At 39.7% G+C, this 288,358-nt stretch overlaps 3 protein-coding genes, 1 long non-coding RNA gene and 1 pseudogene across 11 annotated transcripts in view; 3 read left to right on the top strand and 2 right to left on the bottom strand.

The window, feature by feature from the left end:
• Positions 1-104,952, top strand: part of MAGI2 (membrane associated guanylate kinase, WW and PDZ domain containing 2) — a 1,343,119-nt gene extending 1,238,167 nt beyond the window's left edge. For 4 of the 5 annotated variants that reach the window (XM_045089715.1, XM_045089714.1, XM_045089718.1 and 1 more), the window contains 2 exons: positions 32,991-33,129; positions 103,901-104,952. In XM_045089715.1, coding sequence (XP_044945650.1) covers positions 32,991-33,129; positions 103,901-104,571 — 810 coding nt within the window. In that variant the 3' untranslated portion in view covers positions 104,572-104,952. Of the gene's footprint in view, positions 1-32,990; positions 33,130-42,387; positions 42,477-103,900 lie in introns of all 5 variants that reach the window. The other variant, XM_045089716.1, reaches the window with a different exon arrangement.
• A 1,214-nt stretch (positions 104,953-106,166) lies between these two features.
• Positions 106,167-111,594, bottom strand: LOC123394879. Its single transcript, XR_006609609.1, has 5 exons — positions 111,496-111,594; positions 109,531-109,569; positions 109,059-109,323; positions 108,177-108,323; positions 106,167-106,303 (listed from the first exon to the last, which is right to left on the bottom strand). It is a non-coding gene; the product is annotated as an uncharacterized LOC123394879 (long non-coding RNA).
• Positions 111,595-162,809: 51,215 nt separating this feature from the next.
• On the bottom strand, positions 162,810-281,590 carry PHTF2 (putative homeodomain transcription factor 2). 4 transcript variants are annotated; one of them, XM_004739606.3, is made up of 18 exons: positions 281,460-281,590; positions 252,120-252,199; positions 217,532-217,588; positions 211,349-211,418; positions 210,605-210,763; positions 204,253-204,418; positions 203,169-203,333; positions 192,804-192,990; positions 190,786-190,941; positions 185,869-186,087; positions 178,918-179,046; positions 177,239-177,511; positions 176,898-177,029; positions 173,504-173,590; positions 170,738-170,893; positions 169,453-169,548; positions 165,878-166,003; positions 162,810-165,245 (listed from the first exon to the last, which is right to left on the bottom strand). In XM_004739606.3, the coding sequence occupies exons 2-18, from the start codon at positions 252,162-252,164 to the stop codon at positions 165,225-165,227; spliced, it is 2,244 nt and encodes a 747-aa protein (XP_004739663.1). In that variant the 5' UTR covers positions 252,165-252,199; positions 281,460-281,590; the 3' UTR covers positions 162,810-165,224. The 4 variants fall into 4 exon arrangements, with proteins under 4 accessions (XP_004739663.1, XP_012916034.1, XP_004739664.1 ...); XM_013060580.2 differs by lacking the exon at positions 281,460-281,590 and adding an exon at positions 253,881-253,982; XM_004739607.3 differs by lacking the exon at positions 185,869-186,087.
• On the top strand, positions 276,287-276,444 carry LOC123387069 (annotated as a pseudogene).
• Positions 281,591-281,979: 389 nt separating the features above from the next.
• On the top strand, positions 281,980-286,233 carry TMEM60 (transmembrane protein 60). Its single transcript, XM_004739600.3, has 2 exons — positions 281,980-282,193; positions 285,538-286,233. Exon 2 carries the CDS (start codon positions 285,588-285,590, stop codon positions 285,987-285,989), a length of 402 nt encoding a protein of 133 aa, XP_004739657.1. The 5' UTR covers positions 281,980-282,193; positions 285,538-285,587; the 3' UTR covers positions 285,990-286,233.
• Positions 286,234-288,358: the final 2,125 nt, after the last annotated feature.

The following is a 288,358-nucleotide window of genomic DNA, read 5'->3' as shown; positions in this document are numbered from 1 at the left end:
TTTCCATTTCTTTGTGTCTTCCTCAATTTCTTTCATGAGTATTCTACAGTTTTCTGAGTACAGATTCTTTGCCTCTTTGGTTAGATTTCTTCTTAGGCATCTTATGGTTTTGAGTGCAATTGTAAATGGGATTGACTCCTTAATTTCTCTTTCTTCTGTCTTGCTATTGGTATATAGAAATGCAACTTATTTCTGTGCATTGATTTTATATTCTGACACTTTGCTGAATTCCTGTAGGAGTTCTAGCAGTTTTGAAGTCTTTTGGGTTTTCCACATAAAGTATCATATCTTCTGCAAAAAGTGAGAGTTTGACTACTTCTTTGCCGATTCGGATACCTTTTATTTCTTTTTGTTGTCTGATTGCTGAGACTAGGACTTCTAGTATTCTGTTGAATAGCAGTGGTAATAGTGGACAGCCCTGTTGTGTTCCTGACCTTAGAGGAAAACGTCTCAGTCTGTCCCCACTGAGATTGATATTTGTTGTGGGTTTTTCATAGATGGCTTTGATGATATCAAGGTATGTACCCTCAATCCCTACACTGTGAAGAGTTTTGATCAAGAAAGGATCCTGTACTTTATCAAGTGCTTTTTCTGTATCTATCGTATGGTAATATCATATGGTTCTTGTTCTTTCTTTTATTAATGTACTACATCACAGTGATTGATTTGTGGATGTTGAACCAACCTAGCAGCCCAGAAATAAATCCCATTTGGTCATGGTGAATAATCCTTTTAATGTACTGTTGGATCCTATTGGCTAGTGTTTTGGTGAGAATTTTTGTATCCATGTTCATCAGGGATATTGGTCTGTAATTCTCCCTTTTGATGGGGTCTTTGTCTGGTATTGGGATCAAGGTCATGCTGGCCTCATAAAATGAGTTTGGAAGTTTTCCTTCCATTTCTATTTTTTGGAGCAGTTCCAGGAGAATAAGTATTCATTCTTCTTTAAATGTTGTGTAGAATTTCCCTGGAAGCCGTCTGGTCCTGGGCTCTTGTTGTTGGGAGATTTTTGATGACTGCTTTAATCTTCTTACTGGTTATGGGTCTGTTCAGGTTTTCTATTTCTTCCTGGTTCAGTTTTGGTAGTTTATATGTCTCTAGAAATTCATCCATTTCTTCCAAATTGTCTAACTTGCTGGTGCATAGTTGCTCATAATATGTTCTTATAATTGTTTGTATTTCTTTGGTGTTGGGTGTGATTTCTCCTCTTTCATTCATGATTTTATTAATTTGGGTCCTTTCTCTTTTCTTTTGGATAAGTCTGGCCAGGGGTTTATCCATCTTATTCTTTCAAAGAATAAGATGTTGATTTTGTTGATTTGTTCTACTGTTCTTTTGGGTTCTATTTCATTGATTTCTGCTCTGATCTTTATTATTTCTCTTCTCCTGCTGGGTATAGGCTTTCTTTGTTGTTCTTTCTCCAGCTCCTTTAGTTGTAGGGTTAGGTTGTGTACTTGAGACCTTTCTTGTTTCTTGAGAAAGGCTTGTATTGCTATATACTTTCCTCTCAGGACTGCCTTTGCTGTATCTCAAAGATTTTGAAAAGTTGTGTTTCCATTTTCATTTGTTTTCATGCACTTTTTAAATTCTTCTTTGATTTCCTGGTTTACCCATTTCTTTAGGAGGATGCTCTTTAGCCTCCACGTATTGGAGTTCTCTCCAACTTTCCTCTTGTGGTTGAGTTCTAGTTTCAAAGAATTGTGGTCTGAAAATATGCAGAGAATGATCCTAATCTTTTGGTACCCAGTTGAGACTTCATTTGTGACCCAGGATGTGATCTATTCTGGAGAATGGCTGTTCCGTGTACACTAGATAAGAATGTGTATTCTGTTGCTTTGGGATGGAATGTTCTGAATATATCTGTGATGTCCATCTGGTCCAGTGTGACATTTAAAGCCTTTATTTCTTTGTTGATCTTTTGCTTAGATGATCTGTCCATTTCAGTGAGGGGAATGTCATATTCCCCTACTATTATTGTATTATTGTCAATGTGTTTCTTTGATTTTGTTATTAATTGGTTTATATGATAGGCTGCTCCCATCTTAGGGGAACAGATATTTAAAATTGTGAGATCTTCTTGTTGGACAGAACCTTTAAGAATGGTATAGTGTCGGGCGCCTGGGTGGCTCAGTGGGTTAAGCCGCTGCCTTCAGCTCAGGTCATGATCTCAGGGTCCTGGGATCGAGTCCCGCATCGGGCTCTCTGCTCAGCAGGGAGCCTGCTTCCTCCTCTCTCTCTCTCTCTGCCTGCCTCTCTGCCTACTTGTGATCGCTCTCTCTGTCAAATAAATAAATAAAAAATCTTAAAAAAAAAAAAAAGAATGGTATAGTGTCCTTCCTTATCTCTTAGTGTAGTCTTTGGCTTAAAATCTAATTTGTCTCATATAAGGATTGCCACCCCAGCTTTCTTTTGATGTCCATTAGCATGGTAAATTGTTTTCCATCCCCTCACTTTTAATCTGGAAGTGTCTTTGGGTCTAAAATGAGTCTCTTGCAGATAGCATATCAATGGGTCTTCTCTTTTTAATCCATTTTGATACCCTGTGTCTTTTTATTGGGGCAATTAGCCCATTTACATTCAGGGTAACTATAAGATATGAATTTAGTGCTATTGTATTACCTGTAAGGTGACTGTTACTGTATATTGTCTTTGTTCCATTCTAGTCTGTTACTTTTAGGCTCTCTCTTTGCTTAGAGGACCCCTTTCAATATTTCCTGTGGGGCTGGATTGGTGTTTGCAAATTCCTTTAGTTTTTGTTTGTCCTGGGAGCTTTTTAATCTCTCCTTCTATTTTCAGTGACAGCCTAGCTGGATATAATATTCTTGCCTGCATATTTTTCTTATTTAGTGCTCTGAATATAACATGCCAGTACTTTCTGGCCTTCCAGTTCTCTGTGGATAAGTCTGCTGACAATCTATTATTTTTACCGTTGTAGGCTACAGACCTCTTGCCCTATGCTGCTTTCAAGATTTTCTCTTTGTCTCTGAGACTTGTAAGTTTTACTATTAGATGACAGGGTGTAGACCTATTTTTATTGATTTTGAGGGGGGTTCTATGGGCCTCCTGGATTTTGTTGCCTGTTTCCTTCCCCAAATTAAGGAAGTTTTCTGCTATAATGTGCTCCAATGTATCTTCTGCCCCTCTATCTCTTTCTTCTCCTGGGATCCAATTATTCTAATGTTGTTTCATCTTATGATATCACTTATCTCAAATTCTCCCCTCATGATCCAATAGTTGTTTATCTCTCTTTTTCTCAGATTCTTCATTCTCCATCGTTTGGTCTTCTGTGTCACTAACTCTCTCTTCTGCCTCATTTATCCTAGCAATAAGCACCTCCATTTTTTATTGCACCTTTTTAAGAACTTTTTTTTTTTATTTCAACTTGGTTAGGTTTTGGTTCTTTTATTTCTCCAGAAAGGGATTCTCTAGTATCTTCTATGCTTTTTTCAAGCCCAGCTAGTATCTTTATAATCATCATTGTGAACTCTAGTTCTGACATCTTACTAATGTCTATATTGATTAGGTCCCTAGCAATCAGTCAGTTGGTACTGCCTCTTGTTCTTTTCAAAGAAGAAGAAAAACTCTTGAGGTGAGTTTTTCTGCCTTGTTATTATGTCCAGAGATAAATAGATAAATGAGAGAACAAAATGCTATAAGGGTAACAACAACCCCAGAAATGTATACACTAAACAAATCAGAGGAGACCCGAAACTGGAGGGAAAAGAAAGGAAAAAAATACACATACACACACACACACACACACACACACACATATATGTACATATATATACATACATACATATGGCTGGTGAATGGAACAGAGTCACACACTTGATTTTGGGGGTAATTTGGTCTGTTAGAAGAAATTGCCTCCCAAAATTTTAAAGAAAGAAAATCTCATACAGAAAAATAAGGGTAAATATGATGAAGGGATGGAATATGACTGTAATTTTCTAAAGAAAATTAGATAAGATTTTTAAAAAGGAATTGATAAGAAGTTTGTTAAAAAAAGAAAGAAAGAAAGAAAGAAACTAAAAAATAAAAGCGGGGGGTAGTGTGACCAGGTGGGAGAACTAGAACAAGGCCATACACTAGATTTAGGGTATATTTTGGTCTGTTAAAAGGAAATGTATCCCAAAGTTTTAAAGAAAGAAAAACCTATATGTTACAAAAAATAAGGTTAAATACAATGACAGGATAGAATATGACTATGAAAATGAAAATTTTAAAAATTTTTTAAAAAGGTATTGATATTAAAATAGGAAAGAAGAAATTTTTTTTAATTTTTTTTTATAAACATATAATATATTTTTATCCCCAGGGGTACAGGTCTGTGAATCGCCAAGTTTACACACTTCACAGCACTCACCATAGCACATACCCTCCCCAATGTCCATAACCCCACCCCCCTTCTCCCAAGGAAGAAATATTTTTTAAAAATGGAAATAAGTTAAAATAGGAAAGAAGAAAAAATTTTTTAAAATAGAAAAAGAAAAAATAAAGTACATTTTAAATACTTAACTTTGAAAGCCTAAAGAATCATGGGGGGGAAAACCATGAATTCTATATGCTGTGTTCCCCTGGCTCTGGAATTTTGCAGTTCTCATTGGTCAGTAAACTTGGTCTTGGCTAGATGTTCTTGCTGACTTTATGGGGGAGGGTCCTGTGCAGTGATTTTCCAATGCCTTTGCCAGAGGCAGAATTTCACTGTCCCTGCCAGGGGCCATGCTATGTAAGCTGCTCAGGTTTGCTCTAGGTAGCTTTGTTCCCTGAAGGCTTTCCATACAGCTTTGGAAGATGGGAATGAAAATGGTAGCCTCCGAGTCTCCATCTCAAAAGAGTCGAGAGCTCAAGGCCCCACTCCTTAGTTCACCCTTAGAGAAAAGCAGTCAATCACTCCTATCTCCCTGGTCTCTGGCCACACTCCATGCTCACCCAGCCTGTGACCAAACATTTCTGTGCCTGGCACATGACCCCATTTGGAGTCTCCAAACCCAGCAGATTCCTACAGCACGCTCCTGTGCCACTCCTCCCGGAAGAGGAAGGTGAGTCAGTGAGTCTCCCTGGATCTGCTGCTTTTGGGGTACCTGCTCTAAGAGTAGTGGTCCGACTGTACTTCAGATCATGGTTTAAGACAACCCTGAGCTGGCAGCACTCTCCTCAGCTCTGTCTCTGCAGCCAGCTTCCCTGCTCCGATACCTGGGAGCTCTGCCACACTCAGACACCCCTGGTCTTTTTGTGTCCCCACGGGTCCTAAGACCACACTGTCCCTGAGAGGTTTCCACCCTCCACTTAGCCACTAGAGTGATGTCCCTCAGTGGAGCAGACTTCTAAAAGTTCTGATTTTGTGCTCCTCAGCTCTATCTCTTGCCAGGAGCCAGCCCCTCCCCCCTCCCCCATGGTCTATCTTCCCGTATATTGCCTCAGGCTCACTTCTCCACACATCCTACCTTCCAGAAAGCAATCTCTTTTCTGTTCATAGAATTGCTGCTATTCCTTTCTCTGATCTCCTGTTGCGATTGTAGGTATTTGGAATAGTCTGATAACTCTCTAGCTGAATTCCTGGGACCAGATGAAATTGGGCCTCTTACTCCTCCACCATCTTGCTCCCCCCGACCCCCTCAGCTGTCTTATATTTGTCACTGTTGTAAAGAGATACTAGGGCAAGGAGAAGGTGGAGCAGTTGTGGCCAGGGAGGCTGAGGCTGTTCCTACACCAGTAGCTGCAGGTCCCAACGCAGCCAGTCAAAAGTATTGCAGGATGGCCCATGTGCTGTTAGAAGAACCAATAGCAAAAAATGTGTGAAATGCCCTAGAAATGGGCATTCTGGGAAAAGTCTGTGTAATCTGCTACTCTTGTGCCTCATCTTTGTGTTTGAAATTATAAAGCTTTCATTCCCACAAAACGTATTTTGGTGGCTCAGATAGATTTCTCCACATTTGTCATCTCCAGCCATATGTAAGAGGGGTCTCTCTGGGAGAGGACACAGTATGCAGATTCCTGGTGACCTTTCAGAAGAATCCTACCTTATCTTCTCCGAGACCAGAGGTGCTTGTCTGGGCCATAAATGAGGGGGCCTGCTCAGCTGGAGCTTCTATCTCAGTCTGGGGAGGAGCCCCCTTCACATCCTGCTCATATTCTGCCATTGAGCTGAATGGCACGACACAGTGTCTTGAATTAATATGCCCTTGGATCCAGAGAAACAAAGCAGTGAGGCTGTCTCCCTTAGCAACAAGAGACTCTCTCACACACACAATTTCCCAGAGGAAAGAGTTGGGTAAAAATAGCGATATACGCCCATCAGTGTCTCTATCTCAGTCTGAAACCTCTGGTCACCATCAAATGCTGAACAACCGCGTGCACTTTTCTTGTTTCCAGTCGGCTTGTCCGAGGTATTTTCATTGTCTCCAGTCTACTCTGTTGCTTCCTTACCCTGATGACCCTTCGAGGGAAGTGTCTACCTGTCTTACTGACTTCCTAGTCCACTTGCTATCTTGTTCCCTTTCTTCTTCCACAGCCTGTTTCTTCCTTGTAAGGAAATATGGTACAGTAAAGGGGAGCAGGAGCCTAGTGGACCTGATATTCTTATACTGACTCACCACCTCCCTGGCTCTCCAGCTCTGACCTTGGACAGGTTACCCCATCAAGAGCTTACAGCTGGGACGCCATGGTGGCTCAGTTGGTTAAGCAGCTGCCTTTGGCTCAGGTCATGATCCCAGCGTCCTGAGATGGAGTCCCACATCGGGCTCCTTGCTCAGCAGGGAGCCTGCTTCTCCCTCTGACTCTGCCTGCTCTCTCTGTCTGCCTGTGCTCACTGTCTGCCTGTGCTCTCTCTCTCTCTCTCTCTCTCTCGCTCTCTCTCGCTCTCTCGCTCTCTGAGAAATAAATAAATAAATAAAATCTTTAAAAAAAAAAAAAAAAGAGCTTACAGCTGCCCAGGAGCCTCAATCCCCAGCCTCCTCTGGGCAGCTTCCAGGACATGCACACTGGGTGGGCGGGCGGGAGAGAGAGTGTTCTCCTGGCCAGCAGGACCAGGTGAGTCAGCCATAGGAACTCAAAGAATGACAGTGTGTCCTCATATCATACAAGTTATTTAACAGCAACCATTTTACTTTTCTGGAAAATGGGAATAGTCTTTTCTAGGAAGGACAAAGTGCCTACTTCATTATTCCTCAGTTTCCTCCTATTCTTCTTCCCCTCCTTCCCACCGAGATCTCTATTTCTATTAAATTGTGCAATACAAATGTGATCCCAGAGGTATAGAAGGCTTGTTTAAGTGTATGTGTCAAGAGGTTACGAAAGCTTTGAAGTACAAATCACCTTGTATTTGCCTCCCCCTAGTCTGTCAGATAAGAAGGGGTCCTTCTCAAAACACAAACCTGATCTACCTGCCCATTACTTAAAAACCCTGCAGGGGCACCCCATTTCTTGCAGGGTAAAGACCAGAACCCTAACAGGCCCTGCATGCTCCCTCCTGCCCACAGGGCTTGTGCCCACATCGCCCTCTCTTCTGGAAAACCTCCTCCCTCCTCTCTTCACCTGGTTAATTCCTCCTCCTCTTTCTCCTGTCAACGCAAGCATCTCATCTTCAGAGAAAGCTTCTCTTCACTCTCCAATCAGGTCACGTCCGCCTGTCATTGGCTGCCACGTCTCCTTTGTAGCTCTTGTCACGATGCTAATTTCACATTCACTTGTATGATTATGTTATGAAATCTGACTCTCCAGAGTATAAACTCTTTAAGAACAGGAGCTCTCTGTTCCCCACTGTACCCCAGTGCTCCGCGCTGTGCCTGGCCCATGGCATACATTCTGTCGGCATTGTTTGCTGAATGAATATGTGAACAGAAGCCTTTGGAGTTCAGAACACTGCAGGCCTGTTTTCTGGGTCTGGAAGTTAACTGGCTCTGCTCACTAAGTACCTGGCCACAAAGGCACCCGAGGAACCAGATTTCACAGATAACAGAGTATATGAATCTATACGGGACATTCAGTCTAACCCACAGTTAGCTTTTTATGCCCTAGCACCTCGCTGTAAATTCACCATCCTTTTCGGAGTACCTTTAATTGTTACAGATCTCACAGAATCGGTGAGGAAGTGTAGTTATTGTGCCTAACATTTTTTAAATGTCTTTAATCTTAAACTCTGTGACATTTCACATCTTGTTTTCCCTGTATGTAAACTCCCAATCACCAAATGTGAATGACACAGTAGGAATGGAAATAGGATAGAAATAAAGTGAAAAATAAGGTCAAGCAGGAAATAATGAAGAACTTCAAAAGCATCAGGTATGCAAAACATGACAGAATGAAGGGTTACAAGACAGGTGCACCAGAGCCTTGTAGAGAAAGTACACAGGAGAGCAGGGCCATCGGTTGGGTGATAGGGAAGCTAGAGCTTAGCAGAATGTTCGATCTCTGCGAGCTGAGCCGTCAGTTCCATGCGGATAGATGAGCTAAGGAGGCTGATGAAATCGAACTCATGAGAGAAGAGAGGTAACAAGTGCTTAAGAGAGGAAAGAGCAGTCCAGCTGGAGAAATAAAACAATCATCTGGCCTTGGGTAGATCGTTGCTAGGGCCCCGCATTGCCAAAGATCACCCACCCTTTCATTACCTCTGGGTGCTGATACTCAGTAAACAGAAAGCTCATCCCTCCATAACTGTTAGCCTTTCCATGTCCCCACAGCCTGTGTCACTGAGCCACCCCGTCATCTGTCAGCCATCAGTGTGACTCACCCTTCAGATCATCTGTAAATGCAAGGTTTTCCTTTATTGTTTAGCTCTGCTCCGTGCCTTTTATGAAGGGAAAGAAAAACCTCCCGAAAAGATCAAAACCATTACCTTCTCCTTTCCAGAGCCTGACCTGTGAACACTGCATTAAATAAGTGACACAAGTCCCTTTTAGGAAGGAGGGAGAGCGTTGTCTTGATTAGAGAAGGAAGCCACAGGGAGCAGAGCCGGCTCGCCCGGCATTAGACTCCCTTGTCAATTATTCAGGGTTCATTATGCCACGTGGGGAGGGCTCCATTTCTCTGACCCATTTCTTCTTCCATTGGATGCCCAACTTTGAACCATTTCAAAAGCAGCTTCCCATGAGGGCTAGTTGAAGGTTTGGTAAGGAATCAAAGGGTTAGTGTTAGGATATCATGTTGGTGGGAAAAGACAGAGAAGAAATTGAATAAATTACAAGTGAGGAGAATCTTTGCATTTTAATTATTCATGGTTTTTGTTTTGTTTGGGAGTTTGGGTTTTGCTTGTGGAAAAGAATGAGAAATTTTACAAACCACCACTGAAAAACACATTTTACTTGCCTCTTCAATGAGGGGAGGATTTGTGAAGATAGTTTCGTCTTTGTATTAAGCCATCATTTCTCTGTCTTTCTCTGAGAATAAATCAAAATCTTCTTCCCTCTTCATTTTTACAAAAATGTCTTCCCAGCATTTATGCAAATGAGCCATCTGCTTGAGATCTTTTGTCACCGCACCGCTCCCCCAGACCTCCAGCTCTTCTGGTGGGTGGGCCAGGAGTCACTCAGCCTGCCCAGGCTACCATTCACTTCTCTGTCTTCGCCGGAACAGTGGGCATGAAACACATCTTGATCCTGACTCACCCAGGGTTTGGTTGGCACAGCAGAGTGATTCAGAAGATGTTGAGAGCTGCATACTCTATTCTTCAAATGTGATTCCCGGGCCATTCATGTGTCTTCTTCTGGGTGCCCCCTGGAGGTGCAGCTTCCTTGGCAACACACCACCATCAGACCCCGGTCCCTTCTTTCCCTGCCATGGCTTCCTAGCATCTGCGCTGTTGAACAAAGAAATGACCTCTGTTCTTACCTGTGGAACATGGCTGCCGCCCTCGCCAGGATTAAAAAGTACATTACTGTTTCTGACTCCTGGGTGCTACAACTTGACAAGATACTTGTTTCTCAATAAGTACTTCTTCTCTGTATTGGGATTCATCACCTCTTCTTGATCCTGTATAAAACAGCGTAAACCTCAAGGCAGGCTTGTCTCATTATTTGGTCAACTTTGAAATATATGGGCTGACACCCCTTCTAAATGCCTAAACTGAATTTCCAGCTGCCTGTTGGATGTCCAAAACACCCATTTCCCGTTTCAAACCAGCCAGCAGTTCTTGGCATTGTGCCATTTCAGTGTCTCACGCCTTTGTGTAATTATCTGCCAAAAGAATGATATACCACTAGTCTTTAGGACAGTGTCAGCAATATTAGTCTTCTTGCGGGAAGAGAAGGAGACTCCTAAACCTATTAGCATTACTGGGCTTTGTATGAGACCTTGAGAGAGTGACTGAGCCCAGAAAGGGAAGTTAAGGTCAAATGTAAGTAAGCAAAGGGAAGGATTAATGAATATTGAATATTGGGTCATTTTCAGAATTGCCCTCCTAGCTCCAGAGAGAAAACCAGGAGGTATATCAAAGGGAATTGGGGAGTAAGTGGCTGAGTCGATGCTTGCAATTAGCTACCTAACTTGGGAGTGTGCTCAGTCCCGAGCAGGGCTGGCCTGAAGGAAGCCAGTACACACTGCTTCCGTCTGTGTCTTTCTGGAATTGAATGTGAAGGAAACTTAAGTCAGATTCCAAATTAGGCATTTCCTCATTTCTTTCCATCTTGACTGCTACAATACAGACCTACCTCTTTTTTATCCTAAGCTATTCTAGTACCCAGATGAGTCCCACCAGTGTCTCATTTCTCCCATTCATGTTTCATACTACCTTCAAAATTATATTCTTAAAGCACTGGTATAATCAAAAATTTTTTTATTTTTTTCAACACCCCGCCTTTGCTTGCAGGATACGATCTAAATGTGTCAAGGTTTCTGGCTTTGGTCTTGGTTTTGGTTTGTGGTGGTTGTTTTTTGTTGGTTTTGTATTTTTTTTTAAAAAGCCCTCTACACTCTGGCCCCAAACAGCTTTCTATCCTTCTATGGCAGTCTGATCTCATGGTTTATATCCCAGCCGTTCCTGCTCCCGGGACACCCGAGGCCATCTCACACTTGCCGGCCTTTCCTCAACCTTTTCTTTCCAGGTGGAATTTCCTCTCTGCCCATCTCTGTCCTTCAAACGCTACTCATCTCTCAAGGACCAGCTCTGACGTCCCCATGAAGCTGTGCTAATTCCCACCTCACCTTGCACTCCTACTCACCTTCAGCACCCCCATAGCACACTTTTGAATACATTTTTACTATGAAATACACTAAAAGAGAGATTATAGAATATATATATGCAGTTTCAGTAACAATAATAAAGTAAGTACCCACACAACCACTATAGAACAACGCCAATATATTTGAAGGCTTCCTCACCTCCTCTCACTGCTGTCCCTCCATCTGCCAGAGGTAACTCCTCTCCTGAATTCTGTTTATCATCCCTTTGCTTTTTGTCATACTTTACCATGTATAGATATATTGCTCAACAAGATATTGTTCAGTGTCACATGTCGTCGAACTTCATAGACACAGAATTGTATTTTCTTGATTACTTTAGCTCAACGTGGAGACGAAAGTCACTGATTTAATATGAACTACCAATATTTATTTATTTTCACTACTGCATAGTTCTTTGGTATATAAATGTAAATTTATTTATCCATGTTGATGGGCCTTGACATGGTTTCCATGTTCTTACCATTAGAAATATCCCTATCACAGACATTCTTGTAAAATCCTTCTGGTAAACATGTACAAGATTTTCTCTTGGCAACAATTCCTGAGTCTATTCCTAGGAGGATTTGCTGGGTCCTGGGAACAACTTCAAGTTGACTAAATAGTACCAGATAATTTTCCAAAGTGTTTATAATGATATATATACTCTTCCATGCCAGATACGGGTCCCCACTGCTTTATGTCCTTGTCAATGTCTGATATGAAATCGAAGTTAAATTTCTGTTAGTCTAGTGCATGTAAAATGCTATATCCTTATCGTTTTGATGTTCTTCCTGACTATTAACAAACATCTTTTTATATGCTCGAGTTCTTCATTCTCCTCTTCTTTGATGCTTAAGTTAGTATCTCTTGCCCCATTGCCATTGTTACCACTGTCTTTTCCTGGTTAATTTTTAGACATGATAGATATTGTATTTTGGTTGGTTATATGTGCTGCATATATCTGTTCCCAGTTTGTGGCAGTTCCCTTTTCTTTATAATCTCTTCTGATGAAATCACCTTCTTAACTTTTTATACTCAAAAATACCAGTATTTTGAATTACTTGCATTTTTGTGCTTTAAGCCATCCTTTGCTATCTTAAAGTCATATTTTTAAAAATATTTTTATTTATTTATTTATTTGACAGAGAGAAAGAGAGACAAGTAGGCAGAGAGGCAGGCAGAGTGAGAGGGAGAAACAGGCTCCCCACTGAGTAGGGAACCCAACGCGGGGCTCGATCCCAGGGCCCCAAGATCATCACCTTAGACTAAGGCAGACGTTCAACCGTCTGAGCCAACCAGGTGCCCCTTAAAGTCATATTTTTAATAACTTTTAAGGTTGGACCTTTCACATATAAATCCACAGTCCATCAGCAATTGGTTTTTGCATATGGTATGAGGAAGAGATTCATCTTAAAATATTAACCATGACTTTAGTTTGTAGTAAAACTCAATGCATTATATTGTAAAGCCTTTGATACATGTTAGTGTATCATAATAATCTCCAAATCCTCCACTGTCTTAGCACAACACTTCCCACCTTGTGGGTGTTCAGGAGGTTTAGAATAATATGGCTGGTAGAAACTTCTATTTAATGCCTGTGTCTACCCCAGGCTTCCAACAATACTGGCAAGGAGTACAAGAGCTTCCTTCTTCATCTTGTTGGGTACCTCCCCTCCTCTATCCCATCCTCTACAGATGCTCTCAGAAGCTGCCCCCTGCATCATTCTTCACAAGTACTAAGTCAGGGAGCAGAACTCCTAGATCTCAGGGAATATGAGACACGCCAGCCAGTTTGTTTTCTTTTGTCCTCTAGTAGCTGAATAGTACACCCCCTGGGAGTGTTGTAGGTAGCCACAGACAGACCTCAGCGGTGTGGGAACTGACCCCAGCCTACACTCAGATAAGCCAGCAGGGCTCGGACATTGCCAGTCACAGAGAAGTAGCCACTGTGTTTCTTGGGTGCTGGTTTCCTTAACCACAGACTGCCAGGAAATTAAAAATCCCAATGGATTCGCTTGGCTTTTCAACCAGGAGAGAGAGTTCAGATGGCACTGAAGACTAGTATAACATTCCTTTCTGAATCATGCAAGCATGAAAAGGAAATATTTCAATTCACAGCCTAGATGTGGTCATGTGTGCTTCCAATTCTGAGCAACTGAGCACATATATATTCAGTATTTTCTAGAGTAAATGTTTCTAGAGTATACAGAGAAACAGTGAAGTACTTTGGGCAGCAGAGTAGCATAAAGGAAAGAGGTTGGATTTGGGCAGACTTCAGCTTACTTATCAGCTGGGTAACGTGAGCTTTCCCATCCCAGAATAGAGATCAAGACATTAGACTTTGTCTACCGTGCAAAGACAATCCCTACTCTTTAGAAATATATCCTTTATGATATCTACATCGATTGATCACTCAGGAATAAGGCTGACTACAACAAGAGCTATAATTGCCATAGCCATGTATATTTTTAAAGATTTATTTTATTTATCTATTTGGGAGAGAGAGCTATATATCCCACAAGCCAGGGAGGGGGAGCAGAGGGAGAGGATCTCAAGCAGACTCTACACTGAGTGCAGAGTCCAACACAGGGCTCAGCCTTCCTGTGCTGAAACCAAGAGTCAGATGTTCAACTGACTGAGCCACCCAGGCACCCCATCATAACCATATTTTTAAAACAAAAATTGAAATGTGGTCTGACAAAAAAAAAAAAAAAAATGAGTCCAAGAGAGTACCTTAGTACTCTAATACTAGAAATTGAGATTATCCTAGCATATCTAAGACATGCAACCCTTCTAGTTATAATAAAACACACTGACCATTTGCCATGGGGAAGATCAATTTTATCTCAGAGAAAATCCTTAGAGGAAATAACAGTTGAGTGAGGTCCTAATGGGCCTTCAACAGATAGATATGAGAAAAGACTAGAATTCCAGATAGCCCCAGGAGTATCACAGAACAGGTCAGAAACATGTAAGACATGACCCTTTTCCCCACATGCCTTTCTCATCATATAGAAAAGATAAACCCCAGGACTCCAAAGATACTCCTGAGGTTGGAAAAGAAGCCAGGAAATAAGAAGGGGGTAAAGTTAGCAGGAGCCTCAGTACTACCCCATACCCACAACCCTGTTTCAATCAAAGCAGCTCTGCATTTACATATCATTTATTGCCCTTCTGAAGTTTAATTTGTAAATGACTTTCCACTACTTAGTCCTTAATGAAAGGTTGGGGGGGAATATATATATAACTTAGGGTGTGTGTTTAGTCCTTGTGTTGTTTTCTGTAACTAATCCATGTGGCCCTTTTGGTGACCCTGGGATGATGATTTGTGTTCTTGTTACCTGCCCTGCAAAATTGTGTGGGTCCTACCCAGGACAGAGAGCAACAGCTCTCTGAGATGTCACACAGGTTTGGGGGTCTGTTTTCAAGAGAGTGGCCCAAGGAGGAGAGGAAGCAAGCACCACCTAGACCTGAAAGCAGATTGATAGAGTTGCATGATCCAGATTAAGGTTCAAACTCTTCTGCAGGGAAAAGGAAGCAAGTCAACTAGGAGTTGAGACAGTGACTTTGAACAGTAGATGTTGGATACCCTAAAAGGAGCTCTGAGGGGAAGCCAGCAAAGTGCAATATGGTAGCCTCCCAGTCTGGGCCCTACAGGAATGTATTGAATAGGCAGCCTCCTTTGAGCTAGATATGTTGCATGCCCAAGCTCCTTGAACTTCTGAAGGTTAATTAGAGAGGTCTCTCGAGGAAAAAATGGCTCCAATGTGTCGTGTGGGAGATGACACCGAATGTCCTCACCCATTGTAAGGAGAGTATAGGAATCAGTGAATTGCAGAATTTTTAAGTGGTTGGTTGTTTGTAGCCCCACTCATTTGTGCTGGCCTTTTTAAACTGGCCACACTGTTTTCATTGGCACATCAACATGTCTTGGCATGAAATGAATATATCCAGCATTTCCATGTAGCTCCCAGGGATCCACTAAAGCTTATATTTAGAAAAGGAAAACTAGAGAATAGAAATACACTGGAAATGACTGAGAGAACATGGCAGAAACAAGGGGGCAAAGAGGCATGTCACAACTATGTCTGTTAACCAAGATACCGTTTCTTGATACAACGAGGCCACTTATGGAATAGAAGTTTGGGGAAGCTCATATTTGACAGCTTTATACAGTCATAATAATAGATGGCATCAGTGTTCTTCTAGTAGGGAGGCAAAAGCCCTGCCTTTAAAGTGGTGTATTATTGCTTTTAAAACTTCGTTGAGAGTATCGAAATTTGAAAAGAGACTAAATGGTTCTTAAAATTTCCCTAGGTAATTCTGCTACGTACTCCTGTGGAAAACCTACTTTTGAATGGTCTGGAATAGGCAGTTGGGCATTAAATGGTCTACCATAATAAAATATACCATATGAGGCAAGAAAAAATAGTTTATCCTTTATAACTCTGTCATTCCCTAAATACATCACCAAGAAAATAACAGGATGGTTAAAATAATTCCACTTTTACTTATATGATTAATTTAATTCTTTGGGAAAAACACTTCTCATTTTCTAAAGATCTCTTAAACAGCTAATGGATGAACTTCTAATAAAACCTTTGTCCGCAAATTACAATTAAAATATTTGAGTTAGCAATGGGCACTTCCTGATACTTTGCAAGTGAAGTAAAGAGATAAAGTGTAGGTATTTTTCTTACACCTGCAATTCAGATGATTGTTCACTATATGGAACCTAGAGATTTTAGAAATTATTTGTATTTGAAAATGAGAATAAATGTGAGACTGTAAAAACATGAGACTATAAAAGACCTACAAGATTTATGTATAGGGCGACAGGACTCAAGCTGATAGGAATGCTGGCACTGGGCTGGCCATTATTGACCAAAGGACACTGTGGGAAGCCCAGGAAAAGACCGATTGGTATGGAGACCCAACGTGTGGTTGAGGCAGCCTCACAAGTCAGTGTTGGGGAACAGATTCCCCATAACTGGTGCCGGGACAAGTGGCTATCCATACAGATAAAAATGAATCTCTACTTCACACCACACACAGAAATCAGTTCCAGGTGGATTAAAACTGAGTGTGAAAAACAAACTACTAAAACCTTTAGAAGAATATGTAATAATAAACACCTTTATGCACATTATAGTCAGGAACCCCCTTTTTTCAAAAAACTTGGTCGTTAAGGAACTTGAAGGAGAAATGAAAACGAGGTCACTTTTCAATTATCCAGAGTAAGAATAATGAGCAAAACTAACAGTAATCTCCATGCTTTATTCAACTCCCTGTTTTTATTCTGCTCTTCCTCTCCATGAGATATGATGGTGTAAGGGCTCAGCCTGACTTAGGGAATCAACCATGGCAAGGGCAGCCATGTCCTTGGGTGGCTGGCTGGGAGCTGCTGTTTCACAGAACTAGTCCTTCTGATTTGTCCTTTCTTATACTCTCCCAATGCAGAGTAGAAGTAAAAGTTTCTCTTTGGGAGAAAACAGAGTTTGGGAAGCATGAATCTTCCCTCCTCCCTTCCTCATCCCCCATGGGGGAAAGAGATACTAGACTTTGCCCTGTTCCCCTCCCTCGAGATTGAGAATATTTGACCTCCTCGCCTTCTATCTCAAAGGAGGCTGATGATTGTTTCTTATCTAGAGGGGACTGAGCTGGTGAATCCACAAGAGACCTTGATGAGCAGGGGAAGGGAGAGAAAGAGGAAAGAAAGAAAGCAAGAAGAGGAGTTCTAGGGCAGTCTGGATTCCCACCATTTCCCCATGGGTTGAGTCAGCACTATAGAAGGTGCTTTAGGGCTTAAAACACCTTTCTGGTGGGATATTTTCTGGCCAAAGGGACCCCTGCTGAAAGAGGCTGTAGGTTATATTACCCATTGTGCCAAATAGCAAAAGAAGAGGCCAACCTCACCAGTGTGTCCCAACATAGAAATGCCACATCAGGTCTTCCAAAGAAGTGACCCAAGGCATCCTTAGGAGAGAGGCAGCGTTTGGATGTCCACTGAGTTTAAATTCCCTGAAGTTAGAAATTTTATCTTCATTCCCATAATACTCCAGCACCTAAGACAGTCCCTGGCACAAAATGAACATGTGATTGAGAACCGCCACCTAGAACAGCAACAAAAAGAGGAAGGCAGGCTATCCACCAGTAACTCTTCACTAACCTCTTCACTACCTGGCCATCAGAGCTTCTCTAGCAGACGGTGAGGAGAAAGAAGGAGGTGTTGGGAGAGAGAGAACAAGACTCTTTCCCCATGTAAGTGGTTCAAGCCTTCAGCCCAGTCTGTGGTGGGAAGGGGAACTTTTAATTGGAAGTAAGATTGCAGTGCTAACTGCACTAGGCTTTTTTAATAGCTGCAAGTGTTGAAAGATAATGGAATTGGAGTACTACCCAGAGGGTAAGCAGTGGAGGGAGGTCAACAGAGCACAGCTGGTAGCAGTTATTGGAAAAATAAATCAATCATGCATTTATACCTCTGTGCCTAGAAACACTTCAGTCAAACAAGTGACAGTAGCCATGTGGTATCCTTAGAAAACAAAGGTGATTAGAAACCAAAGATTCTCCAGCAGGATAAGCCTGTGGAATTGTTTTTCCTAGAAATGTTGATGAATTTGAAACTTTCCACTCACTCATTTATACTCAGTCTTTTTGGTGACACGTGGCCCATATTTGTAAAATGACAAGACAGCATCACACCAAAAACAATACAAGATTATACAGAGACCATATAGGAGGGGTCAGCCTTTAAAAGTAGTAAACCCAGGCAGGTTTGAAGGACCACACTAGAGATAGCCAAAGATGACCTGGAAGTATAAGAAACTGAAGGGAAGAGATGATGAGGGCCATCATCCAAGGCAAGGACCAAGGACAGAAAACACACTGAAGGAAGTGGAAGGATCAGGGAAGCATGATTAAGTGGATCCAAGTCATTCTTGGTGTCTATCCACACCAAGTGTTAAAAGTACCTGCTAGCCCAAATTAAGGGGTACAGTCAGTGGTGTGGAACAGCTCAAAGTAACTAACCATGCGAAGACTAACCTGGTCTCTTGGTGCCCATGGCACCCACTCTGCATCATTCATAAGTTAATTGGCTGGCTGCCAGTAAATTAGAGATCTATAGCTATAGAGAGAGATACAGATATCTAACTCAGATATAGATATCTATATATATCTATATCTATGAGTTAGAATTCTGCTTCCCCAACTTAATTCGAATTTTGCTTTGTTGTCTCTAGAGTATGTTTGCTCTTTTTTTTTTTTTTTTTTTGAGAATTAAATGAGCTAATGCTTCTAACTTACTAACTTACCTGGAAAATATTTGGCTTACAACTATGCTCAGTAAATGCTAATTACTGTGAGGGGGTCAACTTTTTCATCCAGGTGGTGCATGACCGCATCATAAGCTCCTGGGTAATTGAGAGGTTAGTAAAGGGAGAGAAATCTAAATGTTTGCCTATAGTCGACCAAGTGTGAATGTTCACACAGAGAACTGAAGATGATTTGAGTCTAGTTAGGATACCTGGTAGAGCAATGTCACCTTAGCTATCTTTGTCAAAATCATTAATTATGAAACTCACTAAATTGAGGCAAGGAGTTCTCCCGTCTCTGAACATGGAGGGTATCTCATATGCCAGAGCCATGACTCAAGTCACATGTCATGACCTCACATCAAACTGCATGTCTTATCTCCGTCCAACATTCCATGCATTTCCCTGGATGCAGGAGTCGTTTCTCAAGTCATTTGGGAAAGGAGTGGAGGGAACAAAAATGACTGTGAATCAAGATTTAAGTGGGAAAGTCTCCTTTTAAAAGTGGCTGATTTGCCATGGGATGTATGTGGAACTCTGAGACTAGCCACAGTTACATTAATCAGACAGTTATTAACCTAAACTGCCAAGTGGGGAGAGTTCAAAAAGTGCATTTTGAAGCTATGATAAACCAGAGGCTTTTTATTCTAGTGATTTAAGAAAGCTTTACATTTTTATTTCCAATTAACCTATCAATAGTGATGTCACTTAAATACTCCTAAGGAATATTATCTCCTCATTATTGCCAGAAAACATGCTGCCCAATTTCATAGCTCAGCTGTTCTCATGCATGGATGGACAATCTGAATTAACTTGAACAGAAACAAGAGTTTTAGACACTCGGCTACATTCCTACTTGTAAAATTTAAGTAATTAAAATGTAACTTTAAATAGTAAAAGAAAATAAAGTAGATAATGTTTATTTTGTGCATCAAAATGATAGTGATACAATGCTTCTCTAACTTTCTATGTATTCAGTGTTAGTATATCAATAGAAAAATTATTGTAATCCTCACATTCCGTTCCAGTACAATTGAAGATTGTGGCAATTAGTAAAGACCCTCTGGAGAGTTGTCTTAAAATTAAGCTGTTAAGAAAGAGTGGTTTTTGTTTTCTTTGTGAACAAACAAAGATAGCCCACTGGAAGATGGGAATTTTTTCTGCCCTGTAGACATACTCCTTGTGCATTTAAAAATCAGACACGAGAACACCCGTTATTCTGTTGATCTGAAACTTTGACACTATAGAAACAACATGTAGTCAAGGAGAGAGTTGTTGAAATGATGAGGGAAGTTCAGACCCACAAAGCCCTACCTAGATTTATTCACCGTTGTAGGGATTCTCTTTCCACCTTTCATCAGACCTTCTCATTCTGCTCATGCTTGCATGAACCTGGACCTCAAAGCTATTTGTGACATCTGATTATGTGTGTATTCTTAAACAATATACCAAAGGTTAATGATAAATCACAAATATCTTACACATCTTCATGTAGAAGGAACTTTTAATTCTGAACTAAGTAAAAACCTACTCTTGTATCTTTCTCCATGGCTCAACAATCCAAAAGCAATCTCAGAAAGAATGAGGATTCCGGGTTTGGGCATTAAAGGTCCTGTGTCTTGTCATCTCCTCCTGTGTGCTACGTGGCCTTTCACAAATCTCTTTTCCTCCCCGAAGTGCAGTCTTCATCTTAAAGTAAGATAATAGGAACCAGAGATCAAAGATTAGTAAGACGGGCTCCTTGCCCTCAATGCCCCAAGTGTGCTTTGGTGGGTGTATTATCAAGAACTGCTTCTTTTCTTTACTTTACCCCCCAATCAATCAATCAACCCACCATTTTCTCTATTGTTCTCTCTCTCTCTCTCTCTCTCACACACACGCACGCACGCACTCACACTCACACAGTATTTTGCTAGCTGCCTCTATAAAGTATATTCTAGCAATGTAAAATGTGATTTTTGCCCTCAAACTGTATACTGGAAGGGAAATTTTAGTACTATATGAATGTATTTTCCAGCACTTCTCACAGGACTCAGGAAATACAAAAAATAATGTCTGTTGTCACCCATTTATGCCAACAAAGGTATGGTTACACCAAAAAGAAAAGAGATGCCTCTACCTTGTGACTGGGTCTTCTTCTTCTTCTAAGCTTATTTCTTATTGCAAGTTAGAAGATGGTATTGTTTTTACTTTCAGACATTTCTTCACCTTCATTTTGTAAGAAGGACTTCTGTGAAGTCCTTCTCATGGAATTCAAGGTCAGCCTTGGCCAAAATGAAGTAGCTAACATTTATTTATCCATTTAAGACGTGTTTATGAAACTACCCTGTGCCAAGCACCTTAGCCAACAGTAGAAAAACAATAGTGAGCAAGGCACAGATGTTTGCAAAGCAGTCTGTCCTCAGAGCACTCTCTCCCTCAACCCCCACACTCTCTCAACTCCCTCTGCAGACTCATTCTCTCCCATTAATTATTTTCTATTTTATGCAGTAACAATTTTTGTCCCCACTACCAATAAGTTTTCATTATCTATTATTTTTAAGGCAATGTGCTACCTATTACTAGAAGGCACAAAGATAAAATCCCTCTTTCCAGGAGTTTATGATTCAGTAAGTACGGAAGTGAGAAATGGTAGTGGGGCTAATAGACACACAATAACTAGAATGAAAGGCAGGGTTGCAGTAAGTAGTATAAGAGAGGTTGTAGCTAAAGTGCAGAAGAGCCCAAGAGAAAGGAGGAGAGCTTCCTCCTGGAGCGACCAGAGACAGCTTCTTGGAGGATTTGAGAGGAAACTTCGAGAATGGGCATGATTGCAAAATGAGATGGGAGGGGGCAGGAGAATGGTAAGAATGACGAGCAGGGGTAAGGGCAAGAGCAAAAATGCCCACATGAGAGAACCCAATGAAGAAAGGAGGAATGAGAAGCCAGCCAGATGAAACACAGGAAAACCGTAGGGGATAAGCTAGACGGATGAGGTGACAAGGTCCTGTGTGATCTTCACACTGGGTCAAGGAGCTTGGATTCTGCTCAAGAAGAAGGGGGTAAGGTGGGGAGGTATCCGAAGGGGAGAGAGACCAACACAGACATGAGCTTTAAAAGATGCTTGTGGCAACTATATGGACCAAAGGAAGAAGGAGAAGAGAGAAATGAGGAATGGAAAAACACGGAAGAGAAAGAGGAAATGACCAGCTGCTGCTGGGATCAGAATGGAAGTCAGTTTTGAAAAGCACATTCAACTCCATAACCTTTGTCTTTCTATAATGCTCTCTTAAGAGACTGTTTCTATAAAAATGAAATCTTTAAACTGGGGCCCTGTTAAGCATCTGACTTGATTTCAGCTCAGGTCATCATCTCAGGGTTGTGAGACTGAGCCCTACTTCGGGCTCTGTGCTCAGTGAGGAGTCTGCTTGAGATTGTTTCTCTGTCTCCCTCTGCCCCTCCCCCAGTTCATGCTCTCTGTCTCTCTCTAAAATAAATAAATCCTTTAAAAAGTATATTAAAAGAGTTTCCAAAACTAGCTTCTCCAATATGGGCATGGTTGCCACCACCCAATTTTTATGTCTTGTTCTTAAATTATTTCTTAAAGCCTTTGTCTTAGTCTCTTCAGGATACTATACCAAAGATACCACAGACTAGGTAACTTATTAACAGCAGAAATCTAGTGCTCGTCATTGTGGAAGCTGGAAGTCCTCACATGTTGGAAGGGGTGAGGGAGCTCTCTGGGTTCTCTTTTATGAGGATCCTAATCCCATTCATGAGGGCTCTATCCTCATGATCTAATCACCTCCCACAGGCCCCCACCTTCTAATACCATCACCTTGGGGGTTAGGATCTCAACATATGAATTTTGAGGGGATATAAACAATCAGACCATAGCAGCCTTCATATGTCATATTCATTCATTGTTTTTAAATCTGTTCTTTTGTTCTGCCTCCTCCTGGATCCATTGTCTTTCCTTCTTTCCCTATTCTGTGTCCTGGGGAACTGATCCTTGCCTTCATCACACAAACTCTCTTGCTCTCCGGTTTCCTGTTGGATTTTGCTGCTGAGAAGTATAGCAGATCAGAGGGCCTGTAGAGAGAGAATAGAAAGTGTAATAGTTTTTTAACAAATAACAACAAATTTAGTGGCTTGAAACAACACCAGTCTTATGGTTCTGGAGGTCAGAATTCTAAAGTGGTTTCAGTGGGTTAAAATCAAGTTATCTTACCAGCAAGGCTGGTTCCTTCTGTGGGCTCTAGGGGAGAATCCATTTCCTTGCCTCTCCCAGCTACTGAAGCCACCTACACTCCTTGGCTTTTAGCCCCTTCCTCCATCTTTAGTACCAGCAGCGGGGTACCTTTTCTCATCTCTCACCTCTGCTTCTGCCCTTCCATCTTCTCTTTCTCAGATTTTGACCTTTGTGATTACACTGGGGCCACCCAGACAACGTGGGATGATGATCTTTCCATCTCAAGGTTCTTAACTTCCCATCTCAAGGTCACATTTGCAAAGCCCCTTTGCCATGTAAGGTAACATATTCACAGATTCCAGAGACTAGATCTTTTGAGGGGGACATCATTCTGTCTGCCACAGAGAGGTATTTGTTCCCCCTGTTGCTCCTGGCCTCCACGCACTGAGCCTGGCAGCACCCACCCCTCTAGAATGACAGCTCTCATCAGACCCTTGAAATTTGCCTTCCTCTCCCAGGCTCTTGCAGCCAGAGATGGTAACGGTCCCCACCTGCAAGCCTCAAGAGCCCTCTGATTCCTGAACCCTGCCCACACCACTGAAATAGTCCCATCATTAAATTATATGCAAAATCCCAGCTGACTGAACCACCATCTTGGTACACCTTTTCACATTCTTTTTTTTTTTTTTTAAAGATTTTATTTATTTATTTGACAGAGAGAGATCACAAGTAGGCAGAGAGGCAGGCAGAGAGAGAGAGAGGAGAAAGCAGGCTCCCTGCTGAGCAGAGAGCCCAATGCGGGACTCGATCCCAGGACCCTGAGATCATGACCTGAGCTGAAGGCAGCGGCTTAACCCACTGAGCCACCCAGGTGCCCACCTTTTCACATTCTGACACCATGAAAGTGTCAGGTCTGGAATTGGCACCTACACAGAAAGTGGACGTAGATGCAATATTCAAGTGGGTTGGCGTCAGGAAAACCACGGTCACCCTTTGCCAACATCACACTCATCAAACAAAGCATAATGCTTGCATCTGATTAGGAATAATAATCCCTCATTTTCTCTTGATTACATCCAGGAAAGAGAAATGACAGCTGACACCAGGTCCACAATAGAAAGTTTCCTCTTTGATTTCCTTTTGGTTGTTTTTCAATCAAATTGGAAAACTGACTTCATGACCTAACACAAGTGATTTCTGGGCAAATGGGTGAGACACTAGCTGAACTGCCAATGAGGGCCTTCTCTTCCTGCTCAGGTGGATCATTTCAAGATGCTTCCCTAGCTGCTGCTTCTTGCCTGAGCCGTCAAACAGACATATGAAAGTAGAAAGTGTCGTGCTTATTTTTTCCCTCAAAGAAGATATTTTGCTTTAACCAGCTTGTCTTGAAAATCTTCGTTTGCGTTCATGTCTGTCACCACAATGGAAGTTATCCCTCTGTCTTAGCTTAGGGTTTGGATGAGCTGTCCAGCATTCAATGAGATTCTTTTTCTAAGAACTATCTATCTAAAATCATAGAATAAAAATAGAAAAACAACATCAACATCCTATAGGAATTCCTAAAATGCAGAACTTACCAAATCAACAGAAGATTTCTTTTTTTAGTTTTTCACTTCTAAGGGATGTTTTAAGACAAACATTTACCTCATTTCCACCATGAAATATCCCCAGTAGTTCAATTGCTTCTCTCCTAATTTCATTATAAACTGTTTACAACTGCGTTCATTTTTTTCTCCACTCTGCCATGTGATGACAATGATAGTAGTAATTATGAGAATTAATAATACAGCATTATATTTGTGTAGTTTGGAGTTTACAAAGCACTTACATATAGTTTATATTAATTGATCATGCTTCCACCTGGTTGACATAGATCATGAAACCAAACTTGAACTTTTTATAGACCGCCTCTAAATTTGGTTTACACAATAAGGAGGAAAAAGTCAAGAAACAGCTTCTGAAAAATGTTTTCTTTCAATCATACATCCATCTATTGAACAAATATGTATGGGAATATCCCACGTGGCTAAGCCTCTGCCCTTAGAGAGTTTACAACATAGTAGTAGACGAAGCTCAACACTTTTAAAGAAACACTGAGCAAAGGCACCCAGCCCAGACTGGTGGGATCATGGAAGGCTTCCTGGCTGTGGTCATACCTGAGGCAGGTCTAAGGGATGAGTAGAATTCAGCTATTTGCGGAGTGGAGGGCAAATTCTAGACAAAGGGCACAAGAAGAGAACTACTCTAGACAGGTAGGAAGAGATCCTCAGGGAGCCTGAGGACGTGAAGAATGGCACATCAGCTCCCATGAGAAGCCCTAGAAGAGCAAGGAGATTTAGGAAGACGTAGTCTAATAAAATTATCTGTATAAGATTAGTATTGCTAAATATCTGACAAGGAAAAAAAGAAAGATTTGCTGGGAAAGTTGCCAAATTGTACTTTAGACTTGACCCCCACAAACTTGGCACTGCATCATCCTTCAATTTTACATCGATTTTCATGTTTTAATTAGAGGATTTTAAAGTAATAATGAGAAAATAGGGGCTTCTGAATGGAGTGGTCCCCTTGAATCTCCACCAGAGTGGGCCCCCTGTTTAGAATGACCCGCCTAAGCATCACCCCAGCTAGCAGGCAGTATGCCCAAGCCAAAGACTGAGCTTTGGGGCGTCTGGGTGGCTCAGTGGGTTAAAGCCTCTGCCTTCAGCTCAGGTCATGATCCCAGGGTCCTGGGATCGAGCCCTGCATCGGGCTCTCTGGTCAGCAGGGAGCCTACTTCCCTTCCTTCCCCTCTCTCTCTCTGCCTGCCTCTCTGCCTACTTGTGATCTCTGTCTGTCAAATAAATAAATAAAATCTTTAAAAAAAAAAAAAAAAGACTGAGCTTTGTTTGAGCTGTGACTAAGTCTCTTCTGAAGGGGGATATGAAATAGGGTCCATCACCCGCCTCGAGAGATAACCCCTCAGAATTCTGCAGCAGCCCCTAACTTCTTGTTCTCCACTTGTTCCCCTCACCATCGTGGCCTTTCTCAGCAGATGTGTGCTCAGGCAGGACGTTGATGAGGGACCCTTCTGTAAATCCAGAAGGGCTGTTTCACACTTATGTTTGGGTGAAGTCTCTTGAGAGAAGTTGGAATGTTTTAAGTGATTACTTTCTAGAACGTAGTCTAAAGAGAGTTTCAGACAGTTCTCCATGTATATATTAATTGAGGCAAATAAAAGTTGCAGAGTTTTGGTGCTCTCAGACACGTGCTTCTGTTTCCAACTGGGTTGGGAACTTTCCCTCTGGAAAAGCTGCTGACTTGCTGGGCTCCTGCGCCTTGTTGAAGCAGTAGTGCGCAACGTTTGGAACAAGAAGAGCCAGGTCCTAAAGAGAGGCTTGGATCTCATCTATCTCAGGCACCAGCCTCGTGGAAGACATGGGAAGTTAGCCAAAACAGTATAACCTCCTAGAAAACATTTTTACTGTAAGAGTTATTAAATAATACCTAACAAAAGTTAATTGTGAAAGCAGCCATTACCTATTCAAGTTGAAAATCAGCCTGTCCCTTTGCTTCAGCAGGACCATCAAGGCCCAGGGGTCCTGTTGTCAGAGCACCTGGTGATGGTGCCCGTGGCGGGCAGCGGCCCACAGTCTGATTCAAATTTTTTTTTCCTGGCACTTTATGATTTCTTTCACACTCAGCCTCCATTCTGCTTTCTTTCAATCCTTTAGCATTTGTTTCCCATTGCTTTAACTGTCTCTACCAATTTTTGTAGGTCACCATTACTGAAACCTCACTGGCCTCCTCTAAGTACTATTGAAATTGCTGTGGTGTAGTTAGAAGGGCTTGAGGCAGCATTTCAAGAAAGCGTTAAGATCTGCAGAGATGCTCAAAAGCTGAACTCACTGTATCGTGAGAAGACAGACAGCCACTCTAACTGAAAAGCAAACTTCAGCCACGTAGTCAACTGTGATTAACCACAGGCCTACTTGTCAGGAACTGTGTAGATGACAGTAGGTATGGTCCCTGCCCACGAGGAGTCTGGAGTCGGCAAGAGAAGCCAGCCTGTAAGTGAAAAATTTGGTGGTGCTACCCTGTGATCTCAGATCATTAGCCACAAAAATGGTCCAAAGCTAAATCTTCCATGAAATGAGGAAGAGAGATATCTATTGTTTGTTTGTATAAAATTCGGAGAGAACACAAACCCTTACATTATAACCTAGGATTTTAGTCATGTATAATCATGCAGAATAGATGCTTGTGGGGCAGTAGTAGAAGTGAGGGCAGTCAAGTTAGTACCCCACGAAGCACGTTCATGAGATGTCGGAGCAAGACTTGAGCGGGAACGACTGTGACTTAGGGTTAAAGGAAATCCAAGATTAATTGAGTTCTTATAAATATGTCATTGAGCCAAGCCAAATACTTTCTCTACAACTTCGCTACAAAAATGCACACAGGTCGGAGTTTACATTTCTCTCCCTACGACTTGATCTATTAACCACTTAAGAAATATTGAAACTTTTACCTTTCCCTGTCTTGGTTTTCCAATAAGAAGAGAAAAGGTTTTACCTGCAGACCCCCCTGGCAAGTTCTAGGATTTGGTAACAGCTTAGTTAAAGAAAAATCCGCCATGATGTATTGAACGGAAATGTGGGAGTAGAAATGCAGAAGTTACTAGACTGTGCCAACAGAGGGCAGTCTTGTCTTGTCTTTTTCCTTTTTTTTTTTTTTCTATTGAAGTACAGTTGACACACAATATTACATTAGCCTCTGGTGTACAACATAGTGACTCAACAAATCTGTGCGTTATGCTGTGCTCATAAGTGTAGCTACTTGAGTCACCATACACACTATTACAATACCATAGACTTCCCGAAGCTGTACTTTTCATCCCTGTGACTTACTTATTCCATAACGGGAAGCCTGTACATCCCTCCCCCCTTCACCCATTTTGCCAGTCACCCCGCTGCCATCCCCTCAGCCAACCATCAGTTTGTGAGAGAGCTGTCTTATCTCATTCCTTGCCCCAAGATATAGCTGTAGGGCTGTTAATTGCTCCAAGGCAACCACAGATATAAGTATTTCATCTTTGGGGGGGGGTGGGAAGGAATGCCTAGAATTTTAGCTTAAGTCCTTTGGTTAGTTTCCTAAATTTGACATCTCCTTGACACACCCAAATTAGCACACACGTGTTCGTGAACTTTGGGCCTCCCTCTCTCCCCACCTCCCTTTCTCTCTCTCCCTGTACCCCTCTCTCTCTCTCAATTCTAACAAGAACTTGATATTTTAAAAATTCTCTAAGAACAGGTCAATGGTTGGTTGGTGGGTTTGGGGTTTTCTGGGGTTTTTTTGTTTGTTTGTTTGTTTTTGTTTTTTCTTAAGTAGGCTTCACACCCAGCATGGAGCCCAAAGGAGGGCTTGAACTCACAATCCTGAGATCAAGACCTGAGCTGATGTCAAGAGTCGGACGTTTAATTGATTGAGCCACCCAGGTGCCCCAATAAATGGAAGAGTTGTGTAAAGTTCCATTTTAGTAACAGAGCTTTGTTGAAGATAGTTCTTGTCTTTCTTCTTCATCCCTGAAAGGACTGCAAATTTCCCAATGGTTTTATCAAATTAATTCCCCCAGTTGGTTCACACGTAAGGGAGGAAAGTGATGCTTTTCAACTGGCCACATCCTGACAGCTGCAGTGAAGTCAGACGACATAGGAAGGTAATCAGGGAACCTCTTCTGCCCTGACAGACTCCTTATATATCCATGTAATAAGGATGAAAGCAAAAGGAATCAAATACAGAATTTATTTAGGGAGTCCCATTTAAGATGACTATGCATACCACTACGAGTGAGGTAAAAGTAAAAACTAAGTCTTTTGTACAATTTCCATCATTTCACAAAAAAGGAACAGGGGTCTTGAGTCTGGGCTCCCACTGAGTTTATTATCAATGATACTAGGTGCAAATGAGTTGGCCCACTTTTATAATCTGCTCAGCACACTTTGTAAGATTCAGAGTCCATGACAGGGATAGCATTTCCATCTTATTACCTGACTGGCATCCATCCACACCAGTTTTTCTTTTTTTCTGAATTTGGTAAGATCTAGGACTGTACCCAAAATTCCATTGCTTTCAATGAGGCAGGAAATCAGCAGACTCCATCCTCCCATGTCCTGTCATGGGGAGGGGACTTTGGAAGGGACTGGAAGTCTTAGACAAAGGCCAAGGATCCTTTCTCCAACCAGCATCAAAGATGTTCTCTTCTCCCTCTGAGGAGACACTATATCAAAAGCTAAAAGTATGGAAATCTGCCACGCCAAGAGGTCAGGCCATGCTCCTGGGTGCTCAGTAAAAATAACAGCCCTGACCCTTTCCAGAGCCCCAGCCCTGAAACTCCCGCATAGGAATACCAGTGTGGCCCCCATAGAGCCCTTGAACCCCTCTGTCTCTCAACCAGTCCTGCAGTCTTCCAATCCGCCACCTCTCTCTCCCATGCTAATGTCTCTTCCCTCAGTTCTCATGAACTCTTAGTAGGAGAAAGGAAACGTAAGAAATGCGCAAGAGAATGAAAAACATCAGATTTCTAAGTCTTACTATATTCAAGTATGTGATCAGAATGCAGACGACATGTGACCACTTCTGTAACACCATGAGATTTCTTTGCCCTCCACATGACTCTATTACAGTGTCAGTCTCAAGATAGAAGTTTCCTCAGGCAATGGTGACTAGCAAGTGTTGATTTGGGCGTCAAGAGTGTTTATAACCCCTTTTCCCATGATTCTCAAGATAAGCCATGTATAAATGCTTCATTCATTCACAAATATGTACCATGTGTACCATATAAGATATATCATTAAAAAGAACTCCCCCTCCCAAGTCCCATGGGCTACCTGGGTGGCTCTGTTAGTTGAGTATCCAGCTCACGGTTTCAGATCAGGTCAGCATCTCAAGGTCCTGGGATCGAGCCCCACGTCAGGCTCTGCACTCAGCAAGGAATCTGTTTGAAGATCTCTCCCTCTGCCTCTGCTCCTCCCCTCTGCTCAAATAAATAAGAAAATAAGATATTTAAAAAAAAAATAGGGGCACCTGGGTGACTCGGTTAATTAAGGGGTCTGTCTTCGACTCAGGTCATGATCCCAGGGTCTTGGGATCGAGCCCTGCATTGGGCTTCTTGCTCAGCAGGGAACCTGATTCTCCCTCTGTCTCCCTAACTGTTCATTCTTTCTCTCAAGTGAATAATTTTCTTTTTAATTAAAAATTAAAAAAAATAAAAATAAATAAAGCTTGAACTCCCGAATAGCAGAATAAACTACCTGACAGTTCCCCAAATATACCATGCTCTCAAGTCTCAGGGTCTTTGCACACGCTGCTTTCTCTACCTAGAGTGCTTTTCTTCCTCCTTCACCCAGGGAATTCTTACTGAGAACTTCAAAACTCAGTTGAGATGTCACCACTTCCAGAAAGCTCTCCCTAACTACTAGTTCACTCATTCTGAGTTAGATGACCCTCTATTCCCTTAGCACTTTGTTACTGTCTCAGTCATAGCAAAGATATATTGAAAAATAATCTTATTTACCCACTTTATCTCCAGTTAGACTGAGAATTTGTTATAGATAGAAACTATAACATTTGTTTCTGTCTTTATCTTATCTCCCTAGTAGACTCTCTAGCACATGATAAGTGCTCAGAAATCATTTGATGAGTGAAGAAGCTACAAGTCTAGGAGGAAAGACAGAAAAGTATAACTGTAGCAAAGTGTGATAATACTGGAGTAAGATGCAGTGACGAATGAATACAGAAATTAGAAATGTCTTCTTGAGAAGAAGACAGGGTCTAGGAAGAAGAAGATGCCTAGGCTGGCCTTGAGGAAGACCAGGAGATCACCAGGCTTAGAGGGAGGAGAAGACAAAGAGAGCAGTAGCATGTGGAAAATGCTGGAGGCTTCAATAGGCATGAAGCATTTGGGGAGATATCTCTTAGAAGAATGACTCTATTGGGGCACCTGGGTGGCTCAGTTGGTTAAGCAGCTGCCTTCGACTCAGGTCATGATTCCAGGGTCCTGGGATCCAGGCCTGCATCAGGCTTCTTGCTCAGCAGAGAGACTGCTTCTCTCTCTCCCTCTCCCTGCCACTCTGCCTTCTTGTACTCTCTCTATCAAATAAATAAAATATTTTAAAAAAAGAAGAAGAAGAAGAATGACTCTAGTGACAGAAGAAGATATTGATGGGAGGGTGACAGGAGAATATTAGAAAACCAGGTAAAGGTGCGATTTGTGCTAGTTAGCAATGGGATACAAATGAAGGCAAAAACGGATGTTGAGACATTCAGGGCATGACCCTCAGGTTTCTGGCTTGAGTGAGTGGTGGTATCATAAACCAGAATGAGGCGTTAAGAGGAAAAATGACTTTGGGAGAAATATGGTAATCCCAGTCTACTGGTGTTGAGTTGGATGTGTCCATTGGACCTCCAGGTGAAGACGTGTAGTAATCAAGTAGATATGCCAGTGTGAAGCTCAGAGGAGGGTCTAACTAAACATGAAGAGTCTATTCTAACTTCATTGGACCTTTTGTTTCACTTCTACAACTTACTGTAGAAGTAAATACTGTGCCATGACGTTTCAGGCATGGTTGGGAACTGCTGGGAAAGCAGTAATTGGTCCCCTCTCTGCCACTGGCTTGGGTGAAGTGACCTCCAGTAAGGTGATGGACTTCAGGCTGTGCCCATTGCCTTATGGAAAGGAGACCATTAAGGAGACCTGAAGAAAAATGTGGCAAACATTGCTCTAAAACAAATCATTTAGTCCTGTCGTTCATGATTCTTCTGTGAAATTTAGAAGTTATACTAGTGAGGCCAACTTCTTCCACTGCCCAAAAACCATACTTTCAAAGACCACTGTACACAAAGAGAGGGGAAGTCTTTGCTTTCATTACACTGAAGTCCTTATCCCTAGCAAACTCTTTATAAAAGGAGACAGGGACACCTGGGTGGCTCAGTCGGTTGAACATCCAGCTCTGAGTTTCAGCTCAGGTCCTGATCTCATGGGTCAGGAATCGAGCTCCATGTCAGACTCTGTGTTCAGAGTGGAGTCTGCTAGGGATTCTCTCCCTCCTCTCCCTCTGCCCCCTCCCTTGCTCATTCTCTCTCTCTCTCTCTCTCAAATAAATCTTTAAAAAAGAAGGGAGGGAGAGAAAGGAAAGAAGGAAGGAGGGAGGAAGGGGAGGAAAGAAAGAAGGAAGATAGATGTTGCTCCCTAGCTATAACAAACGTGTTTGTTCTTTCCCCCCATTTTGGGGGTAGGGAGTGGTCTTATTTTAGTGCCATCCCGCAGTTGTGATGGCCACTTTTTGTTCCTGTTCTTGCCCTGTCTCCATCGTGATAATGCACTGCGCTAGAGAGTTTATTTGCAATTCTGTCTGTGTTACAGAGTTTAGGTTGAGATCTGCTTTAAGGGACCCAACTAAAATAGCATTTTTGCAAAGCAACTCATTGTGTTTTCCTGGCTAATTTATCTTAAGTGACTTGCACTGAAATGAAACATATTTTAATTCAAAAGTTCCTGACAGTAATGGTACTGTGGGAGTTACATGATGTGTTCGTGGTTGAACCTCTTTTATTCCAGATATCTATTCACGAAGGCTAAATGGGAATTGCTTATGGAGCCCAGGCATTTCTAACAATTCAAGAGGGATTGGTATTTAACCAAACAGTTCTGGCAATCAGGTGTGAGCATGGCAAAGATTTAGCAAGGGCATTAGTCGTGTGTGGAGAATGGAGGATCTCAATTTTAATTCAAAGGACTGTGATAGAAAACTCATCATCAAACTTGAATATCAACCAGCCATGTTTACAAAGAAGGCAAAATCACAATAGCACCCAGGGAAATTTAAATGATGCATGATAAAAATTCTCAGAGAAGCCCAAAAACCAATCATCCCATCCAGCATGCTGAATGAAATGCTGCACTAAGCCCAGCGCTGGTACTGTGTTCAATGAAAAGGCCTTAAAATATTTACTTCTTGTTTCAAAGTGAAGGTACCAGGTTTATTGGGAATTGTGGTATCAAACACAGTCCCTAATTAAAAAAAAAAATGCCAAAAGTTTAAGTAAAGCTTCTGTCACACTGACTAAAAATAAGTAACATACCACCCCAACGTGTGGTCCGAGGTTTTCACTCATGTCAAGGTAAATCAAGTTTGTTGGTCAGATTCAGGATGCAGCGAAGAATTAGCCACTTCAATGAAGCAACAGGGTACAACCAAAGTGTTCAGATGCCCTCTGGAGACTGGTCCTCTAAAAGATGCTTTTCTGAACTGTTGGAAATGCAGTTTGAGTGGATCCATCCTTGGTTCAATTAATGTTTCCTTAATTAACAGGTAGGAGATCAAATCATCGAAATCAATGGGGAGAGCACAAGGGACATGACACACTCCAGAGCGATAGAACTCATCAAGTCGGGAGGAAGAAGGGTCCGTCTCCTGCTGAAACGTGGGACAGGACAGGTCCCGGAGTATGGTACGTTTCACGTTTTGATTCACCTTTTTTCTCTTTCTTCTGTGTACTGTAAATGGCTCTGCTTATTTGTACAAGTATATCAGTCCTCCAAGTCTACCTAAATATATTTAGCTTTCAAGAGATGTATAGAGACACAGGTATATATGCATATGTACATTGAAGCACAAGATTGATATGTGTGTGAGCTCTTTCTTTTGCTCCCTTGGTTAAGTGATGTTTAAAATAGCAAATAGAGGACCTTCCAGGGCATCTCTGAGTGTGCAGGGAGAGCCAGCCACCACTTATACATTAGAACTTTTGCAGTTTGATGAAAAGTCTTCTGTTCATTTGAGTCCACAGTAATTTCTCAGTTGTTTCCTAAAATCGCTCATGTGTCACACTGCCCCATAGGCTGTGCGACCGGGGCCAGGGGACAAGTAAGAGCAAATCTTCTGGTGGGAAAATGAGAATGTAAACTTCAGTTCACACAGTGGTTGCATTTTCTTGGTACTTTGGGACTGTCCAAGAATTCACTCTTAACACTGTGCATCTCTGTGCTCTTCCAGAAGGCATGGAAGTACATTAGCTCTGCCTTCAGGAGTCTCTAATGGTGTTACTTCTCAGCAGTCCATTGAAGGCACCACTGACAGGTTGACTAAGAAACTGTTGGGTGGTCATTAGGTGAGAGGCATCAGCCCCTTAGCTGGGCTGTAGTTAATGTCAAGGAGTGTCAGAAAGACAGACAGACATCAGTGAAGAACAGTGCTGAGAACACCTGTCCAAATTAGGACAATGGGACCTAAATAAATAATAAGCTCAAATTGTTGATCTAGATGCTAGCTTTCATCCCTATCCCCCCACACCACACACACACACACACACACACACACACACACACACTTTCTCTCTCTCTCTAAATAACACTTTTCCCTCTCTAATTATGCTTACCTTAATCATGGGAAACTTGCCTAACTACCAAATAATTGAACACTTCCTTAGTTAATGGTGCAGGATAGTCTTGAGTTCAGTTGAAATAAATGAATTCAAATGCCCTCAAAAACTTTGTTTTCGGGATCTTGGAAAACCCCAAAAGCACTGGCAAGTACTCAACTAAGGAAAGCACTGAGAAGTTTTTGTAGGCTTGGCTCAATGCCCCAAGAAAGACTTCATCCCAGGTTCCCATCCTTAATATCTGGATCTAATAATATATGTTTAAATATTAATATTAGCAATAAGGACAGGCCTGATCCTGTTAAGTAGCACTGGTGCTAATCCCTTTGTAAAGAATCCTACTCTTGGAATAGAGTGACTTTTTGCACCCCAGAGAACTAAACAATCCAGTAATATGAAACTGACCTATGACAGTTTGTCACTTCTAAAAAATACCTTACTTTAGGGGCACCTGAGTGGCTCAGTCCTTGGGCATCTGCCTTCAGCTCAAGTCATGATCTCAGGGTCCTGGAATCGAGCCCTATGTCAGGCTACCTGCTCAGTGGGGGCCCTGCTTCTCCCTCTTCCTCTGCCCCTGCTTGTGTTCCCTCTCTCGCTGTCTTTCTCTCTCTCTCTCTGTCAGATAAATAAATGATATCCTAAAAAAAAAAAAAAAAGATGGGTAAAGCTCTTTTAAAAAATACCTTATTTTAAAGGTATCCTTCATTCCACAGCAAGACCTGTTATCTGAGCCACGGAATGTCCGTTCAGTATTACTCTTAGGTCCTAACAAGTTAATCTTTGAAAAGTTAATCTGAACCACATGGCTACCCAGAGCTGTCTGTTCTGTTCTAGAATCCCTGTTGGGTACATCTTTTCAGCAGCTCGTCTACAGTGAGCAGTTAGAACATTATTGTTGACCAACTGGCAGCATCACTCAAACTGTGATGCCCACATATGAGGCTGCCTTAAAGCATCTTAAAAGAAAAAACTAAAAATGTGTTTTGGGGACAAGACGAAAATTCAACATCATGTCAGCATGATCCCTTTAATTCTTAACATCACCTGAGAATACCTGGTTAAGATTGAATTTAACAAACATAGAGTTTGTTAAACATCTGAACACAGTTTTGAGGGCCCAGTCATCAATACAGTTAATTCCTGTCATTTTGCAGAATTTCTTCTAAATCTGTTCTTCTAAAATGTAACATTAAATCATGATTGCCAATGGTTAGAGTTTGTCGGCTACTGTTGAAGTTAGACTGATATAGATTTTGACTGTAAATTAATTTTAAAGATTATGTCACAAAATATCCAATTTAATAGAACAGAGCGATCTCCTTTAGGGAAGTAAAAGAATAATCACAAACTAAGTAAACATTAGCATCTAAGCTGAAAGATGCCTGGATTTGCATGAGCAACCAAGAAGGTTAGGGATCAGACCAGCATCTCTGGGGATAATGCCATCAAGTGATATTTCTGGAATCTCATAGCAACTAATGGGGTCCCCAAGACCACCCCACATTCAGAGATCTACTAGAAAGACTCCCAGGGCACAGAATAGAGTTGTACTCACAGCTAAGATTTATCAGGCAAAATTTGAGGAATCCAGGTGCAAGATTCCTTATTCTCTCTCTCCCTCCCCCTCTCCGTTTTTCTCATGAGGGGTCACCCAGAGAGCCCTCTTCCCCAGCAACAAAAACACAGTAATAAACGTGTGATACTGTCGCCCAGAGAAGCTCATTAGAACCTGGCACCAGGATTTATACTATGCTACTCAAGCAGGCACACTTCACGAGCACATACCAAAATTCTGGACTCCCAGAAGAAAGGCAGGTCATCAGCATATACTGTGTTGTCTGCACAGTTGCACAGGAGATACCCTTATCCTTTAGGGAAGGGTGTATATTAGTGTAGGAGACAGTTTATGGTCAAAGTCCTGGAGGCCAACCTTGCAAGCAGATCTTTCTGAAGACAGGGCAGCCATCTCACGGCTGCCACGCCAACTCTTTCCTGTCCCAGGAAGCAAGCCAAAGAAGCAGCCACCGTCATGGAGCTTACAAATGACCCCAGCTTAAAAGGGGTGCCCACAGCTGAAGAGCAACCTAATTCCTCCAGCACCAGTTAGACTATATCATGAAGCCGAATCTTTTGTCCACAATAAAAGAGTGCATTTTAATGATGCTGGCAAGGGGAGCTCTGTTACAAAACCAAGTAATGGAAGCCGGAACAGCAAAAGAAAATGCCTGAGATAACCAGTAAATATAACCAAGAAGATAATCCATTTTGTCCAGATGTACCCTCATCACAGGAACACTGAATTTTCCATGTACTATGAGTTTAATCCTATTTTTTCCCCTTTATTTGCCTTTTAATATCCAACACGTAGCAAAAGATCCATCTTTAGAAGACGATTAAAGGAAGTTGTCAGAATCTATAGGAGACATAACCTGCTAGGGAGCCATGTAGACTTAATCCAGCCTGAGAGAGTGAGCTTTGAAGAGTAGGAGATCGACAACAAACAGCCTGTTACCAGGGTTTTAAGCGATAGCCACCAGCCCTCCCTCTGCTACCTGTCGAATTCAGAATTCATAACAGCTCTGAAGCAAGACCCTTATCTGGACATTTGGCCACATGGACCACGGGAAAGCAGATCTCAATCAAGAGAAGTAGGAAACTCTTATGCTGAGTTCCTAAGGTGATCTGTGACAGGGAGATAAGTAAGCCCAGGTACAATTGAAAGAAAAAAAATTCCAAGGGTAATCTGGCAGATTGTTGACTAAACAAAATCAGTGTGAATCCAAGTGAGCCGAGGAAAGGAATAAATATGCTGCAAATATGCCATCCATAATTACCGCAAGACTAATCGTCACACAACAGCCCAGCCAAGTAAGAGGCATAAATCAGCAAATGTAGCCACAGAAGTCAGGGCTGCACACAGGCTGTCGAGCAGATGCAGGGGGAGTCGGCAAGTGATAAGGGCTTTGAAGACGTTGCTTTTATAGCTAAGTCCTTGAAGGAGATGGATACTTCAACTCTACTCTAGTCCTTAGGATAAGAATTTGTTGATTATAAACTCCCCGGGAAGTGTGAGCTCCCCCTCCCCTGACACGCATCTCAACAACTGGCAGGAATAAGGAAATTTCACTCCACCATACTGAGAAATGAATCCAGAGATGATGCCTCAAAAGTAGCGCCCTCCTTAACACTGGTTGTTGCTGTTTGAATTAAATCTAAGAAGGTTAAGAAAGAAGAAGTCACATGCCGTGGTTCTAATTCTGCTCAGGAATAAATTATACAAATTAGTGCCCTGCCTTAAAACACAGGTGTCCTTCATTAGCATTCAAAGAACAGAGGTGAGCCCTCCCTTGATTTAGACACCGAGCCACAGAGCCAGAGGTGAAGTCAAAATCGAGCAGTTCACTCCAACTTGGGCCTTTCCCCTGGTAGTATTCGCCATTCAGATCGGATCAAAATAAAGCAAAACAGAAATACGCTTTCGAGTCTTAGTGGTCTAGCCTGTTTATTCCCTTAAAAGGCAACAGAACCAGTCTTTCCGACTACAGTGGTGAAGGGAGTCCACTAGCAAATGGAGACTCAGTGGTCTTAGGAGGCCACGCAGGGTTACAAGGAGGAGGCAGAATTCTCTTCATCTAGGTGTCCCGGCGACAACGAACACCAAATGCCCACACCAAGGGAAAGAAAGAGCCAGTCTGTGGATTTGATTTCTACCTACCCTTCCATTTCCAGAGTTAGTGTCTTTAATGGGTTTTGACTGGATCACAGGTCTTTGGTTAAATGGGACTGTTTTCATTTTAGAAGTATAATAAAACTGCATGAAGTACGGAGAGGAAAGATACGAGTCAGGAACTCGTTAAAGAAATGAATGGGGCAAACAGTTGTTTAGTTAAAGACTGCCTTTCATCAGAAATACACACGACGACGTACACTCAACCTATCAGAGCATTGGATTAAGCAGAACTGGTCTCTATTTATATGGCAATAGGCAACGTTTATTTGTTTATTCTTCTTCAGGAATGTACCTTGAGCAGTTGTAAGGACATGGATGGAGCTGGAGTATATTATGCTAAGTGAAATAAATCAGTCAGAGAAAGACACACACCATATGACTTCACTCATAAGTGGGATTTAAGACACAAGCAAGCAAAGGAAAATGAGAGAGAAATAGACTCTTAGCTCTAGAGAACAAAGCAGTGGCCACCAGAAGGGAGGCAGGGTGGGGGATGGGGAAACAGGTGCTGAGCCCCGGGGGGGTTAAAATAAAAACTTTAAAATAAAAAGGAATATACAGTGACAAGTTAACATTCCAAGCATACTCTTATATTCTTGCTTATAGTTATTAGTTCAGCAAAGGCTTTCTTCCCTTGGATCACACAAGCATAAACTACAGGCAGTATGCCCCTACTAACTAGTCCACGTGAGACAGTCCTGTAACTGATATCATTAATTCATGTCATTACTACTCCCTTAACTCAAGGAGGATTTTTCTGGGCACCTACAATGGGCAAGTCTCTACGGTCCAAGCTATAGTCCCAGCTCTGAGGGAGCTGAAGTCTAGGAAGGAGACATGGTTTCCAACAGACTGGTGACAGATGGAAAGGTCTTCAAGGACTAGCTCTAGTGAAAATCTTGAAGTGGGTTTTATTAATTACTTGTGGAATTTAATAAGCGCTTCTAAAATTAAGGATCCTCAACAAGTCCTTGGCTTCTTCAGTTGGTTAAGCATTTCCTTTGTAATATTTCTACCCACACTTCAGACATTTTCTGAAGAAAGGACTCACTGAATGTAGGTGAATTTCTGTTTAGACCTTGTCTAAATTCTTCTAAATTCTAAGTTAGTAAACCCAAACTTCATCTGGCAAATTTGCTAAGCATCCCTGCCAACCTCCTGTGGCTGTCAGCCCCAGGGAGCCCAGAGCACTGTGACCTCACATCCTGAGGGTGCTGCTGTGCCCCCACAAGAAAAGACCAGGGGAGGGTCTTCATTTCCTTCGTTTCTTCCTCGGAGACCATGTTTATGGGAGCTTTAAGTGGTTCTCATAGCCTTTGCACTAATTCGCCTGCATTTTTAATAGGGCAAAAGGCAGCTTGCTTCAATAATAAATTATGAAATTTAATTTCAGCTTCTGACATTCATGGTTGAGTGTATCTTCCTTTTCCATGAAAGGTTCCACAAATCACTCCTGTACACCTCTACTGAGGCAGACAGGAGGAAGAGGACAGGCTGTGAGGCAGAACTCCGGGCTGCATCATGCAGAGGACAGGCTGCTTCCTGCCTAGAAAGGCTCAAGACTGCTCTCTGCAGCATGTGAGTGAGCCCAGAAATGGTCTGTGACGCTCCCTATGAGTTTCCCATTTCGCGGAGTCAGAGGCAGAAGTTTCCTTAAAGAATACGCAGCTCTGACATTCCTCTCTCCACTGTTCAGCCGGACCCTCATTTATTATTTTGAGTATTTTTAGGACAAGAATGAAAGCTCATTTCTTCACCTTGTTTTATTGAGAACCATGGACTGTAATGAATATTGGGTTTTGTTTCGTTTTGTTTTGTTTTTTGGATACCCTCATGTGATTTCCAACACACGATTTTCTCTTTAAGGATATATTGTAGGATCTCCTTCCTCAAGTCCTCACTTTGTTAGGCATTTAAGCCTCTGATAAAATATATTAGAGGGGACCTGGGTGGCTCAGTGGGTTAAGCCTCTGCCTTCAGCTTGGGTCATGATCTCAGGGTCCTGGGATCGAGCCCCACGTTGGGCTCTCTGCTCAATGGGGAACCTGCTTCCCCTTCCCGCCCTCTGCCTGCCTCTCTGCCTGTTTGTGATCGCTGTCTGTCAGATAAGTAGATAAAATCTTTAAAAATAAAAAACTAAATATAAAATATATTAGAACACACAGTAACCAAGAAATCTACCAAGAAGAACCAATTTAGCCTTTGAGGTCTGACCTCCCTCAATTCCCAAATACTCAAGTTATTGGTCACGTGCAGGTCAGAAACTGTAAATATTCCAGTGCCTCCAGGAACCCATCCTGGAGAGGCATAGTTAGGCTCAAGTTTCAAACCCATCACTAGCACCCATTGTGAAGTGGGTGCTAAATGCCAAAATTATTTTCCACCCACTGTCTGACTTTTCTCTTGTCTCAAAGAAGAGCTGATACAGAAGGTTTTTGATTCCTGTAAAGGAGTTTGCCAACAAAACCCTGCTCTCCAGGTACTAAAAGTGGTATCTAGTACCTTAAGACAAATTCTTGGGTAGGCCCAGCCAACTGCCATAACCAACAGCCATAGAGTCTCCAAGTAAATTTCAAGCTTTCTTTTTTTAAAAGATCCTTTTGTGGCAGAGCCTAGTGGAAGAAAGAGTGAGTCCACGAAGGCCGATTTTTGTTAGTAGAGAAAGTGCCTACAGCCTTGCTCAAAGATAAGACTGCTGCAGTGTCCTGTTCTGAAAAAGACCTCCCAACATTTCCTTTTAACCGAATTCCCTCCATTAGGACCAAAGATGAGACTGTATAATGCCTTGGTCCGCTCTTGAATTATGTGTTCTAACTACAGCAAGATCTCTAATTAAGAATCACTCACATTTTTCAGTGTGCTCTTTGGGTTCCGTTTCGTTTGTTTGTTTTTGGCTTTTTTAACAGAATAAAAAATGCACACTTAGTCCTGACTAAATTGCTGTTAACTGTCCGTGGCTCAGACATTTGCTCACGGGATGACTTGCTTTTATACTTGTATACAAAGATGTGCGCTGTCTCGCATGTAGTAACTCTGGCCTCAGCAGGCTACCGGGTGTTAGGACTGAACACACACACACACACACACACACACACACACATCCACATGTCAGTGCGCTTAGTAGGCCAGCGTGCGACTCTCCATTTTTCCTTTTCCACTGCAGTTTCTACCCCAGTCTCCGTGGCAATTCATTCCCACCGTGTTCCGGGTTCTTTTCTTTGAACGTCTGTCCATGAGGTTTTCTAGCACATGTATCTTTCAAGCCCAGTAAAGGTCACGTTTAAAACCTGATGAGAGCCTTCTCAGTGTGACACAAAACCAGCTTGATTCTTTTTGCACACAATTACTGGCATCTTGGCAGAGCTAAATGGTAAACTCAATTAATAAGGCCTGAAATGTAATTTCCATTGCTCACGCCCATAGTTAAGCTTCAGTTTTCTTACCACAGAGAGGGTCTGCTTTCCATTTAACCTTGAGGTGTTCATGCTCAACCTTTGTCTCCCTTCTCTGAGACACACACCATGCCCCGAAACACACTCCAGGAGGCAGAGCCGGAAACCTCTGTAGAGTGTGGTCCCATTCCACTTGCCAAAGTCAGGCTCCCCGTGGGGAGCAAGTTAGGCATTTAGACGGGCATATCATCAGTATATGCCAGCAAGGAGTACATCAGGCTCCAGAACGCATGAGCTGCGTGGATCAAGTTGTTCTGAGCACATTAACCTCGTGTTGGTCTGCCCATCCCTCCTGCTGTGCGGAGCTGAAAGAAACACAGCAGCGGGCGGGGTGGGGTGGGGGGGTGGTCCTTGCTGCATCTCCTGGGGTCTGTCTCTTGGAGATTATTGATTTGGGCACTCCTGACTTTCTAGTACCTGCCTACGTGTAGATAAAGAACTGTAGCCCAAGAGCTGAGAGAGACACAAAGTAAGGGAGCCGCCGAGAGGCTGGTTTCAGGGCATGGCCCTCGGCCCTGGGACAGGTGAGTATAGCCCAGAGTCGAACACGCAAGGCATCGCCACAGTTCTTCCTCCTGCTTTGTTTCTTTCCCAGAAAACAACTACACTCAGCAAGTCAACTGTGAGCCTTGACTCTAAAGAAGTAGATTGTCAGAGGTGAGGGGAGCTAGGAGAAAGTACGAGATTATTGGCGGAAACAGAGACATGAACGTGGGCATGCCCTATCTTTCTTTTTTTGATGTTTCAAAATGTGGAAATGATTACTGTGACTGATTCTCAAATGACAACCAATAGCACAAAAACATCCCATCGTTATGGGAAAATTCTGCAAAAACTCTGATACGGCCATTTCAAATTTTTTGTTAACATCTGTGTCTCCCAAAAGCGCCTCAGGATGCCCTCAGTATTTTGAGAAAAATCTACTTTTGGAATACACATGTAGCTTAGTCTATCACTAATTTCACTTGCTGCATGCTCAACAGGGGTAGCTCTACTTAAAGTCTTTATTCTTACTGCCTAGATAATTTGTATTCAGCTGCTCTAAACATACTAAGCGATCTTGACTCTAACCGTAATAATATATCTTTGTCACTGGTTCTGTTAATTCTAATGATTGGTCCTAGGCTGTTCCTCCCCTTCCTTTAGGAATGGTACCTTCCAGTCTCTCCATGTGCATGAAAAGTGACAAGCATGGGTCCCCATATTTCTACTTATTGGGCCACCCTAAAGACACGGTTTGTAAAATCTGCATGAATATTATCTTTCTCTAATGAGCTTTGGTTTTGCATTGTTTGTAACTGATGTATAATGCTTTTTCTTTCATAGTAGCTTGTCTAATTACTGCTAGAGCTCTGGAAAACACCTAGCTGAGACCTCACAAGTGATAAGGATAGGATTTGTGGGTTCATAAGCACTTGGGATGCACCAAATTCCAGCCCAGAATGGCCCCAGCAGGAAGGAAAGATAGGGAGGACCCAGCAGAGGCAGCACCAGCCAAGTTTTGCTTCACACACTTCCAAAAATCCTCCCTAGGCTTTGGTACAAATAATTACATTGATTTCCTCTTGGCCCAAGTTCCAACGGCTCCAACCCAGAGCACCCCTTTGGCCCCTGATGAAAAGAAAGCCACAGTTGCCAAACATCCAAGCCCTGGGATCTCTGAACTCCTCCTGGCATCACGATATCTCCCCGGGCTGCCCTGTGGCAGCTAGCTGCTCACTTTCCTCTCCCCATGCTCAGTGACACACCAAATTTAAAGAAGGAAAAGAAACACTACTTGTGACATTTTTTAAAAAGTAGGCATAACTTTGTATCTGAACAACATTTACCACTCTTTCAAAATGACTATTCTCCACTTGTCTGTTTTTTAGCCTAACATTTTTAAAAAAAGTCTTACAGGAAAAAAAAAAAATACCCTATACATAAATAAAGCAGAATATAGATGATAGCCTTGCAAATATGGTTCAGGCAACTTTTCACCCCTCAAACACATCCCTAGAGCGGCCCATGTTGCCACTGTCAGATCCTGCAGGGGGCTGGTGGCTTCAGCCACAATTTAATAGGTAGAACTGTGATTTTAAAATGTCAGTTTGACTTTTCAGTCCCCACAGTTAGGCACGCAAGCAGGAGCCAGACTGGCGTGTTTCTCAGTTTGGGTGTGATGGGACCCCATTCATGCTGCCACAGGCATGGCCAAGCATCTCACCGCCAAAGTCTTTTAAGCTGGCTCTCTGAATTTTTCCTGAAACATATTTTCCAACTGTTATAACCCTGCTGATTGCCATCAGGATTGGTTTAAATTTAACATGAAAGATAATATTACTCACTAAGGGAATTATTTGATTGGCCTATTGCTAAACAACTCCTTACCAAATACTTTTATATTAACATAAGCATTATAAGTACTACACACACACACACACACACTGTTGCAGTCATTCCTTGAGGATGTCTTAAAAAAAAAAAGAAACATAAGTTTTAAATGTATCATTTCTCTAAAGTGTCTGTCTCTCAAGGATGTTATTGATCAGGGGAGGCCTGAATCAGAGCAAAAAGGAAAAAACTCCAATTTACTGGAAAAGATATAAAGCCACGGAATAATTATTAGGGAAATCCAGTCCCTTGACTGTGGTATAAAGAGATATAGATCTGTGTTTCTGACAAAAGACAGCTATATGCTTGCCATTTAATTTACGTCAGCTATCTGAAATCCATGAAGGTGAGGGGACCGGAATCAACCGATTCCCCAGCCCCGGCCAAAAACAGAAACACAAGAGGGCTCGGTGGTTTCTGTCCAGTCCCACCAGCATCTGTCAGGCATCTGACTCGGTGCTAGGATATAAAGATGATGAGAGAGTCTCTGCCTTTGTGTTCATAAGCAAGTAGGTGTGACAGGGAGAAAACCAGGCAGTGGAGCAAACAGCGAAGAAACGATAAGAACCCAAAGGAGACAATATCCTAATCCTGCTTAGCAGAGTTGTGGAAGGTTCTGCTCTACCCCAGAGGTGACATTATAGCTACGCCTTGAGCGACAAGCATGGTTTCACCAGCGTGGGCTAGAAGTAAAGCCGTTTCAGGCAGAGGAAACAATTCGACCAAAGCCAGGGAGTGTGTTCAGAAGAGCCATCGCACAGGCGAATCGAGAGACGGGCGGCGGTAAGGGAAAAAACACGAAGGCAGGTTCAGTTAGAAACGGTCTTGTATGCCAAGCAAAGGAATTCAGATTTTATATAATCAGATGTCGCTGAAAATTTGTTTGAGTGGAATGGTGAAAATACCCATGTTTGGAAATAGTCTCTAATACTGTTTATGTGGATTTTATAAGAAACTGGAGGCAGTTAAAACGTTACTGTAAAGGTGGAGGCAAATGAAGAAAGGACCAGACTTGGGGGAGTGAGGTTGGGAATAGCACACTGAAAATAGATTCTGGAGACAATCCAAGCATTCCTTCGACGGAAGTAACAAAAAGCTGTTGCTGTGCCCCAAAATGGGCTGAGGGCAGGGTTAGGAAAAGAGTGGGAAGAAAGACGGTCAGGGACTAGAGCCCACTCTGCTGCCTGATTTAGCACAATGCTGGGTGCATAGCATTCAGACGGTAGCTTTCTTGTGAGGGTTGTGGGTGGGAAATGGCCTTCATGCCCTGCTCCCCGTGAACCTCACCACAGGGCCCCCACACGGTTCCCCACACTGTTCCCCACATGGTTCCCCGCATTCTGGGCCACACTAGGAATCCACTACTGAGATGGCAGAAAACTTCAGCTCCTACTTAGATCCGGTCTTGGGATAAAGACCCAGTTTTTCTGTTGTTTTTTTGTTGTTGTTTTTTTGGTTTTTTCTGGAGGACAGGGATAGGCAGTGTACCAAGACAAATGATGTTGTTTCTCCCCTAAGGGAACTCTGTATGTGGAGAATGTTTAAGGAAAACATGGTGCTCATTGTTTATAGAAAAATACTCTTGAATCACACTCGTTAAAATCATTCTCAAATGTATTATGTATGTATGTATAAATGTGTTATATTCCTGCATTGATGTACAAAATATTTTCAAAACAAGCGTGCTCTGCTTAATTTCCCTTTCTGGGGACATATTTACCCTTTGAAATCTGGATTCCGTCCTTAAGACTCCAGCAAAAGTATCCCCTCCATGATCACTGGTCCCGCCATGCTAAGGAAGCCTGGGGACTGATGGCATCCTTCAACTTCTTGGGCCTCCCTATAAGAGTTAACACTACTGATCAGTATAGTAGCTGGATTTTTCTCTTACTGCCTTGACTGGCCCTCCAGGGTATCCTTCAACTCCCTTCCCATCTAGTAACCCCCCTCCCCAACTTTTCCCTCGGGGTCTCACTCACCCCCATGGTTCCACCTGTCACTACTGTGCTGGAGACTCACTTCTGTTTCATCATGTCCGGCTTCATTCCGTAACCCCACCCTGAAACGTCCCACTGCCTGTTAGACATTTCTAGCCGGATACCCCACATTTGTGTATTCAAATTTATATTTATGATCTTTCTCCTGAAAATACTCCTCCTCTGGAATCCCTTATTAATTAAGGGACCATCAATCCTCTTTGTCATCCAGCTCAAAACGATCTCAACTGCCTTCTCACTCATCTATCTGTCTATCTGTCATCTATTGTCTGTCTCCGGTTCCCAAGTGGGAGTGATTTGATGTCTGTCATTTCTCATGGGGCCCTCTCCACCATTCCTACTGTCATTGTACTCCAGTTCAGGCCTATTCCACAGGATTAAATAGCCTTTTACCTGTTTCTGTACTGCTATGGCCAATCTTCCCAGCTCATCAATGCCAGAGCAATTGACTGTCCTTAAGGACTGCCCCACTCAAAGACCTTTTACACACACAGACACACACACACCCTTAAATTAGTCCCCAGAGCCATCCCTGATTTGGCCCTACCCAAATCAGTCTTCTCTCTTATCTCCCACAATAGCCTGTTTCATCTCTGTGCTCCAGCTACACTGTCCTATATTCCCACATTCATGGTTGGGCACATGCTATTCCCTTGGCTTGAGAAATCCTTTTCCCAAATCATGTCCTCCTTTAAGAACCGGGTCAAAGTCTGCCCCTTCCACGAATCCTTCCCCAAGTTCACCAGTTAGAAGTAACTTGAGTTACTTCCCAGGTCCTCTGAAATCCCACAGCCCTTTATAGTGACAACAGATTTATCGATATCCCCATCCTTCCTCCCCTTTATAGAATTCAAATACTGGTTATCACCCCGGGTTAATACGGTGCTTTACAGAGTGAACAAGTAAATGAATGAATGACTAAGAGTCTTGCACTATCACGAAGTTGTTATTCTGACAGCAAATTTCAACATGAGCTTTTGAAGATAGTTTTTGTAGATAGCTTTTGCAGAGGACTTCGGACGATGTCCCAAATCTCCACTGGTTGTCTCAACCCAAACCGGATTTTCATTGCTGTGCTGGTGGTGCCTGTGGTTTTCCTAAACTCCTGCCCGCCTGCTTGTTTTCTTACCATATCTCTTTCCGTTAAGAGCGGAATAGAGGAAAACTGGCTAATTGATGTTCCAGGCAATTGTTTCTGGTTAATCTAAGTTTTATTGTTTCTAGAGGTGTTTTCTCTCAAACTGTAGTTCTAACCTGTGTTGCTGTTACAAATTGTAGTTTAACCTTCTGGAGTTGCTTCTTTGTTAAGGAAGCGTCATGTATCATAGTCTCCTAGAGACTTCGGGGCACTGTGAAACAGAAGCTAATGTTAGGTCTATCTGTGTGGGATTATGTGCCTACCTTCCTGCTGTGAAAAGGGGGCCCATTCGGAAAAACTCTCTATGCTCTTTGTCTAGCCTTCCGGCTCTATATCAAGTTCAACCAAATGGACCTATTTTATGATATGTGTCAGACATGTTTGGATGCTATGGAGGCTACAGGAAAAAAAAAAATGTGGCATTGTCTCTCCCTCCCCTTCAGGAGCTCTCCATTTCATTAAAGAGCTACAAATACTCACTTGGAACAAATATAAGACAGTAAAAACCCAAATGACAAGGGAGTTTGAGACAAGAGCAGGAAATAATGACCACAATAGTCAGTCAGGGCTCCTTGAAGGAAACCAGTCATGAGATAATCTTTGAGGAATCAGAGGGTTTGGGAACTCAAAGGGCCCTACAATCTGAAACAGAAATAGGACACTATAGGAGATGATTTTGATGCTAAGAAGCAAGTGACTAGAGTATAGGATCCCTTCTGAAAAGTAGAGGGAGCAAAAGTGCTAGAGTTCTGAATGATTGAAAGAGGCCAGTGTCTGAAAACCAATGGCAATGAGGAGGCACAGAAGGTTCTTGAGCAGCACACCGACGTGGCTAAGTATTTTTAGGGACAACAGAGAACATTATAGAAAGAGTTTGTTTTGTTTTGTTTTCAAAGCATTTTCAATCTTAGCTACCCATCAGAAATACCTGGGAAACTTACATGTAAAAATTACCCATAGAGCCTTCTCTCCAAACCAGTTCAGCCGTTGGCAGTGCAGCAGGGAGTGATTGCGATGGGCGGAGGGCAGGCTCAGGTATGCTGTAATTTTTTTTTTTTATGTGCCCCAGGTCAGTGCTTTGAGTAGTCAGAGTTGTGAATTACTGATGGATCAGATAAGGAGGTAAATCAGATAAAGAGGCTATCCCAGTAACCTAGAAATGCAGAGATGGGTTAATGAGGTGCTGAAAACAATCAAAATGAAATACAGGAGAGTTGACACTATCAAGAATCTTGAAGAGAATCTTTAAGACTTGGTAACGGATGGTGTAAAGGGAATAAAAATTAGGGAGGACTCAAAAATCATCCCAAGGTAAGATCTTAAGTATTGGGGAAGATGGCAGAGCCACTGCCAGGAAAAAGAAATGGGAAGATTCAGAAAAGATGCCATTAACAAGACAGGTGACCTTTCAAGAATTACTTAACTCCTCAGGGCCTCAGTTATCTTACCTGTACAAGGATAGAGTCCGATTACATGAAGCCTTCAAGTACTAGAAATGAAAGTAATGTGAGTGAACTAATCTGGGGGCGGGAGAAGGCATATGGGATTGTAAGAGATTCAGATGGTGATTCACAATACGCAGATGAGTACGTCTCCGGCAGGTAAAACCCAGAGGGCAGTTGCCAGGGAAGACCAAACCCAGAGAAAACCCAGAGGTCGCCAGGGAAGAGCACAGAAAATTGGCAGTGAGAGGAAGGCCAGGAAAGGAGAATAAGAATACAGAATTTCCCTCATTGCCTGCCCCAGGTTCTGTGTCATCTCCCTGCTCTCCTGTGACAGGTGAGCAGTGACACAGTGTCCCTCATAATCCCAACTCTAATGTATAGATACAATCATCTTTTACATGACTACTCGGAGTTGCTTTCATACACAAGGTGTTTCTGGTAAAAGATTATCTCTTGTTAACGTAGTGCCTTCGAAAAATGAATTGGGTCATTTTGTCATTCATTATGAAAATTCACTTATACAGAGAAAGCAAGGAGTAGGAATTCTTCACATCTCCTTCTATATCCACGATATCTCTCTTTTTTCATACAAAATGCCAGAAGGGAGAAAGATTATCTTTTCCAAGTGAAATGTATCTGTTCAGTTGGACTTTCCCATTATTTCCCTCAAGAGCTTATTATCCCTGGGCATAGAGCAATCAATAAAGTAGCTTGTTTTCCAAGTGAAATATGAGGCGATGCCCACACACAAAACAATCTTACTGCTTACCCCACTTGTAAATATTGTTGGTTGCCTCTCAGTTGTCAAATACAGGAAAACTGAGTCCCCATGTTGCTACATCCAAAGCTGTAGGACACCTACAGGCTCCATCCAGAAAGCCCCAGATGCTCTGGTTAGGCCACAAAGATGTACAAATGGCCCGCAGGCATGGGATAAGATATTCAGCCTCACTCATCATCAGGGAAATGCAAATCCAAACCACGAGAGGGCACCTTACACCTGTCTGATGGCCACGATAAAAAGAGAAAAGAAAGGAAAAGAACAAGCATTGGCAAGGAGGTGAGAAAATGAGAACCTTCATTCTGTGGGTCGTACAGCTACCATGGAAAATGGTATGGAGATTCCTTGACAAAATAAAAAACAGAGCTACCATATGATCCAGCAACCTCACTTCTCCATGTCTAGATCCAAAAGAATTGAAAATGGGATGTCAAAGAGGTATTCACACATCGTTGTTTTGGGCAGCACTCTTCACCATAGCCGAGAGGCAGAAGCAGCCCAGGTGACCATCAGGCAACGTAAATGGGTAAAGACAAGGTGGCATAGACACACGATGGAATATTATTCAATCGTTAAAAAGAAAGACTTTCTGTTGCGTGCTACACCCTGCATTAACATTGAGGACAGTCCGCGAAGCGGAGTAAGCCAGGCACGAGAGACAACTATCTTATGATTCCACCTCTGTGAGCTATCTAAGTTGTCAAGTCTTAGAAACAGAAAATATAATGGTTGTTTCCAGGAATGGGGAGTGAGGAGGAAGGGGAGCTGGTTCAATAGTCACAGGGTTTCGGTTTCACAAGATGAAAACGTTGTAGAGATCTGTTGCTCAACAGTGTGCATTTGGTAAACACGATTGTACTGTACACTTAAAATGGTTAAGATAGTAAATTTTATGTTTTTTATCCATCCCCCCCCAAAAAGAAGAAAATGCCCCATGGGGCTTTTAGGAGGACCTGCTTCAGAGTTCTAAAGCTTCGGAGTTCAAAGCACAGAGGACTTCCCACCTACTGAGCTTTATTTTGTAGTTTGCACTGATGCTGGGCAGTGCTTAGGGCAACCAGATGAGAGCTGATGACCTTCTTCTTCTTCTTTTTTATTTTTTACTATGTACAGTGAGCCACCGTATAGTACATACTTAGTGTCTGATGTAGTGTTCAGTGATTCATTAGTTGCATATGACACCCAGGATTCATCACAGCACGTGCCCTCCTCAATACCCATCACCCTGTTACCCGCAGCCCCCCTGTGACCCTTCTCCCCTCCAGAACCCCCAGGTTGTTTCTCGAGGTCCATAGTCTCTCATGGTTCTTCTCCCTCTCCGATTTCCCCCACTCTGGATTTCCCTCCCTTCCCCTGTGGTCCTCTGTGCTATCACTTACAATGAGCTTCTTCAAGGAGCAATCAGTAGGAGAGACGCACTCTTTACCACGAGCTTGGCATTAGCATCCTCTCTTACCAGGTCTGTTTGCTTGTCTGAACCTGATGCTTAGGTTCTTGCCTTTGTTTGGTTGAGTTCGGAATGAGGACTTGGCTTTGGAGTGCAGAAGTAGGACTGCATGTATAGTCAAGGAGGTTCCTGGATCTGGTGTTGTCTCAGTGGTTTATTTATTTAGATGACTTGGTATCCCACCTCTTATCACAGAGGCTTCTTTGAGACAGGAGGTCAGGTTCAGTGGGGAGGAAGACTAGGAGTAGGAGCTTGCCAAACAGACCCACGCTAAGAAAACAGAGTCCCGCTTCCCCCAACAAGAAGTTCATGGAGAAGAGAAAAGTGTTCCCCTTTGTCTTCACCGGGAGCCTCAGGTGGTAGGAGGTGATGCTCACCACAGCGACAGGCGAAGTCAAGGGAGACGTTATTTAGTGTTGCGAAATGTGACATGAAGATCACAAGCCTCTTTGTGCCTTCCTATGATCTTGTTTTTTGTGAAAATATTTGCTGGATTTATCTTTCTTATCTCCTAGTTCTTTAGCTACTAGATCACTTCAAGCCCAGAGCCCCGTACTAGCCCCCTGAGAGGACTATCTGCTGACAGAAGCCTGTCTCCTAACTCAGGCGCCTGTGCTTGGTACCCCATGGTGCCTTGCACTGCATTGTGTGAATGAATGAATGAATGAATGAATGAATAGAAAGAAAATAGCAGAGTCAGGATCTGCCCTCCAAAAAGCTATGGTGTATTAGAAAAAAGAGAAAAAGAAAACAAGCACTCCTTTGACTGAGGAACTTAAATATAATCACGGCACGTGAGAAATGCTCAGATGGGAGGAACGTAGGTAGAGTTAGCTGAGATGGGCCGCGCTGGAGGAATCCTCTTTAAGAAAGAATTCCTGCCCTTCCGGTCTTCAGCATTCCAGTATGGAAATTAAGTTCTTTTTAAGTGACCACAGCATCTTTTGCCTAGATTTGTACTAAACCAACTGTGTAAAGTGACTGCATTGTCAGAATGAACCACCATATTCACCCAGTAGAACTGGTTTCCTCCATTTAGGAGAAGATACGACATAAATTCAGTTCATCAAAGAAAGTGGTGCTGGATCCAGCCGATTCTGAGGTAGATCTCGTGGGAGTAGGAGCGAGCTTGAAAATCACAAAGCTAGAACTAAGCCTTTAATACCTCACAGCAAGCTCCAAGTTCAGTTTGGACTACTGAACAGAAGGCCACAAAATCCGGTCAATTATTTCCACCTCTATTTCCTAGCAAAGAGTAAACAATTTTCAGCTGAAATTTTTTTCTGACTTAGCCTTTTCATCATTCTTCTCCATCTGATGTTTCTGCAATCCACCCACCACAGAAAATGCCTCCACTTGGAAACAAGGAAAGGGCGCACAGTGTGGGGGAGGTAGCCCAGGAGAGCGAGGGAGAACAGTCTTATACATCAGGTCCTGCCACAACCCAAGAGGAGAAAACACAGGAAGGACTGTTTCTGTTTTCCTGAATTCCTGGTTAGTGGACTCCTCCTGAGAGAAAGCATGTAGGGGTCTTCGCCTCACTCTTGGATCTCCAAATAGATCCATATTCCCCTGGCCAGTTCCTGTCGGTGTTCATGGGTCCCCACCCCCTTTGAAGGCCAACGTGACAAGGAAAGGGTCCCCTCCCCCAGTAACCTGAGCAGTCAGAGGAGGCCGCAAGCCTGGGACATGTTCTATATTAAGGGTCTCCTCATCAGCTGCTCAAGAGAGAGCTGTCTGAAAGGCTAAAGTTCTGGAATGAGCTCCTAGAGCAGGAATTAAGAGAGAATGTACCTTAACTCTCAGTTTTGGTAGTGTTCCTCCAGACTTTCTGCAGCTGCATTGGTTCTCAGGTGACGCCCTCCTGGGAGCTCTTCTTGAGACAACTTTTACTGAGTTTAACAAATTAATACATATTACAGAATACCTCAAAAACAAAAATAGTCAAGAAGAGAACTCTTCCTCTCTTTTGAAAATGTAACCATTTAATTTTGAAACTTACTTTTTTTTCATTTGACAATATTTTTAGACTACTAGGGAAATTAAATATCCTTCTGTATGTTTTTCATGACTGCCTCGTACGTTGTTGTATAGATTTATTCACTTAATGAATCCCCTCTTTCGACTTTTCTTATTTTTGTACTTTTTCCACTATTATGAAAAAATACTACAAAAAAAAAAAAAAACCCCACCCTTCTAGCTATACCATCCCCTCTGTCTTTGATTATTTCATTAGGAAAACCTTTGAAAACAAAACCACTGGGTCAGTATCTACAGTCTCATGGAAAGATGGACAAAGTCAGGCGAGTCAGTTTTGGGACCCACCCTTGAGTGAAGAAGTAAAATTGTTATTTAAGTATCTTTTCCAGTAGCCAAGCATGATCCCTAGCAAAGGCAGTACGATCCACTTAAGAGTGGCCAGAGTCGAGAGTCAGCACTGCAGGGGAAGGCCAGGCTGTCCCACACACCAGACAAAATGCCGTGGCCTCTGCTCCAGCACCACCACCCCCCCAGCTCGTTTATAACATGGTGACATGTGTGACCACCCCTCCAGCTTAAGCATAGGAGGACTCCCTTCCAAACTGGGGGAGTACAGAATAACAATTGCATCATATTTGTTAGGATGGACAGTGTGTTTTACTTCTATTGTCCCTTCCATTTTGTTTAGTTTGTTTTTAAACAGCACTCACAATATTTCTCAAAGAAACAGAAGGCTGTGTGCAATCTCTTAACAGTCTCTTGACAGTTTAAAAAATCATAGACCTGCTCAGATAACTCAGAAGCCCCTGCCTCTGTGTATACTGTGTTTCTCCAGGGAAGAACAATTAGTCAGGAAGAGGCCCAAGCCCCATGGCACCACCGACATTCCTTACCATGGTTTTCTCCTAAAGTGTTCTGGGCAATGAGACCCTTTGGGATGCTTCAAGAATGGGTGCTGGGCAGGTTTCATCTGCCCATAGCAGCGCCGACCGATAGCCGCTAACCACTGACTTGCCCACAAACACACAGCAGGCTGGTGTTCAGCACGGGGCTGGGCCATCATGGGAAGCCATTGGCTTGTGGCTTCAGAGGTATCACCCGGCAAAGCAGGATCTTGAGGCTCATTTCTGTTAGCTTGAGTGTTGCCACTTGAGCAATGGGCTGAGTTGGTCATATGGGAGGAAAGTGGCAGAGCCCATGTGAACTAATTGTCCCTCATCCTGGTAATCGTGCCTCATCTTTACATTTGTGCCGTTTCACTGAGAGTCGTATGAGGTGATGTTTTCAGCTAAGGCTCTGAGAATCCAGTCAAGACAGATCGTAACACAGGAGAAGCAGCTCCACATTGTAACCTGGAAATCTAAGACACAAAAGGAATTTCTCTCTCTCTCTCTTTTTTTTTTTTTTTAGATTTTATTTGTTTATTTGAAACAGGGAGAGAGAGAGAGCAGTAGGATGGGGCAGAGTGGACAGGAGAACCAGACTCTCCACTGAGCAGGGAGCCCTGTGCGGGGCTCAATCCCAGGAGCCTGAGATCATGACCTGAGCCAAAGACAGACTCATGACTGAGCTGCCCAGGAGCCCACAAAAGGAACTTCTGATCACACCAACATACAAGCCTAATGTAGAAACAAACATTTCAATTTCCTTGCTATCTCTGCGTTCATCTCAAAAGTATTTCCAGCTGAGGAGCAGAAGTCTATGGAAAACCCTCCTGTGTCATTCAGTTGCTATCCAAAGCAGACAGCCTTGGCACTTTAGGAAAGAGCTGCCTTGTCTTGTGTGACCACCTTGGATGAACTGAGAATATTCCTTTATATTCGACCTTCACTTTGAATAGCCATCCTCAGGTTTTCAGCAGGAAAACAGCCTCTTGGGCAGAAAAAAAGAGACTAAATGAATCAGAATACTGTTCAGTAACATTGAGCTAAAACCGTCAGCCGGGCGCCTGGGTGGCTCAGCGGGCTAAGCCTCTGCCTTCAGCTCAGCTCATGATCTCAGGGTCCTGGGATGGAGCCCCGCATCAGGCTCTCTGCTCAGCAGGGAACCTGCTTCCCCCCATCACTGTCTGCCTGCCTCTCTGCCTACTTGTGATCTGTCTGTCAAATGAATAAATAAAAAATTTTAAAAAATATATAAAAGCATCAGACAATTTAAATATGAGATCCCTAAGGTTCAGACAGGTTTCTAGCTGGAGGGCGGAAACTATTCAAGGACAAAACTGAGTATGAAAATGTGTTGTACAAACAGAGCTGTAGCGCTCACTTCATACGTAATAGCCAGCAAAGAGAGAATTGAAGAAACTTCTTAAGATGGGAAAAGTGGAAAATCTAGATAACTTACATCTGGCAATAGAAAGAATTTTTTCCATTGTGGAAGATTTATTAACCTTTTAAGTAGGTATCATACAGCCTTCATTATCAGTCTCAATGTATAAAATGGTGTTTGAAAAGAGGAATAGTGGCATATTTCATAGGCCCAAAGACCATAAGATCTTAGAGTGAGCGTCTCATTGCCAAGAGCACAAATGTGTGGAAAATTGCAGATATAAATTCTGAAGTACATCGATGTTCAGTGAGACCCTGAATGCATGGAGTTCTCATTTTCTTCTTCTGAACTAAATAAGAAAACACGGAGACATCCTGCAATGTTTTAAAAGAAACATCGCACTGATGGCTTTGCTCTGCCAAGTTTATTATTAGACCACGTCATCTGGCAGAGTCTGGCAAACTGTATCCTTGGAATGGATGGGTTTTGCTTATCAAATTCAAATAGATCCCCCCCCCCGACATCCACAGCACGGGAGGGGCAGAGAGGAGGCATTAAAGGCTGTTAGGTGCTTTACCGCAAGCCCCTAAAACATCACAGAATTGCAATTCTGTCTACAAACATTTGTTACGGGCCAGAGCAGATTGCAGGAGCAAGTACAGAGCCCTCGGCCATGACCTGCAGTGGAAAAGGGGCCCAGAGAGGATTTCCGTCAAGCAGGAATGGCTGAGCATCGGAACATACATTGGCCAAGGTGTGAGCATTAGGTGAAACGTCTAGAAGGAGAAAACTTCAGCCGTGGGCCTTAGCCCTATGTGCCCCGAGCCACAGACAACCTGAAGCTCCTCTCGTTCGTCATCTTCACGCTTGTTTGCAGTTTGTAATGACCATTTCCAGGGAGAAATACTTCACTGATGGTACTGGTGATGTGGTAGTCAGGAGATTACATCTCCTCTTCCATTTCACAGTGTCTCCTTCACATGTCTTGTCCTTTAAACAAGGCAATATGTCGTAAGTTTGATGTAGAGAGGAGAGAATAAACTCAACTTTCATTTTGAAGCCATTTTGTTTGGAAAATGTCCCAGCTTTCTTTACAGTCACTGGAAATTCCTTGGGATGCCTTGAAACTAAGAACAGAAGTCAACAGAACGATTTATGTTTGAGACCCATCCTGGGATCGAGGGAGGCCCTGGGACAAGGCATTCTCCTGACCCCAAAATAGTGTGGGATGAAAATCCAATTTACATGAATATAAGTGCAGAGAGGAGAAATGTTATAGAAAGAAAGAAAGAAAAAACACTGGAGGGAAATCCAAAAAATTTTTTTCAAGATTTTATTTATTTATTTGACAGAGATCACAAGTAAGCAGAGAGGCAGAGAGAGAGAGAGGAGGAAGCAGGCACCCTGCTGAGCAGAGAGCTCGATGCGGGGCTTAATCCCAGGACCCCGGGATCACTACCTAAGCTGAAGGCAGAGGCCTTAACCCACTGAGCCACCCAGGCACCCCGGGAAATCCAAATTTTTAATAGTAATTTTTTTTCTGAAAAAAATGAGGACTACCACTCAGATAATACACTCTTACCTATTATCCAAATTATCTCTGATTAATATGCTATTTTAGTAATTCAGAAAAAAATATTTTAAATGAATCTGTAGAATAGGGAGGAAGAAAATGAGAGTGATTTCAGCTGACACATTTCATCTGTATAACCTGCTACAGGTTTATGCATATATGAGAATACAAATTATTTGCACAAGGAATTTTAGGAAACTTCTGGGGATCACTATTTTCTCCACCCACGCTTCTTCCTGAAGTGCACTTCTCCAAAGCATAAAAAGCAAAACAATCCCCCAATTTAATATTTCCTGCATATTAGTGCATATAAGTGATGTCCTCACTTTGCCAGTGAGGACATCAGAATATCCATTTAAGTTCCGAGCCATCATTTCAAAATACCAGCCGGGCAAGACCTTGTTTGTTTGTTTATTTTGAGTTGATTCCCTCCTTGAGTCAGCAAAGTTTTCAGTGCAAGGCACTTCCCTTAGGACTTCAAGGAACAGAAAGATGAATAAACAAACAGTGGTTGTCATCCAGTAGACAAGCCCTATGAATCTCTCCATAAGTAAATAACAGCCAACATGTGCTCAGAAGAGATGCACAAAGTGCATCGTTTGCGAGCCTCTCAAGGATGATCTTTAAGAATGTGCTGGCATTTGAACAGCCTTGAGCTATAGTCAGGTTTTCGGGAGGCAGAGAAGCCATGGGGCCAATCCAATCAGAGCAAACTCAATGCACGTGAGGGCCTGAGGGTTAAAGCAAGGAAGGCATTTTGACTGTAATGTTAGGTGTAGGCCAGAGAAATGGCACGAGGGAGGTCAGCACAATGGAGGTTGTTGAGGCCCAGCACAATGGAGACAACAGGGCAGGGGGAGGGTACAACAATGTGGGCACCACCGCCATGTTGTAGATGGGCAGAAACAAGGGCCTCAGCCTGGGCAGGAGTGTGGCGGAGGAAGGGTGGGCGCAGACACAAGGAACTGCTAGTTCCCTTCTGAAAGGACTTTGGGGGAGGCTGGCTCCCCAGGGGCCGACTGGCAGAGAGAAGAAGCCGGGAGTGAAGATCACAGTAGGTTTAGAGCCAGTGATGCGTTCACCATTAGAGAATCGAAGAAGCCTCAGCAGCCTTCTCAAAGGCAGCGTGCTGTGGTGCAGAATCTCGCCTGGTGCAATTAGAGGCTCACCAGGAGCTAATCCTGTTCATTTTCTTCTCCTCGGGCAGTTCCACACCAGAGCTTCCCTAGACAGCTGAGCTAGACAGATAGGTCTCCAAGAAAGAAGATTCGACTGCCCCCTCCCCTTTTAATAGCCTTCACACAGGAGAATTTATTATCTATTGATAATCTAAATCACCCTGCTCCAATCCTTCTCCCTTTCCTAGTACGGTGACCCACAGAGAGCACAGAACCCCCCCATCATTGTGCGGTTCCTCGTAAGAAATAGACTGGTCCCTATGGCAATTTAACATCAACAGAGGTTTAGCTTCTATGTTATATAAAGACTGAACTGATAAGCAGTTACCTGGTTACATAGCTAGTCGTGCAAAATGTCCTTCAGCGACTTTATATTGCCAGTTAATATATTTAATATTTAATGTTATAAACCAACATGCAATATATGACTCTTAAATTACTCAGCCTATATATGTTTTCATTTGGGAAGAACATTTTACTAGCATATTTATGATACCATCTCAAGACTTAATATGGCTTAATTCTATTAATAAAAACTAATTTAAAAATCATTATCTTTTTTAATTATAGCTTTTGATTTACTTCTTTCCTGCTCAGCGAATAAGGGTAACAGTAGCTCGTGCAGTCAGTCCATAGCTAATTTTGTTCCTGCTGGAGCTATCATGAGTGATTTAGTAGAGGAAGTTGATTAAAAGCAACACCCTCAGAGCTCCCCATGACTTGGCCATGGTTCAGCTTGTAAGGCAGAGATTGAACGTCCAATGAAGCTGTCCGCTAATTCCATTCCACGGTCACAATCTTTAGCCCACAGGAGCCCTGTTGAAGGCGATTCAAATTGGATGAACAACAGCCCCCCACCACCACCTCCACCCCGGATGGCTCACACCGTCTGAGTAGCGTCTTCACTCGGCCTGATACGAGCCACTCCTATTTCTGGCCCGTTAGGACCCAGAGAATGTGGGATGCCCTCCTTTGGTATTAAGTTCCCAGCTCCTCAGTTTTTAAGCGGTGTGCTCACCCTTCAGGTTCTGCCATGTCTGGGGTCTTGACCTTGGCTGAGTTCACAGGAAGGATACAAAGCTGCCAAGTGTCCAATAGAGTGAGTGTCATAAGGCTCATGGATGAGAACTTAGTCTAGAGGGGCTGCTGGGATGGAGAGCTGAGGAGGAAGGAGTGGAGAAGACACATCTCCCATCTAGATTCTAAGTTCCTTGGGATAAGGCTGCAAAGCACTCGCAATATACCTAGAGGGGTCTGCTGCTTGCCTGAAAGCAAAGCACGAAAGCAAAGACAAGAGGTTGTCCTTTCACCAACAAATGAGTACTCCCTTGTGGCTAATAAGAGTGTTGCCATAGTCACAAACATTTTCAGTTATAGGAAAAGCCAGCTTGTTTCAGAGTTAAGCCAAAATGCATCCATTACCAAAAAACAAAAACAAACAAACAAAAAAACCCACTATCCTTTGATCTAGCCCTGGAAAGCTTTTGAGCCAAAAAAACTTACACAGTAGCCAAGGGTGAACTAGCTCTGTAGCTGCCAAGAAGGCAATTGAGTTTTCCCCTCACACACTGGTTGATATATTAAAGTTAGCAGAAAAGGGGAAACAGATTGAGAAATAAGCATATGACACTACTAGAGCTCTTTCCTTTTATAGAAACCTCAAACTGGCATGTATCTTAAGGAAAACTGGTCAGCGAAATGGTAAAGCAGGAAGGTCAAGTGATGTTGAAAAGTTAAATCATTTCTAATTCATCTACTGTTATTAATTTGAAAGCTAAAGCATGTTCCCACTTGAATCTGTGTCTTTTACCAATTTCCCCTTAAATCTTTTGATCTTTTTGAGTGCTTTCAACCAGACTCCCAAGTTAATGCTGGTCCCCAATCACAGGGTACTCTTGTATTGGGGTATTACTTCCCAATGGCTCGCCTCTAGTGGCTCCCTCCCCCTTTTGTTTGTCTTCCAATATCAGTCTAGTGTTCCCACTCCACCTTACCTGTCCACTGGCGTCTTCTGCCCCCATAGAGATGCAGAAGTGTATAATTCTAATCTCAGGCAGATTTCATGGGTAATCAGAGTTGTTTGGTAAGTAACAGGCTCACTTTAGGGGACAGGTTGAAACAGCGCCTCCTCCTACTTCTCCGCCTTCTTGTCTCCTCTGAATTCGTGTCTTTACCAAGAGAACTGCTCAGAGTTGTGAATGACATGGACTCTGATGAAAGGAAATCTCCGTGTCAGAGGGAGGCAAGGAGGCTTTGTCTCACACGCACGCTTCAGCATTACGTTGTTGACTAGAACTGAAAAGGCTCATGAAAATGTCATCATTATTCAGGTATTTTCTCTCAAAAATAAGTGTGAAGGAACTTTCTATGTCGGTCAGTATATAACTCTATTAAAGTACTTAACAAATTGTATCATATTTACTTAGGTGCACTTTATTAGAATATGAGCTGCACAAAGTCAGAAAGAGCAGTTTTGAAATTCATTTTCATATTCCCAATGGCCAGCCATGGCTCTGTCTTAGAGATGCGAACACGCCACTCAGTGTTTATGGAACGAACGGATGAGGAAAGAGAGGAACTAGAGACTTGGACGACTTCCTGCTGCTCCGCCACCAGAGGTCATTAGACAGTTGTTGCTGTCCTGTATTCCTCTGTCTTCGTTACTTAAATGCATTCTCAAGCTTCTGAGGCCGGCTTCCCTCAAATGACTTCTCTTGAGTCCTGAGTTTCCATTCACTTTTGACCTTTATTCCCACCTTATGCAAATGAAGACACTAAGGTCCTTTGAATGACGTTGACTTTGCCACTGATTCTCTGACTCTGTCTCTCAGTGGGAGCCTCCATTAGCCAAACACTAACCTCCTCAAAAGGTAAGTTAGTTCCACAAGGGCACTGATGTTGTCTTGTTGACCTCTGTGTCCTGTTGCCTATCATCTGATAGTCTCCGCAAATGCATGTGTCAAATGAGAAATGTGCCTTAGTCTAGAATTGCCAAACCAACCAGTCTTCTATACTCCCATGCGAAAATAAGACAAGAATAAAAAACTATACTGAAAGTCTGCATTAAGATTGAGCAGTTCACTAATATTCAGCAAAAGGTGAAGCTGAGATCTGAGGATATGCTAATGTCATCGTGGGTGGCTCTTACATGTGTGTCATTCTGTCCCTGGATTGACAGTGATAGCAGCTGACCTGTTTTCCTCATGGCTATGTTGGGAGAGAAAGAAAACATCTCTATTCTAGCCCTACACACAACACACACACACACACACACACACCACACCACACACACGTGTGTACACGGGCACTCATAAACACAGACATACCTACTTAAAGCGACAATATTTCCACTTAGAAATAACTGATGACAATCTTAAAAAGAGAGAGAATGCCCTGGGAACTCTGGATCCTGAAAAGAGAATATTAATAGTACTGTAAGTTTGGGGGTGGAGTGAAGAAATTGCATGATTTTCATGAATATTTCTTGTAAAATTATGAAATAAAGATATTCTCCTCAAGATAGAAGTACAAGTTAAGATACAAATTACCCTTTTTTTCTTCCCCTTTACCTTTAATCAGGCTACCCTGGGAAGATGAAAGAGCTAAGAGATTGAACTTGAACTTGAAAGAGATAAGATTTATACCCAAGTGGTTGACCTGATCCATTCATTGCCTTTTTTTTTTTTTTTTTTTTTTTGCACTTGCTTTAGGTTAGAGTCTGGCAAAAATCAAACTTAGTAAAATTAATTGTTATACCAAAAGGACATCGTTTCTCAGTTTAGAGTCTGGCAAAAATCAAACTTAGTAAAATTAATTGTTATACCAAAAAAAGGACATCATTTCTCAGTTTTTAGGTTTTTGAAACTGAAACTGACACCTCTTAAAGTTTATAATTATTTCCTCTCAGTAAATTGGGGATTCCTGTGTCCTAGGGAAAGACATTACCAAAAATAAAGTGCAAGACTGAATGGCCTTCACTCATTCGTAAACAAACAATGTTAGAAGTTGACCGTGAAGACATTGCTGCACATCCATTAAAATGGCTTTGACTTTCTTGACCTACTCAGGCTTAAATGCTAAAAAAGAGGAAGGTCCTGGGGTGCATCCTCTGGGACTCTGAACCTAAAACCCTAATCCAGTTTTGTCAGTCATTTCAAGTCAATATAAACAGAGATTTTGGCCAATCCTTTCCACTCCCAGAGGTCAAGAGAGTAGCAGTATTTCCAAAAATTAATCTAAAACTTAAGTTTCCAGGGCCACTTTCTCTTGATCTTTACGGCTGATATGAAGCTCAGAGTCCACACTTCCCACAGAGATTGTCCCCATCACACACTTCACTTGCCACACGCAGAAAAATTAGGGTCCATCCAGCTCACATGGGGATGTCCAAAGCCTCTTGTATCAATTTTAGTGCCTAAAAGGCAGTCAAAAACAAAACAAACAAAAAAGTCAAAAGAGTTCTTGGCAGGTAATATAGGACAGCAAAGTAATATCCCAGTCTATATTTGTGTAGTGTCTTTATCTAGTTTGTTCATACAAGGCAGCTTGGTGAAGAAAACAAGGGAAGTAGTGTGTATTGAAGTTATGAAAAATGAGGCCCAGAGAAGTTAGTTTGCCTAGAGTCACACAGCTAGCAAGCAATCGACAAAGTACATGACCCATCATCTGGCTCCAGAGGATCATGCTCTTTCCGTCATACTGTGCCCTGCTGACCTGATTCCAAGGCTTGCATCAGCTTGTTTAAGGGGACGCTGGCACATTCCTGTACATTGTATATGCTGATGTCTTGATGAATTCCTGGATCTGTGTAGTGGGACAGTTGCATCAGTCAGCTGCATTTTGGAATCTCCAGATCTGGATCTGGATGAAGCTGACTCATTCAGAGTAATTCCAGGAGAGTCCATTGAATTTGAGGCCTCCAGAGAGCCTCGAGGAGACGGCGTCTTCTTTGGTCAACCAGTGACAAAACAGCATTTACTTCATTTGGCATGTAGTTCCTGTCGACTGTGTGCCAGGCACTGCAGTGGAGGGCTGAAGCTCTTGAGCTCCCTCAGACCTCATAATGGCTCTATGATGTAACCACTACAGTTACTCTTATTTTATTAATAAGAAAACCAAGTCCTAGAGAGTGCTGGGTGGCCTTGATCAGGGAGGAGAAACAGAGACCGGAACCAAGACCGGAAACAGAGACCGGAACCAAGGCCCAGACGTTGAAAGCCTGTACTACATCAGCCCAGAGGAGTTCATGCCCTCTTGATCAGCGTGTAACTCTCCGGAGACTCCCAGAATTCAACCAGGCTCTAAGCCATTCTAGAGAATACTATCTTACAAAGCAGTTGCCAATCCCCACTGGCTCAGGGCCTAAAATGTTTGCCAGCCTGGGAAAGAACTGCCATTTTAGCACTATAAAACTATCGTGTTGTTCCTCTTTGGGTAATTTATCAAAGTGTGCAAACGTAGCCAAACACTGTATTCCTCAACCGCTGGGAACCTGAACAAAGGCCCCAGGCCCCTGACTCTTTGGGGTCTAGAGCAGAACTCTTCAATGACCTTAACAAAGGAAGAATGGATAAAGAAAGGAAATAAAACTACAGATCTGAAATCAGAAGAAGCCATTCAGGACCCATATCTCCTATACTCGCAGATGTCTTGATTCCACGTTAATGGAATCATCCTCCAGCCTTTTCAAACAGTAAAGAAAGCGGCTCTGCCTCCCCAGGCCTCCTTCCTGACCAGCCCCAGATGCTGCGGGTCCCTGTGTTCCCAGGGAGGCCTAGGATTCACCGTGAGGAGAGGGCTCTGTGAGGGGTTTAGGGCGGGGAGGCTTACACAGAAGCCCCATGGTAGGAAATCCTCAGAGGCTCAGGCTGCTTGGAGTCTGGCAGATTCTGACCTCCGTCATCTGGGATGCAAAGCACTGAGTTTCCAACTTGTTGGAAGCGTTCTGGGCAGCTCTGTAGCAGGCTGGCCGGCCGGCCGTTGTAGAGCCCCTGGCCTCACGACTTTCCTATTATGTGTCTCACTCAGCCAAATTTGTATCTCAATTTGGAGAGTGCCCGTCCTGGGTTTTGCATTTTCTTTTTAAGATTTTATTTATTCATCAGAGAGAGAGAGGGAGAGAGAGCGAGCACAGGCAGACAGAATGGCAGACAGAGGCAGAGGGAGAAGCAGGCTCCCTGCCGAGCAAGGAGCCCGATGTGGGACTTGATTCCAGGACGCTGGGATCATGACCTGAGCCGAAGGCAGCTGCTTAACCAACTGAGCCACCCAGGCATCCCTGGGTTTTGCATTTTGTTATCTAAGTGCTCTTAGCCTGGGGAGCCTCCAGAGGCCTCCCGTTTCGTGTCTGAGCCTCGAGCTGCAGTCACAGGCAGCTGGCCCTCTGTGAGCGGCGTTGGTAGATTTTTCTTTACGCAAGGGCTCACGTTAAAGCCTGCAGGCTTCAGATGAGACGTGCACGTGCTCACACAGAAGAAACCGGAGTTATGCATCTGTCTCCCCCAGCAACACACCACGGGCGCTCAGCAAAGCAGCTGGTAGAGCTGGTGTACAGAAGGACAAGGAGCTTTCTTCTGGACTGCTCACCCCCTGCATTGGGCACAGTGGCAGCAGCATGCGTATCTTGAGGCTCCTCTGGAATTATCTAGTATTCTTAGATGCATGACCTACCGAAAGACCTCTCAAAGGAGTAACACTTCCCAATCAGCCTCTTAGGGGGTAAGTTGTTTATTTCAGTGCAAATCACTGATCATTCCTCAGTTCAACCGTAATGAGCAGAAAGTGTTGTAGCAATAGGCAAATCTGAAGAGCGCTTGGACTTCCCTGATGAACAGTGTAGTGGGATTCCTCTTTCCAGTTAACAGTTCCAGGCACAGCTGTTTCGAAGGCTCTGGGTCTTTGCCCTGCCCACACAGGGGAACGACCAGCCACGCATCATAAAGAACCAGCATCTGGGCCCTGTTGCTGGAGTCGGAGGTGACTGGGCCGGTTGCCTCCGCACAAAGGATTCTATCCCGCATTCGGGGTTGAGACAGGCTTCTCTACCTCTGCTCCGAGCGCGGGCTGAGGAGGATCCCTTCATTCCCAGTCTAGGGACCGCCGTCTGAACATATGTAGTGTGACCTTGGCCCCCACCCCAAGGCAAACTAAGGAAAGGGTGAATGGGGAGTCCCCTTCCGGCCAGAGCGGGGTCCACCAGCACAAAGAGGAAGAGGCTGCAGCCCCACAGGAGGCCCCCAAGGGCTGCTCGTCCGTCCTTCCTCCAGCCGGTGCCTGGCGCTGGGCTTGACCTGAGCTGCTCTACCCGAGAGCAGCGTGGGAAAAGTCTAAAATTACTCTCTCCCAACTCCCTGATTTGCAAGGTGACCCAAAAGAAGTCATTTACCATCCTGCACTTTCTTTTGGAAAATATATGCCAAAATAGCTCTTACCCACAAGCCCTGGAGGGCTGCCCCCAAGAACAGCAATTGGACATCTGGGGAATGTACCGACCAAAGCAGCCCATTTGCGCGGACTTTATTAACAAATAATGACTTCCTTGCTGAAGTCTAATGTCTGTATGAGAACAGCTGCATGTGCGCTGGGAGCTGCCCTCTAAATGACTCTACCCACATATTAACGTGAGGACTAATCTCCCAACCTGCTGAATGGTATTAGCAGGTCGCTGGGAGGTTCATGTCTCCAAACCGCATACTGAGAAGGCAAAGTCTCAGGAGGTGTCTATGCGGGGTGGACCCCCTCCACAGAAAGTAAGGCTGAAGAATTAACAGCGTCTTAATTACTCATCTGTTGGGGTCTGCAGACTTCAAGGCTGAGCTGGAATGAAGGAAGCCTGTTGCCCTGGAAGAAAACCCCTACATTTTTTAAGCAATTTCTCCAGTTCATTTGTTCCAAGCACCTTTGAATTCCTCTGGCATAATCACTGTACCCTTTGTCAACACAAAGTGATTGTTTAAACGACTCAATCAGATCATGCCATGGGCGACGATTTCCATTTATTATGATTTATTGCCTGTTTAGCACCAACGTGCAAGACACATTCAACAGAAGAGAAAGCTTTGAAAATGATTTTTCTTTCTGCTCCAGAGGCCCACAGAATAAAAACAACCGGCTCAGAGGGAAGGAAAGATTATCCTCACTGACGAGGATCAGTGACTAAGGACATTTTGGGAAGGAGGTTTAATTTTACAGATGAAAAGGAACAAGACTTTCTCATTGCCATTGATTCTCCCATTGACCTAGAGCACAAAGTAAGTTGATTAAAAAGAAAGCGAGAATTCCCGGTTTTTCGATAGGCCAGGAAGAGATCTGTCATGGATAAAACAAAGTCACATAATCTCACTGAAGGCAGGAATCTGGTGTTATTCGTCTTTGAGCCCCAGCACTGGCCCCACACTGGCACCTACAGACACTGAATAAATGCTTATTCAATTGATTAATTCAAGGATGACAGATCAGACCACTTATTCTTTTCATTGCTAATCATATGTCCACTGTAGGGAACCGGGATTTTTTGTCACTCGGCTTTTCAGGCAAGAGTCTGCTATCATTTTAATTCTTCCCTCCGGTTGTTGCCAGGAAAAAGGAGTAAGAAGCCAGGGACCGAGCTGCAGATTTTGAACCTCTGAGAATCTCAAGAATGTATAGAAAGGCTCCGAGTTGTTCTTTTTAATAGCAGCTGACTAATGTGCCAACTTCGTAAAAAAAAAAAAAAAATCCTATAATAAGTGAATATTAAACATCAGTTAGAATCCTTTGTGAAAATTAGAAAGCACTCTTAACACAAATTCCAAATACTTTCCAGGCAGACAAGGGATAGATACTGTCCTGTCCTGATTCAAATTCTGAATGGTTCTGTGGTGTTAACTCTTGACAGTAACACAGCATGAGTTATACTTAGTTAAAACACTGACTAACTTCAAAACCAACAGTCTTTCTTTAAAAACAAAAGTCAGGGGCACCTGTGTGGCTCAGTTCTTTGGCTCAGGTCATGATCCTGGAGTCCCGGGATCGAGTTCCGCATCGGGCTCCCTGCTTGGCAGGGAGTCTGCTTCTCCCTCTGGCCTCTTTCCTCTCATGCGCTCTCTCACTCTCTCTCTCTCTCTCTCTCTCAAATAAATAAAATTCTTTAAAAAATAATAAAAATTTAAAAAATAAAAGCAAAAGTCAGCCAGTGAAGCAGAGTTCATTCCTTCTGGAACTATCATTCCCTTCTGTGCCTTGATCAGAACTATTGTTTCTTTCCTCAGCTTTAGTGAACTACTGCTACAGTTCACAAAGTGATCCCACAGGCTAAGTTGTAAATCTTTTAGAGCACTGTTACTCAAAGTGGAGAGTCATAAGGATACAGATCCTGATTCAATGGGTTTGGGATTGAGGCTTGAGATTCTCTATTTCTAGAAGCTCCTAAGTTGGTGCCAGTGCGGCTGATCCATGGATGACACTTTGAGTAGCAAAGTTTTAGCAATTCGGATAAACCCCCCCACACTACAGATTTTAGGTAGTATGTATCCTTGAATTCTTTTTATTTAGCAGTATAGTAATACAATAAAATTTAACCAGTAAGAGTTTCATAGTATCAAGTGATGTCACATATAAATACAGACAAATGCAAATACTGATACTGTTGGGGAGGAAACACTTTTCTTTACCCTTCTAGTTTCTTCTGACTGGTCTAATAATCAAACTGACATGAGACAGATTACATGGGGGAAAATATTTAGTTATGTACATACAGGGGCCCCCATAAGGATATGAGACCCACTGCCTCACTTTGCAGTCAGGCAAATGAGGTAAATATGCTACCCAAGAAGTTTCACAGTCCAGAATTCGAGTTGGTTAGATTGTTCCATCTCACTGAACCGGTCTCAGCCCTGAGACTGAAGATAGGTCATTTAGTAAAACTTGTTTCAGGAAGTGTTGATATAAATGGGCTGTCAAAGTTAGGCTTATATTATGCAAGCAATCAAGTACTTAATAAGAGGCATTTCTCTGGGAACCACAGAACAAAACAATGGTTGATATTTGAAGCAAATTCTAAACTTATTTCTGAGATCTGAAGTTAGCCAGTCAAGATTTCTACAGGTCTGGTTTAAAACATTTTCGGGGTTCCTGGGTGGCTCCATTGGTTGAGTAGTGAACTCTATGAATCACCTTGAAAATAAAGCATTTTAGCGGGAACACTTTTGTAAAAGCATCTGAGTAAAAGAAGAAGTTCTATAAATGATAAAAGACTTAAAAGTGGCTTGGTTAAAGGTCTAATTAGAGTTTATTAAAGTAAAATTGACAAGGAAATTTGGTTATTTCTGTGACACAAAAACATTTTAAGATAATAACTAGAATTATGACTAATAACATTATACCAGGACATATCAGAATTTTAAAATTTTTATATAATTTCTAGAATACTTATATTAATAATATTGACCTTAGAATATAATCTAAGAAGGTTTATCATCCCATATTTGAAAATGCTTCTCATGTAATTTAACATAACAAACAAGCCTAATTAGGTTTATTGCTCTCTTTTATAAAGAGAGAGAAAACAAATCTTTTTAGACATTCCAGGGACAGAATATCTCATATCTCAAAGTTATTTTTAAGTCAAAAAGACTTAATTTAGAATTCAAATTCTGGAAAGTTTGTCAACAGTATCCAAAAGTTTGAATATTATATTAAATAGGAATTAAGACCAAGGGCAGGCCACCCCAAGATTGACTCCTTTGGCATAGACATTATTTCAAGTTAAAAGCAGTCAAAACCAGCAGATTCAGGAAAAGCTCTTTATCTCCCCCTCAACTTCCTCCTTGTATCAGCAAAAGTACCATTAACAAAAGTTCTTCTTTACCTCAGAAATTTATCTGCATAATAGGGCAAGTGTTGCTTTCTAAACACCTCCTCTTACCTTGCTGCTAATGGTCTCCTTCCCCCTTTGTATCCTCTGACCCCTACCCATCCCTATGACTCATGTAAGCATCATGTTGCCTGTCTTTGAAATTTTCATGTCTGTGTGGGTTTCCTAAATGTATGCTATTAAATTTAATTTTCTCCTGTTAATCTGTCTCATGTCAGTGTGACTCTTAGTCTAGCTAGAAGGACTTTGAAGGACATAAGAAATTCTTCCTCCCCAACAGATCACAGATCATTATGAAACAATACTTAATTGTTTACTTAATGAAAGTGACAATAAAAGTTTTAAAAGGCAAATAGAGATGTTTGCATAGTTGTTAGCAAACTTAGCTCTTTTAATGTTAAGAAAATTCAGTTTTCTTCAGTAAATAAAAGACCAGATTAAGGCAACAAGACACATAGGACATTATGTTGATAAAACACAGAATTTTTTGTTTTCTAGGCAAATTACTTTAAGGGGAATGAAAAACACTTTGCAATCTATTATCAAGAACATACCAATAATCCAATAGATTGTTTGTCCTTTTAACAGAGATAAAACCAAATTTTAATTTTGTACCTAGCTGACTCTTGATATTAAAATTCATTCACTTAATTAAATTCATTCCAGTCTTAGTCAGTCCTGACAATGCAAAAAAAATCCTTTCCAAAGATTGCTTTACCACAAACTCCTACAACTTCCTTTTTTCTCAACACACATTTTACTTTCCTTGCATACAGAGATTGTAATCAGGGCCCAAGTATGCAAGAGCACCTAGCTCCCAGGGTCCCAAACAGACCAGATTCAGCCACTTGCCACTGACTAAATCCAAAGGCAGAGAGATGAGTGGTGGTAAAACAAGAAAGGAATTTATTTTAGTGAGGACAGCATCAAGAAGACAGCAGACTAGCATCTCAAAGACTGTCTCCTAAGTGCTGAAAATACTTTTAGGTTTATTTTAGGAAAATGTCAGACAAAGGTTTGTGGGTACATGCAGGTGGGCAGTGAAGGTCAAATCCATTACCGTCTCAGGGTCAATCACACTGGGTCTTGATAGCATCAGGACAGTCATCATTGCTTGAGGGGTACTTTTAGTTCCCATCACAGGATACTTTGCATGCGGGATCTTTTGCCTGAGTTAAAAGTTAAGCTGGAAAGAACTTCATGAGTTAGAATGTACAGACTGTGGTCAAAATGGATGGAAAGTCCTCTCTCAAGATGTTTCCCTTAGTATTTCTAGTAGCTTTAATTATATATATTAATTAGAATTCTTAACTTGTAGGAAGCTTAGAATTCTTAATCCTTAGAAAACTTAATTACTAGGGGCTCCTGGCTGGCTCAGTTGGTAGAACTTATGACTCTTGATCTAGGGGCCATGAATTTGAGCCCCACATTGGATGTAGAGATAAAAGAAAAGAAAAGAAAGAAAGAAACCTTAATTTCTAGTGAGTACTAATATTATGCAAAACTGGGTTTACCTATTGCTGAGTCTTGAGCCAAAAGACACAACCAAGTCAAAGAATAGGAAAACTTCTGCTTCTGTTACTCATCCTTCTGCTGCATACCTGTCCTTGAATTCCTTCTCATGAGAAAATCTAGAACCTTTCACAACTACTTTGGGTCTGGCTAGGTTGAGGCCCCAGGGCCTGGGGACTCCCCAGTTCACCCAGTAACATCTTTTTGGTGACCCCAAAGGGACTAGATCACAGTGGGTTGAGTAACTTTCTTCACTGCTGAGTCTCCAACTCTCACCTACCTTGTGCTGGAGAGGTGCTTGGTCACTGTTCTCCTGTTTTCCTCTCTTTCCCATACACCTGGGAAAAGACCCAGAGGTGCTAGAAACAAGAGGGCAGGTGTGGTAAGAAACAGAGTGCACATGAACCAGCTCCTCCCAACCCACAGGCAGGCTCCCATAGATTGGTCCAGGATATGAACACTTCAGGGCTTCTCAGGCCACAGATGAGGACCTCTAGGTGCTGAAAAAATGAGGGCATGAGGTGTGGTGAGACTGAGCACATGAGCCAGGTTTTCTGAACCCACAGGCAGGCTCCCTTGATCATTTTCAGGGTTTGGACACTTCAGGGCACATGGTGGACACAGTTGGGGACCTGTGCGTGAAGACCTCACATGGAAAGTCAGTCTTTGCCAATGGGATCATGTTCTGATGAGATGATTAGGGTGGATCCCGATCCAACATGACCAGCAACCTGAGAAAGCAGAGCCTAAACCACATGAAAAACTGTCCAGGAAATGAAGGCCCCATCCTGCAATGTAAGAAAACCATCCCAGAGACCGCACAGAACATAGGCCTATGCCCCTCTTCAGTAATACAGTCTTCCAGTGTGGCATGAGACGTGTTTGCTAACACACCCAAACGTTGTTAGTTTCCCTGCAACAGGAGGACAAAAATAGGTAAACGTAGACTTGTTTAGCAATTAATGTTTCAGTGTTTTATTTTATTTGGAAATGATTTAGACAGTCAGTGAAGTCTCATCATTTCATTTAACTTAGCAAAATTCTCAAGGTGAAAGTTACCGAAGAGATTTGGGAAACTAAGTAACCATTTCATAAAGGAGTCATTGCAAAGAAGTTCACCTAAAAACTCTTATTTCACTCCCTTCGACTTAATTCCTTTGTTCTTAACAATCATACTTAAATTACTCATGAAAATTTCATGAGATATTAAAGCACTTAGCTGTCATCTTAAGATTTTCTTTCGTATGTTGTTTGGTTGGTTTTTTGCTGACAAATTTTGTAACAAAAATAACATGAATTCATTTGACTTTTAGTGGAATACAAGTACTATACTTAATGTGGATAACTCTGAAGGCATGTCTGTATTAATTAAACCAGCAAACTTAACTGAAAATACCCTAGATCACATAAACTTGAAAAACATTTGGGTTAATTTCTCATATTCCCAAGATTTAGAAATGCTTAATTTATAAGCACTTCATATTAAGCCAATCATTAAATGGAGCTCTTTTATGAATTAATTTTGGCAGTGCCATCCAGAGGTAGAAAAATACCACTTCTGTATTATACATACATAGACATACATAAACAGGCAAACAGAGCTTGTAGCTTTTAATTTTAAAAATTTAGCAACAAATCAGATACAATAACAGAAAACTCACTAGTTTAGACGTTTACCCACTCAGATGGCTAAAGCTTTTTTCTATTCATATTAATGAAGATGCCTGATTTGTGCCTAATTTGTACTTGTCCTTGACAAGTGATCTTGCCGAAACTGTGCAGAGTATGTATTTTTTAAAAGGCCTCTTTCTCTTTTCTTTTCCTTTCTTTTCTTTTTCCTTTCTTTACTTCTCTTTTCTTTTTTCCCTTTAGTTTTAGGTGAATATGGGCATTATTTTAGATACCTCCTGGGGTGTTTATGTTTCAAAGATATAGTAAGGTTTACCTCTTTAAGGGACAGAGAAAGAATGAAAGTTCCTCCAAGAAGAACTTTGGTTTCCTAAGGTCCATAATTCACAAGCCTTTTGAAATAAATAGAGGAAGTCTTAAGATCAGTGAAAAGCATTAAATGGACTTTGGGTTGCTTCTAGAGCTACATTTTTGTTTTCGTTGTTAGTTTTGCAAAGACTTATAAGAATAGTTGCTCTCGGGGCACCTGGGTGGCTCAGTGGGTTAAGCCACTGCCTTCGGCTCAGGTCATGATCTCAGGGTCCTGGGATCGAGTCCCACAACGGGCTCTCTGCTCAGCAGGGAGCCTGCTTCCTCCTCTCTCTCTGCCTGCCTCTCTGCCTACTTGTGATTTCTCTCTGTCAAATAAATAAATAAAATCTTTAAAAAAAAAAAAAAGAATAGTTGCTCTCAATCACCACCCACCCACCCCCTCGCCCCAAAGAATTACAGCCTAAATGATATATCAAAGGGCAATCCACTCATCTAGACACATCATCTCCATTTGGTTCACGCCCTGTGAGCACATGGTTTCCTTTCAGCTTTGGGGAAGAGAACTTAGAAAATCCTCTCTGGCTTTGAATATCAGCTTCCAACTTCCAAACAACTTTTAACCACAGAACTGCTTCCCCTTCTCCCCTCCAAAAAATTCTTTTAAATATCTTGTCAGTATTTAGCTGGGACAAATAATAAATATTTGGGCAATACGGAACAACTTCATGCATCAAGAGATGTATTCAAAGAGAATGCAAAGGATCCTACCTTTTCAAGATCCAGAGCCACTCCCCAAGAGTCAAAAGAACCAAGAGCCGGTAGATTTCAGGCAGAGAGAAAGCCACACCAAGCTATCAGGACACAGAATAAGCTTAGTAGGATTGTGCATTTTTTTTTGTTTTTTTGTACCTACATGTTCTGGAACAGCAGTTTTGAGACATAAAATGGGCAGGTGTACATGCTTAATTCTTTCAGTTTTAAGAAGGAGGAATTTACATTGAATGCGGAGCTTTAATTTTTATTCTAATGTCTGTTCTCTCATCTTGTAAAAAGGAATCTCTAAGGCTAATTCTTTGTATCCACTTTTTATTTTGGTCTTTTCCACACGTGCCAATAAGGCAATAGTTTAGGAAGAGAGCTCTCCAAAGTTTCTCAAATATAGAAGTTTTCAATTCAAAAAATCCATCCTCTGGCCATCAACAAGTGGGACCTATTAATTTCAACAGCGACTCCAACTAATAAGCTTTTTTATGGCTTGGCCAAAGATGCAAAAAGCATCCCAAAAGAGAATGCAAAATACGCAGCCTTCACAAGATCCAGCCAGGTCACTCCCAGAGATTGTCTAGGAAAGCAGAAGCCTTCACTGCACAGGCGGAAAGGATGGTGTAGTGAAAACAGTATCCCTGGTTTCCCGCAAGAACGTGAGCTGCCTCCAGTCACAAACCTGCTAATCTCAGACACCAGGCACGTTCTACTGAAATGAGACTTTCCTAGCACTAACAGAGAAGATAAGGGAGAAGATACAAAAGCTTTCTGAGGACTGGGGCGCTTTATTGCAAGCTCCCAGAGAGCCGGCATGGCTGGACAAGTAGAGTGCCGCTTGTGACTCTGTGCCACCAAACCCCGGGCTTTTCAACCCTGGCCACCAAGGTGCACCCGTCGGTGTACCTTCCCGATGGTAGAGAACAGAGAGAATATTCTCACTAGTCACAGAGCCAAGTTCTCAGGACGTAGAAGGAGATGAAAGGAAAAGCCTCATCCAGTTTTTAAACAGGGGACTCACAGCAAAGTTTGTTTCAACAGATGCTGGTCTGGTGACCATGAACTCACCTGTCTGTGAGGCCAGCTTGAGCAGCAGGCTTGGGGAGCCTTTGCCTGCCTTCCACCCTATGCTTTTCCCTCTTTATAACAAACTACACAAAAGACAGAGACAAAGAAAAACAGTGACCATCATTGGGAGGAATAGGACCAAAAAAAAAAAAAAAGTCCAGGAGTACTCATTACCAACTTTTTTCTTTTTTAACCACAGTGGCTATACCCAAGCAATTATTTTCACAAATATTGTACCCTGCTAAACTAAATTTAGAGGGAGGCGATTCTCATCTTGCTCGCTTCCAACAGAGACATTAACAGGCAAAGACCTGAGAAACCCTCATGGTAAGAATTCTTACCTTCTTCTGGCACTTGTCAGAGGTGTCAGGGCCTCTCAGCTGTAATAGCCTTGGAGCCAGCGGTATCCAGACAAGGAAGTAAATCCTGCCAACTCTGCCAACTGTCAGGGATGGAAAGTTTTTCCTCTACCCTGCTGGATTCTTCTGGCAGTCTTATCGAGTTGACATGAGAGAGTTTAATAGGAGAAAGACAAACGTAACCACATATGCAGAGGGGGACCCCATAAGAATATGAGATCCACAGGCAGCTGGGCAGATGGGGAGAAGAGGGTAGCGGTTTGGGACTTCAGAGGAGAGGAAGACATTTCACAGGAAGATGGGAAGAGCCGATGTTCGTCATGCCATGCAGACAAGTCTTTCTGATATGAAACAGAGTTTTCTCTGGTGATAGCCCTCTTTCTGGTTGCAGGCACCCCCATCTAAATGTTTCTGGGCAGTTTAGGGGGAGGTAAAAAGAAAAACTTCTTGAGTCTTTGTTTCTTAAAAATAATCAGCCTATGGGGCGCCTGGGTAGGCTCAGTGGGTTAAAGCCTCTGCCTTCGGCTCAGGTCATGATCCCAGGGTCCTGGGACCAAGCCCTGCATTGAGCTCTATGCTCAGCAGGGAGCTTGCTTCCCCCCCCCCTCTTTCTCTCTCTCCCTCTCTCTGCCTACTTGTGATCTCTCTCTCTGTCAAATAAATAAAATCTTAAAAAAAAAATAATCAGCCTAAAATAATCTTCATGCCAAAGAGACACATTTTGGGGTGGCAAATTTTGCTCCCCTACAATTCATACATGCATTTATTACAAATATATTAGATTTCTCCACATTTCTGTAAATTACTAAGGTTGGCTCCTGTTCCACTCTCAAGAAAGGGGAAGGAGTGGGACGCCTGGGTGGCTCAGTTGGTTGAGCAGCTGCCTTCGGCTCGGGTCATGATCCCAGCGAGTCCCATATCGGGCTCCTTGCTCCGCAGGGAGCCTGCTTCTCCGTCTGACTCTGCCTTCCACTCTGTCTGCCTGTGCTCGCTCTCACTCACTCTCTCTGACAGATAAATAAAAACTTTAAAAAAAAAAAAAAGAAAGGGGAAGGAGTGATCTCTGACTGATCTACTTATTTTTCATTCGGTTGATATTTATTGAATGCATAGGTGTACGTGCCCAGCACAGTCAGAGACAGAAGTTGCAACCAGGAACAAGGCAGATCACAGGCCGTGCCTAGGAGAATTTATATTCTAGGAAGAGAGACACACACACAAGTTGTAGTAAATGCTGTGAAGGAAACCAAGGAGCTGAACCAGGAAAGAGCCACTTTGGACAGGGTGGTGAGAGAGGCCTCTGAGGAGATGGTATTGAGGCTGAGGGGTCTACCCTGTGACACAACAAGGGGCCCAGCGTTTAGCCTACAAATGCACGTGCAGCCCAAGAACCAGCTCCTCCTCCTTCAGCAGATCTGTATTGTTCCAGGCGGGGTGAGGGGGGAGTCCTGCTGCACAAATTTGGCCTTTGGGCCAGAGTCTGCACTGCTGCCAACAATACACCAACAGCCCCTCTGCACCCAATGGCCAATATCCTTTCCCCAAGCCAGCCTTTGGCTCCCCTGCCTGTCAGCCGCCCCTTACTTAGGCCACTACACCAGTGCTCAGCAGGGCTCGCTAGCACAGGTGGGTTTTCCTGTAGGTGCACAGACCTGTAAGAATCCAGCACCCAGATGAACCATATCATCTGCAGCAGCAGTCGAATGGAGTTTCTCGTATTTTCCCTCAGTTCTGTTTTATTTTTGGAGAAGTGACGTCAGTAAAAGCCTTATTTTTTGCTAAAATGAAATTAAACCCACTTGAAATCAGACATTACACATAATCCCTAAGTGCTACAGAAATTGATACCCATTGGCTTGTTTCTAGGAAGGTCTGAGACTCTATCTGCAGAGAGAAGAATTCACAGGCAGCGTTTATCAAAATGCAGCCCAAACTATCCTTTTCAAGGTGAGGCAGACTCCCTGCCTCTCACAGCTCCCCTCCCCACCCTCCTCCCACCCCAGACCACCTTGTGTCTTCAGCTGGTCCCCATAAAGAAGTCAAGCCCCACCACCCACAGCCTGCACCAGACCACCCCTTGCTCCCCGGACTCCGTTGGGAACTAGAGCTTGAACATGGATGAGGGCTCTGAAAGTTTCAAATAGTATCATCCTTTGTTCTTGATGAACAAAGCAGGGGAGATGCAGGAGGAGATTTTCACAACCCCATGGGTAGGGAGTTAAGGTCTTTGTCATCATCAGCTGCCTGATGAGGGCAGGGGAAAAGGGTGTAATATCCAGGGACATGCAATTAGAGCTAAGGTTACACCAGCCCTTGGGGTACTAAGTTCAGAGAAAGGCATGATGTGACCCCAGCCTGGCAAGGTGCACATGGTGCCGATAAGTTGGCCCAGCCTCTGCTTGCCTCTGTGACAGCTCTTTTTATCTGGAGCCCTCCTGGGCTCTGTTCCTTTCTCAGGTGGTTTGTTGTGACACAGCACTTAGCAGTAAGAGTAAGTGCTAAGGGAATTTTAGTGGTGTTGGTTTTGATTTGTTTTGTTTTACCATTATCATGATTTCTTTTTCGTAATTTTTTTTCAGTGTTCCAAGATTCATTGTTTATGCACCACACCCAGTGCTCCATGCAGTACCTGCCCTCCTTAATACCCACCACCAGGCTCACCCAAACCTCACCCCACTCCCCTCCACAACCCTCAGTTAGTTTCTCAGAGTCCACAGTCTCTCGTGGTTTGTCTCCCCCTCCGATTTCCCGCAACTCACTTAATGTCCTCCACTTTATTCCTTATGCTCCACAAGTAAGTGAAACCATATGATAATGGACTTTCTCTGCCTGACTTATTTCACTCAGCATAACCTCCTCCAGTCCCGTCCATGTTGCTACAAAAGTTGGGTATTCATCCTTTCTGATGGAGGCATAATACTCCATAGTATATATGGACCACATCTTCCTTATCCATTTGTCTGTTGAAGGGCATCTTGGCTCTTTCCACAGTTTGGTGACTGTGGCCATTGCTGCTATAAACATTGGGGTACAGATGGCCCTTCTTTTCACTGCATCTGTATCTTTGGGGTAAATACCCAGTAGTGCAATTGCAGGGTCATAGGGTAGCTCTATTTTTAATTTCTTAAGGAATCTCCACACTGTTTTCCAAAGTGACTGCACCAACTTGGCATTTCCACCAACAGTGTAAGGGGGTTCCCCTTTCTCCACATACTCTCCAATACTTGTTTACCATCTTGTTGATTTTGGCCATTCTAACTGGTGTAAGATGATATCTCAATGTGGTTTTGATTTGAATCTCCCTAATGGCTAGTGATGATGAACTTTTTCTCATGTGTCTGTGAGCCATTTGTAGTCTTGAGTATTTACAAGTGCTTGCTATGTGCCCAAAACTGTGGTAGGTGCTCACTTAACTTTTACAAAAGTGTGGGCAATTTTAATTTTCCTAACAGATGTCTGAGGTAGATAATGTGTCGTTTGGGCTCAGAAAAGTTGAGTGGTTTGTCCAAAACTTCGCAGCTAGTCAGTGGTAAAGCTGAGATGTAAATCTGCACCGCCTCAGCTCTAGATTTTCATAGTCTTTCCTGCCTCCCGTGTTCATGAATCCTGACGTTAGGAGGTCAGGCTCCAACCCTCCAGTGAGTCTCCAGCACCTGCTGAACGGACTCCTCGGGCCTCTGTGTGTCCTTCAGACAAGGAAACTCATCATGGTTTCCTCTCCCGTCACATGACAGCTCACACGACAGCTCACAGACTGGGTTTCGATTGCGGTGGTCTCTCTCGAGTCCCCTCCAGTGCCACGCCCACAGCCCGAAACTTGAACACAGGAATGAGCATGTGAATGTCTGAGTGCAGGGAAGCCCGAATTGTGTGGCTCACTCTGGAACATAATGACAGGTTTAGTTTGGGGCATGTGAAAATGAGAGATTTGGGGTTTTTTCTCTCTTCAAGGTAGGTGAGAGCTGGGCATGGTTCAAAGCAGAAGAGAAGCAACCACTTGACAAAAAAAAGGCTCATTACTGAAGAAATAGGGGATGACATTGCTGCTGCTACTAAAATTTTAATCAATCTAGTCTTCACTTCAAGACTGTTTCCTCGGGGAGCGTCCCTGAACTCCTAAATGAGGTTAGCGCCCCGTTAAATGCTTCTGTAACACCTTTTGCTTTTCTTAAGTTTCTTTTGATGATACATCACATTCGAAATCATTGGTTCTGTATCTACCTCCTATAACAAGCTCTGTAAGGGCAGGAATGTCATCTCGTACATGCTGAATTCCCAGCAGTCGACACAGTGCTTGGCACAGAGTAGATGTTCGATAAATATTCATGAACAGCAAGACTAATAGCATTTCTCTGCCCAAAGAGTGACCGTGCTTCTGTTTGCCAATACCAATGAGAGAACAGGAAATTTCATTTCTTCATAGAAGAATCTGATGGAAGCAAAACCGATCGAATTAGTTTTAAATCATGTGTAATTTCCTTGTCGATATCAGCGGTGACTCACCTGTTGGATCCAGACGAGGATCACCCTGATCACTGTCCTGCTTCAAAGCTTCCCCACTTTTAGGTCTTTGGGGTGAAGTTCTCCCCAACCTGCTCTCCTAGCTTTCTCTTCTTCCTCTCCCCCAGATACATCTCTTGCTGATCCCACTTGCTGGAATACTCTTCTGTACTTTCTGTGTCTCTATGTCCCATCTCTATTACCATCTCTATGTCCCAAACACAGGACAGTCTGTTCCCATGCGTGCCCACCCCACAGCACCCCGCACTTTCATCTAGAAGTCGAGAGCTCTGGAGCTGCGCACGAGTTCTCTGAGGCCCTTAACTGTGTCTTGTTCATTTTCACATCTCCAGTGCGTAGCACATGCCTGCCTGATGGCACATCTTCTAATGAAAAATACACAAGAAAACCTCAGGTCCCCCCTGCCTGTTCTCTTTCACTCACACCCTGTATCCAGTCCATCAGCCTATCTTCAAACCACATCCTGAATCCAGCCCTTTTCGCCACCTGCCTCACCTCGGACACCAGCAGCTCCCGTCTGGGCGACCGGGGTAGCCTCTAAACTGGGGTCTTGCTTCCGCCTGCAGTCCGTTCTGCATACAGAAGCCACGTTGGCCTTCTAAAATATTCCCCTGCATGAGCTCATCCAGTGGCCTCCAAAATACTTAGAATAAAACTCAAAAGCCTTCTTGAAGCCCTGTTGGATCTCACCCTTGCCTCCTTCTGCCTCCCGATCCAACTTAACATTCCTGCAACACGTCAAGCCCTCCCTTTGCACATGTTCCATCTTTGCCCCGCCCCGACCTGCTGCTCGGCATTCAAGTGCCCACTCAGTGTCCGCTCAGCATCGAGGCCTTCCTGATGGCCTTATCTGAACAGCAGCCCGCGTTTCTCTCAGTCTCCCTGCCTTACCTTATTTTCTTGAGTAGTACTGATCCATATCAGACTCATTATTACCAGTTTGTATATTAATTTTCTGTCTCTTTCACTATGATAGTAAGGCCCATGAATCTCACAGGTGTATTTTCAGTGCACAGATCTGTATGAGAAAAGTAGTAGGTGCTCAGTAAATGTTTGTTGAATGAAAAAGAAAAAAAGGTTTCCCCAAGCATCTACACAAAATGGCAAGAAAGGCGGGTCTGGTGCCCTATGACCTCCAGGAACCCATCATGGCCCATCATTGCCAAGCAGTTACTGCTGGGCTGGAAGGTGGCAATGGGGCACTATTAGGGCAATGAATGTTTCTGGCAACTTCTACAGAAACAAGTTAAAATCTCTGGCCTTCCTCAGCAAGTGGATGAACACCAACTGGTGCTGCCCACCAGACTAAGGTTCTTGTTCTGCCAAGTGCTGTTAAGCACTTTTTCATGTGTCTGTTGGCCATTTGGATGTCTTCTTTGCAGAAATGTCTGTTCATTATCTTCTGCCCCTTTCTTGATTGGATTCTTTGTTCTTTGGGTGTTGAGTTTGATAAATTCTTTACAGTTTTTGGATACTAGCCCTTTATCTGATATGTCATTTGCAAGTATCTTCTCCCATTCTGTCAGTTGTCTTTGGTTTCATTGACCATTTCCTTTGCTGCGCACAAGCTTTTGATCTTGATGAAGTCCCAATAGTTCATTTTTGCCCTTGCTTCCCTTGCCTTTGGCGATGTTTCTAGGAAGAAGTTGCTATGGCTGAGGTCAAAGATGTTGCTGCCAGTGTTCTCCTCAAGGATTTTGATGGATACTTGTCTCTCATGGAGGTCTACCATCCATTTTGAGTCTATTTTTGTGTGTGGTAAAAGAAATGGTCCAGTTTCATTCTTCTGCATGTGGCTGCCCAGTTTTCCCAACACTATTTGTTGAAGAGACTGTCTTTCTTCCATTGGACATTCTTTCCTGCCTTGTCAAAGATTAGTTGACCATAGAATTGAGGGCCCATTTCTGGTCTCTCTATTCTGTTCCACTGATCTATGTGTCTGTTTTTGGGTGAGTACCATACTGTCTTGATGATGACAGCTTTGTAATAGAGCTTAAAGTCTGGAATTGTGATGTGGCCAGTATTGACTTTCTTTTTCAACATTCCTCTTGCTATTCGGCATCATTTCTGGTTCCATATAAATTTTATAATTATTTGTTCCATTTCTGTGAAAAAAGATGATGGCATTTTGATAGGGTTTGGATTAAATGTGTAGTTTGCTCGAGGGGCACCTGGGTGGCTCAGCTGTTAAACATCTGCCTTCAGCTCAGGTCATGATCCCAGGAGCCTGGGATGGAGCCCCATATCTAGCTCCCTGCTCAGCAGGAAGCCTGTTTCTCTCTCTCCCCCTCCCCCTGCTTGTGTATCTCTTGCTGTGTATCTCTCTGTCAAGTAAATAAACAAAATCTTTAGAAAGATGTGTAGATTTCTCTAGGTAGCATAGACATTTTCACAAAATTTATCTTTCCAATCCATGAGCATGGACCATTTTTCCATTTCTTTGTGTCTTTCTCAATTTCTTTCATGAGTACTTTATAGTTTTCTGAGTACAGATTCTTTGCCTCTTTGGTTAGGTTTATTCCTAGGTATTTTATGGTTTCGAGTGCAATTGTAAATGGGATTGACTCCTTAATTTCTCTTTCTTCTGTCTTGCTGTTGGTATATAGAAATGCCAATTTATTTCTGTGCATTGATTTTATATACTGACACTTCACTGAATTCCTGTAAGAGTTCTAGTCATTTTGAAGTCTTTTGGGTTTTCCATATAAAGTATCATATCTTCTGCAAAGAGTGAGAGTTTAACTACTTCTTTGCCAATTTGGATACCTTTTATTTCTTTTTGCTGTCTGATTGTTGAGACTAGGACTTCTAGTATTCTGTTGAGTAGCAGTGGTGATAGTGGACAGCCCTGTTGTGCTCCTGATCTTAGGCGGAAAGCTCTCAGTTTGTCCCCATTGAGAATGATATTTGCTGTGGGTTTTCCATAGATGGCTTTGATGATATTGAGGTATGTACCCTCTATCCCTACACTGTGAAGAGTTTTGATCAAGAAAGGATGCTGTACTTTATCAAGTGCTTTTTCTGTATCTATCATATGGTGTTGTCATATGGTTCTTGTTCATTCTTTTATTAATGTACTACATCACATTGATTGATTTGTGGATGTTGAACCAACCTAGCAGCCCAGAAATAAATCCCATTTGGTCGTGGTGAATAATCCTTTTAATGTACTGTTGGATCCTATTGGCTAGTATTTTGGTGAGAATTTTTGTATCCATGTTCATCAGGGATATTGGTCTGTAATTCTCTTTTTTGATGGGGTCTTTGTCTGGTATTTGATGGCCTTGTAAAATGAGTTTGGAAGTTTTCCTTGCATTTCTATTATTTGGAAGAATTTCAGGAGAATAGGTATTCATTCTTCTTTAACTATTGTGTAGAATTTCCCTGAGAAGCCCTTTGGTCCTGGGCTCTTGTTGTTGGGAGATTTTTGATGACTGCTTCAATCTCCTTACTGGTTATGGGTTTGTTCAGGTTTTCTATTTCTTCCTGATTCAGTTTTGGTAGTTTATGTCTCTAGAAATGCATCCATTTCTTCCAGAATGTCTAACTTGCTGGTGCATAGTTGCTCATAATATGTTCTTATAATTGTTTGCATTTCTTTGGTATTGGGTGTGATCTCTCCTCTTTGATTCATGATTTTATTAATTTGGGTCCTTTCTCTTTTCTTTTGGCCAGGGGTTTATACATCTTATTAATTCTTTCAAAGAACCAGTCCTAGTTTCATTGATTTGCTCTACTGTTCTTTTGGTTTCTATTTCATTGATTTCTGCTCTGCTCTTTATTATTTCTCTTCTCCTGCTGGGTTTAGGCTTTCTTCGTTGTTCTTTCTCCAGCTCCTTTAGTTGTAGTGTTAGGTTGTGTACTTGAGACTTTTCTTGTTTCTTGAGAAAGGCTTGTATTGCTATATATTTTCCTCTCGGGACTGCCTTTGCTGTATCTCAAAGATTTTGAACAGTTGTGTTTTCATTTTCATTTGTTTCCATGAACTTTTTTTTATGTTTTTTTTTAAGATTTTATTTATTTATTTGGCAGACAGAGATCAGAAAGTAGGCAGAGAGTCAGGCAGAGAGAGAGGAGGAAGCAGGTTCCCTGCTGAGCAGAGAGCCTTATGCGAGGCTCATTCTCAGGATCCTGGGATCATGACCTGAGCCAAAGGCAGAGGCTTTAACCCACTGAGCCACCCAGGCACCCTTCCATGAACTTTTAAAATTCTTCTTTAATTTCCTGGTTGACCCATTCATTCTTTAGAAGAATGCTGTTTAGTCTCCATGTATTTGGGTTCTTTCCAAATTTCCTCTTGTGATTGAGTTCTAGCTTCAGAGCATTGTGGTCTGAAAATATGCAGGGAATGGTCCCAATCTTTTGATACTAGTTGAGACCTGATTTTACCCAGGATTTGATCTATTCTGGAGAATGTTCCATGTGTGCTAGAGAATAATGTGTATTCTGTTGCTTTGGGATGAAATGTTCTGAATATATCTGTGATGTCCATCTGGTCCAGTGTGTCATTTAAGGCCTTTATTTCCTTGTTGATCTTTTGTTTGGATGATCTGTCCATTTCAGTGAGGGGAGTGTTATATTCCCCTGCTATTATTGTATTATTGTTGATGTGTTTCTTTGATTTTGTTAATAAATGGTTTATGTAGCTGGCTGCTCCCACGTTAGGGGCATAGATATTTTAAATTGTTAGATCTTCTTATTGGATAGACCCTTTGAGTATGATAAGACCCTCATCTCTTATTATAGTCTTTGGCTTAAAATCTATTTGACCTGATATAAGGATTGCCACCCCTGCTTTCTTCTGATGTTCATTAGCATGGTAAATTGTTTTCCACCCCCTCACTTTAAATCTGGAGGTGTCTTCAGGTCTAAAATGAGTTTCTTGTAGGCAACATATGGATGGGTTTGTTTGTTTGTTTGTTTGTTTGTTTTTATCCATTCTGATACCCTTTGTCTTTTGATTGGGGCATTTAGCCCATTAACATTCAGGGTAACTATTGAGAGATATGAATTTAGTGCCATTGTATTGCCTGTAAGGTGACTGTTACTGTATATTGTCTCTGTTCATTTCTGATTTACTACTTTTAGGCTCTCTCTTTGCTTAGAGAACCCCTTTCAATATTTCCTGTAGAGCTGGTTTATTGTTTGCAAATTCTTTCAGTTTTTGTTTGTCCTGGAAGCTTTTTATCTCTCCTATGTTCAATGATAGCCTAGCTGGATATAGTATTCTTGGCTGCATGTTTTTCTCGTTTAGTGCTCTGAATATATCATGCCAGTTCTTTCTGGCCTGCCAGATCTCTGTGGATAAGTCTGCTGTCAATCTAATATTTTTACCATTGTATGTTACAGACTTCTTTTCCTGGGCTGCTTTCAGGATTTTCTCTTTGTCGCTAATACTTGTAAATTTTACTATTAGGTGATGGGGTGTGGACCTATTCTTGTTGATTTCGAGGGGGGTTCTCTGTGCATCCTGGATTTTGATGCTTGTTCCCTTTGCCATATTAGGGAAATTCTCTACAATAATTCTCTCCAATATACCTTCTGCTCCCCTCTCTTTTTCTTCTTCTTCTGGAATCCCAATTATTCTAATGTTGTTTGGTCTTAGGGTGTCACTTACCTCTCGAATTCTCCCCTTGTGGTCCAGTAGCTGTTTGTCTCTCTTTTGCTCAGCTTCTTTATTCTCTGTCATTTGATCTTCTATATCATTAATTCTTTCTTCTGCCTCATTTATCCTAGCAGTAAGAGCCTCCATTTCTTTTTAAAAGATTTTATTTATTTATTTGACAGACAGAGATCACAAGTAGGCAGAGAGGCAGGCAGAGAGGAGGAGGAAGCAGGTTCCCTGCTGAGCAGAGAACCCAATATTGGGGCTTGATGCCAGGACCCTGGAATCATGACCTAAGCTGAAGGCAGAGGCTTTAACCCACTGAGCCACCCAGGTGCCCCAAGAGCCTCCATTTTTTATTGCACCTCATTAATAGCTTTTTTTATTTCAACTTGGTTAGATTTTAGATCTTTTATTTCTCCATAAAGGGCTTTTATCTCTCTAGAGAGTGTTTATCTAATATCTTCCATGCCTTTTTTGAGCCCAGCTAGAACCTTGAGAATCGTCATTCTGAACTCTATATCTGACATATTACTAATGTCTGTATTGATTAGGTCCCTAGCCTTCAGTACTGCCTCTTGTTCTTTTTTTTTTTTTTTTGTGGTGAGTTTTTCTGCCTTGTCATTTTGTCCAGATAAGAGTATATGAAGGAGCAAATAAAATACTGAAAGGGTGGCAAAGACCCCAGGAAAATGCGCTTTAACCAAATCAGAAGAGACCCCAAATCATAGGAGGGAGAAGAGGGATAAAAAGAAGTTCAGAAAAAAAAATTAAGAAAAAGAAAACAAATAAAGAAAAAATATAAAAAAAGAAAATATATATATATATACATATATATATTAGATAAACTAGTTAAAAATGTTAAAAAAGAAAAGGGTAAAAGTTTTAAAAAATTTAGCAAAAGAGAAAAAAAAATAAAATTAAAAAAATTAAATTAACCGCAAGACTAAAGAATCATGGGAGAAAGCCATGAGTCCCATACTTTGCTTTCTCCTCCACTGGAATTCTGCTGCTCTCCTTGGTAGGTGAACTTTGTCTTGGCTGGATTTCTTGTTGATCTTCTGGGGGAGGGGCCTGTTGTAGTGATTCTCAAGTGTCTTCGCCCGAGGTGGAATTGCACTGCCCTTACCAGGGGCTGGGCTAACTAATCTGCTTGGGTTCGCTTTTGGGAGCTTTTGTCCCCTGAACGCTTTCCATAGAGTTCCGGAGGACGGGGAATGGAAATGGCGGCCTCCCAGTCTTCAGCCTGGAGGAGCCGAGAGCTTGGGGCCCCACTCCTCAGTGCACCCTCAGAGAAAGAGCCCAATCATTCCTGTCTCCCTGGCCTCTGGCTGCACTCCGAGCTCACCCAGCTTGCGACTGGTTCAAGGTAACCCTGAGCTGAGAGCTCACTCCTCAGCTCTGTCTCTGTAGCCAGTTTCCCTGGTCTAATACCTGCGAGCTCTGTGACACTCAGACACCCCCGATCCTTCTGTGACCCTGCAGGACCTAGGGCCACGCTGGCCCCACGTGGGCTTCACCCCAGTTTAGCCTCTGGAGCGCTGTCCCTCAGCAGAACAGACTTTTTAAAGTCCTGATTTTGTGCTCCGTTGCTCCGCCTCTTGCCGGGAGCCGCACCCCCCCCCCCCCCCGCGGTCTATCTTCCATTCACTTTGAATTCACTTCTCTGCCAGTCCTACCTTTCAGAAAGTGGTCGATTTTCTGTTTGTAGAATTGCTGTTCTTCTCTCCAATCTCCTATTGGATTTGTAGGTGTTTGCAATGGTTTGATAAGCTATCTAGCTGATCTCCTGCTACCTGCTATAGTCTCAGCTTTCTATTTCTCCACCATCTTGACTCCCCCTCCCCCGTCATTAGTTTTTGATGTAGTGTCCCATGATTCATTGTTTGCATGTAACACCCAGTGCTCCATGCAATCCATGCCCTCCTTAATACCCATCACCAGGCTCACACATCCCCCCACCACCCTTCCCTGTAAAACAGTTTGTTTCTTGAAGTCCACAGTCTCTCATAGTTCGTCTCCCACTCTGGTCCCCCCCCCCCATTTTTCCCTTCCTTCTGCTATTGTCATCCATGCTATTCCTTATGTTCCACAAATATGTGAAACTGTATGGTAATTGACTTTCTCTGCTTGACTTATTTCATTCAGCATAATCTCCTCCAGTCTCATTCATGTTGATGCAGAAGTTGGGTATTCATCCTTTCTGATGGCTGAGTATTATTCCATTGGATATATGGACCATGTCTTCTTTATCCATTCATCGATTGAAGGACATTTTGACTCTTTACACAGTTTAGCTATTGTGGACATTGTTGCTATGAACATTGGGGTGCATATAGCCCTTTTCACTATATCTGTATCTTTGGGATAAATACCCAGTTGTGTGATTGCTAGGTCAGAAACTTTTTGAGGAACCTCCGTACTGTTTTTTGAGTAGTTGTACCAACTTGTATTCCCACCAACAGTGTAAGAGGGTTCCCCTTTCTCCACATACTCTCCAACATTTGTTGTTTCTTGTCTTGTTAATTTTTGCCACACTAACTGGTGTAAGGTGGTATCTCAATGCGGTTTTGGTTTTAATTTCCCTGATGGTTAATGGTGATGAACACTTTTTCATGTGTCTGTTAGCCATTTATATGTCTTTTTTGGAGAACTGTCTGTTTATGTCATCTGCCCATTTTGACTTATTTGTTTTTTGGGTGTTGAGTTTGAGAAGTTCTTAATATATCTTGGATATCAACCCTTTACCTGTTAAAAAATTACTTTACACATTTCTAAGATCCATGAAGGCATAATTTGTCTATTACCTACTTAGAAAATCAAGCACAGGAACAACCAGTTCTTTCAGTTTTGGTATCCGCAAAAGTGAGCTGGAAACCCGTCATTGGAGGTGAACCCTGTATTGTAAGTGGGACATCTGTTTGAAACTTCTCGCGTGGTCGTGTACTACACACTGCAGCTGTTGGAATGTAGGAAGGTGCCTGTGGAGGAGTATGAGGCTGGTGTGGCACAAGGGTATTCATAGTCATGTGCAGGCTGGGAAGACCTACGCCGAGATTCTAGGTATTGCCCTTGCCGCTTCCCTGTATTTTGTGATCAGAAATCAGTAAGTTTTTATTTTATTTTTTTTTATTTATTTAACAGAGAGAGAGATCACAAGCAGGCAGAGAGGCAGGCAGAGGGGGAGGGGAAAGTAGGCTCCCCGCTGAGCAGAGAGCCTGATATGGGGCTCGATCCCAGGACCCTGAGAGCACAACCCAAGTAGAAGGCAGAGGCTTAACTCATTGATCCACCCAGGTGCCCCAGTAAGTTTTTGTCAAAGAGAAAAAGGATAGCTAGAGCTGCTGGCTCTTGGGTCCTAACATAAAGAGAGAGATGGATGAGAGGACAGTGTTTCGAGAAATAAAACTGGATACAGGAAAAAAAACAATTGACAGAATATGATTACAACAACATTGGATGACTCCAGACACAAGAGCTTTGCTTCCACTAATTCATTTTCTTTTTAAAGAACCAGAATTACTCTTCACTCTAGGAAACAAACAGAGTTGCTGGAGGGGATGTGTGTGTGTGTGTGTGTGTGTGTGTGTGTGTGGCAAGGAGATGGGGTAACTGGGTGATGGGTATTGAAGGCACATGATGTGATGAGCAACTGATGATTATTGAACTCTAGACCTGAAACTAATGATGTACTATGTGTTGGCTAGTTGAATTTCAATTAAAAAAAAAAAAAAAAAAAGAGGAAGAAAGAGCCAGAATTGTTAACAAGGGACTTTGTTCCCCAGGGGCACTTTAATGGGGGACCTAGGGGCACATCGCTTGTGGGGCCTCAGTGCAGAGGCTGGTTAATCTGATGCCTAGTCTTGCCCATGAATGGCTTATAGAAGTGGATGAAGGGAGTGTGAACAGGATCTTATCTGGGTACCACAGAGGCAATCTGCGGCTGGAGAGCAGGGGAATCCTCCAAGTGGCTCATTTCCATTTCTTCTGTCTTTGGCAAGAGGTTGTTATTACCAGTTTCGATCATTCCTCCATGAAATAGGTGACTCATGATTGAAGATTCCCATCCATATTTGTGTTGTCACTTCAGACAGGGCTGTACTTGTGTGATGAAGTGCACGATTCTAGAAAAGCTTTAAGATTAAAGATGCTTTCTAAAGATTAGTGTAAAACCTGTTCAATTCAGATTCTGCTAGCTCTCTGAACTCAGAATTCATTATCGGTTTCTCTGGGCCAAGACTTAAGGCCATGTTTAGAGACGCAGGGAGGTTACTAAGCAAACTAGTGGTGGGAACGGTATTTGCAAAGGTGTAACCACTGTAAAAAGCCTTTTTCACACCAGGCTTAAAAACGTTTATCGGCACTGTTATTTTTTTCACATCTTAACAACTGAGGTATAATTTACATACAGTAAAATTCACCCTTTTCAGTGTATAGTTCTCCCCGTTCTGAAAAATCTGTAACTATATAACCACTACCATAATCAAGATACAGAACAATTCCATAATCTCCCCAAATTTCTCATTCTCCATGTGGTCAAGCCTTTTCCCACCCCAGCCCATGGAAACCACTGATCTGCCCCTTTACTTGTGTCTATTTGAGAATGTCGCGTAAAGGGGATCCTGCAGAACGTAATGTCTTTGACCTGACTTCTTTCGCTCAGCATGAGCTGGCTGAGATACCCCCATGCTGTTGGGTGGGTAACTAGCTTGTTCTGTTCCATGGCTGAGCACCGTCCTTCCTGCCACGGCGTGTTCATCTGTTCACCAGCTGAGGGACATTTGGTGGTTTCCAGTTTCTAGTGAGTCAGAATAAAGCCACTATAGAAACCCACATATAGGTTTTTGTGTCAACATCAGTCTTTCCCTCGTGTAGATAATTTTGGAGTGGGATGGTGGAGTTGTAGTCACTAAATGTTTCACTTTTTAAGAAACTGCCAAACTGTTTTCCCAATAGGTGTTCCATGTCTCATTTCCAAAAACAAATGAGAGTTTCAGTGGCTCTGCGTCCTGACCCTTTATTTTCAGGTTGTTGTTTTGGTTTGGTTTGGTTTTTACTTCAGCCATATTGGTAGATATGTAGCAGTATGTCATTATAGTTTTATTTTTATTTTTTTAAAGATTTTGTTTATTTGTCAGAGAGAGAAAGAGTGCACACACAGGGACAGTGGCAGGCAGAGGGAGAAGCAGGCTTCCCTCGGAGCAGGGGGCCTGATGCGGGGCTCCATCCCAAGGCCCCAGGACCATGTCCTGAGCTGAAGGCAGACGCTTAACCGACTGAGCCAGCCAGGTGTCCTTCGTTGTAGTTTTAATTTGCATTTTGTTATTAGTGATGTTGAGCCTCTTTTTCTGGGCACATATGCTATTCAGGTATCATCTCTGGTACCCTCTTTTGCCCATTTTAAAAATTGGATATAAACATTCACAGAGATTATTTCATTTGATCACAACCCTGGGAGGGAAGCAGGGCAGATATCCCTCCCCAAGTCTGTATTCCATTTCCCTGAGCAGTTGAGGCTAGAATGGTGAAGTGACCTGCCCAAGTTCATGCCGAGTGCTGGGACTGGAGTTTGACACCCATTCCCCTGCTAGCTGCGGGCTGCTCTTCCTGCAGACAGATAGGGCCCCTGTCTCCTCAGCCGGACTGTCCTGTCAGTTGTGGCTTCGGGTGACTACGCCAGCCCAGGCAAAGTTACGGCAAGGTAACATCTGTGCTCGCCAGCTGTGCCATAGACATTTCCATCCCTTTCCTCCTGCAAAACTTCCCTGTGCTTTGTCTCCCTTCCCTGGAGTCTAACCCCCGGCTACTAATACATAGGGGGAAAAATTTTATTAAATAAACCTTCCTGACTTTCTTCTCTTCCCTCCTCTGAATGGGGATTTTTGCATTTTACCAGGGGCTTTTAGAGGTACCTCTTCTGTGTGTAGTAGTTTTTAAATTGTTCTGTTAGGGCTTCAGGATTCCTGAGAGATGGCCTAAAGACCAGGGCAGGTGGGTGGGCAGATGGATGGAACAGGTGATGGGGATTAAGGAGGGCAGAAGAGACCAGAGCAGGTGGGAGCGAGCTGAATGGCGAGAGGCTTTGACTCTACCCCACCTAACCAGTCTTTTGTTTTTGTTCTACAAATCGGGCTTTCATTTAATATTTTATTTGAAAAGAAGAATGTGTTTCTTTCCAAACCATGCTTAAATAACTAAACCAGTGTATTTCTCATATATCCTAAAATGCAGATATTTTACTCCTTGGGACTTACCCCTGAGCATCCACCGTATTCCCAGGTCAATCTGGGTCATCAAGATTTTACCTCGTTGAAAAATGGAGCTGAGATTCATAATCTGTACTCCCTGACACACCTCTGAGGGTTATACTAAGATAACAACCCCCTTTGGTCCCCGAGGCATAAATGATGTGGTTTTAGAATAAAAGTGAGGTTCAGAGCCAACGAATTCTTAAGAATTCTCAAGACATCTCTGGTACTAAAAGGTGATTTTATTAAAGCGCAGGGCACAGCACCCGTGGGCAGGAAGAGCTGCTGCCCCGTGACCCCGAGGAGCTGGGGCAGTGAGGACAAAGGGGGTGTTCAGAAGGGCTGACATATGGGAAAGAAGACTCTCGGGGTACTGGAGGCCTAGTTATGGTTAAGCCGAGCTGTGTATTGTTTGTTTGTTTCTCTACTGCGGGACCAACATAAAGACAGTTGGGAGTCTTCCAGAAGTTAGGCGATTATAAATCACTAGGATGTCTGTAAACTGAGGAGGACTACTGTCCTGCAGGACTGTGATCTCTATTAGGTAACCGTTAGGGCCGCCAGGAGTGCCTGAGGAATGTCACACATGTCACCGGGAAGGGGGGTGTAGGGTGCCAGCTTCTGCCTTGTCCTTAGCTAGCCTTTTGCTCCCTTATCATTTGCTCCCTGAACAATTTTGATCCTTAAATCTTTAAGGCTGTTTAAGGTGGAAGGTCTCATCTTTTGTAACTTCTTCCTGATGAACAGGGGCATGGAGCTATCCCTACTGCCTGTGGGTCAACATGGGTCAGTTGGGGAGTGTGTAGGGGAGTTACAAAAGATGGAGGCAGACAGAGGCAGCCGAATCCCATGTTGACAGGACGGAAGTGTTTCCGTGAGTGGTCAGGATCATCTGTCGACATGAAGTCATTGTAGCTGCGCAGTCTCAGCACCAAGTAGAGAGACACTGAAGAGGGCAACACATTAAGATTCATAAGGCTACTGTACCCCTAGGGCAAATAATACATTATATGTCAATAAAAATAATTTTTAAAAAAAGATTAGTAAGGCTATAAGAATGAGAAGTCCAACAAAGAGATCTTTAATCATTGACCATAATCCTCCTTTAAACCAGGAACTTAACCAATCACTGAGAGAGAAAGAAGGATTTTGTAGAGCCCCAATTTGGGCATTTGTATCTTTTATTACTCATGGGACATTTTCGTGATAATCTTGGATGTACACACAACATTCTGTTTTGATAACTGCATATGTGCCGCCCTGTGCTGCTGTTAGAGGACATCTAAGGCCATTCTATTTTGTAGGACCACCTTGAACATCTGTGCAATTTCAATATTAAGGAAGGAGATGCTGTCTAGTGAATCACTGAGTGCCTTCATGATGTATTTTTTTAAGGGCTTCTACATGCCAGATGACATTCTCTATCTCTACCGATGGAACATAAATGGATGTTAAGTGATCATACCATTTAAAAACAGATCGTGTCCATCTTTGCTTTTAACTGGGGAGATTAGATGGAGTAGTGATGGTTTTAGAAATGTGTTTGTGAATCTGGGCAAAACCTAAGGTGCAGTGACCTGTCCACCATGGAGGAAGCCAGTACCATAGGTTTGCTCTGCACATCCAGTGGGTTTTCCATTTGGAGCTGGCCATCTGATGCCAGGCCACCTTACCCAATCAGTAGCAAACTAGTCAGTAGCCCAGAGTACCATTATTTGGGAACATGTTTAAACCAACTGTCATTTGTATTTTCAAGAGGGGCATTTTAAATCTGGTCATCTAGAATAAGCAAGATCAGTAACCTCTGAACAGTTATGCTCTATAGAGAACTCGGTGGTCAGGTCCAGGCATAAGGGTAACTAGGTTTAAAGTCTAACAGGTTTCAAGTATTATTTCAAGCATATCTGTAAGTGTAGCCTGGGATTTAGTAAGTCGGCATCCATCATCTACTGGTGGCCTTTGGTTTCTAAGACACTCTGGACCTGATGTGAAGCCCTTATAGTCAGGGACTGTCCCATAGTGAGCTTTGAGGCTCCTTTTACCAGGAGGGCTGTTGTACGCTTAGCTAAAGACTTTACCTATAATTGTATCTCAATAGAAGTGGCTTTTAGGGTAAATATGACAAAAAAAAATACCATTAAGAAGACCTCTTTGTTTGAGGTAAAGCATTAATATATTCATTACAAAGGATCACTGGCAAGTGGGAGAAAACTTGTCTCAGGAGATAAGGGCATCCCCAACTGCATCACCCAATCCAATTATAAAGAAAGTGGGGCTATCCATTATTTTCATAAGTGTATAGTTAACCCCATGCAGTGGGGTATGTTCTGGCTTTAAAGAGACGACATCATCATCCCAGCCACACAGAACTGGTCCAGGTGCTACCTGAGCCATACAATTGTTGAGGAATTAATCCCATTTTCCAGTTGTTTAAATAATTATGTGCCCATGGGGTTCTGTTATTATCCCTACAGAATAACAAGCAAGAAGATTGTCTATATATGAGTTACTGTGGTAATGTCTCTTTAGTTTATCTCAAGTTGTCTAGCTTAGGTAAACAACAAACATTTAAAGACAATCAGATCTAGAATTTAACATCCACAAAGGGGTGTTACTGAAACAATTCTTAAATTAACTCTCTAAAACAATTCTCTAAAATAATTCTCATTTCCAGAGGTAACCAAATCAGGGCTAACTTATTTGAAAACAAGTTCAGTTTTAACAAACTTGGCCTAATTATTTACATAAGCTCAGCAAGAACAGTGAGTGATCATACAGATCTTTTAGAATATGCTTTGTGGGAACTTCTTATAAGGAATCTCTAGGTGGAACTTTTAGTAGCTTCTCCAGGCCAGAAGCCCAGCCAAGTACTTGCCATCAGACATGCCTGCAATACCTGTAGATTTGGGCTTCCTGAGGTCCCCAGAGTATCCTGAGGTTCCCGCACCTTCCAGGAAGTAACATTCTTTACTCACGTGGTGAGGCTGCTGAGAACTCTGGAAGCAAGGTGTCAGACCAACAGTTCCAAGGGGCTTTATGGCTCCAGGTTTCATAAAGTCAACCTCATTATTTAAAGCTGTTTGGTCATATCTGAGTCTGTGCATGTCTCTCAAATAAGACATTCCAGTCAAAGCCTTGGTAAAATAACCAATGTTTTCAATGGTGTCCTGTTACAAGAACAGATTCTTACTTAACTTATTTATGTAAATGACTAGGACTTCCATGGAAGAAAGAATACTTACCAAGACCTTTTGAATTTCAGAGGGTTCAGGTAGAGAAAAAAATTGAATGCTTTTACTTGTTTACAAATGAATATTTTTACATTTCTGTAAGTCACAGATATCTTAAGAAAAAGTTTCCTTAATCTGGAAGAGCAAACATTAGAGGACCAGCAATATTTCCAACAAGAGTCACAACACTATAATCTTTTCATTCATTCAGTCCCACGTTACTAATTCTGGTTTAGTTTGAATGCAGCTTTAGTTAGTTCTGGAAATTCTTACCCATTTCAGTTTTAGGATTTTCAACATATTGAATACCTGTATTTGTCCTAAAAGTCCTTTATATGAATCTTCTTGAAGATGAAACTCATTTTACAAGGGAATTACAACAATTATAAATGACAAAAACTCAGAATGGACATAGTTAAAGAGCTGAGGAGGTAAGAGTTTACAATATAGCTGGCGAGGAAATCAGGTTATTTCTGTGACACACAACACTTCAGTAACTAAAATATCAAGTGACAAACTCATTCATTAGCCTTCTACAACTTTTCTTTGCATTCAAGTTTTGTCCCAAGCCCTTTCTCTCCAAACAACCTATCTCATTTAGGACAAAACTACCTCCTTTTACCTTCAACAAAAATGCATTCCCATCAGTCATTTAGAATTTTGCACTCATTAAAAGCCTTAATCTCCAGTGCAGACTAAGGAGTAACCAATCATAAACTGTTACACCAGAATTCTTTAGATGGCAAATCTGTGAATCATTTAAGCACAAGGCATGTTTATCAACAGATTTAAATATCCTTAGTTTCTTTGCAATAAGAGGTCAGAAGCACAAACCTATGTCCAGTAATTAATGACTTAGCACTTTATCCTATGTGGAAAAGACCTAGATGTCCCGTGAATTTAATTCCATTTATCATCCAAGCAAAACGTTAAAGTTTCAGGTTACCAGTGTCTTTGAAAGCTATCTTAACAATGACCTATGAAAACTTTGAGACAATAAAACATTTTAGCTATCTTTTTGCTAACAAAGGTAACATGAGTTTGACCTTCAGAATTCCTTGATAGAATAAATGTTTCACATTTAGTGCTGGTAACTTTAAAGACATGTCTATCATAATTAAACCAGAAAACTTAACTTAGTTCAAATACTGACTTATGTTCCACCTGGGCCCACCACATTTTCAGTTTTTACCTGAGACACTGGTGGGGAAATCCGGAGTGGGAGGTGTTAGGTCCAGGGGGTGCTCTTCTTGCTCCTTGACAGTGAAGACAGAAGGAGCGGCAGTGCAGGAGGCACTGTGGATGGTATGCAGGCCACACCCAAGGTGGTACAGAAACAGGAGAAGGGGGAAACAGAAGAGACAAAGTTCTGCTGGAAGGCAGAGAAAGGGTTCCCGGTTTTAGAGCTCATCAGCTCCAACAGAGGAGCAGACACTGTGTTTTCCTGCCAACAAGGGCGGAGGGGTCAGGCAGTCCACATTGAGCCAAACAGGGAATTTCCCCCAAAACAAAGGGAGTTTCAGCAGCTTCTTGGGACTATTCTTTAAAGTCCCCATCCTGAGGGCGACTAACCCCAGTTGGTTCCAGTTATAATCATTAACCCAGGAAATGAGTGACAGGAAGCCCCCACATCTATTAGGAGGAACAGTGAGAGATAAAGTCAGAATTCCCTTTGCTAGGGATGGCCTGTGTATCCTCCAGCAACCTGGGTTTACCAGGAGGAGGCCTATGTAGATAATTATCATCCAATGCATCAGGAGGGGGTTACTAGCCAGACATATTCAGGAAACGCATTCTGCAAGAGGCCCTTAGGTCAGGGTCCTGGTGTAGAGCAGTGAAGGCCTAGGTATGAGCAATGCATGTATCCTAGGTCCACTTGCCCTGTTTCCTGCAGAGGAGACCTAACTGACAGATCCCACTGAGGCCATGCAGTGCTACAGCAGCTCAGTTGCAATCCGAATTGTTTCCAGTGGGTTAAAAGGCACTGCAAGGTAGTAGTCCTTGGGAACCAAAGAAGCCTACTGAAGCCATGCTTCCAGAAAAGTAAAGAAAGTCCATTTCCAAATCACCCCGACTTCCCTGTGCCTCCATGCAGGATATCAGAATTCCTGTGTGTCAAAAGCAGCAGGAGGCATCCCTCAAAACATTGCTATTGATCACAGTCCCGCCTTCCCGTGAAGGCATTCCTGCCCTAAAAGGGCCGTAGGAGGGGTGCCAGCGTCCCTCCCCTTCCCTATTGCATACTAGGCTGCCGATGGGTATCTGGTGAATGGACTAAGATACTGTGCCGTCCTATACTCTAGAAGTTGTGTTATTGCCCTGACATTTTTAACCCATGGAAAATAGTAGAAAAGTTTTGTAAGGGGAAATTAACCCAATTTTGTAGCTCTAAGTGCTTAGTAGAGGACACTGACAAGAAACAGTAAAGACTAAAATCCATCATGGTCTAAACAACATTCCAACACACATGGCCCTTTACAGCCAATTTCCCTAGGAAACATTGCCCAGGTTTTAATTCAACCAGGTACCGATTTCAGCCGGCTCCCAGTGAAGGTCCCACCGCCAGAAGTGGCTAGACCAGGGATATGGAAGGATCACATTAGATCAATCAGGAGGAAACCTCACACGGCAATCTTAAGATTGACAGCTGTCCTGATGACTTAGGTGGCTGTCCCATGCCCAAGACAGACAGCTTTGTAAAAGAACAGGAATAAAGAGAGGGCATCAAATTTCTGGGTCTTATTACCATTCCGGCCAGGGTACTAACTTCCAGCCAAAAGGCAGACTTTTCTCCTCACCATGGAGTAGCCCTGGGCTAGAGGATTAAGCCCGAGCAATCGAAATGAAAGTGTTCAGTAAGATGGCACTCCTTGAAGGGCCCCCAGAATGAGAGTAAAGGAAGAGGAGAGAAAGTACTCACCAATTTTGCACCGAAGCTCAGTGTCTAGATGTAAAGACTCAGAGCCCCCACATTTGGGCACCAAATGCTGACGTTTTAGAAAAAAGTGAGGTCCAGAGCCGACGACCAAGTAAGAATTCTTAAGATGTCTCTGGTGCAAAAACGTGATTTTATTAAAGCACGGGGACAGGAGGCGTGGGCAGAAAGACCTGCTGCCCCATGACCCCGAGGACTGGCTAATCGATTATATACTCAGGAGCTGGGGTGGTGAGGACAAAGGGGGTGTTCAGAAGGGCTGACATATGGGAAAGAAGACTCTCGGGGTACTGGAGGCCTGGTTATGGTCAAGCCAAGCTGTGTTTTGTCTTTTCTCTACTGAGGGACCAACATGAAGACAGTTGGGAGTCTTCGAGAAGTTAGGCGATTGTAAATCACTAGGACGTCTGTAAACTGAGGGAGACTCCTGTCCTGCAGGACTGTGATCTCTATTAGGTAACCTTTAGGGCAGCCAGGAGTGCCTGAGGAATGTCACACATGTCACCGGGGAGGGGGGTGTAGGGTGCCAGCTTCTGCCTTGTCCTTAGCTAGCCATTCACTCCCTCATCATACAGAGAGGTTGGCTCAATTCTTCAGGCCTTGATCATTTCCTTCTGTTTACTCCAGGGCACTGACTAAAGAATGTATTTTTCTACATGGGTCGTGATGTGGAAAAAAGTTGAAAAGCACCTAAATAGAGTAGTGGTTTGGGACTGGGCTCTGGAGTTATGCAGTCAGTCGTCCTCACATATCAGCTGAGTCTCACATATCAGTCGTCTCACATATCAGCTGAGTGGTCCTGACACATTGCCTAATGTATCTAAGCCTCAGTTTCTCCATCTGTGAAGTGGGGATAACAGCACCAGATGCCTCAGAGCTGCTGAGATTTAAAGGATCACGTATAAGACTCAGCTGGCACAGTTCCTGTGAAGGCTGAAGCCCTCCGTAAATGGTAGCCCCATCAGCAATAGGTCCATTAGCCCTGAGATTTGCCCCTTCAGCACCAGAGGTCAAGTTTGCCACAGGTTTACTCCTGTACCTTGGATCACTCTCGAAACAAGTATAAATATGAAGCATAGATAAGCATATACGGTCACAATTTTTAAAGGTATTGATGTTTGTAAACCTCGTTTACATCTCTGTGGTAACAAAGGTGATACAAATACATGTTTGAATGCTATTAACAATGCCTCCAGATAGGAAACAATGCTTGAGCAAGAGCAAAAAGCAAAGGAAAATCATTAATTTGTTCAAAAGTTTTTTAAAGGCACATTTTTCTTTGTTATTTTGTTACAAAAAGCAGTCACTTTAGTGATGCTTCAGCAGATCCAACGAACCATTCATTAGGGCTTGGGCCCATCCTTAAAAGATTTTTCTTTTGAACACCTAATGACTTCACATTATTGTCCTTTGATCTACTCTAGTCATTTTTTGTATTTTTCTGTAATATTCTAAATTAGATGAGAATATAATTCAGTATAATCACATCAGTATTCTCCAACCCAGCCAACTGTAGGTTGCAACAAGAAAGGTTTTTATGAGAAGGAAGAACACTTACCACTTCCATGAATCTCTTTGCAGAATAATTTCACTCATTTGAGCAGTAAAAGTAGGTCTTGAACTGACTCAATGTTTCCAATATCTAGTAGGAGTATTTCCAGATCGGTCTGGGTCAAAGTGTGATACTGTGAGGGACATTTTAAAAATACACAGCCTTATCCCTGCCCTTAGGAAATCTAATTTTCTTATCCTTCGATTCCGCTCATGTTTCCAGCATGTTCACAAATCAACACCCTCACCGTGGTGACTGCCCTTCTGTGTCCAAGGTTCAGACACAAATGGCAGTCAGAGCCTCCACTTAGAATAACGATGGATCGGCCTCTGACAGAATCGCTTTTGATGGAGGATTCTATGATACTAACCCAGAAGCAAAGATGAGCCCGGTTGGCTCAGTCAGTTAATCATCTGCCTTCGGCTCAGGTCATGATCCCAGGGCCCTGGACTCCCTGCTCAGTGGGGAGTCTGCTTCTCCTTCTCCCTCTGCCTCCCCCCACAGCTTGTGCTCTTTCTCTCTCACTCACTCTCACTCTGTCTCTCTCAAATAAATTAAAAAAAAAAAAAATAGAGGCTAGCAAATTAGTCCAGTGACAGTGTTTGAGCTGAGTTTGTAGAACATCACCCAACTGAAAAAGTCATTCAACAACCCTGATCCACCCCGACCAGCTACAGAGCCTGGAACAAGTTACTTAACCTCTTTGTGTCTCAGTTTCCTCATCTGTAAAATGTACAATTTACAGAAATTTACTGTAAAATGTACAATGTACAATGTACAATTGGGTCAATACATTAGAAAAGTGACTGGCATCTAGTAAGCCCCTCACTGGATGTTAGCTGTTGCCATTATTCACCATACAATACTGGTAATACTACTGTTACCTCCCTGGCCGCGCTTATCCAGAAGGCAGCCTTTAGGCTCTGTGTCCCAGCCCTGTACTAGGAGGAGGAGAGAAGTGCAGAGCCTTGGGGGACCCGTCAGCCCAGAGCTGAAAGCCCCAGGGCTGTTAGGTGAGGTGTGGGGTGGGAGACAGACCCTCCTTCCCCTGCAGCAGTCCCTGGCTCCCTTCTAACCCGTCTCCCTAGCCCTTCAGCACAAGATAAAGCGAACTCTTCCTTGATTCCAGTTATATTTTCCTCTGCACAATTTCTTGCTGGAGATAAGCGCCACCTAGAAAAACCAATAATGCAGATACTCACTACAGTAAGTAGTCTATTCCTAGTGGGTCACCTCTCTGGTTACTGTCGCTTGAGTTATATTCCATAAGGAAACAAGCTATTGAAACACCAGTAGATGAAGATTTTTGGTTTGTTTTTTAATCTCAGGCATAGCGAGATTACATAGACGACTACATTTTATTTTTCAATATTGCCGAGTTCCTACAAGATAATTCAAGAGATCATACATCTTTCAACTCAAATATAATAGTATATATGTGTATATGATTTCTGTACAGATATACTATTAATATCTATTATGTATTAATCAGCCCATTTTCTAGGGCAGATCCATATTGGCTAGAAACAACAAGAAGGGGAAGAAACCTGGTCTTAACTTAGGACAGGGACCTGCTTCTCCCCCCAGCAGTGTGTGAGATATTTAGGATCTTGCCTGTGGTTCATCCAAACATTCACCGGCACAGTGACTAATGAGTCCCCAGACATGAAGCTCCTTTAAGTAAAGTCATTACATCATCATGGCTGAGAAGATTAACAAGGGAAAGAACATCTGTGAAAAGTCAGGGGAACTTAACTGCCTGTTTTCCGTCCAGAGCTTCTCTCTCTCTCTCTCTCTCTCTCTTTCTCCACCCCAGGGGCCACTGATAAAAGCCAAGAGCTCTTCCCAGTGCCCTTTCTGTTGCTCGGGCCCTCCCTCTGCACTCCTGCCCCCAGTGTATTTATTTTCTCTCGCACTAGCATTTCCCCCACCTTCTTCCCTCTGGAAACTGATAGAAATCATAGATACAAACCTATTTTTGCTGATTATTCTCTAAATGAAGATCTTCTCTGAAGTGTTCGCTCAAGTAGGCATTTGGTTTCAAGTCTTCCGTTTCTGTCTGTGGAACAGATTGGTCTGTTCATCAGTATTCCCAGAGCACTTATTACTGTGTCAAACACTCTGCTGGGCAGGAATTCCCACTATGCTAAACAAGACCACTGTGGCCACTGCCCTCATGAAGCTTTCCATCTAGTAGCTGAAGCCGAGACCAACTGAATAAGCGGGCAGATATGTAATTGTCAATTATAAGTACTATGAGGAGATAAAATCAAGATGCTCCTGAGGACAGCAGAATATCTACCTTGGATTGGGGGCGATATTTAAGAGTCCTAAAGAATAACAAAAGAACCCACCGTATGAAGAGCTGGGCAGAGAACCTTCTGGGCTAAAGAGTCAGCAGTGACCTCCCAGAGTAGAGAATGCGCTCAGTGCATTCAGGAACTTAACGGAGATCATGGTGGGTGGAGAACAGAAAATAAATAGAGATAAATAGAGAGGAAGCTCCGGAGGCTGGCAGGGGCCAGTTCATGCCAGTTTTCATGGATTTTAATCTAATAGCAGTAAGAATCCCCTGTAAGTTTCAAGCGAAGGAATGGCATGATCTAATTTGTGTCGCCAAGAGGTTGTTGTGGGTTTTGTGTGGAGAATCGTTAGAGGTAGGCAAGACCAGGAGTAGAGAGAAGAGTGGATTATTGGAGCTGCCCCTGTGAGAAACAGCAGCATGGCAGGCGCATCCCTTGGGTAAAGTAACCAGGTTAGCTGTCCTGAGCTCCAAGCTCAGGAGAGTTACAGTATCCTACACGTAACTTCTCCTGCCTGAACAACACTGAAATTCGTTGTTTGAATTCTCTGTCTTGAACAGTCTCACTAAGGGTCTAGTTAAGATGTTCACAGTATGGCCTTCTTTTCACTGGTTATCTTGGGCAGCCCACGCTGGTTGCATCCGTCTAGGCCCTGCCCGGGGTCTTGACCTTGGGTGGTGAAAGGGAAGACAAACCTTAGTTGACAAAGTCCACATGTCCTTGAAGCTAAGACTAGTTAAGACTTGCGGGCAGATCGCATCTGTGAGGGAGAGAAAGGAATCGAGAATGACTCCAGGTGATGGTTTCGGCGCTCACCAGGATGGGGAAATAAGGAAATAGTGCAGAAAAATGAAAACTGTTAAATCACTTACGTGAATGTCCATCCTTTAAATCCTGTTACTTTAGGATCCAGCTCATTGTAACTTTTGACTTAGTACTCTCAGTTGGTCCTGGCTGGGACATTTTAGCTTTCAGTTTGTCCCACTAAGAACTGAATGATCTATAAACAAATACTTGAGAAATCGTTTTACAGTAAGAGTATACTAGATCTTTGTATTTTGACTGATTTCACCTCCTTGTTTACTGTCACGAGTAAGATGTGCGGAAATAGATGCTAACCATTCTGTTCCGTGATGATGGGGTCTGCTTCCTGCTGGGCCGCAGCGCCCACGGAGCATGTCCATTTCACACGCTTTGATCCTATTTGCAAGGCATCCCAACAGGAAAATTTTCTCAGTAAGTAAGAGAGTAAAGAAACCCAGTGTTTTACTCTTGGCTGACCCATTTTGTAATCTTGGTCAAATTACTTAACCTCTCTCTGCTTCAGTTCCTCCTTCAGGAAATGGTGTGAATAATATCAACCTCTCCGTATCTCACAGTAATTCAAGGCCAGCTAATTGACTCGGCCACCCGTGATGGAATTGGCAGAGGTGGGCGGGGGAGGGGGGGATGTTGGGAACAGATACTAAAATGTGACATAGCATTACCATGGTCTGAGTTAGAGACTACCATAGCACAGCTACCCTCTAGTGAGGCCTTTTGAAGACCGCTGTTAACTCTTTCAGGCAACATCTTCCTACATGAAGGAGTTGCCACGGTCTATCATTTGCTATAACAGTTTGATTTTCAAATTCTAGCCCAGTCAGAAGCAGAACATACTCCAACTTTCAACAAAAACATTTGCATTTAAGGATTTTTGATAGCCTTGAAGTAGCCAAGGCTACCTGGCGTAGAGCAAAACCACACCTGGGAATCACAGCAGATGGGAACGGCCGATTGACTGCACTTACTCAAAACCTCACCTACAAGTATGCTAGTTAGTGGGGGCAGCTGGTGGGTCTCAGAAGAGAAATCTGACTCAACTATTTGTAAAAAATCGTTATAATCCTCCCATTGGCAAGTGCTTTTCCCTTTGAAAGTGCATGTCTTATCTCTACAAGGTAAACATTTCATCCTCACCTTATAAAAGGAGAAAATGAGGCTCAGAGAGATCAAGTAGTTGATCCAAAATCACATCTTGGTAAATGCCAGAGGCAGGATTGGATTCCAGGTCTTCTAATGCTTTTCCAGGACTTTTTACTCACTATGTGAACATGATAATAGATATATCTCTGAAAAGAAGGAAGAGAAGAACACTGAGCCCTAAATACTCCCTTCAAATATCACATCAAAGGAGGAACTTTTTATAATTGATTTGCTATTGTACAGGTGACCCAGAATTTTTGGAACTATCAACCCCACTGCCTTCTTCCTCTCCTTATCGCTTTATAAATCAGCATCAAAAGTACTAAATAAGAATCCTCAAATTTTAAACATTCACGGACTGAGTCTGAATAAGGGCCTCTAATTGTGTCATATAAAGTTACAGTGGCAGGAACTGATTCACAGGCACTAAGGCTGGTGTGTGGGGCTGAGTCTCTCAGCTGTTGAGGAGCCTCTCCTGCCACCCAGCATTCAGACATCAGTGTGGTTTCTTTGTTCCTACTCATGAGCATATGCTCTGTGAAGAGAACTGACACTCTAGAAAGCTATTTCAAAATTTGAGGATTTCCAAAGGTCTTGGGACATATTTCTTACAGATTATCAAGGGATGACTGTATTGGGTTTTCCTGCTTTAATTTTGATTTAGTAGCTAGAAGCTCAAGGGTCACGTTAGTGTTCATAGTAGTCACTAACTCATCTCAGATTCCTAACACGTCTGTCCTCCTACTTGGCTTCTGACCAGCTTTTTTAAAAAAAATTCTCATTTTTATCATTCTCTTTTGTGTTTTGTTGTACATTGTCTCAGACCCTTTCTCAAAGTAGGGAGATTGGAAACCCCAAATAAATGTTGAAATTAGGCTTCCTAAAAAGAATCATTTATCTTAGTCTGGCCCTGCTATCCTGTCAGAACTACCGAAAAGAATTAAGGACAATGATTTCCAAAACACAAGAGTAAATGTTTTTTGATGACTTTATCCAAATTCTGAGACTGTCTGGTGGTGATTATGCTTTGAGTGACATCTAACGGTTGAAAGTCACTGTCCCAAACTTCTTCCAGAGGACTCAGACCAGTGTTTCTCAAAGCTCAGTTCTTGGACCACCTTCAGACTCAGCAGGGTGCCTGGTAAAAATGCGAGGGAATTCCTGCCCCCCCCCTCCCCCGCCGAGCTCCTGAAATCTCTGCAAGCCGCCCCCGGGGAATCTGTATTTTTCACAACCAGCCCCGGGTGATTCCGACATGGAGTTTGAGAACCACTGATTCAAGTGCTGCCAAGCTAGATACCCACACCGGGCTGTCAGATCTGAAGACACCCCAGAGAGTTAGTAAGGGCCAAGGCGAACGGATAGATTAGGCCCCGCCTTAGCAATGCTCATCCTGATTCATCAACGAGGGAAGGAGGTGGGGGGGTGGGACACAGAACCGCCGCCCCCGGGGTGGGGCGCGGCGGGCTGCCCCGTGGGCAGTGAGGGTGGGAGTGGCGATGGCTCGGGACCCTGAAAGCAGTCGCCCCTGGCCGCCTGCTCTCGTCCCTACGGTAGCGAGGGGTCGCGGGAGCGTGCAAGGGCTGCGCGGCGCGGCTCCTAACGCCTGTGCTTCCTGTCCCACAGACGAACCCAACTCCTGGAGTTCTCCCGCTGCCGCCTCCCCAGGTCTGCCGGAAGTAGGCGTCTCCCTCGAGGACGTCCTCTCTCCATTCTCTCCATCACATCCAGCCCCACCCTCCGACCCTTCCCACCAGATAGGCCCAGACCCAACTTGGGATATCAAAAGGGAACACGACGTTAGGAAACCAAAGGAGCTTTCAACCGGCGGCCAGAAGAAGCAGCGCCTCGGGGAGCAGAGGGAGCGCTCGGCGAGCCCGCACAGGGCCGCTCGGCCGAGGCTCGAGGACGCGCCCGGCGGCCAGGGGCGGGAGGCCGGCAGGTCCTCCTCGGAGGCCAGGGCGCCCGGGCCCGCGGCGGCGGACGCGGCGGACGCGGCGCGGGCCGGCGGGAAGGAGGGGCCCCGCACCTCGGCGGGCCCCGAGCTCGGCCGGCGCGAAGGCCCCGGGGCTGCGCCTGCGTTCGCGGGCCCGGGCCGTGGCGGTGGCGCCGAGCGCCCGGGCGCGCGGGAGGCGGAGGGCAGGGCGGGCGCGCGCGCGGGGCCCCGGCAGGGCGCGCGGCCCCCGGGGGGCGCCCCCACGCGCAAGGCCGCCGTGGCGCCCGGGCCTTGGAAAGTGCCCGGCTCCGACAAGCTGCCGGGCGTCCTCAAGCCGGGCGCCTCGGCTGCGGGCAGATGAGCCGCGCGGCAGCAGCCCGCCGCCCCGCCTCGACGCCTGCAGGCCGTTCTTCTTAGGTTCCGTCTCACGGCGTTTTAATTTATTTTCACTGTCACACGCATAGATCCACGAGGCACCAAGGCCTGGGAGCATCGATGTGAAGTCCCACGTGTCCAGCGAGCATGGGCGGCACGGCGTCCACGCGCAGACCTAAACTGATCCTAAAGCCCTCGGTTCCATTGTGGGGGCTTTGGCAGCTATGGAAGAACCAAAATAACGTGAAGAACATCACAGAGAGACGGTGCAGTGTAGCTTTAGTTTAAAAGAAAAAAAAAATTTAAAAGAAAGAGAAAAAAAATTTTTACCCCCACTGCATGAAGGATTTGGATGCTATCCAAACTCTAATATCAAGAAACTGGACAAGTTAAGAGCAATCACAAACTGGAATATCGCCTTAAAAATCAAACTGCACGGAGCAAGCTGAAACTGAGACAAGATTATATCTTTTAATTGATCTAAAGAGTTGTAAATAAATTGTTCTCGACATATCTAGACAGGGGTTAAAAGGTTTCTTTGAAACATTCGGAACTGTTCGCCCATGACATGTTTCCATGGCTCACCCGTGGCATCCATCACCGGTATTAGCAGCAACGTTCCCTGCATACCGCAGGACGAGTTAGAAATCTAGTGAATTCATTGGTGTGATGCCATTTTTACTGCCATTTCTGTGATCAAATCATATTTCTGTACATTTTCAGTGGTAGAAAAAAAAAGGTTTAAAAAAATTGTATCTTAGGGAACAGATTGCCATAAGTCAGAATTTTGCAGTTTAGCTCATAGATCTTAATTGGTTTTCATCTAAAACATGCATTTTATAATTGAAGGACCACAATTTGTTTAATCAAGATTGGCAAGGCTGCAGTTTCTTTATGAAGAGGCTTTCCTATTGTCTCAGGCTAGCAAAGATAGTAACTTCTTTGACAGCAGTGTTCTATTTCACTTACTTTATTGTCTTTTTTAAAACCCACTTTCCGGGATTTCATTTTCACTTTGATAGAGCAGAGGCAAAGTGTTTCTCCTGTATTTCTCAGATTATAATGGATCCCTAATATTCAAAAATCATACAATGGCCAATTTATTTTCATAAAAGAACGTGAGCCTTTTAGCATTCTTTTCTGTTTTATCTTACCTTATTGTTTCTCCTTTTATTTTTATTTTCATTTGGTTTGCTTTTTTGTCTTTGTAGTCTTTGCCGTTTTTAAATTTCTTTAGCAGCTTCTAAATGCTTCTGTTTATCTTCATTGATCTGTGGTTGATCCCCTGGCAGAATACTAAGGCTTGCCTTTCTTCCCTGCCCTTTTAATATTTCTTTGTAAAATGTTACCTTCAGTTAATTATCCATTGGTACTTATTGTAGCTACACATATTAAAAGGCAAACTGCTTCTGAGGGCAGTTTCTTTTTTTAATTTGTCCTGAATGAATGAGGCTTCATCCTTCCCAGATACTGGCCCTTACAGGAGTTCAAATGCAAATAAGCCTCACCTCCCTGAACTTGTAGTCAAATAAGTAAAACAGGAGATCAGGTCCATCACCCAAGGTCACACATAATAGCCTCCCTCCGTTGACTTTCCATCTTTGTAAATTGCAGTAACCTGAGCACTAGCCATTTAATTTCCATCAGGCATAGGAGTAGTTCAGTTGTTTGACAAGAGGAGAATATGGTCGAAAGCCTCAAGTGAAGAATCTTGCAGCCTGTAAAAGCAATTGCCAAAAATGGAATCCATTCATCATAAACAAAAGCACAAACACATGTAGCAGTTTACAGTACTTTTTGGTTTAATCTCAATTAGTCTTTCTCCCCTGGACTAGAAATCCAGTATAGTTTGCCATTAATTTATTGAATCTGGTTTTGGACAATGCTTCTGTAGTGTAGCTGCACGTCCCGGTACTGTATCCTCTGACCTTTATTTTTCATGTGTTACAAAAGGATAAAAAAGTTGAGATTACGCTTGCATAAACTCTAATTTGCACAGTTCACAGCTACTACTTGTGCAGTAATTGCTTTATGCGGCTGTAATCCATAACCTGTGAAGACAGCACATCATCTAAATCCCATTCCAAATAATATTTCTGTGTAGTGTTAGCTGTGAATTTACCTTGTACAGCTGTATCTCTATAAATATAATTCCATGTATTAATAGTCACAGAAAGACTGTAAGTGAGCAACTATTTTTATGAAACGCACCACTATGGATAAATTAACTTTTACAGAAATCTTGTTTACTGTATGATATTCTAAAACACTGTCAAATAAAATATATATCCAAAAACCTTTTCTTTTTCTAACTATATAGGCTGTGTGTTAATTTGAAGTAACGAATTACTGGGAGTTAATTTTTTCAAACTGCGGTTTTCGTAGTTTTTGTGGGGTTTTTGTTGTTGTTGTTGTTGTTTTGGGGGGTTTTTTTGAGTGGAAATTTAATGCCCTCAAACAGGACTTTTTTTCAAACTTGAATCTAAAGGCAGTGGAATTATACAGGAAAAACAAACCAACAAACCAAAAACCACAAAAAACAAACTTTTTTCTTTTCCCCAAGTAAATGGAGAGTTTTCTCAAAGACACTCTATTCGGTACTTGCCTGTTGGCTAACTACATCATTTATGAACTGGTAGTATGCTTCTGTTGCTTGCTATCCTGAGTGATGTACTGTGCCTTTTTTTCAAAAAGGATTTTGGGCATCCATCAACAATTAATCCCATCACATTTTTTTCCTTTTTTTTTTTTTTTAGATTTTATTTATTTATTTGTCAGAGAGAGCGAGCACAGGCAGACAGAGAGGCAGGCAGAGGGAGAAGCAGACTCCCTACTGAGCAAGGAGCCCGACGTGGGACTCGATCCCAGGACGCTGGGATCATGACCTGAGCCAAAGGCAGCCACTTAACCAACTGAGCCACCCAGGCCTCCCCATTTTTTTCCTTTTAATTCTGAATTTTTTTTCCTGTAAAATCCTAAGGAGTTTATGCAGAAGCCAATACTTAGTGAACAGTAGTGCAGAGGTCCAATATGAATGTCTGAATATGGCCTGTGCAATGTATCACAGTGCAGACACTGGGAAGAAGAGAGGTCTGTACTAGGAGGGCGAGAACCCCCCCATCAGAGAGATCACAGTCCACAGAGACAGCTTTCAATCCTAGTCCTCTTGGGACTTCCCACTGATATCAGTGGGGGGCCTAACATTCCCAAACTGACCGTTTTTACGCCACTATTGATTTTTTTTTAAAAAATTAAGTATATGCCACTTTTAGAAAAGGGAAAAAGCTGACATGAAGTGTGCAATCAAGCACAAAAGCAAAGGTATTTGTAATAAATATAAATCATTCTTTATGAATGAATCAAAGAGGCCTGGGGCACGGCAAAAAAGCAGGAGACTTATAAAACAATGTGGTTAACAAGATGGGGTGTAAATGTTAATGATGCACAGCTAACTACTATTTTAAAAGAAAAAAATATAAACATCATTAGGCCATCAAAGAGATTAGAATTCAGAGACCGAAGGGATTCGAACAGGGACACAGCAGAAGTACGCTGAGGCCAGTGAGGCACCCGCCTGGACAAGGGCCTTACCTTGAATCAAATGGCTCCAAGGTCAGGCAGGAAATAGGAGAAAATGGAGAGAGCCAGGTGGGGACTGGGCCAACGGACAGGCATGTCCCTCCTCTAAAGCTGTCATTTTGTCAGGTCCAAGTCCACTCCGGAATAGACTTTCAGTTTCTCAAGAGAAGAAAAAAAAATCAGCTTTTTATTTGAAATTTTGTGGTTTTTATGGTTTGACAAGCTTAATTCGTGTTTGTTTGTTTTTTTTTTAAAGATTTTATTTATTTATTTGACAGAGAAAGAATGATCATAAGTAGGCAGAGAGAGAGGCAGAGAGAAAGGAGGAAGCAGGCTCCCTGCCGAGCAGAGAGCCTGACTCGGGGCTTGATCTCAGGACCCTGAGATCATGACCCAAGTTGAAGGCAGTGGCCCAATCCACTGAGCCACCCAGGCACCCCTTAATTCGTGTTTTTAAGAAACACTGAGCAAGAAGACAAAACACTACGACCACAAACCACCTGCAGACCAGGTCTGGCTCACAGGCCCCCGATTTGCAGCCTCCGTCTTAGAACCACAGCCAGACTTTTAGCAGAGAACCTCTAGCTTGCTTTTATCGGGGTCTGATTCACTTTTCAAGCAGTGGATCATACAGAACCCGGAGATGGAAAAACGTGCAGCTCTTCCATCCACACGTGCCGGAATAACTGTGTTTAGTTCACTTCATTGGGCACCAATTAAATGTGGTAAAGGGTATGGTTATGATTATTAAGGCAATGCTGTGGTGGTCGGCATTTGGGTATAAACAAGGGAGCAACGTCTCAGAATTAAGCCGTCCCCTTGCCGGCCACTGGGGGGCGTATCACCCAGACAGCTCAGTTACAGGAACTCCAGAGAAGCGTAAGCGTGTCTTACCACTTAGCGGAATGTAACCGGCATCCACACAGGAGGGTCAGCTGGGTTTTTAAGAGTTCCAATAGTTTGATGGGATCGTTCCTTTGATGAAACTGCCTCTCAGAGAGCGATTTCACCTGGTAGAAGCTGGGAATCTTGGGAAGGCAACAAAGTGACCATTGACTTTCCTTCTTTGGGGGAAGGTCCGTTCTTGAAAAGCCTAACAAGGTGTATCCGTGTGATTTCATCCCGGGGCAAATATCTTCACACTGAGAAGCACCCGTTCCTGGGGTACAAAGAGACGTTTTAGGGCATGCACAGGCAGGGAGAACTTCGGTGAAATTCACTTTCAGAAATTCAACTTCTATTTTTATGCATTTCAAACCCAGAGACGACCAGTTCCCCATCGCCACCTGCCCAGTCCAAGGTGCCTTTCCATTAGAGAAGCAAGGTGGGCTTCTCATCCATCCCGCATTTCACTCGGGTACATTACCTCGGGGTGTAAAAAAGGCGATTGGAGAACGCCGCCCTCCTGCAAGAGAATAAAGAGAGAAAAGTAGAGCATCTGTAAGAAATGTTCAAGTGGGTAATGCCTACCTTCCTCCAGAAGCTCTGAGAGAGTTTCCATCTAAAACTTAGCGCCCACGTTTATTTGAATTTGAAAATAAAAATCACACTTTTTCTGAGCGAATGTGTAATGGCTATTCGTCTGGCTTGGCCACAATGAATGGCTTTGCCCATTGGGTTATGTGGCAGGTGTTTTCCACATATTAACGGGTTACCCGTCTGCAAATGCAAGGCTTAAATAGACATATTTAAAGCACGCATACAAGAGAAGATACATCCTTTGCAAGAAATTTGTGGGAAAAAAATGCAGGTGTTAATTTTAAAATGAAATGAGGTCTAGACTTTTATAAAAACTATTTCAGGGGCTACACATGCTAACAAGGTCCCTCCATAAGACAAACCGACTTAACTCGGTTTCATAAATGTTTACAAAGAGTGTGGAGTGTCTGCATCTAAAAACCATTACCGGGAACAGAACTCAGCCTGTAGTCTCCGAGTGCCTACCATCTAGTTAGGAGACCAAGACAACTTAACCCAAGACAGAGTGGGATTAGGTAGGATGTGGGAATAGTTGTCATCCAGGATATGTGGCGTTTTAGTTGGATTTGAAGGGTGGGCGGGCTTTCAAGAGGCAGATGAGGTATAAGGGCGAGAACAACATGAGCAAGGTCAGAGTTAAGGAACTTAGAGATACGTTAGAGAAACCATGAATGGCTCATTTTGACTAAAACTGTGTGTGTGTGTGTGTGTGTGTGTGTGTGTGTGTGGGAGGGAGGGAGAGAGAGATGGAGGGAGGGGCAAAAGGAGGAAGAAGATTAAACAGGTAGTTTCAGGCAGATAACAAATGCCATTAGGAACATTTGGGAGTTGGTAAAAGCTTCTAAGCAGAGAAAAGATAAAATCAGCCCTTGGTTGTGGGAGGAAGTCCTGGCAGTCCTGTCCAGGGTGAAGTGGAGGAGGGAGGCGCTGGCAGGGGCTAACATCAGGTGAGAAATAAGGAGACCTGAGCCCCCAGAATGGAGGGGAGAGACAGGAGGGCTCGAAGGAGGGAGAAGCCGCAGGCCTCCCTGACTGACGGGATGCAAACTCAGGGACAATCACGGACTCCCAAGCCTGAGTGAAAAGAAGGTGAGGGGAGGACTGATCTAGAAGGGACGTTATTTTTTTGATATACAAGGGGTGAGGGGTTCACAGGTCGCCCCGATGGAAATACTCATCCAGCCAATAATCGTAGACTTAAAAGATGGACATGCGCCAAAGAGAATGATGTTCAGATGAGAGACTGAGCCTAAGGTCAGACTTGGGCACCAACTCCCCAGAGCCTTGCTGCAACTCACTCCCAGGGATGGACATAATTGACTGAGATGGAACCGTTTGGGAGGGGAGATGTCCTACGCCTTATAAACACATCCACATACGTATCAGCATGCAGAGCGCATCGGTACAGAAAGCAAGGAGTGCCTGGTTAAAGCCTCTGCCTTCGGCTCAGGTCATGATCCCAGGGTCCTGGGATTGAGCCCCACATTGGGCTCTCTGCTCAGCAGGGAGCCTGCTTCCCCCCTGTCTCTCTCTCTCTCTCTCTCTCTCTCTCTGCCTGCCTCTGCCTACTTGTGATCTCTGTCTGTCAAATAAATAAATAAAATATTTTAAGAAAGCAAGCAAGCAAGCAAGGATTCTGGAAAGGTTTGCCTTCTACCTAACGTCCAGGAGCCACTGGGAAAGATGTGAGCCGTGGTAGGATCTGAGTCCTTAAGAGAATGAAGAGAAAGAAAGTGAGCAGCGAGTGGTTCATGGAGAAATTCGCAGAAGGAAGACTTCAAAACCGATAGTCCTGTCCACACATTTTGCACAGATTAAACATTAGCAGGGGTCGTACGACTCTGTGGCATACCTTCCAATTACTCCTGTGTTATCTCTTATTAGTGGGAACCACTGGATTCTGGCTTCTTGATCTGGATTGCCACCTTGGAGATGCCTTTAGTGGTGCTTCAAAGCAAGTTCATGTGGGCGAATGAGTAGGATAAAAACCAAGAAAATATATGTATGGTGTATATATGCACACATCATGTATATCTGTGTATGTGCACACACACACACAAACTCACACGTGTACACCCACATGTGACTTGCATATGAACCCAGGGACTCTAACTGCAATACTCTTAGTGTGACAAAATAACACACAGACCCCCAAAGTACATAAAAACCTACTAATAACTTACTCAGTTTCAAAGCAGGCACATGTGTAGTCATCATCTAGGGACCCTGACCTGAGCCTGGCAAATAGTGAATATTTGCTATATCTACATTTTTTTATTATTGTTATTATCAACTGAGGGATATGTAAACATTTTCAGTGATGCTAGAAGTCTCAATATTTATGGACTGTTAGCCATGTGCCAGGCAGAGCGCAGAGGTCTGAGAAGGTAACCTCACACCAGGCAGGCCATCCCCACCGGACACGGAGCTTACAGTGTCTGAACCGCCAGGAAGGTAAATGATTCACATGCAAAGTGCAACAGGCTCTCCGTTTACAAAGAAGGAAATACTCACCCAGCCAATAGTCACAGACGAAAGATGGAGATGCCCCGTCAAAGCAGCCTGATGCATGTGAGACGTAGGCTGGCTTCATGGAATAAGAGCCACAAAGGAGAAGTGAAGGAGCCAGAGGTGGTCCAGTGCAGGGACTGATGGGGCGCGAGGGCTGGCGTGGAACATGGCGGCCGGGCTAGGGGTCGAATGGGCGCAGGGGTCAGAAGAGAAGAGTGGTGGCAGGAGCTGCACGGAGGATCCCAGGCCTCCGGGAAGGAGGTGACCAATGTACCCCAGTTTGTCAAGGCCTGTCCTTGTTTTCAAACTGTGAGTCAGTGTTCCAGCCAACCTGTCTGCCCCCAGCAAACCAGGATAGAAAGGCCCGGTGGCCAGGCCCGGCAATTGTGAGGGTCCCACGGGAGCCAGCCCCGCGGAGGTACAGAGGAGGATGAGAACCGGCCAGCAGGAGGCGGCAGAGCCGCAGGATCCAGAGCTCACAAGGCCTAACAGGCCTGAGCCAAGATTTGAGTCTCCGTTTAAAACGCAGCAGGAGGCTACTTTTGGGTTTTCATTGGGCAGAACAACGGGTTCCTGTATGTAACGCTCTGGCCTAGAGAGGAGACCACCATGTTCTTGCTCCCTTCTCCCTGCCTCTCTCCCTTGACCTTAAGTCCTCTGTCCCAGAGCTCAGCCTCCTGGATCCTCTGTCTCGGGTAGATAATGCCGGCCTTTCCCAAAAGACTCAGGAGCCCTGGCTCCAACACTGGCAACTTTGCAAAGAACTTTCCTATCTGATCAGTACATTCTCTTGCAACTCTTATTTTATAGGTCCTCCACTCTCTCCTTCACCACCACGGTGTGGATTGAAGACTCATCTCATGCTTCTACCATCAACCCTCATGACGCCTAGCATATAATAGGCACTCAATGAATACTTGCTGAAAATTGGATATATTTTTTTAATGGCCTCATCTCTAATTCCAGGATAGTTTCCCTTGAGTAAGATCGGCTCTCCAGTGGCCCTGGCTAGTCAGCGTGGACAGTTTGCAATTTTTCTCAAATTTGCCGCTGCTATTTTTACAAAATACTGACAGAGTGGCTTGATGTCATCATTTGAGAACTGCATGGGATGAAGTCTAGCTTCTGCAACTCACCCAAGAGCTTTATTCAAAATAAGTCCATTTAACTATTTCCCCGTGACTTCCTCCTGCTCCTGTTCGGGCCCAGCCTCATCCCAAAGCCAGGAGGCCTTGAGCAGGAGGACCTGACTCTAGCTATCATTTCAGGAAGGTAAGGTCACAGCCCGAGCGATGATGATAGGGTAGGCCTTCTGGCTCCAGCCGTCCTTGCTCAAAACCCACAGGGAGACCTTCCACTAATATCCTTGGCTGAAATCTAGCACACTGTGTCCAGCTGGTCAGCATTCCTCAGATGAACTTGGCCTCTGCACTGTAAATGTTTGCTGAAAACATGCAAAAGGCCCCTGAGGATTTTGGCCTTGTACTGGTCCAGACTCTCTCTACCTCTCTGCTCCGGTGACAGCTCTTCACAAGGACACACACTCACAAGGAGACACACACACACACACACACACACACAAACACACACCATAGATCCCATCTGACTCCTGCCCAGGCTCCCATCACTACCTGAGCTCTCTGTACTGATTTCTCAGGATCAAAGACCCTCATGATGTTTTCAGAAAGAAGCAGTGACTTGTAACAACCATCTCCGGAAGACTTGCTGCTGCCCAGAAAGATGTATTTCTCACTGAGGTGACAGGTCAGGAGTTACTGATCAAAGAAGTAGATTTTTTTAAAATTTAGTGATTCAGAGGCTAGAGTTACTTTTACTCTATGACTCTACCATTCCCTAAAGCCTTGCATCTGGACAGTGGTCTGAGCATCAGCAGCACTGCCGTCCCTGGGAGCTTGTTAGAAATGCAAGATCTCAGGCCTGCCTTAGACCTACTACACTAGCATTGCATTCTAAGAAGAACCCCAGGTCTGGGGACTCATATAAATAGAAGTTTGAGAAGCCCTACTCTAGGAACTCAGAGGCCCCTGCACCAGACTGCAGATAGGGAAAGGGGGCATGGAATGAGTACAAAATGCAACCCCCCCCCCCTTTTTTTTTGCTTCATTAAAGTCTCAAATGAGAGATAGCTCCCAATCCCATTCCACTGGTTAAGAGCTAGTCACATGGCCACAACTGGACACAAAGCCCTCTGGGTAATGTAGTTCTTGACTGTGCAGCTGTCTGATAGTTACAACTCCACATTATGGAGTTGGGAAGATAGATTTTGTGGACAAACAGACATCTCTGATGCTCACACCTCCTCAATGAGCTGGTGACCAAAGGGGAAACACTGCTTTGACAGCAAACACCAGACCCTGCACCATGCACCACAGGTATATGCAGAAGAGAAACAAACAGGGCTCTGTTAACAGAGAATACATCATGGTGAGAGTTTCAGAATTGAATATGCAGGCCCTTATAAGGGCAGAAGTCACAGTGAAGGGACTGCAAAGAGAAGAAAACTTGGTCAAGATCAGGAACAGTAACAAACAATGAGGAAATTAGCATTTAGTCAGCATGAGCAGTGTGCCCAGCCCTTTTACATATGTTGTCCAGTTTTATCCAGAAAGCAACATCATAGGTTCGCAATATTCTCCCTACTCCTGCAAAATTGCTTCTGTTAAGACTGTCTCATCCCACGACCTACTGTAAAGATATGCAGTGTGTCTCAATGTTGGCAGAATTAATATTTTGGGCTGGATAATTCTTTGTGGTGGGAGTCTGTCTTGTGCATCATAGGATGTTTAGTAACATCTCTGACTTCTACCCACAACTATGAGAACCAAAATTGGCTCCAGACATTGTCAAATACCCTGGGGTGTGGCAGGGTGGGAGGGCGCAAAATTGTCCCCAGCTGAGAACCACGGAGCTACAACAATCAAAATAGTACGGTATTGGCAAATGACAGGCACACAGATCAATGGAACAGAATAGAAAGTCCAAAAATACATCCATATTTATACAATCAACTAATTTTCAACAAGGCTTAATGTCAATTTAAAGGAGGCAGAATACTCTTTTCAACACCTAGCCACATGCAAAAAAATAATGTACTTTGAAGCATACCTCACACTATATACAGAATTTAACCCAAAATGGATCATAGACCTAACTGTAAAACCCCAAAGTTTAAAAGACACTTTTTAAAATGGAAAAAACGGGGTGCCTGGGTGGCTCAGTGGGTTAAGCCTCTGCCTTCAGCTCTGGTCATGATCCCAGGGTCCTGGGATCGAGCCCCGCATCGGGCTCTCTGCTTAGCGGGAAGCCTGTTTCTCTCTCTCTGCCTGCCTCTCTGCCTACTTGTGATTTCTGTCTGTCAAATAAATAAATAAAAATTTTTTTTAAATGGGGGGAAAAAAGCCACAGACTGGTAGAAAATATTTGCAAAAACAATTTCATAAAGGAGATGCATACTGAATATATGTTTTAAAAGTCTGAAAATCAAAAAATAAAAACAAATAATTCAACTTATAAAAGGCATGAAATATTTGTAGACACTTTGCCAAAGAAGACATACAGAAGACAAATAATTACATAAAAAAATATGTTCAACCTTATAAGCAAAATAAGTCAGTCAGAGAAAGACAAATGCCATATGATTTCACTCATATGTGCAATTCAAGAAACAAAACAGATGAACATAGGGGAGAAAAAAAGAGAGAAGCAAATCAGAAAATAGACTCTTAACTATAGAGAACTTGGACTAAGACACCCCCACATGTGTCACTCGCTCAAAGACCCTAACCACCCAGCACTCACCCCACACTCTTTGTGGTGGACTCAGGTGTCCATGGTTTTTCCTGCTAGAAAAAGAACGCCCTGTGCAGCTCTAGGGGGCAGGAGTCACAGAGGAAAGCCACTCTCCTGCCAGCCTCAAAGCAAATTTGACAACAGAGCAAACTCTGATAACAGAGTTCTGTGCCCCCAAGGAGACCCTGACAGCAGCCTCTACAATGGAACAGCTTGGCTCATTATGCCCCTTCACCTTGCTTTGGTTGGGCATCCTTTATCCTTCCAACTCCTATCCCCACTCCATTCTGACATTCTTTTTTCTGATCTCTTTCCCTAAAGGAGGAGGGCCCTAAAGCCCTTCCACTGAGCCCTCTAAAAATCACCAGCAAAATCTCCATAGCCTTCAAATCTTCTCTGAACTTGACTGAATCTTTGTGCTATCACTGGAACCTGACTTCACCTGTAGATATTGTTTCCCCCATAGCCTCTCAAGTGGTAGCTGTTTTCTCTACCATTTCTCTTATTCCATGAGAATCTCTTGCATCTCCTTGCCATTCTCAGCCCCTTCTCCGTCCTCCTCCCTAAAATGCCTAGCCTTGAATTTCTTGTCATCTGACTCAACCACAGGGTTCTTCTCTCCTTTTCTGATACATACCTTCATTGCTATCAATTTCCCTCTTGGCACTGTTTTTGCTGCACCACAGTAAGTTTTCACTTACTTCAAAATACTTTTTTAAAAAATTTCTTTAAATTATTTTTTTAAAATTTCTCTTGTGGCATCATCTCTGACCCATGTATTACTTAACCTCCAGATATTTTGGAAATTTTCCATATACCTTTCTGGTATTGATTTCTAGTTTAATTCCATGTGGTCTGAAAATATGCTTTGTAAGATTTCAATTCTTCTGAATTTGTCAAGATATGTTTTACGACCCACATTGTGTTCTGTCTCAGTGAAGTGTTCCACGTGAGTGTGCAAAGAATGAGTATTCTGCTGTGGCTAGACAGAGAATTCTATCAATGTCAATTAGATGCAGTTGATTGATGGTGCTATTCAGTTCAACAATGTCCTTACTGATTTTCTCCCTGCTAGATCTGACCTAGCTTAAATTCCATGGCCATTCACCACACTCCTTCGATTGCACCTTGTCCCTCTCTGCTTCTGTGCATTCACTTACCCAAACCCCAGCTGTGACTCAGCCCAGCTCTCTGTATATGCCTCGCCTTGTCTCCACACCTGCTGCCTGTGGTTGGAAAAAACCACCCACCCTTGCTGACAGATTTCTCTTAAAATTCACGACCTCTAACCTCAGGTGGGCCTAGTATGTTGCCAAGCCAAAAGGCTGACATTGCCTGGTCCATCCTCAGGGATGCACACATTCCCATCCCCATGAGTGGCTGTTTTATACCCTCCCATTTCTCCTGTAATCACTAACACCTCCTTCCTAACTGTTACTCTCTGCAGATGACCTTGCTTCTTAGGTCACCGAGAAAACAGAAATTCCCATCACCTTATCTACACTTGTATTTGTGCCCATATACTCTGCCTCCAGGTCTTTCACCGTGAACTTCTTGTCTGTGCCAGTAGCAAATGCCATCCCTTCACGTATGCACGAGATTCTTCTTGCTTACTCAATAGCCCAGCGATTCTCTCTTTCTCCTGCATCATCCATTTGTCCTTCTTTTTGATCTTTCTCATCAGCACATAAGCTGTTTTTCTTAAAAAATGGCAGGCATTTTATTCCTTGGGGCTCTGCAATTGCTTTTTCCGCTGGGGAAGATGCTGTTCCCTAAGACAGCCACAAGACACTCTCCCTCTCCTTCCCAGGTCCTTACCCAAATCATACCGTTCAGGGACACCTTCTCAGTCATCAGTCCAAAACTGTATAACTCCTTGTGGTGGACATGACCAAGGGTGCCCTCCAATGTTGGTGGCTGAGGGCAGAACCTATTACTTGCTTCTAACAAAAGGTAGCAAACGTAACAGGTGTGTTATTTGTTGATTAAGTTATATTGTATGGCAAGGTGTTGGACTGTCACCCATAATTATATGACTTATATAAGACTCTATCTTAGCAGAGCAGAACAAGAGCTTTTCCTTACCGGCTTGAAGAGCAAGCTGCCATGGTGTGAGAGGTCTGCTGGAACTGGGAGGGTTTGAGGATCCAAGGGCAGCTTCCAGTGGAGAGTCATTGAAAAGCCACAGCTCTCCGTCATACAACCATAAGGAACTAAGTTCTGCCAATAACTTGAGTGAGCCTAGAAGAAGATTATTCTCTAGTTAGTTCTCTAGTTAATTCTCTATTCTCCACATGAGAATTCAGCTCAGCTGGTCCCTGGACTGCAGCCTCATGAGACCGTGAGCAGAGGAACCAGTAAAGCCCAGAGTCCTGGACCCACAGAAACTGTGACTCAGGAACATATGTGTTGTTTTAAAGCTGCTAAGTTTGGAGTAATTTGTTTTGCAGAAAAACGGAAAACGAATACCTCCCCAAATGTTCTCTGTTACCTTTTTCTGTTTATTCTTTTGCCTTAACACTTTTAGTCATTTAACATTTTCTATTTATACCTTGTTTATTGTCTGTGCTTCCCCCTCTACTCTTGAACGTAAGTTCCACTAAGACGGGGATTTTTGTCAGGTTTTTTTCCTACCATTATATTCTCAGTGGCTTGAGCAATCTCAAAAAAATGTTTGTTGATTGAATGCATAAGTGGATGAATACTAGGTCTTGTTACCTGAGTGGAGGAATTCATTAAGGTCACATATATCTTTGAGAGGTAAGAAATGAGAGGAAACATACGTATTGTGTTTAACTTGTTATTATGGAAATGTTCAAGCATTGGTTCAATGTGTTATGTTCAAGTTACAGCTTCTTACCAGTCTGGCTTATTCCAGGGTTAAATTCTAAATTCCAAGAGCAGCATTCTTCAAACTTTAGACCTGACTCACACCAAAAAATACATTTCATGGGGTGCCTGGCTGCCTCAGTCGGTGAAGCATGCGACTATTGATCTTGGGGTTGTGAGTTCAAGCCCCACATTGGGGGTAGAGATCACGTAAAATTTAAAACAAAAAATACATTTCACCTTATGTGCCAGTACACACATATACCCACATAAATACTGAAACAAAATTTTCACGAAATAGTATTTATATTATTTATATCAACCAACATTCATGTTTGAACTACTCTTAATTGATTGCAACTGCAGGTTAACTATGGATAAGCATTTGACAAAAATCATTTATGCCTAAATAACATACTCTCACGGATTCCCATTCCACTTCATTCTGTTGTAGTCCATTTCTTAAAAACTAGGTAGAACCCACTGACAGGTCCTAGAGAAACGCTCCGGGCCATTCTCCACAGACCTCTGTGTTGTCAATTCTCTTCCTGGTTTGGCTTACGCTGGGACTGACATTGTTCTTCGGGGTCAGTATGGCAGGGGCATGCTGGGTGCTGCCCAGAAAGCAGAACCGGTGCAACTCAGCAGATGGGACAGCTGAGGGGACGGGGCTGGCATTTTCTTGTGAGACTGCAAATGAGTGTGCCTGACCGAGAGTGACCCCCCTGTGCTTGGAGCCCAGCTGCAGGAACACCACGGGGCTGAAACTCAGCATCGTGACTGTCTGAGTGTTCCTCCGTTTCAGAGACTCCACAAAATCCAAATGACGACTGCTCGTCTTTAGTCACAGGCGTGCCTCAGATGTCTAAATGGTCCCTGAGTCACTGGCCTTTGGTACTTGAATTCCTGACTGTAAAGTGTGTTTCAAAATCACGAAAACGTTAGCCATCTTACATGGCTCCACATTGCATAACTCATGGAGCTAATGAAAAATTATGGCAAAGCACTTTTCAGAGAGCAGCACTAATCAGTGCGTCCAGAAAAGCCGGTGTTGATGAAGTGCCATTAAGTTACGGCATAAAATGCCACCTGCAGGTAAATCTGGGTCTAATGTGCCTTTCTGCAAGTAGTTTTCTATTTATTTGAATGTGAAATGAATCCCCACGATGGGTAGATGATAAAGATGCTGCCCCTTCAAGACTCATTTGATTTTAAATGTATTTGTTCTTTTGTTTAAGCATGTGGTTCAAGAGAAATTTTTTAAATCCCTTCTTAATTAGCTCAGCAGGGCAGCCAGAAGGAGGAGAATGCCTGATAGCTTACTGCATAGCTGCTCCTGTGCCCACCACTCTGCTTGATGGTTAAGGAGCCAAGGTAAGAAAGGGAAGGTACCAGAAGACAAAAGGCACATCGAGATCAAGAGTAAATGAAGGTTATGAGGAGGACTTCTTTTTGGTTTCCCTCCCTTACCTTTCTGTGGGTTTGGCCTTGTTTCCTGTGATTCCTTACCTATAGTCAGATGGTCTCATCTCCCTTCAGTTTTGTTTCCATGAAAACATTCCTGCTGTGCTTCTCACTCCTGTGGAATAATATTAAATTTAGTGGATTTCGCCAAGGTAACACTTTCCGTCACCATGAGAAGGCAACAGCCAAATTCACGATGTAGGAAAATCTATGGAACAAATGGCCCAATTTTTCTACCACATGACTATCATGGGAACTGGTAGGCGGAGGGGGATAAAGGTGTGTCAGGAAGAAAGGAGGAGGAGTTAATAAAATAAAAGCAACAAGGGACATTACTAATCAGGTTCAATTTTGTCTCAAAGTAGACATGAGAATATAATGAATTTCTGATTGCCCAATTCCAGCTTACACACGTATCAGTATTTTACACTTCTTGCTTTAGTTACGCACTTTAATTATTTGTGTGTTTTGTGAAGGATTTTTTTTTTTTAAGATTTTATTTATTTATTGGACAGAGAGACAGATCACAAGTAGGCAGAGAGGCAGGCAGAGACAGAGGAGGAAGCAGGCTCCCTGCTGAGCAAAGAGCCTGATGCAGGACTAGATCCAAGGACTCTGAGATCATGACCAGAGCTGAAGGCAGAGGCTTTAACCCACTGAGCCACCCAGCTGCCCTTGTGAAGGATTTTAAAACAAAACCCAGAGTTCATATTTCACCTGGAAATACAATTTGGCAAATTTTGAGCCTTTAAAGAGGACTCTGCTGGAAGTACCCTATGCCCCTAAATGAGGGTTTGCTCTAAGAACATTACTGACATTTATAAAAACACACTGTTCTACACAAACTCTCATGATAAAATTCCTTCTGGACTTAACTTAGGAGAAACTCCACATTTTCTCACCAGAACACTGAAAAGTCCGTACATGATCAAATTTTTCTTTATACAAAAACCCTCTAGGAAGCTTAAAGACAAATCTCTGGCCAATCATAGCCTCTATCTATACTCTGTAACAGAAAATTTTATATTAACATCATTTCCAGCTCTAATAGGTCCCTCTCCTTGCTGTTCATTTCTCTTTTTCATCTGTAAATCTAGGTTACTTTATTGTATTTGTACATACCTGTAAGCAGACATCTGCTGGTGAATATTTCACAACTGGTTCTCTGGGGGAAAAAATGCATGTATGAACACAAATTTATTACAAATTTTGCTGCTAAGAATGATGTCTCACCCATAATCAGCAAATAATAGTAAAATACACAATATTCTTTATTGTAAATTTCATGCAGTCAAATTATTCTCATAGAATGCTTTTGTGAGGGGCGCCCGGGTGGCTCAGTGGGTTAAAGCCTCTGTCTTCAGCTCAGGTCATGATCCCAGGGTCCTGGGATCGAGCCCCACATCAGGCTCTCTGCTCAGCAGGGAGCCTGCTTCCTCCTCTCTCTGACTGCCTCTCTGCCTACTTGTAATCGCTGTCTGTCAAATAAATAAATAAAATCTTAAAAAAAAAAAAAGAATGCTTTTGTGATTTTTGTCAAATGCTTATCCATAGTTAACCTGCAGTTGTAATCAATTAAGAGTAGTTCAAACATGAATGTTGGTTGATATTTTTATTCACTTTAACAAGGAAGATGAAAGTAAAACAATAAAAACCTGTGTAGGTTAGAAATTCACTTTTTCCTCATGATGTGAGCGACTTTTTGCTAAGCTAGTTTTTTCCAAATATCTGAAGAATATTTGCTCAGGTTTTTTTTCTTGTGCTAGTCAGAATATGACTACAGACATGACACATTTTTAAGTTCACTCTGTACTGTTACCATTCTATCCACTCCTTTAGGAATGTAGACAATCAATAAAGCAGTAAATGAAACCTTGCTTTGTACTGTTTGCCCATTCTCATGGTATAAATACTCCCACCATGGCCAGTTTCAAGGTGCCAACATGAGGGTACTGAATGTGGATTTTGGAAGAGATGTGCAGGGATGCCTGAGTGGCCCCATCGATTAAGGGTTTGCCTTCAGCTCAGGCTGTGATCCCAAGGTCCTGGGATCGAGTCCCACATAGGGCGCGTTTCTCAGTGGGGAGTCTGCTTCTCCCTCTGCCTGCTGTTCCCCCTGCTTGTGCTCTCTCTCTGACAAATAAATAAACAAATCTTAAAAAAAAAAAAAAAGGAAAAGGAAGAGATGTGAAGTAGGGATATCATTCTGTAGCATTTTCATCATGAGGTACATAAATAAATAAGCCTCAATAGTATAAGGAATGGTGAAACAGAATTAGGAGGTGATGAATTGTAGTATTTCTTTTATTTTTAATATAATTATTTAATTGCAAAGTTCTAGATTTTAGTTTTTAACAATGGCTTTTTAACAAACAACTTGCAAGATCCCTAGAAATTTAACAGTAAATTTCTCATAAGCCAACACAAGATGACACCAGTATAGCACTGTCTCTAAGTCAGCTAAAATAATTTTGGAACTAGGTGGGCATGAAAAATGAATAGATCAATGCACTTGTAGGGATTCCTCTTATGGTAGGGTTATGGATTGTTATTATAAAATCCTTTGAGAATACTAGATCCTGGATTAATGATAACAAACATCCTTTTTTAAAGTATCGCCAAATTATTTATAATGGCCAAGACATGGAAACGATCTAAGTGTGCACTGACGAATGGATAAAGAAAATGTGGTATATAAATTTGTAATGGAATATTATTCAACCATAGAAAAGAAGGAAGTCCCGCCATTTGCAACAACATGGATGGACCTGGAAGACATTAAGTCAGGCAGAGAAAGACAAATACTGCATGATCTCACCTCTATGTGAAATCTTAAAAAAATACCCGACTCAGAAACAGAGACTAGGTTGCTGGTTGCCAGAAGGCAGTGGAGTGGGGTGGGGCACAAGGCAGGGGGCCAGAGGTAGGGGGGGTGAACCTAAGACTCTGGCACTGAGCCAGGACCCCCGAGGAATACACCCCATGAGAAAGTTTAAGACAGAAAAATAATTCACCTCCCAGCAGAGGAAACTTATCCAGAATTTGAACTGTCTTCATCCAAACTGTAGTGGGTTGGGGGGGGGTGAATAATATTTTCTTAGAATCTGCATCCTCAGGCCCTATTTCACCCTGGGATGGAGACTGCATTTACCTAACCCATGCTATCAAGCTTTCACATAAACATTAAAACAAGGGGATCCACTGGGAAGAGCCACAGTGGTCACTGCACTCTCCTCTCCCCACTCAAGCTGCTCCTGCCTGGTCCCCTCCCGGCTGGAACCTGCAGAGCGGTCACCTTCTGAGGCTGCAGGGACACTTGCTGGGCTGCTGGCACCATGCCTTCTGGGCTTGCCCCCTCGCTCAGAGCAAGACCAAGAGCCAGGGACAAGCCGAGCCGGGGCTCCCTAGGACCTAGGCAAAAGGGACGCTGTCCTGTATGGCTTCCAGGAGAAGCTGAAAGCAAAGGATGAAATCAGCACACCCTCTAGGGAGAACTTCGTATTTTCATTTGGCCTAGACTTCTTTTCATACTGATCATTTTCTTACTAATCACAAGTAGCACTCCTTCGCTCAACTCATGCCACTCTGGCTGTGACCCTGCTCTCCTCTAGAACAACCTGTGGCTCCCCCTGACCAGCACAGTTACTCCAATGCCTTCAGAGCATGTGCAGATGCCCTTCCTTTTAGGCCTCTTTCATAACCACTCCACCTGATGCAAACACCTCCAACATGGGTTTCATCAGCACCCTGGGAACCCAGCAGGAATGTGCAGAAGTGGTCAAAGACATAGCTGGTTCTCCTGGTGTCCACTACCCGCCTCGCTGCAAACCTACTGCCCTATTTGGCAGCTCCCAAGATGCCCCACCCTTCTGAAAAACAAAACCAGTGCAACATCTAAGAGCTCCAGACTTCTTTTTTTAATTTTTCTACTCTACTCTTCCTCCCCAAGCATCAATAGCCTGTTAAGGGTGTTGCTGCTGACACGGTTAAATGCACGCAGCACGAACTCTTACAGCACAGGAGGGACTCACTCAAATGTGTTCGTGTGTTCCTAGAAGACTGGTCTTGTCTCTTTCCCTATTCACTCTCCCTCCCCTTAGGGACTGTAAAAGTTAAGAACAATAATAATAATAAAGTGATGTCAGGTTGGTAGGACCATATTATGCCTGAGCAGAAGCAAGCCCAAGTCTCTGGAAGAACAAATTAAGTTCAATCAAACGGGATCCCTCGGGTAAAAATTACCAAATACAGAAGGAAATAAATCAACATGGGTGGGAGTGAGGAGTAACAATGTTTCAAAGAAAAGATGGAATCAGAAAATGATCAAGAAACAGAGAACCAGGAAGATTTGAAAATGATTCCTAAGAAATTTTTAGAAAAGAAAAATATTATTAAAAATAAAAGCAAGGTTAAAAAAGAAAGTAAAAATAAAAACAAGGGTGCCTGACTTCGGGTCATGATCTCAGGGTCCAGGGATCCAGCCCCATATTGGGCTCTGAGCTCAGTGGGGAGTCTGCTGGTCCTGCCTCTCTTCCCACTCATGCTCTCCAGTGCGCTCTCTTTCAAATAATCTAATAAAATCTTAAAAAAACAAAAAAACAAAAAGCAAAACTAGGGGCACCTGGGTGACTCAGTGTGTTAAAGCCTCTGCCTTCAGCTCAGGTCATGATCCCATGTCCTGGGATCGAGCCCCACGTCAGGCTCTCTGCTCGGCAGGGAGCCTGCTTCCCGCGCTCTCTCTCTGCTTACCTCTCTGCCTACTTGTGATCTCTGTCAAATAATAAATAAAATCCTAAAAAAAAAAAAAACCAAAAACCAAAAAACTAAAAACAAGAGTGGGCTAAACAGAAGATTAGGTATACTGAAAAAAGCAGCACCAAACTGGAAGACAGACGCAAACAAATTATCCTCAATTAAGCATACAGCGTCACAGAAACAGAAAAATCTGAAAGTGAAAAGAGAGGAAAGATAGAATAAGCAGGTTTAACAAATGTCCAGTTTGAAAGGAAACAGTTGAGGAAGTGTAAAGACAAAGCAGCGGAGAGTTAAAAATTCACAGAAGAAGCACATAGATAAACAAAAAGAAATGCCCACCTGAGCATGTTATAGTAACTCGGACCCAAGAGATGACCCCCAAAGCCAGCGCACAAGACAGACAACTTGGTTACAAGCCGTGGCCATTAGACCGCTAGCCCGCTGGCAACTGGCCACACGGGAAGCCATGGACGGGTAGGAAAATCTCGGAGAGAAAATAACTATCAACCCAGAATGATGCATCCAGGAAAATGTCTTTCAGGAACACAGGTGAAATAACCAAACTGAGAGTTTCCCACCAACAGGACCCACACTCGAAGAAGGGTTAAACTTCCGAAAAAAAAGGCAGGTCTGAGAAAGGACCAGAGGTAAAGAAATTGGTAAACATGGAGGTAAAATAAACACTGGCTGTATGAAAGGATAGCAATACGTCATCTGTAGGGTTAAAAAACCCTCAACCATAGCTTGGAAGTAAGGAGAGGGGGGTCTGCGTGAAAGAGGTCGAATATCCTTATATTGACAGGAAGGGAATTACGATGTGATTCAATAGGAGTTTGGTCAGTTAAGCACACGGGTAAGGTCTCAAGGACTAACAGTAAAACAAACAAACAAACAAACAAATAAATAAAATGGAGGGTAAAGCTTCCCAACCCATAAAGAGGGGGAAATGGAATAAGAAAAGCAAGCAAGCAAACAAAAGAAAGTCAGTCCATCCCCAAAACGCTCTAGAAAGATGAGGAAAAGGAGCTGTGTATTTAAATGGTGACATTTAGGATGGTGACCAGGAGGAAGGGACGGATCTGCAGCATTTGGAAGAGGATTCCTTCCCTTGTCTTGTGGGCACCTGCCTCTCTGCCCTACAAGCCAGGCTGTCTTCAAGCACGGCAGCCTTCTGGCTGGTGAGTGGACGAGTGGGAGCAAAGAGGGGGCAGGTAGGGTGCCCAAGTTCTAGACACCCCTTTTCAGAGGAGATGAGGGCTCTGCCCTTTGGGTTCGAAATCCATAGCCTATCAGGATCTCCTGCACAAGTCTGGCTGGGTTGGATTCTCCCTCTCCCAGCTGCCTCCCCCGAGTCTTGTTTGGTTGCAGTGACTGGGAAGTGTGTGTCTGCAGCCCAGTGACGTGAAACAGATGGGCCTGGACAAAGTCGAGTGGCCTCAGTGCTCATCCCTGCCGCACCCCTGCTGACTGTGTAAAGTCAGGACACAGGTGTCATCTCTGCGGTTATCATCGTGGCCTGTGCAAATGAGGAGGTCGAAGCAGACAACCCGCCAGATCCTGTAGCGCTCTAATATCCTTTGATTACGCACCTCATTAAATATGCATCAGATACATTCAGTTGTAAGCTTTATTTTCTGGTAGTATCAAACTCTGCTCTTTGTGCAGAGCCTTTAAAACTTGCTGCTTATATAACATGTTTATTTGCCCACAAAACACAACAGCACTATTCACTCTTGCAGCCTTGTATTCCGTTATTGCCTTTCTTCATATCCCTTTTCTATGGCCTCAAGTGAGAAGATCTTAAAAAATACAAAAGGAAAAAGTAGAAGAAAAAAACCCTCAGTGACTCTGCTTCGCTTTGATATATCTGCTTGTTTCAGGTGCGTCACCCGTTGAGTTGGTTCCAATCTTAAGTCCTCCACTCTGGGGTCTTAATGAACCTTTTATCTGTCTGGATAGAGAAGCCACATCCCACTGACAGTGCACTACTAAGAGTTCCAAATGACCTTTCAGTAGCTCAATTAAATGGTCATTGTCCACCATGATGTTACTTGATTTAAGTGATGCTTTTGATGTGATTAATCACAGAGCACTGCTTCACTAACTGTCCTCATTAAACTTCAAGGTTCTGGACTCCAATCTCTGGTGTGTTTAATCCTGTCCACACCTTTCCCTCAGACAGGTTTAGTGCCCATCATTCGCATGCAGAGGGCACCCCAAAGCCTAGCGCTCCCACTTACTCTCCTTACTTATCACCTCTCACCCTTAAAGGCTTCCCCTGTCTCACTAGAACAACAGTTGAGAAATGAAGCAGCCTCGTCCTTGACTGCCCACTCCAACCCCAGACGGCCCCCTTCCTTGCGTGTGGCTGCTGTGCTCAGACGGGTGGCCCAGGTGCCTCAGAGTCCGAGACACCCCCCCACCCCATCCTGGTTTCTTCTCCGGATCTGCAAGAGCATTTTCTCTCCTTTAAGGCCCTGGGGGTGTTCACAGAATTCTTACCGCAATGTGCCCGCCAGTGCCTGTGCATTCTCAGCCAAATCACTCATCTGTTAGGCACACAGGGCCATTAGTATAACCCTCGCCTCCTGGCATTACCATGCCAAGCCCACTTCATACTTATAATACTGCCAAGAGGCCCAATATTCAGCTGGTTGGCACGAGTAAGTCTTAACGAGTGATTTCTAATCTGCACCCATTCTCATTGGTCTGTGCCTCTGCCTCACCAGCCGGAAAATGTATCCAATGTGACCAGGAGGTCGATGCTACTCACAGTTTATGAATGAAGAGACTGAGGCTCCGAGTTGTGTGGGAAGACCTGTCGGTAGATCATAACGGAAGCAGGGTGGCCCTGGAGCCAGAAGAGGGACAACATCCTGGTCATGGTCAAGACAGGAGCTCCCTGGCAGCCTCATTCTGTTACATGGTCTGGAAGGTGTCAAGCTTCACCTACAGCTGATATCTTCAAATTCTCCTAATTCTATAAAATACTTCCTTTAATAAATGTGTGTGAAGTAGCTCTGATGGATTCCGTTTCCTGCAACCAAAAACCCCAGCCAGGACACCTGTTTCAGGCGTTGGTACTGAAGTTCAATCCAGCATTAGAGGGCTGGCAAAGAAGGGGGCAGCAAGCACGCTAGTGGCAGGATACGGGGGAAATGCAGGCAGTAATAAAGGGCACAGCACGTTTCCGTCTATCAATATCCTGAAAATAAAAATAACAGATCATAAAGTATTTTGAAGGCATAGAGGACAAAGAAAGCCATCTTTAAGACACTATTCTCTATTACTTGCATATATCACGATGTCAGGACTAATGACCTATCCTCCTTACTGGAGTTGTCTGAAAACATCATACCTATGGTCCCTTGAGAAGAGCACATCCTTATTCAACTTGACAACTAGAAACTCCATCTTGTCCTCTTGAGGATCCCCCAGTGTCTAGAACTGCAGTAGCTGCCGTGTGGTCAGCACTTAATCAATATTTGTGATTGAAAGAAAGAAAGTATGAAGGGATGAGTAAATGGATGACAGAACTTACCACAATGCCACACACAGAGCAGTGAATCAGAGCTGCCCACATGGACGATACATTTGAACATCTCCTGTAAACTCTTAGAGAGCCCCCATGGAGAAATGTTTTTATCCTACGAAAAAGTTTAGAAAGAGAAGCTTTATAAGCAATAACAAAGCTCTAAAGGAAGGCCAGAAGGGGGAAGGAAGATGGTCTTCATATAACTCGCACCACAATTAACTGGAAACTTCTTTAACATGTAGATTTCTGTGCCACACCCAAGACACACAGAGTCACATTCCTTATTTAAGAAGCAGCTTCCCCCTCACCACCCTGGTGGTTCTTACTGGTACTAGGTTGAGAACCTGCATATTACGTGCTATCTGTGAAGATAATGCTTCAGCTATACAGCTGGAAATGTCACCTCTGTTAACCATGAGGGGTGAGAAGAGAGACAAGATGATGCATTTGGAGCCTAGATATTGATCTCGTCTCTTCAGACACACATCTCAGGGACTTAAGGGAGAACTAAGCACAGAGTTAGCAGGAGGTATGTCAGTTACGTTGTTTTCAGCTCCCAGTATCAAAAAGTCTACTTCAAAGTGTTCAATCAGCAAACATAGTCTCCCCAAACTAAAAGTCTAGGGGAAGGTTAAGCAGCAGGGTTGGCGTACACAAGGACCATTTCTGGAACTTCTCTGCTGCCATTCCCCTTAAGGATATGGTCACTAATTAGGGCCATAGCATTTAAGCCAGAGCCTTAGAGACCCTAGGTACTAAGGTGAGAAGCTTCCTTATTTTTAAACTTGAATATTCCCCACTCTTTACAAGTGGACTTCCCTTTTGTTTCAAAAAAAAAAAACCAACCCAAACCCATAGTTTCTAGTTAGGCCACACATCTGGTTAGACTACTACAAGCCACCATGACTCTAGTCCTCTTCTCCTCAAACCTCAATATTAGCCATGAGGTTGGCCTCTCTATTTGAAGAAACCAAGAAACCTCACTGAAAAGATGAATCAGAGCAAACTGAGTGTGGCCTCAAACCCCAAAGGCATCCTAGCACTCCTACATGCAACATCTGCTAATTTCAAAATGAAGTCACTCTTCAAGGCAGTATCAATAAAGTTTGAGGATTATCAATGAGTTTGGTTATTCTGTAATGTATGCATGATTATTATTTAGAGCACCATTTCTCAGCTCTTCCAGTATAATTCTGTTAATGGAAATATAAACATATCATTTATTCTATAATTTAACAAATATTTACAGAGAAATGAAAGCCAAAGCAAACAGAAGGAAGGAAACAACAAGGATTAGAGCAGAAATTAATGGAAGAGAGAATAGACATGCCATAGAGGACATCAATAAATCTAAAACTTGGTTCTTTGATAAGGTCAACATAACTGACAAAAACAGAGAAAACTCCAATTACTAAAATCAGAATGAAAGAGGAATATTACTACCAACCTTACAGAAATAAAAAGGACTATAAAAGAATTCTATAAGCAACTTAGATGAAATGGACAAATTTCTGGAAAGACACAAACTACTGAAATTGACTCAAAAAGAAATAGAAAATCCATATAGACCCACACTAAGTAGGGATTAAATTACAAATTTGAAAACTACCTACAAAGAAAGTCCTGACCTAGATGGCTTCACTGGTGACTTTTACCAAACATTTAAAGAATAATTACTACCAATTCTTCATAAACTCCTCCAAAAAATAGAAGAGGAAACAATTCTTATCTTATTCTATGAACTGGATATCATAATCAAAAGAAAACAATAAATCAATTTGTCTGGTAGATAGATAGATTGAGATAGATGCAAAACTAAACAAAATACTAGCAAATAGAATCCAGTAATACATAAAAAGCATATATCATGACTGAGATTTATCCTGAGAATTCAAGACTACTTTAACATCTGAAAAACACCAATTAGTGTAACATACCATATCAATAGAATAAAGGAGGGGAAAACACATGATCAACTCAGTAGACACAGAGAAAACATATGACAAAATTCAACACAACTCATGATTAAAAAAAAACCAACAACAACAGATTTAAGAAAAACCAATAGCCCAGGAATGTAAGGAAACACTCTCAATCTAATAAAGGGTATCTATGAAAAAAAAAAAAAAACCACAACTAGAATTATATTAGTGATGAAAAACTGAAAACTTTCCACCTAAAACCAAGTACAAAACAAAGAAGTCTGCTTTTTTGATGCCAACATTGTACTAGAAGATGTAGCCAGGGTAATTAGGCAAGATAAAGAAAAAAAAAAGCATCCAAATTGGAAAAGGAAAAAAAATAAACATTTCTATTTGCAGATGACATCCTCTTGTGTACAGGAATACTTAAGGAATCCACTAAAAATCTATAGGAATTGGTAAACAAGTTCAGCAAGGTTATAAGACATATGCTCAATATATAAAAATCAATTGTATATTATATAGTAGTAATAAACTAAAAATAAAATTAAGAAAATTTCATTTACTATCCAAAAAGAATATTTAGGTTAAATTTAACATAAAAGTATAAAATTTATACTCTGAAAACTGCAAAACATTGTGGAAAGGAATTAAGAAGACCTAAATAAATGGAAAGAAATATAATATTGTTAAGATGGCAATACTTCCACACTGACCTATAATTTCAACAAAATTTCCATCAAAATCTCAGTTGGCTTCTTTGCAGAAATTGACAAGCTGATCCTGATTTAGGATATATATGGAAATTCAAGGGACCCAAAAGTGCCAAAACTGTATTAAAAAACAGAAAGTTGGAAGATTCACTCTTCCCAATTTAAAAAATCAGGGCAAAGCTACAGTAATTAAGACAGTGTAGTACTGGAATAATGGTAGATATATAGATAAATGGAATAGAATTGAGAGTCTAGAGAGAGAACCACTGAGTTACAGTCAATTGATTTTTGACAAGGGAGCCAGGGCAATTCAATAGGGAAAGAAGAGTGTTTTCAGCAAATGGTACTAAGACAACTGGATATTCTCATGCAGAAGGATGAGGTTGGAGACCTACCTCACAACTATATATTAAAATGAACTAAAAATCGATCAAGACCTAATTATAAGAACTAAAACAATAAAACTCTTTAAAAAGAACTTAGGCATAAATCTTTGTAACCTTAGAATAGGCAGTGGTTTCTTAAATATAATAAGAGCACAAGCAACAAAATATGTGTTTTAGTACACATTTATTACTGAAACCCTTTTTTGATATAGCACTAGAGAGGTTGCACATTTGGCAAACCAAATATATATATATATTTGTTTTATATGTAAATAAATATATATATAAAAATCCCAATTATATATACACACATAACAATTAATTGGGATAATTAATCCCAATTTATATTATCTATATACTCATATATATATAAAGAGATACATATATAAACAGATTTTATATATATATATAAAATCCCAATGCAGTGTACACACACAAGCATACACACAGAAATAAGATAGCAAGTACACAAATTTTATAAGGTTTCCTCCTGATTAGGAGATAAAAGATAATTTTGTATTTCTTCTTTATAGTTTTAAATAAAAAAAATTCTTAGAGAAAACAAATCTAAACAGTTGTTTAAATTTCTTAATATACAATAAGAATAGAAAAAGACTAACTTTTTCTCTCCTATCATCTTCCCTCCCTCATCTCCCTGCCTACCTAGGTCCTTCCTTTGCTAGAAATTGCAGATAGGCCAAACCTCCTTCTGTAAGGGCGTGGTTCAGGCTAGTTTAACCCTCACACACAAAGTAGGAAGGGTGAAGTCCCACACTTCTCTGAGGAAGGTAGGATTGTCAAAGGGTTAAGAGCCACCCCAGAGTTCCTGACCAGGCTCTGCCCCTCACCTGTGAGTGGCCTAGAGCACAAATGCAGTCTTCCTAACTGTGGTTTCCTCGGGTGCAATAGGCTCATTGTATAGGCGTCTTTTGATGATAACATGAGCTAATAATGCCAGCCCAAGGGTTAGCATAGTGCACACAGTAAAAGTTGGCTGGAATCCCTATTATTAGTTTTATCTGCATGAGATTATGAGTTTGATAGTTTTCAAAGGGCAGCAAAAATCTCTGAATGTGAGAGTATCAGTACTCAGCGACAAAATACCAGATTTTAGAGTTTTAACAATATCCTGTGCCTGACCTTACCTGATCTACACAGAAGACTAATCGAGCCTTTCAAATGTCATTCCCAGGCTGCTCATCCCCTGACGTTCACATGCCTTTAATCATCCATCACAATAGGAGACTTGATCAAAGTCACGAACAGCTTGGGAGCTGAAATCACAGGAGAATTATAGCCTCTAAGATGACTTGAGACTTTAAATCTTACTATTTAAAAAACTCTTCAAACTTTAAAAGTTTAAGCAATCCAAAGAAACAAAAAAAAAAGGAGGAATGTAATTCTTTAATATTAGCAAGGGAGCTCAGAAAACCATAGCCTGTAGACTCATAAAACTTGTGTCAAAGGAGACAGGGGCTGCTCCCCATCCAAATGACAAATGCAGGGTAGACACAAGCATGACAAGAAGTCATCTTAGGAATGAGCACGCCCCACTCTTTCATTTTTCAGAAAGGTCAGGTGCATCTTCAGCCCCTGGCCCAGGTTCCTTTCTGCATCATGGCTTCCCTCCCACAGCTGACCTGCGTTGATCAGCAGCCCTAGGCTTGTGGTATGGTCAGACCTCAACCACACAGACTCCCCTCAGGGACTCCTGGCTTCCCAGACTCCTAAGGACTGAAGTTGTCAGAATTAGTCAATAGCTGGGAAAGTGGAAGGGGGAGAGCCCAACTGTAAGCTTTCCAGTTTGTTTCCGGTTTTTTAACCAGGCCCATTAAATGAAAAGTGGAGGAGCAATTCCTAGAGGAAGGGTCAAGGACAGAGAAGAAACTAGAGCTTCCCTCCCTGCCCAAAACTCTGCCCAGAACAAAGCTCTGTTCTCCATTCAAAGGCCTCCACTAGGCAGCTCCAAATCACTCTTCTCATCTTACTCCAAGGGGTTCTTTTTCTGAATGACTATTACTAGAGTCTCCCAGATACATTTCACCTCCATTCTCCATGCGCTCCATCCTCCCAGTGCCATTGTCTTGCCCGTTTCCATCTATCAAAATCCTGCTTATCCTTGAAAACCCAGTTGGAATCAGAATCACTGCTCTCCATGAATTCATCCTAGATCCTCCCCAACAGGAAGCGGTGGTCTCTTTTGAAATGGAAAGCGAGTCACTGGTTAAATAGCTTCTAGAACCACCTAATGAGGAATACGTTGTTTAGTAAGAGGTTCACTGTTAAATACCGAAGGAGACTATGAAGCCCTCCTACCCCCCAAGCACAGGAGCTGTGTTATTGTGTTAAAATCCCCCCTCAGTATGGAGCACAGAGAAGGAGCTTCATAACGAACAAGTGAGTGAATGAATGAACAAATAAACAAAAGAGAGAAAGAAAAAAATCAGACCATGTGTTTCGGGAACTCTCAACCCTTTAAAAAACAGCTCTCCTCTTAGAGACAATTTTAACCCAGGAGCAGCTCAGACCATATACTTAGGGGCCGACAGAAGACCATCAAAATGTGAAGCACATTTGCCTTTGACATGAAGTACAACTAACTTTATTATTTCTGTTTTTTCCCTTCCTTTTCAGTAACACAATAGATCCCAGCCTCAGCAAATCTCTATTCTTAAAGCACATTTGGATTTTACTAATTTACTTTGCTTATACATAATTCAAAGGGGGATTTTTATTTCAGTGTTTTATTTGTGCCTTCTAGTTATTATTCCTTCTGGAAATGGCCCTTCACATATATTAGGTCTAAAGCTCGACTAGAGGTTCTTGGGGTCTCTCTGTTTTTAACTTCATTTTCCTAAGCTTGCAAAGTGGAAGCATCAGTTTGGGTGACTGCTTTGTGGTAGCATTCAATTTCTAGGACATTAAGAACCCTAGTGAGGAGTAAGGGGAGGATGAAGGATGAAATGTTGAAATACCAGAATACAGACTTATGGTTTCTCGGAAAAGATCTTTTTTGAGCCAAAAGTCTCTAATGGCAGAGGAAATGGCCTTATGCAGAGCTTAACAGGCACCTTGTCTTAAATGCCAGGAACTATATTCCAGTGTCTGAATAAGCATGATTTTTTTTAAAAAAAATGAGAAAGAAATCCATCTTACCCCAGCACTGTGATGTTGGGCACAACATCTATACTGGGGGTGGGGGTGGGGTACTGTAATGAAAATCTCAGTGACTTAAGAGATAAACATTGAACCCGCCCCCCGCCAAGAGAGGCAGGCCAAGAACAGAGTTGCCTTAACTCCCCAGGCTGCCTCCTATCAAGTTGGGTGTAATTACGTGCTGCCAGTTTCCTGCGCCTCTGTGGGAGCAGAGATAACCCATAAGAAGCTTAGATAAAGTTGATTTTTAAAAATAGTATTTAATTGCATGCCCAAGGGCATCAGAAATGGTTTATGAACAGAGGGGAGAGGAGATGGGAGAGGAGAGGCTGATGGTCAGACGTGTAGCGTGGACAGTTTACTGAGTAGCATGGTTCCTTGGGAAGAGCCTCCCAAGCCATAGGCAACCTGACAATGCCACTCCAGATGTCTTCCCATGCTGCCTTCACAGTAGCTCCTATCTGGTCACCTTTTCACTTAGGCCCTTACCTCTAGCTTTCCAGAGCTTAGTACAGACGTCCCCTTGACAGACATCAGGGAGTCAGACTTCTTTGTGGCAACGAGCAGGAAACCATGGACACCAAAGAGAGCTATAATGAGAACCTTCAGGAAGGTGAGAAACAGGCTCCAGGAGCAGGTGGGGACAAAGGGAGAACACACAGCAAGAACACAGGCAGACTATTGTCCCAGAACAGTCTTGCCAGAACCATGCCTTGGGGTGCTGTGCGATATTGCTGCAGGCTCACCTCTACCTCTGACGCCAGCCTGGAAAATTCGACCTCTCCCTGTGTCTTTGTGTCTATGGCTCTTCTTGGCTAGGCCCAGGCACACACCCATGTCCTGACTGCCCAGGAGTCTCTGTGGCAGGTGGCTGGTCCCTGTACTCCACCTAACGTGGGGCTGTCTGCCAGTAGGAAGGGTGCTTGGATATTAGGCAGCCAAACAACAACCTCAGAAACCACTTTGCAAGGTCCAGGAATCAAAAGTCTAAGGACCTGTATACTGCTCCAAAGCCAGAAGTCTTCATCACCATGGTGTACTTACTCAGACCTAATGTCCTTCTAGAGGAGGCTGTCCCTCTTCCAAGGGAGGGCTCATGACCTCTGGCTGGAACACAGCACTATCACTGTAAGGGAGCTTGGAGACCATCTGGCCTAACAGCCTAGATGAGGAAATTGAAGCTTCCAGAGATCAAACCCCTACTTTCTATCCTCTGACCTGATAGACAGAGACTGAATTCACTACATCTCAGTGGAAGTGTACAACTTCTGGCTTGAACTTGCATGGTCATTGGCTACAAATCAGTCTGAACTTGAATGCATTAAAACATAATGGTTTTACTGTCCTCAGAATAGAAACCCAATCTCCCTCCTGACATTTTCCTTGCTGGGTTTTTTCTTAGCCTTCTGCTAGGAAAGTCTCTTGGTGAAACAGTTCTACCTATAAAACACTCCTGAAGAATATGCCATAACCGCCTAGGGTGAACTGATTAGTATTAGCCTAAATCTGGAGCTCTTCTGCGACTGGTTCTGGAAAAATATAAAAAAAGAAAAAGAAAAAAAAATCTGGTATTATCCCAAGGATTTGTTAAGAACGAATGCTCAAGAAGCCAGGAGTAAGATAAAATGATATTTCCATTCACAAATCCTTTGAACATTATTAAAACCCAGCTGGTCCTCCTGGTGATATCTGTCATGATCTGCCTAATGATTGAGCCCTTATTTTATTTAATTAATTCAAGAAACATAAACTAGCCTCATTTCATTAGTGCTTAAAATGCCATTAAGATTCAGGCATTCAGGGCTGACGGGTTGTATCTGTTGTATAAAGTGGAACCTCTATTTTAACTGTGACTAATGCTCTCAAACTAGTCCTCTAATGTCTTTAAATCTGAGTAGGAAAGAGGAAACACAAAAGATGTCAAAATGAGCTCATCAAACAGAAGGATGTACCATTTTTTATTGATTTCCAGACTCACTTTCTCACTTTTAACATCCCCCTTAATGGCAGTGCCTTGTCTTTCTTAGCAATACACAAAATAATGACGTACTTTCAAATAGAAGGTATCTTAGGTTCAATAAAACACTGTCCGGCAAACTACTTGTTCACATGAAATCATTGAGCGATTTATGATTTGGGGGGAAAACAGAATGTAGCCATTTCCTTAGACTAAAAATAGAATGTAGCCATTTCTTTATACTAACATACTATGGAAAATAAGATTATCCATAATGTCTATGACACAATGGGAATCCCAAGGATTATACTTTGCCTCAGTCCACTGTGGCCCACCTTACGTTTACTTCCTGGTAAGATCACATGCTCTAAGACTTCCATTATCTTTACCACATCTTATTCTGTTAGAGAAACAGACTGATTTGGTGACTATGACTTTGACTTATGTCAAATATGGCCTTATTAATCAGAGAAAAGTAAAATATGAAAGCTGATCCGGTTATAGATGAATATACAAAAAAGTGAGGCCCTAATTTCCTCTGTAGGATCAACAGACTCAGTAGGGTTTTTTTTTTTTTCTTCACTCTCCTTTTATTTAAAAGAAAAAAGAACATGGATACATTCAATTTCAACATTAATGATGATGATCTTCCCTGCTATGAACACTTCCTACAAATAAATATATCCAGGCCTCCCAAGGTGCTAAAAACCATCTTTAGGATCATCCCAAGTCGTTTTCAGCTTCTATGTTGTTGCTGACACAGCCGGTTCAGAGATGAGCTACAAATGGTTGATGGTTTTACTAAGAGGTTCAGTAGAGAACTTGAAGAACAGGGTTTTTGAATGTGACAGAAATGACTGGGAGGGGGTAAACTTACTGCATATAACATGACTTAGCATGTAATTCCAATAATTTTTGTCATTTATTGAGCAATTTCTATTGCCAACATTTCACCCCCATTTTATTTCTGGTAATTGAATAAACTACCTGCTTCTACCTGTGAAGAAATCAAGCCCCAGAGGGGAGAAGTGCTTCCCCCAGATCTTACCATTGCTGGGTGACAGCTAGATTCACACCCGATCTGCTTCCCAGGCCCTTTCACACTCTTCACCATGACCTGATGCTACTGGTGGGTGCTCACGGCTCTTTGTAGGCTTCAAAGTGTGACTTTGTTTCTGAACATGTGGACTGTGAGGCAGAAAGAGCAGTTCCCGCAGTCTGGGTCAGAGATATGAGCGCTACCACACTGCTCTGTTCTCAGGAGCATTCTTCATCTAACGGGGGTCTCCCTAGGCGCTAGGCAAATGCTATCCCAAACTTGATACCCAAGCTTGCAGGGGCTCAGCAGAGACAAGCCAGGTCCTGCTAGCATGTAGTCCGTGTAGAATAGGTAAATGCTTGAGATGAAGACGCGGGAGTGAAGGGTCTGCTTTTCAGGCAGTTTGCTTATGGCTCCTCTCACCACACACACACACACACACACACACACACACACACACACTTACAGGGATATGCTCCTACCTTCCACCTCGACCCTCACTCCCAGAGGCTGGGGGAAAAAAAATCTCTTCTTTTTGACCTCATCTGAAAGCTTAGGAACTGCAGACCTGAACTTAAGCTCAGAGTCCCCTCTGGGTCTGTCCTAAGAGGGCTTATCATGCTGTGCAGACAGGACTCCAGCAGCCCTAATGGTACAGCAAAGGGTCCTAAGGCGTGTATACAAGTCACACTGGGCTCCTTTCAGCAGAGTCAAGGGCAGAATCAGAATTCCCAGAATGCGGTTCAAGCCAAGGAGTTTTGTGGGCATCAGTCTGTTTCATTCAGTGGGTATATGTTGCTTAAATATAATTTGGTGTATGCCAAGAACTTTCACAATTCAGCATGGTTGGGATTTTTAAAATTATGTTATGAAAGTGGTATGGGTTCACTGCAGAAAATCTGAACAGTAAAGAGGGGACGAAGGAAAATCAAGATCATACATATTCTCACCTCCAGAGACAACTTCCGCTATTTCTCATGTTTCTCTCCTACAGCCCAGCCATTTAAGGGCACACAGGTGATTTTTGTCCCTTACTGAACCATGAGCATTAGCTGGATCTATGGAAGAGCAAAGGCTTTATATTTAATTCCAAATGCAAATTTGCTTGAATATTCTCAAGCATAATAACCACCTGGCATGTTGCCTTTTCATTTTGATAGTACCGATCTAAATATAGCATGTTGGGGCTAAGCTGCTTTCTGAAACTACGGCTAAAATGACATTATTCATAGATCTTATTTTTCTGAGTAAACAGATTCAGACTCTACGTTTTCATTCAGTCCTTCTGGACAAAAGGGAAAAAAACAAGAATGAGTTCCAAAGTGGATTAACGGAAAGAGCTTTTTTCTAGGGGCTGCCACTTCAGGGGGAGAGTATGTCTTGTATACTAAGCATTGCTGGTGCAGGGACTAAATCCTTCACCTGTGTGTTCAGTCTGTTTCGCAGTCCCAGGAAGGCTAGAGGTGATGATTCAGCTAAATGTTAAATCTGATGAGGACTCCATAGCAAGAGATCATCCTCTTTGCTTTTTATTGATTTGTAGTCTTTTTGTACCAACCCTGACTCTACATCTCTGTTACAAATCAGGGTTAAAGAAGAGGTTCAGGTAGAAAAGAGTTAGATAACCTGAAAGGAAGCATGAAGGTGTTGGCAGGAACTGGAACCACTGACTGGGAATGCTCTGGGTACAGCAGACTCTATTCGTGACATAACAAAAGTTGGCAAAAGGCTTCAGAGCCAAGAAGGAATTTAAACCATATGGATGAAATACCTGAAAAGCAATAGGAAAGGATGAAATTGTTCCTAAGAGGATAACCAGAGCCTCAGAAGAAAATGTCATATTCCAGGCAACGCTGCAATAGCCACATGGTTGTATTGCTTTTTTTAAAACCATGAACTTACAGGGCACCTGGGTGGCTCAGTGGGTTAAGCCAATGCCTTCTGCTCAGGTCATGGTTCCAGGGTGCTGGGATCGAGCCCCGCATCGGGCTCCCTGCTCAGAGGGAAGCCTGCTTCCTCCTCTCTCTCTCTCTCTCTCTGCCTACCTCTCCAACTACTTAAGCTCTCTGTCTGTCAAATAAATAAAATCTTTTTTAAGAATTTAAAAAATAAAATTATGAACATATAACAGAGTTTGCTTTGCGTCATGACACTTCAAGAGTGTACACTGCAGTCTGCTCAGCACCCCATTGTGTCCCGAGTTGCCCCTCATTCTAGGTGGTTCTGACAGGACTGCCAGTAGCAATCTGCCTGCCACTCCCTGCCAAAGGTGTGGGTACATAGCCCAGTCTGGCAGATCTCGGTTCTCCATAGCCCTCTAAGGTCACTGGGGCAAATGATGGTCATGTGACCCAAGTACAGCCAATGAAAGAAAGGGACTGGGCTTGTAGCTGCCTGGAGAGAGCTCATCTTCATTTCCATCTCCAGGCTCATGATGGCAAAGATCCTTAAATGCTTAAGCTTCTGGGGGGTTATTTTGTGGGTGAATGGACAAGAAAGCAGAAGGAAATGGTCAATTAATGGGATGGAATAAAAGGAGGGAAGAGAAAATAGAGTGAAGTCATGGAGACACTGAACACCTGACTCCCACTGTGTCAGAGCCAGCACTAGCTCAGCTTGGCTTCCGCATTACACGAGGCAATTATTGCTCTTTTGTGCTTAAGCTAACTGATGCAGGTTTCTGTCACTTACAAACAAACACCTAGAAATTTTCCCTCATTTTGTAAATGTGGAGAAACTAAGTTCCAACAAGGTGTTGCCCAAGATTAGATAATAAGATGAGGGAAGGTTCTGGTTCTCCTCAGTGTCTTGCCAATAGACTAACCAGCATACTGAAAATCACCATAAAATCACAGAACTGAATCCTTTTCTATACCTCAATGAGTGATCTGTTAGTCTCTGTTTGAGCATCATGAACAGTATCAGCCTTTGTCATACCATTGTGATTTTTGGACTCCAAAAGGACTGCTACGCTCTCAAAATATCTTCCTTTCAAGCCTACCATAGTGTTTCAATTTTTCCCACCGGTTTCTTTTTTCTAAGGAAAAAAAGACAGAATTTATTTTTAGTATTATCTTAAAGATTCCAAAGGCAGGAGAAATAACTGGGCCTTACAAATGTTTAGACAACAACTGGAAAATGAGAAATCTATGCTACCCTCTGAGTCTCTCGGGAGCCAAATAGATTCTTAACTTTTCCTTTATCATTCTTCTTCCTCTTTTCTGTGTTTATGGTTTTGTTTTGTTTTTTTTTTTCCTCGTCTTTGTACCAATGCTCTCCCTAGCATGCGGGTTACCCAACTTTTAGGTTCAAGGATCCAACAATAACCACTTCAGTACATTCAGATCAACAGTTCTCAGACTTTTTGGTCTCAGAACAAAAGGTCTTTTGTTTGCAGTTTTTACATTCTTAAACATTACTGAATCCGAAGGTCTTTTGTTTACATGGGTTATATCTATTGATATTTACCATGTGAAATTGAAAAAGAAAATTTGTAAATATTTGTTAATTCATTTAATGGTAGTGGTAATAAGCCAATTTTAAGTTAACCTAAATGTTTTTAGAAAAACTATTTTCCAAAACAAACAAAATAGAGTAGAATTGTTTTAAGTTTTTGCAAATCTTTTTAATACTCAGCTTACTGGAAGATGGCCAGGATTTCTGCTTACGAACAAGATGGAGGAACAGGAATCAGGTTTATTCTCTCGCTTGAAACATCTAAGAAACCTGACAAAATACATAAAACAGTAATTCTCGAGACATTTGGCAATGAAAGACAGTGATCTCTGAGAGATGAAAAACAAATGATATGAGCCCTAAAATTGCCCAAGCCTTGAGAGAGTTCCCATGGGGCAGTGCCAGGAGGGGAACCCAGTAAAGTTCTGTGGTCTTCCTGAGTTGAGATGAAGCTGGACTATGGGTAAGTCAAATTGAATAGAGTGTGCAGGGCAGAACAACATAAAAGAGAGCTACATAAAGAGAAAATTCCAGAGGCCTCAGAGAACACCTCTCAAGTATTGAGATAAGAAGGGATCAGAGAATCCATGTAAGAAAACTACCTGAAGATAATGTAAGAGTCACCTGAAAAGATTGGGAAGTGAACACAAGAATGAAAATAGTGTCTAGTCCCACAAGCCAGAGTGGAAAACTTCATAATTCATGAGGCATCAGAGTGGAGTACTCAGAAGAATATGTCCCAGTTATGGGGAAAAATTAATCTGAAACTAATCCTAAAGACTGTTCTGGTCTTCCTTTTAAAAGCTTAAAAAACAGGATGTTAAGCGTCTGCCTTCAGCTCTGGTCATGATCCCAAGGTCCTGGGATTGAGCCCCATGGTGAGCTCCCTGCTCACTGGGAAGCCTGCTTCTCCCTCTGCCTGCCACTCCCCCTACTTGTGCGTGCTCTCTCTCTCTGACAAACAAATAAATAAGATCTCTAAAAAGTTAGAAATAAATAAATAAATAAAAAGTTGTTACTCTTCTTTAAAAAAATTAAAATTAAAAAAAAAAATCAAAACTTAAAAACAAAGACCCAAAAGGCTCAAACTGTTACCAAGTAACTTATTACTTTCCAGACAAAGTTCAAGAATATTTATAGGAATACAAAAATATCCAGCACCCAATAAGGTAAAATACACAATGTCGGCATCTAATAAATAATTACCAGGCATTCAAAGAAGCAGGAAAATATAACAAAAAATTATAAAAATCAACCAATTGAAACTGAACCAGAAATGATACAGATAATAGAATTACTAGAAAATAATTAGTTATCCTAACTATATTCCATATGTTTAAGGAAAAAGGTGAAAGAACGAACAGGTTAAGTAGAGCTGTGGATTTATAAAGAAGACCTAACTTGAAATTCTAGATAGGAAAACTACGCTGTCTCTGATGTAAAGTATACTGGGGAAGAATTAAGTATTCTTCTTAACTGAAGAATAGACACTGAGGAAGAAAAGATTAGTGCACTTGAAGATATCACAGTTGAAATCATAAAATATGAAACACAGAGAAACAAAAGGCTGAAAGAAGATGAACAGAGCAGAGAAGTTTCAAGCAGATTAATATTCATGTTTTTGGATGCCCTGGAGCAGGTAAGAACAGAAAAAAATTTTTGAAAAAATAATGGCCAAGATTTTAAAAAACTCAATTTTCAAAAAACGAAGTCTATAAACCTGCAGATCGAAGAATGTCAATGAATTCAAAGCACAGGAAATATGAAGAAAACTACACCAAATTACCTCATAACCAAATAGCATAAAACTAGTTGTAAAGAGGAAAATCTTAAAAGCAACCAGGAAAAAAAAAAAGACACATAATATATACAGAAAAAGAGTTAAGGATGAAGGTAGATTTTGTCATGAACCTAATACAAGGCAGAAAACAAATGGAACTTGGGGAAAAAAATCCTTAACAACCCATAAGCCTTTATTCCATTAAAATATCCTTTGAAAATAAAGGCAAAATGGGGTGCCTAGGTGGCTCAGTTGGTTAAGCAGCTGCCTTCAGCTCAGGTCATGATCTCAGGGTCCTGGGATCAAGTCCTGCATTGGGCTCTCTGCTCAGTGGGGAGTCTGCTTCTCCCTCTCCCTCTGCCACTGCCCTTGCTTATACTCAATCTCTCTCTCTCTATAAATAAATAAAATCTTTAAAAAAAAAAGGAAATTTAAAAACGAAGGCAAAATAAAGACTTTCTCAGACGTACAAAAGCTGAAAGAATTTATCACCAACAGATCTACATAAAAAGAAATATTAAAGGCAGTCTTTTGAGCAAAGGGGAAAAAATCAATAGACAGAAATCTTCATCTACACCAAAGGGATAAAGAAGACCAGAACTGGTAATTATGTCAATAATTATAAAGATTTCTTTGTATTGTTTAAATACCTTTCAAATTATTCAAATTACCATTATTTAATTATTCAAAGTAAAAAGAATTACAATGCATTGTGGAATTTATAACACATGTAAAAGCAAAATGTTTGATCAGAAGAGTACAAATTATCAGAGGGAAGAAATAGAAGTATATTAGTATGAAGTTCTCATACTACATGTGAAGTATATAACATCAATTGAAAGTAGAATGTGGTAAGTTTAAAACAAACCCTAAAGCAACCAGTGAGACCAAACCAAACAAATAGCTATAGCCAACAAGCCAACAAAAATGATAAAAAGGAATTGTTAAAAAATGCTCAATCTAAAAGCAAGCAGAAAAAAAGACTGATGGGACAAACAGAAAACCAACGGTATACTTAACCACAGCTATGGTTAAGTGGTATACTTAACCACAGCTATATCGATAATCACATTTTATGTACATAGTCTAAACATCCCAATTAAAAGACAGAGATTATAAGATAGATAGAAAAGACCCACCTATATCCTGGCTACAAAAAACTCACTTTAAATAAAAAGACAGAAGTTGGCTAACAGTGAAAGGATGGAAAATATATATCATGTTGACACAAATCAAAAGAAAGCTGAGTGGCTACATTAATATTAGACAAAGTAGATTTCAGAACAGAGTATATTACAAGGAATAAAGATGGCCATTTCATAACGATATACCAATCAATTTACCAAGAGTTCATAACAATGGTAAACATTTATGCACCCAATAAGACTTCAAAATAAATGAGGCAAAAACTGACAGAACTAAAAAGAGAAATAGTAAATCAATAATTATACTTGGAGATTTCAATCTTTTTCCTCAATAACTGATATAAAAATAGACAAATAGACAGATAATTCATAAGTATGTAGAAAACCTGAATAACACTACTGACCACTTATTGAAATTTGTCATATAATCTACCCAGCAATAGCAGACTACACATTCTTTTCACAAATACATAAATCATTTACCAAGATAAGCCATATTCATGGTTGTAAAACAAGTCTCAATAAAGAAAAGGATCCAAATCATACAAAGAATGTTCTCTGACCATGATGGAATTAAGATCAACAATAGAAAGATTATCTGCACCCTTGGAGGCTTGAGGGGAAAAAAGCAGAATGGAATTAAAGATCAAAATGTTTATCGATGGAACAAAAAGCAAACACAAAACTAAGGAAAATCAACTACAAATATTGATTCTTAGAGTATTATAATAAAATTTATAAAGCCCTAGATAGATTAATCAGAGGGGAAGGAGTATATAAATTTCTAATGTCAGGAATGAGGGTGACATCATTTCATATTCTAAAGATGTTTGAAAAATAAGGGGAATAATGAATAAACTTTATGCCAATAAATCAAACAGCTTAGAGGAAATAAACAAATTCCTTAAAAGACACAAAGTACTACAACTCAAGGAAAATTCCTTGAAAGACACAAGCTACTAAAGATCACCCCTACTGGGGCACTTGGGTGGCTCAGTTGGTTAAGCGACTGTGACTGCCTTTGGCTCAGGTCATGATCCTGGAGTCCTGGGATCGAGTCCCGCATTGGGTTCCCTGATCGGTGGGGAGTCTGCTTCTCCCTCTGACCCTCCCCCTTCTCATACTCTCTCTCTCTTTCTCCCTCTTCCTCCCTCTTTCTCTATCTCAAAAAAATAAATAAAGTCTTAAAAAAAATCTCCCCTACTAAAAAAATTTGAATTTGTAGTTTAAGAGATTTTACAAAGAAGAGTCAGAGCCCAGATGGCTTCACTGAGGAGTTCTGCCAAACCTTCAAGGAAGAAATAATACAATTCTACACAAGGCTCCTCTGGAAAAAAAAAAAGAAAAAAAGTGAAGAGGAGGAAATACTTCCCAACTTATTTTATGAGACCAGAATGACAAAACCAGACAAGATACAATGAGAAAAGAAAAACCATGATCCAATATTTCTCATGTACATAGATGCAGAAATTTTTGACAAAATGTTAGCAAATTGAGTCTAGCAATAAAAACAATAAGAAATACAAACAATTGTAACAATATTATGAAAACTTATATGTCAACAAATTGGACAGTTTAGAATGGATAAATTCCTAGAAACATATACCCTACCAAAACTAATACAGAAAGAAATAGAAAATTTAAACAGACTAAAAACCAGCAATGAAATTCAATCAGTAATCAAAAAACTTCCCCAAAACAGAAGTTCAGGAACAAATGGCTTCACAGGTGAATTCTTCCAAACATTTAAAGAAGAGCTAAAACTTATTTCTTCTCAAACTACTCCAAAAAATGCAAGAGGAAGGAAAACTTCCAAATTCATTCTATGAAGCCAGCATTACCCTGACACCAAAACCAGATTAAAACACTACAAAAAAGATAACTGCAGGCCAGTAACTCTCCTGAATATAGATGCAAATATTCTCCACAAAATATTAGCAAACAAATCCAACAACACATTAAAAAATTCTACATCACAATCAAGTAGAATTTACTACCAGGATGCAAGGATGTTTCAGTATTCATAAAAGGTCACATCAATAAAAGAAAGGATAAAATCTATATAATCATTTCAATAGATGCAGAAAAAGCATTTGACAAAGTATAACGTCCATCCATTCATGATGAACACCCTCTGCAAAGCAGGTCTAGAGAGAACATATCTCACACAGCCAATATTACACTCAATTGTGAAAAATTGAGAGCTTTTCCCCTAAGGTCAAGAACAAGACAAGGATGTCTGCTCTTACTGATTTTATTCAATGTTGTGTTGTGAATCAGCCACCCCCAGCAATTAGAAAACAAAAAGAAATAAAAGGCATCCAGATTGGTAAGGAAGATGTAGAACTCTATTTGCAGATGACATGATACTATAGATAAGAAAAACCCTAAAGACTCCACCAAAAAACTACTAGAACTGATAAATTTAGTAAAGTCACAAGATACAAAATCAATGTACAGAAATCTATTGCATTCCTATATACTAATAATGAAGCAGCAGAAAGAGAAATTAAGAAAACAATCCCACTTACAATTGTACCAAAGATAATAAAATACCTAGGAATAAACTTAACCAAAGAGGTAAAAGACTTGTACTCCGAAAACTATAGAACACTGGTGGAAGACATTCACGACAACACAAAAAAATGGGAAGGCTTTCCATAGCTCATGCACTGGAAGAACAAATATTGTTAAAATGTTTATACTACCAAAGCTATCTACAAATTTAATGGTATCCCTATTAAAATATCAACAGCATTTTTCACAGATTTAGAACAATCCTATAATTTGTATGGAACCATGAAAGACCCTGAATAGCCAAGGCAATCCTGAAAAATAAAAACAAAACTAGAGGTATCACAGTTCCAGATTTGCAGTTATATTACAAAGCGGTAGTAATTAAAACAGTATGGTACTGGCATAAATATAGACACATAGAGCAATGGAACGAAACAGAAAACCTAGAAATAAATCCACAATTATATGATTAATTGTGAACATTGGTGTACATATGGCCCTTCTTTTCACTACATCTGTATCTTTGGGGTAAATACCCAGTAGTGCAATTGCAGGCTCATAGGGTAGCTCTATTTTTAATTTCTTAAGGAATCTCCACACTGTTTTCCAAAGTGGCTGCACCAACTTGCATTCCCACCAACAGTGTAAGAGGGTTCCTCTTTCTCCACATCCTCTTCAACATTTGTTTACTGTCTTGTTGATTTTGCCCATTCTAACTGGTGTAAAGTGGAATCTCAATGTGGTTTTGATTTGAATCTCCCCAATGGCTAATGAAGAGGAACATTTTTTCATGTGTCTGTTAGCCATTTGTATGTCTTTTTTTTAAATTTTTTTTTAAAGATTTTTATTTTATTTATTTGACAGACAGAGATCACAAGTAGACAGAGGCAGGCAGAAAGAGAGGAAGGGAAACAGGCTCCTGGCTGAGCAAAGAGCCCCACGCGGGGCTCAATCCCAGGTCCCAGGGATCATGACCCGAGCTGAAGGCAGAGGCTTTAATCCACTGAGCCACCCAGGTGGCCTTGTATTTCTTCTTTGGAGAAGTGTCTGTTCATGTCTTCTGCCCATTTTTTGATGTGATTATCTGTTTTGTGTGTGTTGAGTTTGAGGAGTTCTTTATAAATCTTGGATATCAGCCCTTTGTCTGTAATGTCATTTGCAAATATCTTCTCCCATTCTGTGGGTTGCACCTTTGTTTTGTTGACTGTTTCCTTTGCTGTGCAGAAGCTTTTTTATCTTGATGAAGTTCCAAAGTTCATTTTCACTTTTGTTTCCTTTGCCTTTGGAGACATATCTTGAAAGTAGCTGCTGTGGCCAATGTCGAAGAGGTTACTGCCTTCTCTAGGATTTTGATAGATTCTTGCCTCATGTTGAGGTCTTTTATCCATTTCAAGTTTATCTTTGTGTATGATGTAAGAGAATGATCGAGTTTTATTCTTCTATACATAGTTGTCCAATTTTCCCAGCACCACGTATGAAGAGACTGTCTTTTTTCCACTGTATATTTTTTCCTGCTTTGTCGAAGATTATTTGCCCATAGAGTTGAAGGTCCATATCTGGGCCCTCTACTCTGTTCCACTGGTCTATGTCTCTGTTTTTGTGCCCGTACCATGCTGTCTTGGTGATCACAGCTTTGTGGTAAAGCTTGCAATCAGGCAACATGATGCCCCCACTTTTGTTTTTCTTTTTCAACATTTCCTTAGCAATTCAGGGTATCTTCTGGTTCCATACAAATTTTAGGATTGTTTGTTCCAATTCTTTGAAAACTGCCAGTGGAATTTTGATTGGGATGGTACTGAAAGTATAGATTGCTCTAGGCAATACAGACATTTTAACAACATTTATTCTTCTGATCCATGAGCATGGAATGCTCTCCCATCTTTTTGTGTCTTCTTCAATTTCTTTCATGAGTGTTCTGTAGTTCCTTGAGTACAGATCCTTTACCTCTTTGGTTAGGTTTATTCCCAGGTATCTTATGGTTCTTGGTGCTATAGTAAATGGAATCGATTCTCTAATTTCCCTTTCTATATTTTCATTGTTAGTGTATAAGAAAGCAACTGATTTCTGTACATTGATTTTGTATCTTGTCACATTACTGAATTGCTGTGTGAGTTCTAGTAGTTTGGGGGTGGAGTCTTTTGGGTTTTCCATATAAAGTATCATGTCATCTGTGAAGAGAGAGAGTTTGACTTCTTCTTTGTCAATTTGAATACCTTTTATTTCTTTTTGTTGTCTGATTGCTCTTGCTAGGACTTCTAGTACTATGTCAAACAACAGTGGCAAGAGTGGACATCCTTGTTGTGTTCCTGATCTCAAAGGGAAGGCTGTCAGCTTTTCCCCATTGAGGATGATATTCGCTGTGGGTTTTTCGTAGATAGATTTTATGAAGTTGAGGAATGTTCCCTCTATCCCTATACTCTGAATCAATTAATCTTCAACAAAGCAGGAAAGAACAGTCAATGGGAAAGATAGTCTCTTCAACAAATGTTGCTGGGAAAACTGGACAGACACATGCAAAAGAATGAAATTGTATTACTTATGGACCTGAAACCATAAAAATTCTTGAAAAGAGCACAGACAATAATTTCTCTGATATATGCCATGAAAACCTTTATCTAGATGTCTCCTGAGTCAAGGGAAATATAAGCAAAAATGAACTGAGACTACATCAAAATAAAAGTTTTGCACAGTAAAGGAAATAATAAAAAAAAAAAACTAAAATGCAACAATATGGAATGGGAGAAGATATTTGAAAATGGAACCCTTGGGAATGCAAGCTGGTGTAGCCACTCTGGAAAACAGTATGGAGTTTTCTTAAAAAGTTAAAAACAGAACTACCTTATGATTCAGAAATTACAATACTAGGTATCTATCCAAAGGATATAATAATACTGATTTGAAGGGGGCACATTCACCCCAATGTTCATAGCAGCACTATCAACAATAGCCAAAATATGGAAAGAGCACAAATATCCATCAACTGATGAATGGATAAAGATGAGGTGTGTGTACTCACACACACACACACACACGTGTGTGCACAGGAATACTACTCAGCCATCAGAAAGAATGAAATCTTGTCATTTGCAATAATGTGGATGGAACTAGAGTGTATTGTGCTAAGTGAAATAAGTCCATAAGAGAAAGACAAATACCATGATTTCACTCATATGTGGAATTTAAGAAACAAAACAGATGAACATATGGGAAAGAAAGAAAAAATAAAATAAGATAAAAACAGAAGAGGAGGCAAATCATAAGAAACTCTTAACTCAAAGAAACAGGATGCTGGAGGGGATGGGTGGGGTGGGGCATAGGGTAATTGAGTGATAAGCATGAAGGAAGGCACTTGTGATGAGCACCAGGTGTTACATGTAAGTGATGAGTCACTAAACTCTACTCCTGAAACCCATACTACACTATATGTTAAGTAATTTGACTTTAAATAAAAATCCTGGAAGAGGAAAAAAAGAAAAAAACTCAGCTTGGCACAGGTATGTTGCTGGAAAAGAGAAACAGTTTATTAGGCTTCTGATAATTGTAGATATTCTCCTTTGCTATTGTAGCAAAACTTGGCATGTTATCTTCTTTTTTAAAAAATGATTTTATTTATTTATTTTCGAGACAGAGAGAGAGCATGCATACACAAGTGTGGGGGAGGGGCAGAGAGAGAGGGAGAGAATCCCAAGCAGACTCCCTGCTGAGCCTGGAGTTCTATTCAGGGCTCAATCCCACAACTAGGAGATCATGACCTGCGCCAAAATCAAGGACACTTAACTGGAAGAGCCACTCAGGTGGCATGTTGTTTTCCTGAAGGTAAATCACAGGGTGGAAACTGAAACCATATCATGCACATTTTATACTGTTACATTGAAATCCATCAAGCCATAATACACTTGTATGGATCTCTTACCTGTGCATGATTTTAATCTTGCAGAATTGTGGGAACCCCCAGAGCTCCCGGAACCATACTTTGACAACCACTGATTTAAATTATTCAATTAAAACAAAACAAAACAAAACAAAAAAGACATAAGTTACCAACTAAGATGTAGGCCATTCTGGCAGCCTAGCCCATCTTAGAGGATCTGTGACAGAGTGAGGAAGGCAAGATTCATGCTAATTTAGACAAGCTTTGGTAGGTAGTAGGGATTGGTTCAGTTCCCACCACGAACTGCTACTCAGTCCTCTTTAAATATCCTCTTGAAACAGAGTTCCTAAAACTTGCAGTATCTGCATAGAACTGATGAGCAGCTAGGGGAGCACAGAGGGGCTAAATGTCACTGCTACTACTCAGCTGACATATACTGTCTGAACAGGTCGTTTATCTCTAAGTTCTTGAAGTAGGAACAGTAATCACTTGGGTGTGCTGTCAGCATGTATCAAGGATCAGGGTCTCTGGACAGGAGAAGTGCCCTCTACCCAATAAGTAAGTAAATAATGGAAAATAGTGCTGCATTATTTAGGACACAAAACTTTAAGTTGTCAGCACAACTTTGGTTTGTGTATCCACTGACAATGTCTTCATCACTGTTTAAATCCTTTTGATAATGTAGATCAATGTTCTAATAATGGCAATTCTTGCTCTCCAAGAACAACTTGGTGAGGAGTAAAAGAATGCTTCTCCCCTCTGAATGTGTAGGACTGGAACCAAGATACCAGTATTTTTGTGCACGTGCGTGTGCATCCAGGCCATTCAAACACGGTGGCCAGCATTGAGTCCATTATGAAGACATCACATTATTCGTAAAACTTTTGATCTCCCTCTGCTGCTCCCCCTTTATCCTCCCCTCAGTGAGTATGTATGTTCAAAGACCTACATTACATTTTTTTAGTACATTTTACCCTAAAAATGGTAAAACACAGATTTTGTTTTGAACCTAGCTACATAGATGCTATTTACCATCATGGAGGTAGAAGTAGGCTGGTTTATATTATATGCCTACCTGGCCTTTTAAAAGAGGATGACGTCTATTAACCTTAAAAGAGGATAGAAAAGGTAAGTTGTAACGGAAGATCCAACTACACAATGCACAAAGAACCAAGTGCAGAGGTTTTGTTACCCTCTAGCAAGGTTGCACCCACTGTCTAAGACCCAGTTGGGACTGCAGCAAGAGGAGGAAAGAATGAAATGGAAATCAGTCAAGGATGCTATGTCCCAATCCTGTAACTGACCTATCTAGAATGGGACAACTCCACAGAAAACAAGAAAAAAGGGCACCTGGATGGCTCTGTCAGTTAAGCGTCAGCTTTCAGCTTCAGGTCCTGCCCGGAGTTCTGGGATGGAGTCCCCCATCGGACTCCTAGCTCAGCAGGAAGTCTGCTTCTCTCTTTGCCCCTCCTCTGCTCCTGCTCTCTCTTTCCCTCACAAGAATAAATAAAATCTTAAAAAAAAAAAAAATAAGAAAGGAGTTGCCACCAAGAACTACTTTTCAGATATGGGTGGAAAATAAACAGGAGAAAAAAAACTTTTGTTCTCAGAGTATTAAAATAAAACTACTAATGAGATGTGATCTGAGTAACTAACTTCACGGTCAGGTGGCAAAATGGCTTAAGACCGACTGATTTCAAGGAATCAGGAAAACCAAAAACCGAAAAGGGACTTACTTGGACACCTAGGCTCCGTTTAAGAGTGGGATGGCTTGATCCTACCAACCCCAAACAAGTGAAACCTCACTTGGGAGTAGTGAGAAAGCCCAGTTTGCTGAAGACATGGATCTCGGTAAGAAACAAAACTGTAATTCAATTACCTGTCCCATGAAAAACTGGCTCCCTCAAATTAGAACAACTGATGAAAACGTACTGCTCTTGGAATAACAGAGCAGCTAAACTTCTCCACAAGAAACCTCTTAATCTCCTTTTAGAGACTAGATGCTTATAAATTAAATATTTGTATTAGGAAATTACAACCACAGTGAAAACTTGCAAATAATTCTCAATTCTATTGCTCACGAGTGGAGAGAAAAGGGAAGAAAAACATCTCAGAATGGTAAAGCTAAAGGACAGATAGACCGATCAACTAATTCTAATTCTGAACCATTCCTATACATAATGGTAAGATATGGGGTAAATGGCCACTCCAGGTCGCACAGGAAATCAGTCTAAGAGCAGACACCAAGCCTAGGTTCCCGGTACTCAGAGTGAGACCTTCCATCTGTGACACAAATCACCACGTATTTTAACTGTACATGAGAAAACACAACTTTCAGGATCACCCACTAAGTGACAAAAGCATATGCAGATCATAATGTTGAGGGGGACCCAATGGATCAACTCAGCCCGTCTACCTCCAGTCAACGAGCAGGTGAACTCCACACCCTATGGTCAGGGCATCAACAAATCCTATGAGCATTCTGCATTGAGTAAATACTTGATACTGTGTGTGAGTGTGAGCAGCCAAAATCTCACAATGCAATTCAGATTACTGTCTGTTTGCTCTAAATCCTGGGGCTGATGAAAAACAGCTGGTCAGGACCTTGGCTGAAACCTGTTGCATGCGTGAAGACAAATGTAAGCCTCCACTTGTTTGATTTCCATATTGAAAAATCCTCATGCTTTCTCCCACAGCCTTATTTTCAGTTCCCTTTAACAGTGTAGGCTTGTTTCCTTAGACGGCTTCAGTTTCTCCGGTTCATTTTCTAGTTGGATAATTTCTTTAATTTACTGAGCTCTCTCTGAACCCTTGTCTATTAGCAAAAAGGGATGCTAATAAAAATAATGCTAATAGTTAATAGTTGTTGTGAGATGACTAAGCATATTCCCTAAGTGGCAAGATAACCTGGGATATTTGCTGTTGAGAGAGATTCAGAAGAATAAGCACTGTTCCAAGAAGATCATCACACAATCCTATCTCGAGCTCGATTCCCTCCCCTCCACGGAGGTTACTGCTGCTGGAGCTCCTGGGCTGACAGTAGAAGTTGTCAAGTCCCAGAAGACAAGTCAACTAGGCTTTGGCTTGGGAGTCCAGTGGATTGAAAGCTAGTGGAAACTGAGGGAGTGGGAGCTACTGGGAGAGGGGCTCCTCCTCCAGAGAGGTTGCAGATGTGCCCCACAGAGCACAGCTGAGGGGTATGTGTGGGAGATGGGGACTGAGATCTAAGGCCCTGAAGCAGAGGAGATGATTGTGAGGCCCTCTGGGGTCAGCAGGGGAGGACCTCTATGGGGAGCATCTCTGACTTGGTTGGAGCATCCATGCCCAACAGACCCAAGAGGTATCAGCCAGACATCGCACCAGGACAGAGGAATAGCTACCACCAGAGAATAAGGACAAGGCCATTTCCACACTTCCCAGGTGCTGGCTGAATCTCCTGGATTTCTGTATTGAGGAAGGAAGGGCTCCTCCAAACCTAACAGATTGCATTCTTGATAGTCTTTTGAGCAGGTGCTCAATGCCAGATTTAGTTTGACAGAGGACAAATAAGTTGATATTTTGTTGCAGGGGAGGATTGTAGGGCAAGTCCTGTCCGTTACACAAACCCTCCCTGATTTCATACTCACAAAAACTGCATTAGGCTGGGGTACCTGGGTGGCTCTGTTGTTCGGCATCTGCCTTTGGCTCAGGTCACGGTTCTTGGGTCCTGGGATCGAGCCCCACATTGGGCTCCCTGCTCGGCAGGAAGCCTACTTCTCCCTCCCTCACTCACTCCCCCTGCTTGTGTTCCCTCTCTTCGCTGGCTCTCCCTCTCTGTCAAATAAATAAATAAAATCTTAAGAGGAAAAAAAACCTGCATCAGGCTCCAGCATTAGCAGCTCTGCACTGTATTTTACAGATGAGAATCAGGGAAGTCAGGTGACTTGCCCAAGGACATTCTCAAGCAAAGAATCTGAGCTTTGCCTGATTCCAGAACCCATAATCTTCAGCACAATGCACATGACTTTGGTGCACTTTATTGTGTAATTTTTAAAAACAAAAATCATTTTTCAAATAATTATAAATTAATGTAATCATCCAAATGTGAACAAAGAAACTGAGGTAATTATATACATTCTGGGATACAAATTTGTGACATCTCAGCGTTTTTGTTTTTGTTTTTTTTTTAATTACATAAAAATTCTAAGAGTCCTTAACATGTACTAAAATTTTAAGCAACAAAAATTAATTCTCAGTCTGCAGCCGGTGACTAAGTGTCGCCGTGAAGAAAGTGACACCTCAGTTTGGTATTCAGCAAACAACTATGACATACCCACACTGTCACAAGCTGTCTTAATCTTTGAGGATAAAACTCAAATTCCTTGGTTTCATAAAGGCAACTTCCAGGCCTATTACTGTTTTCATGTGACGCTGACACCAGCAACTCCATCACAGCACGTACCCTCCAGAAACTGTAACTGATTTGCATGACTCTACCACCTCCTACCTCCAAGTTAAATGAGAGGATGGACTATATTTTAATTTCTGTACAGCTAGTACCCAGCTCTGTGCCTGGCACGCAGAATTCAAAAAGTATTCACGGAATGGGTGAAAGAAAAACTGAATAGCATCAGAATTTTAAAAGTATTTGGTCTGCCTTCCACATTTTCAAGGCTCATGTCTTCCCCCAAACAGCAGCATTCGTGTTGTGAGGCTCTTCCAGCACCACTAACCTGACCCAGCAGTTCTGGCTGAGAGCAAGAGGAAGGCTATAAATAGAAGGCAGAATAGCTGTTAGCTCCCCATCTGCATTTCTGGGTAGAAACAAGGAAATGCATTTGCTAACACTGGGTACAGATCCCAAGGGACACAAATCGGTCATAGCCTTTGGCAACAAGTCTATTTTGCCTTAAAGCGTACCTCTTAGTACCAAATTTGGGGAAAACAGAAATTCTCCTATGTAAATAATTGATCAAAACATGTATGAGAATTTGACTAAGACAACCTTGAACTCCTGACAATCCACCTGTCAAGATGATTACATAACTACAGAAAGTCAATGATTAAATTTGGCAGTAAGAATTGGATTAACTTGAAAAGGCAATAAAGAAATCAAGCCACTAATTTGAATTTCAGGTCACTGTTGAATAAATACACAGAACTGAATAACTTTATATAAACTAAGCAACAAGACAACTCTTGGCAGGGAGATTGAGAATGACTGCATAGACAGAGGATGTCTAAATATACTGAAAGCGTAGACTGCCAAGTGCTACACTTAAGTGGATATGGGGAGAAAGACACAGAATGAGAACAAATTGGGGAAGAAAAGGGGCTTAAGATGAAACGGGCGGCCAAATGTGTGAGGAATGTTCAGGTTGAGAACCATCCTTCACTTACTTCAGGCGGTGAATTTATCAGAAGATAAACGGGGACATCTTGGCCTCATGATTCAGGCTACAGAATGAAGCTACCCTAGTCTGAGACTACTGACCCAACAACACAGTCTGCCAAGCTATCACTGGTTCTCTGCCTCTGCCCATTTGGGGATCGTTTCTGTCAGTTATTTCTCCCTTCTCCATTGTAACGACCTCTTTCCTACTTTAAGACTCTGCTTATTAATTCACAGCTTCACTTGGGGTCTCTGATTTTCTGGCAACACTCCCTGCTCACTCAAACTTGCAGCAAGAGAGATTCTGACTGGGTCACCAAGTCACCACCAAGGACAGGGTGCCTCTACCCGGCAGAGCTCTTGAGCCAGCCGGGCTCAGAGGTTACTCACAGGCCCATAAAATCATGGGCTACCTTTGGGCTGGGCATCAATCACTGACCCATTCAGCTGTGTCTGAGAGAGAAAAGTAACAGAGTGTTCTCTTGCTATCTGAAAGAACAGCATTCCTATTTTGGAAGCTGAATAGTGTAGAGCGGAGTTACCATTACTTTATAAAGAAAACTTTCTTAGTGTCCCTAGACCCCCAAAAAAACCTGTCTTAGGCTTTTCAGATACCTTAGGGCTCATCTTGCTAACCAATGCACACAACAATTCGAGATCAAGCACAGACGCTGGCAGACATGGTTCCAAACTATGACCCCTTGATGCTGAGATTCTTTCGTTCCCTGGAAGGAGCTTGACAGGGCCACTCCTAGGGCTCGGGGTGCCTGCAGCTTCTATAATGGCTCCCTGAAAAACAAACTCAAGGCTACTTTCACTTTTTACCCCTTCTTGTAATAGCCAAAATCTTCTTTGATTTCTTTGGCTCGAGAAAACAGGTATTAATGCAAGTCCTTCATAAGAGCAAAGTGGCAACACACAAACTTTCCAAAAAACAGGGGATACCCGAACACAGGTCCAACAGAGCTTGATGAACATGAAGAAGCAACTTCCTGCTTTGTTTAGATGAAGGCTGAGGGTATGACGAGCCCTACACAGTATCATCCAGTATACCATGGTTCCAACCAACCCACTAGCCTTAAATAGTGCTCTCAGACTCTAGATTGAAGCCTCTTGTTGAAATCTAAATAGCTTATAGCATGAAATCAGAAAAGGAGAAGATTAAAGATGATGGTAGGGCAAAACCAAAGAGGTATCACATAGAAGGGTGACAGAGTCCTGAGTATTGATGGACAGCTGGCCTCAGCGAGCAACACCTGTTCCATGGACTTGACAAAGGGAGAAAGTGATAGAATCCACACAAGATGACTTCTATCTCTGTGGTATAGAAGAAAAAGATGCTGATAGTGTTGGGATGAGAGGGATTTCGGAGCTCCAGGATGACAGAGAAAGTTTGAAGGAGCCATTGCAGAGAACATACAAATGTACAAGAGATAAAACAAAACAAAACAACACCTGCCAAATATACAACACAGAGTTTCTGGTAAAATCTTCATAAGTACAATTTGTAGAAAGTCAAGGCAAATGTTTGCTAGCAACTCAAAGCATCAACAGTGAACAGAGAACTTAAGTTTGAGGGTTGAGATGAGGCAGAAGATAAAAAGGCTCCTGGGTGTTATTAGTGAGGGATCCACATATAAATAAACAGAGTTCTAACTAACAATAAAAAGATATGAATGGGATATGTTCCAGAGAATTAGGTAAAATTGTTCGTAACTGGATAGAACATAAAGGCTTAAAAAAGAATGAGACTTCCCTTCTACATTTTAGTATGCCTGCTTATGAATGAATTAAATGTTGACTCCCTATAAAAGAATTCTTCCTGTAGGATAATTTATATGATGTATAATTCTTAATTATGTCTCATATTTGCCAGAAATGCACATGATATCATATGTAATATGAATGGTTTAGCTGGGAAATTCTTGTTAATTGCCCTAGGCCATTACTTACTTGAAGAGGAAAGAACCCATCTTTCTGCATAACCCGTACCTGTCAGTTCTTTGCTAGGTGCTTTACATATGTTCTCTCATCAATCCTCCCAATAGCCCTGTAAGATAGTATTAGTATCACCATCAGTAATTTATAGCTGAGAAAACCAAACTCACACATGGCTAAGGAATCTGCCCAAGATTATAAAACAAGCGTGACTCCAAAGTATATGTACTTCCCAATAAACCACACTGCCGGGAGTTGAATAGGGAAATGTCAAATGACTTCGGACTTTCTCCTAATGCCAAGGCCTATTCCCTTATATAGGACTTCACTACAAATATGGATGAATAATTTATCAGTATCTTTGTTCTCTCCACAGTATTTTTCCTATGATTAAGTATTTTGATCAGTCAAGAGATACAAAGATACTATTACAGAATATACCTTCTTTTCTTTCTTTTTTAAATAGGGGAGTCTTGACTTTATTTTAAAGTTTTTATCTAAATTCTAATTAGTTAACAAACAGTGTAATATTCATTACAGGTATACAATATACTGATCCAACAAATTCTTATAACACCCAGTGCTCATCACAACAAGTACGTGTCTTAATCCCCATCACTTATTCAATGCATCCCCCAGCTTACCTCCCCTCTGATAACCATCAGTTTGTTCTTTATTTAAAAAGAGTCTGTTTCTTGGTTGGCCTTTTTTCATGTTTGTTCATTTATTTTGTTTCTTAAATTCCATGAGTAAAATCATATGGTATTTTTCTTTCTCCAACTAATGTATTTTGCTAAGCATAATACTCTCTAGCTCTATTCATTCCATTGTAAATGGCTGAGTAATATTCCATCATGTATGTATACCACGTCTTGCCCACCCATTCATCAGCTGATAGACATGTGGGCTGTTTCCATAATTTGGCTATTGTAGATGTTGCTACAAACATCAGGGTGCATGTGGACCTTTGAATTAGTATTTTGTATTCTTCGGATAAATACCTAATCATGTAATTGCAGGATCATAGGGTAGTTGTAATTTTAACTTTTTGAGGAACCTCCATACTGTTCTCCACAGTGACTGCACCAGTTTGCATTCCCACCACCAGTGCAAGAGGGTTCCCTTTTCTCCACATTCTTGCCAACACCTGCTGTTTCCTGTGTTACTGATTTTAGCCATTGCGACAGGTGTGAGGTGGATATATCATTGTAGTTTTGATTTGCATTTCCCTGATGATAAGTGGTGTTGAGTATCTTTTCATTTGTCTGCAGGTCATCTTCAGGTCTTCTTGGAGAAATGTGTATTTATGTCTTCTGCCCATTTATTAACCGAATTATATATTTTGGGGGTGTTGAGTTTTATAAGTTCTTTATATATTTTGGATACTAACCCTTTAGGGGGGTATGTCATTTGCAAATATCCTCTGCCATTCAGTAGGTTGCATTTTAGTTTTGTTGATTGTTTCCATCACTGTGCAGGAGCATTTACTTTGGTGTACACTCAATAGTTTATTTTCGCTTTTGTTTCCCATGCCTTAGGGACTTAAGAAAGTTGTTTTAGCCAATGTCAGAGAAATTTGTCTGTGCTTTCTTCAAGGACTTTTCATGGTTTCAGTTTCCACATTTAGGCCTTTAATCCATTTGGGGTTTATTTTTGCATATGGTGACTGGGAATGGTCTAGTTCCATTCTTCAGCATGTTGCTGTCCCCCTTTCCCAAAACCATTTGTTAAAGATACTGTGTTTTTCCCCTTGGCTACTCTTTCCTGCTTTGTTGAACATTAATTGACCATGTAATTGTGAGTTCAATTCTGTGTTTTCTACTCTGTTCCATTGATCTTTGTGTCTATTTTTGTACTAGCACCATACTGTTGAGATGACCACAGCTTTGTAGTATAATTTGAAATCCGGAATTATGATGCTCTGTGAAAAATGCTGTTGGTATTTTGATAGAGATTGCATTGAATGTGTCCATTACATTCTATAGTATAGACATTTTAACAATATTGTTTTAATCCATGAACATGGAATGTCTTTCATTTCTTTGTGTCATCTTCAATTTCTTTCATCAATGTTTTATGGTTTTCAAAGTACAGCTCTTTCACCTCTTAGGTTAGGTTAATTCCTAGGTATCTTATTATTTTTGGTACAGTTGTAAACAAGATTGGTTCCTTATTCACTTTCCACTGCTTCATCACTAGCATACAAAAATGCAAATTTCTATACATTGATTTTGTACCCTGTGACTTTACTGGATTGGTGTCTGTTATAGCAGTTTTATGTTGCAATCTTGGGTTTCTGTATATAGTATCACGTCATCTTCAAAAAGTGTAAGTTTAATTCTTCCCTGCCAATTTGGATGCTTTTTCTTTCTTTTTGTTGTCTGATTGTTGTGGCTAGGACTTCCAGGACCAAGTTGAATAAAAATGGTGAGAGTGCACATCCTTGTCTTCTTCCTAACCATAGAGGGACAGGTCTCAGATTTTCCCCATTGTGGATGATGTTAGCTGTCCATTTTTCATATATAGCCTTTATTATGTTGAGGTATTTTCCCTCTAAACCTATTTTTTCTATTTTTTTCTCTTTTCTTTTGTATTTTTTATAAACATATATTTTTATCCCCAGGGGTTCAGGTCCGTGAATCGCCAGGTCCACACACCCCACAGCACTCATCAAAGCACACACCCCCCCCAATGTCCATAACCCCACCCCCCTTCTCCCAACCCCCCTCCCCCCAGCAACCTCAGTTTGTTTTGTGAGATTAAGAGTCACTTATGGTTTGTCTCCCTCCCAATCCCCTCTAAACCTATTTTGCTGAGGGTTTTTTCTTTTCATGAGTGGCCAGAATGTGGTGAGTTTTAATTAGGCGTGCTCTGGTCTGCTTGTGAAATGAGACCTGTCACCACCTCCACCAAAACTGAGGCCCTGCCAAACTCATTGGTTGGAAGTAGGGTGGGCATGAATTTGTGCTAGTTTTCTAGGAAGGGGCCCACCATGCTGGGACTGAGGTAACTGTAACTAAGAAGGGCAGTTCCACCAGAGTGCAGGCGGATGCGGCTTACCACAAGGAAGTTAGGTAGCCACTGTCTACACTGTGCTGCTTTCCACAGGTAGCTCTATGTTTATGCTGAGGGGCAGGAGAGGGAAAATGGTACTGGCCAGCTCCTTTGTTCCCGAAAACATGTCTTCATGAATACTGCCACTCTGGGATATGTTCTGAGAAAAGCAAATGGTCTCCCCATTGTGTGCTCCAGATCACTGTTTCTATGCTGTCCCCGTCCCCCCGACCTCACCTCCCGGGCCGCCCACTGGTTGTTTGCCTCCCTTGTCTCCAGAACCATGCTCTCTTCAGGCTATATTCCATCCAACCCCGCTGACCTTTAAAGCTCCAAGCTTGGGGCATCTGGGTGGCTCAGCTGGTTAAGTGTCTGCCTTCAACTGAGGTTATGATCCCAGGGTCCTGGTATCGAGCCCCACACTGGGCTCCCTGATCAGCAGGGAGCCTGCTTCTCCCTTTCCTGCTCCCTCTGCTTGTGCATTCTCTCTCTGTGTGTCAAATAAATAAGATCTTAAAAGAAATAAAATAACCCCCCCCCCCAAAAAAACCCCACAAAACTCCAGGCTTTAAGCCTCACTAGTTGCAAGATCTCACAAAATTCAGCCCCTCTCACTTTCTAAACTAATGGCTATAGGGAAATGTTTCTCTGCGTTCCTCTGTGAGCTGCTCTCTCTCTCTCTCTCTGCCTTCTGTGTAACCACTGTTACCTCCTCTCCACAGCAGCCAGGATCTGTTTCTCCCCTAAACCATGTCTCCATACTTCCTACCTTCTTCAGTGTGGCTTCTTCTCAACCTTCAGTTGTGGAGTTTATTCTGCAAGTCTTCGGGTCAATTTCTGGGTACTTAGGATGAATTGATAATCACCTAGTTGTATTCACGGGATGAGGCGAGCCTAAGGTCCTCCTATTGCACCATCTTCCTGTCTCTACAGAATATACTTTCAAAGAGAATAAAAGAGATTGTGGGTTCTATCTTTACCTAACTAGAGCAACCCTGGGCAAGATTCTTAACCTCTTCTGTGGTCTGTGTTTTTATCTGGTAAAATAAGAACTTTGGACTAAGTGGTGTCTAAGGTTCTATTTAACTCAGGTCATTCATTTAGTAAACAGACTGAGATTTTTTATATACTACGTACCATTTTATGTGCTAGGAATATAGGTAAAATCTCATGGAATTCCTGATCTTAAGGTAGTAATTCTCATGGTAGTGAGGACTGACAGGTGAGACAAATTTTCCAAATTATTTGGAGAATATCTTTTTTTGAAAATATACTGTCTCCTAGATCCACAGTCTCATCCCCAGGAGCTGAGCTCTGAGAGGGAACCAGTGCTATTGATAAGCATTTGTGAATGAAAAAAGGTGGGAGTATTAGTGTTCTAAGTGATATAGCAATTCAAGGAGTTGCTAGTCATGTGCTCCATTTTGCAGTCGGAAAGGAGATTCCTTAAAAGAGCCAGTTCTAAGCTTAAGGTAAGTTTGAAAGTACACTTGAATTAATAGTCCCTGATTTATTAAAATCCTATTAACACTTGTACCAACTAGGTAATAGAAATATTAGAATGCTTACCCATCTTATTTTTGGCCATGATCTCTCATGCTGAACTCATGTGGCAAAACTGTTTGATTAAAAATACCACTATCCTTCTGACAATAAGTTTTAATATCCCAGGCCACAGCCAGTTTTCTGTATTTAAATACAAACGAACAAGCAAAAAAAAAAAAAAAATTTAATGATATCATAGCATTTTGGTGATAACGACCTGCATGTGTATTATTCTTCCCTATTAAGAATCATAACAAAATTTTAAATGTCAGGGATTTTTAAAGAATTTATTTCCAGTCCCTTGAAATCTAAGAGTTATAACTAAAGTTCATGCTATAGCAAATACAAAATTACCACAGAAATTCATATGAATTAAAAATGAAAAAAACAAACAAACAGGAAACACCTCCAGTTTAACACTGTCAGCATAGAATATTTTATTTTAAACTTGCTGTTCAAACTTTCAAATACAACACATGTGGCAAAGAAACAACAGTTAACACACAACATCTGCCACAATTCTATCTTTGAACTGCCTTTTCTATATTATGTGATATGTTACAATTTCTTTCCATTTCTTACATTCATGGTATTCTTAAAGGCAGCAAATGTCAATATTTCTGCTTTGAAAACAGTTCCATTAATGTTTTGAAATTGCTTAAAATGACTTTTTTCCTTTTGGTATTCTACTGCTGCCCACATTAGTGACATAATTCATATTATTTATAGGTTGTTGAGAGGTATACTGTACTCAACAAATCAACTCCCAACTCTTAAGTTAAAATGAACTTCAATCCAAAACAAGCATTTTCCTACATCAGTATACTCAGCTACCTTTCTCAAAAATATTTCCATTCTGAAATAAGTTTTTTTTTTGTGAGATACAATAGTTTTATCTTTTATTCCTAACAGAACTCATGCTGTACTTTTTTTTTCAAAATATATTTGATATATTCTGTGCAAAATGTTAAGTTCTGTATAGGTATGTACCTTATTCTGAAAAAGTTTATAAAATATAATTCCTAAAAACAACCTCAACATTAGACAATAGAGGAAGAAGAAACATATCAAACAAAGCCTAATTATCACATGAGAAAATAAGTATGTTCTTAAAGCTCCAGTAATACATTCCTTGAAAAAACTCAGAATGCACTTTGGTCATTATTAAACATATGAGAACATAGGAAAGTAAAACAAATTGCTTTTGTTGTTTTTTACACAAAGAAAATACACTGCACAATGAGGCTGAATTGAGGCTGATCAAAAGGAATGGTAAGAGCAAAGTGATATTATGACATGGCTCTGTTCTCTACACATTCCTGATCTTAAGATTATGACTTGGGGATTAAAACTGCACCAATCAAATAAATCATTTACAATTAATTATTTTAAATTCCCTAAAACATGGTAAAAAAATGTGAGGATATTCAACATGATACACCTTGCACCAAGAAAATTCTATACTGTTTCAAATAAATTCTTTGTTTTAGAAACTAGATTCCCAGTTTAAAAAAAAAAAAAACCTGCAAAAACATTTCATGTTTCATGTAATTCCTAATATATTCTTGATTGTACAAATATAACAACTTAAAATCAAGGCCTAATGTAAGATACCATCATATTCGCCCTACTTACCTAACATGCCAACATGATAAATTCTCATTTGGACACTTGGCAAATTGCATGTGTGTGTGTGGCGGGGGGTAGAGGTGCGGGAGTAGGTAACTTTCCAGGTTAAAAGCATCTAAAATAGCCCTTATAAAATTGAGGGTGAGGGGGATGCACCAGGTTAAGTTTAGAGGATAGAATTTGCAAACTGAAGCTCTTTTCTGAAAATATGGATATAGTTTTATAACTAGCAATCAGAGGAATATTCTACTGGTTCTTAACCTTATTCTTAAGTTGTTCATTTGAGTGTGTATACACTATAGTGTACCATAGGGAAAAATTATTTTACTTGAGTAAACATAATGTACTTCAGTAATATCAATAGGCACTTCACTTGTGAGATGAGTGTATACCTCACTCAAAAGGATACCAGATCATGCCCTAGTACACTATAACATATCCCATATAAAGATACGCATTTAAAAGTAACAATTTTAAAAAGTGCACATTTTGAGCATGCACAGTTGGAGCTGTGCAAACAGCCCAGTGTTTCAAATAAATACAATTATTACTAGTTAATTTTTATCAAAATATCTTACAGTATGGTAACCATTTACAATTATTGCTCTATTAAGAGTTTTATCATCAAAGAGCACTTGTTGACCTGTTATGTAATACCATATATATTAATACTGAAGGGTGCATAACTGCAGCTTAATCAGTGTAGATCCTGGCATTGTTCCAAAATAATTCAAAAGAACCCTGACTGGATCTTGATTTACCAAAGAACATACTTTCTGTGTTTAGATGAATCCAATGCAATATTCCAATGTTAAAGACGTTTTCCTCAAGTAAGGCAAGTTCACGGCATCGATGGACAAACAGTACTTAGCAATGGCTTTGAGTCTCACATTTTGTTATTTTGTCAATTAGTTATGAACAATTACCAGGATCTCAAGTATCTGGATATCAGTTTTATCACCCTTGCAACAACAACTAAGTACATCAATGCTAAAAATAAAATATAAAGACTAAAATAAATGTAAAAAAACAATGAACACAAGTAAAATAAATATAAGAATTGCACAAGACAGTCTGATGTAAACACTTCGATTTCCCAGCTGAGACTCCTGAAGCAAAGAGTCAGTGACTGCTTTCAGGCAGCTTAGTTGGTACTCTTATTCTGGAAAAGAGGCTACATCTTCTTTTCTCTGAATTGTCATGATTTAATCTTCCACAGCTAGTGAAAAAATAATAGAAGTAGTAACCATTAGCGTCAGCTTTAGTACTGCAACTTACTAAATTACATCACATAATGCTTTTATCTATATTTCATTCATAAACAAGGGCAGGCTCTACTATTTTAAACTCCTTATCCCTGTGTTTTAAAGAAGATTTCACCTTAAAATAAAAAAGTTAAAGTCAGATTTCCCCTGCTTTCTTTTACTGGGAAGTAGCAGTATATACATACTTCTGGTTTAATATGAATAATCTACACCTTATTCACTAGGAGCTGTGTGTATGTTGGAGGATGTATGCATGGCTATGTAATAGATAATATCACTTTTGGCTAAAAAAAGAAATAGGGCTCTTCTTTTCCTTTTTTATCACTTAAATTAGATTCGGATTACATAAGTAAAAATAAATCCTTTTACTTATTCCATAAAAGAGTTCTATTTGTAGGAACACTGTTCCAAATTAGGAGTTCCATCAGCATTATAAACCAAGAATATTATTCATTCTCTTTGTACAGTATTATCAAAACGACTTCATCACTGCACACAGGAGATCTCAAAAGAGTGATAGGGTAAAATAAATGTCACAAAATATAACAGGGCACTATGAAATAAAAAAGCACTAGGAAGGGCTTACCTTTAAATTAAATCCAAGCAAGTCACTGATAACACCAGAGACGGCGGACAGGATGACAACCTGGGTGATGTTATAAAGCAGTGGATTCATTGTAAGCCCATATAATCTAAAGGGACTGTCCAATTCCTAGCAGGAGAAAAAAAATCCATGAGCTTGAAAACTCATTAAGAATTATCAGTTAAATAAATTCAGGGCAAAATAGAGAATTTTCAAAAAACACTTTCAAAACACAGTTTCAGGGGCGCCTGGGTGGCTCAGTGGATTAAAGCCTCTGCCTTCGGCTCAGGTCATGATCTCAGGGTCCTGGGATCGAGCCCCGCATCGGGCTCTCTGCTCAGCAGGGAGCCTGCTTCCTCCTCTCTCTGTCTCTCTCTCTGCTTGCCTTTCTACCTACTTGTGATCTCTTTCTCTGTCAAATAAATAAATAAAATCTTTAAAAAAAATAAAAAAAAAAAAAACAAAAAAAAACCACAGTTTCAAATTATGGGTACTTTCAGAAAGGATAAACTTGATTAAACTTGAAAGAAGTAGTACACCTCGTGGGTTTTGTTTGTTTTTAGAAGTGATTTTCATTAAAAGAACTCTATAACCTAAATTTATAACTCTAATTTCTGTCTCAAAAGAATGACTAGTAAAGTACTGGTTTAGCAGCTATCAAGAGGTTTGAAAACATTTTCTAAGATAAGAAGAGAATATGGAGGAGAACAGTATCTTTTTTTTCTTTTAAAGATTTTTATTTATTTATTTGACAGACAGAGATCACAAGTAGGCAGAGAGAGAGGAAGGGAAGCAGGCTCCCAGCTGGGCAGAGAGCCCAATGCGGGGTTCAATCCCAGGACCCTGGGATCATGACCTGAGCTGAAGGCAGAGGCTTTAACCCACTGAGCTACCAAGGTGCCCCAACAATTACTTTTTGAATATAAGAACCGACTGATTCAAAGATTTAATATGCTTTATTATTATGAGTTCATTGGAAGAGATCAGTCAAAAAGCACTTCTTATTCTGGGCCACTGCTAAAATATAGGATGCCCCATGAGTTTCTAACATCTAACATGTGGCCTTTGTTCAAGTGCCATTTTTTGTTAAAACTCGAAGGCAGTTCACCTTGAAATTTTTTTCTTTCTTTCTGCAATTCAACATTTATTCTGGAAATTAAACGCACTGTTGCATGGAAGCGCTCTCCCAAAACAGACTGATCAACTACTGACAAAATATGGTTTCATGGCTGGGACCTATAGTACGTTTTTAGAAAAGTGTTTTGTAATAAAGGAAAGTTACATATAGGAAGGAAAGTTTTGATACTTAAGATTCCCAGAATCTCAATCTTTCACCGTCTTCCCTTTTAAAATTATTTTGTGTGCCTTATAATAAAATACATATACAAATACATATGTGGAAGCTCTTTTAAACAAATGTGATCCTGAATCTCATATTTAACAAAAATAATGAACATGAGTTAAAAAAAAAAAAAACAAAAACTGGCATTGTGTACATTAAACACTGTAAAAGAAAATATCCTGATGAAAAAGATCAGTACATTATCTTGATGACAAAAATCACCACTGACTGGTAGAAGGGATAATTCAATTAACTTGAAAAAATGTAATTACTGTAAAATCCCAGAAAAGTTTAGACTGGGATTATGGTTCTTTCCTAAGCAGATCTGTAGTCCAACAATGAATTCATATAGAAGGCTAAATTTTAAACCCAGTTAGAAACAACCATGTTTTCTAGAGCCCACTTGAAAAGTGTCTGGACTAGGAACACTCAGTCTTGATGCCTCCTATAAGAAATGATGTACTGATTCTCAGATTTAAAGTTATAGGACAGGCCCTGTGTTAGGCTCTGGGAAATTAGGATTCAGTTCCTGAGCTCAAGGACCTTATAGTCTAACAGATATGCAAATAAACAATTCAACTGTGAGTCTCCCCCTGAAGACGGGTATATAAGAGGTACAGGCCCTAGAGGAAGGTGTTTCTAAAACTTCGTGGGAAGAGATAACAGGCATTCCATAAGACACATGAGAACATGCTCCTTTGAATCGCTACAGGTTGCTTAACATTTTAGAGCCTGAGTGCACAGAAAGAAGTCCTTCAAATTTGTAAAACCAGTTACTGAGGTAAGGGTCATTCTTGGTGCAGATTGGACTGACAGACTGGCACCAGCAAATTTAACTAGGGGAGAAGTGCATGCGCTGTGCAGGTGAGGAAGATCGCTGGCAGAGGGGAAGCAATGTGGAGGACAGGTTGGAGAGGCGGGAGACTAGAAACAGGAAGGCCTTGAGGGTTCAATGGATCAGAGCTCAAATGAGAGACAATGAGGGTCAGACCCAGCGCAGAGCTGACAGGGATGTACTGGAAGCTATTTGAGAGGTTGAATCAATGCACCTCAAAATTTCTTGGCAGTGAAGTGGGAGAGAGAGGGAACAATCGATATTAAGTCCTTAGTTTCTGAGTAGAAGACTGTGTACAACTCTGTGCGATCAAAAAGGATCATATTGTTGTGCTTTGTACTTTAGTTATTTCCTATTTCTCTACTCTGGGACTGAAGCCGCTCCTAAGTCCCATCCTGCCTGGCACAGTGCCTACACTCTGAAGACACCGCCCACAGAGACACCAACAAGCCCATCCACCTCTTCAGAACCTTGTCCAGGCTTAGGGTATGCTGTGAGGCAGTAGAGCCCATTAAGACTTTTTACCTGACTGAAGAAATAATCGTAGCACTGAGACACAGCTAATTTTGTACCATTCTCTGAACACTTACAAACATCTCTAAGAATTGTATTCAATTTGCTATGAAAATTAAGATTTTAAAAGACATTTTCTTTTAAGAGAGAAAAGCATTACCAATACTGCAAAGCAGTGCTAAAATATTTTATCAAATTACCTCCAAGGAGTTATTATTAAGAATTCAGATATTTTGAAATTATAATCTTTTTAATGGTTATAAGAAATGATCTAAAAATTCAAATGTTTACTGGTAATACATATTTATTATATATGTATTTCTACTTTTTAAGCTAACTCAGGCCAAGCAGAAGACTGCTTTCAGAAATACAAAATGAAAAAATTTCCAAGTTAACATTAAATTCTCCCTTTTTGAGGGGCGCCTGGGTGGTTCAGTCATTAGGCGTCGGCCTTTGGCTCAGGTCACGATCCCAGGGTTCTGGGATCGAGCCCCATATTGGGCTCCCTGCTTGGCGGAAGGCCTGCTTCTCCCTCTACCACTCAACCTGTTTGTGGTTCCCTGTCTCTGTGAAATAAATAAATAAATGAAATCTTAAAAAAAAAAATCTTCCTTTTTGAAATCTATTTTAAGTTCTAGGAGGCAAAATTTCCAAAGATGCCAACCTCTACAATACTTCAGACATTACTAAAGTCTCAATTTTTTAAAAAGTTATTAAAATTTCAAATTTGGATTACTGTGACTCATGGTATAAATGTGGTCAAATATAATTTGGAAACAATCTGGACAATCATAAAAACGAAACACAAGGTAGGATCTGCACAGAAGACTCAGATATAGTGCCAAGACAGCATATTCTACATTATATCCATTTTCAATTTATTTTTACCTTTAGCAGTTTAGTAGCCAGCTTTAAAACATTATTCACTAGTGTCAGTTCCTCTTTTTTATTAGGTTTCTTCTCCATTTTCAAGTAGAGGTTTATCTTTTTATAAAAAAGGAAAAAATAGTTTAAAAATACTTAAAATTACAACAGATACTCATTTTTAAAAGCAACTGAAAGATAGTTACTGAAATATTAACAGCAGTTCTCTGGTGATTAAGATAACAGAAGACATTAATATTCTCCTTCATACTGTACTGTATAGCCCAAATTCCCTACAATAAACATGGTATTTTATAATAAGAAGTCAAGAACTTTTTAAAACTTTTCAAGTATAATGAAAGCTGACATAAGAAAGGCAAACTAGATGTCATTATTTAATAACAGGTGAAACACTTTAGTCCCAAAGCCAAAGCAACCTAAAGAATGAGTGAGAACTGGAGTAAAGGAAATCAGTTGGTTGGTTTGTTCCTCTCCCCTTTCCTTTTGAGCTCCTGTAACAGGGTTACCAATTTTTATAAAATCAAACTATCCTTGAAAAAAGTACTAAAAAAGGTTTCATTGCAACATGGGGGGTTAAGGGGGTAGGAGAAGAATAAATGAAACAAGATGGGATTGGGAGGGAGACAAACCATAAGTGACTCTTAATCTCACAAAACAAACTGAAGGTTGCTGGGGGGAGGGGTGTTGAGAGAAGAGGGGTAAGGTTATGGACATTGGGGAGGGCATGTGCTATGGTGAGTGCTGTGAAGTGTGTAAACCTGACGATTCACAGACCTGTACCTCTGGGGATAAAAATATATCCTATGTTGATAAAAAATTTAAAAAATTTTTAAAAAAAGGTTTCATTGGCTGTAAGTTTCTTTGAATAATTCCTATGAAATGGAAGGAAACTGTTAAACAAATTCACACAAAATAAAGTTAACCATCAAAACTACTATGCTTTACCCTTCCCATTGAATAAAAAGTCATACTTATTCAAATATGGCTGTGTCACACTGCAAAGCAAATATATTCCACTAATGGTTTAAAATTCATCATTTCTATAAATAGTACTTCCCTCTTGTCAAATAAAAGTGCAACAGAAAAACAGCAGATCAGATTTGAAATCTGCATCAAGTCAGGAGCACTGAAGATGAGGCTTGTGTTCTATCAAACTTCAAGTTTTGCTTTGTACACAAATGCAATCTAACAATAGGTTCCTAAAAAACTTGAAGTAAATGAAAAAATTTGTAGTTTAATATGTAGATTATAGACATTAACTTGTAAGAGAATAAACATGCATTCTCACCTGTTCAGTAAGTAATATTGAGGTATTGCTATATTTTTTACTTGTTTCTGATCCAAGGGTAACAAATCTTAGGAGAAAAAGCGTTAACGAGATGCACCAGATTATTAGTTCCCAATTGTAGTGACAATCAAGGAAGATCTCGTGCACATGAAGCAACTAAAAGTGTATGAAAAAGGGAACAGGAAGCAGCAATATGATTCAAACAATTTCTTTTCAAAAGGAAGTAACATTTTGTTTCATACAAATGAATCATGAATGTAGTAGTACATTTTAAAAACATACATTTATTATGGAATATTTCAAACACATAAAACATAATCAAAACCCATGACTGAAGAGGGTGTCTTATTCCTAATTTAAAGTAAATACCCATAAGGTAATAAATATCATATGAACAAAGTCTGCTCTAATATTTGAAAAATATACTTTATCAGATTAAGAACAGTACTTGCCAGTATTATGAATGTCCACTGAAATTCACCAATTTGTTTTCTGCATCTGTTGAGATGATCAGATGTTTTCTCCTCCTTTAAATCAACTAAAGGAGCTCAAACCAGATTCAGGGATTTTCCAAGTTGAAAGTCTTTGCATTCCGGGGATAAACTATACTGGTCATGGCATATTTATTGTTATTAAGTTGCTGGCTTCATCTTGCTAGTCTTTTGCATTGACATTAACAAGGATAGTCTTTTGCATTGACATTAACAAGGAAAATTAGTTCATAGTTTTCCATTTTCGTACTTTCTCTCTAATCAACTGGTACCAAGATTCTGTTAGTTACCTAAAATTAGTTGGGGAATATTCCTTTTTTTCTATTCTTAGAGGTTTTGTGTAGGATTAGAATTAGCTGTTTAGGGGCACCTGGGTGGCTCAGTCATTAAGCATCTGCTTTCGGCTCAGGTCAAGATCTCAGGGTTATGGGATCCAGTCCCACATCAGGCTCCCTGCTCAGCGGGGACTCTGCTTCTCCCTCTGTTCCTCCCCTCTGCTTGTGCTCTCTCTCTCTCATATAAATAAAATCTTTAAAAAAATAGAATTAGCTGTTTATTTGAATAATTAGCAAAATTCAACTGTGAAACCACATGGGTCTAGAGGATTTTTGTTGGTGGCAAATTTTTAACTGAATCACTGCTGCTTTATAGTTATAGTTCTCCTCAGATTTTCAATTCTGTTTTTAATCAGTTTTAATAAATTATGCATATGTACAAAATTGTCCACCTAAGCTTTCCACTTTAATGATATAAAGTTAACTTATATTAGCATTCTTTTTTTTCTAAAGATTTTATTTATTTATTTGACAGATCACAAGTAGGCAGAGAGGCAGAGAGAGAGAGGAGGAAGCAGGCTCCTCGCTGAGCAGAGTGCCTACAGGGCTCGATCCCAGGATCATGACCTGAGCCGAAGGCTTAGCATTCTTTAAAAAAAGCTTCTCAACTGTGCCAATGGTTAAATAATAGTCTTTTTCTTTTTCAATATTTATTATTTGTATGTTACAAAATTTCCAACTGCATGAGTTTTCTTGCTGCTGTCATTGCTTCCTACTGTAACTGCGTTAGTTAGATCAAGTGGCCTATATGGTCTGAGCTGAGAATTACTTTTGTACAGGTACATGGGAAAGTTTTATAAACTGTCCTTGTGTCTGAAATGAATATGTATTCTCTATTCTTGGTTTTGCTTCTGCCATGTATCCAGGAACCTAGGACCACTTTTCATATTAACTTCTTGACACAGAGGTTATAGGACAAGACATGTAATGTACAATTTAAACCCTGAACCTTAGAGGGTTTATTCTTAGAGGAGAGACTTATGCCCCCCCCCCCACTCTTGTCAGTCCAGGCAGAGAGTCAGATGAACTTTCTTATTGTCCTCCTGTGCTGGAGAGCATGCTGTTTTTCTTATTCTACATTTTCACTGAGACTGTAGTCCTTTAAAGGGGTAGCATGTATAAGGAGGTATGCAGGCTGAGGCCTCATCTTCTGTTTTCTCTGGGCATAAAATCTCAAGTCTCTAAGATACTAAGATTGACAACGTACCTCACTTTATCCAAGAGCTGCCACAGGATTAACCCATATACTTAATTACTCTGTTTTTAAATTTTATCTTCATGTTTGGCATCTTACTGTCTTATAAACTCAGGTATGTATGTAATATGTATATTAAAAAGTTTATATATGTATATTAAAAAGCTGAGGTTTTTCCTCCCCCCAGCATTATATAGTGCTTTAAAGCATAAGAATCTTCAGATAATCTAGTATGTCATATTACTTGAAATGGAAGTTTAATTTTATAACCTAGAATAGCCTGAGATATTTTTGTGCTTCCTGACTAATCTTGGACAATGAGAGTTTTCAGAGCCTGAGGCAGTCAAGTCACAGTGACAATCCAGATAAAAAATGAAAGAATTAATACTAAATGTGAATAAAGCAGAGATTCATAAAAACAGTCTGAAACAATCTCATAATTCTAGTTACTCGTAAGTTTGTTTTGGGAGGTAAAGATAACCAAGTGAATAGTGGATAAAAACTAATTACTATATATTCAATCAACAGAAATCTGAGAATATGACAGCCACTGTTCACGACACAGAGATAAACAGACCCATTTACTCATTCTACCGAAAAAAAGATGAACGGCAAAAAGTCAATTTTAAACCTGTAAGGCTTGTAAGTATTATTACTTTGGTTGTGTATTATTAGAAAGCCTTATGGAGCTAAATAATTAGAGCTGTGATTATCTAATTTTTACACATTGGGCAAGTCAACTCACCTGGGCACAACAGATAAACACAACTGATATAGTCAACAAGAAAGCAGATGAAACTATTACATCAACTGATCGCTGAGGACCTCGACGCTGGGGGAAAAAAAGGGAAAACACTTTTAAATATATTTACTAATTAGCAGCTAAGTCCATGCTTTCAATTAGAGTGCTGATCCATCCCTGCAAGTTGATCGTAACTTACAGTGTCGAAAATATACCTAATTTGTCAGATGAATTTTAATTACAAAGTGTTACTATTTCCTGAGGATTTGCAATACAGTGAAGATGGTGAACACATAGCATGGAATTCTTGGCATAATTTCCACATTTTTCATTTCATTTCATTCCAAATATTTTGTCAAACACTAATCATTTATTCAACAAATGTTTCTTGAGCACCTGCTCAGAATGAGGCCCTGTGTCAGGTACTGGAAATACAGCAGAGAACAAAACAGACCTGGTCCTTACCTTCATAGGAACTAGCCGAGAGCCAGACATCAAGCTTATAACCACAGATCTATGCGATCAATTGTAATGAGTGCTATTAAAGTAAAGGTAAAGGATGCTTTGAGAAAACTGGTAGGAAATTTGGTGTAAGTATCACTTCCTTAGGGAGATCTTTCCCAGCTCACACTCCTAACTCTTAATCAAGTTAGGAAGATAGCTTAGGAAGATCTCCCTGATAAAGTGGTATTTACGCCAAAATAAGGTGCCAGGGCACGATGGCACATGGCAGTGTTCCTGGCAGAAGGCCACGCAAGTGCAAGAGCATGAAACAGGAAAAATAATATTGCAATTACAGAACTGAAGCAGTCTAATATGGCTGGAATGGAGAGGGGGAAATGTTTCAAAATCAAATGAGAGAGAGGCTATCCTCAAGAGCTAGGTCATGAAGGGCACTATAGCCCCTAATCAGATTTTGCTCTTCAGCTTAATAGCTACGGAGAAACTCCAAGGAGTTTTTAAGAATTATACGACAAAATCCACATTTCGAAAACATTGCTGGTGGCAGGCTGAGGAATGTACTGGAAGGAGGGAACCTGAATGCAGGGAGGCCAAAGAAACAGGCAACTACAGCAGCCCAAAGCAGATAACTGACAGTTTCAGTTGGTGGGGGGATAGGAAAACAAAGAGAAGCAAATGTGATAAGGAAAGGCTGGCTGAAGACAAAGCAAAAGCTGACACCCAGCAACCTACCCCCACCCCCACTCCTGGGTGGCTGACACCCAGCAACCTACCCCCATCCCCACTCCTGGGTGGGACATATTATGACATTCTTTAGGAATGGCCCAACTATCTTAATAGCTTGCTAAAAAGGGCAGAATGACCTTGGCCTCTGGTATCTCCTAGGTTCTCTTTAGCATAAGAAAGTTCTACGAAACCTCCCACTTCCCTACTTCCCCCACCCCCATGGTACAGTACCTGCTACCCCTCACAACCCCCGGGGCAGCAGCTCTTCCTGCCCTCAGGTTCTGTCCCCGTGCTTTACCCCTGCTTTTACCACCATTTTGCACCAAAGATCTCTCAAGAATACTTCTTGGTCATCAGCTCCGAACCTCACCCCACAGAACTTCTCCTATATTCTAGAACTTCATCAAATGGACCCAAGGTATATTTTGGAAGTAGAAAAGGTGGGAAATGGTGGTAAGTTGGATGTTGGAAATGTAAGAGAGGGAAGTAACTACCAAGGATAATTCCTAGGTCTAGGGTTACGTGTCTCCCTCACTGAAATATAAGCTCCTAAAGCTACGCAGACTTTCGTGTTATGAGTAGTGGATATTACATGGTTAACAATAAATAAATGCTTACTGAATAATACAAAACAATATACAAAAGAATGCAAGACCTCCTTAAGGTTGATAATGAGGAATTCCAGGTGGCTTCTTACTAAGCTACATAACAAAGATGGTATTTATCCCTCCAAATTATAGAAAAGCCACAGTGAGCAAAATAATGAAAGCCAATTTTTAGCATTTCCCAGTGGAGACTAACAAGTTAAATCAATGAACAGAATAACGAATTTTTTAAATAGAAGGTTAGACAAATAGTGCAAAGTTTTTGTTTGTTTTTTACTTCTTTCATTGTTACTTCAAAAAAAGGTAAAGATCTAGGTATATCAGAGGGTTTCTGGTCTTTGGGTCAACTTTATTTAAGATCTGATTACTCCATGAATAATGAAAATCACTGTGTCTTAATGCAGCAAAGAAATAATCCTCAGAAGTGCTTTCCTAAACCTAATTTAGATGTTTCCCATTTCTCTCCTGCATTTTTATATCTTACTTCCATAATTAGGGAAGTTATTTTAAAAGATTAAAGGAAAAGAACAGCATGAAAAGAATGGCTTAACTTACAAGCTAATATTTTTTATTTTATAAAATAAAATGTTTTACAAGCTAATAGTAATAGGCCACTTCAGGGAGGCTACTCATTGATTAGTTTTTAAAAATTCTTTTTTTAAGCAGTGGGCTCCCTCTGCTGGTTTCTGATAATCATTCTAGGTACAAACAAAATCTTTAAGCTTTTTAATGAGTAGAAGTTGGTGAGATTTAAAAAAAAAAGATGTGACACCTAAACAAACAAAACATATGGATAAAAGCAAAAAGTAGAATCATACCTATAAATACAAATGAACAAACTGATGGTTGACGGAGGGAAGGCGGGTGAGAGGATGGTCAAAATGGGTACAGGAGAGTGGGAGGTACAGCTTCCCATTATGAAATGAATAAGTCCCAGGAATAGACGGCAGAGATTAGGGAATACAGTTGATGGTATTTTTTTTTAATTTTTTTATAATTTTTTAAAAGATTTTATTCATTTATTTGACAGACAGAGATCACAAGGAGGCAGAGAGGCAGGCAGAGAGAGAGGAGGAAGCAGGCTCGCTGCCGAGCAGAGAGCTCGATGTGGGGCTTGATCCCAGGACTCTGGGATCATGACCTGAGCTGAAGGCAGAGGCTTTAACCCACTGAGCCATGGAGGTGCCCCGGTTGATGGTATTGTAATAGTGTTGTATGACGACAGATGTAGCCACACTTGGTGGTAGGAATAGCGTAACATAGAAAGAAGGTGAATCACTATGTTGTACACCTGATACTAATGTAACACTGTGTGTTAACTATGCTTCGATTAAGAAATAAATTTTTTTAAAAAAGATATATTTAGGATCTGATCTTGAATAATCTACCTAAAATGTATTTAAGACTTTTAGACCTCAGGTATTTTACTAGAAAGAACCAGTTAAACACCGATTTTGGGTTTCTGTATATGGAATGAAAAGAACACGAAGTACGGCCACATAGCACGATGTTAGTACACAGGTGACTATACATTGACTATACATTTAGATATACGTGCATAGGGAGTAAGCATGCTAAGAGAACTTTTATCACCATCATTCTACCTTAAGATAGGACCGGAGAGATAGCCACATTTTTATATTCTGTACTTTCTTCAAACGGAAATGAGGAACCTCAGATTTTCGAGCCCTCCTTGCTGATGTTAAGTGTCCAAAGAGTTTTGCAAAAAGTAATCGCTAAAAAAGATTAGGATATGTATTAATTTTCAAGTAGATTACCACAGAAAAACAAAAATTTACAAAATATGTTTCAAGTACTACAAAAACAAAATAGGAAAATAATTAGCAGGTCAAAATGATTTAATGAAATACTAAAATATTTCAGGAATTCTTTAAATATTAAAAGGATAAAATATTCTCTATTCAGAATTCTGTATTATACCCACCTGTTTGTAAGTTCTTTCTGCTACACAGAGCAAAAAAAAGAAAATCCACACAAGAGACACACGAACCACAAAACTTATTATAACCATAGAAAGAACTATGACATCTTCATTAGAACCAAATGCAATCACATAAAGTTCTGAAGCAGAATGTGCTGTGAGTTGTTCCAAGTCTGTAGCTTGGGAGAGTCGGAAAACAAATGGAGTTAAACCCAGGATTAGAGAGATTGCATTTCCAAAAATCTGGTATCCTATTCCTGGTATATGGCTGTTCACCTTTATAGAGAGAGAGAAAAAAAGATGCATAAATCTCATCTATAGTAAAATGAGCTCCTATCAAGCATTATTTTATTTACAGCCATATGAAACATTTTGTTAAAATATATGAGTTTTAATACACATATAATGAAATTTAAATTGACTCATTGTTTGGAGAGCACACTACATGGAAACTGTAAGTCATTATGTCTTCATTTTTAAAAAATAGCTCATTATCAGATTTCTAATTCATTAAATAGTTGCAAAAGGATAAACTATGTTGGTCTTACCTAGATCTGGAAAAAAAATTCTATGTACCTCATTATTTCAAAAGTTAGAAATATTCATAGACACTTTAATATTAAAAAGAATGAGAAAATCTCACATCTACTGAAGCTCAATTCATAAAAAGAAAAATGAAGGATTCTACTTATTTGATAAATTTGCAATTTGTGTTTTTCTTCAAATAGCTCAAAGTACAAATGGATATCTCCTTAAACTCTAAAACCTTTTTAGAAGAGTATGGGGGGGGGGAGGCTAAGAAAGGGGGGGGGAGAGAATTATAGAAAAGTTAAGTGGAAATTAAATAATGGGAAATATAAGACTGGTAGGACTATGAGGGATCTTAAATACCAGCTAACTTTTATCATCATATTATACATTCTGTAAATGACCTGCTGGTTCACAGGCAGTTAAGGTATGGAAAACCAACTAGATCCAAATCTCCAGAGACTTCTGCACAAGTAATAGGAAGGAGATCAATTTCTAGAGCAGTTGCTTTAATTTCTGTCCTTCAGAAAGCATGCATCATAGTTCTCATGCAACAGATACGAAATTTAGAATTGCAAGTTAAATCATGACTAGCTGTCCAGAGGAATCAGGTAAAATTTAAAAACTGTGATGATCTGATAAAAGACACAATTTAAAAGAAATGCAAATTAAAGCCCATAGTTTTTGTACTCTACCTCCACAAACTACTCAAGATTTTTATAGCACTAGCTGCATTACTTCTATATATTTAAGTGAGCAAGCAAGTATGAAGACAAATATTCTATTTTGAACTTTTGGTGTACTCATAAGTAAATGAAGCAGGAGGAATGATACAGGAGAAAATAAGCCTTCATCAACACTTGTGTATGTAGCAGCTCCTCAGTTTGACCCATGGAAAGCAAAGAAAGAATAACATAAAAGAAGAAAATTTTAGACTGTACCATCTACTCGTCGTTAGAAGAATGAAAACAGCAAGAGATGACAGTAGTTTGGTGATAAATCACCATTTAAATCACAACGCCAAATACAAATAACAGTCTTTTTCAGGTTGAAGAAATGAGGTAAGTTGTAAATACAACCTCCTAGTAATTATGTAATATATTAATAATCGCTCTCTTATTCTTGAACTAAAAGGACAGAATTTAAAAACTCACTCTGTTCATTATCATTCCGCTGATTTCAAGCACAGACATGTCTGCTTTCTTACAGTCATTGCCTTCCCATACGATAGCACTGATTTTTTCTAATCCCGGGTGGGAACTATGGAGCCAGGGCAAATGACTCTACGAAAAAATAAACAGAAGTAAGTGAACCCATGAGTAAAAAATAAACAGAAATAAGTGAATCCATAAATAAATGACACTAAAAAAACATACTGGTGAATACATATATCATATTTTATAAATAGAACATATATATATATCTTAACATGGGTATATGTGTATCTACACACACCCAGTATCAGCGATACTAAAATTCTGTCTTAATATTGATTAGCATATATATTGAGCAGTCGGCATATGAAATTACACAGTTATAAAAAATGTGTAAGTTAGGAATGTCCTATAACAGGTATTAGGCAAGCTACTGTTCAAAAATCCTGTAAAATGAGTCAGCAAAAGCACTCAGTTGTCAATCTGTTCACATAGCTACTAATATACTAATGTTCCAAGACAAATGGATACCAGTTTGTTCATATTACTGACTCTCCAGCTTATGATCATTCAATACAAAAGCACATGACAGGTACGACTTAACCTCTTTGAAAGACTAAATGGTGATACAATCTCATCCTGCAAAAGACTCTCCCTCACACCTCAGCCTCAGTATTTGATTTAATTACTTTTCTGATATTTTAATCTAGCAATTCCCAAAGAATCAGTTTAACTTTTTTTTCCCTTCAAGTAAATATGGCAAATAGAAACACATGAACTAGAAGTACCCTCCCAAGGAAAAAGCATCTCTCAACGTTTCAAGAATAGAGAAAAGAAAAATTGAAAGCCTTAATAAAAGGATCAGATGTTTAACTTTGGGGGTTGTTTTGTTTGTTTTAGCTTTATAATTTAAAAAATAAAACTGCAGGGCTCTTGGCTGGCTCAGTACATGAAGCGTGTGACTCTTGATGTGGGGGTCATGGGTTTGAACCACACATTTGAGTGCAGAGATAACTTAAAAATAAACCTTTAGAAAAATTAATAAAACTTCGAAAATAGGATAGTTGGAGATTAAAGATAGCAATAAAATTAATACACTAATCTTTACATTATCAGATATTGATAAGAGAAGTTAACATTAAAAGAATAGACCCCAGGGGCAACTGGGAGGCTCAGTAGGTTAAGCCTTTGCCTTCAGCTCGGGTCATGATCTCAGGGTCCTGGGATCGAGACCTGCATCAGCCTCTCTGCTCAGCAGGGAGCCTGCTCCCCCCCAGCCCCCGCCTACCTACTTGTGATCTCTCCGTCAAATAAATAAATAAAATCTTTAAAAATAGAAAAAAAAATAGACCCCCAAAATGGGATGAGTCTACTTACATTACAGTATTGCTAACTAATTTATACAATGTATTTCACTAAAATAACTTCTAACAATGAACAGAAGAATCTATTTATATTTATTCTCTGAAGAATAAAAATGTGATTAAAATATGGTAAAGATATGTTTTTGAAAACTTAAGGAATATAATATTTTCCTGTAGGGAAAATAGAACTGCATTAATTCATTTTGACTTAAGATATAAAAAAACCACTTTAATAATATGTAAGAAAACAGATATGGAAAGTAATTATCATTCTGACTTATACATTAATTTTCTTTATGTAATGTGAGTAGACATATTATTGGTAAAACTCTTTTACATGTAGTTCATTTGACTATGAAGAAGTTTCCTCTAAAAATTTATCTTTTTTCCAAAGATACAGTATTTTAATATATATTAACCATCACAGCATATATTTCACCACTGGAGAGCCTTAAAAACTGTAAAATACTAGTTATTACCTATCTACTTAATTACACAAATACTCCACAATATTCTAGCTAGGAAAGAAGTAATTTGTACCAAAATATGTATCAAATTTTCCAAGGAAATCTAGTTAATTATGAAATGTAATGGAACTACAAAGCCAGGACCAAGTGGGAGAAAGTGAATAGTCTTTCAGTGTATACAGTATAAGGGTGTACAGTTTGAGAGGCAATTTTTTAACCACTGATTTACAGGCTTCTAATCTTTTTAAACTCTCAGTCTGTCAGCAGTGAATTAAAGCCTTCCCAATTACATGAAGCAAGGCATATCAAGAAGGTCCATCTAGAGAGAGAAATAGAAATTCAAGAAGTCCTTCACCCTCTTTCCAAAAAGTATTCATTTTGCCCAGCTGCTTTTGCAGTTACTCCAGTATTTGATACCATCTTCCTACTTCTAGTAGAAAGCCAGAAGGCAGGAGAAAAGAGAGCAACCAGAAACTGGTACATTTAAAAAAGAATTAATTGAAAAACAAAAACAAAACAAAACAAAACAAAAAAACCAGCTCTTTATCTCTGTGTGTGAAATATATTCTGAAATAGCAGTCTTGTTGAAACATGTACTGCCTACAGTGTATGAATAGCATTACATGAAACATTTTTTCAAAAAGGCTCAAGGAAAACATGAGGGAAAATAATTCCATTTTATAATTTTATCACATAGGTTCTTCTCAGTTAAGTTTTTCAATCCAAAAATGTGGAACTCTTTTAATGATTGTTCTTTATCCTCATTCAAAAGCTCAACTGCTTTGCTCTGTGTTCATTCAGAACTGCCTCAAAACCTTAACATTAGGGGCGCCAGGGTGGCTCAGTGGGTTAAGCCGCTGCCTTCAGCTTGGGTCATGATCTCAGGGTCCTAGGATCGAGCCCCGCATCGGGCTCTCTGCTTAGCAGGGAGCCTGCTTCCCTCTCTCTCTCTCTGCCTGCCTCTCCATCTACTTGTGATTTCTGTCAAATAAATAAATAAAATATTTAAGAAAAAAAAAAAAAACCTTAACATTAAATGGTGGCGTGTTTTAAGTAGATTCACCACAACAACTGCTTTAATGGAGTTTCTACCTGTGGGAGCTGTACCCATTAAAATCTGTCTTTGCCTACTGAAAAATAAATTTCACTTAAATATGGCCTTATATTTTATCATATACTCAGCCATGACTAGAGGAGAGAAATTTTCTGCTGTAGAAATGTTTCAGTTACTATTGCCAAACAAAACAAAACTACAAATTTGGTAACATCCTAACTAGAACACATGGATTCAAATGCTCATTGTTTCTTCCTAAGGAGGGATTTTTCAGTCTTTATGGTGGGCAGAAAACGGTCCTCCAAATCTATTAGAGACCTCAATCAAATAAGAAAAAAACTGGTAGCTTTTAATTAAAGGGAGCTAATTTCCATTACCTGGCTATTATTAAAATTGAAAATATTGATGTTATTTTTTAGAAGCCTGAGAATAATGTGTATAAAATCAAGTCTTTAATCCAAAAGCAAAAGCAATGTAAGCCTATGATACTATAATTCATATGCAGACTAGAGCATTAAAAATCTTATCAGAAAAGGAGCAGAGTGGTATGAGAGATTTAGGGTCAATTTATTCTGATAGCATGCATTAAAAAAATGTATTTCCTTTCATTCATTCACCCAATTTTGTTTAAACACCTACTATGTACCAAGCACTGTGTGATTCAACAATCAGCAAAGAACACATGGTCCCTGCTTCTACACCTCTTTATGGTATTGCTGGGAAAATAGCTCTCAGGCATTTTCCTAAACTTCAATTCCAGTTATTATGCTCAGTGATGTAGGTGAATACCCAGATGACTCATCCAACACCCTATTCTCATGGATTGCTCACTGTTTTCTTCACTTCTTAAAATCCAGGGACCTATAGCTACTCCCATGGCCACCACCTAGACCTTGTCAACACACTGAACTGCTCAGCTTCTGAACTGAGTCTTCAATCACAGCTCCTCTTACTGGGTGTCTCAAAACTTCAATTCTAAAATACTTATGAACACACCCATCCTTCAATCTATAGTCCTTTCTTGGTTTTGTTTCGTTCTCAATCTAACACATCTAGATGCTTACCATATCCATTATTTCTTGGCCTCTCCTGCTTTGAATAGCAACTATTTATTGAGCACCTACACTGTGTGACTTTGGGCGCATTATTTAATTCCAAGCTCATTCTCAATGATTCTCATCTACAAAATAAATCTATACAAAATAATCGCATTGTCATAGGTTGTGAGAATTACGTGACATAACGCATCAAGATTACTATGCACAGTGCCTGCCAGACAGTGAATACTTTTTAAATGTTTGCTATTACTTATCACCACAACTATATTCCAGAGAACATCACACAAGTGTGTGGACTGGCAACCACAAATTCCTGGTTTCAGATTCCAGCTAGACCCTCAGCAATATGGAATGCATTCACTGACTTGAATACATGCACACACATACTCTCCATTGCCCACCAGTGATAACTTCAAGCCTTCACCACCATCTACAAGCCCCCAATCCTATCATCTCACTTATTGTTAACAGACCTCCTGCACCCTCAATCATCCAACTTTCTCTGTGCACTTCCTCCTCCTCCTATCTCAGCAGCAGATGTGTTCTCCTACTCACCGAAGGCAAAACTTCCTAGATATGCTTCCCCTCCTGCACTTTAAGAAACCTCACTCTAGAACTTCTTCTCCTGTATCTCTTCAATCTTTCCCTCCTGGTTTTCCCCTATGTACACATACACTTAAATATCTCACATCTCGGGGAATGGGGACCAGAATATTCCCTCAATTCTATTTCCCTATCTTTTAACAAGATTATGGCTTAATTTGTAGCCCAGATTTTTAAATTTTAGGATATTCAAATTTATCAATCTCTTCATTTTTTATATTTGCTTGAGTTTTTTGTATCTTCTTTAAAAAATTCTTCTCTTTAAAAAAAAAAAAAAATTATTCTCTTTGGGTGCCTGGCTGGCTCAGTCGGATAAGCATCCAACACTTGGTTCCGGCTCAGGTCATGATCTCAGGATTGTGAGATCAAGCCCTTACACTGGGATCTGTGCTGAGCGTGGAGCCTGCTTGGGACTCTCTTTCTCTCTTTCCCTCTGTCACTCCACCTGCCGCTCACCCTCTCTGTCTAAAATATAAAATGAAATGAAATGAAATAAAATACAATATTCTTTTCTTATCAAGAGTAACAGATTTTTCTCCTATATTTTCTTGTAAATATTTAACATGTGCTTCTTCACATTTAGGAACTATCTGGAATATATTTTTGTGTAATCATCTGACCTACAACTATATACTGCAGAGTCCATCCTTTCCCCACTGGTCATAATGTCACTTACGTCATATATTAGAGGAACCCGTGTAGACATGTACTACTTCAGGGTTTTCTATTCTGTCCCATGGTCTATTTGTTTACATACTGCCTTGGGTCTGCTTGGACTTATAAAACTCCATTTACCATGGACTGGATGGCTTAGAAACAAACAGATGTCTATTTCTCACAGTTCTGGAGGCTGGGAACTTCAAGATCAAAGTCCCAGCAGATTTGGTGATGAGATCCCACTTCCTGGTTCAAAGACTACCCTCTTTTTGCTGTAGCCTCACATGGTCAAAGGGGCAAAGGAGCTCTCTGAGGTCTCTTTACTAGGGCACTAAACCTACTCCTGGGTGCTCCACCCTTAAGACCTAATCACCCCCAACCAAAGCCCCATCTCCAAATATCACCTTAGGCATTAGGTTTCACCATATGAACTGACAGGTGGGAGAGGCTGGACATTCAGACCATAGCATACAACTATACCATACTACCTTTATTAATTTATTAATTTATTAATTTATTAATTTATACTTTTAAAGTAAATTTTTATATCCAGTAAGGGAAGTCTCCCTGTTGTTTCCAAAATTGTTTTAGTTATGCTCAACATTTTGCTCTTTAATGTGGACTTGAAATCAGTCTAAGTTCTACCAGATAGAAAGACAAATATAACTGGTAGGATTTTGTGAGAGAAAAAGCAGAGATATTGGGCATCTCTGACATGTTTCTGCATTTAATAGAAATAATCCTAAAATTTCATTATTAAATATGATAGGTTTTTAGAAGGTTCTTTGGTAGCTACCTTTTAGCAGGTTAAGTAAATTCCCCTCCTACTTTAATTTTCTAAGAGCTTAGTTGTTGGTTTTATTAGGATTTGATGAGAAGTTACATAAGAGAAAGACAAGGAAGAGTGAGAATTTTAAATGACCATGGATTTCCGACTGGTGAGTGGATGGATGAAGAGGTTATTCAATAAGATTTTGAGAGCTACAGGAAAAACAGATTTATGAGGGAAGATGGGGTGTTTGGTTAAATCTGAGATACTGGTGGAACATTTAAAAAAAAAAAAAGATAGGGCATAGACATGTGCTGTCCAATATGGCACCCTACTCACAGGTTGCTATTGGGTACTTGAAAAATGGCCAGTCCAAATGAAATGTGCTCAAAGGGCTCACAAGAGATTTGAAGATGTAGTATAAAAGGAGTAAAATATTTCATTAGTATTTTTTATACTGGCTACATTTTGAATATATGGGGTTAAGTGAAATACATTAAAATTAATTTCACCTTTTTAAATATTTTAAAGAAGGCTACCAGAAAACTCAAAATTATATATATGACTCTCATTAGATTTCTGTTGGATAGCATTGCTAAAGCTGTTGAGAGATAGAAATCTGATATTCATGAGATAGAGATTTGTGAATTATGGTCTTAGAGGTAGAGTTAAGGCCATGGGTGCTGATATGACCATGAAGTATGCTGAATGAGAAAAGGACTAATGCATCCAAACACAATCTGACTTATAAAACTCCATTTACCAACAACTTCTCAGGAACATAAGTTTGCAAGGCAAGAGATACAACCATAATATAAATACTGAAATTCAATGCTCCAATGAAGCCAGAAGGAAAAAAAAAAAATCACAGGAATATTATTTTAATTGAATGTAAGCTTTTTTTCACCTCTATAAAATGTGTACATACATTCAAAAAAGCTGGACTGAGAGCCCCAAATAACCCAATACTAAAACCAACCTGATGAAAAGGGTCGTCTCTATATTCTTTTTTCACACTTGGATTAATTTGAGGATTTTCCATATCTGTCTCACTGGTACAAGATGACCGGCATTCTGCACAGTGTAACAAGTCTTCCCATAATACATCTTCTGTTTCAGATTCTGGCCTTGTACTCTCAGAATCCTGTCTGGAACTTGAACAGCGAGAGCTGCAACTAGTACCCGATTTAGGGGCATCCTGAAATCAAGATATTCTTTGACATTAATACAATTTATGTACCCTTTTCAACTCAAAGGATTCTATCAGAACCATACATTGCTACTTTTTGCTACAACAACAAACACACTGTCAAATGACAGTGAAATAGAGAGCAAACATTAAAAATATGTTAGTTTTTAAGGAGTAACAAAATTTCCTCATATCAAAATTTATTTGAAAAAAAAAAGAAAGAAAAAAAATTTTATTTGATTGCACATCTCAGCTCAAGTGCTGTTTTGCGTGCAAAGGTAGTGCCTGTTTCCTCCTAAATTTTCACACAAAGTTCAAAATTCAGGCAGGCAGAGACTAGCTTAGGTTTGCATGGTTATTATTTTATCGGGATATATATTGGTATTATATTATCACTGAATATTAACCAACTTTAACTGATGTGTTTAATGGAGTTATTTTCTTACTCTCTTTTTTTAGCAAGAGTAGATTTCATGTATCTACTGTTCTAGTTTTTCAAAGAGAAGTTCAATAAATTAATGTAAAATTAATAAGTAATCCATACCAGGAAGATAACTGCCAATTCATGTTTTTGAGATAATCTATGCTACAGAAGTGAAAAACTAAAAGGCACAAGTTAGGTAATTTCTAATCAATTTATTTTTTTCCTAGAAGTTGTTATTGTACAAAATAAGTACTTTTGAGTAAAAAGTTTCATTTAATAATTCAAAATAACTTTTACTGAATAAAGAATGGTAACAGCCATCCTTATAGCCAAGTATGCTGAAATTTTCAGATTTGTTTTTAGTTATCCTCTGTCACTAAGATTGTCAATTTTACCTTTAAAATGTTCTAGATGTATCCCTTTCTTCTGCTCATGATATCACCAGAGTTCAGGCTTTATCACCCATGCCTTGTTTGCTTTAAAGAGCCTCCTAATTGACCTTCCCTACTTTCCAGATTAATCTTCCTTAAAGTGAGCTTGTCCTGCGCCCCTCCCCCCCATTTCTCTGACCAAAGTCATCCTTTGGCTTCCACCACTCTTCTGGATAAAGTTCAAACTCCTTCACCAGCAGCCTTGTCTTCAAATATGCTACTTTTGGACTTTGTTCTCCACTCGTCCCTACCACAACCTTCTCCAGTGACACTGGGCTACTCCCTGGCCCCTAAACACAGCTGGTTCTTTGTCCCTCTAGCCTCTGATCAGGTGTCTACCTTGTATCCTACCTTCCTTTACAGCCTCCTCAACCAAGTGTCAGGAAAACACCATTTCTATCCCTTTCTAGCTGGCTTATCTTGTTTCTGATCCTTAGTTTAGTCTTCTGGCCATGGGGGATAAAACTATTTTCTTAAAGATACACTGAATATTAAATGAGGACTGTAGTTTTTAATACAAACCAGGGGCTCCACAAATGTTAGTTTTGAAGCCTTCTATTCAAAGTGTTCCCTTTGTTCCTAAAATGAGGTATTATTATTTATCTTCATGACAATAAATTCTACACTGCTATTCAGCATCTATAATACTGTCTATGTTATTAAATGTTGATGTATTTAATATTCTCAAGTCGTAACTCTCAAATACACTGTAAGTCAACATAAGACAAAAACCAATTTTTTTGCCACCTTTACCATACGTAACAAAATATCTTGAATGAATGAGACAGGTGATTGATAATTAATTTACTGATATTAGAATGGGACACCATGAATATATATTTAGTGTGTTGATTGGGGATTTATTTGTGGGAGGAGAATTAGTTGTTTGAACAAGAAGTAAAAATGTTTTCAAAGAAAAGAATTTCAGAAAGAAAAAAGGTAAGAATGAGTCTGCTTTGTTTTATAAAAAGCACTCCAAAAATGTTTGATTCGTTAATGTCAACCAGAGTACTTGAAGCAAACACAGTTTTTATCACAACTGTTTTCATTAGTTAGTAAGGTACAGAAAGTATTAAGTAACCAGTAAATAATCGCTAATTTAAAAAATTTTGGTAAAGCTAACTTATTATCTATGACTAATTTCTGATGCAGACTTGCTAATCAGATACAGAAAAACAAGATTAAAGGCCTCATGATTATTTAACTGAAACTAATGGGTGATTTCAGGGATAAGGAAATATCTTTCTTTATAAAAGTATCTTGCCAAATACTGATTAATAAGTGGGCCACTTTACAAATGTAAAATCTAAAATTTATGACCTATAACCACTTATATGTCAAACAGAATTTTGCCTGCAACATTTAGGTGATTAATGGTCACTTTGAATTTCGCTAAAAATCAGAAATTTTTGAATTAAAGAAAATAGCCAAGTTAACAGCTCATTTAATTTGGTTCGGTCTGCTTATTTTAAATCTTTAGACAGATAGCTAAAACTGAGCATATAATCGAATTAAGGGGAGAAAAATTATTTGAAGGGAATAAGAATTTATAACATTAATGCTTTGTGCCAGGCAATTGTGCATAATCTTATTTAATATTAAGAATCTGACGTGGGCAGTCTTCTCTCTCTACTGTACAGACACAGAAACACAGAATCAGAGAAGTTAAACAATTTTTCCAAAATCACTTAAACGTTCTGAGTCCAAGTCCATGGTTTCTTCATGATGCTTCCCAACAAATGCTACCTCCATTAGAGGAAAAGCTAAGTTTCAATAGGGAACAAAAACTGAAAGATACTTGTAGAGTTAAACAAAACAGGAGAGAGTAGGAAATAGGGTAAATGCTTAAAGGAAGTTATTAATTCCACAGGATACCTCTTATTCCAGATAATCAAATAACTCCACCACCATCATCCAGGAGACTAGAAGACTAGAAGACAACCAGATATACACAGCAGATAGAAGAAAAGGGAAGAAACTGGGGCAGGGGTCGGGGTGGGAGAGTTGAGGGGTAGAAGGAATGGGGGTTAAGTGAAAGTCTACACACTAAATGGCAAGATCACCACCTCATGCCCCCAAACCCCTTGATGCCAAACACCATGGCTGCTTAGTATAGTATCTACTATTCCCACACCACCAGAAGATTGGATGATTCTTCCAAAAAAACTAAAAATCCCTAAAAGTATATCTATAGATACTGACATATGGGAGCCTTAAAACAAATGGCTGTGCCCTAACCAGTCATTTTATGGTGAAGACCACAAGTTCTACCCAGAAACAAAGTGCCTTCCAAAATGCTTTCTTTGTGTCTCACCCTTAAAGGAAAAATATCATCAGTAATCTGAAGTGAACAGAATAATAAATACATAAAGTTGTAAAAAACACTACAACACTGTTCTATCCTGTCTCAATATTACTTCTTCAAGGGAGTTTTTCTTTTGCTTTTTTAAAATACCCTGAGGTTAAGCTTGATTGGAGAATCAAAATCTTCTTGAACTGAAATGCAGTTTTTAAAATATTTTCTAGTCTAAAGCTCCCTACTTTGCAGATAAAGAATTTGAAGACCAGGTTTTATTTTTAGGTAGTCTTTTACATCATTAAAAAAAGATTTAAAACAATCAATGCCTACTAGCTAATTAACGGTGTTACTTAGCTTAAAATCCAGAAGATTTTATGCAACATATTTATTTAAGAGATAAGGTCAGTAGGATACTGATCTGCCCTTCAAGAATCTCAAGAGTTCAACGTATAGCTGCAAACCAAGAAGGGAAAGATTCTGGGGTGAGAAAAGTACCTCCAAAGCCAAACAATTTATCTATAGGAGAGTGAAGACCTCCTAAATCCCTTCCAGTACAAACTGGCTTCTGACTGTACTTAGTGTTAGACTGAGAAATTCACAAGACTGAATTTCACAAGGAACAGGGGACAGTATATCAGATGATCTCAGTGAAGGCAATCAGCAGACACAGTGGCATTAGTTGTGTCTAATGGCAGCCACTGAGAGAAGAAACACAGCCACAGTCACCGCTAAGATTGCATAGAGATTCAACCACAGAGAAGATTGTATGAAGAACAAGTAACTCTTCTCAGCTTAAAACAATCAAGGTATTCACACTCCAGCACAGCATAATATATGATTTTTCAAATGATCATTTTCAAATGATGTCCTACATCATCAAGAAAAAAAATTCTAATACCATCTAAAAAGAGAAGGCAATGTTTATCAAAAAAGTGTCATAAGTGATATTTGCCTTCAAGTGAGATAATGAAATGTTCTGTCCTTAGAATAAAAACTGAAAATACATTTGAATGAAATTCTTTTTCTGTTGAAACGGTTTCAAGAGATGTGATAACTTCAAGAGACGTGATAAAGTTATAAAACTGTTTAGAGAAAAACAAATATTAATAAAGACAGAATCAAAGAAGAAAGAAGAATTGAATTTTATAGAATGGATGACTTAATAACTAGTGATAGTAACATGAAGAAAGTCACTTAGAATAACTCCATGATCCAGAAGCTATAAAGCTTTTCAAATTGTGAAAAAGACTAACACAGGAGTTCACAAAGTGTCTCTCTAGGATGGCTCTCTTTAAAAGTAAACAAACTGAAGTATGAGTCTTTAGAGATATTGCACAAAATGAATACAAATGTGTAGCACTCTGTCATGTGTGTAATACCTAAATCTAAAACTGTTACTCTATAAATCCAGATCATATAACAAATATAACAAGATAATTGATACTGATGGGAAATATTTACTTTGATAATTATATTCAGTTGTTGAAAGAAGTTGTAAATTAGTAACTCATAAAATAGGTATGTTTGCATATACATAAGGATAAAGTATATACCTCATTAGGGTAATGTTTCTTATAATGGTGTGACTTTCTGTTCCGAAGAATGCTCTCAGAAGTCCTGTCCACATGACGGCGTAAGGGGTACCCTGTTTCAGGACCTTCCTCACTGGAGACTTCATCAGAGACATTTGTTATTGTCCTTTGAGTATCCTAAGTTGGGAGTACACAAAGAGAATTACTGGTAATTTATGACTGTAACTTTAAAACTGTAAAATATTAAATTATACGTATATGCAGGTACACCTTCAAATATCTTCAAAAACCTGAAAGTGAGTAGTATTACCTGATCTTCTTTAAAAACGTTTTACATTAGTGACTATACTGTTATTTTAACTTTAAGAATAATTCAACAGCCATTTGTCAAATACTGTCCTATAACATTTCTGTTCAGGAAAGGATCTGAAATAGCTTAGAAAATTAAGTATATAAAATAGGATAAAAATAGAAAAGAGACCACTTAAAAGAAGCTGAGAAAAAGGAGATGAATTAATTACACTATTTCTACAAACCCCAAATGCCTTCAGTGATTTAATAATGACACAAGGCAGGAAGAAGTGGAGTTGTATATGTAACACAGACAACATTATGTGCATATCAATTTGTATGAGACATCCAGATTTTGGAAATTCTGAAATTGAGAGCCCCAGAGCTTAAGTTTTATTGATATCTTCATGTTGCTCTCATATAACTTTATTAGGTAACAAATAGCTGAAAATGTGTCTGAAAGCTGTGTGACTAAAACTAATCTGTTGAGTGATGATACTGATGTGAGGCTCACATTATCAGAGAGCTAAATGCTTCAAAAATCTAAAATCAGAGTAAGGGGTTCTATTTCACTGCAGCCCCATGCTATTGATTGTATAGCTACCGGTAATGAAAACACATGTATTGATTGCCAAGTAGTTAGCACATACTTCACTCAAATTGAAAAATCAACACAAATGTTCATGCTCACATTTCTACATGTTAACAGAAACATTTTTAATTTGTCCACAACTTTTTTTTTACTCAATTATTTTTTTTTAAAGATTTTATTTATTTATTTGACAGAGAGATTACAAGTAGGCAGAGAGGTAAGGGGAAGCAGTTCCCCTACTGAGCAGAAAGCCAACATGGGGCTCAATCCCAGGACCCTGAGATCATGACCCGAGCCGAAGGCAGAGGCTTAACCCACTGAGCCACCCAGGCGCCCCAATTTACTGTAAGATTTTTAAAGAAAAAACTATTTAACCCAAAAAATTCAATGAAACAAAGACAGAGATGATACTGCATTAGGCTTTGTTACGATAAATGCAGGATATCTTTACTATTTTGGAAAAGTAAACAAATAGTTGTTATTCTTAACTACTATATCCTCAATAAGATTTTTTTTTTCCAAATTAAAAACAAATGTGTTGACCCCAAAGGTAATGAAGGTAGGAAAAAACAAGGTAGTATTTTCTTATGGGGAATAAGAATGAAAGGTCAGATTTCTAGTTCAGTTTCTAAAGTAATGTAGATGTTCCATTTAAACAAATTCGCACACACTCACAAATGAGGAACGAGAAGACAAGGTTCAACAAACATCAACTATAAATTATAAAGTGCCTTAGCATTTTGGAAAAATTGGAGCGTCAATCAATTCAGAAGATGCCATGTTACACAGGAAATCAAATTTATTCATGTAACTTTATTTGATTTCCAGTTTTATCAGTGTGATGTGTAATGGCTCACAGAATAAATTCTGGAGCAAATACAGAATTCAAAGGTGATTCCAATGTCTGAGTCACTTTCCATTCATTGATGTAAAATCATACAAGCAAACTTTTATTTTTATTTTAATCTTTTTGGTGTGTGTTCAAACCTGTGTTTTATTTACCTTTCTAGTTCTTTTATTATGTTAGTCACCATACAATACATCATTTGTTTTTGATACAGTGTTCTAAGATTCATTGTTTGTATATAACATATAGTGCTCTATGCAATACGTGCCCTCCTTAATACAAGCAAACTATTTTAAAAATCACACTTACTTTGCTGGGAATGTTCCTCAGTGTTCCTGGGTGCCAGGCTGCCTCTTCTGGCCGAACAGTTTCACATGGAGGTTCATGGCTTTGGATTCCCTCCTCACTGCTTTTAACAGTCTTTTTCCCTTCGAGGGATACATAGCCATTGTCAGTCTCTGTTGATTTATCAATCGAATTCTTTGCTTTCTTTGATCTAAAAAGAAAAAAATTGCAAAAGCATGTTATGTGGACCTTATTTTAGATGCGTTACTGAGAGAAATTATGATGTTAATAATTAAATCTGGTAGTTATAAATCTGGTAGTTATTTCTCAGAATTTTAATGGCTACCTTATTTTTTTATAATAAGTAACTTAGAAATATAGTATTTATAGGGGTGCCTGAGTGGCTCAGTGGGTTGAGCCTCGGTCTTCAGCTCGAGTCATGATCTCAGGGTCCTGGGATCGAGCCACTCATCAGGCTCTCTGCTCAGCGGGAAGCCTGCTTCCTCCTCTCTCTCTGCCTGCCTCTCTGCCTACTTGTGATCTCTGTCAAATAAATAAATAAATAAATCTTTTAAAAAAAAGAAATATAATACTTATCATATAAAATAAATCAATAATTGTAAATCAATGTACAATGTAAATCTCAGTCAGCTTACCTGATAGGTTTTTAAGTCTTAATAAATAGCAATTCTAAGAGACATGCCCTAACTTACCAAACGACTCATGGTCAAAATCACTTGGTCTTTGTGCAAAATCTATGAACAAAATTTTGCCAGTTTTATTACGGTAACAATGTGTTGTAACGTTTTATTTAAAACACTGTTTCTGGGGCACCTGGGTGGCTCAGTGGGTTAAAGCCTCTGCCTTCAGTTCAGGTCATGATCTCAGGATCCTGGGATTAAGCCCTGTGTCAGGCTCTCTGCCGGGTGGGGAGCCTGCTTCCCTTCCTCTTTCTCTGCCTGCCTCCCTGCCTACGTGTGATCTCTGTCTGTTAAATAAATAAATAAATAAATAATCTTTAAAAAATAAAAAATAAACACAGTTTCCTTTTTTTTTTTAAGATTTTATTTATTTATTTGACAGACAGAGATCACACGTAGGCAGGGAGGCAGGCGGGGGGGGGGGGGAAGCAGGCTCCCTGCGTAGCAGAGAGCCCGATGCGGAGCTTGATCCCAGGACCCTGAGATCATGACCTGAGCCGAAGGCAGCGGCTTAACCCACTGAGCCAACCAGGCGCCCCTAAACACAGTTTCTATAATTAGATTAATTTGCAGTTAGTGGTTTAACTTGGCTTTAACACTTCCATTTACCCAAATATTTTTAGTGTGTGTATATATATATATCTCTGATAAATTCATTTTAGTGTACAAAGGAGCTATAGGACCTACTCTAACATAAAAATATGAAAGAAAAGGAAAATTTTATAATATAAGTTTCTAAATAATGGAAGAAGTAGAAATGAAGAAAACCAAAAAAATAAAGAAGTAACTTCTTTCACCCACTGAAATAGTCCTGAAAAAAATAGTACTATCATGTAGCCATTAATTACCTAAAAGGCTACAAATGATATTCTTCATTTATAGGAACTTAATTTTTTTGATATACAAAATACAGCATGGAAAGTAATAAATAAGACATTTTGATTAATAGGCTAAAGCTGGAGGGATCTTCTTCAGAGACTACAGTGGGTCAAAGAATAGCTATCTAAAAGAAATGGTTAGTAGAAATACAGTTTAAGCCCCACACAAAATTAAAATGTGCTCAATGCAGATTAAGTGTATCATGAAATTTATTGAAAAGCAGTTGCATTTAACTTTACTTAAATAAATCTCCTTGAATTTTCTGCAGAGTATCCATTTTGCAAGGAAAAAAATTAGTAGATTGCCTTCATACAAGTCAAAAAAACAAAAGTTTCAAAACTCAGAAAAGAACTCTGTTTGTTAAGTGTCTGACTTTGGCTCAGGTCATGATCCCAGGGTCCTGGGATGAGCCCGAGTAGGGGTGGTGGTGGGCGGGAGGGCGGGGGAAGTCCCGGCTCAGAGGGTAGTCTGCAGCTCTCTCCCTCCGCCCCTCTCCCCACCCATGCTTGCAACTGCTCCCACTCTCTCAAATAAATAAATAAATAATCTTAAAAAAAAAAATGCACAAGAGAATTACCTTTAACACTAGAGTTACTCAGTCCTACTGGAATCTTTAACTGTATAGGACCGTAGACCTCACCTATTCTAAATGGTCATTTTGGAAACAATGGATCAGAAATATAAAGAGGTCTAAGCAGCTTATGTAAGGTCCCACAACCACCTAGAGGCAAAGCTAGCACTAGAATACAGACCTTCTGACCATGAGGTTAATTATATTCTCTATACCACCTCCAACTGCCTATCCCCCAATTCTGAGGATAGTCCCTGATAGGATTTCTTCTTCACACACTGATCAAAGCCTAGAAAGCTTTTGTTTTATGCAAACAGACCCCCTCCCTTCTGACCTTCTCCTGCAAGGTTACTAAAGGGAACAGACAGACCTCACTTCCTACATGCTTCACAGAACTCTGATGCTTTCTGATAATTCAGAACACATCCCAACAGAGTTCCAAGGTTCAGAAGTCCTGTCTTCTGACCCTTTTCTTTCTATATAACCCTAAGAGACATGGCAAGACCAAGGGAAAGAGCCACAGAACAAAGACCACTTAAAAGTGGCAGAGGGAGGTGCGCCTGGGTGGCTCAGTCGTTAAGCATCTGCCTTCGGCTCAGGTCATAATCCCAGGACCCTGGGATCAAGCCCCGCATTGGGCTCCCAGCTCAGCCTGAGGCCTACTTCTCCCTCTCCTGTCCCCCTGCTTGTGGTCCCTTCTCTTGCTATGTTTCTCACTGTCAAATAAATAAATAAATAAAATCTTTTAAAAAAACAAAACCAAAAAACAGTGGCACAGGGAAGGAGGAAAATGGATTAGAGAGGAGGAAGGGCAAAAACAGAAAATAAAAGGTATAGAGAAAACTTGTACCTTTTCTCTGTAATAAAAGAAATAAAAACAATAAAACAAAATAAAAAGTGATAAAAACACCAACTACTAATTATCCCCATTACTTTGTGTAATGTGTAGATGTAGAAAAAGACCAAGGGAGGTAAAGATCCTAATATCTTAAAAATGTGAGAAACTCAAAAGACAGAGAAAGCGTTGGGGCGCCTGGGTGGCTCAGTGGGATAAGCCTCTGCCTTCAGCTCAGGTCATGATCTCAGGGTCCCAGGATCGAGCCCCACATCGGGCGCTCTGCTCAGCGGGGAGCCTGCTTCCTCCTCTCTCTCTGCCTGCTTCTCTGCCTACTTGTGATTTCTCTGTCAAATAAATAAATAAAATCTTAAGAAAAAAAAAGAATTTATTATTTAAAAAAAAAAAAAAAGACAGAGAAGGCGTGTGCTGGAAAGGTATCTATGAAGTTTCCTGGAAATTACACTGGGCTTGAACATTGTACAACATGCAGATGTAGAAAAAGACCAAGGGAGGTAAAGTTCCTGATTTCCCAAAGAAGTGAGAAACTCAAAAGACAGAGAAGGCGTGCGCTGGAAAGGTATCTGTGAAGATTCTTGGAAATTACACTGGACTGGAAAAATGGGGGAAAGGAGGTGAACAAGGGAAAAGAAGACTGGAAAGTTGGTAGAACCATTAATGGGAATAGGCAAGAGGAGAAACGTATTTTGGAGGAAGGACAGAAATGCTGGACCTCAAGGGCTTAGGAAACCTGTTAGGATCACTAGGCAGTTTAAAACATTCCCCGGAGGCTAGTAATCAGAGTAGAAAAAGTGGCTGAAAACTTGCAGAGTGAACCAGAACCCTAGAGGGCAAAAAGATAAGGGCCTTGTGAAAAGGGCATGGAATCAGTAGTAAGTCCTGCTTCAGGGATTTTGTAAGGGGAATGTGCACCTTCATTACAGGAGTCAAGACTGGTAAGCCCTAGTAGTACCCACTGCACACACCTTTCAGCTATCTCCCCTCCTCTCTTTATCTCTGCCTACTTGCAGTCTCCTCTGGGTTGTTTCTTTCCTATCTCCTCAAAGCACACAGGACACTCCCAGGCGTGAACAGTAAGTTGATTTTTCTTGCTGATTTTTCTCAAGAAAATGCAGGTAAGCTGCAAACCAAGCTGAAAGGACAAAGAAAATACTAAATATACATACCACCCTCAGAGTTTACAAAGTAGCTCAAAATACAAATTAAGGCAGGTGGCTATAGCTGGTAGTAATACCTCTCGCAGGAGAACCGTGGCCACAGCACGGCAAGGGCAACCTAGCAACAACCAAGAATGGTGCCTGCTTCGAAGACAAGTTTAGGCAAGGTGTCAGGCGCAGCCCGATGGGGTTGGAAAGGGGCTACATCCAGAGATTAACTGAATCAATATGGAGGACAAATGGGAACCATGTTTTTCAGTGGTAGAGAAGGAAGATAGAAGGACAAAGTTCAAATGAACTTTGAGGTACTGTATTTGAACTGGAGCTATCATTGCAAATCCATGGCTTATAATACATCTAAATACGGAGGTAAATATAAATGTAGAGGAACACACACACACACACACACACACAAACTTCCTAGCTCTAGCCCCAAGATCTAAAAGTAGTAACACTGCAACAGCAATAAGCACTTCTGGCACTCTCGCTCTCTACCTTGCTCTCTTTCTACCACCCTCCTCAAAGAAATGACTGACTCCAGGGCTGAGGCAGAGGAAGGATAAACTGAACCTAAAACATTGTGCAGCCCTAGAAAGAAAGAAAGTGAACAAAGAATGAAAGGGACAAATCAAAAAAGACAAACTGCTCAAAGGGTTCCATTGGCCAATTTAGGCCAATCTGATCATCAAAATGAATAATGACATTAATAAATTGAATAAAATAGAAATCCATGAGTAAATAAATAGGGGAAAGCTTATCCTTACAGAAAAATGCCAATAAATGCAGAAGGAATGACGGAGTTAGAAAAAAAATTACCACTTGGCAACCATCATAGCAATAATTCTGGTAATAATCATCAATGCATGTTAAAACTAGAAGGTGAAGGTGGGATGAGGAATGAGTTATTTTTTATAATCTTAATGTGTCTCCACACAGGACATTTGTTGATGATAAAGGGAAAAACAAATTTACAATGGAGAAATCTGGCAGATATTCCATTAATCAAGTGATTAATGTAAATACCAGTAAGGGGACAAATTTTATGTTGTTTGCCATTTGATAGGATGCAATGAGAAGAACTAAGTATCACTTCTATGATATTCCTGCCAAATTTGCATAACTTGGGTTTCATGAAGAAACATCACACTACTAACTCAGTATTACGCTGCTAATTGTTAAATAACTAGCTCTCCAGAGGTAAAAAGTCCTTCCTTGTCTGTGGTGTTCCCTGATTTCCATGGTGTAAATAACCCCACCATGGCCAATTTCAACTACCAACTGATAATGTGGACCTAGGAGTTGGGAAGAGATAGCACGTTCCAGACTCACAAGTCACTAGGGAATCTGATCCTGACCAGGGGCATAAACCCAAATTAAGGGACTTTGTGCAAAAATGTGAAAACCATATAATTGAGTAAAGGCTGATTCTGCTCCAGAATGAAGGAGACTAGAGAGACATGACCACTATATGCAGCGCATGATCCCAGATTAGAGCTTCTGGAGAAGGAACAAGGCTATTAATAGGGACAATCAGCAGAATTTAAATGGGGTCTCTGAGTGAAAGACATGTGGGAGTTCTCTGCACTGCTCTCTCAACTTTTCTGTAAGTTTGAAATTATTTAAAAATAAAATCGTATCTTCTCTAAAGTACAACTGATTTGTACCCGATTGGGACATTCTAGATTTGAGCATAGGGAAAATGCTGAAAGGACAAAGAGCTGGGAGAGCTAAATTCCAATTAATGTAGGTAAAGAGGGTTAAAGCCCATGACTGCTCTGGGTGGTGTCTAGTGCTGCTTCGCTCATAGTGACATTAACAGCTGAAATGAAGAACCTCACAGAACAATATTTATTTCTCAAAAGGAACATAGGTTACCAAGACTCAGATGTTTAATTACCCATTCCCTTGTTTTAGAGCATAAAGATACTAGGGAAAGGCAGTGGGACTGAGAGATTTACTTAAAATACTAATATTGTAAAATTCTAATTAGACTATTTTTTAAAGGGAAGCTACTTTGTTTAAATCAACTTTTAAAAATGTACAAAAGTAAAGTAAAGCAAGGTGAAGAGCATTTTGGTTTTAAAGTAAGCATATACTTCTAAATCATCATTCTCTACCAAAAATAAAAAACAGGGAAGAGGGCGCCTGGGTGGCTCAGTCAGACATCCATCCTGAGCTCTTAAATTTCAGCTCAGGTCTTGATCTCAGGGTCATGAGTTCAAGCCCTGTACTGGGCTGTTTTAAAAAATAAATGAAATAAAACTAAATTAAAAACAGGGTAGAGAGAAGCTAGTATCAGGAATTAAAATACTGCAGTGTAGAAAAAAATGGTACTTCTTAGTATTATCCACAAAAAAATCTACCTTTTGACAGCTACACTGAATGCATGTAATACACTCATTTAGTAAAAGCAGAATTAACAATTTTTGCTTAGATCAACCCAAACACCATGAGTCACAGGCATGTGGGCAGTGAGTACTGCCTTGAAAACAGGAGATATACAAATCTACAGTGATCTTACTTATTCTGTGATAGAAGAAGTATTTCCTGCATTGGATTTTGAACAAAAAGCATTTGCAAAGAAACAATGTGCAATTCCACTACCATGGTTAAGGCTTGCCATGTTTTATAACTTCAGAGCTAATTCTATAACTCGCCTACTGCCTTAATCTTTGGCATGACCAAGAATTTTCTTTAAAGTATTATGCTTGCCATTCAGGAAGGATAGCTCTATGTCGCAAATACACATAGGAGGAAATGACTTTTAGAAACTTAAATAGTCTAATTAGTGTAGTTCCTTTGTGAGATGGATGATGATTTTGGTCTTGTCTGAAAAAAGGCAAATAAATGTACAACCTGCACCATAAATAAATCATAAAGCTGGATGTGTTTTTCAACATTGAAAACTTTAACTGAAGAGTTAATATAACTTTTAAAGAATTTACTAGCTTGTGAAATCTCAAATGTATTGTATCAAACAAGAAAACCAGTATGTTTCTATTTGAGAAACCTCATCAGGGAAAGAAGCTGAGAGTATTTATTGGTGCTCTAGAAAATACTCAGGGGTATATCAATAGAGCCAACTGAAGATCATCCTTCTAGTACTAAAGGACATTAGAGAGTGGTTATGGGGAAAGTTAACAGTAGCAAATAACTCTTGTTCTAAAACATGGTATGAAATTTCTAGTCCTGCTCTCACTTCTATAAGAGAGCGGGGGGGGGGGGGGCTAGAGTAACAGAATGCATACCATCTCAGTTATAAGAAAACGACACAGGAGCCTACATATTACCATCACATCTGTGTGCAGCTATGCATACACCTTGAAGATATGCTAACAAAGACTTTCAAAGACTTATGGGTTTGTATGTTTCCCTATGTATCCTCTACAACAGCTAAGTTTGAGAGATATGCAACAAATTATGTATTATGTACCAGATTTATGTATGGTACCCGTAACTGTTCTAGAACTAGTCCAATTCTAAAACAGAGTGGCTACAGCAACATTAATGAGTTATCTAGTTGTGGCATAAGTTATTTTTAAAAATCTGGGATATACGGACATTTACAAAGTCTTCATCCTTGTCTATGGGAGACAGACTCACCTAGTTTACTGTTTAAATGACTGAACTATTTAAACAGCAGTCACTAAAAACCAAATTTTTAATCCCTGTACCAAAAATTTATGGTGGGACTACATACCACTCTTACTTACATTATATAGTATACTCCATTATGGGAAGAAAGCCAATTTATTAAATCTTTAACTTTCATTTAATTGTTAAATACATTCAATATGGAGGTTAAGTGGGACAGCAATATTTAAGGTAGGTCAGTCAGGGGGCACCTGGGTGGCACAGCTGGTTAAGTGTCCGACTCTTGGTTTCCGCTCAGGTCATGATCTTAGGGTTATGGGATCTAGCCCAGTGCTGGGTTCTGCACTCAGCACAGAGTCCGCTTAAGTGAGATTCTCTCTCCCTCTACCCCTCCACTCCCCCTCACAACAAATAAATCTTTTAAAAACAAACTCCCCCCAACCCCCAAATACCCGCCAGTCTTTTTAAAATAATAATAATAATAAAGGCTAGGTCAGTTAGGCATGTGAGTTAACATGTGGCCTGGTTTTACTCTGGCATCTGTCTCTAATCTGCCAAGTCAATTTATATTGACTGTTTTTCAGTGATATTGTGATGGTGAAATTAATCCTAAAGGACATGCAAAAAAACCAGTATCTGAATTCCGAAATAGGTATTATGCTGAAGAGATATACTATCTAGATATAATTCTTCCTACTCAATCTTTTTAGTAGATATTATAATTGTGCTAATTTGAGACTATAATTCTTTAAAACTAAAGTACTAAATACTTAGGATATATGGTTGATTTCTACATCTTTGTAAATTGATATTTTCTTTGGCTTTGTTTTCTTAGTTTCATAGAGTTCTTTTACATAAATACTATTTTTTTTCAAATGAGAAACATGTCTTGTTTAAAAAAATAGTTTTATCTTAAGAATGAAATGTACTTAGAAATTATAAATAGAGCCTTTCCAACTTATAAACACAGGATGTAAAAATAGTAGTTTTCTTCCTAACATCTAGAAAACCAAAAGACACTATACACAAAGCTTAGACATCTGAGGGGCTATACATTTATTTTTGCATGGGTGATGCTAATTCAGATACCTTAATGGAAGTATCCAGCTTTTCAATTTATTATCACCAGAAACAATTTTAAGTCTCAGCTGATCTTGCAGTTTAAGGCCTCTCTAACTTATCCAAACTTGAAAGAACAAGACATCATCAAGATTTCAGAACTCGATTTAGAACTTCCAAAATTAACATTTTTCTTAAGATCTTTTTGTACCTAATATTTAAAACATTCTCATTCATATGCTAGCAAACCAGTTCCAAATGAAACAGCTGAAAATAGTACAACTTTAAAAACATTTAGATTATAAAGTTGTCACTTTAAAGAGAATAAATCCAAAGGGATTTAGCCATTACATTATCAATGACTGGTAGTCAAGGTCATTCTACAGCCCAAAGGAAGAAAATTGAAGTGTGAATCTCATTTGACTAAAGAAACACAGCAGAAATCCAAAGGCACTAAAACCTACTGATCTAGGGGCATTTTGAATGCTATGTAACAGAAGACAACCAAAACAACTAAATGATTCCCCAAAGCAAAACACAGTCACTGTGCTATTTATTTTATAACTGCTCATCTCATCAGAAAGTCTTGCGATATGTGTGTAAGACACTGATTTTGCAGAGATAAAATTATCATATCCTACTGTCAGAAAAGAGAGCTATTTATTAAAAGAAAAAAAACAATGCAATTCAAATTCAGAACAAAATACAACAAAATAAAACGTAAATCTTTTCTGGATGAAGAAGAGGTGGTTGGAATAGTCAAGGGATCCAATTTAATGCCACGTTATTTCAAACTATTAGGTTTTTGTGCAATTTCCCTCAAAATTACAAGCAATGAAAATACCCCAGGATACAACTGCTTAATTTTCCAATATAAGACAAACTTGATCATAAAAGCACAATCACAAAGGGATGAAATAATTATATTAGGAGAGGAGTTAGTAAAAGTGTTCAAAATAGTTATGTGCAGTATCCCTTTTCTTGACTTATTAACTTAGCAACTTTTATTGTTATACTTGGTTTTACTCCGTATACTCAGTAGTTTGATCATACCATCTTAACATTTTTTACATTTATTACATGTCTATGTAAACTAATAAAATAACTCTGAAATGTTCTGAATTAACTTTTCAAAATAATAATACAAGACTGAGTTAGGTTTATTTTTGCAGTTTGCCATAATTACATTTTCCTATTTGGTAAATGTTTACTGTGATACAAACTATACAAAAAGCCCAATTTGACCACAGTGCCGATAAAAACAGAATAATTTAATAGAAGTAAGGTGGTACTTGAGAAATCACATAATAAATAAAAATCAAGAAATCCCAACTAGATATACTTTGATGTATATACACTCATGCTCACACAGGTATATTTACACAGATTCCAAGGTAAACTTTATGGTCTCTATTATTCCATTATCTATATATAGCATTATAATTTATCAAAACAAAATCCATAATGGGAATATCATAGCTAAAGTCATTAATATTATATTACCTAAGACTGAAGTGCCAGAAAAGGGACAGTGCATCTCTACGCCATATAAAGCCTTGAATAAATACAAACCCTGATAAAAAGAAAGCGGCGTGCCAGAGATCTCTGAAGACAGTGCCCACGCTGTAAGAGGTGCTGGTACTGTGGCTCTGAGCTGCTCCCTCCTGTGTGTTATCTGTGGTGCTAGAACCATCTCCTTCCCTATGGACTTCCAAATGGGCTGCTTTTCTTAATTTCCTTGATCAGAAGAGATTAAGAGCAGAAGGTGGCTTTAAAATGTTAACAACCACTCTGTTGGTAGCACATTCAAAATTATGACCAAATATAAAGACAGGAACTTTAATACACAATAAAATTCAGTTATTAACGGGAGAAAAGTTAACGTCAACATTAAGGTACATATTCAAGAGCAACTTCTATAAATGTTGGGTTATTGTTCCTTGTTCACACTGACAGGTGAGTGAACATTAGGTTGTAACGATATCATTGGACAGATTTTTACAAAGCATTTCTTCCCTATTTGAATGCCACTTATCTGCAGAAGAAGAAAGAAAAAAATTTAGACAGAGAGAATTACAATCTAACTGATCAACAATGCTATTTATCTAGTGTCGGTATTATCTTTTGACAAGGAGAAGGGCTTAAATCTCAACATCCCCAAACTGCAAATGTCGCAATCTCTTAGCAACCATATTCAAAGGAGGAATTGCTCCAAAAGACCCTTAAACAGAACTCCATTGTGCTGAGTGGCCAGAGAGACTTGCTACGCTTACTTAATCAAGAGACAATATTAAACAACTTCGAATAGTATTTAATAAACAGAATTTAGCTGAATTTTTTTCCTGGCTATTGATTTTGCTGAAGTATCTTATAAGTACAAGATTTTGTAAATAGAGGGAATTATCAGCAATTCCAGCTAATATATTCCCTACAATATCAAGTGCCTTGGAAATGAGCTTTAGGAAAGAAAACAAAAACAGGTATGTGGTCTCATAATGGCCTTGAAGCAAACACATAAACTAAATCATTTGGTAGCTAAGCTTCCTGGTCTATTTAATGGAAGAGTGGCTTTATAAGATAACATTTTATTCGAGTCAAGAACAATCCTAGATTCAAATTACACAAATCCACACAAAGGCTGCTTTTAAAAGAGTACCTTCTTCTTTTACCCCCTGCACTGAGAGGGGGTTTTGGTGTTCTTGTTGACACAATCTGGCAGTGCACAGTTCCCAGGAGCAGCATCAGCCATACTGGCCCAATCACTTCCGTCAGAGGTATGCTATGTGGGCTAGAAGCGGAACAGAATAACACTATTGCAGCAACTACAAAGAGGGAAAGAAAATATGTTTAATTATAGATCTGACAGTCACCTCTTCAAAACGTTAAAAACTGTATTAACATTGCTTCTTCCAGATTATTTTTCTAACTTTAAATTAGTTAAAAACATCACTGCAGACAAGCTCTTTCAGACTATTTTTTTGTTTGCCACTAGCTAACCACAGTATTCGGCAATAAACTCCTGGAACAAGATAACATCCAACACAGTCTCTAAAGCACACATTTTTATGCTGCAATGAAAACCAGCTGCATATGAATCCAAGGGCATTCCTGATAAGATCACAGACAATCAAAAGAAACACTAACCTCAAGTGCACGTAATTGCTTTGTTTTACAAACAAGGAAATCTATGATAGGTGTATAATAAGGCTATAAAGAGCTTCTTTTCAAATAGAGACTTATCTGCTCAGAAATAACAACATAAATTTACTTGGGTAAATTCTTCAGGGAAACGAGTAAACACTCACCAATGCTAAGACTGCCACATGAAGAAGAGATCTTGTTTTTGCTTGCTTAGCATCTTCTATACTTTACAGACCGACCTTACGTCTATCTTTTGGGAGCCTGCCTCCTTTATCTGTCAATCAAATCGTCTTATTTCTCCCACTTTAGGGACAGATGTGTTATCTAGTCTTACCAGGGTCTTAATTGTGGGCACAGGAATTAATAATGAGATGGGCATGTAACCTTAGCAGGACCAATCAGAATCTTTTTCACGGATTAATAGAGGTAGATAGAAAGGCCTTTCTCCCACATCACAAACAGTAAGGACTAAGGAAATATGAAATTGCCAGGGGCCACATCAGCCACCTCCTTAAGAGAGATGAGACCAGCACAATGAGAATAAAATCACCAGTATAAAAAGTGAAGATATCATGTGAGCCGCTAGATCCAGAAATGCTTGAACACAGGGCCTATGAGATCCTAATTCTGTTTCAGCATAATTGGAGAATTTGAAAATTAGATTTTTGTGCACTTTGTTAGCTGTGATTATTGTAATGTGCTTATGTAAGGTGCATATTTTGAAGAGATGCATGTCGATGTATTCAGGAGTAAAACATCATGATCTATATAATTTACTTTAACAAACTATATTAAGTACATATTCTAAAATATAATGATTTAATTAAAAAGATGGGCATATGCTATTTAGAATGACTATGTAACATGTAAATCAGGACTCTTTTGAGAGTGAAAGGAGAGTTGTTAATAAAAGCACAAGGACAACACAAGTAGATTTGGACACTTGGACAGCCCCAAGCAAACTGAATAAATAGCTATCCCAGTTATTGTTTTTATAGTAGTCTATCTAGTTTTCTGGGTTTTTGGAAAATTTTTATGATCAGCGGCATAAACAAAAACAACACTTTTTACAAAAGCTAGCTTGCATTTGTTTTTTTTTTTAATTTTATTTATTTATTTGACAGAGAGAGAGATCACAAGTAGGCAGAGAAGCAGGCAGAGAGAGAGGGAGAAGCAGGCTCCCCGCTGAGCAGAAAGGCCACATGTGGGGCTCAATCCCAGGACCCCAGATCATGACCCGAGCTGAAGGCAGAGACCCATCCCACTGAGCCACCCAGGCACCCCTTGCATTTGGTTTCTGCCACCTGCAACTGAAAGGATCCTGGTCTACCATACCAAGATATAAGCTTCAAATACCAGTTCATCTCCTCACATGTGTTAAAAGGTATCATAAACACAACTACTCAGCTTTATGTTCTCCTGAATAATAAGTTCCTTTACAAAGAAAAAAAAAAAGACTTAAATTTCTTAAAATGCCAATCATCTTTATGAATTACCCAGGAATGTAACTCAAAAATCTCTGCTTGTTCTGTAATAAGAGTCCAGAATTTTGAAAACTCTAGTCTTTGCTGTTTTTAATATGAACTCTGATGTGACCTTTGTTAAATCCCTTTACCTTTTTGAGCCTTGGTTTATTTTTTTTGTACAATAAAATAGGATGTAGGTACTATAAATTCATGTGAGGTGATACATACAAAACACTTTGGGGGCACCTGTGTCGCTCAGAGGGTTAAAGCCTCTGCCTTTGGCTGAGGTCACGATCCCAGAATCCTGGGATCGAGACCCACATCAGGCTCTTCTGCTCAGCGGGGAGCCTGCTTCCACCTCTCTCTCTCTCTCTCTTTCTCTACCTGCCTCTCTGCCTACTATGATCTGTATCTATCAAATAAATAAAATCTTTAAAAAAAAAAGCTTCTTACAGAAGTGAATGTGTACTTAACACTGGCAAATAGTACTTTTACTTGCTATCATTAACTTAACTACCTTTAAAAAGAAGGGGGATGCAAATGCAACTTAAGAGGTTCAGAGTTTCAGGGCATCTTGGTGGCTCAGTGGGTTAAGCGTCTGCCTTTGGCTCAGGTCATGATCCCAAGGTCCTGGTTTCAAACCCCAGATTTTCTCCGTCTCCCTCAGCTGCTCCCCCTACTTGTGTTCTTTCTCTGTCAAATAAATGAATAAAATCTTAAAAAGAAAAAAAAAAAAAAAGGAAAAAGAAAGAAAGGTTCAAAGTTTCCTGGGGCGCCTGGATGGACCCAGTGGGTTAAGCCCTTCACTCTTGGTTTCAGCTCAGGTCATGATCCCTGGGTTCTGGGATCAAGCCCGGCATTGGGCTCCATGCTCAGCAAGGAGTCTGACATTCTCTCTCTTTCTCTCCCTCTACCCCTCCCCCCACAACTCTCCCTCTCAAATAAATACATAAATATTAAAAAGAAAAAAAAAAAAGAGAGGTTGAGTTTTGGGCACAGACAAGAACATCTTTAAAAACTTTAGATTTTGTATAACCTCTTTCTCGTTATTTATCTGTATTCTTTCAGCCCTATCAACACCATCCTCTGGTGGGGCTGGGAACCAACAAACCATATTTTGTATCTTAATAGGAAGTTGTTATATTCTATAAAATTCTGCCACATGAAGAAGAGATCTTGTTTTTGCTTGCTCAGCATCCTTTATACTTTACAGACCGACCTTACGTCTCTCTATCTTTTGGGAGCCTGCCTCCTTTATCTGCATCAGGAAAAGCTGGGGGCAAGGGAGCAACTTTATCCCCCCCCCTTTTTTTTCCTGGTTGTGCCTGTATCCATATCCCTTCTATGGCCTCAGTTCCTAAGACAGTGGTTCTGGTATAACCTCCAACCTGTTGTTCCCCTTTAAGTGAAGGGTTACGAAGAAATCATTCACTTCTCTTATATACTGTTAAGTTATACTTTTTGATCATTTAATGAAGTCCAATGAACTAGACAGAACTACTGAAGATTTTTGGTGGGCAGTACTTCTACAGATTCCTCTAAGAACTCAACTAAGACAAAATGTTTTATTAGGCATGAAAGTTCCAAGGCAGGATTTCACATACTGGTCAAGCAGAACTCTAGGGATAATCATTAGAAATATAAGATATCTAAAGTTTAATTTTTAGGTCAATCTTTGAGATTTAGTGGCAGATGTTAGGCACTGGGAATAGTAAGACAAATAAGACCACAGTCTCTGCTCACTGCCTCTCCTCAATTTAGAAGAAAAGAGGGACACATAAAGAAACAAAATACCTATAATAGACTGAATTACGCCCCCCACCCTATTCATACGTTGATGCCCTACAGTGTCTATATGGATGTAGTAAAGGTTGAATGAAGTCCTAAGGATGGAGCCTTAGTCCAATAGGGCCATTGTCCTTTTAAGGCAAAGAGATACCAGAGATCTTGCTCTGCTCACACACAGCGGAAAGACCATGTGAGGACACAGTGAGCAGGCCGCCATCCACAAGTCAGTAAGAGAGACCTCACCAGACACCAATCCGATGCCACCCTGATCTCAGACTTCCAGACTCTAGAACTGTAAGAAAATAAATCTCTGCTGCTTAAGCCACACAGTCTATGGTATTTTGTTAGGGCAGCCCAAGCAGACTAATACAATACCTATGAAGAGTGCTATATATTGGGAGGGTGGATAGGAAAGGATTCTCAAAGAAGGTGGCACCTGATGCCTAGTCTAACTGAGAAAACAAGTAGATGCAGATTAGGTAAATATAAGGGAAGAAGGCTACTCAAAGAAAGGGGCAGACAGAAGGCAGACAGAATTAAAACACACACACACACACACACACACACACCCCACAAACAACACAAAAAAGAAAGAGCAAAGAGCTAATTTAGCCTGGTAAAACCTGGGGAGAGATTCAACAAGGGACAGACTAAAAACGTGGTTTTCCTCTTAAAGGCAACAATAACTAGGAAGAGATTTAGACCTTAAGTGGCTAGTCTGAATTTCCAATTTAAAAGGTAAAAGGACAGAAGGTAGAAGATATAAGGGCTCTTGGCAGTAATCTGGGTGAGAAATGACATAAGCAAAAAGCATAAATGGAGTCGAGAATACATAGCTGAGATACTTAAAAGGCATGTAATTGAAATAAAAAACTATACAAAGTTATACAAAACCAAATCTGACTGCACATGATTCCTTCTACTTCTTAGGAGAAAGGTGGGATAGAGAATAAGGTAATTCAGAGCACTGCACCATACTTTTCTATGCAAAAATGTGTAGGCACAGGGGTTTCGAGCAGTACCAGCAGATTCCTGGGGTCATTAAGGCTGATATCATTTTGTCACTGGCTGTGACTCGAAGCAGGTTAAATCACTTCTTTTATTTAGTAGGAGAATATTCAGTGTTCACCACTTAGGAACACTTACAATGTCAAACTTTGGTTCTGAAATGAAAAATATCTTTTTCATGTCTCATCTAACCTGTCTTCCTTATTTAACATAGACAAGCCAGTAAGTAAATTTCAGACACAATATATGCCCTCTAGTTACAATGGAAACTAGTCATTATAATAGCAAAAGATAGCAAAAAGCTTACATGTCCAACACTGATACAGCACAGAATATTTTACAATAATTTAAAATGTATTTTTAAGACTCTGATACTTATGATGACATAAGGCAAAAAAATATAGATTTTTATACAGATTAATCTCAACATTTAAAAATGTTGCAAAGTAAACTGAAAGGTAAGATTTTGGGTAGGTAAATTTAAAAAAAAATTTCCTACATTTTCTAAATTTTCTGCAAAGAATATTATTATTTCTTTAATTAGAAACACACACATAGTCTCTCCACTGATAAAAATCACAAACCTTCAGAGTTTACTCCCTTTCATGTATATAAGATGTACCCTGGCTTAAAAGAAACAACTTTACCTAAATAAATGTCTATAGGTTTTATTACATTTTCATTTACTTAAGACATTTATCTGAAAAAAGAAAAGATATTTACCTTTTTACTTAAGAGTTTGTTGATAAAACATATTTAAACAATCATTCAGGATTACAATCATGTTTTTAAAAAAGCAAGACATTAGAATGACTGAAAGGATAACCACTAAATTAAAATCACTGTTTTTATTAGAGCACAGGGATGTGAGTGGTGTCTTCCTCAGGCCTCCGAGCGCTCTCCAGCATCATATATTATGCATTATATGCTGTGGCTCTGACTCGGCACCCAAGTGCGTCCGTGCTGGTAGGCAGCATACTGGGACTGTTGAGCACGTGGCTCTGCAGACAGACTGCTTAGACTTGAATATAGACTCTCCTGCACCTGCAGACTGTGTGACTTTGAACCCTCAGGTCCTTCAGATCCCTTTCTGTCAGGTGGAACACCAGAACCTGTACTTCCCTGCATGGTGGTTGTGAGAATTAAACGAGAATCTGAAGAGCACTCAGAAAATGGGGTACAGATTCTCCGTATGGAATGAGGATAGTCTCAGAAGACAATGGTTAAAAGAAATAAGAAACCATGGCTGAGACAGGAAAAATGAACTCATACAGCTTGTATAAAAAAGACTGGTGGTAGGTATATGTGGTATGTATGTGTATTTGAAGAGACTTTCTAATGGTTAAATACCTCTCAATCTGTATTTTTCTTTAGCCATCCACAGATTCTAATTTTCATTAAATTATATTGGAAAATAACTGCTTTGTTTTTTCAAACATTTTTAATACCAAACCAGCTATATTTTATTAAATGAAATATCACAATCAATGTGTATCTTCACACTTAGTATAATTAGTACGTGTTTTTTAAAAAAGCCTTAGTAACTCTAAATACATAACACCCTGAAAGTTAAAAGCAAAATGAATTTCTATCACTTAATTATACCTTGCAAAAGATAAAGGACAAGAAGCCAGAAAAAGATGACTTTTGATGTTACTTGTAACCACCACCGGAAGAAAAAGGGGAAAAACACAACTCGAACAATTCCCTTTCTAGTCAGAGAAGTCCAAGGACTTTCAGGTTTTGCCTTTGCAAATGCAGACCCTGGAAAAAGTAAAATAAAATGACATAGTACATTTATCATTCTTTAATTTCCTTTGAGAAAAAATTTCAATATCTGAAGAAAAACTATGTCTAATTTTATTTTGCATTACACTATGAGAAATGCCCAATTTTGGGTATTAGACACATTTAAAAACATTCTTCATGCTATCATATTAACTCAGGTACTCTGAAAAAAAAAAAACAATTTTTAACTGAAATAACAGAATTTCTCCCACATATTTTATAAATATAAGACAATGTTCAAATGTCAGTTTCAATTAGGAATTAAAAGTTACTTTAAAAAAAAAAGTTACTTTCATTTTTATAACCAAGCCATATAGCTTGCTAGGCAAACGCAAGCTGGTTTTCTTTTCTTTTTATTATTTCTTAGACCGATCTTTAGTGGGAGTAAAGACTAGTCAATGGTATTTAAATACCTCCATTATCCCTTTCTTGTACAAGTCCTGCCTTCACTTACACTCACATTGCTTTTATTCCTACAAACATATATCTAACCCACTTTGAATTCTCTTCCTTCAAGGTCAATTTCTAATTGCATTAAGCTTCAATTTATTCAAGACTCACCTCTTACAAGATCAACATCTATGAGGTCTGGTTTCACATGTGCTGTTTTCTTTGGTTTATTCCTTAAACCCTACAATATATTAAAGTAGAACTGGTAAGAGAGTAGATCTTAGAAGTCCTTATCACAAGAAAAACAAAATCTTTGTAACTGGGTATGGGGATGGATGTTCACTACTTATTGTGGTATCATTTCTCAATACGTACATATCTCAACATATATAAATATCAAATATGCTGAATACCTAAAAGTAATATTATCTCATATGTCAATTATACCTCAATAAAAAAATAGTATTGGAATTCAATAGATGTATTTTAAAATCCAGGCTAATAAAAAATAATCAAATTCTAAAGATTTCAACTAAAAAAAACTTTAAGGAATATACTGGAGAAAAATATAAAACACGACATCTTTGTTACAACTGGAACATAAGTATAGTATTTTAATACATTTTATTATTTCCCAAAAGGATCAATTTAGGGATGTGTGGACAGGGGAGGGCTGTTTATTACTGAAAGCAAAATTCTAGAACGACTATCACTACAACCCAATCTGGATGTGCAGTCTGAGACGGTCCATGAGACTGTGTGAGCCCAGGTTTGCACAGGAGAGTATGTTGAGGCTGGCTGGGGGAGCAGGGGCCCTGAGAGGCCCTCAGGGGTGATGCTGGGGATGCTGCTGCAGGAAGCAGTAGCTCACAAAGCTGGGGACAGACAGGGATGCAGACTTCTCAGCTGATGCCAACACGTGGGGGTGGTATTAGCTGAGACCCAGAGAGGATGATGCATACCTCAGGATCGCCACTATGTTCACATGCCAACCACTAAGGAGACCACGATACCACCTAGTCACCTTAGAACTTAGACGCCATGCCCAGGCGAAGGAGGAAGTGAAAGCGGAAGTCACAAATTTAATTAGTTTAAACTCGGAATTATTGAACACTAAGGTTAAGTTTCTGCCACCAGTGTACAGAATGGGAATAAGGGTAGAGATCAAAATCATCGAACACACACACATACACACACACACACACAACTTAAAAGTAGGATGTTAAGAATTGGAAGGGCTTAGGCTAAATTCCCCAAGAAGCCAAGTGCTGAGATATGAGACACGGTGTTTAGATGATTTGTTTACTATTCCTTCAATTAATCAAGTAACTGAGCAGTAAATTCTATTTGGTCCTGATCCAAAAAACGATGACCCCTAAGGTAAAAATTTAGTTAAGTACTGTTTGCATCCAAAACAAAGAAGAGGAGACTACTTGAGCTCAGAATTAACTGAGATGTTTAAACCAAATGCACCCTGAAATCAAGAAGCAATGAACTGTTGAACCCTTTCAAATAGTCTGTCCATGTGAAGTTGGAAACTACTCAAGTGATACAAAAACAAGAGAAAAAAAGAGGATAGAAGACATAGTCATGGTAGTTTTATATATAGTCGGTCCTCATATTCATAGATTCTTTATTTGCAAATTTATTTTATTCCCAAATCAATATTTGCTGCACTTTTGCAGTCATTTGCAGATATGCACGAAGTTAAGAGTGGCAAAAAATTTGAGTCACCCAATGTGCACACTCCCAGCTGCAGTCAAACAAGGCAACAATCTGCCTTCTTATTTCAGCTCTCATGCTGAAAATAAATATCCTTTTCACAGTCAATTTCATGCTGGGTTTTGCTTTTTTTGTACTTCTTGTTGGTAATTTTGTTGTTTAAAAATGGACCTCAAGCACAGTACTGAAGTGCGGTCTAGTGGTCTAGTGTTCCTACGTGTAAAGAAGGCTGTGATGTGCCTCACTGAGAAGATGTGTGCTAGATGAGCTATGTTTGGGCTTGAGTTACAGTGTCATTGGCCATGAGTTCAGTTGTTAATGTAGCAACAACATCTATTAAATACAGTGTCTTTCAACAGAAACATACATAAAACAAGGATATGTACTGATCACTTGATAAAGTGTGACTAGAGGTGGAGAAATGGTCAGTATCTGCTAATTCAGTGTTCATGCTGACTTTATAGAACATAACTCCTGTGAATTAAAGAGACCTGACTGCATCTGTACTTTATTTCCCATTTTAATTCATGATAGAGTGGCTCGCAAACTATGAATCATCCCCAGTATTTTGCAAACTGGAAAAGCAATTCTAATAATACATATGTGTAAAAACAAAATTTCATTAATAGAGAGCTATTTAAATTTGGTATGAAATTTGAGATTTAACCTTTATTACTGCCAACATTTTTAACAGTACTACATATTTTGATTTATTTCTTTTATACATTATTTTTTCACATAATTTGAAAATAATCTTATTGCCAATGTTTTATGACAAATCTGAAGCTTAATTTACTGCTGTATACCTAAAATTTTTATCAGGTTGTTTCAAGAACTTAAAGTTCTTATGAGAGGAACAGTAAATTAAATTGATTTATGCAATTGTGTTGTTTTTCAACATGTTCATTCTTCTTGACCTCTTTCATATGTGGTTCATTTCCTATTTAATATTTTTTTAAAACTTTAGTTTGAGCTACATTGTAGAGTCACAGCACAACTGCCGGTTTTATTTATTTATTTATTTATTTTGAGAAAGTATGTGCACATGAACAGGGGAAGGAGGAGGTAGAAGGAGAGGGAGAGCGCGAATCTTAAACAGGCTCCATGCCCAGCAGAGACTGACATAGGGCTCGATCTCACAATCTTAAGATCATGACCTGAGCCAAAAATCAAGAGTCAGACACTTAACTATTTATTATATTTTTTTCTAATTGCCAGCTTTGATAAAACTCACCTTCACGGTAACATATCAGAATATTTAGAGAGTTTAAAATAAGAAAAGCAAAGAAAAACTTCACTGATATATCATCTAACATTAATGATTTTAAACACAAAAGATATTAGCACCCATATGTAAGCATTCATAAGATCTGATTTTAACTATGTAGATATTTTAAGCTGGAAAATTTTAAGCTGGTTTAGAATACACTATATTCATCCAAAATGGCATAGCTTTCAGGACCATCATTACTGACCATCAAAAAGTTTACATGAACAAACAAAAAATGAAAGCAAAGTTCAAAAGAAAAGATCTTAGCAACTACTGACTTAACTAGAAAGTAGAAACAATCAGGCACTATAAATATAATTAATCTCCAAGAAATCCAAGTAATATATTCTTTATTGAATATACACTTAAACTCTTAGAGTACATTCCTAAGGCACAATAACACAAGTTGTATGAAATTGTGAATTCTTTAAAATCTGTAAGTACACAGATAGTGTTGAGTCAAAAAACTTATAACAGCTGTTTAAATTTAGAAAGTACTTCTGTTCAACGATGCAGACGTCCCATGGATGGAACTATTATAATACTGCGATTCCACCAAAGGACATAACCATCAGTTTCACTTTCCATAAATCCTCTTTAGCTTCCCCATCCTGTTTTTCCTCTATAATGATTTTAAATAGCATGTTTCTTTTTTATTGAAGATTTATAACTCTAGTAAGTACTAAAACTAAGAGAAATTCCATTTACTTTTAAATTTGGGTCAAGGTAAACAGAAAATGGAAGTTTTGGGTTACAATTTCTAAAATGTTTAAGAAAAAAAATAATTTGCAACTTAGAAAAAACTTTAGCAATATCAACTAAGGTCTTCAATTTTAAAAAATAAGACTTTTCCAAGGAATATATTCTCATGGCTTTCTTTGGTTTCTTTAGTTGCTGCTCACTGCTGTGACAGTAAGAGAGGACAGTAAGAGAGAGGACAAACGCATATTAGCACCCATATGTAAGCATTCATAAGATCTGATTTTAACTATGTAGATATTTTAAGCTGGAAAATTTTAAGCTGGTTTAGAATACACTATATTCATCCAAAATGGCATAGCTTTTGGATGTGTTTAGAAAACATATAGTGTTTTCTAAGGATGAGGTACAGTGTTTGGGGTTTCTTTTTAAATCAAATATTAATATTAACAGACCACAGTTGTATCTTTACCTTCCTTAGAATAAATGCAAAATTATTTTACACTATAAACAGTTTGCCTCCACAAGGGAATGTTTCAGGCTTATCAACAAAGTGACCCCTTTATTTAATCCAAAATAATAAGAGTAAGCTTTAATACTGCTTTTACTTCTTCACTTACTATTATAAAACGCTATCTTTAAAGGGAGACATACTTCAGAAAAAAAATTACAGATCTTCGCCTTCTCCAAGTTCACCCTGTCAGTGCATCAAGGAACGGCTAACATAATCCTGTTACTCTAACTTCTGTTTAGGCATTAAAATAGTTCTAAAAGTGAGGAATGTAGTATTTTCTGATGAGCGGCTTAAACGGTTTCAAGGCCTCTTATAAACCTGCATGTTGCTCTTCGCTTGCTTGAGTATCCTCCCTCTGCACGATATTCTTGCCAGACTACTGTCTCATGGATCTCTTACCTCCTTCCCTTTTATCTCTTCCTTTACCTATTCATTAAATGTTGTTTCCCAGTGTTCTGTTCTCAGCCTTTTCCTGTCATCAGCCAGTGTAAATCGCACTCCTACAGTTGTATTGATATAATGTGTTATAAATAAATGTGTATAGCACACATATACATACTGATAGACACACACTTTCACACCGAGGACTCCCAAATCTCCCTCCCAAATACCACCTGAGTATTTCTAAAGCACAATTTACAAATCTGCTCCTCTTCTAGTATTTCTCACCACACCTGAGTGAAGTTTCTAAAACACAAATTTAATCAGGTAACTTTTTCTGTTTAAAATCCTTCAATGTAACCCTCATCATTTTCCAGATTATGTTCAGACTCTCCCAGGTGAGTCAGTTGAGCCCCTGCACAATCTGACTCCCATTTTCCTTTCTAGATTCATGCCCAACCACCCCAATCTCCTTCCTCCATCCAACCTATTACCAGTCAAGCTCCTTGAGGATTCCTCAGTCAGTCCTATTCCTTCTTTCCTGCACGTTTATTTTCATATGCTCTTCATTTTGTCTGGAATGTTTTCCTCATTCTCCCCAATGTTTGTCAAACTCAGCTGATGAGTCACTTCCTCTGAAAATCTTTCCTAACCTCCCCAGGGCTGCTTCCCCCTGCACTCCCCAACAGAGACCTAAGCTGAATCGATCTCATTTGTAATTATGAATCTCATCTACCCAATTATAATCCATTCCATCTTTCCCATGATTTAATCCTGTATTTAACACATAGCAGGTACTTACAGTAACTTATATTCTTCCTGAAAATAGTTTAAAGATTAAAACTGACCAATGGCAAAGAATCTTGCTCTTTATTATAGACGACTAAGTTGTTTAAATACTGAGATTTTTTTTTTTGACAGATTTTTAAGAAACTATAGACACAGGTTTCCAATCTAACATAAACCTTGTCATATAAAATAGAAAATGTCAAGCCACTGAAGTAACATTCTCTGGGCTCAGATTAAATTTAGCTCGTGCAGGAACACACAGATTAGTATTATCTATGTAAATGAAAAATATAACTCTTATTATCAAAAAGGAGCAATTGCTAAGAAACAGAACAAGTTTAGTGAAAAAATAGTTTTCATGCTAGAAAGGTAGCCTATGAGAATGTCTTATCAGCATAAGTGATTACATGTTTAAGAAGAAACCACCTACTACAAAAACATTTCTATTAATGCTTTACGTTCTTAAGTTCTTTTTAAAAATGACCAACTCTTCAGCGGCTCTACTTGCGTCCAAGTCATTTTGTTAGTAGCACCAAAAGCAGATCTCAATGAAGCAGAGCAGCATTTGACAGGACCACTCAGGCGGGAAAAGTCCTGAAACACTTACCAGTTTAATAAACTGTACAGAGCAATGACAGCATCAAAGGGGAGGAAAAGCAAACTAGAAGTATAAGGTGACAAGTGAAAGGGGAAGAGAGCTGATAAAAAATAATCATTAGAAAATAATTTTAAAAAGAACAGAGGATGCTAAAAAGCAATAAACAAAACAAAACAAAACAAAAAAACAAACAAAAAAACCCATCAGAGGTAAAGACACATGACTCCACCAGCGTAAGAGTTTGCCTCTGTATTTAAAAGTTTGGATAGAATAAGTAATATTTATACCTTAAAAGTGTATGGGAAGATAAGACAAAATGTGGTTAACAATCAATTTATAGAACTATGTTTCAGAATATATGAAATGAAATATACTTGTTACCTTGATTTCTCTTTGCTCGACAGATTTTTCCCATATCTGTTGATCATATGCTCCAATCTATATAAATAAATAAAATACAATATTGCATTAAATGATCATCGTTGGTACCTGTCCAATAGCTATAACTCTGCTTGCATGATAAGCAACTCTGCATTCATTCAGCACCAAATACGTTCAGCTTTATCTCAGACTTCTGGGATCAATATTGTATTGCAGTAGTTTTCAAAAGTACAGTTTCAGGACCAGCAGTTTTAGCATCACGTGGGAACTTGCTGAAAATGCCAACACTCTGGCCTCACCCCAAAGCTGCTCAGTCATATGGCTGTGGCCCCAACTATCTGCGTTTTAAAAATTCCTCTAGATGATTCTGATACACTACTAAAGTTTGAGAACCACTGCCCTAAGGGAATCCTTTATTTAAAATAAACATAGCTCAGGTACCTCCAAGAAAAAACTACCAATAATAAATCCTATGGAGCTATTTTTTTTTTTTAATTTATTTATTTGACAGACAGACATCACAAGCAGGCAGAGAGGCAGGCAGAGAGAGAGAAGAGAAAGCAGACTCCCCGCTGAGCAGAGAGCCCAATGCGGGGCTCGATTCCAGGACCCTGAGATCACAACCCGAGCCGAAGGCAGAGGCTTCAACCCACTGAGCCACCCAGGCGCCCCCTATGGAGTTATTTTTAAAGAAAATACAAATGGGGGCACCTGGGTGGCTCAGTTGTAAGCGACTGCCTTCAGCTCAGGTCATGATTCTGGAGTCCCGGGATCAAGTCCCACATTGGGCTCCCTGCTTGGCAGGGAGTCTGCTTCTCCCTCTGACCTCTTCCCTCTCATGCTCTCTCTCTCTCTCTCTCAAATAAATTTCAAAAACTTTAAAAAAAGAAAATACAAATGTTTTAGGGAATTAAAAATTCATAAGCATATAGATCAAAATTACCACTTGGCTTAGAGTTTAAGCTAGAAAATAAAGTCTTGCAAGTGACTGAAGACGCAGGGTAAATACTGAGAAGTAGAATTCCTTTTAGCTTCTATGCCCATCACTCTCAGATGCTGTAAAGTTCTCGAACTACACCTTCACCTGGGCAGGATGAACAAACCATTCTTACTGTCTGTCTCTAAGTTCTTTGCTGTTAACACAGATTGTCCCCAGTGTCCAACGGGACACGGAAGTGGGTCATTAGCTTATAGTTTTAACTGAGGATTTTCACTTTTAGCATTAATTGAAAACTAGAATTCTGAGAAATTAAAATTACTTCAGTTAATTACTAGATGAGACAGATAGAGACCAGATTCAGGCAGAGGTATTATAAGGATATTCAGGAAAGAGTATTTTCTGACTCATGACATCATTCTACCCAGAAGAATTTTTATCTATAACACTCTTTAAAATCTTGTTTCAAGAAATGAGAAATTGAGAATCCAAGCTGGTTTAAAGACAGACATCAAGGGGGTAGAATAAAATGATTACATGACTCCATAAGTGCCTTTCATTTTGATTATTCGCTCTTACATATCATCTTATTCATACTAACTTCTCCGGTCCTTTAAATCCTTTTCTTTTTCATCAACTACCTGTGACTCCTTTCTTATTTTTAAAAATCACTTTGTGATATACTATACCCTGCAAATTAAAATCTTAGAACACCTAGACCAAGCCGCATGGACTGAACAACTCACGTACATGTAACAAAAATTGCCAGGAGTCTCTCTCTCTAAAGCAGGACAGATTAGCAATAACCAACTGATTGGACTTAATGGCAGAGCTGACCTGCAGTAACTAGTTGTCTTTTACCCTCCTAAATTTTAAATTCAATCAATCATCTTCTTTAAAAATCAAAAAAGATAAATATGGGAACACAGATTCTACAGGAGCAATTCTCCTCTAACTTGATAATTCAGAATGACTGAGTTTAATTCAATCAAAACTTATTTTTAAAATGTGCAACGATTTCAATGGCACTGTATGCTTTTTAGTGAAACAATAACCCAAACTAATAAAGAACAGGTACTGATATGTTTTAATGATTATTCTGGCAGTATTTTGTTTTCACATACAAAAGAATGCACTAAATTCTCTTTAAAAAGAATTCTATTTTTATGTCACGATGACAAGAATATGGACATGGAAATTTATGTCCCACAATTTTAAAATAAGGGAAAACAAAATAATGCATATGCAAAAGACCAAATCAGAAGTGCATGTCAGTCCTTGGACAACAAAATAATGCATATGCAAAAGACCAAATCAGAAGTGCATGTCAGTCCTTGGACTACATAGGTATGATGCAATCCCAGCATGGTACTCAATAGCTCCAGACTTAAAAAGGCTCAGAAAGTCTAATAAATCCTGTGGGGAAGAGGTGGCTAAAAGTGGAAAAGCTTTTTGAAGGCTGAGGTACTTGTAAATAGCAATACTTGTAAATAATACTTGTAAATAACTCCAAAAAAGGGCAGTGGTGGTGAGGTACAATCTTATAAAAAGGATAAAGATGGCTTATTTTACTGGAGTTCATTTTTCCCCCCAAAGATTTGATGGGTTAGAGGAAGAACAGCTTTCACTGTAATAGAATGTGGGATCTTAACCCTCCCCCCCTTTTTTTAAACTAGATAAATGTCACTTTCAATTACAAGCAGTTAAATGTCTTTCCAGGGGAGACATCAGTTTTCCTTTGCAGAGGACATATTTTGTTTTAAAAACACTACCAGATAGACCTTTCAGTTATATGAGCAAATAGACCACTTTCTTGAAAAACAGTGTGAGGGTGCCATGAACCTAAATACGGGTATTTTACCTGGTCATGGCTCTGCTTAATAATGCACATGCCATTAACAAATTAGCCTTAAGTATAAATTCAGACTGAATTGTGTCTGAAAATTATCTGTTTCTTGGGATGTGTGTGTGGCACATCAAAGGTCTCCTGAAATCAGGGTGGTGGCAGGATGCCAGAAGGGGACAGGGAAGGAATTCTAAAGACCCCTTCTGATCTAAAGCCTCATTTAATTGCACAATGAAATCTGTCAAGATAGATCAGAACACCTGCAGCTGAGGTCAAGCTATTCTCCTGTAAGAAACAATCTTCTGGTTAGTCGACACAGAGGAAGAAAAGAAGTGAAACTTTAAGAACCATCTGCTCAAGACTTAGGGTCAGGGATGAAGGATAACTTGCAGAGCTGTGCTAACAAAATTAAAAGCAAATAACTCAACAAATGTTCTAAAGGTTCTGGTTCTATTCAACCTCTGACACAGACACTTGGCAGATCTGACTAAATCATCTAAACTTGAAACTGTTTCTTTTCTTTTCTTTTTTTATTTCTTCTACATAAAATTAAATCACAAAGCTGAGTTCAATTATAGTTCTCTGCAAAATCTCAGGACAAAAAATTTCCTTATTTTTTAAATGCCATACAGAAGAGTAAAGGAATCTCAGCAGTAACATTTGCCTAGGAGAACAGAAACTTTAATCAGATAATACATTCTTCAACTAGGAAAAGAATATTATGTAATATGTTGACTACTTCCATAATTCGGCTACTCCTAATGATTCTCCCCTGCCCCTAACAATGCCTCCACTATTTGGGTGTCTAGAACAGTGCCCAACATTCTATGGAGACAAAAGGACATACAGGATATATGTATAAATAATGCTTTTTTAGTAGACAGACCTACAAATACCAAGGCAAATAGTGTATGAGTAGTACAATGGTTTTCCAACCCATTCTTCATAACCGATATCTGCTTCAAGGAGGGAAAAACATTGCTTCTCTCTTATTAGGAGAGAAGACTCTGAAATCCTGATTTACATTTGATGTGCAGGCAACAGCTTGGTACATATTAAGAAAGTTCATTCTCTGGTGCCTGGCTATGGTAAGCAATCTTATTAGCACTTTGGTTCTTAATCCCACAGATGCCATGGACACTTTAAGCCTCTTAAGCCTCAGTGTCCTCTTACCCCAACTAGAGCTGACCTTTTTTTTTTTTTTTTTTTTTTAAACCTGGTCCTAGACCCAACACTTTGCCCTCTAGAAATTACTCCTGCATCTTCAACAGCATGTCTGACAATCCTATATTGATCTCTTAGAATACTTCCCATAATGACAGAAAGGACAATTCTAAATTTCCTTCCCACAGGTTTTAATTCCCAAGTACTATGAGCATTACCTCTTCTGGCAGAACATCTAGCCAACTACTTCAACTACTAAGATTGAAGCTATAAGATGCAAATATCTTTATTTGCTATCTTCTCCATCTCTAGTATCTGTTTTCTCATCAATTATTTATAGTATTTTCTTTCCTCCTATTTTTACAAATGAACTTTGCACCTTTACAGAAGTTAAGGCTGATTAAAAACAAACTGAATAAATAAATAAATAATTGAGGGAAAAGCATCCTGAAAGTGGTAAAAAAAATTTTTTTAAGGAAAAAATGAGAATTAAGATATTATAGTAATAGCAAGTGAACTGAAATTCAATTAAATGAATGCTATAGATATTTTCTGACCTGAAGACTATCATAAAAGGAAAATGTATATTGTATAAATCTGAAATTAATGTAGCTAATATTACATTAAATATAAATGTATGGGAGGAGGCATGAGGGAGTAGAAGATTGGTAAATGGAGAAAAGCCTGTCTTTGTTCAGGATTCTACCAGAATCAGGCTTCCAAGAAAAAACAATTTTGTGATGAATATGATGGTATCAAGAGTACAAATGTTAAAACCTAGACAATTAGATGGTGAAATGGGAAACACATATCACTATGGAATTCTAGAAAAGAAACAATTTGAAAAACAATTTGAAAAGCTACTCTTAGGTGATCTGATTACCTCTTAGGTCATCACATTCAGAACAGCAGTGGCTCAAATATCAAGAGGCTAAAGAGAAGGTGTCTTGCTTCAAAAAGGTAGTTACCAATAGTTTAATTAGATTAAGTGCTTAGATAAAAGATTTAGAGTTCACAAATAAATATGAGCAGGGCAAATGGAGGCCCAGATTTGGACACATATTTTAAGCACCTCATTTCCTCAGCAAATGAACAGATAGACCATAATACTATATATCAAAATCGTAATTTTTCCTACTTCAATCAGGCTCAGTTTCTTTTTTTGGAACCTCATTTCAGAAACAATGAAAAGCAAGCTATTCTCACAAAATCAAATTTATTTTTATTGTTTTTTAAAGATTTTATTTATTTATTTTACAGAGAGAGAGAGAGAGATCACAAGTAGGCAGAGAGACAGGCAGAGAGAGAGAGAGAGGAGGAAGCAGGCTTCCTACTAAGCAGAGAGCCCAATGTGGGGCTCGATCCCAGGACCCCAGGATCATGACCTGAGCCAAAGGCAGAGGCTTCAACCCACTGAGCCACCCAGGTGCCCCTATTTTATTTTTTTTAAAGATTTTTTTTATTTATTTGACAGAGATCACAAGCAGGCAGAGAGAGATAGAGAAGCAGGCTCCCCGCTGAGCAGAGAGCACGATGTAGAATTCGATCCCAGAACCCTGGGATTATGACCTGAGCCGAAGGCAGAGGCTTTAACCCACTAAGCTACCCAGGCACCCACAAACATCAAATTTAATTCAAAATGTAAACACAGAGTTCAAATCCCTTCCTAGCTTGGCCCACTCAATTAACATCAGAGGCCAATCGTATACCAAGACAAATGCAGTCCACCTTTCGTCGCAAGAGTGTATGTTAAAAAGAATGACAAGGATACAAAAGCTCAAGAATTTCTTGAGACAACTTCATCCAAATAAATAAATAAATAAGAAGAGAGAGAGAGAGAGAGAGATGCCCATGACCTTGCTGATTTTTCCCATCTCTAAAGTGACAGTAAATACATTCTATTTTTTCTATGACTATTTTTTTGTACATCTATCATCAACTACAAGACCCTTATAGGTAAATGTCATATTGCTTTTACACTTAGGACAAGTCTCATATTTTAATAGTGATTTAATAGCTATACAACTAAAGATAATTTTTAACCTTGAGTCCTTTTTTTTTTCTTTTTATAAAAATAGAAGTTATCAATCAGAAAATACCCTTTGTTATATTTGGAGTGTTGGGTTTTAATCTTTTGTTCCCTCATTGCCTTAGTTGATCAGCCTTTAAATGTTTGCTGACAAGAGTAGAAAAGACCAAACCACGCGAGAGAAGTGGATTTTCACCCTGCCTCTATCATGACCAGTCTTAGGGTCTTGGCAAGATTCTTGACCTCTGAGCATCTGTAAAACGGGGACAACAAAACATATTTCATAAAACTAGAATGTAAAAAGGGTGATGTCTGATACATAGTTGGTGCTCTTTAAATATTAGCTCTTTCCCTTCTTGGTAAGTCAGTCCCTATAAGCCTTAATACCACATTTTTTAAAAAAGATTTTTATTTATTTATTTGAAAGAGAGAGAGAGCATGAGAGGGGAGAAGGTCAGAGGGAGAAGCAGACTCCCCATGGAGATGGGAACCCAATGCAGGACTCAATCCCAGGACTCTGGGATCATGATGTGAGCCAAAGGCAGTCGCTTAACCAACTGAGCCACCCAGGTGCCCTTAATACCTCATTTTTAAGTTGATAAGGTTGACCTATACTTAAATTAATTTTATAACAATATTCACTAATGATGATTTGGATGGCCACAATTTTGAAGGTATGAGTATGGGGACAGAAAAGACTCATTACTACTATGAAAAAAAGAACAAACCAATAATAGGCAGCTAGAAATGCCTGAGCAAAAGATGCAAAGAAGAAAACAAAAATAACGTGTGTGGAGATAAATGTAATTTTCTTAACTAAAACCAATGTTATACTTTATTTTAAAGAACTGTTCACAGTTTATAAATGAAAACAGGGCTGTCAGCACCCAAAACCTAATGTGCCCAGACACCTAAATTATGTAAGTTTCATTTCAACAAGTTTGATAAAAAAGAGAAATTGAAGTGTTAAACAATATAATAAAATTCAAGTTACTGAACAAAACAGTGACTCTGAGAAAAAGATATCCAATGAAAGAAAACTTTTATCTATAATCCCCCAAATTATGTTAATTATGTTGCCACAGCAGATATTTTGAAATCAGATCTAGTACCTCCATTCACATCACTAAAACATACTAAAGAAACTATTAGGGTTACTCTGAACTATTAGAATTATTGATTAGCTTTGAGATAAATCCCACCTAGCATTAGTAGAAACTAATTCTTCAGACTTTTTTTTTTTTAAGTTTTAATTCCAAAGTATAGCCCTCACAGTTTATCAAATAGGTTTTCACTATTCTTTGTTCATAACTACTGCCTTACAAACAGATTTCTCTATTGAATGCCTGGCATATAACTCTGCAACTGCTTATAAGGCAGTCCTTATAACTGCTCCTGAAGAGCCCTGTTTCTAACCTACTATCCTGAAAGCAATTCCCCTTAATTCTCCATTTATATGGTCTCCTATTCTATTCTCTTGTTTCTTCACAATGTCCTATTTTAATCAAAATACTGCCCAATGTTTGTGACTGCCCATCATGTGCATGCACACGTACCCATACCTATCGAAGTCTGACACTCAGGTGACTTTAATGATGAGGAACAAATGAGGAAGTTGAATCACTTAATTATATGATATGAACTATGAACAAGGATGATGTCAGACAAAAAGGTATGGTCTGAGGACATGGCAAGAGCCAGTAACTCTTTTGAATGTGTAACAACTACCGAATTGTTTTACCAAATCTTTAATTCTTCTGAATCATTCTTTCATTAGAACTCTAAAAAACATGAAAAGCCAAATCATAGAAGCCTTTTAATCTAACTATTAAAAGGTTCTTCTACAATTCTAGTGTTATTTGGGGGGGGGGTGGTGAGGACACGGGTAAGTATTAAAAGTTAAGATATCTTAACTGAAGAAGTCTAAATCATGAAATAAATATGAATAATTATAAGCAAAGAGTTTCTTTGTAGCCTCTTTGCTTCAACCGTCCTTCATTTCTTCTATTAGTTTCTAGCAGAGTCATATAATCAAACGTGTTAACTACAGAAAAGAAAAGCTGCTGGAGTAAAAATATAAAACTTTTAAAAAGATTAAAATATTTGTTGGTGGGGGGAAGAATACAATTTTTCAAGAAAGAAAACATTTCTAGAATCCAATCAGTTTTAAAATATATATCTAGCTAGCCTCTGACATTCAGACAGAAACACTGAAGTCTGAAAACATATTATCATCTGCAGATATTAAATCTAGGTAATCAGCACAGATTCCATTAAGTATAAGTAATAATAGTTAAAACCACTTAAAAATCTGCCCACATATTCTATCAATTTATGCATTATCTAGAAACACACCCTTTCCTGCACTAACCCTAAGAAGTGCATCACAGGCCACATACATATAATCAAATCATGATTCATGACCAAGCTCCTATTGCCTAGGGAGAACCAGTTAATGATAGAGTAAAACACTGACTCAAGTTTGGAAAAATGCCTTGAAGAGTATTCTTTAATTCAACAAAAAGAAATGATTATGATAGACTCTGCCTCTAAGAAGTTACAGGCCAAAGAAAAATATTCAGAGATTTAGTTATAATCCAAAGCAGAATCAAGTAAGCACTACTGTATTATACGTAAGTGAGAGATGGTCTGAAAAATAGCAGTATTTGTGAAGCAAAAGATACAAGATTGGAAAACTTACTGAATATGCCACCATGGGAAAAAGACATAGATGACAATTTCTAGCTTAAGTACCTAGGACGGCAGTAGTATCATTAAACATGACAAAGAATAAAAACAGATTTGAGGGGCGCCTGGGTGGCTCAGTGGGTTAGGCCTCTGCCTTCAGCTCAGGTCATGATCTCAGGGTCCTGGGATCGAGCCTCGCATTGGACTCTGCTCAGCGGGGAGCCTGCTCCCCCCCCCACCCCGCGCTCTCTCTCTTTGCCTGCCTCTCTGCCTGCTAGTGATCTCTGTCAAATAAATAAATAAAATCTTAAAAAAAAAAAAAACAAAAAACAGATTTGGAAAAAAAAAAAAGACTGCTGGAGCTCTAAGCCAGCTAGGAATCAGGGCTAGAGTCAGAGAGTAGGGAAGGTATGAAAACTGGAACTTAGAGGAGCAAAAACTAGGTGTTTGGACAATTTGTGGTTAATGATAATCCAGGGAAGTAGAACTGCTTCAGGAGATCAAGAACATCATTTTTTTAAAGAAAGGTAAGTATCACCTGGAGGGGAGATGTATCAAAGTCAGGTAAGTAAACTTTAGAAAACTTTTTCAGAATGGAAAGAAAAGTGGGAAAATACATTATAATAAAAGCCAAAGGAGAAAAGAGTTTCAAGAAAGAAGGTAAAATAAGAAGAGCTGGAAATATTGAAATGTTCTGAGGCAGTTAGGTAGGTAGTTCATGTTAAATAATCGAGCTCATTTAAATAGGAGGCAAAGTCATTAGCCATGATATGGAAGCCTAGATTCTGGAGAATGGGGGCAATAAAAAAGGTCAGGGAGAACCAGCGTGTCAACTAGAGGGTTAGATTAGGGATACCACGAAGAGCAGACACAGCTGAGCTGGTATTAGAATCAGTCCACTGGGTAATATTTGTATTTTTCCTTTTACCACCAAGACCAGGATCAGGAGGGGAAGAATCAAACACACACATGCACACCCTGTCACCAAATACTTCCAGTACACAAGGCATAATGCTACATACCTGGCAAGGCCCCTCAGGAAATCTTCTATTTTCCCTTGGTCTTGCCCTTTCCCCTGCCTTGCTGAAACAATTTAGGGCTAAAGTCATTAAAAAGGGCAGAACAAACCATGGAGGCCCCAAACAGAGTGTGACAGTGTCTGACACATGGATGGGCTAGGTGTGAGGTTATCAGCCCACGTGGGGTATAAAGGGGAGCCTTGTGAGTTATGGGGACTCAGAGCCCAAGCAGGGTGAGAAAGATGACCACATTTTGGGGTAACCCAGCACAAACAGGGAGATGATACCTATGCATGGTGATGAGAACATTCAATTGCAGAATATACTAATGTGAGTGTCAGAGCCCAAGAAAAGATGAAGAGGTCTAGAATAAAAAGTCTTAACGAGATGAAAAGGGTATCCATATACAGAATGGAATGGCAGCTGAGAAAGGAGACTGGTTACATATGTGGAGACTGAGGTCTTGATAGCCTGAAAATGTTCACCCCTGTTTATTCAGAAATCTCTACCTATAAAGCTATTAAAGAAATAGTTCAATGATGTGAATGCTGTATGTAAACAGAGGAAGGGTTTAAAAAATTATGGCTTATTTATACAATAAAGTACTACACTCTAAAATTGTGTTTTAAAAGGATATTCAGGGCGCCTGGGTGGCTCAGTGGGTTAAGCCGCTGCCTTCGGCTCAGGTCATGATCTCAGGGTCCTGGGATCAAGTCCCACATCGGGCTCTCTGCTCAGCAGGGAGCCTGCTTCCTCCTCTCTCTCTCTCTGCCTGCCTCTCTGCCTACTTGTGATCTCTCTCTCTGTCAAATAAATAAATAAATAAAATCTTTAAAAAAAAAAATAAAAAAAAAATAAAAGGATATTCAGTGATGTGAGAAAATATTTCTGGTAGGTTACATGAAAACAGGATAACAGAAAACTAAATACACTCTGGGGCCCCTTCTGCCACAAGAGTCCATTTGGAATGTTGTTGTTTTCTGGGACACTTGGTATTTTAGCATCTTGGTCTTTAACTCATTTCCCCCCTTATATCCTAGGATGCAGGAATCTATCTGCACTTCTACAGTAAGAGACTTTGACAGTTTTGTTATTAAGTTGTAACTTTTTTAAAATTAAGGTGTAACTTCTTAACTGAAATCTTTATTCTTTAACTCATAGGAAAAAACCATGTTTACTTTCACAATGATGGTTAATTAAATTGATTTTGTGCAGCAGCAACTGGTTTCTTTTTTTTTTCTAAAGATTTCATTTATTTATTTGACAGACAGAGATCACAAGTAGGCAGAAAGGCCGGCAGAGAGAGAGAGAGAGAGAGAGAGGAGGAAGCAGGCAGAGAGAGAGAGAGGCAGGCAGAGAGAGAGAGGAGGAAGCAGATCACAAGTAGGCAGAGAGGCAGGCAGAGCAGAGAGCCCGACTCGGGCTCGAGCAGAGGGCCAGACGCAAGCTGAAGGCAGAGGCTTTAACCCACTGAGCCACCCAGGCGCCCCCAGCAACTGGTTTCTTAATGACTTGCCCTCTCACAGTACTTTTCCCTGAGAAAATGTATTGGAAAGCATCTAGCCCAATACCTAACATTTGATATTACTTCAATATTAGCTTTCATTTTCTCTTGATTTTTTAAAATTATTTTTATCATGATTTAAAAGTAATACATGCTGAGGCACCTGGGTAGTACAGTCAGTTAAGCATCTAATGCTTGGTTTCAGCCTGGTAATGATCTTATGGACATGGGACTGAGCTCTCACTGGGCTTGGTGCTTAGCAGGGAGTCTGCTTAGAATTCTCTTCTCCCTTCTCCCTTTGTCCCTCCCGCCTTCTCTCTCTCAAATAAATCTTAAAAAAAAAAAAAAAAGTAGTATATATCATAGGAAAAGTGAAAAATGTAGGTAACTGTAAAATCACACAACTGCCCTACTGTTAACCTCATGATTTTCCCCAACCAAGTGTCCCAGAAAACAAAAACATTCCAAATGGGACTCTTGTGGCAGAAGGGTAACTCAAACTGCATTAGGTGGTAATGGAAGGAATTCACATGGTTCACACAGGAAAGCAGGGGAAGGGAGGGAAGGGAGACCAGTAAATGGCTACGTGGTGGAACTGGGAGAACTCCAAGTTCTGGAAGCCAAGGAGAGAAGGCCAGCATCAGTTTTTGGCTCTCCGAGCAACCATCAGGGATTGGCCATGTGAGAAAAAGAAGCAGACATGGACTGTCTCATCTAAAACCTGTTCTCTGTACCCCCTCAGTTCCCTTGAGAGGAAAAAGATTAACCTTCAGATTTATTTACACAACACAGTGTGATTTCAGGGGTCTCTCAATAATCCTCAAATGCCAAGCGGCCATCTTTAATAAGAACATAATTTTTGATTTAAGATTAAAAAGCAAATACCTAGTTGATTCCATACCTGTCTCTCATTTATACTTCAGTAAAATCATAAAATCACTAAGCATGAAGAACTGGAGACCTACTATTTGGTGAGGGGCGCTGCCAAGGGCTGGGTCTGTGCTATTGGATCCTGCACACACCCCTCCTCCACAGTGATCCAAAGCCAGACAGCTGACTCATGCTGAGCCAATCAGATTCTCTCCCCATTCCAAATGTCAGATGAATGAAATAGAGACGGATGCCTAACACAGGAGAATAAAAATAAAGCCCTATAGACAAGTTTCTAGAAATTCTGCTGCTAAGGGGCCCAACACATGCCTGGATTGCCTTTCCTTCCCAGGTGTTGGCTGTTGCTGTTGGCGCAGTTGATGTGTGTAGTGAAAAGGAGAAGCAGAACACAGTGGTGTTTTTTCCTGGCCCAACTTTAATGAGAACATTGCTGTTAATGCAAACCAACACCACTCTGCATAATTTAAGAAGATTGTTTATTTTCCAACTTGCTGGTACATGGCAGTCCATTCTCAGTGGATTTATTAATCAAGGTACTGCCCAATTAATAACCTTTCCCAAGAAATCATCTTGGCAAAGATAATTTAACTTCTGCTTTTCCACTTAACCTAACCTGGCATCATGAATTGTGAAGAACCCTGCTAATGAGGAAAAAAAGATCATTAGTGGCTTTTATGAATCATATGAAATAATTCAAATGTGCCTTACTTCATGAATTAAACAGAGGATCAAAACACATTATCCAGGGTAAATACTAAAGTTCTATTTAATAAACGTGTAATATTAATCTCCAGGTTTAAACCAAACCCTTAAAATTTAACATTACTTAATAATTATTTGAATTTTCATTAAATGTTATCTCAACAATTCATTTATTAAATAAAAATTTAATCTTATTAAAAATAGTTAAAATAAATTATAAAACTATTTAAAATGGCTTTTTAAAAGCTATTTATTGAACAGCTTAGTTTAAAAAAATTAAGATTTCACTTCTTTAGCTTCTAAATTGTTGAAACTCAGTGAAAGACCAAACACAAATTACTTTCTCTTCATTTTACAACTAACATTGTGGTTCTTATTTCATATATAGAACTTAAGGGGGGAAAAACCATCAAAACAGCATGAAGTTCATCTTCCTACCTAATAAAAGTTTCTGGCAACAACTGCCAGTTTCTGGCAACAATTTATTTATAACAGACATTTATTTATTTATAACAGACATCATAATTCACTTAGCTGAACAGCATCTATGAAAATTAATTTACTCAGTTAAATAACACTGGCCCAAACCAAGCTAGTCAGTATATGTACAAGACCACCAATAGATAAAGAAACACATTCAAGCTAAAACAATGGTAGTATCAACTGTAATTGCTGCTTCACTCATTCAACACTTGCTATCCCTCACAGGCAGGGAACGAGGCACAAAAGGCAAAATTAATGCCTTCACCTACAACCATCTGAGAGCCCACAGCCAGGCGAGAAGAAATAGACCAGGTTTGGAAATAACCTTGAGAGTGGAACCACTCATTATCAGTTAAGGAGGGTAGATTGTATAGCCCGTTGTAGCTAGGTTTAAATTTCTGGCTCTATTAGGTTATTTTCTGCGTGGCTGTAAGGAAACTATTAGACTTCACTGAATCTCAGTTTCCTTAGTTATAAAATCAGGATGATGGTGCGAATACTGATTTCAAAGGGTTGTTGTGATGATTACACACGTGTAAAGTACTTCGGAAAGTTGGTAGCACACAGTGAGTCCTCAATAAATGTCACCTGTTGTTTCTTTTTTTTTTTTTTTAAGATTTTATTTATTTATTTGACAGAGAGAAATTACAAGTACACTGAGAGGCAGGCAGAGAGAGAGAGAGAAGGAAGCAGGCTCCCTGCTGAGCAGAGAGCCCGATGTGGGACTCGATCCCAGGATCCTGAGATCATGACCTGAGCCGAAGGCAGCGGCTTAACCCACTGAGCCACCCAGGCGCCCCTCACCTGTTGTTTCTCACCCAGCACAACACTGGTGTCAGAGGAAGCTCTGGGCCAACCACTTTACTTACACAAAGTCATTTAATCCTCGGAACAATCCCTGACATAAACAATGTTATTCTAATTTTAAAGAAAATTGAGCAGATAGAGAGAGAAGTTCTATAACTTGCCCCAAGTCACAAGACAGCAGATGACAGAACCAGATTCAAACAAAAGATGTCTGGCCTCAAGGTCCTTGGTTTTTGTTTGTTTGTTTGTTTTTGTTACTGTTTTTGGGGGGGTTTGTAGCTGACTGATTTCTATGGTATTAAGACTCATAGAGTGTCTGTGTGTGGTACAAATACAAACTGATTAACATGAAAGGGAATGTTTATTTTAAAAGCTCTCAGACACTATGCTAGAACTTTCTCACAAACTATTCATAAATCAACATTTTCACTCCTATTTTAAAGATAAAGAAATGGAGTCTCAGAAAGATTGAAACAACTTGCCCATGATCAAACAGCCATTAAGATACGTAATTTGGATCCCATCTCCAGGCACAGCTGCCCATAGTCTTGGTTTCCATTACACAGTGCTACCTTCCTAAGATAAATCTTAACGGTCTTTTCTCAAAATAACAGCAATCTGTAGAAACTGCTATATCTCAGTAGCAGAAACCATTTCAAGCTATTTGTTTACAAAAGAATTAAGTAAACATACCACCTATTTCATATATATCCATTCTTTCACTTGCCAAGATCTGTTTTTAATTAATCACATGCCTAAGAATAGCTATCATTTTTTCTTTGTATTTGGGATTATAATTTAAAGTCCAACTTTATTACTTCTGTGCATAGAGGAGGGTAAGGACCATCCTGGAAAAGTGGGGAAAGTCCCCAACAAGGCACTTTAGGTAGACTGAGGGGGAACAAAAAGAAAAGTAAACATTTCCTAAAAATGAATGTGTATATTTATAATGTCCTCTCAACTGAACCGTTTAACTATAACAAGTACTGGGGATGATTTAACCCAAAAAGGTAACTTGTTTCAAAGTTCTGCCCAACTTGTAAATTCCTTAAACAGGGTTTCATCAGTGTAGTAAAACCAAGAGGAAAATTCCATAAATGTTTTACTGCATCAAACTGCAGATTAAATATTTACTTTACTACACCTTTTACTGCCCAACCTAAGAATATGGAAAAAAGTATTTTTTGCCAAGTGACATCTATTATTTGATATTTTTTCTTTGATATACCAGAAAGGGGAAAAAAAATCCCATGACTACTTCATCAATTATCATCACACTTTCAGGAAAATGAAGTAATATTTAATGATAATAGGTAAGACAAAACAACAACAAAAACAAATGGCAGATCTAAAGTCAGAAATAATCAGTAATATGCCAACCAACTAAGACTGATTATTGTTTTTGTGACAAGTAATCTCTTTTCCTTTTGATTTTACCTGAAGAGGCTTAAATTTCATTTTATTTTACTTTTTTGAAGATTTATTTATTTGACAGAGAGAGAGAAAGCATGAGAGCAGAGGTAAGAGGGAGAAGCAGATTTCCCGCAGAGCTGGGAGCCCGATGCAGGACTCGATTCCAGAACTCCAGGATCAAGACCTGAGCTGAAGGCAGTTGCTTAACCAACCGAGCCATCCAGGTGCCTAAGACCTCAATTTTAAATCACAATTCAAAGACTTTATTTCACAGGATGGAGTAGGAATCTTCTGGGAAACCAGTATTTCACATGCCAACTTAAGTCTCTTCCAGGATTTCTAAAGCTACAGTTATTTCAAACAAAACTTACAATACCCAAAATAAAAAATCAAAGAAAAGAAATAGCAATGCAATTAACCTATGGAACACTACTTCATACCTATTAAAGTGGCTATAACCAAAAGGCAGACAATAACATATTGGTAAGGACATGGAGATCCTCATACATTGCTTGTGGGAATATAAAATGAAGCAGCCACTGCAGAAAAACGGTTTGACAGTTATGACCTGGTAATTCTACTTCTATTTAACCACCCAAAAGAAATGAAAATATATGTTCATACAAAGATCTGTACATAAATGTTTATACTTGAATTACTCATAATAGTCAAAAACTAGAAACAATCCAAATGTTCATCGATTGTGAATAAACAAAAATGTGGCACAATGGGATTCTACTGGGCAATTCAAGAAGGACTGAAGTACTCAAACATGCTACAACTGAGGAGCCTGGAGCCTGATGCAGGGTTAGATCTCACAACCCTGAGAGCACTGAGCCAACACCAAGAGTCAGATGCTTACCCTGGCACCCCAGTCAGAATTATAATTAGATACTTAAAACAAGTGAATTTTATGGCACTTATCCGTACATCAATAAAACTGAATAAAACTGTTTTTTAAAAAATGACTACCTGTATTTCTGTAAAATTTCTTCAAATAAAAATAACATGACAAGTGTTTAAAGGGAAATACACACACACACAAGCACACACCTCAAAGACCTGAGATCCTAGAGGAATTGGAATGAAAAACATTTCTCCATCAGGTTTTGACTGGTTGCAGGCTTTTCATCTCTATATCCAGAAGACTGCTTCTGCTTTCTTTTTTTGAGGGGGGGTGCATATTAATTGACTTTAATATTGGCCTAACATTAACTTGATTATTAGTAAGAGCTACTTCCCAAAGGATTTGCGTTATTTATTTATTTAAGATTTTATTTATTTATATGACAGATCACAAGAAGGCAGAGAGGCAGGCATGGGGGAAGGGGAGAGGAAGGAGAAGCAGGCTCCCCACTGAGCAGAGAGGCCCATTCGGGGCTCAATCCCAGGACCTTGAGATCTTGACCTAAGCCAAAGGCAGAGGCTTAACCCACTAAGCCACCCATATGCCCCAGGATTTGAGATATTTAAACATTACGTAGTGTAAATTATAATTCACTTCAACTGGGAAAATAAATATTAACATAAAGAAATTGTCAGGGCACCTGGCTGGCTCAGCTGGAGGAGTGTGCAATCTCGATCTCAGGGTCCCGAGTTCAAGCCCCATATCAGGTATAGAGATTACCAAAAATAAACTTTAAAATGGCTGCATTTGCAAACAGTTCCATTTTTTGTGAAAAGATTTTATTTATTTATTTGAGGGAGGGAGAGGACAGAGGGAAAGTGAGAGGGAGAAGCAGACCCCCCTGCCCCACTGACCAGAGAGTCTGATGCGGGACATAATCCGAGAACCCTGGGATCATGACCTGAGCTGAAGGCAGAGGCTTAACTTACTGAGCCACCCAGGCATCCTTTTTTTTTTTTTCCCCAAAGTAGGCTCTATGCCCAGCATGAAGTCCAACACAGGACTTGAATTCACAACCCTGATATCAAGACCTGAGCTGAAATCAAGAGTCAGGATGCTTAAAGGATTGAAGCACATAAGCACCCCTTAATGGTCTGCATTTCTGTGCAGGTACTTTTGCTTGAGGTTACATAAGTGAGGATTTTCCTTATAGGAATTTCTAATATATACCACCAAGTGAATGAAAAAGAGTCTTGTGCTAATTTGCATCATATAAAGACATCAACCAAAGATACTGTATATATCAGACTTAATATTTAACTCCATTTTGATTTGATTTTAAAAATCTAACAATAAAGTATAGTCTATTGACTCCATAGTATTTGCTTTAAGAAAAATATCCTTATATACTTAGAAATGAAAGCAATTTTTTAAAAAATGGAACCTAGTCCTATTACAAGACAACTTAAAATATAACCCTCTTTACAAATAAAATTAAATCAGAAAATCTATATTCACTCTAAAATAATTTGTTTTATTGTTTCTTTTTAAAAGCAGGAGAACTAATTAGTAGTAAGGGCACAGAATTAAATTCCTAGATTTAAATTCCAGCCTTATCACTTACTAAGTCAATGACTTCAGTCAAATTACTTTTACTTCTCCAGGTTTTCTCATTTATTATAGTAGAGAGAAATTTCTTACGAAATATCCCGTTTTTTAGAAATCTCTCCCCTAACTTTTCTCCTTAAGAAATCATAAAACAACATCTGTATCAGGAGCTTTGTTTGAGAAATAGTATGTGTAAACATTATGGGTAACTTGAAAATAAAAGTAAAAAAGTGTTGGTATTGGGTAATATTCTTTTATACCACCCAAGATGGCAATAAGAGCTTATCTATCTCTAAATTAACCATGGACTGACTGGGACCCAGCCTGGATAGGAAGGCCCCACTTCTGGTCAATGAAAGATATTAGGGTCTCTGGTTTCCGGTCCCTTGTCAGTCAAGGCAATTAATATTGTTAATAATAGTAATAAAGAGTTAGCATTTATTGTCAGGCACCAGACACATGTTCCATGTACTAACTCATTTAATCCTCCCAACTCTATAAAGTAGATATTATTGTATCCCTATTGCATAGTCACAAAAAATTAAATTATACAAAGTTAAACATAAGTAATAGAATACAGGAATTCAAATCCAGGTGACTGGCTCCACAACTGACCCAGTAATTACCTACCAGTATTTTCATTCACATCCTTACACAAAACCCACCTATGTTCTCTTGCCTTGGCTCTGATCGCTAAGATGCCTGTAAAAGGAGGTATTTAACCCCTAAATACTGTCAGATACTTATGTCTTTCTTGTTTCTTCCTGGCTGCCTTGTCAGTAGGGAAGCTATCAGACCCTGTTAAAAAAGCAAAACACAAAACTTCACAAAGTCCAACTTATTCAGCCCTAAAAATATGTAAAATAGTATTAATCACAGGGTAACTATGAGGATTCAATGTGCTAACACATACTGCGCTAAGAAAAGTAACAGACACATAAAAGCTCAATAAAAGTTAGCCATTATGTCATTTGGATGAATTACCCAGTGCTTCCTTTTCCCTCATACTGCAGCATGAGACAAGGAAGGAACACATATTGCCTTATTTACATTCTTTCAGTATTTATCATAGGATATACTCTGGTTTATTATTCTCAAACATAACCCTGACTAAACCTTGTGTACATAATACGAATCAAGATGACAGTACCTTCCTTGTTTACATATTTCTAATACTGTACTATAAGTAGCATAAAAATGTGTATATTTTAAGTCAATTTCAATGTCAAGAGTATTAATATATATTGTTTATTTAAGTACATTTATATTTTAGGAAATACCTAACATTACTGCTGTTCATTCTATCATTTGAAATAAAAAACGAGACTATGAAATGGAACTAAATTATTCAAAATCAAATACATTAATTTGTTTGGCTTCCTTCCATTAAACTATATAGGATAACACTAAAATGGAGAAAAAACTTAAGATAAATTTCTTCTGGGTCCTTAGTCCAGATTCCCCAGAATAAGAATATAAGGGAGTTGGACCACCATCATTGTTGGTCAAGAAAAGATATGCTGTGGGGTGCCTGGGTGACTTGGTTGGGCGGCCAACTCTTGATTTTGGCTCAGGTCTTGACCTCGGGGTCCTGGGATGGAGCCCCACATTGGACTCATGCTCACTCGGGAATCTGCCTGAGCAATTCTCTCTCTCTCCCTTTGCCCCTCCTCCCTGCCCCATGTGCGTGCGTGCGTGTGTATGCACACTCTCTCAAATTAAATAATTAATCATAAAAAGAAAAAAATAAAAGATATGCTATAATTTTAAAAAACTGTTATGACACAAGTCTGTCTACAGAAGTTACACCTCTAATCTTCAGTATGGAGATTTAGGAAAAACTGCAGAAGAAGAAATATTCACTTACAGCATTTGTTAAATTTGTAATAAACTATTATCTTGACACTAAGACTGTACAAAAGTACCAATATTTGTCAAATGCTTTGTAAAGGATTTGCAGTGTTATGTGTATAGACCAGTATTAACTTCTTATACTGATGGGACAACTGAGATTTTAAGAAGTGTCAGAAAGTCCTACACCTAGTATTTGGGGTAGAAACCCAGGTTCTGATTTACAACTCCATGCCCTTTCCACTGCACCACATTCTTTTATGTAACTTGGCCAGCATTTTCCTAAGTATGTTCTATATACACTTAGGGGAAATAAACTAAGTCTAGTAAATTGAGAAATGATATCTTCCCTGTCTGCCTCTTCAGTAGTAACACTACACATATTTGTATAATAAAATCCTGAAATCAAATACTTGCTTATCACTGTCTAGCTCAGTATCTCCCAAACTTTTTGACAACAAAATTCCTCTATTCTACTAACACCTACCAATATTATGCAGTACATACTTCGGGAAATGTTGCTATAGGTTAGAGCATTATGCGTATTATCACTTAATATAATAGATATCCAACATAGGGACTATTTCACATATTAGTACTAAATAAATTAAGTTACCTGAGTGTCTAGCTTGGTACATGGCACCTCCTAGGCACTCCAGTATAATAATGAAGAACTACACAAACTAAATAGAAGTTTAATATCAGTATTGTCTCCTGACAGCACTGTTACCCAAGCAGCAAACATTTACCAAGTACCAACTATAAGGTAAGGCACTAGAATAATGGAGATACAAAAATAATGATTTCTACTCTTACAGATTAGCAGGAGGGAATTAATTATAATGCAAGTTGAGCAGAGATAAACATCAAAATACACAAAATACCACTGTAAAAGAGGTAGAAGAAAATGAATTTATAGAGCGAGCTCCCTGTAACTGCTTTTAGATGAAGCAGAATGAATTCAGTTTGTAACTTTCCCACCAACTCAGCATGTTTCTATCTACGATGGTAAAAAGGATCAAGATCTCCCCGTAGCTTTCCCTGTCTCTACGCAGAAAGGATTGCTCCCATTTCAAATTTGTTTCTTCCAAGGAACACCAATAGGACTAGAGACTCAGAAGCGACCTGAATAGGTTCCTAGTGGCAAGACAGAATAATCTGAGCATCAACAACTGCACCAGGTTGAATCACATCAAGTATCTTTAGGCCCAGAGTTCACAATGACAATTAAAAACAAACAAATGGGGCGCCTGGGTGGCTCAGTGGGTTAAAGCCTCTGCCTTCGGCTCAGGTCATGCATGATCCCAGGGTCCTGGGATTGAGCCCCACATCAGGCTCTCTGCTCGGCTGCCTGTCTATCTCCTACTTGTGATCTCTGTCAAATAAATAAAATCTTTAAAAAGCAAACAAACAAACAAAATAGCAGTGTTGATATTTGAAAGGTGGTAGGTGACTACCACATTACTTTGTACACCAGTAAAAAGAGAAAGAATAAAGATTAAAAAAAAAAGAAGAAGAAGAAGAATACTCCACGACTGCCATGAACAGAGCACATCCAACTTTTGTAGAGGAGCACTAGCTTGGGACCTAATCCAGTCTCCACCGCATTATGAAAGATATCCTCGAGGAAGAAGACTAGCTTTGAGTTTTAAGTACCAAGCTGAGTTAGATTAAACACACACACACACACACACAAACACAAACACACACACACACACACACCAGAGAAAGAAAGAAAAAGCAGACGTGGGCATCCCAAGCAGGAAGGTGAAAAACAGCATGGGGAGATGTCAAAAGATCTGGTATCTGGATCTGGTGGAGGATGGAGTTAGTGATTAAAAACTAAAGGCTGCATGAGGCTAGAAAGCTAATTGAAATTAGATTTCTTTAAAATTTTTTTTAAAAATTAAAAATCAAATTAGTATTTTAATTAATTAATTAATTATAATAATTGTATTATATAAGTTAATCATAATTTATTATTTATCATAATTAATATCATATTATTATGATTAATTCATTATAATCATTTTAATTATTTATTAATTTATCATAATTATATTATAAATTAAATATAAATATTATATTATATTTTATAATATATCATAATGTAGAATATATATTATAATTTATTATATTATGTAATTATAATAATTATAAATTATTATGATTTAATTAATTTTTAAAATTAAAATAAAAAACTTTTAAAAAAATTCCTTACTGGCTTTATGAAGAAAGTTGGGAGTTTCTACCACCCATGAGAAGAAGTCTTAGAAGAGTACAATTCAATAGGTAAAGACAAGGTCTAATTTTATTTAAGATAAACCACCCTGGTGGTTGTGAGGAGAAAGTATTTAACTGCAATAAGAAGAAAACAATGAAGGAACGGAGATCATAGCAACTCCGAAAAATATTTAGGAGATAAAAGTAGTGACAAAACAGTGACTGGAAAAACAAATTTAGATGGAACTTTATGTGACTTCTCACAGTGCTTTATAAATAATTCTATTGTAGCATTTACCATAACATGTAATAGTTATTTGCATTTTGGTTCCCCCATGATACAGAGTTGTATTAAGATAAGTATGCAGTGTCTAATACATAGTAAGTCTATCACAAATGTTATTTAAGTATAGACAGATGCAAATTTTACCAGGAAATTATATTTCTGGAGAGAGAGAGAGAGAGAAAGTCCTGGGAAAGATAAAAGTCTTTAATTCTAAAAGTCAAACTGTACTGGTAAAACTAAATGTACTGAATTTTCCCTAGATGAAGTCAATATAATATGGCTTCACCTAGCAATTTCCTTAGTTTTCTACTAGTGAATTAAAAATAAATCATATAACAAAGTGTTGCAGTATTCATAAAGCAGTAAGTACAAATATATCCTCCTGGCTACCATTTTGAGTTGGAAAAATAAGACCTCATCTTCTCATTTCCTAAAGTTCTAAAGAATTAAATTTTAATAAGGCCAACTGATCCTTCTCTTTATAATACTGTCCTGTACCTGGTTACAGCCACATACCAACCCATTTCTCCATAAACAAGGTAAGCCAGAAGTCTTTACTGGTATTTCTAATCCCATCATGGGGAGAGGTGGGGAAGACATTAAAGACAAAAAGCAAACCGAAGTAAGGGTAAGACTGTTCTTTAAATGAACAAGTATAACACATCCATTTAATAACGATATTAATTTTAGGCAAAAATTTGAATGAGAAATGTTTCGCTTGTATACTTTCTTCAGCATTTTATTCTTAGGAATCAATCCTTGGTACTGAATAAACAGCTTTCATTTGAATAACTCTTCAGGCCATATGGCAAAGAGCAATTTAGCTTCTAAGTTACTCTGTTAAACAGAATTTATAAATGTTGTTCTTTGTGGAACTATAAACATACAGCAGGTTAACACCAGTGTTTGAGACACTCAGGCCTTTTCAAAGCTGGTACATTTTGCCTAATTTTAGGCAGCCAGTGGCAACCTACCAACTTATTTTACCACTGTGTCTGTTACTATGGTTAAAGATAAACTGACTGCAAGATATTTGGAGTATAACTGGCAAACATTATATCCTTAACTAACATTTCTATTTTAAATCTATTCATCAGAAAGTGAAAATGGTTAGAAACTAGTTTTCCAGTATGTCATAAAATAATTTTCTTCCTAACTCCCAAGAGGTATACTAAGCTTTATCCATTAAAAACTTAAACGCTTGTCAAATAACATCGTTTTTTTAGATTTTCTCATACCTGTGTAAAAAACTATTTTAATTATTGGACCCTGTATTTGGCAAGTGCTGCAGGCAAATAGACGTCTCCTCTTAATGGAATAACTTATTCCATTTATCCAGAACAAAAAAAAAAGTCATAAGCAAATAAGTAAGTGAACCACAGCATTTCAAAGTTATATACTATGTACAAATCCCTACTTCTGACATAGCAAAGTACTAGCAAAACAAAAACAAAAATCTTCTATTACCAAATACTCATTTTCTAAAGAGGACCAACATAAATATTATTTATGTGTTTATGTAGTCATAGTATCTCAACATGGTAAAAAGGTATTGCAAAAACTTTAAAAATAGATAAAAGAATTTTCTATGTAAAGTGTTTTTTGTGAAACCAGTACTTTTATACTCAGGAGTACTGAATATCGGTCCCTTTGGAGTCTGTAAACATTACTGGGTAGCAACCCAGAAGGATACTGCTAGGGAACAGTGCAAGGTTTTTTGTTTTTGTTTTTCTATTTTTTCCATTTTCTTTACTCATGGGAGTTGAACTGGCTATCACAATTAAGTATAGGTTCTACTCATTCAAAAACTGAAGTTCTATAACTCATGGTACAGCTGACAAGATCTCCAGACTAGATTTAAAAAACAAAACCTTGTTTCCTTATCTCATAGTGTCCTCATCTATAAACCCAAAATATTAGAATGGTTACTTTCTAAGGTCCTTTCCCTCTCTACATTTATGATTTCTTGGTAAGAAGTTAGATTCTAGCACAAGGCAACCTCAGGGATAGCCTCAGGTGAACAGACCTGACAGGATGGGAGGGAATGGGAGTAGAGAGAGAGGAGGGGAGGGGAGAGGGAGGGAAGTTTTCTCAACCCTTTAAGGATCTGTCTGAAAAATCCATTCACTGGAGTACTTGAATTTTTACCCAAATTGAAATTCCTTGAGCCTTCCCTCAGATTTTTGCTTCAGGGCAATGTAATTAATTTACCTACAATTCTCCTACTTGATTAAACAAAAAATGGAGATAAGTCCATGGAAAATGAAAATTCACAGCAAAGGAAGAGAGATAAATCACAATGCCTTTTAGTACAAAGCTGTAATTAATAGACAAAAACAACCACTGCTCAGGAAAATATTAGAAAAGGCCATTTCTATTCCATTTGCAGTGAAAGTTAAAGAACTTTTGAAAAGAGTCAAAAATAAAACAAAGTTTGGTCATTTAAAGAAAGATACCCCAAAATTCACCAAATAGTGCAGTATGTTTGCAAATACTGTGTAAAGTTAGGTGGTATTAAACTTAAGAAACTGGGGGCACCTGGGTGGTTCAGTGCTTTCAGCTCAGGTCATGATCTCAGGGTCCTGGGATAGAGTCCCACATCAGGCTTTCTGCTCGGCGGGGAGCCTGCTTCCCCTCTCTCTCTGCCTAATTATGATTTCTATCTCTCTAATAAATAAAAATCTTTAAAAATTTTTTAAAAAGGGCGCCTGGGTGGCTCAGTGGGTTAAGCCGCTGCCTTCGGCTCAGGTCATGATCTCAGGGTCCTGGGATCGAGAACCGCATGGGGCTCTCTGCTCAGCGGGGAGCCTGCTTCCCTCTCTCTCTCTCTGCCTGCCTCTCTGTCTACTTGTGATTTCTCTCTGTCAAATAAATAAATAAAATATTTAAAAAAAATTTTTTTTAAGTTTTAAACTTAAGAAACTGTACCTGTCCTATTTATTTAATTTATCTTTTTAAATTTTTTATTTTTTGGGTGGATGGGATTAATATTTAATCATTTTTTATCAACATATATTAATTAATTAATTACAGGTCTGTGATTCATCAGTCTTACACAATTCACAGCACTCACCAAAGCACAAACCACTACCACTGTCCATCGCCCAGCCACCCTATCCCTCCCACCACCGACCCCACACTCCCGCAACCCTCAGTTTGTCTCCTGAGACCAACAGCCTTTTAAAGTTAGTTTCCTTTTCTGGTTTTGTCTTGCTTCATTTTTTCCCTATGATCCTCTGTCTTGTTTCTCAAATTCCTCATATCAGTGAGATCATTTGATAATTGCCCCTCTCTGACTGACTTATTTCACTTAGCGTAATACCCTCTAGTTTCATCCATGTCGTTGTGAATGCCATGATTTCATGTTTTTTAATGGATACATAATACTCCATTGTGTGTGTATGCATGTATGTATACATATATGTGTACATATATAAATATATATAACATATATAAATGTTCAGTTTAGAAGAACTACTAACCCAAACCTTTAGTTATCCAAATATATTATTAATGACAACACTCCATATTAAGTGAAAGAGAACATAGGGCAGAGGAACTGCTATTCAGCAATATTTACTGAACACCTACTATATACCAACAATGTACTTGGTGTTAGTATGTCATCTCATTTAATTATCATAGTGATCTTTAAGGATTCTCATCTCAATAATATAGACAAATTAAGCTCACTAAAGTTAAGAAACTAACTCAAGATGAGCAAATATAAATTAAATGAGTTAACCTATAATCTCTCAGGAAAGCCAAATATGTCCTCCAGCACATAATCAGCCTAACGTGTTGTACATATTTAGCCCCAAATACAAACACCTGAAGCATCAAAGAGATAGATGGTTGTTCAAACGTCTATAGCAATTATGGGGAAAAAATAGAAAAAAATATGTTCTCACACATTTGATTCAATAAGAGTTTCAATTTTTCAAACTTCACACTTTAACTCAACTGCTACAATTCTTTATCTGGAATAGATTAATATTTTATACACATTTAAATATTTACTTTTACATACAGTACTGTTTGTTCTGATAGAAACAATTGGTATTTTATGAGAAGGTCAAAAATGTATCAAAAAGTAGATCTGGGCACATGGGTAGCTAAGTCACTGGGCGTACGCCTTCGGCTGGGGTTATGATCCCGGGGTCCTGGGATTAAGCCCTGCATCAGGCTCCCTGCTCCATGGGAAGCCTGCTTCTCCCTCTCCCACTCCCTTCCCTTGTGTTCCCTCTCTTGCTGTCTCTCTTTCTGTCAAATAAATAAAATCTTTAAAAAAAAAAAAAGTAGTTCTGCCAACCCTCAAGGACTAGAACATTGAGAAATACATACTGTAATGTCATTTACATGCACTTTTTAAAGGGAAAGAATACTATTATTATTTATATTAAGACACTAATCCTCATATAATTAGATTAAATAAAGACCATAAATATCTATGTATTTAGTAAGAACTAGAAGCAGAAAATTGTGCCTAATTTTATTACAAACTTATTCCTTAACATTACATATAGGAGGAGCTAAGTAAATCACAACCTTAACTTTTAAGAATATGAAGAAAATATGAGGATCCTAATCTTCTTTTATTCAATTCAATACTCATGGTCTAGGATAAAGCTATACAAAAGGACATAAAGCTACACATCTCCACACAGAATACACTCAAACCAATCCAATCACATGCTTCAGACATACTTCCGTAGTGGGGAAAACAGTATCCCACAAAAATTCATGTCTGTCCAGGACCTTGGAATGTTACCTCATTTGGAAACAGGGTCTTTGCAGATGTAAATGGTTAAGGATCTCAAGATGAGATCTTCCTGGATTTAGAGTGGAACTAAATCCACTGACTGATGTCCTTATAAGTAGAGTGAAGAAGGCAACACGTAGCTGGGGGTAGCTACAAGGAACACCTTGTTATCATCAAGGTGTTGTGCTCATCAGAAACCAAAGAGACGCATGGGGCAGTTTCTCCCTCAACCCTCCCCACAGAGGGAACCAACCTTGCTGACGTCTGATTTGGGACCTGTGGCCTCCTGAACTGTGAAAAAATTTAATTTCTGTTGTTTTAAGCAACCCAGTTTGTGGTCCTGTGTTACAAAAGCCCCAGGAAACTTATACAACTTCTTATAATATCTTCTTGCTATAACCACTAAGTTAAGTCATTTCATTATCACAATAAATACAACCATAAAAATAGAAATGGAAGTACTCTGCAAAATAAATGCTATTTAACTGTGTGATGGTACTACCATCATCACTGTCATTACTGATGTTAAATCAATAGATATGTATATATGATACTAATCATCTTTTTAAAACAAGATGTATACTTCCCCACCTTCACATCAGAAGTCATCCTAAAAAAGTCTCACATTAAACAAGGAAGTTTTTTTTTTTTTAAAGATTTTATTTATTTATTTGAAAGACAGAGATCATAAGTAGGCAGAGAGAAAGAGAGAGGAAGGGAAGCAGGCTCCCCGCTGAGCAGAGAGTCTGACGTGGGGCTCAGTCCCAGGACTCTGAGATCATGAGCTGAGCCAAAGGCAGCAGCTTAACTCACTGAGCCACCCAGGCGCCCCTAAACAAGTAAGTTTATAGAAGTTTCTTTAGCTCATTTTTCAAAGCAACTTTAGTACAAAAGGAAGAATGCACGAAAAGTCAATAGACCTAAGTTTTGGCTTTATTACGGATTCATGACTACAATCAAGTTATTAGATCTACAGGCGTCAGGTTTCTTAGCTATAAAGCAAAAAGTTTAACAGAAACTAGATGATCTCTAAAGTCAAACTATCATGACTACTGCACAGCATAGTTTCTTTCTTCCTTGTAAAGAGAACTAAAACTCAAATTATTTATGCCAGAAATGCCCAACCTGGGAATGGATGAGGGTGGAAAATGAACTTCATGACTAAAATGGGGGGGGGGGATCTTAAGTGAAAAGGCAAATATTTTAGTAACTAAGCTAACCAACCTATTTCTGGTAGGAAAAGTCTTGTTTTTGGCAAGTAAGTGACAGTAAAAAGGAAGAAATGGAAAACATGACCAGTGACTGCAGCAAAGACAGCTGGGCTTTATAAACTACACTTAATCATGACTTTACTGTATGACTGTTAGACAGCAAATGTCAACAAATACCACTGTTCTCGCACTGAGTATCAGAAGCCTGGATTCTGGGTTTTTCACTTATAAGTTAGAGCAAGGATCTTTTTTTAGCCTCATGAGATTTTTTAAAATCCATGAAATAAAGCACTCTGGTAAGTTTGAGGAGCAATTCATCTGATAAGTAAGGGGAACATGAAGTAATAATAATAGAAATAACTTTCATTTATTGATGGCTTACCCCGTGGAGCACTTTGCTTAATACTTTACATATATTATCAATTAATCCTCAAATAAATACCAAAAAATTGCATTTATATGCACAAAGAAAGTGAAACTCAGATATTAAGCAACCTGTCCAAAATCATACTGGCTTTCAAGAACAAGGATTCAAATCTCAGCTTTCCAACCACAAAACCTACATTCTTTTCACCCATGAAGATATACTGCCTCATACAGTGATCAATCTCAAAGAGGGCAGGTTGTGACTGAATGGTGGGGGGGGGGGGGATTTGCAGAGCTGGAAACATGGTTTCTAGACCTGAGCTCTGTTACACAAACAGGACAAAACAGTCCTGAACACAAGCAGGTATTCAGTTTGTCAAAATCCATGAAGCTGTAAGTCTAAAATCTGTGTGGTCTTCTGAGTATGTCATACCTCAGTAAAATGTATATATATATGGCCTCTGCATTATTCAGAACTCTTTTACAAGTAAAAATTCAAAACACATTCACATCAACAAAAACAGGGGGTTTCTTGGCTTCCATAGCTAAAATAACTCAAAGTTCAGGGGTGAAGTGAATGTCAGAGTGGAGTGAATCCAGGGACTAGACCACCATGTTGGCCTGTGGTGTCTCTTTTTACCACCAATTCCTGACCCACTTTGGTGTTGTCTCATTCTCTTCTGGCTGCTGCAGACTTTCATCCTTGTAGCTCCTTCAAAGAAGCAAAAGGGACTTTTCCATCAGCTCTAATTAAAAAGAAAAAGGTTAGGAGCACCTGGGTGGCTCAGCTGACTGGGTGGCCAACTCTTGATTTCCACTGAGGTCATGATCTCAGGGTTGTACAACTGAGTGTCGTCGGGTTGGGCTCGGCACTGGGTCTCCAGCCTGCTTGGGATTCTGTTTCTCCCAATCCCTTTGCCATTGCTCTCCACCCCCTGCATGTGCCCCTGTGCACTCTCTAATAAATAAATAAATAAATAAATAAATTGAAAACGCATTTGTACAAGGAGAGTTGGGTTATCAGATATCCCTGGGCCAACTACTGTGGCCAAAGAGCTGAGGTACCATCTCTGGTCGTGTCGTAGCCCTATAGCCACCTCTTTGGCCACATAGAAGGAGGAATACTTGCACTATAAATATGGTTATTAAAGAAACTGTTCAGTACAGAAAACCACTCTAATTCTTCATCTATTATATCCTACCTCACAAAATACATAAATATTATTTTTAAGAATGATGTTTCATATTTATTAAAGAACTCATAAACCACTTTAAAAAACTTTTTAAGCATCATAGTTAAAAATAGACTTGCTCCTTCATAACCCTGTGAGGCACATAGGGGAAGCATGATTATCCTCAGTTTACAAAAGAAGGAACTGAGGCTCAGAGAGATAAAGTAATATGTTCAATATTATAAGCTGATAGATGTCACAATATCAAATTCAAATGTTCTTTCAACCATAACATACTATGAGTCACAGCAGCCTTAAATCACATTAAAGATTTAATAGTACATATGAGAACACGGTTCAAGAAAAAAATTAATAGAGAAAATGTAATAAACCCATTTGTCTGAGGCTCAGTATTTCTATTTTGGTAGGCCTTAATTTGCTATCTGCTACTATAACCATCCATAGGCAAAAGATGACTACATGGGAAACCACATCCCATTAGAATTCATTTCTTGTGTATCACCTGGAATGCTTTCAGCTGTGAGGAAATAAAAACTCTGGTTCAAGTGACTTAAAAAAAAAAAAAAGGGATTTATTAACTCTCACAATAAGAAGTTCCCAAGCAGGACATTCCATAGTTAATTCTGTGGCTCAAAACTCCTGAAAGCCTCAGGTTCTTTCCATCTGTCACCGTTGCCATCCCCAGCCTGCTGACAAGCTCCCTCCTGGGAACAAGTTACTAGGATAGCTTCAGGCAACAAAGCCTCACCCAGCAAAGTCTAGAAACAGGAAACAGACCTTCTTCCTCTCTCTTTTTCTAAGTAGGCTCCACACCCAACGGGGCTTGAACTCACAACCTGGAGATCAAGATGCCAGGTACCCCTAGACCTTTTCTTTCAACTCATCCTTTTACCCATGTTGAATTAGTTCATAAATGTAAAGCAATTAGAAAATGCCTGGAACACAATAAATGTCATAAAACTTTCACTATTATTATTGTTGGATCTCTTTTTAAGAGATGGCAGATTTGTCCCAGAAGCTTCACATTTCATAAGCCAGAATTAGAATATATGCCCATTTCTTTTTTAAAAAATTTATTTTAGAGAGAGAGAGCACACATGCAAGAAAGAGCATGAGAAGGGGAAGGGGCAAAGGGAGAGACAGAATCCCAAGCAGACTCTGTGCTGAGCATGGAGCCTGATGTAGGGCTCGAACCAACCATCCTGAGATCATGACCTGAGCTGAAATCAAGAGTCACATGCTTAACCAACTGAGCCATCCAGGCATGCTGAAAGCTGAGATTTAATACTTCTTTTTCTTCCTTTTATTTTTTTTTTTAAAGATTTATTTATTTGTTTTAGAGAGAGCACACAAGAGAGCAAGCAAGTGGGGTGAGGGGCAGAGGGAGAGAAGCTTTAAGCAGACTTCCTGCTAAGAGCAGAGGGCTTGTTCTCAAAACCCATGAGATTATGACCTGAGGTGAAACCAAGAGTCAGACACTAAACCAACAGCCGCCCACGTGCCCCAAGATGTAACACTTAATCATCTCTGCAACTCTGAAATGCTCCATGAACTATGCACGCACGCGCGCACACACACACACTGAACTTTACTAAAAAAGTAGAGAATATCAAGTGTCAGCCACAATGATGTTACTCAGGCTAGTTTCTCATTTAAAATTAAACATTAAATGAATCCCACTGTTAGCTTACATTTAAAAGCAATAAAGGGAACTCTTAGGCTGATGATAAAAGGGAATACCAAGATGGCAGATGAGAGGTGTAACAAGAGAACAATCTTCCTGGTGTGGAGCATGGGGCATAGTTCTAGGAGGCCATTCCCAAGGGAAAAGGGGGAAAAAAAAAAAAAAGGAACTACTGGAGTACTTGAATATGACAGACTACAACAAAAGGATATCAGAGACTTTGGAGAATTAGAAAAATCAAGCGAAAGAGGAAAAAAGTTGCACAGACAGAAAGTATCATAATATATTATATGATGCAGTTATAAACAATGCATACACAAACAGAAGCCCTGACTTCAACAAAATCTGTAGAAAATTTGTAGTCATTTGGGAGGACTAGGAGAAGGAAGACTGGGACTAAATCTTTATTATACAGTCAGAAGTCAAAAGTAACATCTATAACGAATAATCAAGAAAAAAGCAAGGTTTGGGGCGCCTGGGTGGCTCAGTGGGTTAAAACCTCTGCCTTCGGCTCAGGTTATGATCCCAGTGTCCTGGGATCAAGCCCCGAGTCAGGCTCTCTGCTCAGCAGGGAGCCTGCTTCCTCCTCTCTCTCTTTGCCTGCTTCTCTGCCTACTTGTGATCTTTGTCTGTCAAATAAATAAATAAAATCTTTAAAAAAAAAAAAAAGAAAGAAAAAGCAAGGTTTAAAATCATAAAGTAAATACTCTTAAAAAAAACCCAGTCAATATAATTTAACAGGGCACTACTGTATTTTGAGCAGGGCAATTCTTTGTTGTGTGGGGCTATGTTAGAGCACAGATAAGACGGGTGGGCCAAATCTAGCCAACTGCCTGTTTTTATATTACTTTGTTAGAACATAATCATCCCCATACATTTCACTTGCTTACATACTACCTATAGCTGCTTTTGTACTATAAGTCAGCAGAATAGAGTAACTGTCACAGAAACCTTATGGTTCTCAAAGCCTAAGTAATATTGACAATATGGCCCTTTACAGAAGAAGTTTGCCAACCCTAGTTTACAGTATTGTAGCACAATTAGTATATTTGATTCCTAACCCACAAATGTCAGCCTTCCCCCAAAAGTAATAAAGAAAACCAAAACTTCATACTGCACATTTGCAACCCTTCCTTCCCAATTCCCTACCAGGGATGAGGAGTAGTAGAACTTTAGTTAAGCTATAAAGAATTTAGGGGCGCCTGGGTGGCTCAGTGGGTTAAGCCTCTGCCTTCAGCTCAGGTCAAGATTTCAGGGTCCTGGGATCAAGCCCCGCATCGGGCTCTCTGCTCAGTGGGGAGCCTGCTTTCCCCTCTCTCTCTCTCTCTCTCTCTGTCTGCCCCTCTGCCTACTTGTCAAATAAAAAACAAATTAAAAAAATTAAATAAAAAAAAAGAATTTAAAGTAATTGCCTCTGGGGAGCAGAACTCAGAGGCTGGATAAAGGTAGAGAAACATAGTATCAGTGGCTTTTTTTTTTTTTTAATAGGCCTTAAAACACTAATCTTTCTAAGTATTCACATGTATTTCTTCAAGAAAATAAAATTTAAAAGCAATATTAAAGAACAGAACAAATAAAAATCTGGTTAATGGTTCTGGTGGCTCACTACCATAAAATGCATGATTACATTTGCTAGATATAATTTGTGACATTTGTGATGGTTGCTCTGGAGAATTTTTTTGGTAGCACATATCGAGAACTACTAGGTAAATGACCCTCAGATAAGAAGGGTATTAGTGTGCTAACTGAATGCAAGTATAGTATTTCAAACCCTTTGTTACCAAGAAAGATCAGTCTAGTACGTTCTACAAATGATCCTCAGAGAAGTTCAAAATGTTTAACACAAAAAGCCAAATAGATAAGATGTTCAAGAAACATTACTAACTCTTGTAAGTAGACATTAAGAGAAAAGCTTTCAAAGACCTATGTAGGAAATACAAAATAATTTTTAGTTTTATTTAATTCACATTTAAGGAGATTGGAAGTTTAAAGGCAAAGATGACACTAACATAGAACTACAAAAGACTAAATTAATAGTATGATCAACGTCCGTACTTCCAAATCAGTACCTTGTATGAAATGTGATAGTGTGTATCTGTGGCATGTTCTACACAGAAAAGAAATAACACATCCAAAGACAGACTGTATTCTTAGGTTTAATCTTTAAAGCACTCTAATTATCACTTCCAATTCAACTAAATTTACAAATTGTCTGATTTTACCCCCATCAAAAAAGCTTTCAATATATAAATAACTATATTTTGTAAATGGGGACCTGAAGAATAAGGCACCAAAAATGTTTTAAAATATGAAAAGAAATAAAATTCACTATATACACTAAAAATTGAAAATACCACATAAAACAACATAAATCTTAAAGTGTGTAAACCACACTCTTTAGGAGTAAACTCCCCTGCACAAGTGTAGTAAATACTGTTTTTTCAAAAAAGGCATTTATACTCTTACACTTCATAAAAAATTACTTTGGCAAAGTTTATTTTGAAACATAGGATGACACAGCTAGTTAATTAGTTATGACAATTAATCCTAAAACATCAAAATAAACAGTTTAATATTTTGGTTTGAAAAATAGAGTCTTCAAAGGTTTTATTTCACTAAAAGGATTCAGCTGTTGAACTGTAACTTACAAGAAACAGAGTAAGACTATAGTTTCTCAATATAAAACAGCTATGAAATTATGACAGCTCTGTGCTAATCTAGCTTCAAAAGAAATTCACCCAAGAAAAATTTAATGCTTTTATAAAATGTTATTTATATTCAGAATCCTGGAAATTTGGCTTATATTATAGCTGAAAATAATTCATCTAGCTACTTTAATAATGTGGAATAAAGGGAAGAGAGAAAAACATTGTTAAGCATCATCTTTCTAACTTCTTTAGAAGTAAAATTAGGCCAGGAAAACCAAATTGCTCCCCCTTCCACTTAAAAGTTCCTGAAATCTATTTGTCATTATTTCGGGTAATAATTTACATAACTCCATAGCACCAAAAGAAAATGTACACATTTTTAGATAAGAATATTTAAGAGGTTGAAAACTTTGACTATGAACTTACCTTCTTTTGATACCAGACTATAGCATCTGTGACTTTGGACGCCATTTATTCCACTGCAATCACACATTCGTCATTTTAGGCTGTGCAAGAGAGAAATACACACAGACAACTTTACTTCCACCTTCCAAAAGGAGACTGAACAACATGCGTACATAGCACTCTGGTTACTTGCAGAGCAAGGGGTGTATGACTATACTTATATTACACCCTTCCTCATTACTATTTTAGCAACAGGTTCTTCTTAGGTAAACAAAAATCAGTTGCCATAATAAAAGGATCTTTCTATGTGAATATAACACCTGAATTTTCTAACCTGGTGGATTTTGTAAAATAAGCCTTTTAAATAAATATCAGAATTTCCCAGGTTATACTGGAAATTCATCTAAAAATTCACATATGATAGAAATCAATTCATTCACTCAGTATCAGATCAGTTTTGCTATAGTTCCCACCTGAGAACTAATGCCAATTGCTATTGCTAAAGGATGGCTTGATAAAGATGCCAAAATTTATAATCATATTTAATATTCCATGGCACTCAGTAAACACCAATTTGAACTAAAATCAAGTAACTGGAAAAACTTAATTATGTTAAATACTAAACTGAGATGAGAATTAATTACACAGGAAAAATTATTATGAAGACTTTTCAGATATCACAGTTTTGCTAATATTTAGAAGTTTACCACAGACCATTTTATAAGCATCTTGTTTGTGTTTGCCTAAAACAGTTTTGCATACTAAACCTAATGGTTCCTTAGCCCAGGAGAGAATTAATTCCAGGCTGATTCCAGTTAACTCTGGATGACTTCAATAGTCATAAGACCAGGCTGGCACGGAGGGTGCCTCTGGTATGGAGTTAAGGATGAGCCTAAACAGGTTCAAACACAGCCATGTGCCCCAGAACTCATTACAAACCAAGATCATCCAAGGCCACAGAGGATTTCAGAGACAATCCTGGGAGTAACACACCGTAATGAGCTGATTCTAGCACGCGCAGATCTGCTACTGTACAGCTAGATGCTACCGCTTCAGAGTTTGCCCAGAGTCCACAGAATACCAGAGGTTTATAAATCATTCTCAGAAGCATATTAGGATTCAAATATAAAGAAAATTACTATCAGGAAGGTCAAATGTTTAGATGATCAATCTCTAAAATAAAATTTAAGTCAGAATTTATTTGAAGCCTGTATTTTTGACAGTGTTATGAACCAGATTGTTTTATTCCTTTTCCTAAGATAATAATTTTGTCTTTGACAAAATTCAAGCAAGCTAGGTTTTGAAATTCCTGACAAATTTCCTGGCATTTGTCACCGAAGAAGCATAGAGTCAAAGACCTGGATTCAAATACTATCCAGTATATATAATATTGAAGATGTCATTTAATCTCTCCAATGTCAGTTTCTTTCACTTGTACAACAGGAATAACTACCTATTCATCCCTTGGAGGGTTTCCGTAACTGATGAGGTATCATACCTAAAATGCCTACCACAGTCCAGGATATACAGCAGTTGTTCAGTTATAATTACTGTTACTATTAATTTTTTTGTTATTATTAATTTATTAAAAATTCTGCAAGCCAGGAACTTGGAAGTATTTGTACTCCCTTTTTTAAAACGTTGCAAACAGTTTAGAAAAGGAACACATGCAATCAGTTTTTGTTGACATGTAAAATAAAAATAGCTACCAGACTATCATAAAATCACAATGTCAATTCCCAACTATATGAACATGGAGTATTTAGAGATTTCAAAGTTCACCTCCACTGAAGTTTCTCAGTCAGGTGTGGCTTCTTTCATTTCTCCCACCAGGGTTTTTGGGGAAGCTCTCCTCTACTGATTTAAAATCTTCCATTTTGGTTTTTCTGTCCTGGAGACGTCTAGGGGTAATTCATCAGTTTTAACACATTTCATTGGTTCTGCTATAAAACTAATTGTGACATTGCACCTTCATTATATTTGTCAAGATGTATGCTTGTCAAGACACATATTTTCCAAACTGGTTAGAACTCTCCTTCTTCCCTCTCCTGCCCCTCACCCTTGCCAAATGCACTACAAAAAAGGTACAAAAGCTAGGAGAACATCGACTTTTCACTTTACCCTCTCTTCACATCACCCAATCTTTACTGACAAAAATTCCAGATTATCTACTTAGATAAAGATCCTCTCTCCTAAGCCCCCAAGAGTATAAATAACATGCCTTTCATATACAAAATGTGAAAGGTTTTTTTATTCACTCCATCTATTAAGTATATGGGATATTTAACCTATTTGGGGAATAGTTAAGTGGTTGCTTATAAGTACTAATAATTTTATTTTAAAAGCTTCAATGAAAGTGAGGAAAACATTGCCTCCTTCAAATAAAATGATCTTTTATTATCCTTTAAGATAATTTTTAATATACTTTGGTTTATACCAAGCTACATTTAGAAATAAATTTTGAAAACCAATTATAACAGGACCCAAGGTATATGGAATGTTATACACATTTTATTTATCTGGATCTATAGAAGTAAAATTCTATTAAAAAAAAAAAACTTACGCAAGTCTTTCTTCAGTAATGGCAAGGTTTGCTCTGCAAACTCAACTTAATAGTTTTTCCATTGTGTCAACAACCTTTCATTGACACAAGTGGCTCATACCTATTTTTAAAACAGGTTTTACAACATGCTGAGATAGAGTTCTGAATCAGACATCTGACAAAGTACACCCAAAGTCACCCAAATTTTACATGAATATAAATAACAAGAATAAGTCAACAAATGATTTCATGAATAATTAAGATTATTTCCAAAGCCTTTCTAACTTCTTTGATTCTGGCAGTCCAGGAATACAGGTTTATAGTCTCTACTGTCATGACAGTTCAAGCCAACAGTTTTAATGCTAAGTTATGACATTAAAGTTAATTTACAGGGCAGCGGGGGAAAGGAGCATAGAAAGCTTACTGGGTACCTTGAACTGAGACTCTTAATCTTTTCTGACCATCTGATCTGACAGAAGGATGGGTATTAAGATAGAAATAATCCAATTATAAAACCACAGAGCTAACTGTAGGCACATTTAAATCTTGGTATAGACAGTTACTCTGAGCTAATTCTCTCCTTAACACTGCTTTAATCGTTACACCTTGTCTAAACATCTGAAATTACTCTTTACACCATGTCAAGAATCACACAAAATGCATTTATGAAGTCAAAAGCCTGAGTAGAGGAAAAGGAGGACAATGAGAGAATTGTATGTTAAGTCTGCCTTTATGAAATCTCACTATCAAATATAGTAATGCCCAGGGGTACTCTTTGTAGCCAAAGAAATGGTCAGGTTTTTAACCATTCCCTATATTAGAAAAAAAGGCAGTCTACTGGGGCGCCTGGGTGGCTCAGTGGGTTAAAACCTCTGCCTTCAGCTCAGGTCATGGTCCCGGAGTCCAGGGATCGAGTCCCGCATCAGGCTCTCTGTTCTGTGGGGGAGCCTGCATCCTCCCCTCTCTCTCTGCCTATTTGCGATCTCTCTCTGTGTCAAATAAATAAATAAAATCTAAAAAAAAAAAAAAAGGCAGTCTATCAATACTACAATGCATTTCTCTCATTCTGAAACAAATTTTTCTGTTCTAATTATGACTCTTACTGTGCTCGGAAACAAATTACACCCATCCCTGATGTCTTGCTTTTGCTTGTCACTCTCATTCCTTTTCTCCACTCATCCATCCTTTTAAGTCAGTTCAAATCCTACTTACTCCAAGATGAAGCCTCCTACTAGTGTTGACTTGGACAAAAAGTATTGAAGCCTGATGGCTCTCCCAGCACTGATCTGTACTATGAAATCTCGTATTTAAATAAAAATGAGGGGCACCTGGGTGGCTCAGGTCATGATCCCAGGATACTCTCTACTCAGCAGGGAGCCTGCTTCTCCCTCTCCCTCTGTCTGCTCCCCCTGCTTGTGCACTCTGTCGAATGAATAAATAAATAAATCTTAAGTAAATAAACAAATAAATATGAAAAGCAGTATAGCCACAAGTCATTTGATTATATATAAACATCCTAAAGTAAAAAAAAAAAAAAAAAAGGAGTCTTTCCTCCTTAGTGACTGTAATCCTCCAGGACATTATAATATGCAGTAGAGGAAGTAGAGCAGAGAAAAAGCTATGTCTAAGCATCAGGAGAATTGGGTTCTAGAACCAAGTTCTGATGCTAAATGCTATGTGCTTTTGAGTAAGTTTCTGAGTTCCTTAGTTTCTCACTTAAGAGAATGTTTGCCATCTAGCCGAAAATTCCACAAACCAAGAAAGGCTACACAACTAACAATTCCAATAATGTACAGGAGTTTCTCTGAATTCCTTTACTAACTCACCCAAAAACACTACTATTAGTTAAACCAATATTACATATACAGAAGTTGACATAGCAAAAACTATGTTTAGACAAAATGGAACAAAACTTATTTTTAAAAGGTAGTTTATGTAAATCTCCCTAAGTCCTGATCTCAGTATTATTCTGTTCAACAGCCTTAGATCACTCCCTACTGCCTTTAGAAAGCCATTTAGACCAACTACCCTGTAGAATTATACTCAAACCTTCTAAAATCTCATCCTAACCTACTTACCAATATTACTGCTACCATCTTCTCATAAATCCTGTTTCAACCACACTACATATTCTACACTGTGCTACCTCTGTACCCAAATTAACACCTCTTTCCAAAACACCGGGGATTTCCAGAAGGCCTCCTAGATTCCACTTTCTCTATGAGTTTCTCCCAAATTCTTCCACTAAAGATTGCTTATCCTCTTCTAGGTTCCCATTATACTTAATATATTGTTTTGTTTTTTATGTACTTTTGATATGTGCTCCCACCCCAACCATAAATTTTTTGAGAGAAGTCCAATGTCTTCGTTATCTCTGAATTCTCCTATAGCTTTTTTGTACATATTAAACACAAACCAAATTTAAAACTGCTAGCCAAAATACCCTCACAGATGAACCAATTTAACAACCAGATCAGAAAATTCTACCTGCTCCAACTCTTGTACTACAACCACCGTGCGCATAAACACAAAAACATACTCTTTCCTAACACTAAGAGGTATAAAATTATGGTGAAGTATAATAAATATGGCAGGTTTTTACTGACATGTCACTCAACCAATATATGACTATTTGTAGATTTAAAAAGTACAATGAAAAAGAGCTGAAGTCAAACCTGCCACATTTAGCCTAACTTCATTTCCAAATGCTATAATTAAATATAACTCATTGCTTCCTCCACAGCTAAAATAACCAATTTTTTTACTTCAGAAACCAGGAACAGAGTGCGTCTGCCCTTAAAAAGATAATAAATGCTAACAGTCAAATCAAAATTTTTATGCTGATACCAAAAACAGTGAAACTCTGGTAGAGGTAACACGGTATAGGCAGAAGGAAATCTAGTTTCAAGGCTGCAACTTTCTAATCATGTGACCTATAAAGTGTTACAACTTCTTAGAACATTTCTAAGCTGAAATGAGGATATGATTTCATGGAAATGTTGTGAAGAATAAACACCGCATACTACATGTTTAAAGTGGTTTTCAATCTTAGAAGAATGAAAAGCAAAATGAGATCTAATACAAAGAACTATGCATTTCCTCTTACACCAACCAGTTCGTAAAAAGAATATTTATAATTTTTATTTTCTTGCGTGGCACCAATGCATAGTGTTTGTATTCTGGGCTAGAGGATAAAACCTGAGAAGGAAAATTACAGGCAATTAACTTCTCTCTAAAGCTGCATGTACAAAAACATTTTTGGGTTATTGTGAAATTTAAGAGAATCTCTAGAGTTCTAATCTTAATAGTACCCACAAAGACATCCATGAACTTCTTGATGGGTACAACTAACCCATCCTATATGTCCTTTACTCCAACTTTGTAAACTTCAGGGTTTTTTAACATTAGCATATACCCACAACATGTCTACAATTTCTTAAGCATTCTTTTGTGTTGTTTTTAAAAAATATTTAATACTTTTATTTAACTATTGTGCCACTTGGAAATATCAAATACTTATAATTCACTTAACTTAGGTTTATTTTTTTTTTTTTAAAGATTTTTTTATTTATTTATTTGACAGAGAGAAATTACAAGTACACTGAGAGGCAGGCAGAGAGAGAGAGAGAGAAGGAAGCAGGCTCCCTGCTAAGCAGAGAGCCTGATGCGGGACTCGATCCCAGGACCCTCAGATCATGACCTGAGCCGAAGGCAGTGGCTTAACCCACTGAGCCACCCAGGCGCCCCTTAACTTAGGTTTAAATTCCTCATTTACTCTCAAGAAATTTTTACCATCAACCAACCAGGCTCCATTCAAATATGGATATGTTATTACTGGCCTCTAGTAGAAACATTAACTAAATAAGTGGTCCAGGACTCTTTATCAAAATAATAATGCACTAAGTAATACTCAAATGGCTTAAAGATGTAAAAATCTTAAAAATGATTTTATTTAGAGATTAAAAAGTCCTAACTATACCTCATCAAAAATGCTATGAATAAAATTTGAAAATCATTACTTCATTCAGAGATAGTTAATCCAGTGTCTGATCATTTAATAAAAATACCTATTTACAAACACTTACTAATACTGGACTATTCTAGGCACTGAGAATACAACAGTGAACAAGAAACAAGGTCCCTGCCATGATGCAACTTACAGTGTAAAGAGCAAAGATAGAAAATGAAAATCAAGATAATTTTGTGCTGAAGAAGTGCCCTAAGGGACATAAGGAGAGAAGACTGGGATAGAGTGGAGAACTTTTGAAAAGAATGGTCAAAGAAGACCCTGTGAGATGACATGTAAAACGAGATCTGAAGGATGAGAACAGCCAACTCCATGAAGAATTAATTGAGGGAGGGCAGAGGGAGGAGCAAACACAAAGACTTTGCGGTTGGAATGATCTTGGTATTTTTTTTGTTTTTTTTTTTTTAAGATTTATTTGACACAGAGAGAGAGAGAGGGAACACAAGCAGGGGGAGTAGGAGTGGGAGAAGCAGGTTCCCCGCTGAGCAGGGAGCCTTATGTGGGACTCCACTGCAGGACTCTGGGATCATGACCTGAGCCCAAGGTAGAGGCTTAATGACTGAGCCACCCAGGCAGCCTGAACTTAGTATTTTTAAGGAACAGAAAGGAAGGCAACGTGACACTAGTATAATGAACTTAAGTGACAGTACTTCAAGATGAAGTACGAAAGAGGGTTAAGGGCTATGGGGTCACAGGTCACAGCAAACAATTTTATTACAAAGATAGGCAGTTACTGAAGTGATTCTAGAAAGCAGTGATGTTCTGTCTTGCAAAGACCACTCTGACAGCTATATAGAGAACAGAATGGACTGAAGAGCTAAGACTGGAAGCAGTGAGGCTAGTTAAGAAAGTCTTAGTCCCATGCAGAAGATAACAATATATTGGGCTCAGGTGTAATCAGTAGAGATGGCACAAAGTGGGCAATTCTGTTTTACTTGTGAGTAAAATCAACAAGATCTGGAAATGGACTAGGGTAGGCAGGCTGGGGGAAAGAAAGAATAATCTAGGTTTTTGGCTTCAGCCATTTTCTGAGATGGCCACATATTTTTAAAAAAATGTTTATGAGAGTACATACAAAAATGTTACACCTGTTAAAGTGACTAGACATTAAAATAAAAAAGTCAAATAGGTAGCAAGAAGAGTCTGAAGCCAGAGATAATGATGAGGGATGGCGATATAAGTTTAGAAGCCATAAACACACTGTCAAGATTTAAAAATCAGAGGTGGGTTACAGAGTATATAAATTTGTCAAAACTGAACAAATGTATACTGCATTAAAATATGTGTCTTTCAGGGCATCTGGGTGGCTCAGTTGGTTAAGCATCTGCCTTCAGCTCAGGTCACGACTCCAGTAGGTAGTCCACTTCTCCCTCTTCCTCTGCCTGCTGCTCCCCCTACTTGAGCATGCGCTCTGTGAAATAAATAAAATCTTAAAAAAAAAAAAAGCACCTTTCAAAGATCACTTCGATATAAATCATATGGCTGACTGGCAGCAGCTACAGTTATTAGCAGCCAACCAAATCTAAAGGATACGGTTGGGCATAATTTTGTGTCACCCTTTTCTCCCAACAAAACTTTGTAAACATTGTTCTGTCATCTCCCGGAATTGACCATAATTGAGGAGTCTACAGCCTACTAAATTTCTGTCCCACTTCTGTAGGTCATGTTCTCTTTCTGGCCAGGATGCCAAAATAATTCTCTCATTTTCAAAGTTACGAACAACAGGGGTACAGTCAATTTTAAGCATTTCAAAAAAAAATTTCCTGGTAGTTAGCACCTTTCAACTTGCAAATGTATGTTTCATTTCAGAAATTTTTGTATTATATTCCTGAGCAGTTTTTCCTCTTTCATTTGTTGTAATCTCTATTTCAGGGATACACTTTATTCTGATGCAGGACAGTCTTTTTCATGGTCATTTCTTTCCTGTGGCATATCTATAGAGCTGCCATGCTTTCTTTTTTTACTTAAATCTTGATCGTGTTTAACACAGGGAAGTCAACACTGAGCTCCCGCTTATTCTGACATCCAACAGGTTCTGCTTGACAACCTCAACACCCTTCTCACTTTAGCTGGAACCATTTTTATTTCTATACTCACATGTGTGTATGTGTATGCATACATACACACAATTTTCAGTTTGAGAACTGGATACTGCTTTTAAATCTATTTTTCTGTAGCCCAGAGATGCAGGAAATAGGAAAAGGGAGACCTAAGCTTGGATTGAGTATGGCCACTGCTAAAATTTCATTGAGTGTCCTGTATTGTACCTTCATCAGCTTTGGCTCTTGCCCATAATCAAAGCATAATTCAAAATGGCAATTTTCTCTCACTCTGTGAGGTTCAGCTTTAGTGTGTAGGAACTTCTCAAGAATTTTTTCTTGACTTTTTGCTCTCTACTCACCTCTTAGCTCTGCCTCCCTGGAGAGTATTGGTGAGCATGCTCACTGTTTTGTAGGCCTTATCTTTCCTTAGTCTGGCTTCTGGAATATGGGATTGGGATTACAAAGCTTGTCCTATACACCAAGTATCTCCTCATTCCTTCCTTGGCTTCTAGTTTTTGAAGTATTTGGCATTAAGTTGCACATACCCCTTTTTTGTCCTTTTCTATTCTAATTTTTGCCCTCTCTTCTCCCCACCTACTCTTCCCTTCTTTCTTAGTGAAGAAAAACCCTGTTATTTCAAGTACTAAATGTATTCGTTTAAATTACTGGCTCAACTGAAAAGTAAAACTTAAATATTCTAAGATACAGTTGTAAAATGTTAACAACAACAACAAAAGACAAGCTCAAAATGGAGTCACTTGTTCTAACCCCCACATCAGCAAACTAAGACTTACTATCTAACCTAACTGCAACTTCAACCCCTCCTAGAAATATAACCTTAAACCAGTGAATCTGGAACTTCCTGTTCAGCACTAGTGAGGTAATCTGCCTAATAGACCCCTTCCGTACCACAAAGAAAGATGAAATAATCTCCTCTTTCCTTGTCTCTGCCCCTTCTGCCTATAAAAGTATTCCATTTGGTCAGCTTTTTGGAGCTCCTTTCTATTTGCTAGATGGGATGCCACCCAATTCATGAATCATTGAATAAAGCCAACAGAATTTTCAAAATCACTCAGTTGAATTTTTTTTTTTTGTTGTTGTTTTTTTGTTTTTTACCAAAACTAACAACAGCTGCACTTTTACTTCTGTTATTCCTGACAGAGGAAGTAAAGGGAAGACACCCAGTTTCACTTCTTCTAAATTCAAGATACTAAACAGAAAATACAGGATCATAAATTAAGCTCTTCTGTAAACCTGTTTTGAGTAACTCCAAGGGGCGGGGAGGGGGGACCAACTAAAATGCATTTTCCCTCCTCAAACTGACTCCTCTTTTACTATCTACCCAATCTGCTGTTCAAGCATGGAACTCAAGATAATCTTTCTTGTCTCTTTCCCTTTCCTACTACCACCTGTTCAGTATCTGGCACATAGAAGCCATTCGGTAAGTATGAAGGAATAAATTAATATTGTCTATTTGTCATACTGCCAAAACACCTCTCATATAACCCCTTCCTGACCCACTATCAGACCTGGTGCAAGTCCACATCATCTATTACCAGGACTATTTTAAGTCTTTTACTACTTCCTCACTTTCTAAACTCCTGACCTCAACATGTCTATCTCCTCCTTAAAATTATCTAATGATTTCCCATTACCTAAGAAAATAGTTTAATCAGTAGACAAAAGACCCCTTTTTTTTAAACAACCCAATCATAGATTTATCACCTTTACAACCAGTAGCATCCATTATCTTTATCTTCTCCCATTAACAACCTCTCACCTACCCTATCTAATCTGCCATCCATATACATATCCTACAATCTAGCCATGTGGGCTTCTGAATGTACCATACATTTTCATGCTTGCCTTCTAGTCCTGGCCATATTTTCTCTGCCTAAAATAACTTTCTCCCTGTTCTGACCTACTTGACAAGTCATATCAGATTCTTCTAAGGCACAATCATCGGGAAATTAAATTGTGAGAACATATTAGCAGTGGTGTTCAAATGACTTAATTACTTAAAAGAGTAATTTTAGATTTAAGTATTTCAAACCAGCAGGAAAAAAAGGCAGACTAAACACAGCATCTAACTTTACTCCTTTACGATATATAACTGAAACTATAGCAAAGGCATACACATATAAGCACAGAGAGAATAAAGAAAAAAAAATAAGCTTGAAATAAGATACAGGACTAATAACTGACCTAGCAGATCTGAGACAGCAGAAGACAATATGGCATCAAAGAGAGTATCAACCCAATTTACACCATAAAAACCAACAAATGTTTCAAAGGCTGTAGCACAGGTTCCACTAGAAGTGGGAGATCTAGTTGAAAGCTATTAAGACAGCAGATCTAGTTGAAAACTATTAAAACAGCAAATCCACACTCTCACTGCGTATCACTGCATGACTATTTCTCCATGTTCCTGCAGATGACAAAGCCATGTGTGTATCTCTACAAAGACAGGTAAATAAAATTTATCAAATAAAAAAGTTGAAAGTACTTGCCTCTGGAAAAGGGAAAATGTGGGCAAGGTGCTCTAGGGCGGTTATTCTTCCTTAACTTTGTACAATCATCTCTTTGTGATATTTTGATACAGAGTAAGAAATGTAGCTGAACCTTGAACACAAGGGTTGGAGCACAGATCCCCTTGCAGAGTTGAAAATCCACATATGACTTCTGACTTCTCCAACACTTTACTAATAGCCTGCAGTTTACTGAAAACCTTACTGATAACATAAAGAGCCGATGAACACAAATCTTGTATGTCATACGTATTATATACTGTACTCCTATAGTAAAGGAAACGAGAGAAAAGAAAATGTTATTAAGAAATTTTTAAGGAAGAGGGGTACCTGGGTAGCTCAGTGGGTTAATAAGCCTCTGCCTTCGGCTCAGGTCATGATCTCAGGGTCCTGGAATCAAGCCCCAAATTGGGCTCTCTGCTCAGCAGAGAGCCTGCTTCTCCCTCTCTCTGCCTACTTGCAATCTCTGTCAAACACATAAGTAAAATCTTAAAAAAAAAAAAAAAAAAAAAAAGAATAAAAGAAAAAGAAAAGAAAATCGTAAGGAAGAAAAATTACATTTGTAGTACCATATTTATGAAAAAAAAAATCCGCATACAACTGGACTCACAGAATTCAAACCCCTGCTGCTGAAGGGTCCTCTATATTCGGTCTTCGTTCCTATTACCAGCCCAGAGCTCTTAAAACCCTTTGAATGTCCTACAGAGAGTGGTAAAGGTGTCGTTTGTTTTAATGAAGTGACTTTTGAAAAGCTCCTATATAAGGGTACTAGTTGCCAGTGGAGTCAACCATGTGATTAAAGGGTTGGAACATTCAGTCCTAGTACCCCCACTATCCCCCAACCTCCTGCGAGCAGAGAGCGGCTGGAGATTGAGTTCAATTGCCAATGGTCAATGATTTAATCAATCATGCCTATGTAATCAAGTCTCGATAAAAACCCAAAAGTACAAGATCTGGAGAAGTCCAGGTTGGTGAACATGTGGAGACTGGAGGAGAACGGTGTGCTCAGACAGCATAGAAACTGTGCCCTTTCTCCATATCATGTCCTATGCTTCTCATATCTATCTGTTCCTGTTACACCTTTTTGTAATAAACCAGGAATCTAGTAAGTAAAATGTTTCTCTGAGTACTGTGAGGTGCTCTAGCAAATTACCTGAACTCCAGGAGGGGGTCATAGGAACCTCCAATTTATAGGTAAGTAAGAAGCACTGGTGACAACCTGACTTGTGACTGGCATGCGGGATGGGTAGCAGTGTTGTACAACACAGCCCTTAACTGGCAGGATGTAATGTTACCTCCAGGTGATAGTGCCAGAATTGAGCTGAATTATAGGATACCCAGCTGATGCTGGAAAATTGCTTGGTGGTGTGGGAAAAACATACACATTGGAACTGGCACCAGAATTATACTCTTAATACATATATCTGAAGAACTTCGATAAAATTACAAGTTTTAGATTTCAATTTCCAAATAGTTACAGTTTCAGCAAACTGGAATCCTAATGTTCGTTAATATGATTTCATTATGTAAATATCTTCCAAAACATTCATTTAACATTTTGGACAACCACCTCTTACCTAATGTAGTCTTCATTATTCACAGATTCTGCTATATGCAAATTTGCCTGCTATCTAATTTTTAATTTGTAAGCTCAAAATCAATACTCATAGTACTTTCCTAATCGTTTCCAGACATGCACAGAGTAGCAAAAATCTCGAGATGCCTGATGTGCAGGTTTCCAGCTCACATCAAACAAGATGATGCTGTCTTCTTAAGATAGCTTTCAACTATAAATAAGTTTCCTTTTTGTGGTCTGCTTTGTGACAGTTTTTCAATTTTTTGCTTTTTGTTGCTGATTTTTGTTTAAAATGACCCCCAAGGGTAGTGCTGAAGTGCTGTCTAGTGTTCCCAATGCAAGAAGTCTTTGAGAGGAAAACACTGGCAACAATCTCTTTAACCTTGGCCACAGCAACTTCTTGCTAGACACATCACCAAAGCCAAGGGAAACAAAAGCAAAAATGAACTATTGAGACTTCATCACAAGAAATTGCTTTTGCAGGGCAAACAAACAGTTGACAAAACTAAAAGGCAAACTACAGAATGGGAGAAGATACTTGCAAATGATTTATTACATAAAAGCCTAGTACTCAAAACCTATGAAGAACTTACCAAATTCACCACCCAAAAGGCAAAAAATCTAATCAAGAAATGGGCTGAAGACATGAACAGTCATTTCTCCAAAGAAGGCATACAAATGGCTAACAGACACATAAAAAATGCTCACTATCACTTGGCATCAGGGAAGTACAAATCAAAAACACAATGACATACCACCTAACACTGGTCAAAATGGCTAAAATTAAACCTCAGGGAACAATAGATGTTGCGGAGAATGTGGAGAAAGGGAATCCTCTTACATTGTTGGTTGGAATGCAAACTGGTGCAGCCATTCTGGAAAACAGTATGGAGGTTCCTCAAAAAGTTAAAAACTGAACTACCCTATGACACAGCGACTGCACTATGATTTATCCAAACAATAAAAACATCATGATCCAAAGAGGTACATGCACCCCAAAAGTTTATAGCAGCAATGTCCACAATAGCCAAAATGTGGAAAGAGCCCAGATGTCCATCAATAGGTGATGGATAGACATGTGGGGGTGTGTGTGTATGCACATAGAATGGAATATTAATCAAAAAGCCATAGAAGGTATTATGCGAAGTTAAAAAAGTCAGAGAAAGACAAATACTGTATGATTTCACTCTTATGTGAAACAAAACAGACAACCATAGGGGGAGGGAAGGAAAAATAAAATAAGATGAATACTGAGAGGGAGGCAAACCATGAGAGATGTTTAACTTCAGGAAACAAACTGAGGGTTGCTGTAGGAGAGGTTGGTAGGGAGATGGTATAATTGGGTGATGGGCATTAAGGAGGGCACTTGATGGAATGAGCACTGATAAAGCACTAAATTCTACCCCAGAAACTAATAACACATTATATGTTAACTAAATAGAATTAAAAAAAAAATTTTTTTTTTTTAAGATTTTGTTTATTTGACAGAGAGAGATCACAAGTAGGCAGAGAGGCAGGCAGAGAGAGAGAGAGAGAGAGGAGGAGGAAGCAGGCTCCCTGCTGAGCAGAAAGCCTGATGCGGGACTCGATCCCAGGATCCTGAGATCATGACCTGAGCCGAAGGCAGCGGCTTAACCCACTGAGCCACCCAGGCGCCCCCCCCCAAAAAATTTTTTTTTAAAAGAAGGCTTTAACATACCTTATGAAGAAAAATGTGTTAGATAAATTTCATTTACATATGAGTTACAATGCTATTCACCATGAATTCAATGTTAATAAACCAAAACTAAGTAAGATGTCTTTAAACAGTAAAACATATGGAACAAGGCTGTGCATTAAACAGTTGATGAAAATGCTGTGACCAGTGGCTCACAGGAATTTAACCCTGTATTTCCCCTTGAAGCTAGGCTTTAATGTTTACTAATTCAATGTTTGTCCCGCCTTATAGAACACAACCACTGTAAAAACCAAGAATCAACTATAATTGGACTTAGTGACCGGGCTTAGTTCTCAGAAAATAGATGCAGAGTTAATGGTAAAGTAGAAATGAGAATCAAATTGTGTTCCTTGGGTTTTCTTTTCCTATAGTTACAGCAGCCAACTTAAAACTAGGATTCATGGCTTTTATGTACCAGAATACTTCTTATGCGATGAGCAAGCTATCGTCAGAAACCAAGTCATTTTTAAAATGATCAACATACTGCTGGTCAGCAAATCTCACTATTTTACGCAACACCATTATTAATATGTCCACATCATCAACTCAGGGAGGAGGGGGCTTTGTTCCATATTACTACAAACTACCAAGCCAAGTGACCTAAACTGCCTGGAAACTCAGGAATGCACCACAATTTAACAGCCACTAAGCCTACAACATTCTTTCAATATTCTCTCTCTCTCTCTCTTTTTTTTTTAAGATTTTATTCATTTGAGACAGAGAACATGAGTCAGGAAGAGGGGCAAGGGAGAGGAAGAGTGAGAGGCAGACTCCCCAGTGAGCAGGGAGCCCAATATGGGGCATGATCCTAGGATCCCGGATTATGTCCTGAGCTGAAGGCAGTTTCTTAACTAATTGAGCCACTTGGGTGTCCCTAAACTTACAACATTCTTCTAATCTGACAGAATTTTCTATAAATCAGGAAAGTAATAGTTTAATTTCCAGTACATTCAAACCCATACCATGGAGAAAAAGTACTTTCTAAACATGCTACAACTACTACTTAAACCAGAATCATGAGCCCAACTACACAGTTTATTATTTTCATTTTTGTTTTATCTTTTCAACAATAAAAGATTAAAGTAATTGCTTAACAACTGCAACTATTCCATTTCTCTTCTCTCTGTCACAGCAAAGCTTTGCCATCTCTTCCAGTTTCTCCACCTTTTCACTCCAATCCAACCACGCCTTTACTCCCCACACTACTGAAAGCTCTCTTGAAGGATACCAATGACCTCTCATTGCTAAATCCAATGGTCCGGTCTCGGTTGTTCATTGTACTCAATCTACCTGCAGTATTTGATGCACCCAATTATGTTCCCTCCTCTTGGAACACTTTCTCACTTAGCTTCTAGGAAATCTCTCTTGGGTTTTAACTTTTTGGCTACTCTTCAGTTTCTTTGCTGGCTCTTTTCTTCTCCTTGAGTTCAGTGCTTGGACATCTTCTCTGGCTTTATTTAGTACCTTGGTGATCACTTCAGGTATCTTGGTTTAGATACGATGTATATAGATTCCATCTGCAGCCTAACCTGTCCCCTAAATCTACTAGTTTAGAAAAAGTCAGATAAAAGTTTCCTTACTTAAGGATGCCTCAGAGACTTCTCCTGTGCATTAATATCCAAGAGAAGACTATGTACACATTATGTTACACTTATTTAGAACAGAATCCTTTCTTCACGGTGCATCTTGTGAGACATACAATTAACTAAGCCACTAAATATAGCATACTAAGCTGTCTTTCAAGTACTTCCAACTTCTCACAGCATGAATTAATTATATTAAAATGTGCAAACTTTCCCTCTGATTTTACAGAGGTAATAACTGAGTTTGAAGTTTTCAAAGTAACTCACTCCATTAAGAGTCTGCCTCAAAGTTCTCCTTATGCAAAGAGAAATTATGTCTCTCTTAAGTTCCAGCATGGAGCTCAATGAGAAATTAAAGTATTTGCTTCTTGATATAATGCCCTGTGAAAACACATTATATCTGTGGTACTTCTGCCCAAAGTATATATACTAAGTCCAACCATGGAAGAAAAAACAACCAACATAAAATGGAAGGACATTCAACAAAATAACATCTCAACACTTAAAAAAAAAGTCATTTTCATGAAATACAAGCAAAGGTTTACGAAATATTCTAGTTTAAAGGAAACTTAAAGAGACATGATAACTAAATGCAGCATGCAATCCTGGATTTTCTTTTGTTAATCTGGATAGCATTGTGACAATTGGTGACATGTGAGTAAACTGAGCAGATTAAGTAATAGTATTGTATCCATGTTGATTTCCTGATTTTTAGTCACTGGTATTTTGCTTATGTTGGTGACTCATCTTGTTTTTAGGAAATAAAACTGAAGTATGCAGAGGTAAAGGAATAACATGACTCAAATGAGTCAGGGAAAAAAATTGTACATATGAATAAAAGTAAGGATAAAACAAATGTAGGAAAATGGTAATATATAGTTAATCTTGGTTGAAGGGTACACAGAAATTCTTTATACTACTTTTTTTTTTTTTTAAGATTTAATTTATTTTAGAGAGAGAGAGGAAGCATGAGCAAGGGGAGGGGCAGAGGGGGAGGGTTAGAAAGAACCCCAAGCAGACTCCCTGCTGAGCTTGGAGCCTGATGCAGGGCTCAATCCCAGGACTCCAATAACATGACCTGAGCCTAAATCAAGATTCAGATGCTTAACCAACTGAGCCACCCAGACCACCCTAGTATTCTTATGTAACTCTTCCTTGAAGTCTGAAATTATGTCAAAGTAAAAAAGAAAATAGCTATAGTAAGCTTTAATTCAGATTTTAAAACCTTCCTTTTCATGTTAATTTTCTATATACAAAATATCAACTTAATACACAAACAGCCTTCCTCTTATAATTAAGTTTATTTTCTCATTTAGTGTGGTTGCAGTGATGGATAAGAATAGGATAAGCACAAGAAAACTATCCCTATGTTTTTGATTTTACAAATTTACAAATCCACCTCCATCAAAAGACAAAGGTCATTTCAGTTGCCTGTGATCAATGAGGAGACATTTTTAGATACACTCCTCTAATATCTTAAAGTCCATTTCCTCCACAGAGATTTTTAACAGTGTTTAATACCTATTACTTCAAAGGTTAAGTTAAATTGACTGATCACAATATAAAAAATAACTCTGGATCACAGCAGCATTTTTGTCATTATTGCAAATATTCTCTAATGGTGGTAAAAATAAACGGAATGATTACTGCCTTAGAGAAACAAACACTTCTCATTAATGTCCCCTAGTAATAATCTAGTCATGTTTTTCACACTCACACAATTTTTGCCATGAGAACTGGGTTTATAAAAGAAGAAAATGCAATTAGTTGTTCACCTTTTAACTCATCATACGTTCCTACATTTGTTTTAAATGAAATAGGAATGCTGAGGAGGATGAACATAGACACATTCATCCAGTCGAAACATATGGTAAATTTTGGTTCTGGATATGTAAAGCTAATAACATTCTGAAATCATGGGACTTAATTAAAACAATAAAAAATGGTACTTTATGTACCTTCCCTTAAAGTTATAACTTTAAAACTTAATATGCAGGAGCTTCTACTTCTAACCATGATGAAGTATCAAGGACCAGATTTATCTTCCCATCTTAAAACTAAAAATATGGACACAATAGTGAAAAGCTTTCAGACATTGGGCAACAAGCAGCACAATCTCTGAAAGAGGCAAAAAAAAGTAAGCTATAAGACTTCCCAAGTGTAGAGTTTCCAGGATACAATACTAAGATGGGAAAACAAGATCCAGACAGACTCCCCAAATTGAGAAGACTGATAAGGGGGTTCAGGGACACCAAGGCAGCTACAGTTCCCAGGGCAAAGTACCAGAAAGAAGAAAGCAGCACAAAGAAAGCTCTGGAGTTCTGTAGAGCATTCCCCCTGAGTCTCCTGCTGAAATACTGATCAGCACATGGATGCAGGGAAACTATCTGAAACCAGGGACAGAACCACCAGAAAGGAGCAAGGAAAACAATCACCAAAGTTCACCCAGGATTGATAAGAGTTCAGAGTGAAGAAATCCTATAACAATGGGCAACAGCTAGAATACCCAGAAGGGCACTGTGCCTGTAGTAGGAACAAATTAGCTTATACTAAAGGATGCTCAGGTCTCACCTAACAAAGCTTAAAAAGCAAGCCTTGGAAAATTAAACTATATCTAAGTGACTTAACTATATTTCAGAAGAAACCTCAAAATATTAAAAATAATACAAAGAAAACCAGCTCCAAACAACAAAATTCACAATGTTTGATATCCAAACAAAAATTAGTAAGCAGGGAAAGAAATACAAAAATACAATCCATCTGAAGGAGGAAAAATCAGTTCTAAAAATGGACCCAGAAATGACAAAAGTGTAAGTAAGGAAGGACTTTAAAACAGGTATTACATACAAAACATTGCTGCAAAAAACTAAAGGAGACAAAAATAAGTGAAAGCAGCCTTATGTTCATGGAATGGAAGACCTAGGATTATTAAAGAAGTCCACACTATCCAAAGTGATCTACAGATTCAGCACAATTTCTATCAAAATTCCATGGCTAAATTTTTTTTTTTTTTTTGCAAACATAGAAAAATCCATTCTGAAATTCATATAGAATCTCAAGGGACCCAATACACAAAATAATTTTGAAAAAGAAGAACAAAGTTGAAGGGCTCACAATTTATTTCAAAACTTATTACAAACTTATACTAACCAAAACAGTGTACGACTGGCATAAAGGCAGACAAAAAGACCAATGGAAAAGAACAGAGTCCAGAAATAAACCCTCAGGTATATGGTCATGTATATGGTCAAATGATCTTTGAAAAGAATGCCAGGAGCACTCAGTGGGAAAGAACACTCTTCAACAACTGATGCTGGGAGAACTAGAGAGTCACACGTAAAAGAATGAAGGTGGCCCCTTATACCACATATAGAAACTAACAAAAAAATGAATAAAGACCTAAAACTATTAAACTCCTAGAAGATTAACTTAGGCACAAAACTTCGTGATTTTGGACTTGTCAATGATTGCTTGGATATGACATCAAAAGTATAGACAACAAAAGCAAAAACAGATAAATGGAACCATCTCAAACTTAAAACTTTTGTGCATCAGAGGCTAGAATCAATAGAGTGAAAAGTCTAAAATATTTGCTCATTATATAACTGATAAGGGATCAATAACCAAATATATTAAGAACTCCTTCTTAACAACAAAAAAATCACACAACAAAAAATCACTCAATTAAAACACAGGCAAAACACCTGAATAGACATTTCTCCAAAGATGATGTACAAATGCCAACACACATATGAAAAGGTGCTCAAAATCACTAAACTTCAGGGAAATACAAATCAAAACCATGAGATATCACCTCACACCCATCAGGATAGCTAATATCAACAAAACTGAAATACCAAGGGTTCATAATGATGTAGAAAAATCGGAACCCTGTGTACTGTTAGTGGAATGGTAAAATAGTGCAACCATTATGGAAAACAGTACAGATGTTGCTCAAAAAATTAAAAATAGAATTACCATATACCCAGCAATCCCATTTCTGGATATATATCTAAAAGGAGTGAAGGCTTGGTCTTGAAGAGATATTTGCATACCCATGTTCAGAGCAGCACTATCCACAATAACCAAGAGGTAGAAGTAAGCCAAACGTCTACCAATGGATCACTGGATACAAAAAATGATGTACATATGTATAATAAGATATTATTCAGGCTTAAAGGAAATCCTGTCATAAACTACAACATGGATGAATCTTGAAGACATTATGCTAAATGAAATAAACCAGTCACAAAAAGATAAATACTATATGATTTCATTTATATAAAATACCTAGTATAGTCAAATTCATAGAGACAGAAAATAGAAGAGTAGTTATCTGGATTTGGGTAAGGAAAAAAACAGGATATATTTTAGATTTATCAGATGAAAAAGTTCCAGAGAGTTATTTCACAACAATGTGAATATACTTAATACTCACAGCCTGGTTAAGTAAAAAGGGTGAAAATGCTTAAGATGGTAAATTTTATGAGATGTATTTTTAATCATAATTTTTTTAAAAATCTATTTAGAATCCACATATTTAAGAAAGTAAAAGAAGAAAGCATGAGCACTGTTAAGGAAAGACATGGAAGACACATACAAGATTCAAATCAAACTTCTAGAGATGAAAAATACAATGTTTAATAAGAAGAATACAATGGATAAGATTAACAGCAGATTAGAAATCTGTATAAGAAAATGTTAGTAATTTTAGAGACACAGAAATAGACATTATCCAAACTGAAGCAAGGGGGAGATAAAAAAAACCAAAAAAGAAAAAAAACCAGTATCACTTAGGTGTGAAACAATTATCAATTCATCAATGTATGTGTAACTGGAGTACCAAAATGAAAGGAGAGAGTGAAGGAAGAGATAAAAACTATTTGAAAAAATAATGGCGAGAATTTTTCTATATTTGAAGACAATAATAAATCTGCAAATCCAAGAACTTTAACCAACCCTAAGTATAAGAAACATAAAACTACACCAAAGCATATCAAAATAAAAGTGCTTTAAACCAGTAGTAAAAGATCATTCTGTAAGTAACTAGAGACAAAAAACACTTTTAGTATGAAGAAATAACCATTAACAGTAGATTTCATGTCAGAAAAATGCAAGTGAGAAGATAGTGCAGCATCATAAAAGTCTTATCATTAAAGTTGTTAAAGAAAAAACTGCCCATCTAGAATTCTCTACCCAGCAAAAATACATTTGAAAACTGAAGTACCAAAAAAGGGAAGGGGGTAGTTTCAGACATATAAAAGCTAAAAAAATTCCCAGCAGTAATTCAGCTTAAAATAAATGCTAAAGTTAATCAGTCAGGGAGAAGGTAAATGATACCAGATGGAAAAGGAATTTCAAAGGAAGGAAGAGGCTTGAAAGTGGGACAAATATGGTTAAAATAAGAACCCTTTTCCTAAATATTATTTTTAACTCCACTTAAGGGAATTGACCATTTAAAGCTAAAAAACTAAAAATATACTGTGGGATTTAAACATATGTAGAACTAAAATGTATGACAACACAAGAATGAGGAGAAATGGAACTAGAGTGTTATAAGGCTGTTATATAATATGAGAAGTGGTATTTTACCTAAAAATAGACTGAAACACTACAAACAAACAAAAACAAACCCAAAGGGGCACCTGGGTGGCTCAGTGGGTTAAAGACTCGGGTCATGATCTCGGGGTCCTGGGATGGAGCCCCATGTCAGGCTCCTGCTCAGCAGGGAGCCTGCTTCTCCCTCTCTCTCTGCCTGCCTCTCTGCCTACTTGTGATCTGTTAAATAAATAAATAAAATCTTAAAAAAAAAAAACCCTATAGATAATAAAAAGATACAAAGGAAGAGTCATAAAAAATACTCAAGTAATACAAATTACAAGGCAAAGAGCAAAAACAAAAATACAGATGGGACAAATAAAACACAAATAGCAAGATAGTAGATTTAAACCCAACAATATCAATAATCACATTAAATATAAACGCTCTAAACTAAAAAGCAAAGATTAGAAAACTGGATAAGAAAACGAAGACTGAACTATATGCCACCTACCAGAAATCTACTTCAAATATATACAAATGGATAAAAGTAAAAGGAAGGAAAAAGATGCACCTCGCTAATATCAATCAAAACAAAGCTAGAGAGGCAATACTGACAAAGTAGATTTCAGAGCAAAGCATATTACCAGAAATAAAGACAGCCATTTCACAATGATAAAGGGATCCAATTTATTAAAAAATCACAACAATCTTAAATATGAATCAATCTAGTAACAGAACTTCAAAATATATGAAGCCATACTGATGAAAATATAAGCAGAAATTGGCAAGTCCACAATTATATTTAGAGATTTCAATACCGTTCTTTCAAAATTGCTAGAACAAGTAGACATAAAATCAATAAGGATAGAGAAACCTTGAGCAATTCTATTAGTCAATTTGATCCAACATTTACAGCTACTCCACCCAACTTTCTTTTCAAGTGCACATGAATCATTTACCAAGACAGAGCATATTCTGGGGTCATAAAACAAGTCTCAATAAATTCGAAATGCTTCAAATTTCACAACGGATATTCTCTGAGCACAGTGAGATTAAATCAGAAATCAATACCCAAAAATTTCCATGTGCATACTCATTTATAACCATTGGGGTCAAAGAAGACATCACAAATAAAATCAGCAAGGATTTCTGAACTGAATAAAAATGAAAATACAACCTATCAAAATTCATGGGATGCAGCCAAAGCACTATTTAGAGGAAATTTTATAGCATTAAACCCTTATATCAGAAGACAATAATAACCTTTAAAACTCAAGCAAATAAAATGCAAAGTAAAGAGCAAAAGGAAAATAATAAAGAACAGAAATCAGTGAAATTGAGAAGAAAAAAATCAATGAGGAATACCAAAAGCTGTTCCTTTGACTAGCAATAAAATAGACAAATCTCTAACCAAACTGAAAAGGGAAAAAAGGGAAAACAATACACAAATTAACAGTCAGGAATGAAAGAGGGAACATAGCTATAGATCTTAAAACATTAAAAAGATAATAAGAGAATATTATGAACAATTTCATGCCAACTTAACAACTTGGATTAAACAGACAAACTCTTTGAAAGATAAACAATTGCTGTGCCTGGATGGAGCAGTTTCTTAAGCATACAGTTCTTGGATTCAGCTCAGGTTATGATCTCAGAGTCCTGAGAGGGAGTCCCAAGTCTAGCTCTGTGCTCAGCATGGTCTGCTTAAGACTCTCTCCCCTCTCTCTCTGCTCATGCTCTCACTCTCTCAAATAAATAAATCTTAAAAAAAAAAAAAAAGATGGAAACTAATGATGCTCATTCAAAAACAAATAAAGAAACTAGCCCTTTATTAATGAAATTAAAGTAGTTGTTAAAACCTTTCCCACAAAGAAAACTCTAGGTATAGGTATACAAGTCACTTAGTATTATCTTAAGTTCAAGATACACTGAAGGATCTAATATTTATTAACTATCATCATGTGCTGGCATTAAGAATATAATTTTAATTTGACTATATTAGTATTCAGCAACATCATTCTAGAAGGAAGCTGTGTGAACTGGTTAATATGAGGCTAAATTAAAACCAAGGAGACTATTAATGACCTGGAGAAAAAATGATAAGCATCTAAAGTAAGTCAGTGGCAATGAGGGATGGATGATAGGACAGGGCATAGTTAGAAGATGGATAGCTAATAAAGACAAAGACCAGACGTATTTACCGAATGGACATGAAAGGTACAGAAGAAAAGATGCTCCATGACTCTTGGCTTAACGATAGAAGAACTATTCACTAGGATAGGGAATACAGAGAAGAAACAGATTTGGGAACAAGAAGACAGGTTTACCTTCCAATATATGATACATTCACTGCCCAAGAGATACATAGTAGGCAATGGGATATAGAGAATCAATACTTGTGAAATACATGTAGTTAAATTAACCTGCTCTATCTCCCAAGATTACTTGTATTAAAAGCCTTCTCTATAACTGTAAAATTAATGGTTTTTATCTGTTAAAAGAATTTCAGAGATAAGAATGTGACAAAGTGATTTGAAGAAAAAAGCCCCTTTCTGTGTATATACTAAACTCACAGTACAAGAGATCCAATTTCAGTATTCTTTTTTATTGTTATTTAGAGTAGCAAAACCTAAGCCTTGCGCAGTGGCAGTATCGTGGCCAATGAGGTTTATCCGAGGTGCAATTATTGCTAATAGAGTAGCAAAACCTTATTTATTTACTCTACCTGGTTTAATGAGTCTGACCTACTTTCGTTAGGAAAAAAAAAAGTTGAGAATATGAAGCTCTTTCCTATCTTTTCTATTGTTTTGTAAGTAGCAGCAATGACTTTTTATTATATATACTGCCAAAGCGAGCATGCAATGACTTGATTTTTAATTCAACTCTGCCTGTTGCCTGTATAATATCCTATTGTCTCCTCTTAAGGTTTTATTTCTTTGCCATTTTTTGGCTTTCTTTACTGTATCTGAGAATCAAATTTAAAAACACACACATACAAAAACAAAAGACCTGTACAGGGCACCTGGGTAGCTCAGTCAGTTAAGCCTCGGACTCTAGATTTCAGCTCAGGTCATGATCTCAGGTTGTGAGATTAAGCCCTGTGCCAGGCTCCACACCCAGCGTGGAGCCTGCTTAAGATTCTCTCTCTGGCTCTCCCTCTCTGCTCATCTCCACTAAGACAAACAAACAAACAAACAAACACACCTGTTCAACTTAATCAAATAACAGCAACAACCATTTTCTGAACATGTCTTATAAGCCAGGCAATGTGTCAAGGGCTTTATGTACATTAGCTCATTTAATTTTCAAAATCTTATACAGTAAATATCTCCATTTATGATTAAATAAAACTGAACCTCAAAAAGATTACATAATGAGCTCAAAGTCACACAACTGATGGACTGTAGAATTGAGACTTGAACCCAAGTCTGCAGAGGACCAAAACTCATGCCATGCAACTTTAAGCTTTTTACTATCTGTAACAGACCTTTTACAGGATGTTTTATTAAGGTGTTTTCATTCATGCAACAAATATCAGTGCCCGCTCCACATCTTCATAATTTCTGTAGAAACACTTTTAACAGCCCTTTTCTCCCACTGTTTCTGAAACTGGAAAGCTGCATACAGTGCACTTTTCCCCCTCTTTACTTCCTCTCATTAAATGTCAAATTCAATCATGTTATGATTATTATCAGGTAGTGGTTCAGCCACAGCCATTTCCTGCCCAGTTCCTGTTCACTACTCAGAATGAAGCCCAGCATATTTTCTTTCCTAGTGTTGTAAAACTACCTGTTCTAGGAAGCAGTCTGTTTTTCTCACGTGAAAACTGATCTTTATATTTTGTGTCCTTTTAGCAATTTGTATGAGGCTAACAATTTGGAATTAAAACACAGCCTTCCTAAATGGCATTTAATATTTTCAACTTAGTCAAATAATTCTGGTCATGAAGTGATCTACATTTATAAATCCAATGAAAGTTATTTATGGTTCTGTGCTAACCTGAAGGGAAGATACACAAGTGGGGTTTTTTCTCAGATTTTTATTTTTATTTTTTATTTATTTTTTTTTTTAAAGATTTTATTTATTAATTTGACAGAGAGAAATCACAAGTAAACAGAGAGGCAACCAGAGAGAGAGAGAGATAGGGAAGCAGGCTCCCTGCTGAGCAGAGAGCCTGATGCGGGACTCGATCCCAGGACCCCGAGATCATGACCTGAGCTGAAGGCAGCGGCTTAACCCTCTGAGCCACCCAGGCGCCCTTTTCTCAGATTTTTAAAGAACAGCCCCAATTTAAAACATTCTGTCCCACCATTAGGTCTCAAATTTGGATTCAGAAAAGGCAGTCAGCATATATCAAAGGGTAGTTTACAATACTGGCTATATATGGCTACATACTAGGTAAAGGGTTAAGGGAAACAACAGTCACTTTAAGATTCTTCTTTTTTAATCCCAAAATACATTCCACAAATTAAGTGCAAATGCCTGTAGTGTTATAAGTCTTCCTTTATAGCTTAGAATGAAACATTGCAATGAAATAATTAAAGTGCTTAGTTGGACACGTTTGGAAAAGAAGTTTTAATTGTCACTGGGGGAAATAAGTATTAAATGGTAAATAGTACATAAAAATGGAACAATGCACAAACTGTTGAGGATTTCCTACAATTTTAATATCTAAGTTTGCAACTTCCAACTGCCAAAATTGGGTCATACTCACCTTGCCCAGCCACATTTATACACAATTACCATTTCAATTTTCGCCTTCACAAATACTTTTTACACAAAGCTACAATTACTTGCCATTCCCTCAACAATCCATATTCCTGTCCTTGACCCTGCCTCCTGTTCTCTGTGGGATGCCCTCCTTCCCCAACAGTGAAAAACTACCACTTAACCCTTTAAGGCTCCAGAGCTAGCTCTCCGCAACTCCTCCAACCCCTCTCCACTCTGAATATTATTTAGTCTTCTTTATTCAGGGCTTACCAGTGTGCTAGTACTTTACATACTCTGTTTAATGCTTACTACTCCCCTTTGAAGTAATTCTTCTCTACTTAACAGATGAGAAAACTGAAATTGAGAAAGGTTTACTATCATTTTAAAGGTCACAAGGCCAAACAGGAATTCAAATACTGGTATGTCTAAACTTCAACTGAATTCTCTTCCATTAAATCAGACTCAGGGTGCCTGGGTGGCTCAGTCCTTAAGCATCTCCCTTCGGCTCACGTCATGATCCCAGGGTCCTGGGTTCCAGCCCAGCATTGGGCTCCCTGATTGGTGGGAAGCCTGCTTCTCCCTCTTCCACTGCCCCTGCTTGTGTTCCTCTCTTGCTGTCTCTCTCTGTCAAATGAATAAATAAAACCTTTAAAAAAAAAAATCAGACTCTATGGCACTCTCTTATAGTATATATTGTATTGTATTATCATTATTTATTTCTCTCCCCCACTGAAGACAGGAAAGGGGACTCCATCCATATATCCCCAGCAATACTCAACAGTGCCTACATACAGAGACTCAAAGTGTTACCCAATATGTACAATACTCTTCTTCAGTTTATGATTTTGCAGCATTATTTTCCACTGATTATTCTCCTTGTACTAGGTATCTAAGAAGCCACTGTGGTGGTAAAGCATACTGGCTTGGAATTTAGGCTTTGTAACATTGCCTGGATGTGAATCCCACCTCCACCAACTTATTAGCTGAGAAATCTTGAACAAATGAGTTAACCAAAGTTGTGGTTAACTCATCTATAAAATAGAACAGTAATCATAGTACATACCTTATAGCATAATAAAGATTAAACAAGATAGTATGGAAGCAATCCAACTATTTTTCAATTCTCATTTTTCCTACATGCCACCCTAAATTTTCTTTGGCTTAGTTTAGTGTAGACTTTTTAATTACAAATTCCTTGAACTTCTGTATTATATGGACTAGCAAAAAGGTTCCTTGGTTTAAAAATTGTTCAGGCCAAAAAAAGTAAAATAAAATTGCTCAGGCCAGGATGCCCAGCTGGCTCAGTCAGCAGAGCATGTGATTTTTGATCTCAGAGTTGTGAGTTCCAGCTCCACAATGGATGTGGAGCTAACTTAAAAATAACAAAACAAATAAAAATTGCTCAGACCATCTACTTCATTTTTAGGACAAACTGTCCACTGCCAGTCTGGACTAAAAAAAAAAAAAAAAAAAACCTTTACTCTGGGAAGTTTGACTATACAAGAGTGCCCCCACTGTACATTATACTTTTTTCTCTTACTACATTTTCATGCCCTCTCAGAAAGTGGTAAAAGTTACAAAACACACTTCCTACCTTCCTAACACCTAACTTAATACTATCTGATCCACTAACCTGTGTGGGAGTCAAGCTATTTCCCCAGTAATAAATTTCCATGGAATCACCTATGTCTGGTCTCAGGCATGGCTCATTCTCTCCAGACCTCTAGATTGCTTTCCTCTGGAATCTGTGGAGGCTGAACCACTACAACTGAGAGCGGACACCAATTTTCTTCTCTTCAGCTTAACAATGTTTACTCCAAGAAGTTAGGATTTCAAATTGTTATGCCATTTTACAGCTCTTTAGGCTAAAGTGCATAGTTCCCAAATTCTCAGAATGCCCCCTTCAACTTTAAAAATGCTAAAAAAAAAAAAAAAAAAAACCACGCTAAAAAATGCCAAAAAAAAAAAAAATCCACGTGGGGAGGAAACAAATTTCTTAAAAAAAAAAAAAGTTATCTAAAAACAAGATCAAATACTATGGCTATGCCCAAAGTCTTAGAGGGGGAAAAAAAAACCCTAAAATATCTAGTTGGCTCAAGCTAACCAAAAACTCTAAAATCAAGCACACAATTAACAAAGTAACCTCAAAGTAATCAGGATATACCATAAACAAAGACAGTAAGTATACATTACAATACATTTAAAATTCACGGATTTTAAAACTACTTGGTATATAAAGCACTTTTTAAAAATTTTATTATTATTATTATTATTATTTTTTGGTCAGGCTAAAAATAAAGAGTGATGATGATGGGTCAGTGACAGAATGGTCTCCAAAGTTAAAGAAGGAAGTGTTGAGTTTAAAAGTCGTGACTCGAAGGAACAATACCAAAATACTACTGGCTGTCAACATCAGGCAGATAAAAATAAGAAAAGGTAAAGCAAGCTGATGGACTGCAGTATTGTTTCCAGAGGGGAGAGAGCCCTCAGGGCCCCCAAGAGGATTTCAGCACCCGCTCCGCAGTCAGTGCTGGAATCAGTGAACTAAACTGTTGCCTGCCCAGTGGGTGCAGGGCAGAGACCCTCCCTCCAGCCAGCGTCCGGCGTGCGCACAGTCCCCCCTCCGCCCGAGCCCGCTCCTACGGCCGCTAGCTGACCTCTCCTGCACGCCCGGGCTCGGCCACCCGATGCCCCCGCACGCCCTCCAAGACCCGGCGCGCCCCCAGCACAGCGCCAAGGGAAGGAAGCCAAGGAGAGGGGCCGCGAGAGGGGGCGGAGGGGCGGGAGGCGGCGCTGGGTTTCGGCCCGTCACCTCACCATCCAGGCTCGAGGACTGCACGGACTCGGGAGGCGGGAGGCTGAGCCTCTGCCACCGGTCAAATGATGGGAAGGGACCGCGGTTGACCCCGGCGCGCAGGTGCCCGCGGCTGCCGAGGAAGTCACTGGCGGCGGAGGGCAATGCGTTGGCCCCGGAGCCCCCACCTCCATCGCGCCCACCGCTTCCCTCCCTCGTCCTGCTCCATCCCCAGGATTCTGTCAGAACCCAACGACCTCCACACGGCCCGCCCAAGCGCGGAGGTGATGCCGGCTCTTACCGTAGGAGCGGGCGCCGCGCCGCTAGGAGGCGGCTGGGGTGCGCGCGGGAGACTCCGAGGCGAGTGCCGCCGCCGCTGCGGGAGCCGGAGAAGTCACAACGAGGCTGCTGGCGGGAGCGCTGCCTCCGGAGCTGTCGCCCCACCCCCTCTCCCGCAGGATTTTGCGCCGGAGCCTGCAGTATCCGCGCGTGGGCGGGGAGGGCGAGAAAAGAGGCGGGGCGCCCCCCTCGGGGGCGGAGCCGAGCGCTGGTTGGTCTGATTGGCGTCTGTGGACCCAATGGGACCACGGGTACTCCAGGCTGTGCTTAGACTGACTTTCCTCTTAGCCCGTAGCGGTAGAGAGGCGGGCCTAGTGGCTTCTTTTATAGCCGCCTTTTTGACGAACCCGAACGTAAGAAAAGGTCGGTTGGTTCGCACTGGTGGCCAAATGGTCCAATTACCTCAGGGAAAAGGGCCTCTGAACCCAGATTGGCATCCTCTCTACCTATAAGTAGAGAGGGTAGAGCCGGGGAGGCGGTGAGAACCTGCCCCGGATGTGGGCGTGGCCCTGAGGTAGAACTCGGAGCCTCCACCGCGGTGGTTTGGGGAGGCGGAACTGAGATCTTTTCCTTGATTATCATGTGACGGGTTCTGGATTTGATGGAGGAGAAAGCGTGGAAAAGGCCAAGGATCCAAACTGGCGAGTTTTCTGATCTTCGCGGCCCTCCCCGCTCTCCGGCCAGCGGCGCTGCCAGGTGAGTCCCGGGGTCCAGTGGGCCGGCATTCTCCCGAGGTGAATTTGCCCACCGGGTGCCCCGGCGCTGACTTCCCGACCTCAGGGGGTTTGTCGCTGCCTCCCAGCTCCTTACACTCCCCGCCAAACGTACAGACACCTGGTTGGCACCAGGCTTCTGCATGCGCTTTGGATCGTGTGCAAGAAACCGCGTTCAGCTCTCAAAGTATACTGGGCCCAAAGCGTGTCCCAATTAGGGCGGACGGTAGGTCTTTGACGTTTATCGTTTATGAACGTCCTGAAGTTCTAGGGACAAGTAGGCCCCAGAATCATTTAAGTTGTAAGCAGAGCGCTGTTCCACTGAAGGGAGGTTTAGTTCGACAAGGCCGTAGAAGCCTTTCGAAAACGACTCATTTAGAGGAATTTTGTTGTGGGCTCATAAGCAAAACTGTCTTCGGGATAGGTAAGTTCATTTGGAAGAGTGCTGGCAGTTGCGAGGGAAGGAAATGCGGGGTGGTGTAGACCGCACCGTGGGCAAATTAATGAGTGCACACACAACTGCTAGATGCTGGAACTGTGGGTAGAGCCCTTTCGATTTCCATTGTGGGACAATGCAGAAGATTTTGACAATGGATGAGGAAGCATATGAACTAATACCTAACTATCTTCCTGGTACCGGAAGTAATCAACTCGAATAGGACTTTAGTAGAGCAAATTTTTGTTTTGGAGTATGCAGCCCCTTCTCTTGAGGAGAAAGAAGACTAGTACGATTACTTCAATTAGTGAAGATTTATGAACAAGTAAAAATTGGCGTTGTAGCCCAGCATCCAGAATTCTGAGGGCGTCATTTAAATATCAGCATAGTGCTTCCCACTTGAGAGCATTTTAGTAGAAGTGCTTACAGAACTTTGTGGCATCCCACATTATAAAACCTGAAGCCACAATACTGTGTGCTCTTTGTATCATCCCTCCGTCTCCAGTCCTAAAGTACCTATGCTGAGTGTGGCAGCTGTTTCTATGACCAGTTGTTACTCAGCGCTGTATGCGAAAATTTGACCCCTGACTCATCCAATGGCTGATGGAAAGTTGTGTTTAAACAAGTGTATTACCATAAACTTTTTAAAGGTTCACAAAAACGGCCAGATAGATTGGAGATCAGGTTTGAGCAAACTTGATTTACAGTATAAACCCATTTTAGTTAATAATCGGTTATAATCAGTTAATAATCACATCCCTCACACTTCTTCCAAATTCAGCCCCGTATCCCACTGTAGCAGCCCTTGGTCAGGAAAGGAGACCTGGAGAAAAAAGCCTTCCTGGGAGCAAAAGCATCTGCTTTTCATACTGCAGTATGAAGCCTCCAATCTGCCAGCTAAGAAAACAGGTGCTAGCAGATGGGTATCATGGGAAAGGGGAGTTAGGAGATCCGTTATTCACCTTTACAGTAAAACAGATATTCAGTCTTGCTCCATAATAGCCCACTATTTAAAGTAATAGAGGTGTAGCAAAGAATATCAAAATTTGTTTTGTTTTGTTTTGTTTTGTTTTGTTTTAAGATTATTGGAGAGAAAAGAGAGAACAAGTTGGGAAAGGGTAGAGGGCGGAGAAGCAGAGCTCCTCCTGAGTGGGAAGACTGATGTGGGGTTTGATCCCAGGACCTGGAGATCATGACCCCAGCTGAGGGCAGACACCCAACCAACTAAGCCACCCAGGCACCCCTCAAAGTTAGTTTTAAAATATAATTAATTAAACATGCTAGTCTTGGGCATTTTATTCACCTAGCCAGTTCCTTCACTTTTTCCTTATTTCTCTGCATTTTTACTCCTACCCTTCATCTTTTGCTATCCTACCTACCACTTTCTGATGTTTTTCTCTTTCCATCAAGTGTCCTCTCTCTGTCACTCTTTGTGGCTTATTTCCCTCCATTTTAATCATAGATTCTTCCTTTACTGAAAAATTTCTTCCTGACCCTTTCTCAGTCTCATTATGTGTCTTATCTTTTATCTTCTCCAAGTGTTTCAGAGGAATAAAGTATTGTCAGCTGTTTACATTTTGTTATCTTGTGTTAACTCCTCACCCAGCTGCTGCAGTTTGGCTTCTGATTTCCATCTACTTACCCTTTTCCCAAATGGTCCCAAAGTTGATACAAAAAGCTTGAACAAGTATAGACTATACTGTCAACCTGTATGTGAAGGCTAAATAAATGCTTATACCTAAGTATTATAGATTAATATGTCCCAATCAAAATTCCAAGTTTTTAAGAATTAGTGATTTTATAGCAGTAAAAAAAAAAAAGAAAGGGCAAAACATTCTGGAAAAGAAATCTATGAATAGTAGGTACTACTAGTCCTTTCAGATATTAGAGTATATCCTAGAACACATCTAATCATAGTCGTATAGTACTAATGAAAATCAGAAATAGAGGTCAGTAAGACAGATCTATAGACAGATACAGTTAATAAGGGATATAAGAAATAACTTCTGGTTGCTTGGCTGGCTCAGTTGATAGAGCATGCAACTACTGATTTCAGAGGCCTAAATTCAAGCCCTACATTCTTTAAAAAAGAGAGAGAGCAAGAGAAAGAGCCTAAATTCTTGAGTAATATAGCATCTAGTAATAACAATGTCAAAAGCTTAAGTGGTCTTGATTACTGGATAGTAACTAGCAAAAAAATCAGGATCTATACCACAAACCAAAAAATACATAATGAGTAGTACTAAAAAGAAAAATTCAGACTAATAGGTATTTATAAGAATTGCAGTGAGATAGTTTAATTTAAAAAGACCCACAGACTAAACTATGTGAAAATCCAGTATTATCAACGTATTCTGTATTATTTAGCCCAATGATATCCTCACAACCTAACTTCTGTTTACTATCTGAATTGTTACCCAGTCTATTAAAACTCTCCTCCCTTGACCTGATAACCACTTCCTCATTTTTCGCTACTTTGATTGTGGATGCTTTTTCTTAGTACATCTCAAAATTGAATGAAAATTTATAGACGTACAGATGTACAAAAAGAATTTAAGAATATCCCTGAAGTACAGGAATGAAGTCCTGAGTACTTGGACTTGAGTGACAGCAATATAAAGGAACAGACTATTCTTGAGACATTTTGAATAGAGCTTATGCCCAGTTGATACTGAAAGTTTTACTGTATTTTGTCATCGGCTAAGGAATTATGAATGTAATATTGTCAAAGGTGGCTACAAATTTTACAGGGTTTGAAAGGAAGAAGAATAGCATGTTTTCAAAATTAAGAAATCTGTGAGTGGGGAAGAGCCAGCTTTGTTTTACAGGAATGGAAGTGATTTTTTTTTTTCCGGTATCAAAACAATCCTGACTTTTTTTCCTTCTCTTAGGGTATATTTTCCTTTTTTCGACTCTGCAACAGCCTCTTTAAACTGTTTAAATGAGAATGTCCTTGGCTCAGAGAGTACTACTCACCTGGCTTTTCACATTACTCTTCTTGATCATGTTGGTGTTGAAACTGGATGAGAAGGCACCTTGGAACTGGTTCCTCATATTTATTCCAGTCTGGATATTTGATACTATCCTTCTTGTCATGCTGATTGTGAAAATGGCTGGGCGATGTAAGTCTGGCTTTGACCCTCGACATGGATCGCACAATATTAAAAAAAAAGCCTGGTACCTCATTGCAATGTTACTTAAATTAGCCTTCTGCCTTGCACTCTGTGCTAAACTGGAACAGTTTACTACCATGAATCTGTCCTATGTCTTCATTCCTTTATGGGCCTTACTGGCTGGGGCTTTGATAGAACTTGGATATAACGTCTTTTTTGTGAGAGACTGACTTCTAAGGACATCATTTCATTTTACTGCTGTTCAACAAGCTATCATTAAAGTGTTCTGAATCCTTGCAAGCTTGAAGAATACCAGAGAACTGAGAAAAATAACCAAATGTAGTTTTATACTGCTTCCATAAAACAGTCTTTGTGAATCATGGACTTCTAGTCAATCCAAAGCTTAATTATTCAGTATTTCAGTTATTAATATCCTTATTATCCCTATATAAATAAAGTTTGTTTTTGACCTTATTTTCTACTTGACTCTTAAATAATCTGTTGAACGTACGTGGTCAATTTGTAAAGTACATAAATATGAAGTCTTTAATCTACATTATTTGGGTAGAAGTTTAATATAGCCCCATTATGACCAAAGTAAATTGTCATTTGTGCTTGTAAATTACAGAGGAAAAAACCTAGTTACTGAAATAGTTGAGCCACTTCGTGTTTATATTCAGAAGGAGTCTGGGAGTTTGCCAGATTTCTATGTAAGCTAACTTCATTGCTACTTCTCCCTTCTGTTTATGGCCCATGAATTAGAGGTGGCAATATTAAAACAGAGCAGAGGCTTGCCTATTCCTGAAGTTAGAGGGAACTTTCATCCTGGTTGAATCAGGACAGTTCCTGTTTATGCCTGTTGTCCTGGGCTTCAGGAAGTTAGTGCTCCTTTCACTCTTAAAAGTGTTCTGGCTTGAGAATTTATGGATAATCCTACCAAAGCACTCAGCCCATTCCAGTGAAACATAGGTGATATTACTTACAAGAATTCCAAACAGTCTTACTTACATGCAATATAACCCTAAAGCAGGTGATTGTTCTTGCCCTATACAGCCCTCACTTTTAGCTCTGGGAAGAACCCAGAGTAGTAATTTGTCTGTTTTAAAAATACCTAACACACATGATAGTGATTCCTGGCTGCTAATACTTGAGAGGATTGCTTTGAATGTAGCATTTTGGTCTAGTTCTCTTTTGTAAAGAAGAAAACATGACAAAAAAGTTTAAGCTACACACCACAAATTAATATAGCTTAACTCCTTGTTTGAAACTACAGAGGTAAACTAAATAAATAAAAATTGATCAGTTACAAGCATTTTTCTGTCTTATAATTGGTACATATTCCTTTTATGAGCATCTAAAAATAGGATGGAAAAGGATAGTTAATATAGGGAACATAATGTTCCAGGCTTGATTAGATATTCCTAATTCAACTGAGAGATCGAAACAATTTGGTCTCTCTGATGATAGATTCAAAGTAGAAGAAGGCTTTCATCTCTATGAGAAACCAGATAGGAAGATTCTGAAATTCAGCAAAAGCTGTATTTATGCAGTATTAACTAAGTATGATCTCTCACAGGGAAAAGGAAAAGGACAGCACCACATGTAATTATCTGGGTCAGGAGTCGGCAAAATTTTTTTCTTCTTTTTTTTTTTTTTTTAAGATTTATTTATTTATTTATTTGACAGACAGATCACAAGTAGGCAGAGAGGCAGGCAGAGAGAGAGAGGAGGAAGCAGGCTCTCTGCCTGATGTGGGGCTTGATCCCAGGACCCTGGGATCATGACCTGAGCCAAAGGCAGAGGCTTTAACCCACCAAGCCACCCAGGTGCCCCGGCAAAATTTTTCTGTAAAGGTTTATCTAGTAAATACTTTAAGCTTTGTGGGCTATATTGTTTCTATCTCAACAGTTCAAATCACTTCTGTGATGAAAAAGCAGCCATAAACCATGTGCTATGTTCAAATAAAACTTTATGGACAATGAAACTTAAATTTTGTAAAATTTCCATATATCACAAAGTAGTATTCTTTTGACCTTTGTTCCAGTTACTTAAAACTATAAAAACTATTCTTGCCTTACAGCCATACGAAAAACACCCCTAAGCTAGGCCGTAAAACATAAAATTTCCTAAGCTAGGAAATTCTGTATGAGATTTCTAAGAGAAAAGGTGGGAGAGGTCTCCAAGGAAATAAGAGAGAAACTGGGTAAGAATTATATCTAAAAGGTGACATAGTAACTAACCTGTTGACCCATGAGGCGCAATTAATTGTAGTAGTATCTGAGAGGTTCCCAGAAAGTACAGCTTTTTCTTACTTACTGTATACAACTTGAAACTACATGACCTGACCTTACTTACTGTAAACAACTTGAAGCAGCATAAGTTATTTGCTTATGTTTGCCTCCTTGATTCTGGCACCAATTCAAATGTGTGTTTTATCGCCAAACCACCAAGGAATTCTTTGAGTGCTGACACTGCTTGGAAATAGGATCTGATCCCACAGGTTAAGGGTTCAATCCCAGAAGATGTCCCTCCTCCCTCCAAATTTGAGATACCAATTACAAATCCAGCTATAGATCGGATGTTCCCACTACTCCCAATT

Source organism: Mustela putorius, unplaced genomic scaffold (assembly GCF_011764305.1).
Source record: "Mustela putorius furo isolate JIRA1106 unplaced genomic scaffold, ASM1176430v1.1 tig00003845_pilon_pilon_pilon, whole genome shotgun sequence".
Lineage (NCBI taxonomy): Eukaryota > Metazoa > Chordata > Mammalia > Carnivora > Mustelidae > Mustela > Mustela putorius.
This window is presented reverse-complemented; position numbering and strand designations above follow the sequence as displayed.

Excerpts from the sequence above, each read along its gene's own strand:
- PHTF2 (XM_004739606.3), bottom strand. The coding sequence starts at position 252,164 with ATGGCGTCCAAAGTCACAGATGCTATAGTCTGGTATCAAAAGAAG. Across the intron at positions 190,942-192,803 it reads TGAGGAACATTCCCAGCAAA|GATACTCAAAGGACAATAAC; the intron begins GTAAGTGTGATT and ends CTCCCAACTTAG. Across the intron at positions 170,894-173,503 it reads TGTTTATCTGTTGTGCCCAG|TTGCTTCATGTGCACGAGAT; the intron begins GTGAGTTGACTT and ends ATACACTTTTAG.
- TMEM60 (XM_004739600.3), top strand. The coding sequence starts at position 285,588 with ATGAGAATGTCCTTGGCTCAGAGAGTACTACTCACCTGGCTTTTCACA.